Source organism: Lepus europaeus, chromosome 8 (genome assembly GCF_033115175.1).
Source record: "Lepus europaeus isolate LE1 chromosome 8, mLepTim1.pri, whole genome shotgun sequence".
Classification (NCBI taxonomy): Eukaryota; Metazoa; Chordata; class Mammalia; order Lagomorpha; family Leporidae; genus Lepus; species Lepus europaeus.
This window is the reverse complement of record NC_084834.1, coordinates 125,641,673-125,930,030: the sequence shown is the minus strand read 5'-3', so window position 1 is coordinate 125,930,030 and position 288,358 is coordinate 125,641,673. Positions and strand designations below refer to the sequence as shown.

Genomic DNA, 288,358 nt, shown 5'->3' with positions numbered 1-288,358 from the left:
AAATGAAACTCTTATTTGGAGATTGCTGGTTTGATCAAGTTCGTGAAGAAAAGATATTAAAAACTCACAGACAGCAAAGTGAAGCCCAAACTAGCCACATTTGAACTAATAGAAGAAAGATACATATTTTATTGTCATATATAATACTAAAATATCTGATGTTTATATATACACATGAAAATCTACCTTACAATTAAATTTCATGTTTTACAAACTTTTCACCACTGTTACACTAAATTTGAATCTTAGCTTATCATTTTTATGAAAATAATCAATATTTTAGTTGCTCTTTATTTTTGAAACATTTTCAATAATTTTCTAAACACACTCACACACATTCACACTTTATTGTCTTCTTTCCATGTTAATGCATCTTTCTAGTTATCAAATACTTTTTAAAAATTTAAAGTGGTCCTGAAGTAGAGATCTTTAATCTTGGACAATTCAGAAGTTTAGATTTTATACTAGGAAACCATTATTTTTCCTTGGAAAATGTAACTAACATTTCAGAAAGATGCTACCATCAAACCAGGTGTCTTCCTGCATGAAGAAGAGTAGCCCAGCAAACGGCAGCTCACTCTGCGTGAGCGTCTACATGTGCAAAAGGGACCACAGAGAGATGCAACTAAATCTGCTTTCCACTCAGCCAATCTTATGGGAGAAAAATAATAGAATGAAAATAAAGCATTTATAAATCAAATTGTAATCATATAACTTTTAAAAAAGTGTTACCACTTCAAGATTTACATTCTTCTACAACATTATGAATTTATATTACAGCACTTTTCATATCAGTACATGGATACTGCTCATATAAAAATCAATCACTTATGTCTGCCAAAAGAGTATATCTAATAGAAAAAATCAAGAGAAAACCAGTAAAATGTAGAGACTGTCACAGCATAGAATATAAGAAAAAACAATGGAAAGCAAGAAGGTAACAATATGGTCACATGGAATTATTTTTCATACAAGCAATGAAAATTTTACAAATGCAAAATTAGAAGTAAAAAGAAATCATGTCAAAATGTGGGCCAGAAACAATACATAAAATGTAGGCATCCTATGAGGCCTTGCTTTCTTTTCACCGGTTTCGTTCATTTCAACAAAGGAGTTCATAATGATGAAGGGAAATTTAGAGGATAAATAATTTGTAACTTTGCTCAAAATTGCTTGTAGCATTTTCATCATGAATTGAGATCTTTTCTATTATAGAAATTTATTTTTTATGATGCCGCCATTCTCAGCCTCTGAGCTCTGTTCCCAAGATGATTCACCCCTTGCATCTCTGTGAAATTCTTTCACTCAAGGAACTATCAGAGGGTCACCTCAACATATGGGACAACAGAGCATGGTGTAATTCCAGAGACCTCTACATGGTTCCAAAAACAAAGAAGTGAACAAATCTACAGCAAGTTGTTTATGAGTTGCTGTCGTCTGAAGACCTAGATGTGGACTTGAGCCAGGAAGAATGACAAGTCCTGTACAATACTCAGAGGTCCCAGTGCAGGGATGTGATGCCAGAGACCAACAGCAGTCTGCTGTCCTTGGAGCACTGTGTTACAAAACCTGACTCAATCTTCAAGTTGTAGAAAGCAGTAGAGCCACAGCTGCTTTGAAAATCCATAATGCAGAGGCACTCAATTGTCATATTTGGGTCCAACTAGGAAATTTAAGACATTAATTGGATGCAATATACAATCATGATCAACAACTCACATTAATTCACAAGATAACTGAATTAAGATAAAACATTCAATCTAAGCTCAAATCCTATTACAAAACAGATTATAAAAGAATTTTTTTTTCAGCAATGAAACTCAAGGTTTGCAATGTGTTTTGCAACACACATCTCCTTTATATGTCTGATGAGACGCAAGTTGAAGAGAAATGTGTTGGCCCTAATGCACCGAGGAATATGCCTCCCATGCTGGGAGCGTCTCATTCAGCAACACAGAATTCAGACTGTGAAGCGGGATTTTGAAGGGGATGCCTTCAACAGAAAGAGAACATGAGGGTGCAAAAGGGAGAAATCTGTAACAAGTCAACTGTCATTGGAGAAAAGACAGGGAAAAAAACGCCTTCGGTAAAAATTCCAATCTCATTAAACACCAGCAATCACAAAAATATTGTAATTCTCTGATTTGAAAACGTGTATGATCAGATAATAGGATTCTGGGAGTGCTAGGATGGAGTTAATTTCAAACTCTGCTTTTCTCACGTTATACCTCCCTTCGTTTAGGAATAATATGTTATACCTCCCTTGTTAGAGGAGAACCATGTGCTATTCATAGATTTAGCTCAAAAAAAAAGCTATCATAGTTTCGATAATTGATACTCTCTTCTTAAGAATCTGACAATTTCTAGAGAGAAATCATTACTTTCTGGAAAGAGGAGGACACTTGGAGAGCTGGCCCTGTTCTCAAAGAATCAGAAAGAAAGACCTGTTCAACTCATCCTTGGAAATGACAGACTTTGAGGTCTCTGCCAAGAATATAGCAGCAGCAATCCATAGGTCTTTATTCTAGTGCTCCCTCACTAAATGGACTTCACAAATTGGGTGAAATAGATTTGTAAACATTTTTCAGGCAAGCATCAGGACGGCCTAATTAACAGAGTCAGGGTCCCATAACAGGAATAGAGGAGATGGCTTTGCCTGGAGTTGAGATGGAAGTTCTCATAGCAGGAGGAATGAGCTGCCCAGGACCCAAGTATTTGCTTCTAAAATGCAGAAAATCGAGGACCTCTCTGTCTCTTTGTCCTTATGAAATTACATTCTTTTGTAATATGTCAAAATTCCTTCCCTACCTCAACATCTTTCCACAAGGTCTTGAAGTATTGTTATATTGAAGTAGAGATGCTGTGGGTCAGAAATTGAATGTCTATGAACTCTGCCTACATTAATGCAGGGTACTGAAACTAAAACAACGTGGGGTGATTTCCTTATTATGAATTTTAAGTATCTATTTTTCAAATGAGAAATCGAATTGCAAGGACATTCATAAATTAATGGGAGAATGACACTTTATTTATTTACTCATACTTTTATTGAATACTACTATTTGTTTTTAAAATTTATTTTTTTAATTTATTTCCCCCCATAAAAAAAAAACTTTTATTTAAGGAATACAGACATCATGCATTTCCTAATTACAATTTTAGGGATATAGTGATTCTTACTTCCATGTCCGCCCTCCCACCCACTTGAGACCACCCCTCCTCATCCTCCCTCTTTCATTCCCAGTCCCATTCTCCACTAAGATCCATTTTCGATTAACTTTACATGCAGAAAAACAAGTCTATACTAAGTAAGGAGTTCAACAATTTGCACAGTAAAAAAACCAAAAACCAAACCAATCCAAAACAAAACAAAGCAAAACAAAACAAAACAAAAAAACTGTTCCTCAACAATGGAGACAAGGGCTGTTTAAAGTCATTGCATCTTGAAGTTAATTTCAGTTCTTTTTTTTTGTTTGTTTTTAGAAATTTAATTAACTTTAACGAAGCACTCAAGAATGATACATCTTTTGAGGGTACTTAGATATAGCTATAATACAACTCTTTGAGAACAGAGGTCCTGCATGGGAAGTTAGTGCACGGTGACCCTTATTATTTTAACAATTAACACTCTTATGTATGATGCCAGTGATCACACAAGGCTCTTTTTTTTTTAAAGATTTATATATTTGAAAGAGTCACAGAGTGATAGAGGCAGAGAGAGAGAGATAGAGAGAGAGGGTTTCCATCTACTGGTTCACTCCCCAGATGGCCACAATGGCCAGAGCTGTGCTGCTAAGAAGCCTGTAGCCAGGAATCTCTTCCAGGTCTCCCACATGTGTGCAGGGGCCCAAGGACTCGTGCCATCTTCTACTGCTTTCCCAGGCCATAGCAGAGAGCTGGATAGGAGGTGGAGCAACTGGGACTCGAACTGGCACCCATATGGGATGTCGGCAATACAAGCCATGGCTTCACCCAAAACGCCACAGTGCTAGCCCTTGACATGAGCTGCCTACAATATGGAAGCCTTTTGAATCCACAAACTCCATCAGTATTTAGACAAGTCCATAAGCAAAGTGGAAGTTCTCTCCTCCCTTTAGTGAGAAATACCTCCTTTGATGACCACTTCCTTCCACTGGTGTGTCACTCACCTATAACCTTCATGTAGGACATTTTTTAACTCAGTGGAAGACTACTATTTCTTTAATTTTTATTAATATAAAGAGAACATATTTCATGTACTTCACATGTCCAATTCTTAGAAGATAACCTTATTCCCCTCCCTTCTTCTCTCCTGTCATTTTTCAAAGGATGAAATACAAAAGACCAACAGACACATGGAAAGAATGCTCAGGGAAATGCAAATTAAAACCACCATGAGGTTTCACCTCACCCCAGTTAAAATAGCTCTCATACAGAAATCAAAAAAATAATAAATGCTGGCAAGGATGTGGGGGGAAAATGTACCCTAATACACTGTTGGTGCTGTAATAAGCTATGTAATTTTTGAGAATTGTGTATAACATATCTTTTTGTGCTAATTCAAGAAATACTCCTATGTTAATCACATTATGTTAAGGTGGTAAATAATATAATAGCCTTTAAAATTTGTCCACATTAATAACAATGCATGTGACATACTATCATCATGCAATGAGTTCATTTTTGGTCAAATTTAATATGTATATCAAAGTTTATGTCAAATGTTTGATCAAACCTACTTGCTCATATATCGTCAGTTATTTCTAGTATGTGGTAATGAATTCAGTATAACATTTATGAAACTCTTAGAGAAAACAAGCATATTTAAACAGCACTTTTCATTAATTTTTTGAACCAGCATTTTGTTATATGTTTCTATTTAATATGGCATTTAAAAATAGTTTCAGTATGACAACAGCAGGACATATAATTTTATAGGTATAAAGGAATTCAATTCTAGATGTAAAATGTAATTATTTTTGTATTTCATTTCAAAATTGTGAGTAGTTATATAGATTTACTTTAAATACACATGTGGGAGGCAAGTGTTATGGTGCAGTGTGTAAGCTGCCAGTTGGAATGCCCACATCCCATATCAATGTACCAGATTGAGTCCCAGCTGCTCTACTTCCAATTCAACTTCCTGTTAATGTTCCTGGGAAGCAGAGGAAGATGTATCAAATGCTTGAGTTCCGGCCACCCTTGAGGGACATGTGAACAGTTTCTGCCATTTGGAAAGTGAATCAGTGGATGGAAAATCTCCCCCCTAGCCCTATAAAATAACCTACTTAAAACATCTGGTACCAAGTTAGAAAAAAGTCATTTTTTCAAGAGAATAGATATGTCATAGAGCACTCACAGTATGCCATTTTTTTGTATTAACCAGAAGTACTTCAGATTAACTGTAAAGATACTTTTGTTGTGTGAGCTTAACAATGTGGACACTTTTCTGTTAATTTGTGAGTGGCTGTAGTGACCCATGTGACACTTTCACTTGAATCTGCTATATATTGAGGCTTGTGGACTAGTCATTAGTAATTTGGCCTCTAGGCAAATAAAGTCTCTGAGGAAGGAATCTCTCTTCAAAATACCACATTACTATCTAAACAAACCATGCATAGCTAAGCAGAGTATATGAAAATGATTTATTTCCAATATAACATTTTACTTCAATATGAGGTGTCTAGTTAAGTCAAGAGCTACCAACAACATTGAGATAACATTTTTTCTTTAAGAATTTTTGATTTTTTTTCTGAAATATTACTGATTTAAGGAATAGCTCAGACCAAGTGCTACAGCTCCATTAAAAAAGCCTTAAACTATAAAAGTTATGTGGACCTGGTGAATGAGCATCCTTTTTTTTTTTTTTTTAAGATTTATTTATTTGAAAGTCAAGTTACACAGAGAGAGAAAGATAGGCTGAAAAATTGAGAGAGAGAATCTTCTATCCGCTGGCTCACTCCTCAACTGGCTGCAATGGCCAGAGCTGTGCCAATCCAAAGCCAGGAGCCAGGAGCTTCTTCTGGGTCTCCCACACGGGTGCAGTGGCCCAAGGACTTGGGCCATTTCTAGTGCTTTCCCTGGCCATAGCAGAGAGCTGGCTCAGAAGTAGAGCAGCCAGGACATGAGCCGGTGCCCATATGAGATGCTGGCACTGAACGAGCATCTTAATGTCACCCCCACCATTCAATTTTTATAATCTGTACACTTCATTTATTAACATAATTCTCTTTATTTCACCTTGGAAAAAAAAAAAAAACATTTTCACCAAAGAAAGGCAGGACAAAGTGATTTGTTGAAACATCCCCCTCCACAGGACAGAGAGCCTCAGATTGCTGGCTTCTGAAGCCCACACATGTTCATACAATTAACTGTTTAAAGAAAGAAAAATCTTTTGAATCCAGTTTGTTTCTTACCTTCAGATTCACAATTAATCTCCTTGGAGATAATATAAATATAGCACATGAACAAATGTTGGCTAGTAGGACCCTGAGTCTTGAATTAGAGAAGTTTAAGAAAATAAACCCATCTTCATATAATACTCATTGGATTCAGAGATCCTAAGGAGATTCAGAACAAACCACCTTCGCACAGGGAGAAAGGAGGAGTGAGGCTCATGACCGACTCCTCCACAGACTGATTCCACAGTGCAATGAGTTCAGTTTTCTCTTCATTAGGGAATTTCCCAAAATATGTTAGCATTTCTTTCCATGTAATTCATATATGCCTACATAACTGATATCATCCCTTACATGTTTAAAAATTATTCAGATCATAGTGTTTTTTTGATAACACATCTTTTGTTATAAATAATGAGGATCTAATGCTATTAAATGGCCAATGCTATTAAACAAATGTTTTCTTATACGCAGCAAATAACCTTGGTGTATTCTACTCAACAAAAAAATTGCTTCCAGAAATAATGAAGTTATATGTATACACATGGAAAAAGCTTCATATGGTCATTTGTTACAAACCTCTATGACAATTATATCTTCAATTTTAGTGAAATTGTATACTGAGATATATAATGAACAGTTCACAACATCTGAAAGCTTTCCCTGGGCATTGGCCCTTTCAACTTCTCTTGCTCTCTTACTAGGGTACGAGGTTTCCACAGCTGTACTTCTCTACCTGCAAACTCCCAATGGATCCTCAGAACTTACCTAAAATACTCCCTTTTTTGAGGGCTTTTGCTTCACTTCTCCATACCAAGTCCAATCCCCCTTTGTGTTTTTCATGTGCGTTGGTATTCTTCTAGCTCAATAGTCACATAATTCTGAACCTGTTTGTTCACATGTCTCAGTTGTGTCATCCTAGACCAAATGAAAATCACGGAAAAGTGGTCTTCCTTTGTACAGGAGATCTAGCTGCACAGCCCTTCGCTGCTGTAGGGACAGCGGCAGCAGCATCACTCACTTCTACAGCAAACATCCAGAGAAATCCGACTCTTTGTCTGTGGCAGGAAGCATGCTCAATGTTTACCCACAAAAAATCCTCATGACTGTTACTTTCTCTGAGGTCATCAGTATTATTTTAGCTCAAAACAGGGGAAAAACCAACCACTAGCATCACAGAGCTGGAAGGCAGTCCACCCCTATCTGTATTCCCCATCCCTTTCTTTGACATTCTTTATAACTGTTGAATGGATGCAGAGGGAAGCAGCTTGTTCACATTGGTTGATTTGATGTAAACTTTGAAGTTCTACATAAGTATCATATCTCTGACAAGCCTCTCCATCCCACCAGCTACCTGTCCTACTCCAGGCCATTTCAGCTGTACCGTCTTTGGCATTCCCAGGGAGCTCTGTTCCTGTGAGGCACACCCAGAGCATGGGGTGACACAGTTGTCCTGTGCTCTCGGTACCTTGAGCACTGAGGCAGCACTCCCTACTCCCTCTCTGGATTACCAGTAATTTAAGAAATAACGGCTGAAATGATCACAAGAGTCAATATCCTTAAATACTAAGCCATCAAAGTGCCTGAAAATGCAGCTTTAATTGCCAGTGGTGGTCTTGTTGTTCTTCTGAATAAGGGACTATATCTTAGAACTATCTAGAACACTTTCAAAAACACAAATTCCAACCTCTATTTAAGGCATTCTGATCCCATGAGTAGGGCCTTGAAATACCTCCTAAACTTCACTGGGAAATCAGATGTTGTGACAGCTCTGTCTTCCCAGGGCCGGCCTTCTGCTACCTTGCTTGTTCATATATATTCACATTCATTCAAAGGGTAGGAAAAGGGAAGAAGCCTCCTAAGAAAACTCACTGAGCTCATGTAGAAGCTCAGATTTCTTTTTCATAGTTCTTTGTCATAGTTTGGTTTTGAATCTTGGTGCCAGTGCCCTGGATGGCAGCAGCTACATATAGATCTTTAATGAGTAGTTACCGATGAGCTGTGGCTGATTCAGGACTTACCATAGAATGAACAGTATTGTTCATTTCAATATTGGCTACATTTCCCCTAAGCAACTTTGTAATCTGTCAGGATTTGTCACAATTTTTTTTTTTCCCTGTACTTTTAAAGATTTGTTTATTTATTTAAAAGTTAGAGTTACAGAGAGAGAGAGAGAGAGAAAGAGAGAGAGACAGACAGACAGACAGACTTGCTAGCCCCTGGTTCACCCCCCAGATGGCCACAATGGCTGGGACTGGGCCAGGCCAAAGCCAGGAACTGCATCCAGGTCTCCCATGTGGGTGGCAGGCCATTAGCAGGAAGCTATATCAGAAGTGGAACAGCTTTCCTTGCTACACCACAACTCAGGCCTGCTTGGTTTCATTTTCTGATGTGAACCATTTTCTCTCCATAATTTTTGCATTTGTTTATTGTTGCCATGTAGCCAATCACCACACCCTTGTCTACTGAAAACATGCATACTGCCCACATGTGTGTGGGTCAGGAATGTCGACAGGACTCAGCTGCGCCCTCTCCTGGCCCCTCAAGCAGCCATCAGCTTGTCGGACTATACTTCTCAAGAAGGCGTGAGTCCTCCTCAGGTTTCTCTAGGTTTAGGCAAAACTCAGCCCCTTGGGGTGGTAGGATTCAGATCCCTGCTCACCCCAGCTGTCTGATATAGGTCACTTAGGGCTCCATGAGTTCATGCAAGGATGCTCCCCCGGGCCCCCAGAACATGTCCACACCAATACTGTATGTTTAGCCCAGGCTACTGGGACCACAGTGCAGCAAGCGACCCCCCCCACACACACACACACATACCCCCACCCAGCACACAACTACAATGCAGCTTATACCACTGGAGACCTGGAACAGCTGGTTCTAGGGCTGATATTCAGATAACTGACATTCAGAGTTCTGTCTACAACCAAGGGGAGGGAACACACAGGGCTTCCCCACTCAAAGTCAGGATCATGGAGGCCATCAGAGCTCTCTGCTTTTCACACTTTTAAGAGTGAAATTTTAAGAGTTTAATTTCTGTCTTGATTTCAAAGTTGATTTTTTAGAGCTATTCTCCAAGGACTGTAACTAGCATACGTTTGATGCACCCAAACATCCTTCTTCTTATAATTTTATAAGTAACAGTTAAATATTCCGTTTCCTTAATGCCTTGCTTGTTTTTGTTCAAAGTTCTAACAATACAATAGGCCTTGTAGAGAGACATGGAAATTTTGCATTCTAAACTAGAGGCCAAAGACCTTGGGGCAATGTAGAGTAGATTTTTATTTGAAAAACAGGAGTACAAAAAGAAAACAGCTACTTAAAATTTTCCTGTGAAAGTCCATTTGCCAACAGAGAGGGCATTAATTATAAAATCCATAAATGACTTTGATTTCTGTTTCTTGCAAAGAGTATGTATAACCTTAACATTTAAGTGATTATTCCCCATTACTATATTTTACCAACATCTAAGGTTTTTTGCTCTCCTTAGCATTTGGCTTCCGGCTGTCATCCACCAATTGCTCTGCTCTCAGTGCTTTGAGTTCTGTGTTGATGACTGGCCAGGTCATTTCAGCCCACAAACACAAAGCACTGTGTCCTCGGATCCAAAACCCAACTCTCCAGCAAGTTTCTAAGTCTGCTTCTTCCTCTTCTGCGTGAAAACAATGAAACTTCTTTTTTTGGTTATCATAAAAGGTTAATGAGCAAATACCTGGAATGGGGCTGTGATGGTGGTGAACACATTATAAACATGATGTGTTCACAGTTATTTGAGCTTAACTTCACATTCCCCTCACTTTGTCTCACTTTTACTCTGCCTCACTGCTAGCGTGGACAGGTACTAGTATCTCCTCTGACTGTACTCTGGAGTAGGAGAATTATCCTCTGTAATCCCAGCCACATTTTCCCTATATTCCTATTATTTTGAGCACATTGAATTAGCTGTTTGTAAAATTTATTATTTATTTGACAGAGAGAAAGAAGGAGAGAGAGAGAAAGAGAGACAATATCTCATCCACTGGCCGGCGCCGTGGCTCAACAGGCTAATCCTCCGCCTTGCGGCGCCGGCACACCGGGTTCTAGTCCCGGTCGGGGCACCGATCCTGTCCCGGTTGCCCCTCTTCCAGGCCAGCTCTCTGCTGTGGCCAGGGAGTGCAGTGGAGGATGGCCCAAGTGTTTGGGCTCTGCACCCCATGGGAGACCAGGAGAAGCACCTGGCTCCTGCCATCGGAACAGCGCGGTGCGCCGGCCGCAGCGCGCTACCGCGGCGGCCATTAGAGGGTGAACCAACGGCAAAGGAAGACCTTTCTCTCTGTCTCTCTCTCTCTCACTGTCCACTCTGCCTGTCAAAAAAAAAAAAAAAATCTCATCCACTGGTTTGTCTCCCAAATGTCCATAATACCCAGGGTTGGAACAGTCCAAATACAGGAGATAGAAACAACCCTTGTCTGTCATGTGGGTGGAAAGGCCATAAGAAGTTGAGCCATTATATGGTACTCTCTCAGGATGCACGTTTTCAGGAAGCTAGAACTGGATGCAGAACTGGGACTTCAATTCTAACACTCACATACAGGTTTGGTCATCTCTAGTGTTGTCTTAAGCACTAGAGCAAACACTCACCCCTCAATTAACACATTATCATTATTTATTACCAATTCTATATCATTGAATTTTGTTGGCTATTGATTGGAAGTAAGTCTGGTCTTTTTGCCTACCCAGCCTTCGATGACTGAAGTTGAATTTTCTTCATCTCTAAATTATGCACACTAGCACTCTAAATTTTGTAATTTTCAATTAATACTTTTCTAATATTTCACATTTTGTGATTAAAAAGATGAAATAATCTGAACAGCATGCAGCAGACAAAAGGCCTTATCCCTACCATTTTCTTGTTTATTTATTAAGCTTCTTTATTACTCTCAATTTTAGAATTAGTTCTCCTTTAAAATTCTGTGAAAGAAATTTATTCAATAATTTTTACTGAAGGACAATAGCCTAGGGTAGCAGGCTATGATAAAAGAGGAAGAATGAGAGGACCAGGATGCAAGAAGAGTGAACACAAGAACAGCATCAGCCTCCACAGAGTTCACCCTACACAGCTGATTGCTAGAGCTCATGAGGGATTTTCAGAGAGAACGTGTGTATTCCTGAACATCAAGAAGTCCAGCTTTAAGGAGACTGTGATTCCCAGTTGTCTGCCAGAATCCACACCCCATTAGTTCCCTTCTGTTCCCGCACACGTCCAAGTCTCCCCACTTACCTTCTAGAAGCCACCAAAGGAAGTCAGATTCCACAGTCCTGGCAACTGCATCCATCAGATTTGCCAAGGCTGTTGCCAAGAGCTAGTTATCTGTGTCTGTGGAAGCAGGCAGAAAACGTATGCCCCAGAAGCAAAGGAAGACCCACCCCCGAGGTGCCAGATGAGGTGCCGGTGGGTGGTGCCATGAGCATCCCCTGGGACCAGGGTCTGTGCACCAGAAGGTCTGGCTCTCTGAGCAACCCACCACCACGTGGAATGATGCCACTCAATAATCTTCCTCCAACAAAAGCCAACAGCTCCTCCATGGTGCACGGTAATTAACCGTTAACACAGGTTCAATGTCAGCTGAAATTCCTGGAAGAAACCAATAATTTTGAACAGAAAAGCATAGCTTAAGAAAGTTAAGAACATGTGTGAAATGGGTTTTTGTTTTAAATGATCTTATTCAATAGTTCCTCAAATACTGTTGCATCTTTCACTATGAATATCACATATATATGTATGTATATATACATATTTTTTCTGAGTCTCAACTTTACAAATGAGAGGTGCAAGAAACACCTGAGTGCTCTACTTTCTTGTTCTCTCCCATGAAACTTCAGAAATTAGGCTCAGCACATGCAACCAGAAATAAGAATGCACCTGCCATGGGGAAATTCTTTCTTAAAGTAAGAAGTCCATTTCCTGTTTTTCTCTATCCTAATTCTTCACCAGATTTCATTCACAATAACTTTTATTAAATTTCTGATGAGTATGTTTAGTCTAGAAAGTACTGAATGAATAGTGGCAAATTAAAATATAAAAAAAAAATGCTAGTGTCTTTGTATATAGAACTTATTTAGTCAACATAAATCTGTTGTCTACAGAAGTTTTCTCTAGGAATAAACATATATATGTAAAAAGCATACTCATTGAAGTTATCTCAAATTGTTTTAAAGCTTACACATTCTCAGTATCATTAAGTTAGGGAGAAGGTGGCCTCTTTCGTGCCTGGTGCCTCCCGGGAGCATCCCCAGGTGGATCCTTGAGATGTAGAAGCACTTGGAACAGAAGCATACCTCAGAGAGAGTGGAATTGAGGTGGTAGGCCAACAGGAAATAGGAGAAAATTTGAGATGAAGCCAGAGAAAAATTCTCTCTCCCTGAAAACATCCTGTGCAGGTACTATCGGTATGACAATGTGATGTTGAGTTTTCCTCCAAGAAACACAAAGAGATAAAAACACCCAAGCACAGTCATTTAAGTGTCCTAAGATGTTCATGTTCAACTCTTTTTTTAAGTGATCGTTTTTCTTTTAGTTTTATTTATTTATTTGCAATTCAGAATTACAGATAGAGAGGGAGTGACAAAGAAAGAAGTCTTCCACATGCTGGTTCACTCCCTAAATGGCTACAACAGCCAGGGCCGGGCCAGGCCAAAGCTAGGCCAGGAGTTTCTTCTGGGTCTACCATGTGGTGCAGGGGCCCAAGTTCTTGGGCCATATTCTTTTGTTTCCCAGGTACATTAACAGGGAGTTGGATTGAAAGTGGAGCAGCCAGGACTTGGCCTTTTGCCATATGGGATGCTGGTGCTGCAGACCGCAGCTTAACCCACTAAGCCAAAGCACGGGCCCCCATGTTTAACTCTTTAAATGGCAAATGTATGACTTTTGTTGATTGCTCCACAAAATACAACTTATACTTTCTTTTGTATTTCAACTCTATCTGACTAGTGGCTCAAACATAAAGTCTGGCTTCTTAAATTTCAGTACCTTTACCAAGGCTTTGGAATATATTTTAAAGTGAGAATATGTTTCATATTGATGATTTTATATCTCTGAGGTCCCACACATCAAAGTATGCTGAAATAATTAAGTAGTTTTGGCTTAATTCCATCATCATATATGACAAATTCACTGAAATAACACAGCATCAACATCCACCATGATGCTACCTATTCAGTCAAACTTATCAATTCTCTTAAACAGCTGTATTTTCTAGTAGCTAATTGATAACCATTCCTAAGTATGGATGACGATATTTTTAATGAAAGATATATAGATATTTGAATAACCAACTCCTATTCCTATTTATGCATATTAAACATCCTAAAAAATAATTCAGCTAGTTATCCCCTCCCACAAACATAAATTATGCTAACAGGATGTCATATAAATCACATTCTCTCCCCACATTCAAATTCTGGATTACCACTCCGATAAAATGGAAAAAGATATGAGGGACACGGTATACACTCCTTCTACTGGCAGTAGGTCAGCTATGGAGCATTTCATTTCAGCTAATTTAAGCAGAAGCATTTTAAGATACTAAATGACTATCAACCCTTTATCTGTAGTATAGTTTGCAAATATTTTTTCCCATTCTGTCGGTTGTCTCTTCACTTTCCTGACTGTTTCTTTTGAAGTACAGAAACTTCTCAATTTGATGCAATCCCAAATGTTAATTTTGGTTTTGACTGTCTGTGCTTCTGGGGTATTTTCCAAGAAGTCTTTGCCTGTACCTACATCTTGCAGGGTTTCTCCAATTCTCTCTAATAATTTGATGGTTTCGGGTCGTAGATTTAAGTCTTTAATCCATGTTGAGTGGATTTTTGTGTAAGGTGAAAGGGTATGGGTCTTGCTTCATGCTTCTGCACGTGGAAATCCAATTTTCCCAGCACCATTTGTTGAATAGACTATCCTTATTCCAGGGATTAGTTTTGAATCTTTGATCAAATATAAGTTGGCTGTAGATGTTTGGATTGATTTCTGGTGTTTCTATTCTGTTCTATTGGTCTATCCATCTGTTTCTGTACCAGTACCATGCTGTTTTGATAACAACTGCCCTGTAGTATGTCCTGAAATCTGGTATTGTGATGCCTCCGGCTTTGTTTTTGTTGTACCAGATTGCTTTAGCTATTCGAGATCTCATGTGTCTCCATATGAATTTCAGCATCATTTTTTCCAGATCTGAGAAGAATGTCTTTGGTATCTTGATTGGTATTGCATTGAATGTATAAATTGCTTTTGGGAGAATAGACATTTTGATGATATTGATTCTTCCAATCCATGAGCATGGAAGATTTCTCCATTTTTTGGTATTCTCTTCTATTTCTTTCTTTAAGGTTTTGTAATTTTCATCGTAGAGATCTTTAACGTCCTTGGCTAAGTTTATTCCAAGGTATTTGATTGTTTTTGTAGAAACTCCACAACAACAAAACAAACAACCCACTGAAGAGATGGGCCAAGGACCTCAATAGACATTTTTCAAAAGAGGAAATCCAGATGGCCAACAGACACATGAAAAAATGTTCAAGATCACTAGCAATCAGAGAAATGCTAATCAAAACCACAATGAGGTTCCATCTCACCCCGGTTAGAATGGCTCACATTCAGAAATCTACCAACAATAGATGCTGGAGAGGATGTGGGGAAAAAGGGACACTAACCCACTGTTGGTGGGAATGCAAACTGGTTAAGCCACTATGGAAGTCAGTCTGGAGATTCCTCAGAAACCTGAACATAACCCTACCATACAACCCAGCCATCCCACTCCTTGGAATTTACCCAAAGGAAATTAATTTGGCAAATAAAAAAGCCATCTGCACATTAATGTTTATTGCAGATCAATTCACAATAGCTAAGACCTGGAACCAACCCAAATGCCCATCAACAGTAGACTGGATAAACAAATTATGGGACATGTACTCCATAGAATACTATACAGCAGTAAAAAAAAAAAAAATGAAACCCAGTCATTTGCAACAAGATGGAGCAATCTGGAAAACATCATGCTGAGTGAATTAAGCCAGTCCCAAAGAGAAAAATATCATTTGTTTTCCCTGATCGGTGACAACTAACTGAGCACCAAAGGGGAAACCTGTTGAAGTGAAATGGATGCTATAAGAAACAATGACCTGATCAGCTCTTGTCCTGACTCTAGATGTACAATGTAATACTTTATCCTTTTTAGTATTTTTGTTGTTGTTCTAGTACTATTGGTTGAACTCTGTAATTAACACACAATTGTTCTTAGGTGCTTAAATTTTAACTGAAAAGTGATCCCTGTTAAATATAAGAGTGGGAATAAGAGAGGAAGGAGATGTACAATTTGGGACATGCTCAATCGGACTTGCCTCAAATGGTGGAGTTAGAAACGTGCCAGGGGATTCCAATACAATCCCATCAAGGTGGCATGTACCAATGCCATCTCACTAGTCCACGTGATCAATTTCAGTTCACAATTGATGACTCTGATAGGTCTAAGAGTCAAAGGGATCACACAAACAAGATTAGTGTCTGCTAATACTAACTGATAGAATCAAAAAGGGAGAGAAAGATCCAACATGGGAAGTGGGAGACACAGCAGACTCATAGAATGGCAGATGTCCTAAACAGCACTCTGGCCTCAGAATCAGCCCTTAAGGCATTCAGATCTGGCTGAAGAGCCCATGAGAGTATTTTAGGCATGGAAAGCCAAGACACTCTGGCAAAACAAATAAACAAACAAACAAAGAAAAAACAAACCCCTAAATGAAAGATCTCTGCGAGTGAGATCCCAGTTTAAAGAACGGGGCCATCAAAGAAGGAGGTACCTTTCTCTGAAGGGAGGAGAGAACTTCCACTTTGACTTTGACCTTGTTGGAATAAGATCGAAGTCGGTGAACCCTAAAGGCTTCCATAGCCTTGGAAACTCATGACTACAACCTAGGGAGATTACTGACGCCATAAACAAGAGTGTCAAATTGTTAAATCAACAACAGGAATCACTGTGTACTTACGTCTCATGTGGGATCTGTCCTTAATGTGTTGTCCAATGTGAAGTGATGCTATAACTAGTACTGAAACAGTATTTTACACTTTGTGTTTCTGTGTGGGTGCAAACTGATGAGGTCTTTACTTAGTATATACTGAATCAATCTTCTGTATATAAAGATAATTGAAAATGGAAAAAAAAACTGGTGTTAAATTGGAAATTGCATAGAAAATTAATCAATATTTAAAAAATATCAGGTAGGATCTCTGTCTTTAATGTGCTGTATACTGTTATTTAATGCTATAACTGGTACTCCAACAGTATTTTTTCACTTTGAGTTGCTATATGGGGGCAAACTGTTGAAATCTTTACCTAATATATACTAAACTGATTTTCTGTATCTAAAGAGAATTGAAAATGAATCGATGTGAATGGAAGGGGAGAGGGAGCGGGAAAGGGAAGGGTTGCGGGTGGGAGGGAAGTTATGGGGGGGGGGAGCCATTGTAATCCATAAGCTGTACTTTGGACATTTATATTCATTAAATTAAAGTTTAAAAAAAGATACTAAATGACATCCAGCGGTTTGGGGTATGTTGAGTCTACAGTTACTGGGCTGAGTTTCCAGAAACAACTCCTAAAATCAATGTTGCGGGTCTGGGATGCCAGGTGCACTCTGCCTGCCACTCTACAAAGCCAGCATACAGTTCTCAGCTCCAGACGACACTATTTCCCTTTCAGGCTGCAGCATCACCTAATTCAAAATCATGAATAACAAACCCAAGTAAATGAGGAAATCTGTAGAAATGTCTGGGAATATAAGCTTTTATTTTTCTCCCTTTGTTTCAAGGAAGGAACAGAAGTGTGAATAAGGTTAAGGATGATCCACCATAGTCCACTGGCTACTCAACATCCAAACACACTTTCTTTTCTATGTTTATCCTTCATGGGGCACAACAATATGTTGCTCATTCACAAAAATTAAAAATGAATGTCATAAATGAAAATGAGCTCTCTCTCCAAATGGAAAGCACCCAGATTCTACAAATCCCTGAACCAATCTAAGTGGCATTCATTGTCAACTATGTCTGTCCAGGTTTCATAAAATCTATGAGATTAACCAATAACAACATTTACTGAATACATTGCACATAAAACTAAGAAAAAAGAATAATTGTTAATATATACAGGCAGGAAAGAAAATGTGGTTAGCTAAATATATATTTTCTGCCATTATTTGAGGTCACTGTTATTTCTAATTTTTCTTACCTGTTGCTCAGTCTGTGTTCCCTTTCTTTTTTAATTAATTAATCAATTAATTTATGTATTCTTTAAAGAATAACAATTTCATATGTACACCTTTAGTTACTCTTCCCACATACTTGCCCTTCCACCCAGACTCCCACACCTCCTCCTACCCCCTCTCCCCTTAGCAGTCCCATTCCCCACTGATTTAGGACTTTTCTCTCCTTTTTTTGGTAGGTTGGGCCAATGGTATGTCTATTTTTTTTATTTTTTTCAAAAAAACCCCAGCTCTTTGTTTTGCTGATCTTTTGTATTTTTTATGCAATTTTGTTAATTTCTTCTTCTCTAATTTTAATTATTTCTTTACTCCTACCAGTTTTGGTTTTGGTTTGCTGCAGTTTTCCTAGATCGTTGAGATATATTGGTAGCTCATTTATTTGGTGCCTTTCCATTTTCTTGATGTAGGCACCAATTACTATAAACTTTCCTCTTAACACTGTTTTTGCTGTATCCCATAGATTTTGGTATGTTATGTTGTTTCCAGAAATTTTTTTATTTCTCTTTTGATACCTTTTTGTCCCACTGTTCATTCAGGAGCATGTTGTTATATCTCTGTATGTTTGCATGTTTTAGAGATTCCTGAGTTGTTGATTTCCAGCTTAGTTCCACTGTGGCCAAAGAGATGCATGGTATGATTTTGATTTTTTACTTTGAATTTCCTGTGAAATTTTACTGGGAGATTTCCTTTCTTTATCATCTTTTGTAGTGATGAGCATGTTTCTGTGTTTCTGTGTGCAACACATCCTTAAGCATCTTCTGTAGGGCTGGACAGGTAGCGATAAATTCAATTTCTGTTTGTTATGGAAAGTCTTCATTTCACCTACATCCACAAACGAGAGCTTTGCAGGATATAGTATTCTTTTTTGACAGTTTTTTTCTCTTAAGACTTGGACCATATCTCACCATTTTCTCTTAACCTGTAGGGTTTATTATGAGAAGTCTGCTCTGAGTCTAATTGGAGATCTTCTGAAAGTAATCTGGTGTTTCTCTCATGCACAATTTAGTATATTTTTTACTGTGGTGAGTTTGATTACCATGTGTCATGGTAAAAATCTATTAGGAGTACTATGTGTTTCCTGTACTTGGATGTCCCTTTCTTTCTCCAAATTATGGAAGTTTTCTGTAATTATTTCACTAAAAATGCCTTCTAATCATTCTCTCTTTCCACAGCTTCAGGAACTCCTATAACTCGTATGTTGGGTCATTTGATAGTATTCTGTAGATTCCCAACAGTGCTTTTTAGTTTTCTAATTTTCTGTTCTTGTTCTTGGTTTGACTGCATAATTTCCTGTGCTTTATCTTCTAGTTTGGACATTCTTCTGCTTTACCAATTCTTTTGTTGAGGGTTTCCACTGCATTTTTCACTTGTTCTATTGAAATATTCATTTCATATTAATTTCTCTTTTAGATATTAATTTCATGGGAAACATTTTCTTTCATATCATGTACAGAATTCAGTAACTCGTGCATTTGCTTCTGATGACTTCTGTGTAATCTTGTGATCACTGTTTTTAATTCCATTTCTGGCATGTCTTCATTCTCACCACTGCCACAATCTAGTATTGAAGAGTTCTGATCTTTTGGGGGCATCATGTTGTCTTCCTTATTCTTGTTTCTTGAATTGGTGTGTTTTTTATTCAGCATTCGTGTAGATGCTCATTGGTTTCTTTGTTTTGTTTTCTGCTGTGGCCACTTTTATCTTTGTTCCATGCCTCTATCCATATGTGGAGTATTGCTGAGAGGTGTGTAGTAGGTGTGGCCAGGGAGCTCTGTTCTGTTCTCCAGGGTGAAGGGTGTGTCTGAGGTGACACACCCAGGTTTGGCTTGTTGAAATCTCCATTTTTTGTTTTTAGCAGAAGGAAGATTTATTCTTCTCAGCTGAGTTCCTCTCCTCAAAGGAGACCAGTACCTGAGCACTAGCCCCAGAAGGTGTAATATATGTCCACTCTGTCCCAAGGACCACAGAAAGATCTGTGCAGTCTTCAGTTTAAGCTCAAATTCCCCAGCAATGCCCCTTACCACGTATCCAGGAAGCCTTAAGTGTGTGGAGTCTCCAATAGTGACTACCCAAAGTCCCAGCCACACTGTGAGTCCTCCCACCCAGCCTCAGGTTTGTTGTTGTTGTTTTTTTTTTTTTTTTTTTATAGTTCCAGCACACAAGCCTCCCACAGTCATGAGCACTCAGCTGCCTGTTAATTCTCCCCACCACAGTCAGGAGTTTCTACTCAGCAGATTGCTGGGTGCAGGCACAACCTGGCAAAGCTGTTACATATGTCCAAAATGGCACTGGCTCTATTGTCTTGTTACATTACACCATTGTAAGATGAATGCAGAGAGAGAAATGTGTCCCCCTTTTTCTTTTTTCCTCTAGTTAGGTGGGTACACTATCCCCCACGGGGCTCCAAGTCAGGTTCCCTCTAGGCTCTTCCTGCAGCTTTATTGCTAGTGGCTTGGGCTGCCGCAGTCTGGTTTCAACTCCCTCTCCCATGTTGGTGTGGAAGCTCTTGGCTACTGGAGTCCTGAGCCATGGGTGTCCACGCCCTCCTTGTAGGTCCTTTGTGTCCCTCTAGTTTGCCTAGAATTTTCTTGGCCATTTTCTTCCTAACTCTTCCCTGAGAATGCACTCTCTCTACTTTTTCTTATGCTATCCTCTCCTAGACCAGAGCAATAAGCTCCCTCCCTACTCCACCATCTTAGAATCCTCTCCCATGTTCCTTTTTTTGTCACCTAAAAGATACTTCAGTTGAGTGGGGTCTTTGCCTGAACAATGCACCACTTCATTCCTTCAGCTTGAGCCCAAGACAATACTGCTTATATTAGTTTGCTGTCAATCCACTGGTGATCTCTGTTGGAACTGATACCTGGAGGATACCCTGTGTTACAGGTAAAATTGTGTTTTCCAAAAAGAATGCATTGAAGTCCCTAATCCCCAGGAACTATGAATCTGACCTTATGTGGAAATAGGACCTTTGCAAATGCAGTTAGTAAAAATGAAGTCACACTTGATTAAGGTGTGCCCTAATCCAGTGATTGATGTCTTTATAAGAAGAGAAAACAGAGACACAGGAACACATAGGAGAGAAAACCATATGACCATGGAAACAAACACTGATGTGTTATATCAGCAAGTTGCAGAAAGTCACAAGTTTCCAACAACCACTAGGAGCTGTGATAATGGAAGGAAGGCCTCTACCCTAGAACCTTCAGAGACAGAGCATGGCTCTGTCCACAGCTTGATTGCAGACATGTGCTCTGGGACTGTGAGGAATACATTTCTATTAAGTCACTCAATCTGTAGTATTTCATTATAGCAACCCAAGAAAATTATTACAACCTGAGTCCTAGGCATAGTAGGATATCTTTTTAAATTGTGCAACATCTTTTTTTTTTTTTTTTTTTTGGTTTAGTAACCAAAGTCCATAACCCAGTAGAACCCAGCAGAAGTATGACCTCTTTCTCTCCATTTTTCCAGTGGTGCAGGTAACTCAAATTAACTATATTACAGTCTCAGTTACTTGCTCACTGAAGCTACCAACACATTCCCTACTGAAAATTTTTTTCTTAATCCCCTTATGTTTCTAAGACCTCAAAAACGCAATATAGATTTGAAATAAGACGTTTTACTAGGATACATCACTTAGTGAAATAGAGACAGGTATTCTTCTCACTTTTATTCTTAGAACTATGCATTTAGAGCACATGAGAAACAGGCCCATTCACTTGTAACTCACTTAAATTATGTATTCTAGCTGCAGCAGAGTAACTCAGTCTTGTCAGGTGGTACATGCAGCTAAAATAACCAAGTATTTAATAGGACACACCACCACTCTGTAACCCCAGGGCCTTCTGGATTGCTTGGTTTATGAAAAGAAGTCAGCTCATGAGTTTTTAATCACAATGATACCTCTATTTCTCCTTAAATAAGTTATATGCCCAAAAACATTATACACTGTGATGAAGAACTTTAAACCAGCCCCTGAGTGGATTTCCTAGCGCAAAGCATATGCACCGGAAAGTAATTGTTGTCCACAGCTAGTTCCTCACAATAAGCTGATTCCAAGTGTAAGTGGTTTGTTAGAGCTTCAGTTGAACATCATTTTGCCTCGAATGAACAAAACTATGTACAAACATTAGTTCATGTGTTTTACCCAGTAGCTTTGCCAGATTATCTGATTTTTTGGAGATACCAAAATGCATGGTGAGTAGTTAGATCATGAGGAAACCCTGCTCCAGGAGCTACTCCCACCATGATGGCACAGATACCCCTCCCTCTAGGTACTCAAATGCTCCCACTTTTTAATTGTGCCCATTAGAGATCCAGCATGGATTGCTACAGCTGTATGAGCAGACAGCCCACCATGGAGATAGCTTAAGCTACCTTGATGAGGGTGAGTTCAAAGTAGTGATTTCCTGCATAAGCATCATGCCTGCCTCATAGTCATTTTATTGGTTAGCTCATTAAACATGTTCTGATGTGGTTGTAAAAAATAAAATTGGAATCTCTAAAAGGCAATCATGGGTACACCTAATTATTCAGTGTCCACTCTTTTTGTAAGCATTCACATGGAAATACATATATGTTGACACTCAGATCCCATTCAGAATCCATTTACATAGTTCTTCCTCAGATCTAACTACTCACCATGTATTTTGGTATCTCCAAAAAATCAGATAATCTGGCAAAACTACTGGGTAAAACACATGAACTAATGCTTGTTATAGTTTTGTTCATTCAAGGCAAAATGTACAGTTGACTAAAGCTCTAACAAACCACTTACACTTGGAATCAGCTTATTGTGAGGAGCCAGCTATGCACAAGCCTCCTCCTCTTTTTCATTGTCTTTCTCCACTTCTTTCTCTTGTTCTTTTCCTTCCTCTTCTTTTATTCCAGTTAATTCGTCCTAGAGAATTTATCAAAAGTCTATAGGTGAGAATCTAGAAAGGAGCTACTACATCAGGAGAAGGTATATGTTGTCTTATCTGGAGACCTCTCCTTGCTTTCAAGGTGTGATCTGTCTGATTTTATAGATGCCTCTTTCATTTCTATTTAACTGTGCTGATCAAGCCTGAATTTGTGAGAGGCACATCAGTCTGCAAAAGCAGATGACAGTCCAACATGGGCTGTTAGGTTCATCAGTTATTTAGAATCCCAAGATCATATATTCTGCCTCTGCTGGTGCCAAACAGAAAGCTACAAGGAGATTTTCAATTGAAGAGGAGGCGTTGGCAGGGGAGCCATGGCCTTGCTCCAAAGTACTAGGACTCTGTGCTGTGATTCTCACATTAGGCCTTGCCAGATAGCAGCACAGTGTCTGTGTTTGACAGGCACTTCAAGTAACGTTAGGTGTTCTCGGACTCGAGGGCCCAAATAGCACAGGAATCTGTAATACGGTCTTACTGGGACTCAGCCCCATTCATATTTGGCAGTCTCCTGGGTTACGCAAGAAATGTGTCAAAGCAACACACTCAAACATCCTTTATGTTTTCTCCAAAACCACAAAAGGTTCAAACAGAAGTATTCTCTTTCTTGTTGGAAATTCTGTCTCTTAAGTAGCCCGCATTTAGAAGTGATCCAGAAAAGAGTTTAGGAGCAAGTTGATAATTCAGGATATGACTTCCCAGGGCTCTTGTTTTGAAGGGTGAAGTGAAATATGGAAGGGAATCCAATGAGAAGTGAAGTAATTAACGTGTAATTGCTGTGAGCAACTGGACAAGAATTCCTCTTGGGATCTCCAAGTTACCTCATACAAAGAACAAAACCGTGTTATTTGTAGACCAATTCTAATCCATTACAAATGGAACAGGGACACTGTTTCTTTATAACACTCACCTTGTCCAAACATGGCAAGAAAGAGCTCCTGTAGTTTGAAACATCCCTTAGGTAGAGAGTCTCTGATGGTTGCCATAGAAAATGTTTAGCAAATGTGGGAGTAATGGGTGCTGAGGGACTATGAGTGGGGGACAGAGAATTCTGCTGCAATATATAAGTATTGCGCACAAGGCCGTTCAATTCCCTTGTTGGCTTCATTAAGCCCAGCATGATATTTCAAGAAGGTGCCTGGTGCAATTTACCAAAAGCAAAATTGCATAAACAATGACTAGTGGAGCAAATCACTATGAGCAGCTGCTGCTTGGTCCTGAGAGACTAAGTAGTAGTCACCACATTTTCCTCCAGCACTCATCATAGACTTCCCTTAGCCAGAATGATCTTCGGTCTAGGCTCCTTGCTGGTGGATCAACCCTAGACTTTCACTAAACCCTGTGATTCCCATTCCTTTGTTAAACAATGATTGCTGGGATCTGCTGTCCATGGTTATCACCAGGCACAAAACAACAAAGCATGCATTCATGCACTGCTGAGTTCCACATACTCTTCTATCAAAGTCAATACCCCTGGGTGTTGTGTAAGATTTCCTGCTGACCTGTTGCTATAATAGACACGGAATGAAGAGCTTAGTTCTACTTTGCTCCCTAGGGACAGATACTACTGCATTGAACTTGGCAAAGCTCAAGTTTACATGGAATTAAAGTATATGTTCTCCAAGAGACTCTCTCATGTGGTGATGGTAAGAGGAACCACTTCTGTTTCAAAAATTTCAGTGTCAAACTTTAATCTTTATATTATGAATATATTATCATATACTTCCATCAACTCAAATTGTATAATGTCTGCTGAGTGCCATATTCCGAATCTGACAAGATGATAGCTCTAACCTACCCTCTAAGTTATGAATTCAAAAGATCATTTTGATGATCTATCAGACCTGAGATAACAAGTAAGTATTGTTGTAGCATGCTCATTTTTACAACTCATATGAATATATCCGCATCACCAAAGGAGAATGTAGACAATACCAGATTCCAATGATATAAACCAGGGCTCTTTATACACCCAAAAGTCAGTGCTATGAGAAGGACTGTAGGCAGAAAATGCAACATCATACCTGGAAAACATGTTCACTGAAGTAAATAAAAATCTGTGCTTCCTTCAGTTTGTGTTCTCTTTCATGATCCTTAGTGGACAGTTCCAACTGGTTAGCACTGCAGAAACCTTGGAGACAGAACTGTAGAGCTCTTGATCATGCTTTGAAGCTAATGTTGTTAGATGTAAGAATAGCCAACCCTGTGGATGCCAGACTTAAACTGCTTCTGGACCTATTGTTTAGCCACCTGGATCTCTAAAGCAGAGCCTGGCTAACTTTTACATCAGGCTTTGCCTGATTCAACTGGTGTCCACCAACAGGAGGCACAAAGATCCACCCTCCTTGTTTTCTCTCATATTTATTTATTCATATGCCTCTCTCTAGCAATTGTCTTAAAATCTCCCATACTTGCTTTTCTTTTCTTTTTTTTTTTTTTTTTTTTTTTTTTTTTTTTTGACAGGCAGAGTGGACAGTGAGAGAGAGAGAAAGAGAGAAAGGTCTTCCTTTTTGCCGTTGGTTCACCGGCGCGCTGCAACTGGCGCACCGCGCTGATCTGATGGCAGGAGCCAGGTGCTTATCCTGGTCTCCCATGGGATGCAGAGCCCAAGCACTTGGGCCATCCTCCACTGCACTCCCCGGGCCATAGCAGAGAGCTGGCCTGGAAGAGGGGCAACCGGGACAGAATCTGGCGCCCCGACCGGGACTAGAATCCCGTGTACTGGCGCCACAAGGTGGAGGATTAGCTTATTGAGCCGCGGCGCCGGCCCTCATACTTGCTTTTCTAAGCCTTTAATCAGCCACTTCCTACTTTTCAAGAGCCAGTGACTACCTTTACCTGAGTCCTGTTTTTCACACCAAGGTAAGGATCGAGGAGACTGTTCAACATTTTCCCCAAATGAACAGCATAATTCTGTCCTTCAAATCCAGCTTTGAGGGAGGCTTTGCTCTAGGAACTATTTACTTTAATTTTAATTTGACATTGATTTTTTTTTGTCCCAGTATAAAAACCAATGCATTCACAGAAGCAGTTTTTTCCTCCTTAAACTAGCTATAGGGAGCTCTCACATACCATAAGCACTAGCAGCAATGACATGGGTCTTCAATCATCTTACTTCCATCCTCAGAATCTACTTCAGTCTGTTCCTATGTGTAAAACATGTATCTTACAGTGGATATGTGCTGTGCACGTCAATAATTATGATGTGGAAGATCTAGCAATAACCTGTATCACGACAGGGGATTCTGATCTCTTGGTCAGGCACTTGGTCTCTATTAGGTCTACATGGTGTGCCAGGATCCGTTTACAAATGATAACTGTGTCTTAGTTACCTACCACAAAACCTTGCTCTTGACCAGTTAGTCTGCATTCCAATCTTCTTGCTGATTATGTCAGGACCATACATCATGTTTGTATCTTTCTTAGGTAACTTTAGCACCACTGAACCTACTGAATTATGTAGACCAAATGACCACTCGTTTCTCAGAATAAATTGAAAACTTCAGCATTTCTGGAAAGAAGAACTAGAAAAATAAGCACTTTGAAATATTCCAAAAGCATTCTATTCTCTTTAAGAAGGGATTGGCATCAAAGGAAGTTTTTATACCATTACTTTGCCAATTTGGGTCCTAGCAGATCTAGCTTGTATCAGATCTAGGGTGAAAAAGAGGTGATTTAAAGCTGTATCCCAGGTAACTCAGTCACAGTATTTTAGAATCATCAACTCCTATGGTAGCAATCTAAATCTTATATACTAGATGGGGATTTTTCCTAAAAGAAATTCAGGAGGCAGGTTATATTTTTAAAAGACTCTAAGGGAAACCTAAAAACAACAGTGAAGACTGAAACTTCAACATCTGAGTAGGCTGGAGCTGTCTCTCACCACTGCGGCAAACCATAAAAAGCCTAACTCTTATCCAGACAAACAAAAGTTCACATGAAAGCCCTATTTATGTCTCCTCCTTTTACCAATTATATGATATTTAGCTTTAAATAAAAAAAAAAATTACAAGAACGGTTAAAAGACAATAACACAGAAACAGTTCTGCTTTGTTGAAACTTCCAAAACTAGAATGCAAAGAAGAAAATGAATGAACACGATGTAGTGAAGAACCACTATGCAATTACAAAAGATGTAGCAGACATGTTCTGGAAATATATAAAGGAAAAAAGAAAAGAAGGAAAAGCAAAATTAGTGTGGCACAATTAATGGTAGGCATCAAATCTTAGGATTAGAACCAGATTCTGACAGGGCACAGATTTGGGGATTATCAGACTGGGAATTTAAAGCAGTGTGATTAATATACAAATAGATTTAATGGAAAAGAGAATATTCTTCAAGAAATGTAATTAAGGTAAGCAGAGATATGGAAATGAGGAAAGCATAATGAGACAAATATCCTATGTTTTCCCTGATTTGTGGTAACTAATACAGAATACAAAAAAAATGTAATATGTATGAGCAAAATTGATATTTTGACATTTGATTGTTTATAGGTGTTGTCTATACTCTTGAGGAACAATGTTTTTCTACTTATTACTGTTGAATTCTTAATTCAGTAGGGGATTATGCTTGTGATTATAAAGTAATTTGAAAGTATGTCACTTGGGCCCAGCACTGTGGCGTAGTGGGTAAAGCCACTGCCTGCAGTGCCAGCATTCAATATGGGCGCCAGTTTGAATTTTGGCTGCTCCACTTCCCATCCAGCTCTCTGCTATGGCCTGGGAAAGCAGTAGAAGATGGCCCAGGTCCTTGGGGGCCCCTGAACCCATGTGGGAGACCTGGAAGAAGCTCCTAGCTCCTGGCTCCAGATTGGCACAGGTCTGGCTATTGCAGCCAATTGGGGAGTGAACCAGTGGATGGAAGACCTCTCTCTCTCTGTCTCCCCTCTCTTTTTTTCTCTGTGTAACTCTGACTTTAAAATAAATAAATAGATCTTTTAAAAAAGGGAAGCATGTCACTGTAAAAAGTAAAATAAAGACAGGAAAGAGGAGGGAGGGTAGCAGTGAGGAAGGGTAGGGTGGGAATTGTCATTATTTTATTAAAACTGTATGCATTAAATAAATAAAATTTGTTCCCTTTATGCAAAAAAAAAAAAAAAAACAGAGAGAGGGACACTAACAAGAGTGAAGTGTGTATTATCAGTTGTCTACCAACTGCTAAGGAAGCATCAGTGAGACTGAAGATATGCCAGTGGAACCTGCAGGCCACTCACCCCAGGGCCTTGGGATGACCCAGTGCTGCCTGCCCCCTTCCCACCTGTCATTCTCAGGAATAACTGAAGAATGTTTTGGGAATGCAGCATCTAAATGGGAGGTGTCTGCGCTGACGGGTACTGGCCACAATAGCCTGGGTTCTGTCCAGATCCTCCCTAGAAGTAAGAAGTCCCGCCGTGCTTGTGCAAAGCAGTTCAGGTGGCCTTGGGCTCTGAAACCAGGACGGGCTCCTTCTTTTAGGGCCCCTCTACTGTGGTACAAGCGGACACATACAGATGGAACTCCACACGTCCGTGCAGCTGTTCTGAGTCTTGGGACACTGTTGTCCCTTCCTGCCAACCTGTCAGCAATGTGCCTGCTTCATGTAGCACATTCGACATATGGGTATTTTCCCAACCAGGCTCAGAAAAGTTACAGACCAGTGCACAGTGGGCCTTGTGCAGACACTCCCAAAACCCAAAGGCAAAGAAAAAAAAAAAGAATTAAAATGATGAAATATATTAATCAAGAACTACTGAACAATTAGAAAAAGTCGGATGACATTTGTTGTGGGGATATCAGAGAAAAAAGATAAAAAGGAAAGCAGAAATTTTTGTAGTACTGTTTAGGACATATCTTCCAAAATCAGCGGCAGGCAACAAATCGTAGCTCCAAGAAAGCGGGTGAATACCAGGCAGGAAAACTGCCAACGGTTCTACAGAGGCCTAGCGCGTTGGAACTGCTGAAACTCTAAAAGCAGCAGAAAAGCTTCAAAGGAGTTAGAGTGAAAAGGATGATACAGCACGTACAGAACAATGTGGAGAAGCGCTATGGTGAACGTTAGTTCAGAAACCAGGCCAGCAGGAGAGACTGGAAGAAAATACTCAAATATTAAAAATCCCACAAAACTTTTCTAGGATTCCATATCCTGTGGAATTACCCCTTACGAATAAAGGGGCTTGTCTGGGCTGTTGAGCAACAGTTCTTTCTTTCTTTTTTAATTTTTTCTCCTTTTCTTTTTCTTTCTCATGCAAAGTATTGAACTCCTTACCTAGAATAGAGTTAATCCTCTGCATATAAACTTAAGTGAAAATAGATCTTAGTAAAAGTAACGCAGGAAACAGGAGAGGGAAGAGAAAGAGGGATAGGGAGAGTGGATGGGAGGGTGGGTATGGTGGGAAGAATTACTATGTTCCTAATGTTGTATTTATGAAATACATGCAAATAAAAAATGAATAAAGTGATTAGCCAAGGTTGGAGAAATTTCTCAAAGTGACTTTTTTGTGGAACCAAATAAAAACCACAGATATTAAAAAAAAAAAGAATAAAGGAGAAATAAAGACTTTCTCAGGCAATAAAAATGGAAAGGATATATTGCCAGTAGAAAGGCTTAATAAGAAATGATAAAAGAAATTCTTAGACAAGAAGGAAAATAATATAGCTTAGAAGCCACACATACACAAATGAAATATCACATTTAATGAAAGGATAAGTTAAACTATAATAAAGCCTTGATTTCTCTTGTGTTTGTGGGTCTAACATACAGTTAGCTCAACGTATTAGCAGCACAGTATATTCAGTTATTATAGCTTATATGTAAAATAAAACGAATGACACCACCCTATAGAAACAAGGTGGAAAACAGGTGCTATTCCGTCTTCAGCACCTGCACTAGTCATGAAGTAACATAGTGTATTTGAAAGTGATCTTTGATCCATTCGTTGTAAATGTATATTGCTAAACTCTGGATGAGCACTATTTTTAAAGAGTATTTGATATGCTAATAGAGGGAAGGAATGGAGTAATGTAGAATGTCTACTTAAAATTAGAAATGAAGCAAAAGAGTTTCCATAAACTCTTTTATATAAAGTTTATATATGTATAAAGAGGCAACACCAAACCAAACACCTGAGAAAACACAGGAACCATTACCCTTGATTTATTTAAATCCTTGAGTTCAATGTTAATCTCTGCCATTTGACGTGGGGTATTCTATTGTTTCTGAGTTACTAGACTGGCCAAGAGGAGAAGTTGCAAGAGCTGCACTGTGTTTTTTCCTATCAGAAAGATCCGTATACAACATGTCAGGGAATCGATGCAAGGGTTCTTCTGGCTGTTAATTAAATCTATCTCGATTATGAATTCAGATGTCAAGGTAACATCCACAGAATGGGCCAAAATACTAGGGGGGCCTCTTGTGGGATAAACTCAAGTCAGAATTTCACTGGCCTCCAGTTTGTAGAGCTCCACACTAATTGGGGTTATATGGAGTTCTGGGTGCTCTGGTATCAATATCAGCTGATTCTGTATTAAATGCATTCAAGGAGCTGCTTATGTTTTATTCCCCAGTGTTCATTGTTTGATTTGGGAAGGACTCGGGCTTTAGGTACTTTATATACTTGCTGAGGCATTTCATGACCTATAGCTCTGAGCCCCTCCTTCTGCATATAATCTCCCGGTCAAAGAACAAAATCAGTTCTCATAACTGGGGATGAGATTGTAGCCTCCACCACGCAGGCCGGTGTACACCTCCTGCCTTTCAGATCTTCACTACTTCTTTTCCTGTCTGCATACACGGCGTCTTCCCTGACTGTCCACCTCTTTTGCCTCTAGCAGCACTATGGCTGGTCATCATCAGCCATGGCAGGGAGAAAAAGCTCATGTGTGTGCACCATGCCCTGGTGAGACCTTGGCCTCATCTTGAGAAATTCAATGGTACTTTACCTGTGTCCATCACAGGGAGTGACGGTTGTCAGTGCAGAGGTTGTAAGGAAACCTCTCTGGAAACATGTTCCTTACAATCCCTCCATCCCAACACTCAAAACCAACAGCTTCCCCGTCAGGATCAGCATGACTACCATGAAAGTGGCATTAATTCAGCTTTGTCTTAACTCAGTCATTTTTAAAATAAAATATTTGACCTCATTTTCTTGCCGTCTGCCCTCAGGATGCTAACAGTGCTAACGTAAATTGTCTGACTTTCACCTTGTGTCCTGTGTTGAGAGTTGGCTGGTCCACTCAGTTCTGTGCTTGTTTTGCTAGGAACCACAGACATTTCTTGCACAGTCAGTTTTATCAGTCTGTGTGCTAATTTTTATGCTTGCATATCTTAAACACCAGGCCTATTGCATCCTCTTATACCTTGATATGTATTTCTCCAAAGAGGACTGTCTTAAGAAGTTGGTGCTACATCGATCTGTTGGGAGTTGTCACAGATACATTTATCCAGAAGTTCTGTTACCGGAGAAATTGCAGGGTTCTTGTCTTCGCGCAAGAAAGAATTCAGGCGCGAGACAGAGAGTAGTGGGAGGTAAAATAGCAAGGTTTATTAAGAAGGAACATCTGTAAGGACGGATGGGCACCTCTCCAGACAGGACCTGAGAGAGAGTGCCCAGTCGCTCAGACTGGGGGGGGGGGGGGCTGCATGGGTGAGTGGAGAGTACACCTGGCCAGGCCAGGCCAGGCCAGGCGGGCAACTCAGTAAAGATGCAGAGAGCTGAGCGTGCAGTCCAATTGAGGCTGGGGGTTTTAAGGAGATGGGTCTTGCTTCCCCACCTCTGCTCCTCTTGGAACAAAGGGCTTTTTGGATGTAAATAGAAAAACTTCTCTTGAAGGTCTGAAACAAAGGACTTTATGGATGCAAATGTTATCAGACCTGAGGAAGGGAGCAGGGTGTTTGAGATGCAGATACTGGGCTGCACCTGGGAGATTGTGGAAGATTTATCAGGCAGGAAGCAGGAGGGGTGAGGGCCTCCACCTGGCAGGTTATCAGGTAAAAGGGGGCAGGGCAGGCAGGATGCGAAATCTGGGCTTCCCCTGAAACATTGTTAGGATGACTTTGAGATGCAGATGCATATAGATGTCTTCTGTTTAGGCCTGTCACACACACATAAGCTCATAACTGACTTCCTACCTAACAGTTCCACCTTGAAATCAGAGTCTGAAGTGTTGATAGAAAACTGGGAAATTTCACAGGGATAAGGATGAGGCTAATTCAGACTTAGACTTTTGCTATCCTGCCAGTAATCACTGGAGACTATGAACTTGCCTTATTGTCAAGACAGGAACTGCGAGACCATGGGTATAAATTAACTTCTATGCATCATTATTGGGAAGCTAGATTTAACTCCCCCATTCTTTCAACCTGCAGGCTATCAAGAGTTCTTCAGCAATGTGAGAATACCCTCCGGCAGAAGCTTGCAGGTGCTTACAGGGTAACCATGTGATTGAGTTGGTGCGTGGAAGGGATCTGCCTGGGGCACTGACAGTATCTGATACAGGGTACAAGACGCTGTGACTGATGTTACACTCTGGGTAAAACTATTCCTCATGCCAAAGAAAAATGAGCTCTCAGAAATTTCACCAAAGTTGTAGGCAGGGTTATCTTTCAGGCTCTCATGTGAATTTGGTTTATGAAGGCACCCAAGATACATTCTACTTCCTGTTTGCAGGTACTAGGTTCTATCAATAGTGTGAATTTGCATGATGATCCTGTGTAAAAATGAAAATATTGGGGTACCTGTGTATTCAGTACAGGTACATATACCTGCAAAGTTGACACAGATTTGAAATAACAAGAGGACACATACAGTGCCCCAGCCTGGTGAGATGAACCTCCCTCTAGCAATTTGTGTGTAGGCACAGCCTTAGTCCCAAGGCTTCTGCTAGCCTGCACCTGCATGAGGAATAAACATATTTACAACAATTGATATCCTTACTAGATTAACTTTAGGGTAATCCTCTCCCATTATCAGACTATTCTTTTTTAAAAGGACAAACTTGGATTAAATGGAAATGTGGTAAGACTCGCCATGCTCACATCGTTAAAGGCTTAATGAGGAGCTAATCCTTGGGAGGGAGAGGTGGTGATGCTTTGAATGCATCTATTGTGGAAGAGAATAGCCGTCCTGGGGCTTCTTCCTACTCAGACATTCCTGAGTAGCTCCTACTCCTGTTTCTCAAACAAGGTGAGACTCTACCATGACAAATGTGTCTCTTTCAACACAGACAGTAAATGCAAAATAAGTTCTGAATGTTCTTGATCCACTAATAGAGGTAGATAATAATAACAAATATATATCTCCTCATGTGGGATCTGTCCTTAATGGGTTATTCAATGTGAATTAATGCTATAACTAGTACTGAAACAGTATTTTACACTTTATGTTCTGTGTGGGTGCAAACTGTTGAAATCTTTACTTAATATATACTAAATTGGTCTTCTCTATATAAGGATAATTGAAAATGAATCTTGATGTGAATGGAATGGGAGAGGGAGCGGGAGATGGGAGGGTTGCCGGTGGGAGGGAAGTTATGGGGGGAAAAAGCCATTGTAACCCATAAGCTGTACTTTGGAAATTTATATTTACTAAATAAAAGTTAAAAGTACCCAAATATGTATATCATCAATTATAATAATAAATATATTCTATGTAATAATAATATATAATAACATAAAATATATAATATAAACTATATACAATATAATAAAATGACCCTTGAAAATTCACACTTTAAAATGGTCAGAAAATCATTTTAGATTCTCAAATGTTAGTATTAACTCTGAACACATGAAAATCTTAAAAAAAAATGATATTAACTTTTCTTCAGGGCATTGTTTACTCTCACAGTTCCACTTAGGGAAGATTTGGAAGAAAGTTTATCTTGTCAAAGACTGTCAAAAATACATTTTTGGTTGGAACTGGGTGAGGACTGAGGGCCAGGCTATGATTCTCCATCACTATGATTCAAGTCAGGATTTCTGTCGTCCCACATGGAGATTGAGACATCCCTGCTATGCAGCTTGTGTGTCCTCTGGTGATCTGCCATGCACTTCAGGTTTAGAGACTGCATGGTAAATTAGCCACTACAAACGATCCTCTAGTGTCAAGCACTCTTTACTGTACTCAGCTCTCACTACATCCCCTTTGTCAAATGGTCTAATACTACCACTGTATCTCTGCTCCTCCAGAATTTCATCATGCCCAGTAACAGCTCGAGTCTATTATAATAGAAGAATCTTTCTTCAAAATATTGGCTTTGAGAGGATGTCTTACACAGCCTTTTATCTAGCCTTCTTGAAGGAGTAATGTGCTTTGCCTTAAGGTATATAGTTAGGAAACTACTACTCCTTAGGACATACTGATTCAATGAAATAAATATGGAACACTGTCTTTACTTGCTCAAGTTAGAATGATGAATCTAGGTTCTTGGTTAATTGCACAATGTGAATAAACCGAGACACACCTGACACTGATTCCTCTCCTCTTGCAAACAGCATCAGAATCCATGAGGAATCTGTCTGCTGAAAGGCTTTTCATTGTATTGATGCTCGTTCCCTTTCCTTCCTTTCTTTGATTCTCCACGAATACTGGGATCTGACATTGTAAGTCTGGAGGAAATGCAAGTAGCAGAGGATCACTGAAAATGATAGCACTGGAGTGAACATTTAGCCAGTGCAGATGCTGGAAGGCTGTGGTCATGGCTCACATAATTGGGTTCCTACCACCCATGTGGGAGAGCTGGATTGAGCTCTCTGCTCCTGCCTGTTGCTTGACCCTAGCCTGGTCATTTTGGTCATTTGTGTAATCAACCAGTCTCTCTCACTACCTCTTCAATACATAACAATTAAAAAAAATGAAAGTTGTGACATAGATCTTCATTAAAAACAAGAGAAGAATATTTTTATGAGGTCAAAAGTTGAGGGGTAGTAACTGAAAATCTACAGCAAAGTAGAACAAAAGAACATTATCCATGCAGAGATGATGCAGGAGCTGCTTTCTGAGACGAATTTGAAATTAACACTTCTTTAAGTGCAACTCAAATTTTAAACTATGGTGAAATTTATGTGACTCTCTCTCTCTCTCTCCCTCTCTCCCCACTTTGGCCATGGTATCAAAACTAAACTGACTCTTCCTTACTCTGTGTTATACCACAATCAACAGAATAGCAGCATATCTTAGTCTTTCTATTTTTATGCTTCATAGCCTGAGTATAAACATCTTGTCTTCTTTCCATGGGGTATGTCTCTTTCTCCTCAAAAGAGTTTATTGAAGCAGCCACTGGGTCCTACATAAAGCCATTTTTAATAAATAGCTCTTCGTCAGATGACGAAGAGTGGATCATTGAAGTAACAGAATCCTCAACAGTGTCCAAGCCAAGACATGCTGTGCAATCTGCATAAACTTCAGATTCATTTACTGAGTGTTTCTTGAAATGAGTTTTCATATCTATTAGTCCTTTAGTCAATGTACTATTTTCATATTGGTTAGTCTGCTGGCTAATATACAAAGCTTATGGTTTAAGCAAAAAGGGATGTATTTGAGGCATATTAAGATGCTTATAGAATTACCAAGAGAATGAAAGAGAAAATGCCTAGTTATGACAAACCAAGGTACGAAGGGATCAAGAAAGTGCCCTCAGCTGATGATGTATCACGTTCCAAACCAGTTATACAGCCACCAGCCCCAGATGGTCCTGTTCTCCTGAAAATCACTTGTAGGCCCTCATTGTTTCTTGTTCATTCCTTTAATTAAAAAAGAATACATTTGACATGTAGACTATAGAAGACATTTGAATCATTAATTCCAAGTGTTCTCAGAAAAGTGGAACTTTTTTCATTAAACAGCAAAAAACAAAACAAAACAAAACAAAAAAACAAAACAAAAAAAAACCTTCAGCTTTGTAGTGCTTTTATTTTATCAAAATAACTTTTATTTTTAAATGCTTAATTAGCAGTAATTGTATATATTTATGGTCTAAACCGTGACATTTCCATACCTGTATTTCATGTGTACTGGTCAAATCAGAGTAATCAACATGCTCTGTATTTGACATAATTTTATGGCTGAAGCCCTCAAACTCTTCTCCATTTTAATTTTTCAGGCTCTGCAGTAGAGGTTAGAATGCAGTAGATGTTGAGCGGTAACAGAATGGGAGGGTCCTCAGGGGTGAATTGTTTGTATATCTGAGCTGTCCTCTTCTGACATGCTGAGCTGGCCACCTGTGATTCCTGACATCTCATAATAAAGGGAAGCAAGTGAAAAAACACCTAAGAACTAAAAAGGCAATCCTTCATTTTCTGAGTCTAGTCAATGATTCTGTTTCCAGCACGTGCGTGTGACATCTTCCAAATAATCAAGTTATAAATTAGCAAGTTGTAAAAGGAAACATCATTTTCTATCTAACTGGGAGAAAAGGAAGAATCATTTATTATCCCTTTATTTACTGACTTAACTTACCTAAATACATTCTTATAAAATACACAAGGATGGAGACAGAGACAATGAGTCATTGTGAGACCAGAGTGACTAGGAAGAAGACCATGAAGATCGGCTCTGCCCAGCCCACAGTGGAGGATGCTCCACGGAGGGCTAGTGCTGGGGAGCTCAGCTGTAGGGCTCAAAGGCATTCTTCTTATGCTGTGATTCATGTATGTTTGCCATCTGCTCACATGGTGCTACTCCATTCTCCCTTATTCTTGGCTAATCCTTCCCGTTTACCACTCATATGTTTTCTTCACGTCAGTTTCTCCTCTCTCTGATCTGCTACACAAGCACCTCACTGTGCTCTCCTCTGTGTTTCAGTTTCTGAACTTGAAGTCCTGTTGCATGGCTGGTCCTTTCTTAAGCTCCCACATGAGCAAATCAATTTATGCCAATTTATCATTGTTTGTAAGGCTAACTATGAGGTACTGATAGTCTGTGTATGAACTGTCCTTGATCAGATTACATTCTTGCCTAGTCAGTTGTGGTTTGGGGGACCAGACTATATAATTCAAAACATCACCAAGTAGAGTTCCCTGAACTTCTGTGGGTTCCAATTTTTTTTTTTTCTATAGGACCACGAGCTCTGCAGAGTCCTGGTGAACACATATGGTACTGGGACAACCTGACCCCCTGACACACACACACACACACACACACACCTCACTTTGCAATATACTATTTCATAAGATTTCGAATAATTACCTTTCAAGCTTTTAAGGAGATCATCAAACAAATGTTTATTTTTTCCTAATTCTATTATGGTAGGTGACAAAAGAGAATGAAAATGGAGTTTGGGTAGTCAACCAGAATCCCAAGTATTCTACACTTATCTTTTTATTTAGCAATTTCTCTTGAACATCCACCTTTCTTGAATATATCAATTTATTTGTATGTGGTATTTGAATAAACATATAAATGATTGAACAATAACAAAATATTTATACCATTTGTGGGATCTAACTATGGATCAGTGTTCAATCTAGAGTATTAAGGTACAACATTTAACTTATTTTTTAGAAGTATGGGTTCTTATTTTCATTTTTAGGTAAAGTAATTGGAGTTGAATCAAGGTCATTAACTTATCCAAGGTTAAAGAGTGCATTAATGGGGAAACCACTCTCAATATCTATTTAGAACCAGTTCAAAATTACTTATATTCTACGCCATTCATTTCACACCGATAGCCTAGCAGGTTCCCGCAGTATAGCAAGCCTTGATTAAATTAAGGAACCTATGTGAGTGGATAGAAGTCAGTCATGGATTTGCGTGAAGGTCAAAGGGGAGAATACATGCAGAAACATTTATGCTTGCCTGTTTCTGGTCTTTCCTCTTTTTTCAGTATGATTTCATGTCACCACATGCTGGCATTTCTCCTACTCACTCTATACTGATTTGATCCTGTGGCACAGCCAGTTCACAGTGGCTCTCAGATTCTTTACCACTACTGCATCCCTACAGTCAATAAGTACTAGGGTGATGCAAAACGCATTCTTGGTCAGTGGGTTTGCAGCTGGAGATACAAGAATCTCGCTTTAGAGTGTTTTCAGCCTTACGTCAGTTCTAGCTTCCAACCCTACTCCTTTACCATTACACTAGAGTGGTTTCAGTTTCCAGTTTGGATGATACAGTCAGTCATCTGGCTCTGATTTTATAGCACTGTGGAAACCCAAACTAATAATGTGTCATCGTGAGAGAGTGGGATTTCCCTCTTTCACATATTGGAATATTTAGAACCAGTCAATATATGTGAAGGTCATAAAAATCATGAGTCATTTAATATTTAATTTCAATTCTATCACATTAGAGGTTGTGTACAGATGGGCTGACCATGTTTACTACAGAATCAGAAAACCTTTAATATCCATCAACAATCAAAATTATATAAAACTGTTGCTGTTCCATTTACTCTGAAAGAATATTCTATGTTTTCTGAGAATCATGGTTTCCCCACACGTGTGACTGGTGATTCTCATTACCTGTTCATGTGATACAAGCACAGCACTTTGCAGGAAGGATTTTGAGGTACAAGGCAGGACCACTCTCCGTGGGTTGTGGTTTCTTGATATTATGTGGAAGCTCGAACACTGCTAAGCTGAGAAAGCCCAACAGTTATCTTCCTCTTCAGTTCATTATTGAACTAGCAGTGCTGGGTTCTGTTCTCTCCCTGGTTTGTAGGAGATTTGCTTTTCACTGTATTGAGCTCCAGGCACACCAAGTACACATTGCCAGAGTCAACACATTTTGCAGGCAGACAATCCACAGCTCCCCTCACCCTTCCTTAGGCTGCCTCCATCGCCTTTGGTCTTCAGAACTCTGAGTGCACTGGGATGAGTTCATCACCTGATTGCTGGGAGCCCCTCAATGCCTCCTCTTGCCCTCCCTCTCTTCCCCTGCAGGGACCGAGTGCCTCTTAGGAATCTGACAACTCAGTCAGTCCTTGCTCAGGAAGCATCTGCTGCCTAGAAGTGCATACTCCTGAAAGTTCCCCGCATTTCTGATCCTTTACTTCCTCCTTGGTTCTTTTTTTTTTCTTCTTCTTTTTATTGTCTCACTTCCTTCATATTTGTTCAGTTAGCAAAACGAAAACAGCTCTAAACCTTACTAATTGCTAAAAAACAAAGAACAACAATGACCAAAAACCCTAAAAATAAATTGTTGTCATGTAAAAGGAAAGCTAAAACTAACTGAAATAAAATATTACTCAACAAAAAAATTTGGACTTCATAAACTAAATTGTTCGGGATTAACTCTACTGTAAGAAAGACTGATTTTAAGTAGAAAATTTAAGTAGAAAATAACTGATTTCAACAAGAAAAATATTTTTTTAAGTTTAAAGGAGTGTAGTAAAATTTTAATTTTAGGACTGAAATAGCTTTTAAGTAGTCCTTAATATTTTCCCGACTTCTGGCCATTGTAGGCAATTAAGGAGTGTACCAGCTCTCTCTAAAGTTAGACTAGAGCTCTCTCTTTAGCTCTATCTCTTTCCGCCTCTCTGCCTTTCAAATAAATAGAAATGTGACACACACACACACACAAAAAAAATACACCGTTTCATTGCAAAATAAACATTACATTAGTCCATTTGCTTTTCTTTTTATAAAAAAAAATTATTTGAAAGTCAGAATTACAGAGAAAGTGAGAGTGAGAGACAGAAACAGAAACTTTCCACCCACTGGTTCACTCCCCAGGTGGCTGCAATGGACAGGACCCGGCCAAACCAAAGCCAGGAGCAAGAAGCCAGGAGCCAGGAGCTAGGAGCCAGGAGCCTCTTCCATTGTCTCCCCTGTGACCCAAACACTTGGGCCATCTTTCACTGCTTTTCCCAGGCCATTATCAGGAGATTGCATGAAAAGAGGAGCAGCAGGTAAAAGAAGCAGCACCCGTTAGAGAGGACAGCAGTGCAGTAGGTGGCTTTGCCCACCATGCCACAATGCTGGTCCCAATCCATGTTCTTTCATAAATAACACGGTGACCCAGACTGGATGAGTTTTAGAGAAAGGAGGTTCATTTTGACTCGCAGTTGTAAAGATGCAAGGGTGATAACTTCATTTCAGGCAGAAGTCCCGAGACACACAGGGCATTTATGGTAAACGCAGGCAGCAGGGCTGGTGTTGTGGAGTAGCCTGAGACGCTGGCATTCCATACAGCTGCCAGTTCAAGTCTCAGCTGCTTCTCTTCCACTCCAGCTTCCTGCTCACACACCTGGGAAAGCAGCAGAAGTCGGCTCAAGTGCTTGGGCCCCTGCATGCCCATGAGAGATCAGGAAGAAGCTACTGATTCTTGGCTTTGCCCTGACCCAGCCTCAGCCTTGTGGCCATTTTGGGAGTGAACCAGTGGGGGGAAGATTTCTCTCTCTCTCTCTGCCTCTCTCTCTCTCTCCTTCTTCTTCTCTCTTTGTAACTCTGACTTCAAATAAATAAATCTTTAAAACAAACAAACAAACAAAAACCAAAAGGCAGGGAGCACAGGTGAGTGCTCTGGTCACTCTTTCTTTTCATGATGTCACCAAGGTTAAATCTCGGGATCTCACCCTAATTATGACACCTGATTCTAATCACCATAGTCAGATTAAGTTTCTGGCCTCTGAATGCCTCACAAAGGCGAGAAAATTTCAACACACAAATATTTGGTTGGGGGGTATCACAAACCATATCCTAAATATAGCATATGTGTGAAGAAGTTCTCTGAACAACTTTGCAACATTTTCCTGTCTAAATTCAGAGAACTTTTAAGTTTGAGTCCATATAATTCACAAAATTACCAGTGAGTACACATATTTCAATAGAAACTAAACATGAAAAAATGGCAGTTCATTGAAATGATGTTAGGGATTTGGTTCAAACAGGCTGAAACAGGTAGCCAGGACCCCTCTGAGCAAGGTAGTAGTTTCCTCTGCTTGGTCTGTGTGGTTTTTCTGCTCAACAACAGGATCTGGGCACCTCCAAGTTCAGCTCAGCTCAATTTAGCTGCATGGAAATGCCAAATGTCAGACTTAGACATAACAACAGTGTAATAAGGAGAAGTTAATCTAATGAAAAGAAGAGAAAAATTACAAGTAAGCAAATTGAGGGTGATAGTAAGCTGATAACTTATTCAAATAGTCTTGCTTCACATGTTTGCATATTAAACTTCCTCAATCCAGCCACTGAGAGATATTCCTCGTGTTTCCTTTAGACAATCAGTTTTAAATAATGCACATGGGAAATGGTTGTTTATTGTTTTGTTTATTCACCACGGTTGGTATCCATACGTGGCTGATTTTCTGTGCTCTCTGACCCCACCTGGCTCACGGAGTGGAAAGTACAGTACAGGAGAACTGGAGGTCCAGCCAGCTATGTGCACGCGAAAATGCCTGCGTCGTCTAAATTAGAAGGGCAGAGCTTGTCTCATTTCTCCAGTGGTGAGTATGAGTTATCTTTGTAAAATTGTTCTAAGAGATGCTTAAAGTTTATCCTAACTTTGTTTTCCATTTTAAATGTCCTCGCATTTTTCCCTTGAGAAATCCTAATTTTTTTTTAATTGACAGACACAAGTTAGCCATAAATTGGATGACAAGTTACCCAGAATTCAGTCTGTTCAGATAAAAATCATTCATGTAAAAACACTTGTACTTATTGCTTGAAATTTACTTATAAGCAATATTACTAAAATCAAAAACACAAGGACATTTTTACAAATCAGGACAATGAATATATATTACTATCTATGAATATGATATTGCCTGACTCCTTCAATAAATTTGTGTGATTGGACCCAGCAGGAAACTGAAATTCCAGTCATTAATCTTTTGTCACCCTTGTAATTAGTAGGGCAATGGACTTGGATAGCCTTTTTTCAGTGAAAATTCTGCTTACTAATTTTCAGGTGAAAATTAATGGTGAAATGACTCAAGGTTCATCATTTATAGACATCCAGGCTGCAAGACTGAGGAAGAAAACACTGATGCCAATATTGTGTTGCCAATACTTGAGCCCCTTATGATTTCGTAGAGGCACAACTGGGTGCCATTAAATCAATCTTCTATAATCTTATATCATCTTAAAGGAATCTTCTATCATCTTCTTCATCTATGGATAGAGGTAAATTTTATTATTTTAAAAGTTTCATGATTCTATTGATAGATAAGTATCCAACTAGGAGAAATATCATCATGAATATGTCATGTTGGATTTAGAACTGCTTTCATAAACATCTTACAACAGCACCAGGTACTAGAAAACCCTAATTTAGTAGGGCAACCTTGTTATCAAGCCCCTTGTTTGAGGATCAGAATGTATAGAGTCAACCCAAAAACCACTGAAATGGATTTTTTAATCACTTCAAGATTTCCTCAACTATATTATTCTACCTATTAGCTAAGTCTTACTTACTATATATTTGAGTTCACCTTAATTATAAAGATACAAGATATAAACAAGCAAAATAGTCAGAAGGTATAAACAAGCAAAATAGTCAGATAAGACAGGAGTGATCAATACACAATACATCCAAGGAGTTACTCTTAAAAATAAACATAACAAATATCATATTTTGTCTCCTTCTATTTATTTATTTTTGCACCCAACTGTTATGTAATGACTTAATTTTGCATGTGTTTAAGGAAATGACAGGAGGTATACATGAAAACTTTCTCAGAGTCATAAGAAAAGTTTACAATAGTTAGTGGCTCTGAGTTTTAGTGCTATTTAACTGCACTGAAAGAATGGACTCTTTATTAGCTTGTCTTTGCCAGCTTTTGATTTTGCATTTATAAATTATTTAACACAAGGGAATGCATGTCAAATATTTTTATTGATTTCCTCAGGAATATTGGTTTCTCCTTGCTAGTCTCCATTCCTTCATGTTGAGTTTTTGTCTTAAGTCGCAATGCATCCTTCAAGGACTGAGGGGCTGCTCCAGGGAGTAGCAGTTACCAGTATTTCAGAATCATAATTAGTACATAGGGAAGAGAGCACATACAGGGGTTACTTCCCCACATTTCTCTGTTAATGCCAATAGATTGTCATAAGGATTGGATCAGAAAGTCAACATTGTTGTTTGAAATCAGATAATCATGGCTTTCTTTCTTTAAGAGACAAGGAGAGAGAGAAAAAAAAAGAGAGAGAGACAGAGAGACAGATAGAGACAGACAGAGAGAGAGACCCCATCCACCAATACCCTTGTCAAATACTAGGAACAATTTCAAGCCAGGCCAGGGCAAAATCCAGGAGCCAGAAACTCAATCCAGGTCTCTCCTATGGGATGCAGGGACCCAGTTAGTTGAGCCTTCACCACTGCCTCCCAGGTTCTGCCTTAGCCGGAAGCTGGAGTTAGGAGCAAGTCAGTAATCTAATTCAGGCATTCCAGTGAGGAGTGTAGGTGTCTTATCAATTAGGCCAAGCATCCATTCCTAGATATCCTGAATTAAATATCCAAGGGAGAGAAATGAAGCATTCCAGGATGCAGATAGAGTTAACTAGTGCTTCTTCATTCTTTTCCATTGTCCACAGGTGCTGATCTTTCCAATATTTCATTCATTCAAATATTCTGTTTCTTAGAAACAATTGCTTATTTGCTTAAAAAAAGCCAATTATTTTACTTGTGTAAGAAGAGAACTTGGACCACAAGTGATTTTGAAAACATCAATTTTTCATTTCTGCAGGCTGTATATCTGTATTTAACATTTTATCTCATTGTCTGTTAAACATATAATTTTATACATTTTTGATTCTTCAATGTACATATATCTCTTCTAATCTGTATTGATATTCTGTACAATTTTTGAAAACTGCAATTTTATTCACTTTATTTTCTTGCTCTTTTTAAATTAAACTTTTCATTTTGATATTACTGTAGATTCACATGCAAGAATCTACAGTAAGAAATAATAGAAGACCTGTGTAACCTTAATCTATTTTACCCGAGGTTAGAATTTCAAAAGCCTACAATGTCAAAAGTAGAGTATGACTTCGTTGAGTCAAGGCTCTATAGGAACCTTGCTTCTGGGTAATGTGCTAATAAGTACTGTCATTATGACCGTCCTTTATGTCACCCATGTATAGCAGCACTAACCTTCCTGCATTCAGCTCCATGGACAACTCCATAAAGTACTGTTCTCTCCATTTCTATAATTTTCTTATTTCTGTAATGCTCCATAAGTGGAGTCACTCAGTGATGCTAACTTTGGGCTTGGAGTTTAATTGTCTCAGAATAATTCTCTGGTGATTACCCAGGATGTTCTGCTAGGTGGGAGTACGTCAGGATGTCAGTGTGCCTCAGTGCGTTGAAGAGTGTTGAACGGCATTCTACTTATTTTCAGTTTTTCTGACAGACTAAAATTGCTAAAAACTTGCTTACAGGATTTTGTGTAGACACAAGTCTTCATTTCTGTGGGATAAGTATCTAGGAGTGCAACTTCTGGGCTATATGATAATTCCATTCAAGATGATATTACGAAACTGTCATACTGTTGTGTAATAACAGATTAAATTTTATTAGTAGAAACTGCCAGGTTGTTTTACAATTAAAAATCAATTTTGTTAGCATTCAGGCCATCTAATTCTTGGTAGACTTTTGGTAGTTTGCAGTTTCTGAAGATTAGTTCATTTCCTGTGTTAAATTGAAAATGCAAAGTTATTAGTGTTATTCCTTTATTATTTTTAATTGCTACAGCATGTATAGAAATACCTGCTGTTTCATTCTTGCTTGTGTCCTGAATGTTTGTCAATTTCATTGATTTTTTTTCAAATAAATGACTTTTTTGGTTAAGTGATTTTTTACTGTTTTCCTGTTTCCTTCTTTTTGCATTAACTTAAATTTTGTTGATATAAAGAGAACAGATTTAGTGTAATTCACAGAAACAGCTCTAGGAATATAATGAGACTTTCCTTCCGTCTCTTTCTCCATCTCTGCATTCTTCCTCCTTTGTTTCTTTTTAAAATTTTTGCAATAACATATTTTTAATTTAGTTTATAGTCACAGGCTTAATGCTCCCCTAAACAAGGAGTTTAACAACTAAATAGTGGAAATACCACTGTTCAAGAATGTAGACAAGGCCCAGAAAAACAATCAGATCCAAAGATGTCATCTATAGAGAGAATATTGAAAAATTAATCTGTATGAATGAAATTGTCTTCTTTGGATTTGATTACTATTTCCATATTTTTAATTTTTTTACTCATTCCTCTTGACAACTTTATTTTGATCTTCTTTTTATTTTTTTAGTTTCTTGATGCAATAACTTCATTGATTTGATACAGCCCTTCAGTTCCAACGTGAGCACTCCTCAGTTTACGGTTAAAGCTGTGAATAGAATATAAACACATAGTGGCATATTTTGTATTCTTATTTCCATTTAGTCATATATTTTTTAAACTTTTATTTAATAAATATAAATTCAAAAGTACAATTTTTGGATTATAGTGGCTTTTCCTCCCATAACCTCTCTCCCACGCACAACCATCCCATCTCCCGCTCCCTCTCCCTTCCCATTCTTCATCACGATTCATTTTCAATTATCTTTATCTATAGAAGATCAACTTGGTATATACCAAGTAAAGATTTCAACAGACTGCACCACACAGATACACAAGGTATAAAGTACTATTTGAGTAGTAGTTTTACCATTAATTCGCATAGTACAACACATTAAGAACAGTCAGATATATTTTTAAAAATTTCCCTTGAGCGTTCTTATGACCTGAGCACTTGAGTCCTTCCAAATTTCATATGTTGAAGTCCCAAACCTCATGTGATGTTGTTAGGATCTGTGATCTTTGAGACAATAATACCCTGACACTGGATTCCCGTGAATAGAACAAGTGCCCTTTTAGGGGCATATGTAGGAAAATTAATGTCCCTTTCCAGGTAAATGCCCAAGAAGAAGATGAGCACCATAAACCAGGGAGAGAATCCTCCCCAGGATGCTGATCTCGGACTTACGCTCCAGAAATGTGAACAGAAATGTCTCTTGTTGGAGCCAGGCAGTTTGTGGCATTTTGTTTCAGGAGTTTGAGCACACAGAGACATGTCCTACTTACCAACAGTTTAGATGTATTTTGCTTAATTCCCAAGGCTTTGGAGATTATTCCTTTTTTTCTATTATTGGTTTTTAATTTGATTACTTTATGGATAGAAAACATATTCTGAATGACTTCAAGTCTTAACGTTTTGAGGTTTGCTTCTGAGTCAAGATACAGCCTGTCTTGGCAAATGTTTCAGATTGGTGTATTCTATAAGTCAGTTTTATCATGCCCATGTTCTACTGCTCAGCTATTCCACAGCTCTGATGATTTTTTAAAGATTTGTTTATTTATTTGAAAGTCGGAGTTACAGAGAGGCACAGACAGAGATCTTCCATTTGCTGGTTCACTGACCAAGTGGCAGCAATGGCCAAGACTGAGTCAGGCCAAAGCCAGGAGCTTCATCCAGATCTCCCATATAGATGAGAGGGGGCCAAGTCCTTGGACCATCTTCTGCTGCTTTTCCAAGGCCATCAGTTGGAGCTGGATTGGAAGTGGAGCAGCGTGGAATCTAACTGGCACCCATATAGGATGCTGGTATCACAGGCTGTGGCTTTACCCTTTATGCCACAATGCCAGCACCAGCCCTGATGATTTTACATGGATGCAACTGGGGACCATTATGCTTAGTGAAATAAGCCTGTCCCAGAAAGACAAATGCCATATATTTTCTCTGATATGTGGTAATTAATATAGAATACAAAAAAGTATAAGAATGAGACCAAGACTTATGACTTGATTATTATTGATAGCCCTTATCTACATTCTTATAGAAGAATGACCTTTCTACTTTTTACTTGTTAACATTATCATTAGTGGAGCATTAAACTTAAGATTATAAAGTAACTTGAAATTATGTTATTGCAGCAATTAAAGTAAAATAAAAGGAAGGAATGTAGGAGTAGGGATTGAGGAGGGGTGAGGGAGGCAAAGAGGGAGGGATGTATGGTTATCTTCTTACAATTGTATCTATGAAGTACATGAAACCTATTCTCTTTATATTAATACTTTTTAAAAAATTGAGATGTTAAATACTCAAATCCACCATGTTTTCCTGTCTCCTGTTCACTCTATCAATTTTTATAGCATGCCATTTGATTTTTATACATTTTTTAATTTTTTTATTTGGCAGGTAAAATCATAGACAGTGAGAGAGAGAGAGAGAGAGAGAGAGAGAGAGAGAGAGGTCTTTCTTCTGTTGGTTCACTCCCCAAATGGCTGCTACAGCTGTGCAGATCCGAAGCCAGGAGCCAGGTGTTTCCTCCTGGTCTCCTATGCTGGTGCAGGGGTCCAAGCACTTGGGCCACCCTCCACTGCCTTCCTGGGCCACAGCAGAGAGCTGGACTGGAAGAGGTGCAACCAGGACTAGCACCTGGTGCCCATATGAGATGCAGGCGCTGTAGGCGGAGGATTAACTAAGTGAGCCACGGCGCTGGCCCCTGTAACATGCCATTTGAAATCTTGTTATTTGGTGTATAGATACTCAAAATTTTTCTGTCTTCTTTGTAAAATTATTCCTTTCTCATCCTTGTATCTACTAATTTTCTTTTCTCTTAAGTTAACTTTACCTAATATTATCATAGCCATTCGTTTTTGATTAATATTTTCATGATGCATTTATATATTTTTATCCTTTTGTATTCAAACAACCCAGTTGTTATGTTGAAATTAATTTTTGTAAACAATATTTCTGGAACCTTTTTTAAAGATAGATTTTGTTTATTTGAAAGAAAAAGACAGAATTCGAGAGGCAGACAGGGAAAGACAGGGATCTTCCATCTGCTGATTAACGCAACAGCCAGGGCTGGGCCAAGACAAAGCCAGAAGCCAGGAGCTCCATCTGGGTGTTCCAGGTACGTTCAGGGGCCCGAGGACTTGTGCCATCTGCTGCTGCCTTCCCTGGCACATTAGCAGGAAGCTGGATTGGAAGGGAAGGGGGGCATCCATATGGGATGCCAGTGTTGTGTACAGTGTCTTAACCTGTTACGTCACAACACCACACCCTATTGATTCTTTAAAACACAATAGTTCACACTCTCAAGCTCTATCATTTTTAGTATGTTTTTGCTGTTTACACTTGAAATTATTGATGTGTTAGTGCTTTCAGTATGTCATTCAATTATTACTGTTAACAATGATCAAATCATTTGTTTTCTGTTTGTTTCTTTCCTCATTCTTTCCACTCTTTTATTAACTTACTTTGGGCTATTTGGACATTTAAAAATAGATTTAATCTATTTATTTGAAAGGCAGAGGGGGAGGGAGAGACAGAGAAAGTTATCTTCTGTCTGCTGGTTCTCTTCCCCAAATGGCTTCAAGGGCATGGGCTGGGCCAGGGTGTACAGTAGCAGGAAGCTGGACTCAGAAACAGCCGGATTCCAAATCTAGGCACCCAGGCATGGGGTGTTGGAGTCCCCACCGACATCATAACCACTGTGCCAAACGTCTGCCCCTTCAATCTTTAAGTGTATACCCAAAGAGAACGCTAATGGAAGCAGTCATTTTGCCACTTTACAGACCTGCATATTTCAAATATGTGTATTAATGAATACTCATATGCACAGGAATGCACACATAAAATAAGTTTGTGCTTAATATAAAATTGATATTGCTAAAATATTTGTTTATAGTTTTTCATACATCTTGATAAGCGACACTTTATGTCTTTTTCTTTTTGGAGATAGAGGTGTAGAGTTACTTTTTGATATTTTGATATTAATACTGTCTTCATAAAATAAATTGAGGAGCTCTTAATATTTTGTTATGACCTGACAGTTTAATAATAATAGAATGAACACTAAGATTTTTTAAATGGTAATTGTTTCTTCTAATTCTATGATAATTACCTACTTTGACTTTTCAATTATTACTGTCTTAATATATTAAGTATTATTTTGCTAGGCTATTATCTACTTCCTTATTCAACTTTTTAGTTGAATCTCTTCTAATTATTATTCCTGGATAAGCTTTGATTTTCTTCCTTGTTTCTATATTATACTCATGAGTACTTCATTTACTCACCTCTTGTATTAGTGCACTGTTCATTAGTCTAACTCAAACCTCTGAGAGGAGTTTCTTTATGAAGAAAGGGTTTATTTTAGCTTAGAGTTTGGAAGTTATAGTTCAGGATTTGGTGGCTCCATAGGCCAGCACCTGAAGAAGCTGGTCATGGTGGGTGCAGTGGTATGATCACATGGTAATCCAGGAAGCAGAGAGACAACCTAGATCAAAGAAAGGTCAGTTTTGCTCCTATAGATTATATTTATGTACTCTATTACTTACCACAGATCAGAGACACCGTAAGGTATTTGTCATTTTGTGACTGGCTTATATCACTTAGGATAATGGTTTCCAGTTGCATCCATTTTGCAGCAAATGACAGTATTTTTTTTTAACCACTGTGTGGTACTCCATAGTGTACATATACTATAATTTCTTTATCCAGTCTTCTGTTGATGGACATCTAGCTTGATTCCATATCTTAGCTATTGTAAATTGAGCTGAAATAAATACAGCAGTACAGATAATTTGGGAACATATGCCGATTTCATTTCCTTTGGATAAATTTCCAGGAGTGGGATGGCTGGGTCATAAGGTAACTCTAAATTCTGCTTTCTGAGATATCTCTATACTGTCTTCCACAGTGGCTATACTGGTTTACATTCCCGCCAATAGTTGGTTAGAGTACCCTTCTTCCCACATCCTTGCCAGCATTTGGGGTTTGATGATTTCTGTATGGGAACCATTCTAAGGGGTGAGGTGAAACCTCATTATGGCTTCATTTGCATTTCTCTGATGGATAGTGATCCTGAGCATTTTTTTTTCATGGCCATTTGAATTTCCTCTCCTGAAAAATGTCTGTTCAGGTACTTTGCCCATTTCTTGACTAGGTTTTTTTGTTTGGTAGTCATTGAGTTTCTTGAACTCTTTATAGATTCTGGAAGTTAATTCTGTATCAGTTGCATAATTTGCAAGTGATTTTTCCTCTTCTGTCAGTTGCCTATTCGCTTTGCTGAGTGTTTCTTTTGCAGTGCAGAAACGTCTCAGTTTGATGTAATCCCACTTATCAATTTTGGCTTTGATTGCTTGTGCTTCTGGGGTATTTTCCAAGAAGTCTTTCCCTATGCAATGTCTTGTAGGGTTTCCCCAATGTTCTCCAGTAATTTGATGGTATCAGGTCATAGATTGAAGTCTCTGACCCATTTTAAGTGGATTTGTGTGTTAGGTGTAAGGTAGGGGTATTGTTTCATACTTCTGCTTGCAGAAACACAGTTTTCCCAGGCCCCAAGGGTTAATTTTTGCTCCTTTGTCAAAGATAAGTTGATTGTTTCTGCGAAGATTAATATGTGGCATTTCTATTCTGCTCCATTGGTCTACACGTCTGTTTTTGTGCCAGTACCAGCCCGTTTTGATTATCACTGCCCTGTAGTATCTCTTGAGGTGTGGTATTATGATGCCTCCAACTTTGTTTTTATTGTTTAAGATTGCTTTAGCTACTCACGGTCTCTTATGTTTCTATATGAATTTTACCATCATTTTTTCTAGATATGAGAAGGGTGTTCTTGGTATTTTGATTAGAATCACATTGAGGCTGGCGCCGCGGCTCACTAGGCTAATCATCCGCCTTGCGGCACCGGCACACAGGGTTCTAGTCCCTGTTGGGGTGCCGGTTCTGTCCCGCCTGCCCCTCTTCCAGGCCAGCTTTCTGCTGTGGCCAGGGAGTGCAGTGGAGGATGGCCCAAGTGCTTGGGCCCTGCACCCCATGGGAGACCAGGATAGGCACCTGGCTCCTGCCATCGGATCAGCGCAGTGCGCCGGCCGCAGCGCGCCAGCCGCGGCAGCCATTGGAGGGTGAACCAACGGCAAAGGAAGACCTTTCTCTCCGTCTCTCTCTCTCTCTCTCACTGTCCACTCTGCCTGTCAAAAATAAATAAATGAATTTATTAAAAAAAAGAATCACAATGAATCTATAAATTGCTTTCAGTAGTATGGACATTTTGGTAATGTTGATTCTTCCAATCCATGAAAATGGAGGATTTTTCCATAACTTAATGTCTTCTTCTATTTCTTTGTAATTTTCATCATACAAATCTGTGACATCCTTTGTTAAATTTATTCCATGATATTTAAATGTTTGTAGTTATTGTAAGTGGGATTGATCTTGGTTCTTTCTCAGCTATGACATTGTGTATACAAAGGCTATTGATTTTTGTGTGTTAAGTTCATATCTTGCTACATTACTAAACTGTTTTGTAAATTCTAATAGTCTCTTCATGGAGTCTTTTGGGTTTCCTATATATGGAATCATGTAATTAGCAAATAGACATAATTTTACTTCTTCCTTCCCTATTTGTATCCCTTTGGTTTCCTTTTCTTGCCTGATGGCTCTGGCTAAAACTTCCAGGACTATATTAAATAACAATGGTGAGAGTGGGCATCCTTGTTTGGTTCCAGATCTTAATGGGAATGCCTCCAAATTTTCCCCTATCAGAAGGATGTAGGCTGTAGGTTTGTTACAAATTGCTTTGATTATGTTCAGGAATGTTTCTTCTATACCCGAATTGCTTAAGTTTTTCATCATAAAAGGTTGTTGAATTTTTCAACTGCTTTCTCTTAAACTATTGATGTAATCATATGGTTTTTGGTCTTCAGTTTGTTAATGTGGTATATCACATTTATTGATTTTTGGGTGTTGAACACCCCTGCATAGCAGAGATAGATGTCACTTGATCCAGGTGAATGCTCTCTCTGATGTGTTCAGTTGGCTAGAATTTTGTTGAAGATTTTTGCATCTATATTCAACAGGGATATTGTCTATATTCTTTTTCTCTATTATATTCTTTTTAGGTTTGGGAATTAAGATGATGCTGGCTTCAATGAAGGAGTTTGGGAGGATTCCTTCCATTTCAATTGTTTTGAGTAGCTTGAGAAGAATTGGAATTAGTTCTTTAAATGTCAGGTACAATTCAGTAATGAAGCTATTGGGAAAGGTTTTATTATTGATTCAATTTATGTCTTCTTTATTGGTTTGTTTAGATGTTCTGTTTCATGACTCAGTATAAGTAGGTTGCATGAGTGCAGGAATCTATCCATTTCTTCTATGTTTCCTGATTTGTTGGCATTCAGCTCTTTGTAGTAATTCCTGGTGATTCTTTTTATTTCTGTGTTACCTGTTGTTACATTTCCTTTTTCATCTCTGATTTACTGATTTGGGTCTTCTTTTATTTTATTATTTTATTTTTATTTTTTTGGTTATTTGGGCGAATGGTGCATCAGTTATATTTACTGTTTCAAAAAAACAGCTGTTCTTTTCATTGATCTTTTGTATTTTTTGTTTCAATTTTGTTTATTTATTAAGTTTAATTTTTTCTTTCCTCCTAGTAATTTGAGGTTTGCTTTGGTGCTCATTTATTTGATGTATGCACTAATCCCTATAAACTTCCCAGTTAACACTGCTTTTGCTGTAACTCATAAATTTTGGTATGATTTATTATCATCTTATTTCATTTCCAGAAATTTTTTGATTTTTTGGATTACTTCTATGACCCACTGTTCATTTAGAACCATGTTACTCAGTCTCCATGTGTTTGCATGTGTTCTTGAGACTCTTGATTTGTTGTTTTCATGCTTCAACCCCTTGTGATCAGTGAAGGTGCAAGGTATGATTTTGATGTTTTTGAATTTGCTATTTTAACAGTTTTTGTGTTAAAGACTATTTTGTCTGTTATTAGGATGACTACACCTGCCCTTTTTTTCTTTCTATTAGCATGGAATATCTTTTTCCATCCTTTCACTTTCAGTCTATGTGTATCTTTGTTGGTGAGGTGTATTTCATGTAGCCAGCAAATAGACGGGTCTTCTTATTTAATTCCATCAGTGAGTCTATATCTTTTAACTGGAGAGTTGAGGTCATTTATATTCAAGATACCTATTGATAAAGTAACAACCTGAGTCTGCCTTTTTTCTTTGAATATTGTTGTAATTTACTTTGGATTTCTTTTGTATTTTTAGTGGGGTCTGTCTGTCTTCATATTCTTTCTTGATGATGGCTTTCTTTCTGTGTTTCTGTGTGCAGTACATCCTTTAACTTCTTTTGTAAAGGTGGATGAATAGTGACAATGTTTTTCAATTTCTCTTTGTTATGGAAGATCTTTGTTTCAACATTATTCATAAATGAGAGCTTTGCAGGATTCAGTATTCTGGGTTGACAGTTTTTGTCTCTTTAGATTTGGACTATATCTTGCCATTGTGTTCTAGCCTGTGTGGTTTCTGATGAGAAGTCAGCTTTGAGTCTAATTGAGGATCTTCTGAAAGTAATCTGGCATTTCTCTCTTGCATATTTTAGAATCTTTTCTTTATGCTTTACTGTAGGTATTTTGACTACACTGTGTCATGATGAAGATCTTTTCCGGTCATATCTGTTAGGAGATCTATGTGCTTCCTGCACTTGGACATTCCTTTCTCCAAATTAAATTATTTCACTAAATAAGCCTTCTAGCACATTCTTTTTTCCATACCTTCAGGAACTCCAAAGACCCATATGTTGGGTTTTTTGATAGTATCCCATAGATCTCTGACATGTTTTTTTTTTTTTTTATTTAGTAAACATGAATTTGCAAAGAACAGTTTATGGAATACAATGGCTTTCCCCCCCCCATAATTACCCTCCCACTCGCACCCTCCCATCTCCCACTCCCTCTCCTATTCCATTCACATCAAGATGCATTTTCAATTATCTTTATATACAGAAGATCAATTTAGTATATATTAAGTAAAGATTTCATCAGTTTGTACTCACAGAAACACAAAGTGTAAAATACTGTTTCAGTACTAGTTATAGCATTACTTCACATTGGACAACACATTAAGGACAGATCCTACATGGGATGTAAGTACACAGTGACTTCTGTTGCTGACTTAACAATTTGACACTCCTGTTCATGGCGTCAGTAATCTCCCTAGGCTCTAGTCATGAGTTGCCAGGGCTATGGAAGCCTTTTGAATTCGCCGACTTCGATCTTATTCCGACAGGGTCATAGTCAAAGTGGAAGTTCTCTCCTCCCTTCAGAGAAAGGTACCTCCTTCTTTGATGGACCCATTCTTTCCACTGGGATCTCACTCGCAGAGATCTTTCATTTAGGTCTTCTTTTTTTTTTTTCCAGAGTATCTGACATGGTTTTTAAAATTTCTAATTTCTTCTTCTTTTTTTTGGTCTGACTGTAAAATTTCCAGAGGTTTGGCTTGTAGCTCAGATATTCCTTCTTTGCCTCACCAATTCTGTTGTTAAGGCTTTCCTCTGCATTTTTTAATTTGATCGGTTGAATTCTTAATTGCTATTATTTTATTTTTATTTCCTTTTAAAATCTCAATTTCAAAGGAAATATTTTTATTCATATCATGTATGATTTTCTTTAGATTATGAATTTGCTTCTGATTGCTTTTGAGCGATCCTATGATTAACTTTTTGAATTCCATTTCTGGCATCTCTTATCTCTTCATCTTTTCATTCTAATATCGAAATGTTGTTTTCCTTGTTGGGGGGGGGGTCATAATATCCTTCTCATTCTTATTCCTTGAATTACTGTACTTATTTTTCTGCATTTGTAGAATGATAGTTTTGTTTTTTGTTTTTTTCTCTGATGGCTTTTGTCTTTGAGCTATGCCTCTGTGGCTTAGTAAAATGTCTACATGCTCATTGAATACCAAGAAGTGCATGGTGTGTTTGGCCAGGGAGTTCTGGTCAGTGCTCCAGGATAGGGCAAATATCCTGGATATCACACTCAAATTGGGCATTGTAGCTCTACTCTGGTTAACTGGATGGCGCAGAATGGTCACCTCTGTTGGTGCTACCACCCATTCTCCTCCAGGCTGAGGAATGCCCAGGTGTTAGCCTCCAGTGTGTTCAACACTCATCTGCACCACTGTATGAATTGCACATATGATCTGTGTAGTCCTTCCTATGAGCAGGTTTCCCTCTGCTATGAGCTGCTCTAGGAAACCAAGGAGATCTGAGAGTGTGCAGCAGCACTCTGCAATTGCCCGTAACCCAGCTAAACCCTGTCTCCTCTAACACTGTCACAATGTTTTCTCATTCTCAGCACCTAGGTTCCTTGGGATCAAGGAGTACAAATGGGGCCAGTCCAACCTGCTAGCCTGTCCTGTCCATGGGGAGACTGAGGTGTTCCAAGAACCATTGTTCATGTGTGTTCTAGCCCTCTCAATCAAATCCAGTCCTTTCAACCAGATTTAAAGGCAGTGGGGAATGTGAGGTTTTCTTTTTGGTAAGATCTCTGTATCACAGGCACACACAATACCCACCAGCCATAGCCCTGCTCACTTCACAGCTATGCTGGGTGCATAGGAGAGTCCCACTAGCAGTGCTTCTCTTCTGTAGGGATGGCTCCCCCTCCCCACCTGGTGCCTAGTGGGTACAGCTGGTGCTATGGAGACCATCCCCATCAGTTGCCCTTGAACTGCTGTGGTTGCCCCTGCTGACTGGGTGGTGGGTGACCCTGAGAGTTGTTGGGTACACACATAAGAGCTGGAGCAGCAGCCACCTGCTTATTTCAAAAATGGTGCAGAAGAATGAAACTAAACCCCTACCTTATACCTTACACCAATATCCACTCAAAATGGATCAAAAACCTAAATCTATGAACTGATACCCTCAAATTATTAGATAACATTGGGGAAACCCTCTAACACATTGGCATAGGAAAAGAGTTCATGGAAGACTCCAGAGGCACAGGCAATTAAAGAAAAATTGACAAATGGGAATCCTTCAAATTGGAAAGCTTCTGCATTGCAAAAGAAATACTCAGCAAGGTGAAGAGGCAACTGACAGAACGGGAGAAATCATTTGCAAACTATGTAATTGATAAAGGGTTAATAACCAGAATATATAAAGAGCTCAGGAAACTGAACAACAAAACAAATAAACAACCCAGTTAAGAAATGGGCAAAGGACTTTAACAGATATTTTTCAAAAGAGGAAATTCAAATGGCCAACAGACACATGAAAAAATGCTCAGGATCACTAGTCATTAGGGAAATGCAAATCAAAACCACAGTGAGGTTTCACCTCACCCCATTAGAATGGCTTTCATACAGAAATTAACAAACAACAAATGCTGGAAAGGATGTGGGGAGAAAGTTACTCTGGTCTAATGTTGGTGGGAATGCAAACTGGTACAGCCACTGTGGAAGACAGTATAGAGATACCTTAGAAATCTGAATAAAGACCTACCATATGACCCAGCCTTCCCACTCCTGGGAATTTACCCATGGGAAATTAAATCAACATATGAAAGAGTTATCTGCATGCTCCATGGTATTTGCAGCTCAATTCATAATAGCTAAGATATATGGAAACAACACAAATGTCCATCAATAGAAGACTGGATAACGAAATCATGGGATATGTACACCATGAAATGCTATACAGTGGTAAGAAAAAATTGAAATCCTGTATTTGACACAAAATGGATGCAACTGGAATATATTGTCCTTAGTGAAATAAGCCAGTCCCAAAAGGACAAATGCTATATATTCTCACTGATCTGTTGTAACTAATAGATCACCTAAAAAAAGGTAATCTGTGGAAGTGAAGTTGACACTTTGAGATGTGATTACTTTGAATAGCCCATGTCTGGATTGCTGTGGAACAACGTTTTTGCATACTTGTTGTTGAACTCTTTACTTAGTATAGGGTTAATTTTATGTATACAGTATAAAGTTAAGTGAAAATAAATCTTAGTGAAAAATAAGAATGGGAACAGGAGAGGGGGAGGAAGAAGGGTAGGAGTGTGGGTGGGAGGGCAGGTAGGGTGGGAAGAATCACTAAGTTCCTAAAGTTGTACTTATTAGCTGATTGAAGTTTGTATACATTAAATAAATCGTTTCTGTGTAAAAGTAAATAAATAAAAACAAATTAAAAAAAAACTAACCAAAAAACATTAATAGCTCTTTTATACTCAGAAAATGCCATGGCTAAAGAATTTGTAAGACAAGCCCAATTTACAATAGTTACAAAAATATTAGAATATTTTGGAATATATTAATCAAGGAGGTGAAAGATCTCAATGATAAAAATTGCAAAGCATTAAAAGAAGAAATAGAAGAAGACACCAAAAAATGGAAAAATCATCCATATTCATGAATGGAGAATTAATATCATCAAAATATCCATACTACTGAAATCAGTTTACAGATTTGATGCAATTGCAATCAATGCACCATGGACTTTCTTCACAGATTTAGAAAAAAATTATGCTGAAACACAAGAGACCCCAGATAGCTAAAGCAAACTTAAGCAACAAAACCAAATGCATAGGCATCACAACACAAAATTTCAAGACATATTGCAAGATAGTTATAATCAAAACAGCCTGATACTGACACAAAAATAGTCATGAAGACCAATGGAATAAAATAGAAACCCCAGATTCAATCTACACATTGACTACCAACTAATCTTTGGTGAAGGAACTAAAATCATTCCCTATAGAAAGGACAGGCTCTTCAACAAATGATGTTAGGGAAACTGGGTCTCTGCATGCAGAATTATGAAATAAGACCTCTACCTTACACCTTATACAAAAATCAACTCAAAATGGATCAACAATATTAACATACAACCTGATACCATCAAATTACTAGAGAAAACATTGGGGCAACTCTGTAAGACATTGGCATAGGCAAAGACTTCTTGGAAAATACCCCAGAAGCACAAGTAGTCAAAGCAAAAAATAGACAAATGGGATTATATCAAGTTGAGAACCTCCTGCACAGCAAAAGAAACACTCAGTAAAGTGAAGAGGCAACCGACAGAACGGTGTGTCAAGTAAATCCTCTTCCTCCAGTGCCAGCATCCCATATGGGCACCAGTTCATGTCCCTGCTGCACCACTTCTAATTCAGCTTCCTACTAGTGTGCCAAGGAAAGCAGTTAAGGTTGGCCCAAGTGCTTGGGCCCCTGAACCCATGTGGGAGACCCAGAAGAAGCTCTTGACTTTCGGCTTTAGCTTTGCCCAGCACTGGGCATTGCTGCCATTTGGGGTGTGTACCAGCAGTTGGAAAATCTCTCTCTCTCTCCCTCTCTCTCTCTCTCTCTCTCTGTCAAAATCTGACTTGAAAATAAATAAAGTCTTTAAAAAAAAAACCTCAAGAACAACAAAAAAATAACCAATCCAGTTAAGAAACAGGCAAAAGACTTCAACAGACAGTTCTCAAAAGAAGAAATGCAAATGGTCAACAAATATATGGAAAAATGTTCAATATCATTAGTCATCAGGGAAATGTAAATTAAAACAATAATGAGTCAACTGTTGAGGAACTGTATTTTTGTGCAGATTGTTGAACACTTGACTTAGTATAGAGTTGGTCTTTTGTGTATAAATTAATCTAAAATGGATCTTAGTGGAGAATGGGACTGGGAATGGGAATGGGAAAAGGAGGATGAGTGTTGGTGGGGAGCAGGTATGGTTTGAAGAATCACTATATCCTAAAGTTGTACTTATGGAATGCATAAAGTTTGTATTCCTTAAAAAAAGAAACGAAATAAAAGATTTCTAAAAAAATACAAGTACACAATTAAAACAAAACAAACCAACAAAAAAACAATAATGAGATATCACCTCATTCCTGTCAGGATAGCTAAAATCCAGAATACAGAGAGTAACAAATGCTGGTGAATATGTGGAGAAAGGGGAACACTTCTACACTGTTAGTGGGAATGTAAATTAGTGCAGTTGCTGTGGAAAACAATGTGGAGATTTCCTTTAAAAATCTATAAATAAACCTGCCAAAAGATCCATCAATCTCTCTACTGTGTATATACCCACAATACAGGAATATGCTGTATCAAAGTGATACCTGCACCACCATGTTTATAGCAGCACTGTTTATAATAGCCAAAATATGGAATCAACCAAGGTTTTCCATCATTATATGAATGGATAAAGAAAACATGGCATATACACACAATGGAATATTATTCAACTTTGAAGAGAATGAAATGAAATTCTACCATTTGTAGCAAAATGTATGCCACTGGAGGACATCATATTGAGTGAAATAAGCCAGACACAGAAAGACAAATACTACATTCTCTTCCTTATATGTAGGACCTAAAATATAAAAAATAAAGAAAGAAAACAAAGCAAAAAAGAAAGGAATGGGAATGCATGTGTCTAGCAGTGTTACTGTAATATAGTTTTTTCAAACTTTGTTTTATAATTTTGTCAAACTAATGGTTAAAAATCATACAGTTCTATAGTTTCAATGATCTGTTATTGCTATGAAATGTACTGCATATTAGTGAAATAGTCATTTTCCATTTGATTATTGTTTATAGTTCTTGTCTATATTTCCACTAGACTAGGGTCCTTCTGCTTTTTACTTGTTGAACTTTTTACTTACTGTAACATTATACCCCTGACTGCCTTTTAAGTTAAATATATGTTGTTTCAAAACTGAGAAAAGGCCGGCACTGCGGCTCACTTGGCTAATCCTCTGCCTGCAGTGCCGGTGCTCCGGGTTGCTCCTCATCCAATCCAGCTCTCTGCTGTGGCCTGGAAGTGCAGTGGAGGATGGCCCAGGTCCTTGGGCCCTGCACCCGCATGGGAGACTAGGAGGAAACACCTGGCTCCTGGCTTCGGATTGGCACAGCATGCCAGCTGCAACACACTGGCCATAGAGGCCATTTGGGGGGTGAAGCAATCGAAAAAGGAAGACTGTCTCTCTCTCACTGTCTAACTCTGCCTGCCAAAACAAAAAACAAAAACAAAACCAAACAAACAAAAACAAACAAACAAACAAAAAAAAACAGGCAGGGGTATTTTGTCATGTTAGCTCTAATAAACTAAGAATGTGAAGTAAATTTATAATTTACTGTTATTTCTGTAATACTTATAGCAGTTTGTAGGAGGTAATTAAAAATAGCACTAGGTCAAATGGCTCAGTTTGTCACTTTCCCCATCAAATAAGATTGTATGTTGCATTTACTTCAGCTGTCTCTACATGGTAAGACAAGTCCAGCTGACAAAAGTGCTGCCTGCTGATGGCCCACAATTATGCTTTTCTTTAAGTTATACAAGGTTCATATATTTTATATATACAGATTTAGGAACAAAGTGGGGCTTCCCCTCTCTCCCACCTACATTCCAACCCTTCCCTCCCCCATTTTGGGTTCCCATTCTTAATTTTTGCAATGATTTATTATTACTGTAATTAGTGATCTTATAGTTATCCTTACTCTAAGTAGAGGAGTTCTGCTAATCATGTGAAGACAAAGAAAACAGAACAAAACAAAACTAAAGAAATGATTGTTTCTTAATGGAAGAGACGAGGGCTATAAACAATCATCCATTCTCCAAATGACTATTTCACTCAAATACAACACGTTTCAGGTATTCTATTAGTTGCATTGGCTCAGGGAAAATAAAAGGTATTTGTCTTTATAGGACTGGCTTATTTCACTAAGTATAATGGTTTCCAGTTGTGACCATCTTGTTGTAAAAGATAGGAGTTCGTATTTTTTACAGCTGAGTAGTACTCCATAGTGTATATATAACATAATTTATCCAGTCACTAGTTGATGGACATCTGGATTAATTCCATATCTTAGCTATTGTCAATTGTGCTGCAATGAACATGGGGGAACAGTATCTCTTTCATGTACTGATCTCTTTTAGCTTGGGTAAATTATCAGGAGTGGGATGGCTGGATCATGTGGTAGGTCTATATTCAGGTTTCTGAGGTATCTCCATACTGTCTTATACAGTGTTTTCAACACTTTACATTCTCACCAGCAGTAGATCATAGTACCTTTTCCCTTGCATCCTCACCAGCATTTGTTCTTTGTTGCTTTCTGTATGTGAGTCATTCTAACTGAAGTGAGGTGGAACATCGTTGTGGTTTTGATTTACATTTCTCTGATGTTCAGTGATCTTGAGCATTTTCAGAAAGGTCTTTTGGTCATTTGAATTTCCTCACTTGAGAAATGCCTGCTTAAGTCCTTTGCAAACTTCTTTAACAAACTTCTGTTGTTTTGTTGTTCTTGAATTTCTTGAGCTTTCTATCTATTCTGGATGTTATGCATTTTTAAAGATTTATTTTACTTCCTTGAAAGGCAGAGTTACAGAAAGACAGAGGGTTAGATAAAAAAGAGCAGTCTTATATCCATTGGTTCACTACCCACAAATGGCTTCAACACCCAGGGCCAGATCCAAGAGTCAGGTTCTTCATCTGTGTCTCCCACATGTGTGTGAGGATCCGAACAGATGGACTATATCCCACTCCTTTCCCAGGTGCATCAGCAGGAAACTGGTTCTTTTTTTTAACTTCTATTTAATAAATATAAATTTCCAAAGTACAACTTTTGGATTACAGTGGCTCCCCCCCCCACATAACCTCCCTCCCTCCCACCAGGAATTATCCCATCTCCCGCTCCCTCTCCCATCCCATTCTTCATCAAGATTCATTTTCAATTTTTTGGACAGGCAGAGTGGATAGTGAGAGAGAGACACAGAGAGAAAGGTCTTCCTCTTTGCCATTGGTTCACCCTCCAATGGCCGCTGTGGCTGGCGCATCACGCTGATCTGAAGCCAGGAGCCAGGTGCTTCTCCTGGTCTCCCATGGGGGCAGGACCCAAGGACTTGGGCCATCCTCCACTGCCTTCCCGGGCCATAGCAGAGAGCTGGCCTGGAAGAGGGGCAACTGGGACAGAATCCAGCGCCCCATCCGGGACTTGAACAAATACCTATATTGTATGTCAGCATGGCAGATGACAGCTTAACCCACTACCGCCATAATGCTGGCCCTATAGTTATGCTTTTTTCAAGCCATAGAAAGTCAGATTCCACCAGAGGACGTCCCCTCACACCCTGCATCCAATGATTCACCCATGCTGGTGACACAAAGGCCCAGATCCTTTCTTGTCCTCTAGGTTAACTCAGGGCATTCCCAGCTCCAGGGCTCCCTGCAGGAGTAGTGACAGCCTTCCTTCCTGCATTGCAAACACCTCAGTCTCTCTGATCAGTTGTGCCAACTCCTTCTTTTGCAGTTTTTGATCCTGAGAACACTCCCTAGGTTATGTCATTCCCCACTAAGGCTTGTGCCAGAGGTTTCAGAGTCTCTCTGTGTGTGCATTTCACAGACAACCCAGCCAAAGAAGCAGGATCCCTATCTTTACCACAGATGTTGGACTTTATTAACATAGAGGAGGATTTAACAGCTTGAAGCAAAATGTGACAGGATCAGATTTGATCTTTCTTCATTTTTAATTTGAAAGGTAGAGGGACACAGAGAGAAAAAGATTTTCCATTTGCTGTTTCACTTCCCAACTGCCCACAATAGCCAGGGCTGGGTCAGGCAGAAATCAGGAGCCTGCATTTCAATCTGTTTTTCCCAGGGGAATGGCAGGAACCCAAGTACTTAAGCCATCACCTGCTGCTTCCCAGGGTGCATATTAGTAAGAAGCTGGATTGGAGGTGGAGGGACTGGGAATCGAACTCTGACAGTACAATGAGCGATGTAGACATGCTGAACAGCCGTGTAACCTCTGTGACAAATGCCTTTCCAGAATTTGAACTTCAGAATAATCCTTTTGAATTGGGTGTGGGGAACTGATCACGAGAGTTCAAAACTGCAGACAAGAAAGCTGTTGCATAAGTCAAGCAAAAAACAATGATTGTCGTAGCTTGAGGCATGCCAGTGAATTTAATGTGGACTGAAAAGATTTATGAGAAATTAGTATAGAAGCTGTAGAACTTGACCATCGAGAAAAACAAGAGAAATAAAATCAAGAATAACACCTACACTTATGGAGGTGTCATTTGTTGGAGTAAAGAAAAAATAAAGGGGCTTGGATGTTTTTCACTGAGACTATAGGCTATGTTATGTCTTCCTGAAACACTGAATTTTATGACTCACATGAGAGTTACTTGAATGTATTTGGAGATACCTGTCAAAGTATAAGAAAGAGATTGAGACCAGAATGTATGATAAAACTTCAAAAATTCATGGAAAAATAAAATTAAAATATACATCTATTTTAGCTGAATTTTTTTAAAAAATCCATGCATTGCTTTTTAATAATATACATTTTTCATGAACTGAAAAACTGTGATTTCCAAATAAAAAATAAAAACTGTAAAATGTGATTTCCAAATAACTGGCATGGCCACCAGAGAGTGTTTGATGTTTCAAAAACGAATCTTTCTAACTCAATTTCTACATTATCTACTGATTTGTAAATACAATGAAACTCATGCAAAGGAGTCATTTCAACTAAAAGTTTTGGAATTTTTGTGATTGTAAAGTTTGCCATTGCATAGATTTCTATGTTGAGCCATTTGAAATGTTTTTCAATGATGTAAGATCATAAACATAATTCAATTGTTCACTGGATTTCTATGCTGCTGTATTCCATAGGTGAATGAAAAACAGATCGTTGTTTCATTGTTCTGAGCATCAAATTTGTAAAAGGAATGACTTAAATCGTAGGATTGACTCAATTTTATTTATGATTCTTTCATATGAAAATCCATGCAAAAAGTTTTATTTAATACATGTTCCATGTTTTACAAAAATTAATAGCATTCACTGTAACTGCACATTAAAGGAAATTAAATTTGTCACAGAAATCTGTTATCTCTGCATTCCATTGTTTCATAGAGAAGGGAAAGGTGAAGGGATTTAGTGGCATGTGTGAGAGAAGAAATTCACACCTCGCTATTCCTGTTTGTATGAGCAGTATTTTAAAGAAGGAGGCCTTGTAAACCACAGACTCAAGCAGTATCAACCACAAGAGGTACAATTCTGCTTAGAACATATTGCCTTTCCCAGGTTTTTAGGCAGTAAATTCAATTTCTCTAAATCTCAATTTTCTCATATGTGAATGGGGAAAAAATCAAATCCTGCTTTCTGCTTTTGGCCAAATAAATGTTTGTCTGTAAGTTTTAATCTTAAAAGTGTTATATTTGTAATTTCATTATTTATACAGATAATATGCATTAGGATTTTTTCTTGTCTTTTTTATCTTGTTGATTAATAAAAAATAATAAAATATAAAAAAGTATAATTTCTCCTTTTGCCTAAAATAAATTGCAGTAGAAATATTTAATCATTACTAAGAATTTGTTATATTCCAGACATTAAACTAACTTTCTTCAGATGGATTATGTCATTTAATTAAGGACCAATTATTCTTTTCCTGGAAATATTTGATTTTTTAATGGTTTTTAGATACTTACACATTCACCATGCATTTAAACTTAATTTACCTTTATAAAATTAAGGTTTTTTTATCAAAAGTTTTCTATCAAAATACATTACGAAATGTATATATCAGTACAGGAATGTGGTTTAACATGACCTAGTTTCTTCAATGTGGTAGAACTTTATAAACTTGTATATTCTTTTAGATATTATTAAGACTCCAAGAAATTAGGAGTTTCTTTCTGTACAGTAATGGCAAAGGATGTTGGACTGTATGTCAATGGAATTTGCATTATAATGGATTATATACTATTTCAGTATTTTCTGATGCCATTGTTGTGTAATGTCATGACCAAACCTCACCACTGCCCTGAGGAAAGTTCTTTCCTATGTTCAAATCTCACTACATTTCTCCATCCTTTCTGTGTGCTGACATGCTTACTCTCTGTTTAAATTTTAGGCAGATAAATAATATTTGGCTTTAACTTCATATTGTTCTTTTTTTTTTTTTTTTTTTTTGACAGGCAGAGTAGACAGTGAGAGAGAGAGACAGAGAGAAAGGTCTTCCTTTTGCCGTTGGTTCACCCTCCAATGACCGCCGCAGCCAGTGCGCACCGCGCTGATCCGAAGGCAGGAGCCAGGTACTTATCCTGGTCTCCCATGGGGTGCAGGGCCCAAGGACTTGGGCCATCCTCCACTGCACTCCCGGGCCACAGCAGAGAGCTAGACTGGAAGAGGGGCAACCGGGACAGAATCCGGCGCCCCGACCGGGACTAGAACCTGGTGTGCCGGTGCTGCAAGGCGGAGGATTAGCCTGTTGAGCCACAGCGCAGGCCACTTCAGATTCTTCTAATGAGTGAACAGAAAGTACCAATGCAGAGAACAGACTTTGCTGATCATTTCTTAAGTAAACAAGCAAAAAGTGAGTGATTCTTACCAACAACATGTTCTTTCATAAACCAACATCTCAAATTTTCTGGATTGGAAAAAAAATTACTTCACTCAAGATTTTGTCATTTTATGATTGAATATCTTGCATATATTGCTAAGAGCATGAAACTCTTCTGCTTGGTTTTGTAGAATGTATGCAGACTGAATATTTTAAAATATCATGTACTTTAGGAATTTATAGATACATATCAGACTATTTTATAACACGAATTGAAAGTAAATGAATTCTCAGCAGGGGAAATAAAGCTCAAAGTCTTTATTTTCAAAGTTTGCCATTGTTCCACTTTACTCAATAAATTTGCGAATTTTATGAATCGTCAAATGCATTAAGGAAATCTAGAGTCTTTCCTATGATGTATATTAGGATTGAGTAAGTCTGAATCAAAATTTATTTCAAGGGTCCAGTGCCATCGCATACTAGACTAAGCCTCCGCCTGTGGCACCGGCATCCCATATGGGTGCCTGTTCATATACTGACTGCTTTCTTCCAATTCAGCTCTTTGCTTATGGCCTGGGGAAACAAGAAGATGGTGCAAGCGCTTGGGCCCCTGCACCCACTTGGGAGACCCGGAAGAAGCTCCTGGCTTCAGACTGGCCCAGCTCTGGTTGTTGTGGCCTTCTAGGGAGTGAACTAGTGGATGGAGGACCTCTCTCTGTCTCTTCCTCTCTCTCTCCGTAACTTTACTTCTCAAATAAATAAATAAAATCTCTTTAAAAAATATTTCACTTGCTTTGAAACTACATAGAGGTCAAAGTTAAGGAGCGTTATGACTCCAGAAATCATATCAGTGGTCTGATCATAACAGCACACAGAGAATGGTGCAAACTTGGTCATAAAAACACACACAGTCAGGTTTTTCCTGACCACTGCTAGATTGAGGATGCTCACTAACATCTGCAATTCAAGAGAAACACTTTCTCAGGACACAGCACTGTTACGTGTATTATTTATTTAACAAAACCACAGTGCCTCTCTGAAGTCAGAATTTCCCATGTCGCACTCTCATGCAGGGGCAATTTAGCGTGAATTTTCTGAGACAGAGGTATTATCCCTGGGAGCTCTGCTAGCCTGTGTTGGCATTCACAGAAACCTGCTGCCTATGTGTGTGCACCCTGGCATTCCATGGACACGCTACAGAAAACACACATAGTATGTTTACCCTAAGACAGTGCTGCCTCTTGATGGTGATGGAGGGGAAATATTTTGGTATTTCCTTAATCAACTAACTGCCATTATTAGAACAATAAACACATTACAACAGAGTGCTAGGCAGGTTGACACAATCAGCGTATATTTACACACACAGATCTCTGGTGATCACTTGATTTGCAAAATAAATGTGACATGGTATTTTTCAGGGAGGGATTTGTTTTCTAAGCAGAAGGAAAAGCATTTTAAAGCTACCTTTTATAGAATTCCAAACAGCAATGGCTTCTTTGTTCACAGGATCTTCGGCAAGGAAACTACATTTTTACTGCTTCTGCCAATATTACAGCAGGGCCCTAGGTTGTGTTCCAAAGAGCATTCTGATGATCTTCATGTGACAAGATGAAAGATGAGAAAAATCTATTTCTATGCCCTAAAGACATAGCTACTAGTACCAGATTTCACCAGTTGCTTCATAGTGCCTTGAATAAGAATCGAAAACTATTAACAGGGTTGTAGGATTTATCGTGGAGAGATCTGATAGTCTGCTTTTTGAGAATAGTAAAAATAAAATGTCACAAAATGTGTATCAAGGAAGAATTGAGAGGAGCTCAAAGGAAACAAAATATGTTCCTTCTACTTATTGTGGAAGTTTTTCTGATCCCAGTGCTTCCCAGAGTAAAGCACACAGAACAGGCAATGCAATGTCATCGTTTAAAGTAAATGTCTTCAGGTGTTCGACGTCTATAACTGTACTTTTATACGTTTTTCTGGAAAGTTCTCTAAATAGCTTTTTTTTTTTTTTTTTTTGACAGGCAGAGTTAGAGAGAGAGAGAGACAGAGAGATCACCGCGTTGATCCGAAGCAAGGAGCCAGGTGCTTCCTTTTGCTCTCCCATGTGGGTGTAGGGCCCAAGCACTTGGGCCATCCTCCACTGCACTCCCGGGCCACAGCAGAGAGCTGGACTAGAGCAACCAGGACAGAACCGGTGTCCCAACCAGGACTAGAACCCGGGGGGCCAGCGACACAGGCGGGGGATTAGCCTATTGAGCCGCAGTGCCAGCCTCTAACTAGCTTTAAATCCTCAAGTGTTCCTTGGCTTAAAGATCATTGTTGAATGTTAAAAGACAAGGAGGTGAAAACATTTCTTAATAATTTGCAGCATGTCACTAACTTGAAAAACCAAATCTTGTTGAGTTTGCTTAATGTCCCTGGGAGGGAGATATCATCACCACAGTTATTCAGGAAAGAGTATAGTCTCCTGCCAACCTGCCCAGGGACTTCCAGCCAGCACACAATAGCACCAACTGTTGTTCTAGATCTTCTAAGGCCAAGAGAAGGCTCTGTTTGTTGAATGAATTCTCAAAAATGACATAAAAATCACTGTTTCCTGTTTGTATTATTCTTTGTATTCTTTCCTGCTAATATCCACATCTAGTCTGATTGAGTTCAGTGCCAGCCCATGGCATACACTTGTTTGTTTTCAGAGTAGAATTGTGCATGTGTGTCTAGAAGCTCCATGGCTGCACATCTCCACACAGAGAAGCTCCCATATCTTTTTCCACTTCCCAGCTCTCAGACACAGCTGATACTGAAGTAAGTGATTCCAAGAAACAAAATTTATATAAAGGAAGAGTTGGATGTTATGGAGAGTTGGAGCTTTTAACAAGGGAAAAGCACTAATGGATCACGTAAAATATGCAATGTGTCTCGATATTTATAGAACCCAGAATTCTGGCTGAGTAGACATAAGCATATATACACTCCTATGTAGTGCCAACTGCTATCACTTTATTCCACTTAGCACTTGAAACTTTCAAAATCCTTTTTAATCACTGTATTATTTATATCTGATTGGGCCTAAGCACATGAGGAAGTAGTCTAGAGAGGTTTTTCCCTCCAATCCATTAATACCTATGTATATATAAAATAGAATGCTGAGAAAGGTACTTAGGTAGTTTAAAAATTAACTCGTTTCATAGTTCCTGTTGTGATGGTGAAACTCTCCCTTTGAAAACAAGCAATATATCCACGAAGGGGACAATACTCCCTGTGGGCTGCAAGGGGCTGTTTCAGAAGCTGAGATGTGATTCATTATCTTGCTGTGTGCATAAAAGGCATGGAAGAAGCAGCAGTGCTGTAGTGGGAAGGGCTCTTCATGGACCCTGTCTCCTTACAGGAGTGGAGTAGGAATCTAAACTTCTGGAAATGTGAATTACTATAACAAGGAAACACTAATTATTATTATCAGACCATTAAAAGCTAGTGCACCTGCATAGATACAACATAAATACAGCCCAGAGAGAAAGGATACAGGGATTTTTCCAGAGAGCTTTTATTGCTGGGAACTAGTGACTTGTGGGAATTCTCCATTCACTTTCTTTTTTTTTTATTCTAGTGCTTTTTATTTACTAATATAGTGATTATTTAGAATTTCTTTTAAACTTTTATTTAATGAATATAAATTTCCAATGTACAGCTTATGGATTACAATGGCTTCCCCCCACTATAACTTCCCTCCCACCCGCAACCCTCCCCTTTCCCACTCCCTCTCCCCCTCCATTCACATCAGGATTCATTTTCAATTCTCTATAGAATACTATACAGCAGTCAAAAACAATGAAATCCAGTCATTTGCAACAAGATGGAGGAATCTGGAAAAAATCATGCTGAGTGAATTAAGCCAGTCCCAAAGAGACAAATATCATTTGTTTTCCCTGATCAGCGACAACTGAGCACCCAAGGGGAAACCTGTTGAAGTGAAATGGGCACTATGAGAAACAGTGACCTGATCAGCTCTTGTCCTGACTGTTGATGTACAATGTAAATCTTTATCCATTTTAGTATTTTTTTTGTTCTAGTACTAGTGGTTGAACTCTGTAATTAACACACAATTATTCTTAGGTGTTTAAATTTTAACTGAAAAGTGATCCCTGTGAAATATAAGAGTGGGAATAAGAGAGGGAGGAGATGTACAAATTGGGACATGCTCAATCGGACTTGCCCCAAGTGGTGGAGTTAGAAATGTGCCAGGGGATTCCAATACAATCCCATCAAGGTGGCATGTACCAAGGCCATCTCACTAGTCCAAGTGATCAATTTCAGTTTACAATTGATGACTCTGATAGGTCTAACAGTCAAAGGGATCACACAAACAAGACAAGTGTCTGCTAATACTAACTGACAGAACCAAAAAGGGAGAGAGCAATCCAACATGGGAAGTGGGAGACACAGCAGACTCATAGAATGGCAGATGTCCTGAACAGCACTCTGGCCTCAGAATCAGCCCTTAAGGCATTCGGATCTGGCTGAAGAGCCCATGAGAGTATTGTAGGCATGGGAAGCCAAGACACTCTGGAAAAAAAAAAAAAAAGAAGACCTAAATGAAAGATCTCAGTGAGTGAGATCCCAGTGGAAAGAATGGGTCATCAAAGAAGGAGGTACCTTTATCTGAAGGGAGGAGAGAACTTCCACTTTGACTATGACCCTGTTGGAATAAGATCAAAGTTGGCGAGCCCTGAAGGCTTCCATAGCCTTGGCAACTCATGACTAGAGCCTAGGGAGATTACTGACGTCATGAACAGGAGTGTTAAATTGTTAAATCAACAACAGGAGTCACTGTGTACTTTTGTCTCATGTGGGATCTGTCCTTAATGTGTTGTCCAATGTGAAATAATGCTATAACTAGTACTGAAACAGTATTTTTACACCTTGTGTTTCTGTGTGGGTGCAAACTGATGAAATCTTTACTTAATATATACTGAATCGATCTTTTGTATATAAAGATGATTGAAAATAAAAAAAAAAAACTTGGTGTTAAATTGGAAATTCCATAGAAAATTAATCAATTCTTAAAAAAATATCATGTAGGGGCCGGCGCCGTGGCTCACTAGGCTAATCCTCTGCCTTGCGGTGCCGGCACACCAGGTTCTAATCCCAGTCGGGGCACCGATCCTGTCCCGGTTGCCCCTCTTCCAGGCCAGCTCTCTGCTGTGGCCAGGGAGTGCAGTGGAGGATGGCCCAAGTGCTTGGGCCCTGCACCCCATGGGAGACCAGGAGAAGCACCTGGCTCCTGCCATCGGATCTGCGCGGTGCGCCGGCTGCGGCGGCCATTGGAGGGTGAACCAACGGCAAAAGGAAGACCTTTCTCTCTGTCTCTCTCACTGTCCACTCTGCCTGTAAAAAATTAAAATAAATAAATAAATAAAATAATAAAAAATATCATGTAGGATCTCTGTCCTTAATGTGCTGTACGTTGTGATTTAATGCTATAACTAGTACTCCAACAATATTTTTCACTTGGTATTGTTATGTGAGGGCAAACTGTTGAAATCTTTACTCCATTCACTTTCCATTTGACATAGTTAGCAACCATGCCCCAAACTCTCACAATTTCACGGAGCTCCTTTGGAAAATGTTTTCTGCATATATTTGGAGAAAATAAAAAAAACAACTTTATATCTGAATTAACCGGGTTCCCTCGTGGTCTTTTCTGTCTTCCTAGTCCAGTTATCAACAAGTCAGAAAAGGAGTTCTTAATAGAATTAAGGCATGTCCACAACTGGCTAAACCCAGAATGCCTTGGGATATTTGATGTTAGGGAGAAATTTTTCAAGAAAAAAAACTTGTGCACGATTATATCAGCATTTTCGTACCTCCATGCTGCAGTGGTTCAATGTCTGTGTCAACTTGGCTAGACCATGATGCCTGGTGTTTGGTTAAACACCTTGACACCTTGGTTGGTTCCAAATTTTGGCTATTGTAAACAGTGCTGCTACGAACATGGTGATGCAGGTAACTCTTCGATACAAAGAAATGTCTGTGTTTATCAATATTGGTGCAAATATTGCTGCAAAATGTTGTAAAACTTTGTTTTATATCTTTGTTTAAACAATGGTTAAGAATGTTATACTTGGGGCCGGGATTGTGGTGCAGTGGGTAAAACCACTGCCTGCCACGCAAGCACCCCATATGAGCAACTGTTCGGTACCTGGATGGTCCATTTCCAATCCACCTCCTTGCTAATGCACCTGGGGAAGCATCAGATGATGGCCCAACTGCTTGATTACCTGCACCCATGTGGGAGACCCAGCTTCAGGTTTGAACACCTGGCTGGATGGTGCCGCCTTTTGCTAAAATGAATAAAATAGGAGGAGGTTAGGGATGAGCACAAGTTCATTTCTGTAATAGGCGAATCCTTAACATACTCAAAGAGAAGATGTAAATTATGGTATTGGATTTAACTGTCTGGAGCACTGAAAAAAATAATGGCTAGAGATAATAAACACCAGGGTTTTCTACACACTGAAGCCATGGATCTGATTGATATTCCTCAGGATATTTGAACAATGTGAGAAGACTGAGCTGGGGATGATACCTGAGAAAGTCTATTTGTAATAGATAATGAAGGAATGACCTGAAAATGAAAAGAAGCCAAGAAGAATATTAGACAATAGAAACCAAGGTCAAACTCAAGAAAGAAGTGAGGTCAAAGCTGAAAAAGTTTGGAAAAGGCTTAAGTGCAGTAACTTTTTTTTTTGTATATTTTATTTTATTTTATTAACTTTTATTTAATAAATATAAATTTCCGAAGTACAATTTTTGGATTATAGTGGCTTTTCCCCCCATAACCTCCCTCCCACCCACAACCATCCCATCTCCCACTCTTTCTCCCATCCCATTCTTCATAAAGATTCATTTTCAATTATCTTTTAATTATTATATTTTGCAGCATGACTTTCATATTAGAAAAAGCTATTTGGTAGGAAAGGCGGAGATGACTTGTGATTGGATCAGGTTAGGTGTAGATGGAAAGTATATGGACAACACTTGTATGCAGTTTGTGTGTGGCAGTTTGTGTGTTCATGTATTCATATGTGTTCAAACTGAATGGTTTATTTAATGCACCAGGGTATTCTCCAGTTTCATTCCTTTTGTCACACGTAACACATTTGCTTTCTTTTAAGGCTGTGTATAAATATTTCATGTTCCTTTTCTGCATGGAATACAGAGGTAAGTGAAATGTTGGGGAGCAGTTAGCTTCACTCCAGAACATGGTGATAGTGAAAGGACCTGGGAGTGGGAGTGCAAGGGTCTCCAAGTCATACAGATTCATTTTTTTTCTTTTTGTAAAGACTCAGAAGTGAGATTTCTGGATCAGATGCTCTCACTTATATTTGGAATATAAATTCAAATAGTCAGAAAGTGGAAGCATGGTGACAGAGACCAGGGGCTGAGTGGGGCTGGGGAGATGATGATCAGCAATGTGAAGCCTCCCTGAAGCAGGAGGAGAGAGACTCATTTTTCTTGGAACTTTAGGCAGGGCATGGTGAACAGTCAACAACAATGGGCACTTCAAAATCTCTACGAGAGTAAATTTCAATTTTTCTTACATAATAAGTGGTAAGTAAGGTGATGGGTATGTTAACTCACTTGATTTAAATATTTTAACCAAGGACGTTAAAGATCTCTACGATGAAAACTACAAAACCTTAAAGAAAGAAATAGAAGAGGATACCAAAAAATGGAGTAATCTTCCATGCTCATGGATTGGAAGAATCAATATCATCAAAATGTCTATTCTCCCAAAAGCAATTTATGCATTCAATGCAATACCAATCAAGATACCAAAGACATTCTTCTCAGATCTGGAAAAAATGATGCTGAAATTCATATGGAGACACAGGAGACCTCGAATAGCAAAGCAATCTTGTACAACAAAAACAAAGCCGGAGGCATCACAATACCAGATTTCAGGACATACTACAGGGCAGTTGTTATCAAAACAGCATGGTACTGGTACAGAAACAGATGGATAGACCAATGGAACAGAATAGAAACACCAGAAATCAATCCAAACATCTACAGCCAACTTATATTTGATCAAAGATCCAAAACTAATCCCTGGAATAAGGACAGTCTATTCACCTCACCCCAGTGAGAATGGCTCACATTCAGATTCTACCAACAACAGATGCTGGAGAAGATGTGGGGAAAAAGGGACACTAACCCACTGTTGGTGGAAATGCAAACTGGTAAAGCACTATGGACGTCAGTCTGGAGATTCCTCAGAAACCTGAACATAACCCTACCATACAACCCAGCCATCCCACTCCTTGGAATTTACCCAAAGGAACTTAATTTGGCTAATAAAAGAGCCATCTGCAAATTAATGTTTATTGCAGCTCAATTCACAATAGCTAAGACCTGGCACCAACACAAATGCCCATCAACAGTAGACTGGATAAAGAAATTATGGGACATGTACTCCATAGAATACTATACAGCAGTAAGAAACAACGAAACCCAGTCATTTGCAACAAGATGGAGGAATCTGGAAAACATCATGCTGAGTGAATTAAGCCAGTCCCAAAGAGACAAATATCATTTGTTTTCCCTGATCAGCGACAACTGAGCACCCAAGGGGAAACCTGTTGAAGTGAAATGGACACTATGAGAAACAATGACCTGATCAGCTCTTGTCCTGACTCCAGATGTACAATGTAATACTTTATCCTTTTTAGTATTTGTTGTGGTTGTTGTTGTTGTTGTTGTTCTAGTACTAGTGGTTGAACTCTGTAATTAACACACAATTATTCTTAGGTGTTTAAATTTTAACTGAAAAGTGATCCCTGTTAAATTTCAGAGTGGAAAAAGAGAGGGAGGAGATGAACAATTTGGGACATGCTCAATCGGACTTGCCCCAAGTGGTGGAGTTAGAAATGTGCCAGGGGATTCCAATACAATCCCATCAAGGTGGCATGTACCAATGCCGTCTCACTAGTCCAAGTGATCAATTTCATTTTACAATTGATGACTCTGATAGGTCTAAGAGTCAAAGGGATCACACAAACAAGACAAGTGTCTGCTAATACTAACTGATAGAACCAAAAAGGGAGAGAGCAATCCAACATGGAAAGTGGGAGACACAGAAGACTCATAGAATGGCAGATGTCCTAAACAGCACTCTGGCCTCAGAATCAGCCCTTAAGGCATTCGGATCTGGCTGAAGAGCCCATGAGAGTATTGTAGGCATGGGAAGCCAAGACACTCTGGAAAAAAAAAAAAAACCTAAATGAATGATCTCTGTGAGTGGGATTCCAGTGGAAAGAACGGGGCCATCAAAGAAGGAAGCACCTTTCTCTGAAGGGAGGAGAGAACTTCCACTTTGACTATGACCCTGTTGGAATAAGATCAAAGTCGGCGAACTCTAAAGGCTTCCATAGCCCTGGCAACTCATGACTAGAGCCTAGGGAGATTACTGAAGCCATGAACAAGAGTGTCAAATTGTTAAGTCAGCAACAGGAGTCACTGTGTACTTACACCCCATGTGGGATCTGTCCTTAATGTGTTGTCCAATGTGAAGTGATGCTATAACTAGTACTGAAACAGTATTTTTACACTTTGTGTTTCTGTGTGGGTACAAACTGATGAGATCTTTACTGATTATATACTGAATCGATCTTCTGTATATAAAGAGAATTGGAAATGAAAAAAAAAACTGGTGTTAATTGGAAATGGCATAGAAAATTAATTAAAATTAAAAAAAATATTATGTAGGATCTCTGTCTTTAATGTGCTGTACACTGTTATTTAATGCTATAACTAGTACTCCAACAGTATTTTTTTTTTCACTTTGTGTTGCTATATGGGGGCAAACTGTTGAAATCGTTACCTAACATATACTAAACTGATCTTCTGTATATAAAGAGAATTGAAAATGAATCATGATGTGATTGGAAGGGGAGAGGGAGTGGGAAAGGGGAGGGTTGTGGGTGGGAGGGAAGTTTTGGGGGGGAAGCCATTGTAACCCATAAACCGTACTTTGGAAATTTATATTTATTAAATAAAAGTTTAATAAAAAAAGAAAAAAAAGATTTTACATTGTAGTTATGATTCTTGAAATCATTTTGTACTTCATAAATATATCCACACAATTTGGCAGTTTGCAATTAAAATAAAAAAATTAAAGTAAGCAAAAGTGCAAGAGATATACCTTTAGAAAATTTTAGATGGCCAAGCAATAAAATCTGCATTCAGTAGAGTCAAATAGTACTGTCAACAGGATCCCCTGAGTAAAAGGAACACAAGGTAGAATATCTCAGTCTACTCTGATAGATACACTTGAAGTCATTAGGTACAAACTTTTATTTGAGATGTGCACTATTTATGTAAATACTTAATTAAAATATGAAAAATCCTCAAAAACCTCATGGGAAATGCATATTACGAATAAACTCAAGACTGGGCAGAGGTTCTATTTGTATTACAGAAACACCGAAAAGTACTAGCAGACACCTATAGGGCAAAAGCGTACCGATTATTCCACATTCTCTCCAACACTTGTCATCTCTCATATTTTTTGATAATGCCCATCCTACTACATGTGAGATCATAGCTGATTGGGTCTTTTTGCATTTACTGAATGATTAGTTGCATTGAGTATATTTTATCTACAAAACTGCTATTTGTACATTTTCTTTATAAAAATATCTATTCAAGTCCTTTGTCTACTTTTAATTAGGTCTTTTTTTTTAATTGTAGGTGTTCCTTATATGTTTGAGACATTAATGCCAGACACATATTTGCAAATATAAAACTCACTCTTTCAGTTTCCCTTCCAGCTGCCTGAATTATGCATGAGTTCTCAAAGTACAGAGCCACGCTCTTTGCAACAAAGCCGCAGGTACTGGACTATTGAACATTCTTGGACTGTGTAGTTTCAAAATCAAGTTTTCTGACATGCATTGAATTTATTTTGTTTACATTTTGCCTTTCCCCCACAGTAATGGGAAGCAAAGCCACATCATTGATTGGCAGACCTCAGAATGTAGGGGTACTCAAAGTGTAGGGGTAAAACATGAAGCCAGTGCTACATCTCTCTAGTAACTTCAGCTATTGATCCCTATCTAAGTGAATGAGTCTTTCCTTGGCTACATATTTTACATCTATATTAGAATATCTGGGGAAATAGAATACATATAACTATACATGTGTTTATGTATCTGAATATTCCTGTCTGAACACCTACATCTATATCTCTATCTATCAATAAAGAAACAGAGACAGAGATTTTTTAAGAACTTGCATTTGTTTGTGAGGGATTTGAAATCTGTACAGCAGGTTAATGGGCTGGAAATAACTCAGGGAAGAAATGATGTTTCAGTTTTGAATCGCAAATCTGCCGGCTGGAACCTCAGGTAGGATTTCTGCATTACAACCTTAAGGCAGAATTCCTTCAGGAATCTCATCTGCTCCAAGGACTTCAACAGAGTGATGAGGAACACAAGCTCTGTGGAGACTGACATACTTACTCAAAGTTCACTAAACGCTAATCATAACTAAAAAATACCTTCACTTAAACATGAAGGCTGATGTTTGATGAACCAAGAGTGCTCCAAAGTCCAGCCAAGGTCACTCAAAAGTGAACATCATACCTTCTACATTTATTACCCAAACCTATACTTTACACCTTCTAGTCAAGATCAACTTTAAGGGGCCAGCGCGGTGGCACACTGGGTAGAGCCACCACCTGCAGTGCCGGCATCCCATATGGGCACCAGTTCAAGTCCCGGCTGCTCCACTTCCAATCCAGCTCTCTCTGCTATGGCCTTGGAAAGCAGTGGAAGATGGCCCAAGTACTTGGGCCCCTGTACCTGCATGGGAGACCCGGAGGAAGCTCCTGATTCCTGGCTTCATTTTGGCACAGTTCTGGCCATTGTGGCCCACTGGGAAGTGAAGCACAGATGGAAGACCTTTCTCTCTTTCCCTGCCTCTCCTTCTCTCTGTGTGTAACTCTGACTTTCAAATAAAGAAATAAAAAAAAAGATCAACGATCAGCTGTAAGATTCCGTCACAAGAACATAGCAGTGATAAATGATAGCTTCACTCAGTATGTGCGACATCATGCAATCACAAGAAAGGAAGAGAGTAAGACTGACATAAAGAAGCTTCCATCAATGTTTGGAATTCTACAAATTTGTTCTAAAGACCTCTGTATTGGCAAGTGGCAGAAATGTGCTATTCTCTCTGCCTTTTTGTTTGTTTTGTTTGCTTTGGAATTATGAGAACACGTGAAAAATCCAAACTGAGGGATGTTCTACAACACACCAGGCGTGGTTGTGGCAGAGGGGATTAAGCTGTCTCCACAGTGCTGTCACCCATATGGGTGCCATTTCGAGTTCCAGCTGCTCCACTTCAAATCCAGTTCCTGCTAATGCATCTGAGAAAGCAGTAGAGGGTGGCCCAAATGCTGGGATCCCTGCACCCAAGTGGGTGACTGGGAAGAAGTTCCTGGTTCCTGGCTTCAGCCTGGGCCAGTCCTGGCAGTTGCCACCATTTGGGGAATGAACCAGCAGGTACAAGATCTCTTTCTCTCTCTGTGTCTCTCCCTCCCTATCTGTAACATGCATGTCAAATAAATAAAGTAAATCTTAAACAAAATCAGGCTTGAGCGTCACTATAAAGAAAGACTAAGAGAAAGTGATGAATGGCTACAAGTTAAACAGGACTAATGATGTAACTCAGTACAATATGGAATCTTGGCTTGGATTCTGGGCCAGACTAATGATATTAAGCATAGAATTAGTGGAATTTGATTAGTCTTTGGTAGTGATGTGTCTACGTTCGCATTTGACTTTAAATAACTGTTATCTGTTCATGTAAGAGAATGCCCTGTCTCAAGCGAGTACTGAACTATTAAGAAGCAAAAGAGTCTCTTTTCTGCAACGCAGGACCTGGCTGATAGATGAGAGATAATAGATAGGGGGCAGGAAAGACAAAGTAATGAATAAGGAGGGCATGAAAGAAATGTGGAGAACACACTCCCACTAGGAGTTATTTGGAAAATCTGGTTGAAGTTCCGTGGAATTTTTGTAGGATTTTTAAAACTTTTACATATGAATTTGAATCAATTTGAAAATTAAGCCAATGAATGAAGAAGGAAAGAAACTTAAAACTGAAGAGATTTTTCTGGTTGTCAAAAATCCCCAGTTTAAATTTTTTTTAACTGTTAGTGTACATAGTACATTAGAAAAAATGTTTACAGCACAAAAATCATGTCTCTGAGTAGGCATTTATCCCAGCAGCATTCCATACAGTGGTACATGGATTGGATTCCCAAGTATGGCTTCTGCCTCAAACTCCCCCTTGAAGCCTCCTGTCAATGCAGATCCTGGGAGATAGCGGTGCGGCCCAGTAGTTGGGTCTTAGCTGCCCATGTGTGAGATGGAATTCCAAGCTGCTAGTTTTGGTACAGTCCAGTCCTGGCCATTGTAGGCATCCTGGGGATAAATCATTTTGGGGATCATATTCTCCTGCTCTTTCTTTCTCTCTCTCTCTCCTTCTGCCTCTCCAAATAATTCAAAAAATGAATTTAGAATGAGTGAGCCTAGCTCCTCTTTAAAAATTACTCTTAAATCTGTAACCTTGCAATGTAATTCCATATGCTTTATGAAAATCTACCACCAGCTTCCATTTTGTGAATGAAATTTTTCTTGCTGTTCACAGTTCAGGGGGATGAGCTAGAAGAGACAATTTAATTAGTGATTATAAGTGAAACATAGGAAAATATTATGAGTTTCATTTTCCAGTGTTTTATGTGTATATTTTTGGCACTTTCATAAAATATTCCATATTGCAAGCACTTAAAACACCCTCTAAAATTTAAACCATTATAAGTGATAGTGAGAGGGAATTGCAGCCTCTACTATAATTTATTTGAGTATGATTGGATGAAATATGATGTACTTAGGATGAGAATTAGCACAAACAGCATGTACAGAGGGGTTTTAATAAAATCATAGGGATTGCATTTGATATTAACATGTAAATTATGTATAGCATGATGACTCTCGTTAGAACTCATAAAGAGAGGATGATTAAAGGAGATAAAAATATGAGTCTTTGCCAGTTGATAGTGCATTAACCTCCAGGCCTCAAACATACATTTATTTTAGATCTCATCAAATAATAATTGTCAGTTCTCAGTTTCAAACTCTTGTTCCCTGGAGAAAGAATACCCATTAAAAAAGATGAAAATGCCTCAAAGCAAATGCTCATGATTCAAGGGCAACATTGGGGCTTATACGATAATCTCATTTATTTTTTCTAAATCAATAATAATGCACCATTTGCATGCCAGGGTTTTCAAAGATGGCTCTAATACATTATCTCATTGGAAATATTTGTGCAAATGACTTCAATGTTCAGTAAAAGCCTGTAATTTAGGCCAAAGATACCATCATCCTAACTTTATTGATGAGGCAACAATGAAAACTGAAAAGCGGTTTCTTAAATTAATGGGATTAAAGGAATGGCAACTACATATTCTAAAATGTGAGAATCGGTAACACTTTTTATGACATCTAGGTAATCTGTGAAAAAAATTCTAATATAAATTGATCATCCATTGTCAAACATAATTGTGTAGATAGGGATGCATATATTGACATATACTTGTAATCAAACACATGCATGTGGTTGTGGGTACACAGTAGTGCAAAATCCTTTTAAGAAGATTCTCCTCACTTGTAGTCAATTGTGTGACACAAATTGCTTCTGGTAGAATGCAGATTAAAAGTCAGTTCAATGATATAATTACAAATAAAATTGTGAAGGGTCATCAGTCGAAAGAAAAGTGAGATCAACTACCTTATGATAAAGTTAAAAGGCAGCAGAACTCCTTGGGGACAAGAAGCTCTGCCCACAGACTTACCCTTGCATCTGGAAGAAACAAAAAAGGAATGGTGTTTGCCTTGAGAATTTATGATCACAAGCCCTAGTCTGCATGGTTTATAAGCCTAGACTCCAAATATACATATCATGTGATGTGTCAAGAGTTGAGAGAGATTTGAAGCAGGCTCTCCCAACCACAGCATTATTAATGAACAGGCCTAGCTAACATTCAGAGAGAGGGAGTCCTGCACAGCATCAGACATTGTAGGGTACTTAGGATTTTCCCCATCCTCTACCAACTGGAAGCCAGGAGCACACCCCTGCCCCCCAATCTGTGACAACCAGACGTGTCCTCAGGCATACCAAATGTCCCTGGGATGGGGTGAAACTTCCTCCGGTTGAGAACCTCTGGAACAAAGAAGATGGCGGAAGGGCCCAGTGCCATAACGTTTTGCAAATTTTGTTTGTCTGCTTTTATTTGTTGCTGTATTTAGCAATATGTAAATAAGTATGTATTTGGAATGAAGAATATGACATAATTTCACAGAAGTCAAGTAGAATAGTCATCCCTAGGGATTAGGAAGGGTGGGGCAATAGTCAGAGCTATCATGTGAATTTGGGATCTTTTTTTCTATTTTTGCAAATAAGAATCTTAGGATTTTGACAAGAATTGCACTGAATATGTAGGTTGCTTTTAGTGGTGAAAACACTTCAACACTATGTAATCTTTCAATTCATGAACCTCATAGATTGTCTTCCCTTTTATATCAGATTTATAATTAGTAGAGTTATTGATCCATACCAAAAAAACCCAGCAAACAAAAGTCCATGAATAGAACTCAACTGAAGAATTCTACCACACATATAAAGAAGAATTAACATTAATCATATTGGCCAGTGCTGTGGCTTAAAAGGCTAATCCTCCTCCTTGTGGTGCCGGCACACCGGGTTCTAGTCCCGGTTGGGGCGCCAGATTCTATCTCGGTTGCCCCTCTTCCAGGCCAGCTCTCTGCTGTGGCCCGGGAAGGCAGTGGAGGATGGCCCAAGTCCTTGGGCCCTGCACCCCATGGGAGACCAGGAGAAGCACCTGGCTCCTGGCTTCGGATCAGCGAGATGCGCCCGCCGCAGAGGCCATTGGAGGGTGAACCAACAGCAAAAAGGAAGATATTTCTCTCTGTCTCTCTCTCTCTCACTATCCACTCTGCCTGTCAAAAAAATAATAAAAATCATATCAAACTCTCCCCCTACTCATAAAATTTTAATAGAGTTAAAATTTTCAAACTCATTTTATAAGGCCAGCTATTCCCTGTTACTAAAACCAAAGCTACTACAAGAAAATGAAACTTCAGGTGGATATCTGTGATAGATACTGACAAAAAACCTAAACAAAGTGCTATCAAATTGAATTCAGCACTGCATGAAGAGGATCATATACCATAACTAAGCGAGGTTTAACCCTGCAGTGCATACATGATTCGGCATATAAACACGGAGGAGATATACCACACTAACAGAATGAATGACAAAACCACCAGCTCATCTCAATAAAGGTAGAAAGCATTTCACAAAATCCATCACTCAATCAACTATGAATTGGGAGACAAGATTGCAGTACAACATGCATAAAAGGTCATCGGTTACTCTCCTGTCCAGTCGTAAAACCTGAAAGCTGTTTGTCCAGAATCAGGAACAAAGTGAGTGCTCACTGCTGTCATTTCTATTCCATTCAGTACTGGGACTCCTACCCTGAGCAATTACGCAAGGAAAGGAAACAAAGGACATCCATCATTCAAGAGGAGGAAGTCGAGTTATCTGTGTTCATTGATAACATGATCTCACCAGAGTATTCTGTTTTGAGTTTTTATCTTACCTATTCCTTCATGTGTTGTTCTTATGTTCTGAATTAAATATGTTTTTTTCTATTCCTAGTATTTATGAATCTATTTCATAAATTTAAGTTAAATTTTCTTGAATTAGTTATGGTCTAGTATAATTTAATATTTAAAATTTTTTGTTTGTGTAATAAATTATTTTAATTGATTTAAAATTATTATATGCTTACTTAGTGTTCACTACATTGGTGGTGGTGATATTTTATTATTTGAATTATATTCAATTTGTTAAGGCTATTTTTAGATTTTTTTAAAACTTTTATTTAATGAATATAAATTTCCAAAGTACAGCTTATGGATTCCAGTGGCTTCCCCCCACCCCCATGACTTCCCTCCCACGCGCAACCCTCCCCTTTCCCACTCCCTCTGCCCTTCCATTCACATCAAGATTCATTTTCAATTCTCTTTATATATAGAAAATCAGTTTAGTATATATAAAGTAATGATTTCAACAGTTTGCCCTCACATAGCAACACAAAGTGAAAAAATACTATTGGAGTACTAGTTATAGCATTAAATCACAGTGTACAGCACATTAAGGACAGAGATCCTACATGACATTTTTTTAAAATTTGATTAATTTTCTACGCAATTTCCAATTTAACGCCAAGTTGTTTTTTTTTCATTTTCAATTATCTTTATATACAGAAGATCGATTCAGTATATACTAAGTAAAGATTTCATCAGTTTGCACCCACACAGAAACACAAAGTATAAAAATACTGTTTCAGTACTAGTTATAGCAATACTTCACATTGGACAACACATTAAGGACAGATCCCACATGGGATGTAAGTACACAGTGACTCTTGATGTTGATTTAACAATTTGACACTCCTGTTCATGGCGTCAGTAATCTCCCTAGGCTCTAGTCACGAGCTGCCAAGGCTATGGAAGCCTTTAGGGTTCGCCGACTTTGATCTTATTCCAACAGGGTCATAGTCAAAGTGGAAGTTCTCTCCTCCCTTTAGATATTTTAAAGATTTATTTTATTTATTTGGAAGACAGAGTTACAGAGAGAGGCAGAGACAGAGAAGTAGATGTCTTCCATCTGCTGGTTCTCTCCCCAAATGGTCGCAATGGCTGGAGCTGAGCCTATCGAAAGCCAGGAGCCAGAAGTTTCCTTTGGATCTCCCATATGGGTGCAGGGGCCCAACCCAGGCACATTAGCAGAAGGCTAGATAGGAAGTGGAGCAGCTGAGATTGGAACCAGTGCCCACATGGGATGCAGGCACTGAAAGCCAGGGCATTAACCCACTGTACCACAGCATGGTCTAAAAAAAGTCTTTAGACTTTTTTTTAATACTGTAATATTTTAATTCCAATTTTCACAAACTTCTTTTTAAATTTATTTATTTGAAAGGCAGAGGCAGAGAGAGAGAGAGAGAGAGAGAGAGGTCTTCCATCTGCTGGTTCACTCCCCAGACAACCGCAACAGCCAGAGCTACACTGATCCGCAGCCAGGAGCCAGAAGCTTCTTCCAGGTCCCCCACGTAGGTGCCGGGGCCCAATGACTTGGGCCATCTTCCACTGCTTTCTCGGGCCATAGCAGAGCTGGATCAGAAGTGGAGCAACTGGAACTCGAACTGGTGCCCATGTGGGATGTCGGCACTGCAGACGGCGGCTTTACCTGCTACACCACATCGCAGGCCCCTAGACTTGAAATTATGTTTTCACAGATTGATCTTGATTTTCTTGCGTTTTAGTTTTCTGTTGCCGTAAATGTTAGCACAGATGTAGAATCTCAAAGCAGCACCTTTTCTGAGTTTTCATGAGCCGTGTGTGCAGCTGCAGGTTAATCAGATGCCTTGCTCTGCTCTCCCAGGCCACCCTGGACACTTTGTTGCATGGGCCTTCTTTTTTTTTTTTTTTTTTTTTACACGCAGAGTGGATAGTGAGAGAGAGAGAGACAGAGAGAAAGGTCTTCCTTTTTGCTGTTGGTTCACCCTCCAATGGCTGCCATGGTTGGCACGCTGCAGCCGGCGCACCACACTGATCCATGGGCCTTCTTTAGGAAAGCTGGTGGTGTGGAGAATTTGTTTCCTGTGGTTGCAGTGCTAATGCCCTCACTCCTGTCTGGCTCCAAGAGGTGGACACCTCTTGATTTCTGGCGCTGTTCTCCTTCCATTAGGAGTTCAGATCCTAGATGTTTGCTTTCTTCCTGAAGGCCAGCAGAAGCTCATCGCCGATTTTCCATTGCCAGCAGGAGAAAATGATCTCTGTTCCAAGGAGATCATGTGGATAGATCAGGCACTCCAATCATGCATCTTAAAGTCAACCAGGGTGAGACCATGTTTACTCCTGAAAATTCCTTATAGCTGCATCAGGAGAGTGTTGCATCTTTAGAATTTTGCCTTTCTGATCACTCCTCAGGCCTTTAAAGAAACACACCCCTCCTAAATGCAACGTACATGTACTCCATCCCCAGGTCCTCAACATTCTCTTCATGCCAAAGGTCATGCACTAGGACAAGCCTAGAGGCCCTATCTCCACACTGAAACAATGCCCATGAACAGTTCATATGAAAAAGTTGTGGTAGATTTTCATAATGACACATGCATAGCAAAGGTAATTAATGAACTGCGATTCCAGGCAACAATATCTATGAATGTGATCAATAATGCAATAGAGAAGGCATTGATTGATTCTGTTATATCAGCTACAAAACTAACAAAATTATGCTGTTAGAATTCAAGTATTAGTTACCTTTAAAAGACCATTTCCTGGGATGGGTGAAAGGAAGGGCTTTCGGGGATGCTGGAAGATCATGTTTTAGATGTGAGTTATCATTATATAAATAAGGCTGATATATGAAAATCTGTCAGGTATGTTCATTTTAATATGCACATCTAGGCATATGTATCATCCTATGTAAAAAATAATGTATTAAGTCTTGAAACAGAGTTGACACACTAGGTAGGCACTGCATACAAATCCAAGCCAAGGAAGTGGGACTTAACAGCCTTCTGTGTTTACTCATTGTATGGGAGATGTCTAAACACATCAATTAATTTTTTGATTCATCATGGATTTCAGAATTTTAAGAGTAAACAGGAACATAATAGCTATCTTTTTAATATCAGAATTATTATTCTTTTCCATTAAGATTTATTCCCAAAAGTTTTGCATAGTTTCTTTCGCACTCCAACAAAGTAACTGATAATCACCACGTATACATGTGCAGGTCTGATTTTGTCATGGGACAGCTGAATAAAAATCCACAGGCCTTAACAAGACGTGCAAAGGCCCCCACAATGAATCCCGCAGCTGATCTCCGGCCTCAGTTCTTGCCACTTCTGAGTGTTCTTGTTTCCTTTGTCCACAGTTCTGACAAGTGTTCTGTTAACTCTTGGAGGTCCCTTTTTCTCAATATTCTGCTGCTAAATGCCTGGGCAGACAAGCTCAACAGATACTTCACAATTCTACTGAAATAGTTGTTCCTTACGGACGCATTTTCTGACCCTCCAAACTTGGCCAGGCCCCTTTCTTTTGTGTGCTAGAAATAATCTATATTCCTATTGTATTTCATGGCTATGGTAGTTCATGGCTGTATCTCAGCCATACAAAGAAACATAACGCACCTTGTGAATGAGTCTGAAAGTGTGGAAGCTGTGACGATATTCTCTTTTTTGAAAGGAAAACATGCAAATTTTAATTTACATTTGAAATTCTGAAGTTATATGCACCTGAAAATGAATCCAAGTTAAGCTAAAATATGTTTTAATAATGAACAAAAGTGTATTAAAAGATGTATAGAAATATGGTGTTAAATTAATATCAAATGGAAACATGCATCACATGGGAACATTTTTGCAGATTAAAGAAAAGGTATTTGGAAGGATGGGGCTATTCAGATGTTTCCTACTTAACTTGCTTAACATGTCTTAACTCAGATTGGCATTGAATCAATATCTTCTGAAGTTAATTTTGAAAAGGAATTTAACATTGGACCAATGAAAGCATTTTTAGTAACTTCTCCATAAATTTCGTTTGGACAGAACTTATACTTCCCTGCATAGTTAAACAGCCTCAGATAGGGGTCCGTTGCTGTAAAATGCATGTGCATTGATCGATCCCTCAAAAGTTCTGTCTCAGTTGTAAATTGCACCCCAATCTAGCCTTAATGTAACATTTATCTGATTTTCCCCATCAAGCTCTTTTTTTCTGCTTTTGGATTATGTTCCTTAGAAATGTATATTAAACGTACTTTTTTCTAGTCATAACATTTTTATGCAATTACAGAAAATTTAAAACATTTTTTTTATCCCACTGGCCTGCTCTCTTCTAAATACTTTTGTTTAAAAGTGATGGCTCTTCCTCTACGTAACTCTGCTAACTTACATGTATTCTGTGTCATCCCATCCCAAATATTTCATGTGACCTCAACTTAAAGACAAAGCTAATATACAATTATTGCATTCTTCTAAAACTAAGGGCCCAAAACACAAGCATTCATGTGTAGTGCTGTATTATAGATACATAGATAGATATCATTGTCTATGTGTAGTTATATTATATATAATATTATGTATTATATTTCAATAAAACAGTTATTCACAATAATTGTCTATTACTAGAATACATACATAAATAGAATACATAGAAAAATAGAACAAATGATAATTAAATATTTGTCTTGAAGTTTGAAGTGGGAGAGAAAATGCACACATTTTGAGACTTTTAATAGGTGTCAACTATTTTGTTTGATGACATCAGGTATGTGAGTTAGAAATCACTATTTTAAAGATACTTAAAATTTAAACTGCCTTAACTACCACACTGCCAAATATTGTATAAATATTATTGCTATTAACATTTTGAAGTATAGATGCATTTTTGGAATATAATATTTTAAATAAAATTAAGATATGAATTCTTAGTAATTATGCATAACTGACATTTAGTACAAAGACAAGAATTCACTATTAAAATATATATTTTAAATGTTATTCATTTCAGAGGCAGAGGGGCAGAATCAAAGAGAGAGACAGAGTGGGGCACTCAGCAGAGAGAGAGGAAGCTAGAGAGAGAATGTTTCAGTCTGGTAGTTCACCCCCCAAATTCCCACAATGCCCAAGACTGGGCTGTAATTGAGGCTAAGAGCCACATACTCCATCTAGGTCTCCTACATGGGTGGCAGGATCCTCAATATTTAAACCCAGATTGCTGCTTTCCAGGGTAGCATTTCGGGAAGCTGGAGTCAGTATCTAAAAACAGGAATCAAATCCAGGTAATCCAATGAGGAATGCCACTTAACTGCTAGAGTCAATGACCCTGATCAAGTAGAGATTTTTAAAACTGGAAAACTTGAGATTATTTTTGTGTATTCAGTATATGTTATTTTTTGCTATTTTACATCATTTTCTAAAAAGAAAAAAAAATTGTACAATGGTAAAAGAGATAATTAAGGAAAAATGACTCTTCCTAAAAGACCACATATTCATAATTATCAATGCAATAAGTTAGCATTCTTTACTAATTTTCAAGGCATATAATTTATAGTATATTTGTATGTCAACATCAATTACATATTTTTATTTGACAGGTAGAGTTATAGACAGTGAGAGAGAGAGAGACAAAAACAAAGGTCTTCCTTCCATTGGTTCACTCCCTAAATGGCCGCTACAGCCAGTGCTGCGCTGATCCGGAGCCAGGAGCCAGGTGCTTCCTCCTGGTCTCCCATGCAGGTGCAGGGACCCAAGCACTTGGGCCATCCTCCACTGCCTTCCCAAGCCACAACAGAGAGCTGGAATGGAAGAGGAGCAACCAGGACTAGAACCCCGCACCCATAAGGGATTGCAGCACCACAGGTGGAGGATTAACCAAGTGAGCCACGGTGCTGGCCCCAATTACATATTCTTAAATTGACTTTACTGATATAGTCAAATAGAGTCCCATAAGCTAAATAGCAACAAAAAGTACAAGTCAAGTTACCTTTTGGAATTGCCTGGAGCAGTGGGACAATAACGTTTTTGAAAGTACAATCCAGGGCAGGCACTTGGGACAGCAGTTACAATGCCACTTGGAACACCTGCACCCATATTGGCATCTTTGGCTTCATGGCCCAACTGGGCTTCCAATTCCAGCTTCCTGCTAATGCGGTTCTTGAGAGGAGCAGGTGATGGCTCAAGTACTCAGATTCACACCATTCCCATGGGAGAAATGGGTGGAGCGCCCAGCCCCTGGTTTGGCCTGACCCAGTCCCATTGTTGTAGGCATTTGTGAAATGAAGCAGTGCGTGGACCATCACTCCTTGTGTCTCTCTCTGTCATCTCTGTCTCTCTGGCTTCCAAATCAATAATAACTAAAATATTTAATACAATCCGTAGCACACATACTTGTGGAAAAAGTTTGGAGTATTTTATTACATGTCTATTCTGTGCTCAATAGAGGTAGTGAGGGAGGAGGATGGGAGGCATTGGGTCTGGAAGGGGCTCTAGTGCCTCATGTGATGTCAGGCATGAGAAAGAAGATGGACTCCAGGCGTGGTGCAGGGAAATGAAAGGGAACATTGCATAAAGAAAGCGGCATGAAGCAATGTGTTTGTGCAGGGACCTGCCCTTGTGCTTAGTACCAGCTCCAGATGTTAAAAGCTCAAATGTCATCATTGCTATCTTTTCTCCTGAGAACATGCTGGAAAAACAATACATTTCTTTTGGGTGCATCAGCCAAGCAAATTCACATAGCAACTTGCGATCCCAAATCTGCAGAGACAGGTAGGTCTAGAAAGCCTCAAGTAGGATCTAGTTGAAGGTATATTTGATAAATTGCTGGAGAGTTAATGTGGACTGTCCTCAGAGTGAGAAAGTGCCTCGGGTTTAGGGTGGTGTCTCACGTCCATGGGCTTTGCCTCAGGAACTCCATCAGGGTTTCTATACAAATATAGAAATTCCAGCCAAGAATGAGTCCTGTGGATCTTGACAGGTCCTTGGAAAAGCAAGCGTTATTCACAGTCCCAGGGCATTCTCCACACAGGGGCTTGCTGTCCAGGGGAGAGGGTCTCAGAAACTCCTCACTCAGAGAGACAACATTTTCCCCTACTACATTTCTGGTGTTCCCTGTTGGAGTATGAGGCGAGTACACATTTGTGAAGGAGGTTACCTGGCGATAGAAGCTCAGCAAACTACTGGAACATAATCCTAGCATAATAGAAACCTTTCTTCCCCCCTTACCTCACCGCCTCACCAACAAGGCCCACTGGGCAACAACTGGAAGACTACAAGTCTCATCTGTCTCTACCCATCTGTGTTAACAGAAGCCCACAGTCAAGAGAAAGGGAAAGAGTAAGGAGTTCATGTTACCCCATTTGTCTGGCTGAATCTTCAACAAAAATATCACAGGACATAATGAAAGAGAGAACAGCACAGTCTAAACTCAGATACAGATAAAATGTTATAACTATCATACAACATGCATGTTTAATATCTTACAAGTGCTGATGGAAAAGGTGGAAAGCACAATAGCAGATGGTCAATGTGAGCATAGTGTTGAGCGCTGTAAGAAAGAATCAGAAACAGTGAAGTCAAAACTCTGTCACAGAAAGAGATCTGAAAAAATTAAAATGGGATCAACCAGAGGCTGGACATGGCCAAGTGCAAATCAGCCTTAGGATAGGTGAACAGGAACTCCCCAAAGTGAAATACAAGGAGCAAAAAAGCATAGCCCAAGAAGAGCCAACAGAGCAGAGGAAACACCAGAGGAAGAACAACCAAGAACTTTGCCAAATTAACAGCAGACACACAATTTCTGATAAAGGAAGCTCAAATAATATAAAGAATTATACACATAATGCTAAAATATACATAGGCCAAAACTAATGATGTTTATCATCAGAAATCATGCATGAGGAATTCAGTGGAGTGAAATGTTAAATGAGCAAGAGGAAGAATGCAAAGGAGGGAGGGAGTGAGGGGATTGAAGGAAAGGAGGAAAGGAGGGAGGGAAGACTAACCTAGAATTGTTCATCCAGGGAAAATAGCCTTCAATGTGAAAGAGAAATAAAGTTTATCCTAGAAAAACAAGCGTTAGGATAATCAGTGCCAACCTATTTTCCCTGAAGGAAATGCTAAGGGCATGCATTAGGGAGAGGGGAGGATGGTATAGAGGAGAAGCAGGTATAAGTTTAAAGAAAATAAGTGATCCAGGAAAGACATAAAAGTGTGAAAGTGTTGTTTTGGGGATTTCTTCATAGTGTAAAAGTTAAGAGTCTAGCAACTGGATAAGTGAAGTGAACTACAGACATGCTCTAATGGAAGGAAGGGAGGGATTGGCAATACTGCCATTTGGCATGTGCCCTACTTACTGGTAAGGGTAGCATTATTTCCAGATGTATATAAATTTGTTTAAAATGTAGATTCCAACCTCTGAGGAAATCATTAATATTTTACAATAAGAAATATTTCAGGTATGTTAAAAGACACAACTAAATTACCTAAAAAACCTAATTCTGAGAAGGTATAAAATGAGTGGAAAATAAAGAAAAGAGTATAAGTACAAGTAGCTGCAAATATGGCAGAGACTAATGAAATCACATCACTATATTAGTTCTTACATTGCCATCATATCAAATTACCTTGATCGTATCTTTTGCAGTTCATTTATTCGGAGTTTCAACAGTGGTCCCCCTGGGTTACAGTCAGAGTGTTAGCAGGGCTGCATTCCCTTCTGGAACTTCCAGGGTGAAAAATTCCCCAGGTGAAATCCTTTCCCTTCTGGCTTTCAGACCCCACTGCCACCCTTGGCTCCTGCTCCTCTGCTGCATGTTCAAAGATGTCTGTGCTGTCTGTCTGTGCTCACACCTGAGTAACCGGTTCATGGTTATCGAGCCTTCAGATACAGCTGGTTCAGTGGGGAGCACTGTCTGGGGACAGATTCACATGTGTTGCATATGCAAAATATGTTTACCCAGTGCCCAGGTTCCTGTGAGTCTCAGTTTTCCACACCATCCCCTCCACCTTGAAAATGTAAGTCTCACCGATCCCAAATTCTAAACAGATCATCTCCTCCATCAGAATCAGCTAAGATTGAGCCTCTGAAAAAGTACTCTAAAATGCTTGTGGAAGTATGAAACTAAAACTTAGTTTATTTCTGAACAAATTTTTAAAATCCATGCATGTATTTTCTTTATTCACATTTTTATGTACTGTTAGAAGAGGTGGTATGCATGGATTTAGAACCACAGGATAAATGACCTGCTTCAAAATCAAGTGATGGTATTGACTTGGTATAACAGTTATAGAAACTTCTATTCAAACAAAAACAATGAAAGGTAAAAAGAAGTAATTGTCCCTGTTAAGTTTTGAAATCTCCTGAACAAAGTGCAGGGGTTTCATGGAAGACAATAATTCTACGTAGCTCACAACTCCAGTTTCTGCACTCAGAGCTCCCTGCTCGCAGCTCCTGGATTTCCCTCAGGGCCATTCTTCTTTTGCATGGTGGGAAGGACCTGTTTGGTTGAAGATGAGTAGTTTTATTAATGTTTTCTGCCTCTAAAATTTTGTTAGTCTAATAATAGTCTTATTTCATTCTGTTATTTCTGACAGTGCTTATGCTGATATAAAATTCTTTAACCCTGCTGGTCTCATGTGTGTCTCAGGGAGCTTTCCTCTACCAGATAAAAGATCTCCAGGTCTTTCCTGGTCTATCTCACAGCCCTGTTCTGACAGTTGCTGAAAGTACTGAAAGGTGTGTGTCAAATTCTGAACATACTCAAAAGGCCGTTTCTGTGACTTAAAATTCTCTGATGGTTCAGTCTTTTGAGGAAACTGCCGAAATACTCATATTGTCTATTCCCACCTTCATCTTTTTTCTCTAGAGTGTGATTTTCTGACAGAGATCCTTTAATTTCAACAATGATATGGGTACAACAAAAGGACATGGGATCCAGCTGAAAAAAAAAAAAAAAAAAAAAACCTTCCAACATTCAAGTCTTAAACAGTGTGTTCATGAAAAGAAAGTAGCAATTATTTATAGCCCAAGGTAAAAATTCAGAACTCATGGCTTCATATAAAATATACATTATGGAATAAATAGATAGATGTTAGAGGAGACTCATTTCTATTATTTCTATTATTCATTCCATATTGTCCATGTAGACGCTAGTAAGGAGATGGAACATAACTGCTCAGACCTTAAGTGTTGACTGCATGAAGTGAAGAGAAGGAAGGAAGAGAAGAGTTTTTTTTTGTTTTTGTGATTTTTTTTTTTTTTTGGTTGTGCTTATTTATTTGAAAGGCAGAGTTACAGAGAGGGAGACGGAGAGGCAGAGACAAAAGTCTTCTATCAGCTGGTTCACTCCCCAGATGGCTGCAATGGCCAGGGCTTGGCCAGGAAGAAACCAGGAGCCAGGTACTTCATCCAGGTCTCCCAGGTGAGTTCAGAGGCACAAGTACTTGGACCGTCTTCTGCTGCTTTCTCAGGCATGTTTCCCAGGCACATCCAGGGAGCAGGAGTGGGAATGGAGCAGCCAGGTCTCAAACCAGCGCCCATATGGCATGCCGATGGAGGCTTAACCATCTAAGCCACAGCACTGGTCCCAAGAAGAAAGCCCTACTGTGAAGAAACTTGATAAGTATCACCCCCATGAGTTAAGAAGGTCAACATCAATTGTAACAATCACCTTGACAGTATGTACTCTGTTATACAAGAATTATTTATTTGATCATTTTACTTGAGAAGTAGAGATAAATAGAGAAAATTCCCGTCTCCCAGCCGCTAGTTCTCTCTCCAAATGCCTACTAAGGCAAGGAATAGGCCAGACCTCAGTCAGTTGTCAGGAATTCAATCCAGGTCACCCATACGTGCGATAAGGACCCAAGTACTACCTCGTCACCTGCTGCCTCCATTAGCAGAAAGCTGGGTGGAGTGGAGCTGGGACAGGAATACAGTTGTCTCAAGAGACATTTTAACCACTAGACCAAACGTTTGCCCTCATATGCACTCTAGATATTGTGAGATGAACATAGCATTTAACTTCTTTGTTTTTTTTTTTTTCTCAAAAATGATAATGATCAGGGCTGGCATTGTAGCATAGCCAGTAAAGCCACTGCCTGCAATGTATCCATCCCATATGGGCATCGGTTAGAATCCTGACTGCTCCACTTCTGATTCAGCTCCCTGCTAATGTACCTGGGAAAGCAGAGGAGGATGGCCCAAGGACTTGGGACCTTGTACCCACGTGGAAGACCCAGATGAATCTACTGGCTCCTGGATTCTGCCTGGCCCAACCCTGGCCTTCATGACCATTTAGAGAGTGGACCAACAGATGAAAGATCTCTGTGTGTATGTGTGAGTGTGTGTGCATGTGTCTTCCTCTCTTTCAAATAAATAAATAAATAAATAAATCTTTAAAAAGTAAAGTAATGAGCACCTAATCATATGAGAAAAAAATCAGACAAGTTCCAAGTGATGGATGCTCAACCAAAATACCCAACCTGATCACTTTAAATTTTTTTAGTCATGGAAAAAAATAAGGATATTAAAAGACACTGTCACAACCAAGAAGATTCTAAAGAATCATCATAAGAAAATTTAATGTGGCAAAATTAATAGGCTCCTGGGGTAGAAAGCTACCCTATGTAAAAACCTACAGAAAAATAAAATTAGGCATCTTATTTGATAATACTGTACTGATTTTCGTCATTAAATATAACAAATATACCATGCTAATGCCTTATGTTAATGGGAGAGGAAAGTTGGTGTGGTGTATGTAAAATGCCATTCAATCTGACATACTTCATGCAAATTTAAATAAAATAAAATTTATTAAACAAAAGAAGGATCATTGGGAGGAGTGATTGAAATTCCTGGGGATTTTTCAATCCCAATAAAAATGCTAGATTTCATACCAAACTGTTTTAAGCATTGTTGGAATATGACTATACTTCCAAATAGGAAAGAGAGAAAGCGATTTCCAAGAAACATTTGGTCTAAATAGCAGAATGGTCAGAAATCCCAAGAGGTTAAAAAATCTTTATAGTTTCTGAAACCTAAAAGTGGTCTCAACCACACAGCACACACTTCGGTGAATTCCGGACAGATACATTAATAATTGATCTGAGCTGGAGGCTGGAGTGTAATTCCTTTCTTGAGAAAGTCATGCATTTCGGAGAAAATTAGTACAGAAAAATATAGGCAATTCTATCATGAGCACAAACTTCTGGTTGTGAAGGCTGCAGGCGGAGCAGGCACTGGGAGAAATGGTAATCACTGCACTTGTTGTCCTGTTCCACTCCCAAGGTAGTAGCTGTGGGACTGTAAGGGAAAATTATGTAATCCACTCTTCACAAACTAACACAGCTGTCTCTCAGACCAGCTCCTCCTGAAACGTGGCAGGGGTGTTATCTGGAATGCTGGAGCTTGCAGGGAGGAGAGATAACACAGAAGATTCAGGCCACATTGTTTTAATCCACTGTCGGACCCTTGGAATAAGATCAGTAAAGTCAACCAGGCTGAGGAAATTATTCATGTCATAAAAAATAAAGTCAGGGCTGGAAGGGCTTTTGTCATCTTTATCCACTTACCCCAGCTTGTCACCAAGGGCTCTGGTACACTTTGAAGTGGAAGAACATTTTGTACAGTTAAAGAATTGACCCTAATAAAAATGGGACATTCTTCTTCATTTACAAAGGAGTTCACAAAAAATTTGGGAGAAAAATCAAACATGCACAAGAATAGGCACAGGAAAATACAGGCAGCAGAGAAAAACAAAGCTTGATCCTAGCAAGAAAAAAATACTTGCTAAACTAGACTAAAATCCAAAGAGAAAGGGTAAAAGGATGAAAGTTATAAGATGGTAAATGCAGTGGAAAAACACTGGAGACTACAGATGATTTTGTTTTTCTGTGAAAGAATAAATCAAAGAGAATTTTAAAAATGAATCAAATGCATATGAGAAAAGTAAATCTTTTGACTTTAAAAAGATTCAAATCTGAAAACTTCCTAACTTTGCTTTGTTTCCATGCCCACTTGATACAGCAGAAAAATAATCCATACATTTGAAGGAAAATAAATATTTCTTCAATAATAACATAAAAACAATTTATCTAGAAGGGGAAATGCAAGTTGTTTTCCCCTCTGCTTAGAGGAATGCCCTGTTTAGCAAGAATTCTCTTTAAATGATGTTCAAAAAACACAAATAGACTGTTTTAAAAACAAAAACAAACAAAAACAAAAAACAAAAAAAAAAATTGGTCACTGTGGGAGGGCCTGAGAAGTTTAGGGTTCCACCAGGTGTCCTATTTTCTGTTCATGTAGTTGCCCCATAAAGGTTGCATGAACATACCCCATTTCCCAATACAGGAGCACAGCATCAGTATCACTGGCTTAGCAATTGCAGTTGAATGTTGATCAATCAACAATCCCTACAACAAGCTATAGGTTCTTAATTCTATTCATGAAGGTTCTATTGGAATCTCATATCTTTAACTTCTGATCAAATTTTCTGAGTGAGTTAGACAAGGAGAATTCAACGATGACTCAAATCATCATATGTTCTTGTTCATAAAGAGAAAGATTATAATGTAAAATCATTTCCTTCTACTCCAGAATTCATAAAAATTGCTAAAAGTGAAAGGATTTAAGAGACTATTCCCTCCAAAAAAGGAACAGAGTGTGGAAATGAACACATATGTTTTTAAGATATAGTAAATTACGATACTGAATTTAAAGAAATATGATCAATTTGTTTAGTAAAGAGGTGAAAAGATAGAGATTTTAACCAGAGAACTTCAATTTATTTTGTAAAAAAAATTCTAGAGCTGAAAATTCAGTCAAAAAATAATTTTGACTGCTTTAAGGTCAACATTCTAAAATTGCCACCTCTGAGATCCTGATAGACAACCCCAAGAGAAAACCAATCTACAACTCATGTTCACTTCCAACAGCATTTAAATTCCACTTAAAAGCATCTTCCAGGAGGAGGTGCTTGAGGAAGAGTGTACAAGGCTGGTTGGGGTGCTGGCACCTTGGACCTGAGCACCTGTGTGTCAGTCTCGGCTCTACTTCCAGTTCCAGACTTCTGGTCGTGTGTCCTCTGGGAGGCAACAAGTGTGTTGGTTTCTGTTGCTGCAGGCATTTTTGGGGGAGGGGACCGGCCAATAGGATCTCTTTGTCTCAGGATTCTCTGTTTTCTGAATCATTAACTTTTAAAATTTTTTTTAAAAAATTTAAAATATTTCAAAGTTATTAACCATAAATTAGTTTTTTTCATTTATTTGACAGGTAGAGTTATAGACAGTGAGAGAGAGAGACAGAGAGAAAGGTCTTCCTTCTATTGGTTCACTCCCCAAATGGCCGCTACGGCTGGCGTGCTGCACCAGTCTGAAGCCAGGAGTCAGGGGCTTCTTCCTAGTCTCCCATGTGGCTGCAAGGGCCCAAGCACCTGGGTCATCTTCTACTGTTTTCCCAGGCCATAGCAGAGAGCTGGACTGGAAGAGGAGCAACTGGGACTAGAACCCGGTGCCCATATGGGATGCTGGCGCCGCAGACGGAGGATTAACTAAGTGAGCCACGGCACCGGCCCTTATGAATTAACATTTAAAACATTTAATTTTTGGAATGTTATTTGAGAAAATGAATCTCCCTGTTTTATCCAGGTTGGTGATCCAGGAGTATCCAAGGAGGGTGTTCTCTTAGATCCACATAAGTGAGCAGAAATCAACCTTGCAAAATTATTGTTCGAATACAGATACAACTACTATTTTACTTTTCTTCCTCTTCCTCCTCTTTTCTACTCCCTCTCCCTCTAGAATGTCATCTTCATTTTCATCTTTATCTCCTCCACTTCCTCCATTGCCCCCTCCTCTTCTGCACCTCTTCTCTTCATCTTCTATTCTTCCTCTCACCCTCCTCTTCTTCTGTCCCATCTTTCTTATTCTCCCATTATTTTTAATAAATTAACTTGGTTTTTCTAATGACACTGGAATGTTGATGCTTTGTAGGACTCAAAGGGATAGAAATCTCACACAAAGAAAATTATTGGTGACTTAATTCAGCTTCCAAGAGAAAATGTTTGAAAGATACGTGTCCTGAAAATATGAACAAGATTCAAAACAGTTAAGCTGAAGTACTATAAAAGGGGGTGAACTCTAAGTTAAGTGACCTTGCTCTCAAGGCAGAAGAAGTGAGAAACTGCTCCTGAGCATATTCATCTTGGTTAAATGAGTTTATATATAAATAGATCTTCTTACAAGAGTTGACAAAATATTTTCTTGTATTTTTAGTAATTTAAATTAGCTTCATAGTTCTTTAGTCTTGACAAATCAGAAATCACCTAGATCAAAAGACACATAAGCTATTTAGGTTAACATATCTCAAAACAACCTCTGATCATTAAGTAGAACAAATGTATGTGCGAGGATACCGGTCACATGAATTTGCATCCTTTGTGGTTAGTTACAGGAAGAGACAATGTTAAATTACGTCTATCTGTATAGAAGAGTGCAATATTCACAAATGATTAGACAAAGCAAGAAAATAAACTCCATAATCTTTGTGATTAATTACACCGCTTATTATAGAAATATGGTAGTTATTGTAGAAACTAAGACTGTGTTTTATTCACTTGCAAATATGTTCTGTATTAGTAGCTGAGATTGTACACACGTGACTAGAAAGAAATCACTACGCTGACCCGAAAGCTGGAGACACAGACATTCTGTGATTTTAGGAGCAGTTTGCTATTTCTACCTTATTAAACTACTTATATTCCTTGGAGAAATGAAACTTATTTTGGTTTCTAGATCTAATTTTCCTAATTAATGTTTAAGCATCCTTCAAGGGATTTTGATGTAATAAGATATATCTAGTTTAAAGTGAACAAGTTATTTATGTCCCCAACTAATTATTTGTGAAGCTCTTCAATGTATTTTGCAAAATTAAAATACCATTCAACCTGCAGCTACTCATTGCACTGGGAATTTCATTTCATTTTCATATCGATTAATATCCCTATTAAATAATAAAAGAGATTATTAGCTATTTTATCTTTGAAGTAAATAGGATTAAATCATCGTCTTATATGTAGACCATGAGCAAATATTTAAGATTAGTCAAACATTTTTGATAGTATTCCTCAACTATTTTGAATGGAGTAGTATGTGGTTATCCATAAGAAATTATTATCTATAGGAAAAAAATAAAAATCTTAATTGATCATTGTGGGCAGGGCTTCATACTGGATCCACACTAATACAGGAAGGTTATTCTCCATCTGGGCTTAGTTACAGACAATATTTTAAAACTTATGTCAAATGATTTATCATCTAGCTGCCAAACAAAACTTGTTTCACAATGAAAATTAAAAGAATTGGAGGATTTAGTGAGTGAATTTTGAAGAATGTATCTCAAGGAGAAGTTGGATATTAAGCAATTAAACAGAAATAGCAAACTCATTGTTTTCTCAAAAAGAGAATAAAGGATAAAACACTTGGACACAAAGAGAATATTCCTTTTATGTCCTCCATGACTGAGACAGCGCCACTTAAGTCAAACTAGCAAGAAGTGCTCCAGGTTGGCAAATTTAGAATTCAGCAAAAACCACACTGTAGATTCTAGCTACCAAATTCTGAAAACAGTAATGTGGATGTGTTTGTGTGTCATTAACACTTAATGCAAATATAAGGACAGATGCTGCACATTTTGATCTATAAAATGTGATCATTGGATTGCAATGTCTACTGCTGTATTCTGATGAATTCTCTTCCTTGTTTTCTGTGAAAATAAAATTTATGTTTTCTTAAAAAAGATTTATTTGTGTATTTGAAAAAGGCAGAGTGATAGAGATAAGGAGGGAGGGAGGGAGGGAGGGAGGGAGAGAGAGAGAGAGAGAGAGAAAGAGAATTTTCCATTTACTGGGCCCTCCTCAAATGACTGCAACTGCCAAGGCTGGGCCAAGGAGAAGCCAGGATTTTGGAACTCTACCCTGGTCTCCAACATGGGTGGCAGGCTTTCCCAGGTGGATAACAGGGAGCTGGACTGAAAACAGAGCAGCAGAAACTTGAACCAGGGCTCTGATTTGGGATGTTGAAGTTGGCTTAACACAATATGCCGCAACCCAGCCTTGAAATAAACATTCTGAGACAAAGCAGTTGGAATTTGCATGTGACTGTAGCAGGCAGTATCTAAAATAATTGTGAATAAGGAACTACTAGTACAATATTTTCATCAAAATGTGCTTGTAGTTTTTTAATAAATGCAAAACCATAGTTTTTTTTTACATAAAACTTTGGAGAGAAGATGTAAATTTTTTGGAAACTTTTATGTTAAATGACTTGTCTTATGAGGAACTAGTGTAGAATTATATAAATATCTTTATTTGTCCATTATTTTTGAAAACATTGTAACACTAATGTTGCCTCTTACAATAAAAACTTTGGTTATTTTGAAAATGTGGAGTTAAAGGTGAACTTCAGACAGAAATCTGAAAGTTTTGTATTTGTTCTGTGTCTTTCATTTCACTTCTTTCCAGACTGCATAACATTTTATGTGAAAATTAAGTATATTGGATTTCTGTATTATGTACAATATTTTATCTTTTCTTCTTTATCTGGCTATTGATTTTGAGTGATGATGATAAAAAGTCCTTTGGAAGTAAATGCTAGAGCTTTTCATTTCAAAGAAAAGAAGAAAGGAAAATGGCGGCCACCTGGTTTGAACAACAGTGTGATGAACACTTTGCATGAAACTGTAGAAAAGAGTACTTTAAAGTAGTTTGAAAATGGAGCATTTCTACAATTTACTCTTATATTAGAAGAAAATGCAATAAAAATTTCAATTTTGTAGGGGGCATTTGGCACACCAGTTAAGGTGCTGCCGGGGACACCTGTGTCCCATACCAGAATGCTGGATGCCAGGACCAGCTCCACTTCCAATTTCGACTCTCTGCTAATCACACCCTTGCAGCCAGAAGGTGATGGTCAAATACTTGACTTCTTATTACCCACATGAGGTACTCAGACTGAGTGTCTGCCTCCCCATTCAGCAAGGCCCAGCCCTGCTGCTTGTGGTGGACAACTGGGGCAGGAACTGTAGAGGGTAAACCTCCGTGTCTCTGTGTCTGTTTCTCTCTCTCTCCAAACAAATAAAAGAAACAGAGCGGCAAGATGGCAGAATAGGAAGGGAGCACACTATTAGTCTGGGGGAGAGACAGTTTAATATAAGTGGAGATATTACAGGGTCAAAGAAGAGCAGGGGAAGAAACAGCAGAGGAAACTCTTCCGGAACTAGTGATTCACAGTGGACCTGCGTGGAGAGTGTGGGAGCCCAAGTTCAGGACACCAGCGGCAGACTCAACGCACCAGCGCTGGAACGCGAGGTGAGCCAAACCTCAATAGCCTGAACACCGGCGGGCAAGCGGAAAGAGGAGGCTAGAGGGAATGAGGCTTGAAACTCCGTGGGGGAAAGTTCACCAGGCTAACTAGAAGAGAGAGAGGAAAAAAAAAGTGACCGATACGGACACAATTTTCTCTCTCTCTGCTCACCTCTCAAAGGTGAGCAAGACAAAGAGCAGGCGCCATTTTGACATATGTCATAAGCAGGGCGACCTCAGGTCTGCACCGGCCCTGAGCTTAGCAGAAAAAACTGACTCTGGGGGGAGGGGTGAAATAAGAGGAGATTAGCATCTAACTTGGCAACCCAGTGGGAGACTGCAGGAGAATTGGAGCCCACACTGAGGGCAGCACAGATTCCCTGTGTGGTCCTTGGGAAAGAGCTTCCAATCTCTGGCTCCTGTGGGTATATCATTTGCCTGCTAACTACCTCCAATTACGTTCAGCTGTGCTGAATTACTTCCCTTTTGAATCAAAAAAAGAAAGAAAGAGAGAGAGATTTACCACACCTAACCTGGGAGTGTCATCTTTGACACACCCTCAACCCTGAGGAACCAAACACAGCTCTCAGTCCACACTCATCTCAAGCCTCTAAGGCTCCACTGAAAGCAGACAGTCCACTTAATATAGAGCCATAGTGTAACAAGAAAAAACACCACAGTGAAGAAACCAAATATCTCCAACATGCCAAACAACAAACGCAAAAACCGAGGTAACAAGAACAAGGAAGACACTATGATGCCCCCAAATGAAAAAGACACCCCAATTCAAGATTATGAAGATGATGAGATCGAAGTAATGCAAGAAGCAGATCTCAAAAAATTGATAAGAACATTAAGAAGTTCTCAAAAACAAATTCTTGAACTACAGAAATCCTTAATGGACAAGATAGAAAATCTCTCTCGTGAAAATGAAATATTAAGGAGGAATCAAAATGAAATGAAACAACTAGTAGAACAAGAAACTGTGATAGTGACAAAAAAACCACAATGAAATGAAGAACTCAATAGATCAAATGACAAACACATTAGAGAGCCTTGAAAACAGAATGGGCGAAGCAGAAGAGAGAATATCAGACTTAGAAGACAGAGAACAGGAAAGGAAACAGGCAAACCAAAGAAAAGAAGAAGAAATTAGAAATCTAAAAAATATTTTTGGAAATCTACAGGATACTATTAAAAAACCTAACATTCGGGTTCTAGGAGTTCCTGAAGGCATGGAGAGGGAGAAAGGATTAGAAGGCATTTTCAGTGAGATACTAGCAGAAAATTTCCCAGGTTTGGAGAAGGACAGAGGCATCTTAGTACAGGAAGCTTATAGAACCCCTAATAAACATGACCAAAAGAGATCCTCACCATGACATGTTGTAATCAAACTCACCACTGTGAAACATAAAGAAAAGATCCTAAAATGTGCAAGAGAGAAACGTCAGATTACTCTCAGAGGATCCCCAATTAGACTCACAGCTGACTTCTCATCAGAAACCCTACAAGCTAGAAGGGAATGGCGAGATATAGCCCAGGTACTAAGAGAGAAAAACTGCCAGCCCAGAATATTATATCCTGCAAAGCTCTCATTTGTGAATGAAGGTGAAATTAAGACTTTTCATAGCAAACAGAAACTGAAAGAATTTGTTGCCACTCATCCTGCCCTGCAAAAGATGCTTAAAGATGTGTTACACACAGAAACACAGAAACATGGTCACCAATATGAAAGAAGGTAAAGGAAGGAAACCTCACAGCAAAAGATCACAGGAAGCTCACTTTCTCTTTGACATAGAATTAAAATCTGATGCTCTGTTAAAGCAATGTGTTAAAGTAATCTATTATGTTCTCTTGATGTCTGTTAAATTCTAATTGTTCAAAAACAGCTGAATTTTTATTAAGAGCTATGGGTTATTTAAATATGTGCTTATTTTCAAAGATTTGAATAATCACCTTGTAACAATGATCAAATTTGGTCTATTTATGTCATGATTTTAAGGAATCTTATTTCAACCAGATATTTTGGATTTTGAACCTTCTTGGCATTCTTGACAGGCATTCAAAAAATCAAAGTTTCAAACAATCTGGTCTCTAAAATTTCCAGTAAATCCTGGACTTTGGTTTTTCCAGTTTGGGCCCAACTGAAAAAATCGAAGGACCTATGTCTCTCATCTTATAGAGACACCAACTAATCAGGCTATTTGGATTTTATTAGAAGTACTGTCAAGATGTGATGTGGTACCAAACTTCAAGTTTCTATAATGGAAAATGCTATTAATACAAAATTTTGAGAATTAAAAAGTCTAATGATCTTGTGTTACTAGACATGATAGTTATCTTAATGAGAAAGCCCCAGAGGCCTAAAGGGTTAAATACTTGTAAAATCCTACAGGTGCTTTCAAAAATACTGTGAAGTAAGCAAGTGCCTCTTGTTGGTTGAGGAGTTTATAATTTTAAACATGGCGACTTAAAGTCTTTTGTCATCCACAGTTATATATGATTTGCTTCTCATAAAACTAAAGCGTTGTTGGTTCTGTGTTTAGCTGTCCTCCTATAGGTTCCTATGGACTTTTTCCAGCCACTTCTATTGTATTCAGTACTTTGGGATGGCTCTGTAAACAGAAGAAGCCAATAATGTATTAACAGTACCAACTGAGAGAAAGTATGGTTAACTGAGGTTACTAAAAACAAAAAGCAATTCAAATCAATTGGCAATCTACAAAAAGAGTTAAAGATTTTAAAAGCTATTATTAAAATTGCTATATTGGTCTATTATGCTATGTTATATGTGTGTACATATTGTATGTCCACATGGGAAAATTTTATTAAGAGTTTTATTTTAATTGGCTTATAGATAAGATTGTCCATAAATTTAAGCTGCGAAAATCAATCAAAGATACATTTTAATTTGTGTGACCTGAAACTGTGTATCATATGTTTTAAACGTGTTGGTAGAAAGAAACTAAAAACATTTTAGATGGTTGTGCTTAAGTTTACTGGTTAAACAAACTACACCATGTTAGATATTTAAGAGGTGTTTCCAAATACATGATTCTTAAAATTTATAGAAGGCATTGGACCTTCTGGTAAATGTTTTCTTAAGTTGTTATCTAATGGTTGAAACTGTTTGCTAAGTATTCATGTAATATTGCTATTGTCAGCAAGTGATCTAGGACTTGCTCCCTCATTTCTCTATTCTAAGCCAAACTTGTTCTTTCATTTCTCTATTCTCTTCAAGGTAGGAAACTAATTCTATTATGAAGGAATCTGTAGGACGCACAATTTAATCTTTAGACCTTATAAAAGAGATGGCTAACATTTTTCTGTAATAGCATAGCCAAAATAAGAACTTAAATAATAATCTCATAGCTAGATTTACTTCGCCATCAGCGAAGTAAACAGTAAGTAGAAAAAAACCTCCCTTTCAGACCAAAGGGAAAGAAAGTTTTAAAGTGAGAATATAATTTTCCTCATGGGCATTGTCTACCTTAGAAAAACTACTACAGAACATGCCTGTGACTATAGACTTGTAGTTCAGGCCACCGAAGATTAGAGATGGGACACGGGCACTCCCTTGACTTGCATCCTCTGGTCTGCTTTAACACAAACCAGGAGGAAAAGAAAGCTAGGCATCAGAAGCAAGGGGTGGCAGGCCTATTAATGGCTGATCTGTACAGTGATCTGCCCTCAAGGAGACCTAACAGGCCAGTCCACTGTAGTGGCTTTCAATGTGGTAAGCCTGGGCTTCAGCAGAAGTCAGCTTGTGAAGAGCCCTGGCAGCTCTGCCAAGAGTTGGATCACTGGAAATGGACCTGCCCTGGAGTCGAAGGATGCCCAGGTCAGAGCCACAGATCTTATTGGCTCTAAGCTGAAAAGCCCTTCACTCAGCCCAGCTTCCAAAGTGACCACTGCAGCTGAGGGTATGGCCAAGTAGGGTCAGCAACATTGCAGGCAGAACTGTAAATTTCTTGTTAGAGATGCCCCCTGCCTTTACCTGGCCAGCTCTCCTCCCAGGCCAGCCAAGTAATGAAAGTCAACAGAGTGCCTTCCCCTAGGAGGCTCACACCTCCCTTAGGATATACCCCATGTGAAGAGATAAGATAGGTCTGGGCCTCTTAACTTACAAGGCCTAAAGCCCACCAGATTATTATCAAGCCCCTACTATCAGGTTCTATTTGCCTCTCAATCAGAAAACTTAATTGTAGCTTAGACAGTACCTTTCTTAGCTCCTCTAATAATGACTCTGTCCTTTGTTCTAGTCCCTGTCTAGCGCCCTTGGGCCTCATTCCTTTGTAATCATAACCTCTACTCTACCTCCAATGGCTCTACTCCCAACCTGTGTGTACTGATGGTGCTCTTCCCCACTTAATGCTGTATAATTGTTCAAACCTGGTAAATGCCACTCTTAGGATCATTGGTTACTATCCTCACTCTGTCTTTTATGACCTTGTCTAAATATGATCAGAGTCGGCAAACTTGGAAGGCTTCCATAGCCTTGGCAACTCATGACGACAGCCTAGGGTGGTTACTGGCGCCATAAACTAGAGTGTCAATTTGTTGGGTCAACAACAGGAGCCACTGTGCACTTGCTGCTCATGTGGGATCTCTGTCCTTAATGTGCTGTTCATTGTGATTTAATGCTATAACTAGTACTCCAACAGTATGTTTCACTTTGTGTTTCTATGTGGGTGCAAACTGTTGAAATCTTCATACTAAATTGATCTACTGTATATAAAGAGAATTGAAAATGAATCTTGATGCAAATGGAAGGGGAGAGGGAGCGGGAGAGGGGAGGGTTGCGGGTGGGAGGGAAGTTATGGGAGGGGGAAGCCATTGTAATCCATAAGCTGTACACTGGAAATTTATATTCATTAAATAAAAGTTAAAAAAAAAACAAATAAAAGAAACAAATAAATAAATTAATTAAAAGGAATTGAATTGATAATATTGTCATGATAATATATGCTTTTAAAATTTGGTGTTGTTTTCCTTAGTTTGCATTCTTTCTTTTGTTTATGCTTCTCCTATTTCTAGAATTTCCTGGGAGTACATCCTTAGTGAATCACAGAATCACAGGTCCTTGGCTAACTTCTGCTTCTGGGAGTATCTGATTTAGATGATACTATTATCATTATTATTATTAGACTTATTTATGTATTTATTTGAAAGGCAGAGTTATAAAGAGACGGAGACAGAGAGACAAAGAGAGAGGTCTTTCATCTGCCGATTCACTCCTCAAATGGCCACAAAAGCCGGAGCTCTGCTGATCCAAAGCCAGGAGCCAGGAGCTTCTTCCGGGTCTCTCACGTGGGTTCCAGGATCCAAGGATTTGGGCCATCTTCTACTGATTTCCCAGGCCATAGCAGAGACTCGAATCAGTGCCGGCACCACAGACCAGGGCTTTAACCCACTGTGCCACAGTGCCAATGCCAACACTGCACTTTTAAAACCTTATTTTTGTTTGTTTGAAAGGCAAAGACACAGAAAAGAGAGGTGACCACCAGGTTTATTAATTTATTAAGTAATTGAAGTACTCCTCAATTCTTGACAAGGTTGTAAAGTTAATGAATTCATGTAAGGACAAACCTGTTATACATAAAAGTATAAAATTGGGCAAAGTCTAAAAATAGCAAATATATTCTGGCTTATTTTAAACATGCCAGTTATTATCAAGTAAAGATGGTCATAGGAAAATATCTAATAAAAGCAGGCCCTCATGACAGGTAAGACATGGAAGACATAAAATTGTACCATGACTAAAATTAGTAACAATCTATTTATTTCCAAATGTCAGTTTTTATCTAGCTGAGATGTTCATGCAAGGAAATTATGCTTTCCTGAGTAGGCTGAGCTTCAAAAATGACTTAATGTCTGTTGAATCTATTCCAATTGGAATAATGCGAAGTGAAATATTTCATCTTTCGTGAAATTACCCATCATTAATTATGTTATCTAATGAGATCTTTTGACAAATTAAAATCTGATCAACTCATCCCAGTCTACAGCGGTATAGATTAGAAAACAAAATAAAATCTCATGTTTCCTTGCTGCCCTGCAAAATTATGTTGATAATCAATATAACTTTAACAAAGTCATTGAAAAATGACAATGTATTCCTGATTTGCAGGTTCAATCTTGGACTTGGGGTACCATCTATGATTCTGAATGTTGGTTCTAAAATTACACAATAATGAAAGAAAACTCCTTTTTTCTCATTATTGTGGGGAAAACAGAAGACTTTCCTGCAATGCAATCACCATTTCTCAGAGACAGCTTGTGGTTCAGAAAGAAGCTCTACGATGGGAAATCATTTGTAGCAAAAATTGAGTCTCCCTTATCCTTGGGACCAGAAGCATTTCTAATTCCTCCTTTTTTTTTCAAATTTTTTAGCATTTTCATATACATAATGAAAAATCTTGAGGGTGGGCCTCAAGTCTGAACACAAAATTCACTTGTTTCATATACACCTTGTGCACAGCCTGAAGGTAATCTTATACAATAGTTCATGCGTTTTGTGCAGGAAACAAAGCTTGTGTTCATTGAACCATTAAGAAGTAAGCTGTCAGGAACTCAGCCTCTAAGTGGACCATCTGTGACTGGTGACATCACCAATCATCCTGGACTCCAAAGTATCTGTTACTCTTAACAGTAAAAAATATGTCAGATGCCTAACACAGTAAAAACTCTTGTGTCCATGGTTACCGTGCCCCACAGTGCCATCCCAAGAACACCTGTGATTGGCAGCAGTGACATCTGGGTTTTCAGGACCACACCTGGACGCTGAGTCTGAGTAGAGGCCACTCTGCACTTTGTTTTATGTTTTCAGGTGCGAGGAAGCATCAGAAGTAGTTGAGTGGCCAGGAAGGAGGTCCAGCAGGGACTGGGAGGTATTTTGCCATGTGGCCTTTAAAAATACTTCCTCCTGGTGCTGGAGTCTCCTATTGGCCTGGCAGGTGTGCACTGTTGTCAGTGCAAGCACCCACCACATGCTCCACCCTCTCATCTCAGAATGCTTTCTTTGCACTGTAAACAGATCTTCTTCATCCTCTCTGTTATTGTAGCCCACACCTTGATTCAGAACTGGCTATTCCACCATAGGTCAGTGCCAGCACTCAAATGCTTTCAGACTTTGGAGAAATTGAGATTTAAGATTTGGGATGCTGGACAGTAGAGTATTTGGGGTGGAGACAGTTGACTGAGAAGTCAGGAGTATTCTCAGTTACAGTTTGTCCTAAAAGTCAAATATTTGCCAATGAAAAGTAGCTAATACAGTAAAAAATATAGTAGCTGGTAGCTAGTCAATGGATCAATTTTCCAAAATTATTATTCCACCACCTTAAAGAAATCACTAGATCACCTTTTTCTGGACATGTGTGGTTACATTGGTTCAGTGGTTTAACTTTGAAAAAAAAAAAAAAAACATGAGTTCAACAGACAAAAGTACTTTTATGTAAATAACTGCCCAAAATAAATGAAAAAATTCCTCTGGCCTGACATGAAATGGGAGGAGGTGAAGTTGCTGCAGCTCTGAGCAGGAGCATTGAACGTCTCGGCAGGCTCATCATGGGGGACAAGAGATGGACACAGAATGATCACATCTGCCTCGGAGGCAAGGCATGCCATGGAGCTGGAACTTGAAACGCCTAGAAACCCAGCTCTCCAGAGGAAATTGTGCTCTGCCACAAAGGAGACCGTGAAGAAACGGGGTCGCCATCCGTGTGCTTCTGGGTGAATTAGGGAGGAAGCAGAGAGGGAACGAGGCAAGGAGGGATCCAGTAAAGGAAAGAAGGCAGTGGGGAGGGAGGAGGAGAGGGAGGAAGGAAGGAGAAAAGGAGGCATGAAGGGAGGGAGGGAGAAGGAAAAAGGCATCCTAGGGCCTGCGGTTCGGTTCGATGTATACTATGGGGTGGTCTGGAATAAATCCTAATGTCAGAAAGCCACTGAACACAGCACAGGATTAGTAACAATAAGCACTCAGGTTGATGTTCTCTGTAAAGAACCTCACTCTCAGGATTTTCTCAGGTATTGCCTCATCGAAGGTGAGCTCAGATATCAAGCATAAAAAAACCCAAGGGCAAAAATGTCATCTGAGTTGTGTAACCCACGAAGCAATAAAGCCAGAAAAAGCAGGGATAAACATTAGTCAGACAAAAGGAAAGAGATGATTACCAATGTATTTTTGTTAGAACTTAAAAGTAAGAAGACATGGGGAAAACAAAGAAATAAAAGCAGATAATATTGCTGTCAAAGAGGACAAAGAAGACAGGAACAACCACCGAAAAAAGATATTATACACAATGGAAGTCATTGATCAGGAGTGATATATTCTAAATTCTTGTCAGTGTTGGAATTAAAATAGGATGATGAATATTTATAGATTTTATATCAGTCATGCAAAAATATATATTCAAATGACAGCAATTGAACTTAAACTTTAAGATAATTTTGGACTAGATATGCTAAAATATTTCTGCTATTAACAACTAAAATTTATGTTTATCATTTAAAATATTATATAGAAAATTGCATCAAGGTGACAAGACAATGACTGAAAACAAATGAGAGCAGGAAATACAGCAGGAAATATTACTGTAAATGTGTCTGTGTGCACCTGATTTTCTTTATTCCAATGGACCCTTAACCTGACTCCAGCTCTTGAGAGGTTGATATTTCTTGAGTACTGCAATCTGGATCCTTTATATATACTGGATCCTATGGTAGCTCTATTTTCAGTTCTTTGAGAATCCACTGCAATGCTTTCATCATACCTGTATATTACAACCATCAGTTTACCAGGCTTCACTTTTCTACATTTTCTGTCAACACTAGTTTTATTTTGCCAGTTTGATATTACCCACATAACATGTGTCATATAATATCTCATTGTGGTTTTGGTACAAAATTAACTAACGATTATTTTTTGTGTCTGTTGGCCATTTGTATGTCCTATTTGAGACATGCCTATTCAATTCCTTTACCCATTTATTTCATTAGGTTGTTATTTCTCTTGAGTTGCACAAATTCATTATGTATTTTGGATATTAACTGCCTAGCAGATGAATGACTTTAAAATATTTTCTTTTTAAAAAATTATTTATATATTTGTATTAACATAAAGAAAAAACGATTTCATATAGTTCATAGATACAATTCCACAAATATGATGTTTCCCTCTTTTCTTCCCATCCTCCCTTTCTTTTTCATTTTTTGTAATAACATACTTTTAATTTATTTTATAGTCACAGTCTTAGTGCTTCCGAAATGAAGAAGTCAACAAAAGTAGAAAGAGCACTGAGCAGCAGTCATCTAGATAGGAGCTCTAAAAAATAATCAACCCCCATGTGTCAATCTCACTCACACACTTTAACTTTTTTGTACCCTCTATATTAGCTACCACAAATCAGAGAACATGTGATAATTGTCTTTTTGAGTTTAGGTTATTTAACATCCCTTAGTCCCAGGACTACGACTTTTGATACTATGTGCCCCAGCATAATTCACTCTCCCAGTGGGACCAGGTAAAATTAGATCCACCTTACAGTCCTAGAGCAACAAAAATTGGTGCCACAAGCCCCAGCACCACTCAGGCTTGCCAGTAGTGGAAGATGACAGCCCTATTTTTGTTTTTCAGCACCAAGAATGAAGCCTTAGCTATCACAATCTTCAGTGTCATTGACTCCCAACTCTCTGGGGACTGAAGGTACACATCCTGGGAAGCCCACATACACCTCAAAGTCACACTTCCACCCCTTTGAAATGCAGTAGATAGACCACTGTGCTACTTATAGACACAGATGACACTGATTAAAGCAAATTGTCCCAAGGCAATTAGGCAATCACTCAGAGGTAACACTTCAGGGATTTCCTAGAACCAAACCAAATCAACAAGACAAGGGGTACCTTCCACTTCATAAAAAAACGAAACCTATTTTCTAATAAAATCTACTCCATAGAGGACAAGGGAATATTACACTAGATACCAAGAAATTTTGAAGGAAGTCCTACCTTAGAAGTAAATGTTTTGAAAATCCATGACATCAACAAATTTCCTAACAGAGAACGTATAATCTGAACCCAATCAACAAAATGACAGGTATTAGTTTTTGTTTGCCAATACTAACCTTTAATATAAATAGATTAAACTCACCAGCCAAAAGACTTAAATTGGCTGAACAGATTAAAAGAAACCAAGACCCCACTATGTGTTTCTTATAAGAAATTCACTTCAGAAATCAAAATACATGTAGACTGAAAGCCAAAGGCTTGAAAAAGATATACCAAGCAATAGAAATTAAAAACAAAGAGGAATAGTTACACATATGCCAGATGAAACAATTTTTTTTTACATCAACAACTATAAAAAAGACAAAGAAAGACATTAGATATTGATAAAAGGGTCAATTCAGCAAGAAGGTAGAATACTCATAAATATGGATGCACCCAACACAAGACCATCCCGAAATAAACAGTAAATATCATTTGACCTGAAAGGAAATATAGATTCCAATTAAATAATAATGGATGACTCCCATACCCCATTGTCAATCAATGCACAAATCATGCATACAGAAAATCAACAAAGATACATGGGATTTGAACCCATGTAAATGGACCTAACAGACATTTCAGAATATCTTACCCACTAGCTGCAAAATACACATTCTTCCCCTCACATATGGACAATTTTCCAGGGTAGGTAATTTATTAGCTCAACAATCAAGTCTCAATACATGTGAAAGGATAGAATTCACATCATGTATCTTCTCAGACTACCATGGAATAAAACTAGAAATCAACAACACACAGAACAAGAGAGCACTCACAAATGCATGGAAATTAAGCAAGAAACTACTGAGTGACCATGGGTCACTGAAGAAATTTAAAAAGAAATCTAAAGACTTTCTCGAAATAAATGAAAATGAAAAGTACATCACATCAAAACCTATGGCATACAGAAAAAGTAGTATTAAGAGGGAAGTTTACAGCATCAACTGCTCTTAAGAGAAAGGTCTCAAATAAATAATATAATGATGCATTTTGAAGTCTTAGGAAAGCAAGAAGAAACCAAACTCGAAAGTGGCAGAAAGAGAGAAATAATAAATATTGGAGCAGAAATAAAATTGGAAGAAAAAATGAAAAAAATCAGTTTCTGAGAAGATCAACAAAATAAACCTTTCACCAAAAAAAAAAAAAGAACAAAAACTCAAATCAATAAAATTAGAAGTGAAAAAGGAAATATTACAATCCACACCACTGCTATACAAAAGATCATAAGAGCCTACCGAGAAACTATATGCTATATGGAAAACCTTGAAATAGATAAATTTCTAGGTGCAGATACCTAACAAGATTGAAAGAAGATACGGAAGGTCTAATCAGATCCATAGAAAGCACCAACATTGAAATGGTAATTAATGGCCTTACAATAAAAATAAAAATCCTGTTGATGGTGCTTTTATTTCTGTATTCTACAAATCATTTGCAGATAAACTAATTCCAATGTTTTTCAAAACATTTTAAAATATTAAACAGGACTGGACTCTATCAAACTGTTTTCTGAGGCCATCATTCCTTTGAATAGGAAAACTACAGGTCTATGTCATTTATGAATAAAGAGACAAAAATTCTCTCAACAAAATGCTAACAGACTGAATCTGAAACCATTTCAAAACATGATACATCATGATCAACTGGGATCTATCCCAGAAATGCAAGGGTGGTTCAATATATGCAGATCAATAAATGTCATAAGTAACAGCAACAGAAACAAGAACAAAAACATCGCAATAGATGCAGAGAAATAATTTGATAAGATTCAACACCCTTCATGATAAAAACACTCCATAAATTAAATAAAGAAGGAACATATCTCAAAGTTATAAAGGCTATATATCACAAACCAACAGGCAACATCATACTGAACAGGGAAAAGTTGATAGCATTTCCTCTCAGATCTGGAACAAAACAAGGATATCCACTTTCACAGTTGTTATTCAGAAGTAGAAGTTTTCGTGATTGCAATCAGGGAAGATAAAGAAATAACAGGCATCAAAATCGGTAAACAGGAAGTCAAATTATCCATGTTTGCAGATAACATGATGATGTGTGTGGAAAAACTTAAACACTCCACCAGAAAGAAATTACAACTGATAAATCAATACAGTAAAATTGTAATTACAAGATAAACATGTAGAAAACAACAGCTTTTCTATATGCTCATGATGAGCTCATTGAAAGACGTTAAAAAAAACTACCACTGATAATAATCCAAAAAATCTAATATATAGTAATAAATTTAACCAAAGAAGTTAAAGATATATGCAATGATAATTATAAAATATTAATGAAAGAAATTATCAAGAACAGAAAATGGAAAGATATTTCTTGTTCATGGTTTGGAAGAATTAATATAATTAATATGGCTAGACTAACTAAAGTAATCTACAGATTAAAAGCAATCCATATCACAATAACAATGACATTCTTTACAGAATTAGAAAAAAAGTGCTAACTTTCTTATAGAATAGCAAAAGACCCAGAATATCCAAAGCACTCCTGAGGGAAAAAATGAGCTAGATGTTTCACAATACCTGAATTCAAAGGATATTTCAAAGCTGTAGTGAAAAAAATGGCATGATACTGGCATAAAAGTTAACATGGGGATTAATGAAACAGGATAGAGAGCCCAGAAATTAATCCATGTACATACAGCCAACTGATTGTTGACAAAAGTACTCAGACTACACACTGGAGAATGGATAATCTCTTTAATAAATGGTGCTACCAAAACTGGATATATATCTGTAGAAGAATGAAATTGGATCCAAACCCCTCACCATCTATAAAAATCAACTCTAGAAAGATCAAAAACCTACATTTAAGACCTGAGTATATGAAGTTGCTAGAAAAAAAAATGCAGCATAAACACTTAAAGACAGGGGTGTAGGTGATTACTACTTGGATAAGACCCCCAAAGCACAGGCAACAAAAACAAAACTGCACAAACTGGATTATATCAAACTCAGAACCTTTACATACCAAAGAAAACAACTGATAGAGTGAAAAGAAAGCTGGCAGAATGAGAAAAAGTTTTAAAGAAGCTACTTTTTTGACAAAGGATTGATACACATATTACATCAGCAACTCAAAAAACTCTAGAATTACTGCTGAATTCTACAAAACATGTAAAGAGAAAATACCTCCAATGGTTTTCAAAATATTCCAAAATATTAAACAGGACTGAGCTGTACCAAACTGTGTTCTGAGCACATTGTTTCTTTGATACCAAAACTGAAAAAAGACACCACACAACCAATCTAAGACATGGGAAATGAATTCAATAGATAGTATCAAAAGAAGAAATACAAATGACCAATAAAAATATGAAAAATTACTTAACCTCACTAGTTTTCAGGGAATGCACATCAAAAGCACAATGAGACATGACCTCATCCAGGTCAGAATAACAACTGCTGGTGAGTGAGTGGAGGAAGTGGTATTCATACATACTATTGTGGGCACATAAATTAGTGCGGCCACTTTTGGAAAACAGTATGGAGGTTTTGGGAAAAGCTAGGAATAGATTTTCCATATGATCTAACAATCCCACTACAGGGTATATACCCAAAACACATTAACACATTGTATCAAAGAGATACCTGCACCACCATGTTTATAGCAGCACTGCTCACAATAGCCGAAATACAGAATCAACCAAGGTGTCCATCATCAGATGAATGGATATAGAAAATATGCACACACACAATTTAATATTATCTAGCTATAAAAAAGAATGAAATTCTAACACTTGCATCAAAATAGATAAAACTGGAAGACTTCATGTTCAGTTAAATAACCAGACAGAAAGACAAATAGCACACATTTTTCCTTTTATGTGGGAGCTAAAACAACAACAAAAAAATCAATAGCAAAAAAAAAAAAAAAAAAAAAAAAAACAACTCTGTGCAACAGTATTGCTACAAATATTGTTTTGTGAGACTTTGTTTTATATATTTGTCAAGCAAATTGTTAAAACGTTATACTACTGGCCGGCGCCGTGGCTCAACAGGCTAATCCTCCACCTAGCGGCGCCGGCACACCGGGTTCTAGCCCCGGTCGGGGCGCCGGATTCTGTCCCGGTTGCCCCCCTTCCAGGCCAGCTCTCTGCTGCGGCCCAGGAGTGCAGTGGAGGATGGCCCAAGTCCTTGGGCCCTGCACCCCATGGGAGACCAGGAGAAGCACCTGGCTCCTGGCTTCGGATCAGCGCGATGTGCCGGCAGTAGTGCGCCCGCTGCGGCAGCCATTGGAGGGTGAACCATCAGCAAAAGGAAGACCTTTCTCTCTGTCTCTCTCTCTCTCACTGTCCACTCTGCCTGTCAAAAAATAAAAAAATAAAATAAATAAATAAATAAAAAACAAAAAACCATTATACTACTATAGTTTTAATGTTCTGTGATTATTTTAAAATTTTCTGTACATGAGTGAAATGACATCTTTCATTTGATTACTGTTTATAACACTTGACTATATTTCCACTAAACTATTGTGTTTTTGCTTTTTAGTTGAACTCTTTGTTTAGTGGAGTTTTAAGCCTTTTGCTTGCAATATAAATTAAAAATAGGGTATCTCAAAAATAAAGAATAGTATATAAAAATAAAAAGTTATTTTCAAAAAACTATGTGTGTTTATTCCTTTGTACTTGAGAGTCTTAATTGATATTGCAAATGAAATTTTCATAAATCTTTTTTGAATTGATTTCACTGAGGTAAGGAATGTTACTGACTTTTATATTTTCTTTGAGCTCATGTGTAAGTTCCCACGTAACCCTACTCCTCAGCTCACAGCACACTCTAATTGACCTATTCCGGTCCCTCTCAAGTTGTATATTTATTTCCCTTTGTTCACACTATCTACTGTAATTCCTCACTCCGTCTCCCTTTCCCTGTGGACTACAATGTCCATGGAAGTACATCACCATTTGTTCTCCTCCCTTCTGGGGGTAGTAACCTTGCTTCCCAGAATCATCAGTGATTCTGCCACAGGCTCTCTGGTCGTAAGTTCTTCAGGATACAGATGTAAGAACAGAATCATCTGTCAGGTGCAGCAGAGTGGTCCCCAGTACATTCCCAGAAGACACACCTGAGGCTTCCTTGTTCTTAAACCCTTTCCAAAATGGATATATCTACATTTTGGAGTTGTTTTATTTTTCTTTTATCTATTAGGTAATAATCTGGGGTTTCATCATTATCTTTATAAATTTTTAGATTTTAACTTCTATAAATTATTTTAACTTATTTTTCTGTATTTCTAATTTCTTTGTATATTATCCTTGCTCATTTGGAGATCAGTTTTAAATATATTAATTGTATTTGTGTTAATCATTTGTCAGTTTTCATGAAAATATCATTCATTATTCATCTCCCTTCTTGCATAACACACTATGCATATAATAGGTACCAAGTTTTGTAAATAGAATACTAATTGAGTAAATAAGATCATATACAACACACTCAATGTGTTTGCTGAACTCAACAATTCAAAAGATGAACCTGTTTGATGATTTGCCATTTGACTTTAAATTGCAATACTTATTCAACTATCCGCACTTCTATTCATAAGTGGGTTCTATTCATAATTGGATCTCTCTTGCTATTAGGTACATAAAGTTCAGAATTTTCTAACACATTTAAAGAATCTGATTAAAGACTTCTTTTCTGATTTGTAGAAATAATGATCAATTTATCACAGAAAGTCTTACAACATGTTATAATACTTATGTCTAGCGATATGACTTAGGGTAGTTTTCTGATTCTCAGTTCTCTCATCTGTGAAATTAAGATAACACTCACCTCAAAGGGTTTTAGAAATATTTAGGCCATTATATGGCTTAAATAAGCAGAATGGCCTATCACTGTGCTTAACACAAAAGAACTGTTTAAAATTCCGCATCCATTTCCCCCATTCAATGTACGTAGTAGACAAACACTTCATCCCTTAGCTCCGTCTGTGGTGTCTGGATTTAATCATAAGATAAGAGGAATGATTTCTTTTACATTTCAATTCTCTAAACCATAGTTTAAAAGTGTTAATAGGTTTTGCTAGTAATACAAAAGGACCTGTTTTGAAAATCTACTGTGGTTCATGATTCAATTATTTAATCTGTGCTTGGTTTTTGGAGATCTCATGCTTAGGATCTTAGGGAAAGTTCTTCTCTCATCACCCTACTTTATCATTGCATCAGTCTCAGTGACAGTGGGACATGCATTGCAAGTGTGGTGCAGATATTTAGTTAGTATTCTCTCCAAGTCAGACAGAGGCCCAGAAGCATTGAGCAAACTGAGGCCCAATAATACATATGTAATATGTAATATGTATTATTTCCAATGAATAGCAACTGATTGTAAATGAAAAAAGCATGATCATATTTCCATTATGTGGATTCTGAATTTGGTATTTTTTTCCAGTGATTGGCTGTCCTTTCCTGAGGGGCCCAATTCTGAGTAATGCCTGATAATTGTATTTGTGTTTTGATACTGGCTCTATTTTTGGTTACCCTATGACTTGGTGAATTTGTTTCCCTTCTTCAATAACACATAGAGTCTTGTCAGTAATGGGAAACATGCAAACTGCTATGCTCAGAGGAGAAAGAGTTGCTGATGCACATTCTTACTTACTGACTTTTCATGGAATGTCTTTGTAGTTCCTACTAAGTGCTGTAAACTTTAAACACCTCTTGGGAGCCTACAAAGAAAGTAAAGTTTTTATAAAAGTAATTTTAGAGCTCTGAACTCTGAGAATCAGAAATTAAGTATCAGTTCCCAGATATTAAGCAGAGTGAGCAGGTATCACCTGAGCTGATACTCTGCTTCATCCTTACCTGTTGATGTCAGTTACTAAATAACCCTCATGGATAGTAAAGTATCAGGTGGGTCCCTTCAGCAGTCAACATTACCAATGCATTCTGCTAACCTCTCAGCGTGAACTGATACCATTTGGGTCAGGGCTTCGTTGAGAGGCCACAGACGCCCTCCGTTGACATCTCTCTGCTTCCTCCACAGCACCTCTGGAAAGACTTCAAGCTTTGCAGCACTGTCTGGGACCAGCAGCACCAACAAAATTTGCGATGATGTTCTTCCAAGGGCCACTCTACCAAGATCAGATTTAGGCTTACTCAAATCCTTTGACATGTTAAGAGTCAGAAGTGGGCACCAGTTTCTTTGTGTGCAGCACATACTGAAGGGGACTGTGCTGTGCTCTTCCAAGGGCTTTCTCACACTTTTTGGAAAGGAAATAACACCGGGTAGGACTGTGCACATCAGGTGCCCAGCAAGCTTAAATGAAGACTCCAGTCACCCACTTTCTTAAGCATTTTGTGGAAATATATCATGTATACCAAAAAACACGCATAAGTATCCAGATAAGATGATTTTTGTCATCCGAAAACACGCATAACCAAAATCCAAATTTAGAACAACACATTACCGGCACTCCAAGATCCTTCACTACACTGTCATTTACAGGATAGTATAATTCAATGAAGGAATATTTATAACTATATGCTAAATGGTATACAGGAATTTTTATACTCTATATATTAACTACTACAAATAGGAGAAAACATGGCATTTGTCCTTTGGGGTCTGGCTTATTTCACTTAGCATAATGATCTCAAGTTGTATCCATTTTGTTGCAAATGTCAGGGATTCCTTCTTTTTTATGGTTCAGTAATATTCTATTGAGTGTGTGTGTGTGTGTGTATCTCACACCTATCCAGTCATCAGTTGATGGACATACAGGTTGTTCCATATCTTAGACATTGTGAATTGAGCTGCTATAAATATGAAAGTGCAAATAACTCTTTCTATGCTGATTTAATTTCCTTTGAATATATTCCTAGGATTGGGATTTCTGTGTCACAAAGTAAAACTATTTTTAGTTTTATGAGTAATCTCCATACTGATTCTCATAATGATTTTACCAATTTGCATTCCCACCAACAGTTTATTAAGGTAACTGTTTCTTTGCATTCTTTACATTTGTTATGCTTTTGATTTTTGGATGATAGCCATTCTTTTTAAAATTTTATTTAAGTTACACAGGTTTCATGCATTTCATATATACAGATTTAGGAAGAGAGAGATAGCCATTCTAACTGGGGTGAGATGAAATCCCCTTGTGGCTTTCTGATGAATTCCCAATTTCATTAGTGATCATGGGTATTTTTCCATGTGTCTGTTGGCCATTTGCATTTCGTCTTTTGAAAATGCACGTTCTTATCCTTTGCCATTTCCTAATTGGATTGTATGTTTTGTTATTGTGTTCTTCAACTCTTTATATACTCTGGATATCAGTCCTTTACCAGATGCATAGTTTGCAAATATTTTCTTCCATCTGTCAATTGCCTCTTCATTTTGCCAATTGTTTCATTTGTTGTACAGGAGCATATTATCTTAATGTAATCCTATGTGTCTATCTTTGCTTTTAATGCCTGTGCTCTTGTGGTCGTAGCCAAGATGTTTGCATAGGCCAATGTCTTCTAGTAATTTCTCCATGTTTTCTTCTGGTCATTTGATGTTTTTAGGCCTTAGATTTAGATCCTCAATCAATTACGAGTTGACTTTTGCATAAAGTATGAATGAGGGTCTTGTTTCAAACTTATGCCTGTGAAAATTCAATTTTCTAAACACAATTATTTCAGGAGATTTTCTTTTCTCCCAGGAGTGATTTTAGTTCAACTGTCAAAGATTATTTGGTTGTAGATGGTGGATAATTTCTGGCTAATTTTGGGTAGTTGAACTAATGATTTATCAATTTTGCTTATTTTTTTAAAAGCAGTTTTTTTTTATTTTATTGATGTTTTTGTTGTTTTTTTAATTAATATTTTGTTTATTTTTCTCTAATTTTTATTCTTTCCTTCTACTAATTTTAGATTTGGTTCATTCTTGTTTTTGTTGGTTCTTGACATGCAATGTTAAATCACTCATTGGATACATTTTCAATGCTTTTATGTGGAGACATTCCTATAAACTTTCCTCTTAAGACTGATTTTCTGTATCCTATAAGTTTTTATATTTTGTGGCTTCATTTTTATTTCAGATTTCATCTATGGCCAGGTGTTCAGTCAGGAGCATGTTGTTCAGTCTCCACGTGTTTTATATTTTCTAATTTCTTTGTTGATTAATGTCCAGTTTCACTCCATTGTGGTCGAAAAAGATACATGATTTGATTTCAAATTTGTTGAGACTTGTTTTATGATCTAATATATGGTCTATCCTTGAGAATATTAAATTGATGAGAATAATGAATTGATGAAAAGAATATAAATTGTGCAGTCATGGGATGAAATATTCTGTAGGTATCTTTTAAGAGCATTTGATCCATAACTACACTACAGACTAGACTACAGATAAACTCTGTTGTTTCTTTTAATTTATCTGTCCACTGATGAATATAGGTGTTGAAGTGCCCCATTATTATTTTGTTGGAGCTTATATCTCCCTTTAGATCCACTAACATTTGTTTTATAAAATTGTTGCCCTAGCATTAGGTGTGTATACATTTACTATGGTAACATCTTCTTGTTGAATCGATCCCTTAATCATCACATAATGATTTTTGTGTCTTTTAAAAATATTTTACTTTATTTATGCAAAAAGCAGAAATAGACAGAAGGAGAGAGAGAGAGAGAGAGAGAGAGAAAGAGAGAGAGATTTTGCATCCACTGGTTAATTTGTCAAAAGGTTGCAATGACTGGGACTAGGCCAAGCTGAAGCCAGGATCCAGGAACTTCTTCCAAGTCTTCTACATGGATACAGGGGTCCAAGAACTTGGCCCATCCTCTGCTCCTTTCCCAGGCTCACCATCAGGGATCAGTAGTGTTGCAGCTGGTCTCAAATAGGCACCCATATAGCATTTCAGCTCTGCAGGCAGAGGTTTAACCTTCTATACCATAGCACTGATCCCTTCTTTGTGTCTTAACAATCACTGTCATGATGTCTATATCTTCTGATATGAATATCTTGATTCCTACTCTTTTTAGATTACCATTTGCATGGAGTATCTTTTTCTACTCTTTCACATTCAGTCTGTGCCTTTACTGGGGAAGTGATGGTATTGGGTGCAGCAGCTAAACCACGTGGAATGCCCACATCACATGTCAGATTCAAATCCCAGGTCTGCTCTCTATTCAAGCATCCTGCTAATACATACCATGTGAAGCAGTATATGATGGTTCGTGTGGTTGGATCCCAGCCACCCACATAGCAGATTAAGGTGGAGTTCCCAGTTTCTGGATTCAGTACGCCTGGCTGTTACAGACATTTGGTAAGTGAACTTTATTTTAAGGCTTATTTATTTATTGAAAGTAAGGATTACCTAGAGAGGGAGGGAGGGAGGGAGGGAGGGAGGGCACCCACTTAATCTTGATTGTGTGGGCCACATTGAATTCCTCCCCTCCACGTACAAAATGGAAGACAAAGCTTGCTGTGGCAGATCATCAACCAAACTCCAGCAGGCAGGTGGATGGCTGCTGGGACAGAGCAGCTTGCTCCTCGGAAGGGAAGTCTTGAAAGACACTAAATGTGTCCCCTGCATGCCTTGCCTGTGATTGCGTGAGTTATGCATAAACCAGGAAACTGATTAGGAAGTGGAGTGTGGCTGAATCATCCGGTCTGAATCTAGAAGCTCAGAACTGCCTGAGTCTGGGAGGGAATCTGAGAGGGCTCCATGCTCACGTGATGGAGGACATTGATACAATGTGTCTATCATGGACCTGATGGGTGAGGTGCACAGGCACAGTGAGCTCACCCTAGGTGATTGGTTCATGACCGCACAGAAAAAAGCTGAGACTGTGAACTCACCAACGAGCAAAATCACCCCATTTTCCAACTGGCGATAGGAGAGTTCTACCACTCATGACGTGGAAGGAAATTTGGGTAGTTGCTCCATCCACAAATGCCAACCACATCTCCCTTGAAACTGCCCTGCACAAAGCTCTGAGTATCTGCTAAATGTGCAGGCAATCCACTAAGCCACAGAAGCATCTTTCAAAGAGAAAAGCCTTCAGAAGATATATCAATGGGAGTTTCTCCAAAAGTGTAAAAATAAACAGAAATACAAGAAACATAAACAAGGAGGACAATATGACTCCCCAAAGAACATAGTAATTCTCCAGAATTGGACTGTGAAGACAAGGATGGTGACAAATGCTTGAAAAGGAATTCAACAGAAAGTTTGTAAGATTAATTGAAAACTCAGGAAAGGGTCATGAGTGCGGTTGTGTAGTGGTTACAGCTGCTGCTTGCGATGTGGGCATTCCATATATGTGCCAGTTTGAGTCCTAGCTGTACCACTTCCCATCCAGGTCTCTACTATGGCCTTTGAAAGCAGCAGAAGATGGTCGAAGTCCTTTGGTTCTGTACCTACATGGGAGGCCCATCTCTGGCTAGTACATCCATTTGGAGAGTTAACCAGTGGATGGAAGATCTCTCTCTTTCTCTCAGTTTTCCTCTGTAACTCTGCCTTTCAAATAAGTAAATAAGTAAGTAGGTAAATAAATAAACCACAGAAAAGGAATTATTGAATATAGGACGTCTGTACTTGACATAGTTGAGAAATTCTGCAGAGAGATAGAGATATTAATGAAAATCCAAACTGAAATATTAGAAATGAAGAATGAAAATTGTGAAATAAAACACACAGCAGTGAAGCAGAAAAAGGAATATCCAAGCAGGAAGACAAATCTCTCAAAAATTGAAAATAATGTTTAGAATCTATAGAATACCATCAAAGAACCGAATATACAAGGTATAAGTGTTCATGAGGAAAGGAAAAACAGAATGTCTTAGAGAACTTATTCAGTGAAAAAGTATCACAAAATTTCCCTAATTTGAAGAAAGATATGGACATCCAAGTATTTGAAGCTCATAGAACCCCAAAAGAGACATGGCCAGAGAAGATCTTCACCACAAGTCATTGTAGTCCATTTTTCAGAAGTAAAACATAAAGAAAAAATGATAAAATGTGCAAGAAAGAATGCCAGATTACCTTTAAAGAATCTTCACTCAGATCAATAGCAGATTTATTATCAGCAACAACTGCAGGCTAGGAGAAAATGGAGAGATATCGTGTAAGTCATTAAAGAAAAAAAAAAACTGACAACCCAGAACACTGTACCCTGTGAAGTTCTCATTTTTTTTTATTTGACAGGTGGAGTTATAGACAGTAAGAGAGAGAGACAGAGAGAAAGGTCTTTCTTCCGTTGGTTCACTCCCCAAATGGCCACCACAGCCGGCGCTGCACCGATCCAAAGCCAGGAGCCAGGTGCTTCTTCCTGGTTTCCCATGTGGGTGCAGGGCTCAAGCACCTGGGCCATCCTCCACTGTCCTCCTGGGCCACAGTAGAGAGCTGGACTGGAAGACGAGCAGTCAGGACTAGAACCCGGCACCCATATGGGATGCCGGCGTCGCAGGCAGGGGATTAACCAAGTGAGCCATGGTGCCAGCCCCATGAAGCTTTCATTTATAAATGAAGATGAGCTGGAAAACATCATGCTGAGTGAAATAAGCCAGTCAAAAAGGGACAAATATTATATGTTCTCCCTGATCGATGGCAACTAAACAAGCATCTAAAATGATACCCATTGAAGTGAAATGGACACTATGAGAGACAATGACAGGATCAGCCCTTGTCTTGACTGTTGAGGAACAACTTACTATTTTATCCCTTTTAGTATTTTTGTTGTTGTGGTTGTTGTTGTTGTTGCTCTGTTTGTTCTACATAAGACCACTGGTTGAACTCTGTAATCAATGCACAATCATTCTTAGGCATTTAAAATTAACAGAAAAGTGATCTATGTTAAACATAGGAGTGGGAATAAGAGAGGGAGAAGATATATAGGTTGGCACATGCTCACTCAGACTTACCTCCAATGGTGGAACTAGAAATGTGCCAGGGGATTTCAAATCAATCTTACCAAGGAGGCAGGTACCAATGCCAGCGCACTTGCTAAAGTGATAAGTATAAATACACAACCGATCAAAAAGATAGGGTATGTGTCAGAGAGTTCACAAATAAGACCAGTGTAAGCAAATAATGAAGGATAGAATTAAAAGGGAGAGAATGATCCTGCGGGGGAAGCAGGACACACAGCAGACTCATAGAATGGCAAATGCCCAAAACAGCACTCCTGCCTCAGAATCAACCCTTGGGGCATTCAGATCTGGCTAAAAGGTCTATGAGAGTCTCACAGGCATGGAAAGCCATGACACAGTGGCAAAAAAACAATCTAAATGAAAGACCCTGGTGAACAAGACCCCAGCATAAGGAACAGGCCATCAAGGAGAGAGGCACCTTTCTCTGAAGGGAAGAAAGAACCTCCACTGTGACATGGCCTTGACTAAACAAGTTCAGAGTCGGTGAACTCAAGGGACTTCCATAGCCTAGACAGCTCATAGCAAGAGTCTTGGGTGATTGCTGACGTCATAAATAAGAGTGCCAATTGTTAAATCAACAACGGGAGTCACTGGGTACATGCTCCCCACGTAGGATCTCTGTCCTTAATGTGTTTTACTATGAAACTTAAAAACAACACTACTAGTTGAACAATACCCTATACCTTGTGAGGTTGTGTGAATGCAGCCTGTTGAAATCCCTGCTTGGTATATACTAAGTTGATCTTCAGTATATGAAGGTAATTGAAAATGAAACTCGATAAAGGGTGGGATGGGAGAGGGAGAGGGGAGGGCCACGGGAGGAAGGGAGGTTGGGGGGGAAGCCACAACAATACAAAAGTTGCACTTTGTAAATTCACATTTATGAAATAAAAAATGAAAAAGGACATTCTAAAATAAAAATTGAAAGAATTTGTCATCACCTGAGCAACCTTACAAATGATACTTCATACCATACTAGAGAACACAGAGAAAGATAACCAGCATCATGAAAGAATGTGATGGCCAAAAACCTCCTAGTAATAATACAGTGGAGATAAAAAACAGTCATAAGGAATATTATGGAAAAGGGCAGGAGAAATTCAGTACTTATCATTTATCATGTTGAATGTAAGTGGAACAGATTCTCCAATTAAAACCTGCAGAGTGGCTGACTCCATTAAAAACCAAAACACATCTATATGCTACCTACAAGAAACACACCTTATCAACAAAGATAAACAGATCGAAATTGAAAGGATAAAAAGGATATTCCATGCCTTTGCAAAAAAAAAGAGCTGGAGTAACTATTTAAAAAAAATCTATGGACAAATAGAAGAAATATATACATACACAAAAGCAGAAATTTTCCATGTTCATGGATTGTAAGAATTAGCATAATCAAAATATCCATACTACCAAAGCAATTTACAGATTCATTGTGATCCCAATCAAAAATTCAAGACATTCTTCTCAGATCTAGAAAAAAATTATCCCAAAATTCATACAGAAGCACAAGACACTGAATAGCTAAAGCAATCTTAAAAAATAAAAATAAAGCTGGAGTAGTCACAATACACAGTCTTAAGACATATTACAGAGTAGGTATAATCAAAACACCCTAGCACTGGCACAAAGTAGTCATATGGACCAATGAAGCAGAATAGAAAACCCAAAAATTAAAATCCACACATCTAAAAAGAAAAAAAAAACAACCTAACTTTTGACAAACAAGATAAAATCATTCCCTGGAAAAAGGACACTATTGTCAACAAATCATGTTGGGAAAATTGGATGCCCACATGCAAAACTATGAAATAAGACCTTATGCCCATAAGAAAATCAACCACAATGGATCAAGGATCTAAATCCATGACCTGAAGCTACCAAACTACTGGAGTAAAATAGTGAAAACACTGCAAGACATTGGCATAGGTAAAGACTACTTGGAAAAGACCGCAGTATTACAGTCCATATAATACTAATCAAAAAACAAACAAACAAACAGACAGACAAATAGGATTACATCAAGCTAAGAAGCTTCTTTACTGCAAATGAAAAACTTAGCAAAGCGAAGAGGCAACTGACAGAAAGGGAGAAAATATTTGCACTGCAAGCAACTGATAAAGGTTTAATATCCAGAATATATAAGGAGATCAAGAACTTAAAAACAACTAGTGAAACAATGGGCAAAGGGTATGAACACACATATTTCAAAGAATGAAATGCAAGTTGCCAACATGAAACAACGGTCAAGATCACTAGCCATCAGGCAAATGCAAATAAAAATCACAATGAGTTTTTACTGTACCCCATGGCTGTCATCCAAAAATAAAAAAAAATAACAAAAGTTTTCTATAATCCTGTTTGTATGAATGTAAACAGTCAGCCATTATGGAAGGCAGTGTTGAGATTCCTCAGAAATCTAAAAATAGATCTAAAACATGACTCAGTCATCCCACTTTTGGGAATTTATTCAAAGGAAATGAAAGCAGCCTATGAAACACTTATCTATACCTCCAAGTTTATAGCTGCTCAATTCACAATAGATAAAATATGGACTGAACCCATATGTCCATCTACTGATGATTGGATAAAGAAATGTGATGGAATACTATTCAGCCATCAAAACATGAAATATTGTCTTTCTCAAAACAATGGGTGGAATTGGAGATCATCATTCTTTGTGAAATAATCCAAAACCAAGAACAGAAATATCATGTTTTCTATGATTTGTGGTAGCTAATATAGAAAGTACAAAAAAATCTGAGTGAGTGAAATTGATATTGTATAATTTGATTATCATTTATATCACTTGGCTACATTCCATTGGGACAGTGTCTTTCCATTTCTTAACTGTAAAACACTTTATTTAGTGGACTATTAAGACTGTAAACTTGAAATAAATTAAAATTATGTGATTGCAAAAATTATATTTTAAAAAGGAAGGAAGGGAAGGAACATATCCTTATGTTCCTATAATTTAATCTTTGAAATGCATGAAATATGCTCTATTTATATTAATAAAAAGCATTTTAAAAAAGAAATTCCACCTAAAATCATCAGTAGGATTTATTTCTTTTGTAAAGAATATGGTAATTACTATAGCTCAACTGAAAATTGTCCATCTATATTCATGTGATTTAATTTTGAATTTACAAATTTTATGTAATGCTAGAAATTAGTAATAAGGATTTTTATAGTAATGCAAAAATTAGCTACATACAAAACAAACATGTTTCAAAGGAAGACATAAAAATTGCCAACAGATGTATAGGAAATGCTCAACATCACTAACCATCAGGGAAATGCAAATCAAAACCACAGTAAGATATCACTTTGCTCCAGTTATGTTAGCTATTATCAAAAATGTAGAAAAAGAACAGAAGCATTGGCAAGGATGTGAAGCAAATGGATCCTTTGTACCCTGTGGGTGGGAAGGTAAATTAGCACAGTCATTGTGGTAAACAGGATGGATGTTCCTCAAAAAACTAAAATAGAACTACCCTATGATCCAGCAATCCAACTTCTGAATATACATCTAGATGAAACAAAATCAGTCTGTCAAAGAGACATCAGTGCTTCCATGTTTTGGCAGCATTGTTCACAACAGTCAACCTAAGTGTATATTCACTAATGAATGGGTAAAGAATATAGCTTTTATACACAGTGCAATACTACTCGGCCATAAAAAAAATTAAATCTTGTTATTCGCAACAACATGGATGAACGTGGACATCATTGTGCTCAATGAGATAAGTCAAGCACAGAGACATTTGTCACATAACCCCACTTGTACAGATGCTAAGTGTAATGGTGGTTTTCAGAGAATGGATAGGGAAGGCTAGAGGGAGGGATAAGCAAGGACTGATTTACTGGCACTAGGTTAAAGTCACAAGAACTTCCCTGTTTCTATTGCATATTAGGGTGACTATTGATGTTAATACACATTATATATTTCTCTCTAAAACAAAACAAAAGTAAACCACTACAAGATGGGATTTTTGAATGTTGAACCATAAATAAATGTGAAATGTTTGGAGAAATGGGTGTATTTATCCTTATGGGATATTACACAATTTATATACTTATTGAAACATGACACAGTGCTATAAAAGCAAGCAAAATTTCTATATGTCTATTAAGTTAAAAATTTAAAAATCACAAAAATTAAAACTTTTCTTCACTCTTGTTTTTATCACTTATTTACGGATACCCAACAATAGACATGACAGACAGCACCTGCTCCTGCTGCTGTCCACCATGCAGCCCCCCCCCCCCCAGGTTATGGGAGACATCTGGTGTTCTCGACCTGCCTTGGCTAACTTCATTGTCTCACCAAAATTCCACACTCCAGCTGCTGAAGGGTAAATAACTTGCAAATGACTGTGGCACCAAGTTCATCAAAGTGAGTCTTGAACTCTATCATAGGGGAATAGTGGAATACATGCTTTCTCTTTAAAAGAAAAATACTTTATTATCTAAGCAGGTAGTGGCAAGTTGGCTCATTGGAGGAATCTGATAAAATGTTCACCTTTACATTATTATTTCCTGGCCCATAAAAACACCCATGTATACCAAAATGTGTTAGACAGTCATTGCTTTGGCATATAGAGGATAGTTGTAGTTATCAGGAAATATCAAAATATGAGAAAACAATTACTTATAGGCTAATGGCTGAGCTAAGCTACCAATAAAACAACTTGAATCAGCAGCCTTCATAGCTCTCATTTTGAGAGGCATGAAATGCATTTACATTCATTGGTAATAAAGGATAGTCCCAGTTGCTTAATTCATGTTTGTGTGTATGTATGATTCCTGATGTATGTTCTAAATCTTGTTAAGCAGAAGAAGGAAAAAGAAGGAGAGTTCATCAGGCACCAGGATCTGTCAGAAAACACAAGTGAGTGTGGGCACTTGGTTTAGTGGTGAAGATGCCATTTGGAATCTTCCAATTCCAGCTTCCTACTAAGGTACACTCTAGGAGGACACAAGTGATGCCCCAGGTACATGAGCCTCACCATCCATGTGGGAGGATGGATGAGTTTCAGGCTCCTGGTTTTAGCCTGTCCTAACCCCGGCTGTTGCAGACAATCAGGGAGTGAATCAGTGGCTGGAAAATGGATCTCTCTCTCTCTCTCTCTCTCCCTCTCTCCCTCTCTCCCTCTCTCCCAATCTCCCTCTCTCCCATTTCAAATAAGTCACACCAAATGAATAAACAAAAAGAAAACTGAAGTGAGCTGATTAGAAATTTTAGAAGAATCTACTAAGAATCTGCTTTCAGTTGGAGTACAGCGAGGGGCACCATGTGCTGGGTAGCTGAGGTTCTTGGTGTTTAGTAGCAGTGGAAGGCAGTGACCACCCCTTTGCTGGGAAGGTCAATTACACTGAAAAGTTGTCCTGGAGAGCAAGGAAGATGAAATTCTGGAAGAGGAGTCATCAGAGCAAAGGTGGTAACATAGGGAATAGAGAAATAAAAATGATTTAAAGTCTTCCTTGACCAGTTCTATGATCTACTTCATTCCTTCCTGCTGAGTGAAATCAACTGAATATCAGGACACAAAGAAATTCAAGGGACACAGTTGATTTCTTCAGCCCCCAAACAGGCAAGAAATAATGTAGCAATGGGAACAAAGGAGCAATGAAAAAGTGGTGAATACCTACACCTTCTACCATTAGGTTCTTTGCTCGAATGACCAGTATGAGTTTTCTTTTCCACATTGACAAAATTGATTTGTTCTTCAAAGGAGAGCTAGTAGATTTGTACTGAAGTCATAGTTCAAATACATTTTTAAAAGAATTTGATACCAAGATGTATATGAAATTCTATGTCCCTGCTCTTTGAACCTGAATGCTGACAGATCTTAGCCTCTTTTCCCCTATGATTGAACTTCATTGTGTGAGCAGCAAGTGATTGAGAAAAAAAGTCATTAGAATATCTCTACATCAGGAGCCACACCCAAGGAACTTTACCTACCCTGATCTAATTTGCATGCATATTTAGGGACTCTGGCTTGATATAAATAGGATGAGGTTGTGGAGGGCCTTGCGTAGGGCTAATTTTTCATGTGAGGGACATGAACCAATGGGAGACAGAGTATGGCCTGTGTTGGATATTCTCCAAGATGCCTCTCTCTCCATGATTCCTGTCACCTGACAACCATTCCCTGTCATGATCCACCACAGTGTTAGTACTGTAAGATAGGTTTGCATGGTCAATGGAAGTCGTTACACGTGGTTGAATGGCATTTATGAGATGCACTTATAAAAGAGTGGAGCTTCGATCTTCTGTCTCTTCTACTTGGATGACCAACCCTAGGGAATACCAGCTCCCTCATTGTGAGCAGACCAACACAATGCTGCTGAGCTGACATTTGTAGCTGCGCCTGGGAGGGCATCCTCTGCTCCACTTGGTTTCAGATTCCTGTACCCTCAGCTAAGTCCTTCAGTGCAGGGACTCTGAATGGAGACACACAGCTAAACTTCTTTCAGCTCTTGTTGCCCTGAAGAGTGAGGTAAGGATCAGTGTTTCCAGCTGCTAAACCTCAGGGTTATCTGTTATGCAGAAAATGGTAACATCTAAATTTACACACATGAGCATTCAGCTGGGGATCATGCCACTGACATCTCCGTGACATCCAGCACAAAAGATTTCAAATGTGCTGTTTGAGTTCAAATGAATGGCAAGTTAAAGTGCAATCTGAGTGCGTGTCACATATTACATAATTAAAGGTCACGTCACATCTGGTCACCCATAGAACAGGGTTTTAAAAAAAACTGTTATTACTATAGCCAAAGAAGTAAAGGTGAATACACTCACAGTGAATGAAAAAAGAAAGAAACTTTTAGAGTTAAATAAAAATGATAATCAAACAAGAAGTTCCAATTCTAGAATAAAAATTTGTTTTAACTAAAAATCATTGATATATCCTTAATAGCAAAATGGATATGACACAAGCTAATACATTTGGTGACTGCTTGAGGAAAATTATTAGCAATAATATGCTGCTATAATTTTAATGATCTGTGATTATTTTAAATTTACTGTATAGGAGTGACATTGACATCTTTTTATTTGATTACATTTATAACCCTCACCTATATTTCTGCTGAACTATGGTCTTTCTTAGGTTTTATTTGTTGAACTCTTTTATTTAATGGAGGATTAAGCCTTGAACTTCAATGTAAATTAAAAATGCTACTTCAAAATTAAAAAAGAAGCAACATCCAATTTGAAACAAGATAGAAAAATAGTGTTAAAACATAAACAGGGGAGAGCATTGTGGTGCAACAGGTAAAGCAGCTCCTTGGGATGGCTGAACCAAAGCAGAAGGCTGGCGTGAGTCTCTTCTGCTCTGCTTATGATCCAACTCTCTGCTAATACACCTTGGAAGACAACAGATATGGTCCAAATATTTGGACTTTTGTAGCCTATGTGTGAGACCTAGATGGAGTTCCTGGCTTCTGGTTTCAATCTTGCCCCGCTGTGGTTCTTGTAGCCATTTGAAGAGTGACACAGTGAATGAAAGATTCTTTCTCTCTCCCTCTCTCTTGTTGCTGTGGATTCATTCCTGAGAGCAGGAGCGTGGTGGGAGCTAGAGGCGCAGAGTCACCACACAGACCCCGGGAGTTGGGTGAAAGCAGGCTTGAGGTGAGCAGCTCGCAGACTCTTTTATTTCAGTTGGTTCAACAGCTTATATAGCCAAGGCAGCCAATCCAGTCAAGGGGCGGTCTATGCCCTAACCAATCACAGCCTGGTGCCAGGCAGGCTCAGTCTGCCATGTGGTTTCCAAAGCCATCCAATCACAGCTTGTTGCTAGGCAGGCTCTGTTGCTAGGTGGGTTTCAAAGCCATTCCTGAGTAACTGACACTCGCTTGTCAGCAGCCATCTTGGCATGGCCTTCTCATTCCAGCACATTTCCCCCTTTTCGTTTATTTTTGAGCAACAGGAGGCATGATTCTCGGCCATACCATTGTTGACCTCGTTTCCATGTGGTCTCAGTATGCAGCTGTGCCTGTCTTAGGTTGTCCCCCAGGGGATCTTACCCGTCATTGACTAACCAGCACTCAAATCGAGAGACCACAGGGTTGCTTGCTCAGATAGGGGTAGGAATGAGGAATAATGGTTATCAGAAATGACACAGGCTGTGGGCCGTTTGAGTGGCTGAACAGAGCTGGTGGGGTATAAAACAGCAACGAATGTGGCTATGGGCAGTTTCTCAGGGCAGGATGATAGGGCAGGTGTGTCCATTAACAAGGCGGAGTCTCGGTCTTGTTCAGCTGGTTCTGGTTGGCTGTCAGTTGTAGGCTTGATGTTTTTGATTGGTACCCAAATGGGCTGTCCTGCATTCTCTGAAAAGACACAAGCATATCCTCGACCCTCAGTTAGCAGAAGCCTTTTTACAGGCGTTGGAATCCAGGGCCTGAATTATGTGTCTGCTCCTACATTAACAGCAAATGTGCAAGTGGGATGGGGTCTAGCAGCTGCCCTGAGAGCCTGGGGTGCCTGAGTACTGCCACAAATGTGGGGATCCTCACTGGGTGCCCATGGGATGACCTTGAATGAGTTATTGTGTAGAGGTCCTCTAAGTTCATCCCACGGGTATGTGGGGGGTGGCTGACTAGGCATTGCTACCTTGTTTGCTACGTTGTTTTTTTCACTGTCAGAGCTCTCTCTCCCTAAGTTATCAACCATTGTCTGTGAGACAGGGACCTGGAGTGTCAGGCTCTGGTCACTCACAGATTCACTATGTTTGATAATCTGTGCAGGATTCTGAGAGGACGGTATCTTTCCCATATCTGAGCACTTAAGAGCGGTGTGCCACGCCAACTCTAGCCAAAGGAAAGACACCCACAGCACTGCTGCCGTAACAAAGCAAATTCCTAGCACCTCAGCGGCTGATGGCATTTTGCAGGAGTTCCCAACGTTAGACGAACAGACAGTGGTGTGTCAGATCGTAAGTATGTCCTGTGCTTAGTGGGGGACTTCCTTGATTCGTTAGGTCAAGGCCGTATGCCCACACGGTGTCTCCGGAGCGTCACCTCTCTCGAGTGAGGGAAGATGACTTGGTTCTGAGTTCTAGGATGATCAGTTCCTTATGTGAATTCGCCGGGCGAACTGAAAGTAAAAGGAGGAGCCGAGAAGCGACGTATGCTTCTGGGCGGTGTGTGCTAACCTGGGGTCACTTAGACCGAGGACAAGGACAAGGAAAGGGGCGTAGGAGGGGGTTCTATGCTCACCCTCACAGAACCGAACAGCACACAAAACACCGAGGGGCCTTCTTGTCCAAATCCAGGGGGGACCTCGCCGAGTCCGACACGCTGTCTCTCTCTCAGTCACGTTGGCGCGCCAGATGTTGAGGTGGATTTGTTCCTGAGAGCAGAAGCGTGGTGGGGTCTAGAGGCGCAGAGTCACCACACAGACCCCGGGAGTCGGGTGAAAGCAGGCTTGAGGCGAGCAGCCCGCAGACTCCTTTATTTCAGTTGGTTTAACAGCTTATATAGCCAAGGCAGCCTATCCAGTCAAGGGGTGGTCTATGCCCTAACCAATCACAGCCTGTTGCCAGGCAAGCTCTGAAGCCATCCAATCACAGCCTGTTGCTAGGCAGGCTCTGTTGCCAGGTGGGTTTCAAAACCATTCCTGAGTAACTGACGCTCGCTTGCCAGAGGCCATCTTGGCATGGCCTTCTCATTCCACCACACTCTCTCTCTTCCTCTTTATCTCCCTCCTTTTGTTATCCTTTCAATTAAATAAATGTTTTAAAATACAACAAAGTATCAACATATCCCCAAGTGACTTTTGATACTATCTACAGTTTTAACATAATAATTATAATCCCTGAAAAACAAGAAAATGTAATAGAGAATTAACAATATTGAAGAAATAATGTCCAAATATCACCCAAGTTTGGGAATTATAAACAGTGTCAGGCTCAAGAACATAAGTAAACTAGAAGCAGCTCAAACAAAGAAAAGTTCACTGAAATATATAGTTAAACTGGTGAAAACCAAATATAAAAGGAAAGTTAGGAACATTGCAGGCAAACAATACAGTGGTGCCTGGAGGGAGACAATATATTTTCCTCATTGGAAGCAATAGAACCACGTCTTTAAAGTCCTAAAAGAAACACAAAATAAAAGCTACCAATACAGAATTCCAAGTCCTTAGTGGGCAACACCTAAGAGTGAAGGCAAAATAAAATATTTTCAATAAATAAAAATTTAGAGAATTCAGCAGTAGTAGCCCCTTGTTATAAGAAACACTAACGGATTTATTCTAAATGAAGGGAAGAGTGTCTAATGGACAATGACCTCTATCCGGAAGTAAAAAGCTCCAGTAATTGTCAATGTGAAATCACGTTAGGAGGTAACTTTCCCTCTGAACCTTTAAAACACATCTGTTGTTTAAAGCAGCACTTTAACATTGCATTATGGAATTACAACATGTCAAAATGTTATATACAGCTACCAAAGCTTACCCTCAAGGCAGCAGACAGGCAAACACGTACTCTGGAAAATGTTCCCATCTTACTTGTAGTAGGAAATTTTGACACTAATTAATCTATGAAATGTTACAAATTCAAATTGATGACTAGCGTGACTAACAAAAAATAGAGATACAGCTAATAAGATAATGCATAAAACAGAAAAGAGATCTTAAAAAAATACTCAGATAATACAAAAGACATCAGGAAAGCAGAAACAGAGTTGAAAGTGAAGAGAAAAGAAAAAAGCTGATACAAATTTCAGCCTTTAATCTCTCTTTCTGGAACCGCCCAATGTTCGGCCTTTTAGTCTCTCCCTGATTATCATGGCAGTGTCGTCAGACCATGTCTAAGTTTTGTTGGTTCCAGGATTCTGGCTGGAGACCAATAGCGAATTCAGTAAGGTAATTGAAGGTCTTATGAGTCTTTTACAAATATGTGAACAGAGTCAGAATGTAGCACCCAGGGGTTCCAAATAGGAGAGATATTACCTCCCTGGACATGCAAGTCAAGAAGATCTGTTACCCGAACAATAGAGCATTGTGCCCAAGAGGTCTTACAACAGGAAAAATACATCAACAATGGTTACACATCTCTATCTCTCTATCCTCTTGCCTTGTGGTTCTGCACTTCTTTCCCCTGGACAGATCAAGCTGCAGGGACAAGGGGACTGTGCTGATGTCATCTGAGAGACAAGGTCCTCAGGTCACAGAGAACAGAAGCGGCATAGAATCGACAGTATAGATGTGGAGAAGCATCCTTTTATGCTGATGGATTGACTCTCCACTCACTTTGATTCATATTGAAAAGGACCCTGACTTGACACACTTACCTCCAAAACTGTTCAATTGTGGAATCTTGGGAAACCCTAAATTCATGAACACTAAATCATTACTTTACCTTGGAAGCAGAGATGAAATGGAATATAAGGTCTATTAGAGAATTTTCTCTGCTTCAAACCCTATACTTTGCCAATGCTTGCCTAACCTTAATGTTATTTTAGTTATTTACTGACAGGATCAAAGAGCAACCCATAGACACTGGGTTTCTGTGGTTCTCTAATCCTGTCCAAAGGCAAAGGCTCAGACTGCAAGGGGGCTTTCTTGAAATTTGTTGTCTTTAGCAGTTTTAACAAACATTTTGCTGTGGCTCCGTGCTCAGTTTTAACTTTGCCATTCACATTCTGATGTCTTCGCTTTCTGTTTACTTCATTAGTGTCCCTAGCCGACCTTGAACTGGCCCCAGTATTGAAGACAAGGCACCAGAGGCAATTCACATCCAATTTGTTTTTATGGTTGTGAGGATCAATTGAACTAATGCAGTCAAAGCAAGCATATAAGTGAAAATGAATATATAAATTTATTATCTTTTTGCTAAAATGTAGAGAAAATATGAATTCTTTACATGAGGCAATTTCAGTCCTGCTGAACAAACAAGAGTGGGCACATACTAATTAGAAGAGCAATGCAAACAGCATCCATTTCTAGCTCCCAGTCCTACCCCATTGGGGCCTTTATGAAGATCGGTGTCTTATACACGAGGCACAACAAAAACTGGAATGGAAAAAATCCCAGTACTGACTACTATGAGGAGATGAGCTTTAAGTCCATTTTTGAGTCAGTTCCTTTAATTTTAAATCACAAGATTGTGGCACACAGAAATCACCTATGCATCTAAAGGAATCTGAGATGAGCATTGACCACCAAATAGCTGTAGATTCATAGTTTTCTGTGAACTATGGAATAGTAGCATCTTCCTACAGCATCCTTCCCAAGGCTGAACACATTTTTAGCAACTCCATGTTTTGATATATTGTATCCCATTTTTCTTCTACACACACATTTTACAACATGATTACCTTTTCTGTAAAGTTCAGGTACAATAGACAGGTTACCTTTTCTTTAAACTTCAGGTACAATAGACAGTCTTTTCCAGCCAGATTGTAAATGCATTAAGAACAGGAGCTATTGGCCGGCGCCGTGGCTTAACAGGCTAATCCTCCACCTTATGGCGCCGGCACACCGGGTTCTAGTCCCGTTCAGGGAGCTGGATTCTGTCCCGGTTGCCCCTCTTCCAGTCCAGCTCTCTGTAATGGCCCGGGAAGGCAGTGGAGGATGGCCCAGGTGCTTGGGCCCTGCACCTGCATGGGAGACCAGGAGAAGCACTTGGCTCCTGGCTTTGAATCAGCGCAATGTGCCGACCGCAGTGGCCATTGGAGGGTGAACCAACAGCAAAGGAAGACCTTTCTCTCTGTCTCTCTCACTATCCACTCTGCCTGTTTAAAAAAAAAAAAAAAGAACAGGAGCTATGGATTTCAGGATGTATATTTCACCATGCACAAGTAAAATCGGATGGTCATTAAATACTTAAATGTTTATTTCATTTAGCAAAATTATTTGACAGAACACTTCCAGCAGATATGAGTATGCACCAGCCTATTCATGTGCCATGCTTGGTCCTTGGCACTGTGCATTGTAAATGATACAATTATCTCCTCTATGCATTGATGATTGCCTTCCTTAAAGCAGGCGAGGACTCACGAGCTTAAAAGCCTGCTGATGGCAAACTTTTTTTATAGGTGCAATTGTTTTAAATGTAGCCTGGATAAGCATTTAGCCATTTAGAACATGTGTACTTTGCAAAGCTTCACTCAACTTCTGCTAGACAAAAAAGAGACAAACTCTGTCTATAAAGGACCCCAAATTGCTCCTGTTGCTGCCCTTCATTCCTTTCCCTCCCAGAGACTCTGCTGTGATACTGAGTGACATCAAATATACATGATAGCCCTCTCCACCCTGCTACAGTCCAGGAGTTTCCTCTCTCTCCTACGCTTCTGTATGATACCCACCATGCTACAGCCTCTTGCTCAGGGGGACTTTCTTGCATCAAACCTGTCTGAGCATCACTCAATGAAGCCTGTGCATGTGTCTGCCACCTGGTGGTCACAATTTTCCTTGATCAGCCCTCAAATACTCCATCCCCTCCAAGCTGGCAGTATGAAGGAAAAATTTATAGGGTCCTTGTCCTCACAGTTCAATCAGAGTTGGAGCAACTTTTCATAGTAAGTCAGTAACAAAAAGTGTTTCACATAGGCAACAGGTTGAATCAGTTATGCAAGGGTTATTTTCTGATTCTCTGACTTGTACCTGTGACGAGAGCACTAGTGCTAACTGCAACCTCTTATGTAGTACATGACAAATTTCTAACACATTGGATCAAACTCATTAAGTGTGGTAATCGCAATATAATTCCAGAATACAGGTTTAAAGGTTGGAAATGTGGATGTTAATACTTTAAAAATAGTCTCAAAATCATTTAAGTTTTAACAAAAGAAATTCTCATGAAAGCTTGAGAAAATTCAGAGAATCGTAGTTTATGATTTTCCTATATAAAATATTTTATTTAATATTATGTAAAATTCTCTATCAATATAGATGTAATTTAGCTACTAATAATTGTTACCTTTAGGAACTCACCTTCAAGAGTAAATAAAAGAGATATTAATTACTGTTTATATAGTATAAATATTTAATTTTTGCACTTTTCTAATCATTCCTAAAAAATAAAATTATGAGGCATTTTAATTTTGGAAAATGATTGTAATTATAAAGATCTGGATTGACTAATAACATGATAGAGCAGCATACATGCCATCTTTTCAATTCAACATGTATTTCTATACTTGATTAATACTCTACTAATATATGAAAATAAGACATTCTTCACCACTATGTGAAATCTTATTATATTTGCATACTTTTAGGAATTCTATAACTAATGTAAGAGTTCAGAAAGACCAATTGTACTATTTGTTCAGAAGACTGGGTTCAGTTATATGATCAGCCATAGCTGACACAGTAAGAAGAGGCTTGTTATGTCAAGGATGTTCAAAAAAATGATGCTTCTTCATTATTATCTGTGGTTTGGATACAACAGCTCGGGGAATGATAGCAAGTAGTTCTTAAAAACCATTATGTCCCAAGAAGGGTCACAATCTTCATGTATTCTATAGAATGTCACTTTGCAATGTTAATATCTTTCAGTGGAATGTTTGCCCATACCACTGAGTATAAGGAACATTCAGTACATTTAAATGGAACGCCCACATCTCCATTTTAATATATATACACACTCATGTGTTTTATGTATATATGTATATAGTATGTGTGTGTATGTATGTATGGAGTTAATTGATGAGAATATTCTTTTCTTTAAAAAAATTATTTATTTGAAAGCCAGATTTACAGAGAGAGAAAAAAAGATTTTCTACCTACTATTTCACTCCCCAAATGGCCACAAGAGCCTGGGCTGGGCCAATCCAAAGCCAGGAGCCAAGAGCGTCTTCGAAGTCTCCCACAGGGTACAGGGGATATCCCATGAACATAACAGAGAGTTGGATCAGAAGAGGAGTAGCTGGGATATGACTCAGCCCACCACACTGCAGGCCAAGGCTTGACGTTCTACACCACAGCTTTGGCCCTGAGAATATTCTTAAATCAGTGTGTTTTTAGCTGAAAATATTGTTAAATAGCAGGTATCTATTGAACTTAATATGTAAAATTCTTAAACATTGTATTGCACTTAACTATAATAAAAACATAATTCAAAACAGGAGAAAACTGATGCACTCCCATTCAAATGCAGACTATGGCACACACAATGCAGGGAATAATCAACTTCATAGCCCCAAAAGAAAATTCAAACCCTGATATTTTAAATCCATGTCCTGATTTGTTTTTATTCAAGCAAAATTAATATATCTCTCCAATAGACCAATGAAGAAAACACTAAGTATCCTAAACGCTAACAAGCATCTACCAATAACTCTTACACAAACTGTAAATTAACCAAGACTCAGTACCAGCACTGTGGACCACTAGAGGAATAGCTTTCAGCAGGGGAATTAAATGAAGATGAAATGGAATAGAGGGCAATGTTTGACAAATAGGTGAGGTTTGGCTATTTGGAGCTGAAAAGACGGATTAGAAGAGAGCATGGTAATCCAAGGTACACAGCGAGGAAACAGACACTCCCTGAATCAAGCTGTAAAGATGGATGGAACAAGCCTACAGGAGACCCTAAAAGCCAGTGTGGGGAGTGTGCACCTACTTCTGTAGGAAAGAAAACTTTTAGCACCGATGACAGAGCTATGGCACTTTGAATGATTAAAGAGGCTAGAGGTGATAACAGATCTTGTGTGGAAAAGGAACAGAAGCTGACAACCTTTTGTAAGATTAGCAGATCAAAACTTTATGTTGAGTTGGAGGGGGCAGTGGGTGTGGATGAAAGGCAAGGGAGTGTTCAGTGTGCCTGGGAGTGACTGTCTGCTTGTCCCAGAAGCAGAATCCCCAGAGGGCTGGTGAGAAACCTGATTATAATTCATTTATCAAGATGCATCAACTTCCAGGAGCTCGGTCAAAAACCTCCCTGAAACCCCTGTACTGCTGGATCATGAATGCCTATTCATTTTACCTCATTAAAATTGCATAACACTTATTTTTAAAATATTCTTGCACAAAAATGTCTCTCAGGGGAAGGCATTTAACCTAGAAGTTAAAACACTGCTTGAGATGCCTGCATCCTTTATTGGAGTGCCTGAGTTTGGAGTGGTGGCTCTGCTCCCAGTTTCAGCTTCCTGGTAACACAAATCCTGGGAGGCAACAGGCAATTGCTCAAGTACAGGGGCCCCTGCTATCCATGTGGGAGACTCAGATCGAGTTTCTGACTCCTAGCTTCCATGGGGCCAAAGCCCAGCTATTGTAAGCATTTAAGAAGTGAACCAGCAGATGGGAGCTTTCTCTGTGTGTGTCTGTCTCTTAAAAGATAGATTTTAAAAGGCAATAATAAACAATGCAGCTTGATGAAACCGAGAGAAAAAGCAGAGCAAATATCTATGAATGCCACAATTCAGTGCTCACAAAGTCTACTGCTTTGGAAAGATCAGTAATCAGAAAAAAGTGTTCATGAACCTGGGCTTCACCCATCATGGTTGACAGGAACATCTGTACACAATGAGGAAATCAATAAACCAATCAGGCATGGAGAATGATTACTGAGCAGAATTATCAGGAATGCGTATAATACATCAGCGGCCAAAACAGGCAAAATGTCCAACTGCCCTATGGAAATGATAGCAAAGGTATGACAAATAAAGAAAAATGCATTATTGGACATTCTCCAAAAAGATAAAGGCTCAAGAGAAATCGTGATTGATCTTAAAACAAAATTTATAAGGGAAACAAGGAATGATTGATTGCTTAGAAGCCTTATGGATGCCCATAGCATCAAAACAGTCCCACAAAACACCACTTTTGAAAGTCTGACAAGAATGTGGTAGGAATAGTGTAACATTGCATGCCCTTACAGAACAGCAATGTCTTGTGAATGCTCTTTAATGAAGGTTGATTTTTAACTGTTTTCCATCTTGATAAGTGCGCTTAAATGGGCTGAGATTAGGTTAGAAGCTTGCCATGCTTTAATTCTTTTTTCCTATTTTGTGTTTGTATTCCTCTTTAATGGTTTGATTCTACTAACATACGTGAACTATTACTATCAAGTTTTGTGGGAAACATGATTGGGTGAGGAGATAACAGGTGATAAATTAAAGCCAATTTTATGGATCATTATATCCTTTCTACAACTTAGAAAACTCATCTCATGATCAAGAAATAGAAATGTATTAGTTTTAGCTAGATATCATAGGTGAAACATTCCTATTCAATCCTAAGTAGGATTACAGAAAGGACCACAAAAGAGTTCATACTTAACAAACACCTGGAAAACACTTGACAAATAGAAAATGATCCAATAATGCAGGACGAGTAATGCAGGTAGAATTAAAGCAAGACAAAATTCTGATGGTGTGTTTAACCTCAAATATATCAATAATTACATTAGAAGTGCATTTAATTCCATGCATATATTAAATGGTAAACACTACAGTGCTAAAATGATTGATCCACTTCAGGCTACCCTAGAGTGTTAAATTCAGGCATACAGAAAGGTTGAAAGTAAAGGAAGCTGCAATATAGACATTCATTTAAACTCCAAGATGAATGAGTCTGAAGCAGCAACACTATTACATACATTACACTGAAAGGCAGACAGTATGATAGAAGTTAAATAGGAATAGCTTATTTTAGCATATGGGAAATACACCAGACAATACAACTTTTCTACTTTGACTTTCACCTGTAATATAGTGTTATAGCTATGAGATCTCACATAAGGAAAAAAAAAAAAAGCATTAACGTAGAAGAAGACAAAGGCAGAGTAGAGTAGATAGATATATTTAAGATCTATCTATCTCTTTGTGCCCATGGAAAATAGAGGTGTAGAAAATTTGAATGAATTAAACAGCAATCTGACTCCATTTATAAACACCACAGTACCCATAAAAGAACATGATAATTTATTTTGAAATGATCATGAAACATTTTCCAAACTGAACTTATGCTGAATAAATCGTTTCAGAAAATTTTAAATGCTTGCACTAAAATACAGTATACTATTTGACCATAGTGCAAATAAGCTGTAAATCAGCATAAAATGTAAATAATAAATAATCATTTAGAAATTAAGCAAATACCTTCCAGAAATACAGTATTTAATGAAAAAATCAAAGTAATAACAGAGGATTTTAAACTAAATTATAAAGGCTTCAAGGGGGTATGTAGCTAAAGAAATTTTTAAAGGAAATTAAAGTTTTCAAAGTATATTTTAGACCATTGATTACCATTTATACCAGGAGTTGAGAAAAAAAGCAACTTACATCCAAAGACTGTGGAATTAGATAAATAATACATTTGAGAAGGAAGTCATTAAAATAGAAAACAAATGCAAAAGAGAATGACAACATAACCGAATATTATTTATAGAAAAAAATTAACAACCTGGAGATTAAGAAAAAATAAGAAAATGCATCATTATATCGAGAGTGAAAAATAGCTTACCATATTATGTTTTATAGACATTTGAAATAAAATATTATAAGTTATGCTTATACAAAGGTGTTTTCAAATTTAACTTAGCTGTATTCCTTTAACAAATACAAATCAAGAAAACAGATATGAGAACAGACAGAGGAGTCCACTGTCTGATACATACACAAAATGCATTTTACCTCCTTTCCACATACTGCACAACATTATGGGTGAATTCTTTCAAATATTTAAGGACACCAAAAAGCCACTTTAACATTTTCTATGTGTTTCTAAGCATTTCTTAGAACTCACAAAAGAGGATGTACTTTTCAACTTATTTGATGCGAGAAACCTAATTCTGTTATTATGTTATAGAAATAAAAAGTATAGAACGTTTCTTCCTGGTCACAGATTTGAAAGGCATACACAGAATATCTGTAAAATCCTGACGCCACTTGTAGGAATTGAAATCATTAACACCAATGGGTTCTAGTCATAGCATAAGACAGTGTTGAAAGAGTGAAAGGATGGTGAACCCGTAACACTGGTAAAATCAAAGAGTAGCGTGTACATGTACACAATACTCACATAAAATGATAGCTATGCTGAAGGACAGTCCACATAACAGAAGAAAAAAGAAACAGGCTGAAGATTCACACAGGCATCAGCTACACGTGCACACACTAACAAGATGTTCAAAAGTCATTAAAACATGAAAAGTGCCTAATGCCAAGAATCATCTGAGAAAAGCAATCACAACCTATATATCGCTATAAACTCAGCAGAACTGTGAAATTAAAAAAATGAACTTGACAATGATGTGAAACAAGAAGAGTACACTTATAGTAAAGGATGCTGGTGTGTGGATCAGTAAACCATGGAGACAATCTCTCGACAGTGACTCCTCATTCTGAACATGCACCTACATGATGATAGCACCTCTATTTAAGAATGTCTGAGAGAAATATGTAAATATTTGCATGCAGAGTTGTTTATATTAATAGTCATAGCAATTTTATTCAAAATAACTATAAGCCAGAAACAACGCAAATGTGTGTCATCATTATCCTTCTAAAATATTAACAGGTAAATGGTGGTGCAGTCACATAAATGGGACAAGTCACACAGTATAGTGTTGAAAGGTAGAAGCCATCATTTAAAAACAAAATAAAATAAGCACATAGAGTGGGAAGCTCACAACATGGGTACTCTCCCCGAGGTTGATGGAGAAATGACAAAGAGAGGATGTCACTGGGACCCCACAGTAAAGTTGTGGCAGTCACTCACTTCACAGCCTGAGCATCGGCTCTGTGAGTGTGTTCATCTCATGCACACTTTTAATTTATTAACCTGTCTCTATATCCTGTATTTCCACCAAGGAATCTCTCTCACACATATACTTATATATTTAATTGTGTGCTGTAAGCCCAGGGCAGATAGAGACATAGAAATCTTGGTCTTTGATCCTTTCATGTACATAATATAATAAACTCTGTACAATATTGTCTACAGGAAATTTTTCATTTTTTAGATAAGTCACACAGGCAAACTTCTTGTTAATGTACCCTTTATTATATTAAGATAAGATTTTTGGATACAATTTGGGTGATGTGTTGATACAAACATTACATCTTACAGCAATATATTACTATGTTCATAATTAGCAAAATTAATCTGATGTTTTTGAATTAATCTGTTACTGAAAAGGGTTATAATTTTGAATATAATTGGACTACATTTTGAACAAAAATATACATATGAGGGTAATCAAAAAGTTTGTGAACTAAAAGATATTCACTTTGGTGCAAAAAATTTTTAACTCATGTGTTGTTTTCATAATATACATTTTTAAAGAAAGCTACATGCATAGATTCAAAATATTTTTACTTCAAAATAAATTTCTTTTATTGAAAAATTTATTTATCTTTGTTTATTTGAAAGGTAGAGAGTTAGAGGGAGAGAGGGCAGAGACAGAGACAGAGAGATCTTCTATCCACTTGTTCACTCCCCAAATATCCACAACAGCCAAGACTAGGGCAGTAACCAGGAGCCCAGAACTCAGTTTGGGTCTCCCACATGGGTGGCCAGGAGCCAAAAATTTGCACCATCACCAGCTGCCCCTGTGGTGTGCACCTGAAGGAAGCTAGACTGGGAACAGAGCCAGGACTCCAATCCAGACCCTCTGCTACTGGGTGCAGGTGTCCCAAGTGGTGACATCACTGCTTCTACAAGCACCTAATACATTTATGCTCTCTGTTTTCCATCATGAACTTTTTGAAGTACTTCTATATATGGACTTGTACACAAACATGTAAATAAATATGTCACATTTTATTGGGATAAATTGGCTTGGCACATGTTTCATCAGCATGGTGGCAATGTCCCCTAGAAAGTCATGTATTGAAAAGAGTTGGACGTTTGAATGTTTGACTTTCTTCTGTGACTACATTTCTTGATTTAAATACACAAAAAAATCTCATGCTTAAAAGAGATAAAGGACAGACGAACACAAAGAATACCTAAACTGAAAACATGATTTAGAAATGCAAGTTGCATAATGATAAGGAGACCTGCCTACTCACAACGTAAGTGCACATTTTACATTTTAAGTTTTAAAGTATGTGTTATTTGCATTTTGAAGACATTTCTGATACCCAGAAACATTAACTATGTCACCTAAGATTAGTAAACAAGTAAACAGTAAACATAGCTTTCAAATCTGATTGTACTTTTGACCATTTCCCATTGCCTTTGAAATTAATGAAGGAATGAGTCACCAAATCACTAAATGGATGAATTAATATAAATGAAGTAATCAATAATCTAGCATCGAGTAAGAGCATTTTAATTGGAAATTCTTAATACTCCAAGGCATTGTGAGCACTCATGTGGTTTGCTTAAACAACATTTTACCCTTATCATTTTAAATGCCATATGTTAGACATATCTGATACTTTTATGTTATAACCTGCAAGAATTCAAGACAAAGTAAAGTGTCTGTATCTGCGTGACACAGATGAGAACTGTGCTGTCACCTGGGCCAATTACTCAAGAGGCAGAAATAATAGCCTCAAGTACAAACCATAAAGACATGTGGACCAACCAGAATAATTGTTTCCTGGTCCGTCGGTGTTTTAAGGAAAGATAAAAGGAAGAAAGTTCTTGCCTGAATCTATTTCTGTACAGTCACAGTGAGGATTTGCAAAAAATAATTGAGTGTTTCACGGAAACTGCATTCACATATCCTTAACACAAACACAAGCAGAAATGCACTGCTCTTCATTTGTCAGGAATACGCGATTTGACAGTTTTCCTACCATAGAATTATGAGGACTGAAGTTTTCATAAATAAAAACATGAAGCAGTCTATTACTCAATCTGATATGAAGGCGGGGTTTGCTATTTAAAACACTGAAAACTCAAATATGAATCAGTGCTGCACAGCAATCCAACAAAATCCCATTCAAGTATGTTTCTGTTGTTTGCAAATGAAATCTTTGTAAAACTATAACTTACCAAACATCATATTCATTTTCACTCAAACATACAATATAAAAAAGTCCATCAGGAAGACTGGATGTACTGACTTCTGTATAGTGTTTCTGTTGTTTTAAAGAGTAATGTCAAGATCATTGTCTTTCCTGTTAGGGTGTTAATTCTATAGAGAATGTTCAGTTACTGTATGTAAAAATCCATTCTAAACCTTATTATGAATTTCAAGACCAAATGAAACAATTCATGTCTTTTGTATCAGCATTCTATAAAATGCAAATGTTTATCTTCATTTAGATGCACAGGTGCATAGGAATCACTGATGGATATTATGGCATGTTGATTTCCAATTCAGAAAAAAATGCAAAATACATAAAGTAAAATGTATCATAAATTGATTTCAAAACTACCCTCAAGTTAATGCTGCCCCATAATTGCATGGTTCCTGAAACTAAACATTTGAAAGCATTAGTTGCTCATTGGGAAATTTTGCCTTGGTCAAATTGTCTGATTGGGCTTATTCAGAGAGAATAGATGATAAATGCAATTCATTAACCAGTTTACAATGCCTCCATTCCTAAATCATGACATGCATTAGTGTGAATTGTACAAATTAGGATTCTGTTGTAAGAATGCTGCGCTGCTTGTAACTCCAAAATCTCCGGCCATGGCACAGACACAGCTCTTCACACTTGCTTTTGGCCTAGAACGGCTGTGCTGCAATTCAACTTGCTCCCTGGGACTCTCACCCTGAGATGTGGGCTGAAGGCAGTGGTGCAGTCGCACTTGAGAGCAACCGAGCCAACTGATGAAAGAACTGGTGTGTGCTCACTTCCACCCACAGCATGTGGCTGAGGGTTTTCCTTATATCAGGGGACAAGATCAAGGACAGGGGAGACAAACACACTGTACCTCCCTGTGCACCAGTTCAAACCAGGATTCAGAAGAGACAAACTGTAAAGATGCCTGTTAGTGACTGTTTAACAACCTTTTGATATATTAAAAAAAATAGATAGTGGAATTTTTCAGAACTTCAAAACACCTGATGAAAACTGAGCTTGGCCCTCAGGGGAAAAAATAATTCAGAGGTGAAACCCATGCGTGACATGGTCTCTGTCTGTGGGCAAGTTGAAAGCACACCTTTTCTCATCATAAGAGGCTCAGACTCAGAGAGGAAGGAACGATCCCTGGCTAAGCGATAGCTCCACACTTTCCATGCGCTCTAAGCACATCTTCTGTCCTCCAAAACTGGGAAAAACACTGTCAGGGTGCTGCTTCCATGATTTTGGGAAAACACTTCAGGTGCAGTTCAGAGAAATTGTAAGAGAAAATATCCGTAGGAGATGCCATTTTTCTCCAGAGAACACAGCTGGGAGAAGCACTCTTGTTCCTGGGGCACTTGGAGCCTGCATCATTTCCCCTCCCTCTAACAAGTTCCCCAGCTCCTGATGAGACACACACACCATGTCTCTGAACTGACTGGAAAGATTAGAAGTAGAAGCTCGAAAATCATATGCATCCGACAAGCTCCAAATCACTGTGTTTTCCATGGGACATTTGGAAAAACTTGAATCCCAGATTCTAAACACTTGTGCATGTGCTTGGGGTATACCTACTCCAGGAAAAGTGTCTGTGGTCTACCTGGAGCTCTTGTTGGTCATCCTCTCCCACTGGCCAACTCTGCTGGGGTGAGCAGTAGCGGTCCCTCTGGAATTCAACTCCTTGGCAGCTTCAGCATCTTTCTGGGGTTTTGTGATTCCATCCTTGTCTCTTTCACTGGTGTCTCTTGCCCTGTTGCCGTTTGGCAATGGCATCTATTCTGTTGTCTGTCCTCTTGTCAATCTTACTACAGCCGTCTTACATTTCCATGTTAAAGTGGTATCAGTATGCTGAAAATTCTGAATGTAAATGTCCAGCCCTCACTCAGGGTGTAATTCTAACTCCTTGGTGTGTTATTCTAGTTCCTTAGCATGATGCACAAGTATGCTGCAAAAAGACTTTCTTTCTTTTCTTCTTTTAAAAAAATATGTATTTATTTGAAAGGCAGAATTACAGAGAGAGAGAGGGAGAGACAGAGAGAGATCTTTCATTCACTGGTTCACTCCCTAAACGGTTGCAAGGAAGCCAGGAGCTTCTTTGGGGTCTCCCATGTGGATGCATGGGCCCAAGGACAAGGGCCATCCTCTGCTGCTTTCCCAGGCACATTAGCAGGTAGCTGGGACAGAAGTTAGCAGCTGGTACTCAAATCAGTGCCCATATGGGATGTAAGCACCACAGACGGCAGTTTTACGCACCACGCCACAGTGCTGGCCCCTGTATGAGGACTTTGAAGATGTGTGTCTCCAATTCACTCAGAGCCTCATTTCCACAGCATGCACCATGAAAACTATAAATTAACTGTGTTTGTTCCACACCAGGGCTTGTGCAGGACCAGAGAAATGATCCGACCCACAGTTTAAGCCCAAACAATAAACATTAGGGGACAGAGTTGTGCCTGTAGCACTGGCATCCCGTATGGGCACTAGATGTAGTCCTGGCTGCTCCATTTCAGATCCAGCTCCCTGCTGGTGCACCTGGGAAAGGACCAGAAGATGGCTTAAGTACTTGGGCCCTGATACCCAAGTCGGAGGCCTGGAAAAAGCTCTTGGCTTCCGACTTTGGATTGGCGCAGCACCAGCCATTGTGACCATTCATGGAGTGAAGCAGATGATGGAAAATCTCTCTCTCTCTCTCACTCTCTCTCATAACTCCAACTTACAAATAAATAAATAAATGTTTTTTTTAAAAAAATAAACATTTAATTAAACTTACTAAGGAAATAATTATTGAATCATTATCATAGATTTAATTAACTAAAAAGTAATAAAGGAAAAGAAAATATAATTTTGCTTTCTTTAGCATATCACAGCTAACATACACTTATTTCTACATAGACAGACATGTTGTACATGTGTAACTGGATCATTTTTAAAAATATTTATTTATCTTAATGTCAGAGAGAGAGAGACAGAGTGAGAGAGGGAGATCTTTCATTCATTGGTGCACTCTCTAAATGATCACTACAGCAAGGTCTGTGCCAGGCTGAAGCCAGGAGCCAGGAATTCCATCCTTGTCTCCTGCATGGATGGCAGGGACCCAAGCGCTTGGATCATCATGTGCTGCTCTCCCAGGCACATCAGAAAGGACCTGGATTGAAGATGGAACTGACACTTTGATATGGGATATACCTCCCAAGCAGTGGCTAAACGTGTGCTTCAATGTTGGCTGGACCATGCTTTAATCTAAATCTCACATCCACTTGAGTATGCTAGAAACAATTAGCCTTACTGTGTATCAGCACTCTTCATTCGCTTCGTGAGTTTAGCTCTGAATTACATCTCCATTTCAAGAATTCATTAAGAGTCTGGCACTATGGCGTAGCGGGTAAGGACACCGCCTGCAGTGACAGCATCCCATTTGGGTGCCGATTCGAGACCTGGCTGCTCCACCTCTGATCCAACTCTCTGCTATGGCCTGGGAAAGCAGTAGAAGATGGGTCAAGTCCTTGGGCCCATGCACCAGCATGGGAGACCTGGAAGAAGTTCCTGGCTCCTGGCTTCGGATCGGCGCAGCTCCGGCTGTTGTGGTCATTTGGGGAGTAAACCGGCAAATGGAAGACCTCTCTATCTCTCTCTCTCTGCCTCTCCTTTCTCTGTGTAACTCTGACTTTCAAATAAATAAATAAATCTTAAAAAAAAAAGAATTCATGAAGTATTTAATATACATCAGGCCAAGATGCTGGAGATACATAAAGAGAACAAAAAATGTTGAATGCTTTCTCATGTTTTATGTCTTTGTTTTTAGATATTTCTGGATTGTTATGTTATTTAAATAATCAACATCACATTTACAGCTTGTTAAATACATATTTAGTATAATTTAGACAACCAATTTCAGGTTTTTACTGTAACATTGTCTAAAAAGATAGAAAAAAACCTTCTAAGCACACATAAACTGTCAGCAAAATAACATAAAGTTTGCTTATCCTTCAACTTCAATATTAATTATCCAAATGACTTTAAATGCACATCATTTGGGCACTTTGAATCAAACACTGCAAGTTATTAAATATCTATTTGGATTTCATAACCACACATATCTCCTTTAGGAACCTGACATTCATAGCATCAATTTCCAACCAGAATTTAAAACACCTGGTCACTGAATAGTGACCATCTTTATACACACACATCACTGCATATAAAATTATTTCTACCACAATCAAAATATAGAGTGAGTCATAGTTAAGACAAATTCCTGTCAAGTTAAGGGTTAGCTAGAAATTAATTTTGTCTGAGATCTTCTGACTGGAAGAGTTTATGAAATAAACAGGTGTGAGGTGAACTACTGTGTGCTTATTTGATTTTCCTTTTAATACAGCTATCCCTCACTCTCTGTTGAATTCCATCAGATCACCTGCAGAATGAGTGTGGTGACAAAGGGATCTTGTATATGTCATCATTTCTGTTTAACTTATGTTTATTTATGCTTATCCCTTAATTAATATTAATTCCTTTGTTAATATTAATACAAAATATTTTGTATTTATGAATATTTACCTGCACTTTTTCTAAATAAGCCAATGCTGTATAGTTTTCAATCTCATTTAATGGCAGCAGGAACGTATTGGTCATATACGCTGGTGTATGTTTTCAGAATTCTATATCCTGTGTCTTTGTATTTTTGAAAGTTCTAAGCTTAGAGTTAAGCTCAGGTTCACTATCAAATGTTCTGGTGACTCTGAATCAGTGGCCAATCAGGTCACAAAGAACCTGACTGTGGAAAGAGACAGGTGGTCCTCAATTACCAAGGTTGTAAAAAATTTGCATTTTAGAATTTATTTCAAATAAAAACGATTTTTACCCCATCTTATGTTCTATTTTGCAGATAAACTGATATTAAGATAAATATGCTTTCCCACCTGCAGGTCTAACAAGTTTCAAGCTCATATTCTGTGAGAGTTTATGATCAGATCATTTATAAAACAAGCAAGGGGAGAGTGCAGGCTTATATTCCCGGCCTTGAGAGCGGCTCCCGGCATCCTCTGGGAGGAGGCTGTATCCCCAGCACCCAGCACCTGGTCATGGCAGCAACCATTGCTACAGCAGCCGCCCCTGTTGCTGAGACCCACGGGCGATCTCTTTGAAAGAAAAGCCTTTTACACTGCACCAGCTCATCAACGCAGAAGCACTCAGGCAGCTGTTGTGCAGCTCAAGTGTCCTGCTTTGTCACGACTTCCATTGTAATTACACTCACAAAGGATAAGTTTTAAAACATTGAGCAGTTGATTGGAATGGGCGTGAGAGATGTAGCTATGGCTAAACTGTCTAACAGTAAATAGACACAAAAGAAAAATAGACAAGTCTACCTGTGTATGTCCAGCATTTATCAAAGCTTGCAGTAATGATGCTTTCAAATAAATAAATATAAGAAACTAAAGAAGGGGATCACTTAGGGGGAAAGTGATATTTGGTAAGAATTTAGTATGAACCAGTAGTTTTAACATTTATCTATTTTTTTCTTTAACGCATATGAAGATAATTTTGAGAAATTAAAATTATGACACTTTAAGATTCAGGTAAATAAAGCACACAGACACATATACAAGTTTTATTTTAAACATCACAAAACCTGATGTAGGTTTTCAATACATTGTGTGATTTGCATTTCCTATTGGAGTGTCTGATTTCAAATTTCAGCTCCACTTCCAATTCTGGCTTTCTACTAAAGCAGACCCAGGGAGGCAGTTGTACTTCAGTTTCTGACACTGACATGGGAGGCTTGGATTGAGTTCCCTATTCTTCTTTTTTTAAAGCATCACAAATTTGCTTTGCTTACTTTTTTTTTTTTTTTTTTTTTTTTGGACAGACAGAGTGGATAGTCAGAGAGAGAGAGAGAGACAGAAAGGTCTTCCTTTTTGCCATTGGTTCACCCTCCAATGGCCTCTGAGGCCGGCGCATCGTGCTGATCCGAAGCCAGGAACCAGGTGTTTCTCCTGGTCTCCCGTGCGGGTGCAGGGCCCAAAGACTTGGGCCATCCTCCACTGCCTTTCCGGGCCATAGCAGAGAGCTGGCTTGGAAGAGGGGCAACCGGGATAGAATCCGGTGCCCCCAACCGGGACTAGAACCCGGTGTGCCGGCGCCGCAAGGCAGAGGATTAGCCTGTTAAGCCACGGCGCCGGCCAGAATTCCCTATTCTTAACATTGCCCCAGTTCAGGCTACTCTGGGCATCTGGGGAGAGAGACAGCAGATGAAAGATATTCTCTCTCTGATGATCTCTCTCGGTATCTCTATTTCTGCTTCTCTGTTTCTTTCTATCTCTTTCCTTTCAAATAAATAAAAATTTTAAAATAATGAAAGTCACAAACTAGAAAATGAGGGAGTGGATTTTCATTTAGATATTTCTCATATAAGAGGCTACCCTATTTCCATTATGCCATTCTACTTTCATTATTATACAGGCAAAGGAATACTAAAATGTAGTTAATTTTGGAACTTTCAACAGTTCTTTGCCCTTTTTATTAATATCATTCATAATTTGTAAAAAGTGGAGACCTGAAATTATTATGAAAACAAGAAGTCCTGTACTTAACAAATATTTGGAATGTATACTCCTGGGCTCCAGATTCATGCGAGCTCACATATCCCCACTGTACAAACTCTATATTATTATGACTGATAGTCAAATTTCTAGGTTATATTAAATACCTAAATGGAGATATTGATTATTTCTAAGTAGTCGGTGGTAAGAAGAACATGATACCTACTAAGAAAATAAACGAGGCCGAATTATAAAATGTTGACTTCTAAATACAAAAGTGTAAGTATGTTCATTTCTAAACACTAAGACATATGAAATGCCTTGTGGTCTACAGAAGATTATGGAAGTATTATGACAGGGAAAGAGGTATAGAAAGGAAATGAGATGATTCTTCATCAATTAGCTTTATCTGGACTTTTATCTTTACATTTCTAGTAAGACTGACAACAAAATTCATCTATAAAAATGCATCCCATTCTCCATGACACCATCTTTAGCTTAAATTGTGGTAGAAAATGATAAATTGCTTTCAAAGGGTTGTAATAATAAAACTAGTAGGGAACTAGAGCTGCTTTGAAACAAAATGATTGAAGCAATGGATTCAGAAGTTAGTTCACTCTCAAATTTGGAGAGATAATCCAAATGAAACATTTGATAACATTTTTGACAAGCAACATGGATAAAATATCTAATTATGAAATGTATCATTGTCTAGAGAAAAGCATACTCAGGTAAGTCTAGAACCTAGCCATGATTTCTGTTTCCCCTAGTGTTGTTATATTATTCAAGCAATTTTCTACTCTTATTAAAAATGAGAGATATGTTTAGATGATTTTTAAAGATTTTTGTGACATTAGATTTTTTCATGTTTAATCTGAGGACAAAAGTTGACATCTGCATGACTGTATAGATGTCGGAACTTTATAGTTAAGTTGTAATACCAATGTATCTTGTTGGCAACAGGATGAAGAGCGGTTATAATGAGGACACTGCTAGCTTTGCTGCAGATTCGAAGACAACCAGACATATAGGGAATTTAGTCTGACATCATCTAGGAATTCTAAACTTTGTGTTTTATATCAGAAATGCATTTCACAGTGAAAAAATATTACTGGGTGAATCAGTCATATGGTTATTCTACTAATTAAGAATTGAAACCACTAGATTGGAAAAGCCCCCAAAGTCCTGGAAGCCTCCTTCCTGCCTAGCCTAGTGAATTTACTGTTCAATCCACTCAAATAATCGGGCTAGTATGAATAAGTTTCTTTTGAGCTATGTAAATCATATGGTCAATGGGCAAGCAGACCACATTTATTAGCCTTCAAAGATTCAACTCTACTAGAAAAAATGCAGAATTAACATAATTAAATATACAATAGTGATGCTATCATTTAACTTTTACATTTTTTACTTTTGTGCCTTTTTATTTTAAAACATCTCAAGCAGAAAAGAATAAAGAACAGTTCAATCAGCACACATAGATTTAACAATTTTTAGCATTTTATTATATGCACTTCATATGTAAATACTATGTACACACAAAGGATTTTACCTGGAAAGCAGGAATGTTAATATCACATAACATGGGATTCATAGCAAATATCAAAAAGTGAGGAAAGAAGGGTACATTATTATGTAAGGGGTATAATTCAGTGAAGACCACATTTATAAATAAATTTATATAAAAAATACGACATCCATACTTTTTTGTGTTAAACTTCTACATATGAGAGAAAACGATTTGTATTTGGTTTTTCTGGATCTAACTTATTTCGTTTAGCATAAATGTTGCAAATGTCAGGATGTCCTTAGTTTCTTTTGAATAGTCTTTATTGTGTTAAGATGTGCTACTTCTGCATCTGTTTGGTTTAAAGTTTCTTTTATCAGGGAAGGATGTGGCATTTCATCAGAAGCTTTCTATGCATTTCGGTTTTGGGAAGGCCACACCATGTGCTCACTGTGCCTTTGGCCAGTGAGAACGAAGCCGGTGTGCTACACTCACTAAGTCCTCCACTTAGGTCCCCATTTTGGCCCAGGGTGAGTTTCACTCACAGCCGCCAGCACCCAAGTTTGTTGGAACTGAACTCAGGCTGCTGGAGCCCACTGGCTTTATGCAAGAAGGTGGGAACTGCTTGGGGATTTGAGTTTCCCAGTGTTGCCTTCGCCACAGAGTGACAGGGAAGTGGCAAATTATTAATCTTCCTGACCATGGGAATGATGGTGAGGGATGAGCCACACTTTCACTAGTGCTCCTTGACAAGACTTAGTCTACTTTCTGTGGGCTTCATGTGCTATTGCGTCCTTGTTCAGCTGTTATCCCCTCATTGGCTCCCTTCTTCACTTCCCTACTATTTGTGTGTATGGAGGGAGGGAGTTCTTCTGAATCAACCACTTCCACAGAGATCTTGTTTCAGGGTTTTTTCTGGGGACCCAAATCTATGCTACTTTTCCATATTCAAAGCTTTTTTATGATAAGGAAGGATAAGATATGCTGGACAATAAAGCTGTAATGTACATTTTCTTATCAGTCAGGATTGGATGTGTGACATGATCCTGAAAAATAAAGCATCAGAGGAAATTTGTTTGGTATTTCAGAAGAATTTTTGCTTTTCTGATATAGTGACTCTTCATTGTTAGTTAGCAACATTCTTGTTCCTGCATTAAGCATACACAAGGCAGGAGGGGATAGATAGTCAAGAGGTAACCTTGAGCATCAAGGGAACTCGTAAAGGATCAGAGAACTGGAAGAAAGAAGGTTTCGAGTGGTCAAGGGCACTGATGACATTGGAGTGCCCCTGCCTCAAAGCGGGGCAACTGTCTTCAGATACATCATAGGGACCCATGAATAAAACCACTTCTGTAAGCTGTGGGCAGCTCAGAGTCCACACAGCTGAATAGAATCTCTACTTTGCACAATTCTGATATGGAAAGAGGGCTTCAGGAGCAAATTCCTGTTATTTAATGAATGGAAAATCATGTCAATTTTTTCAATGGTGTGTAAACATCCTCATTGTCTCAGTGTGGACTGGTTGGGACAGCAATGAGGTATAAGTCACTGGTTGGGTCAGGCAAGAGTAGGCCCCTGGCACTTTGCCTGCATTTGCAGCCTGGCTTAGTTTGCTCTCTCTCTTTAATTGGTCTCCATAAATTACAAACTGAAACCTTTTCACTTCCTCTGAAATCCCTCCACATAAATCAAGCTCACAATACCTGGAACTGAATGTCTGTTTACCCCCTTGCTAGCTTGTCAATATAGTGCAATTATGCTATGCTTCATCAACTGTAAACTAAGTACAAAACAACAACTACTATAGAAGTTGGTTGTATATCATGACTGATGTGATTAGCTGTTCATTAATATTTTCATGTATTTGAATTTGCTTCAAGATTTGATTAGAAAGAATGGAAGTTCGGATTCTGAAATGCAGTAGAAGATATAGTTTAAGAGAAGTTTTTGAGGGTATCAGAAAACTCAGCATGCACCTATGGTAACATAAAATATTGAAAGACTGGATATTCCAAATTAGTGAAAAGCAGTTTTTTATAATACATAAATTGACAATCTGCTGACAATGGCTTCCATTGTCAGGGCACTGGTGATACTGGAATGCCAACAAAGCAGAGCTCAATCACCCTTATAGTAAATATCTTCTGTCTACACATGGGTATCTGAAGAGTATCATACACTTTCCATAAGCAAGCCCTTGACATTTGTTAGTTGTTGTTGTTGTTGTTGTTTTTTTCAGGCAGAGTGGACAGTGAGAGAGAAACAGAGAAAAAGGTCTTCCTTTGCCCTTTGCCATTGGTTCACCCTCCAATGGCCGCCGCGGCTGGCACGCTGAGGCCGGCGCACCGCGCTGATCTGATGGCAGGAGCCAGGTGCCTATCCTGGTCTCCCCTGGGGTGCAGGGCCCAAGCACTTGGGCCATCCTCCACTGCACTCCCTGGCCACAGCAGAGAGCTGGCCTGGAAGAGGGGCAGCCGGGACAGAACCGGCGCCCCGACCGGGACTAGAACCCGGTGTGCCGGCGCCACAAGGCGGAGGATTAGCCTAGTGAGCCGGCCGACATTTGTTAGTTTTTATATTTTTACTTCCCTTGGCTCAAATTTCAAGTTGTTTTAAGACTACTATTTAATCCATAGGTCTGCTTATTCTACCACCTGAGTAATATGGAATTTCTGTAAAGTTCCTGAGACTATCCCTACTTACAACTATTTCCCTAAATGCATCAGCTTTGATTGGATTTCACTGATACAGATTTCTAAGCAGTAAATGGCTCCTAAAACAAGTAGGCTGCATGATAATTATTCAAGTCTGGATTCCTATCCTGGATGATTCACAGTACATATTTGGCAAATTAGGAAAACAAATTCCTCTTTGTTTACATTTTTCAGTACTATCTCTAAGGTTTGATGTAATTTTTATGAGTGTTTAGAGTTGGGAGCAGGCACATCTCTAAGGAGTGGATTCATGCACTTTGACCTATGGAGTCATAAACAGTGTTTGCAAAGGGTCTTGTAAATTGTATCTAGGAAGAACAATGCACGTGTTGCTTCCAACTATGCAGGATGAGGTTCTTTAAAGACACATCTTCATCCTGAAGAGCGGCAGGTTGCTGAAAATCAAGAGCCAGGTGTGAGGCTGTATTTTTCATAAGGGCTATCATCCACTCATTGTTCAAGCTTACTGATCCTGAGTCATTATATGAACAAGTGACTTTCAGAGAGAGAGAGAGAGAGAGAGAGAGAGAGAAGATATTTAAAGTGATAGTGCAGGGCCAGGAATTTGGCATGTCAAAATGTCTCTTGGAATGCCCACATCCTATATTGGAAGGTCTGGATTCAAGTCCTGGACTAACTCCCAACTCCAGTCTAGCAACTGCAAACCGTGGGAGGCAGCAAATGATGTCTCAAACTGGGTCCCTGTCACCTATGTAGGTAAACCAGTAGATTGGAGGGTTCTCTCTCTTTCTCTCTCTCTCTCTCTCCCTCTCACTCTTTTACAGACAAATAAAGTTAATTGTTGATGCACATAAATGTTCTACTTAGCTCAGTATCTAGTATGCAGTACAAATTTGATAAAAGCAAAATAATAATTTCCAAATACTAATATATTGTTAATATTAAACAGATCAAAGAAAATTACAGTAATACAAAACTTGAATTTAAAAATATTCTCACCTGTGAATGATGGAGACCTAGGGGCTCAGGGCAATTTAGCTTCCTGTACAGAATGGAATGTCCTAAGGCAGATACTTTCTTTTCCTGGTCAAGATGCCAAAGATAAAGTCCCAAACTTACTTTCTATGTGGAAACACTCTCGTGCTGGTATACTCACCAGCATCAAGCTTCTCCAGTCTGAGTGATGTGGAGATCAGTACATAAATCATCAGGACTGAAAGCATCATTCGTCTGTTTTCTGCAGAGCAGGTTGTACTTTGTCAGTTACTGAACCAAGCACTGAAGAAACAAAGACAAATACCACTGGAGATAATAGCACCTCACACTTAATACTCAGACATGTAGAGCCTAGACTTGGCTACATCAAAATCTCACTTGGCATATTGGGCATTACTTCTTTACTCTCAACTTTAGCCTTTCTAATCCTGGAGATTACAACTGGCATATATCTTTTGTAGTGTGACAATGAGTATTCAATGAGGCAACTTAGGTAAGTACCTAACATAATGACTGCACAATAACAAACATTGTGAGGTTAGCCGTGCTTACTAGAAGTCAAAAAAATACTCATTGTTTTTCTGGAGAAACTACTCCATTAATTGCTTAAAATACTGTGCACATTTTCGGTGGGATTGGGAATGTAAATTACCACAAGCATGTGGAAAAATTCATGGAGATCCATAAAAAGTTGAAAATAGTACTTCTGTGTGATCCAGGAATCCCACTACTATCCAAGAGCAAGTATGTCCAAGAGGCATCTGCTATTCCATGTATTACAGAAACACTATTCACAGTAGCCAAGAAGTGGAAACACCCTAAAAAATCCATCCACTGATAAAGAAAATAAGGTACACATACACAATTGAATTCTTTTCAGCTGTCAAAAAGAATGAAATCTTGTCGATTGCAACAATATGAATGGAATTGGAGGTCATTATGTGAAATTGAAATAAGCCAAGCACAGAAAGACAAGTACTCTATGATCTCATGTATTTGTAGGATCTAAAAAGTTGACCTCACAGAATTTAAGAAAACACTTGTGGTTAACAGCTTGGGGGTAATAGAGAGTAAGGAAGGTGGGGGAAATATGGATTGAAAGGTACTAAGATATAGTCTGGAGTAAGAAATACTAGCATTCTATTGAACATCACAATTGCTGCAGTTGATTTCTCAACAATGTTGCAGTGGATTCGTTTCTGAGAGGAGGAGCGAGGTGGGGGCAAGAGGTGCGGAGCCACCACACAGACCCCAGGAGTCGGGTGAAAGCGGGCTTGAGGCGAGCAGCCTGCAGACTCGTTTATTTCAGTTGCTACAGCTTCTTATATAGCCAAGACCAGCCAATCCGGTCAAGGGGCGGTCTATGCCCCAACCAATCACAGCCTTTTTGCCAGGAAGTTTCCAAAGCCATCCAATCACAGCCTGTTGCCAGTCAGGCTCTTGTTGCTAGGCAGTTTCTGTCTGAAGCCATCCAATCATGGCCTGCCATCAGTCAGACTCTGTTGTCATGTGGTTTCCTCTGTTGTCTTGTAGTTTCCGAAGCCATCCAATCACGGCCTGTTGCCAGGCAGTTTCTGTTGTCAGCGGCCATCTTGGCATGACCTTTTCACCTCAGCGGCCATCTTGGCATGAACTTTTCACCTCCTGCCACCACACACAATAACCACTGAAAATGATAATATACTATATATTTCTTTCAAAAATCCTAAAAGAAAAAAAAAATTGAAGGATTTTACAATAGGAAAATGGTAACCTTTGAGAAGATGGGTATATTTACCATGACTGGGCATTGCACAAAGTATACATGTATTGAAACACCACACAGTATGCAACATATATGTGTAATTTTATGTTACAATTAAAGCTGAAATATTAAAATGAAAATCTTATGGATGGCAAAGATGTGCAGGTGACAAGGGGCCAGCATTGGTATAGAGAGAACAAAGCCGATGCTGCTGATGAAGTAAATACATCAATGAGAGAAGTGTTCATGGTCCATTGTGTTTCACTCACATGAAAACTCTACCAAGCCACAGAAATTCATAGGAAATTAGCATGGGTGTGTGTGTGTGAGTGTGTGTCTGGTGTTTAGTAAAGGAAATTAGGACTTGCTAACATGGGGTATTGAACTGCACTGGTAGAGTCTTACGATATTACATGCTTTTCCAGTCACAAGTATAACGAGTGTTGCTAGAATCTGAGGAAACAGGTAGAGTTAAGACTGCAAATATCCACTCATAGTTTTAAAATATTAATTTTCCTTGAGAATAGAGTTGACTCACTTTTTTCTCACATTTCTTTTAGATATGGAATCATGTTTACTTGTAATATATTTTTAAAGACTTAAGTTAAAACAGAATCCAAGGACACTATATATTGCCAACAACCATCTTGCTAAACTGTTTTATAGGACAATAATCCAGTATCTTAGTGGTGAAAATCAGCCATCAACCTCTCAATCAGTTCACAAGGGAGATGCATTATTGCTCATAAAACATCACAATAGTATTATTACGACTCAATTTTAGGTAAAGCTGTTTGATATTTTATTGTGGCTTACCAAAAAATAAAAAAAAGGAAGAAAGAAAAATATATATGAAAATAAAGGATACCTGACTGGATGCCGGAGAGCACATATTCTTTTTTTTTCTTCTAACAGATTTCAAACACCAAATAGAGCTGTACTTTATGGCTCCGGTAAAGGTAATTAAGTTGCAAATGCTGATCTAGCTAATGCTAATGAGTGGTTTACTAGAAATAAATTGTGCTTAACTGCATTCAGAATGCAATCCCCATAATCAGAAATGACTGGTAAATTAACAACAGTAAAAGCTATCAGCATACAGTAAGGATGGCAGGTAGAAAAGAAAAAAAGAAAGTCCATGTTGAATTCATGTACTTATGTACAAAAGGATCAAATCTTAAAATCTCAATGGCTAGGAGTCTAAGAAATCATTTACTTCTTGCCCTTGCTTTCATATTAAGCCAAGCAGTTTTATTAGCTCTCTTGGCAACGCAGCCTGGTGGCTCAGAGTTCTGATAAAAGAATGTTCTTTTTAATGTCTAATCTAAATCCCCTCTGCTGCAATTTAAGCCAATCTCTGCTTTGCAGTCTGTCAGCAGAAATGCCTTCAGCTCTTGCCTCAAGCCCTCACCGTACAGCTCTTCCTTGACCTGAAGCTTCCCTTTCCAGCCTCACTCACCCGCATGCATGAATGACAGAGAAGATGTGATTGCACAGTGCGCACTTCGTGGAATGCATGAAGGGCAGATTAAAGAACTGGCAGAAATCAGCCTTTGTTTTCTTCTGCTCATTGCTTTGATTGCTATGAATTTTAACAAATAATATTTAATCTGTAAATTACTTCTGTTGAAAAATGATTTTTCACAGACATGGTTTTCCTTTACTCTCTGCTTATTAAGATCTAAAAGTTGCCTTAATGTTGCAGATTCTCTTCAAGTGCAAAAGTGTCAATGCATGTATAGAAATCATTTTTTATAGCTAGAAATAGAAGAAGTGGTCTAGAATATGTGAAGAGAAGGAGGGTAAAAAGAAAATAACAGATTTCCATTCTTTAGATATATAGGATAATTATTTTTAGATTTATACTGTGTATTTCTGAAAGTAATTTATTACAGTATCTTAATATATTTGTTTCACAGTACTGATTCTCATCTGGGAATGCCTAACTTCACAAATTAATCATTTTCACATTTATTTTATTTTATTATTAAAACTAAGGTAATGCTGAAGTGAATCCTAACAACAAGGAATCTCTTCTCCACATTTGTTCATTTTCAATAGGAAGCTGTCAAGGTTATCTGTCCACCTCAGTGCAGTAGCATATTACTTATTCTACTTTTACATACTAACAATAAAATTTATTTATTTCATTTTGCCAAATCAAGCTCTAAAACTAATGCTCTTGGACAAAATCAATCCTTAAATTCCCATATCTAAAGGTTAAAAATAATTCCTTGAAATATTTTTAAAATTATTCCTTGAAATATTTTTAACTTCTCAAGGAGATTCCTTGAAGTACAATAACTCCGTGAAAATAATGCCAGCTGAGGGCACATTTTGGGGTTACTTCGTTGTTTTCCTATTCATTTAAATCTTGTTCCATCTCAAAATCTGATCATCGATTGCAGCGCTCCCCCACACAAGGGGCATGACATCTCTTTTGTGCGTGAGGATATGGAAAGTTTGAGAATCTACATCCAGGGCTTTAGCTTCCATAGATTCTCCCTCTTCACATCGTGCTGTCTGAGGCTAGCTTACACTTTGCCAGCTCTTTCTCCCAACTTCCTTCTTTACATTGCCTTCCCCTCACATTTCAAAAGATAGATGTGCTCTTGCCACCTGGAATCCTATTACAGTTCATTGCCTGTGGTGGAAAAACACATGTGGAAGCCAAAAAAGGAAACCTTCCAGAAATCACTGCTCCAGAGGGAGCACCCATCAAGAGGAAAACAGTGAGACCTTCGATAACGAATAAATATATCAAAATGGAACACAGTCATTTTATGTAAGTGACAGAGAATCAAGGTGGAGACATCCAATTGTACAATCATACTTTCACACAGTCAAGAAATATTGTGTCTACTGTGAAACGGTCTCTATTCTTGGCAAAATATTTTTTCTATGTTTAGCCTCAAGGTTTTCAATTTCTCAGTAAATATCTCAGTTTTTTTAAGAAAGTATGAATTGTGTATGCCTCCCAACCAATTCAAACACTTCACAGTTTTATCAGTGTCTTAGGAAGTCAGAGCTTGTACCATGAGGCTGAGCCCACTAAATTTTGTATTTTTATTATCACTGCCAAAACACAAAATTTCATTTTCATTACTATAATTTTATCTTAATTTATGTTAATATTTAGAATATTTTATAAGCCACAGAATAAATAAAATCATCATTATTCGGTGGATTGGATAAAAAAGTATAAGTGGAATTAAACTGAAACAAAGCCAATATTTTTTAACTATTTATGAAATTCTACTAATGAAATCACTGTATTAGCACTGTGAATTTAATGCTTTTTGTATATACATGAAAAGAGATAACTCCCACAATAAGCAACATTAATTTGTATGAACAATATTTTAATCTAAATGAAATGGTATGTTTTCTAGAGTGCTAAGAAATATACCTTATGCAGCTGCATGGTTTATATAATCATGTTTAGGTCCAGTCACTTTTAAGTAATTACCTAACTCTAATGCTGGTTATTGGGGCTGGTGCTGTGGCATAGCTGGTAAAGCTGTCGCCTGCAAGGCAGTACCATATGGTTATCGACTTGAGTCCTGGCTGCTCCACTATGAATGCCACCCCATTTTACCCTGCAAATATCAACAATATGTCTTACCAAAATGTCAGCAACTCTGAGGAAACCAGGCCAGACACTAGAGCAATGACTGGGCCCATATGCTCATAATCAGAGAGCATTTGCAATATTGCTCTATTGTGATAAGCATGTGTCAATATTTGATAATTATTCTTTAAGTCACATTGTATTGGCCAGAAAGTACTGTTAAGACTGAGTGGGTTGGCTGACGCCGCAGCTCACTAGGCTAATCCTCAGCCTGCAGCACTGGCACCCTGGGTTCTAGTCCAGTTGGGGCGCCGGATTCTGTCCTGCTTACTCCTCTTCCAGGCCAGCTCTCTGCTGTGGCCCGGGAAGGCAGTGGAGGATGGCCCAGGTGCTTGGGCCCTGCACATGCCTGGGAGACCAGGAGAAGCACCTGGCTCCTGGCTCCTGGCTTTGGAACAGCGCAGCGCGTCGGCTGCACCACATCAGCCTTAGCGGCCATTTGGGGGGTGAACCAACGGAAAGGAAGACCTTTTTCTCTGTCTCTCTCTCTCTCGCTCTCTCACTAACTCTGCCTGTCCGAAAAACCTGCACCACAAGGCGGAGGATTAGCCTATTGAGCCATGGCGCTGGCCAGGTACCATATTGAATCATGCAAACAATATAGACAGATGATAGATGATAATATATTATAGATAGATAATAGGTACATAAGATATACAGATGGCAAATAAGCTTATGGGAAGATGGTCCACATAATGTGTCATCCGGGAAATGTAAATTGAAATATTAATAAAATACCACTAGACACCTATTAGAATGGCCCAAATTTAAAAAACAAACAAACAAACAAACAAAAAAACGATGCAATACACCAAATGCTGGCAAGGTTTTGGAGAAACAAGAGATCACATTCCTTGCAGTTTTTCAATGTCTCATAAAACTAAACACACCATCAGCACACGATGTAGCAATCGCACACATTGAGTTTTACCCAAAGGAGCTGCAAACAGATGCACACAAAATCCTACACACCGATGTGTGCATTAGCTTTGCTCCTAACTGCCAAAGCTGGAAGCAACCAGGACAGCCTTCAGGATGCAAGGAATGCATGAAGGAACTCTAAACAAATTCACAAGTAGTCTGAAACTGCTATACGTCGTGTCCTTCCAAATGTTTCATATTCTGGGAAAGGCAAAATGGAGCCACTGCAAAGAACAGTGGTTTTCAGGGTTTGGAAGCAGTAAAGGAGGATCCTTGAGAACAGAGGGATCGAGATCGGGAAGGCAGTGAAATGACTCTCTGTGACTCTACAATGGTGCACACACAATCGTGTTTTTGTTCACAGCCATTGAACACGCAATAGCAAAGTGTGCTGTAAGCTCTGGACTCCAGAAGGTAATGGGCTGGTCAGGTCGTGGACTCTAACATAGTTTTCCTCCAGAGTCTTCTGCACTCTGGTGTAAGACATTGGTGAAGGCAGAGGCCGTGCTAAGTGGGAGCAGGGAACACATGCGAGCTCTGTACCCAAAACTGCCCTAAACATTAAAATGTATTTAATCAAATGAACCAAAATCTTCCTTTGCCCCATTCTCCTCATCAAAAATGGAATAACAATGCGTTTCTTAAAGACCAGGGAGTATTCTAAATTCTGAAGTGAGTGCTGAGGAAGTGGTTCTTCCAACTTCACAGAGGCCTTTTGCTATACTCAAGAACAACATTTGAATACACTGAAGATCTGTGTGAAAACGGTTTATTCAGCTGATTCGGAGTAAAATTACCATGAACTGCTGCTACATGAAATTATAGTATTAATCTAGTTTCTGATGCTCTGCATCCAGCTAGATGATCTGAAAGAAGTCTGTCAAAATCAAGGAGCTGTTTTTCTGTGAGGACTGAATATCTTCAGAGAAAATAGTTAGACATGAAATATCACAAAGAAATGAAGAATTCTCAAAAAGTGAGAACACTGGGTGGGAATGGCCAAGGGGAAAGGAAGCAGAGGCTGTGATTAGAGCCTCGGAGACCTCCTCCTGGTCACCTTTTCTCTGTGACCTCCTGCTGCCCTCTTGTTTTTGCCATTTCTTCTAATTCTTTATTCACATTTTCGATCATCGAAGATGCACAAACATTTTGTTTCTGTTCCTTTGCTAACAGTAATGTTAGGTTAGAAAATGCCTTATCCTGTGAGTTTACACAAATGGATATTTATTTTTTAATGTTCGGTTTAATTTATTTGAAAAGAAGAGTTACACACAGAGAGAGGCAGAGATACAGAGAGAACAATATCTTCTATTTGCAGGTTCACTCCCCAAATGCCCAGGAGCCTGGAACTTCTTCTGGGTCTCCTATGTAAGTGCAGGGGCCCGAGTACATGCAACATCTTCCACTGCATTCCCAAGTGCATTGGCAGGGAGCTGGTTGGAAAGTGGAGAATCCTGTTCTTTGTTCTTTTTTTTTTTAAGATTTATTAATTTATTTGTAAGAGTTACACAGAGAGAGGAGAGGCAGAGAGAGATAGAGAGAGGTCTTCCATTAGAAGATTTACTCCCCAATTGGCTGCAATGGTTGCAGCTGTGCTGATCTAAAGGCAGGATCCAGGAGCTTCCTCCAGGTCTCCCACGCCACACTGGTGCAGGGGCCCATGGACTTGGACCATCTTCTCCTGCTTTCCCAGGCCATAGCAGAGAGCTGGATTGGAAGTGGAGCAGCTGGGTCTCGAACTGGTGACCATATGGGATGCCAGCGCTTCAGGCCAGGGCATTAACCTGCTGCGCCACAGCATTGGCTCCAAGGAGAATCCTGTTCTTGAACTGGTGCTCATATGGCCCTTATGGAATGGTGGTGTTTCCGGCTGCCGCTTCACATGTTGAGCCACAATGTTGGCTCCAAAATTGTATATTTAAAACAATGCCGGATGCCGTGGCTTCACACCTCAGCCTGTGTTCTACTCTTCAACTACTTTCTGCACCAGCAAGGAATTTTTTTAAAATATTTATTTATTTATTTATTTGAAAGCAGAGATATGGAGAGAGAGGGCTGAGGTGCCATACCCAGGAAGTGAATCCTTATGCATTCTTTCCAAAGTTCCTTTGGTTCTGGCTTCTAGCTGTTACACTGACTATAAGCACCATGATGAGAACAGAGAGAGGATGAACATATAAGGCAAGTTGTTGGTTCGGCTGGCTTCCTCTGGGTGACCTCGCCTTGTGTCCTTGGATTCAAAGCACCTGCACCTGTCCCTCCACCATCTCTTTCCTTCCAAATTCCAATGTCTGCTCTACTCTTCTCTCTCTGTATGTCTACACGATTCTCAATATTCTTGCATAAATAGGTTGTGATGAACTCTGTCTACTAATAGGAAACTAACTGACACATTGAATCCATCTCTGGTGAAGCCATAGACTATACCTCTGCAAATGCAGCCTCACTTCCTCCTCCATGGTTACCAGAGGAAATCACTATTCTTAATGGATGCTTTGCTTATCTTTTACTATTTAATATTATTCTTTTTTTTTTTTTTTGACAGGCAGAGTGGATAGTGAGAGAGAGACAGAGAGAAACGTCTTTCTTTTTGCCGTTGGTTCACCCTCCAATGGCCGCCGCGGTAGGTGCGCTGCAGCCGGCGCACCGCGCTGATCCGATGGCAGGAGCCAGGTGCTTCTCCTGGTCCCCCATGGGGTGCAGGGCCCAAGGACTTGGGCCATCCTCCACTGCACTCTCTGGCCACAGCAGAGAGCTGGCCTGGAAGAGGGCCAACCGGGACAGGATCGGTGCCCCGACCGGGACTAGAACCCGGTGTGCCGGTGCCGCAAGGTGGAGGATTAGCCTAGTGAGCCGCGGCGCCGGCCTATTTAATATTATTCTAATATTATGATATTACACAGCTCTTGTTTATTTTTAAATGTTTATTTACTATTTATTTGAAAAGCATAGGAGAGAGAGAGAGACAGACAGACAGACTCAGAGACAAAGATCTTCCAGCTGCTGGATCAAACCTCAGATGGCCACAACGGCTAAGGTTGGGCCAGGCCAAAGGCAGGAGCCTAGAACTCCATGCAAGTCTTCCACATGTGTGGCATGAGCCCGTGTACTTGAGCCATGTTCTGCTGCCTTCCTGTACACATTGGCAGGGAGCTGGACGGGGAAGTGGAGCGGATGGGACTCAAATCACCAGATTGACGCAGAACACAAGCATGGCAAGCAGTGGTTTACCTTGCTGTGCCACAATGGCCCTGGCTTCTCATATTGTTAGTATTTCATAAATTAATTCATACTGGACATGTTCTTCTAAAAGCTAAGGTTTTTTCATTCCATTTTATGTTTTAGGGATCCGTCCACTACATTTGCAGTTGTATCATGTAGACTATATCTCATGTGTGTTTGATGGACAACTGTGCTACTTCTGCCATCTGCTCTCATGCATTTTACAGCTGTGGGTCTGCTTGCCTGGGTGGTGAACATATGCACGTGTTTGGCTTTACCATACAATGTTAGGTTTTTTTCCCCACCTTGATTTTTGTCATTTTTAGCCATAAAGCATGAATAACAGTTTTAAAAGGAATACTTCCTTGCCAATACCTAAAACTGTCCCATGTATTTCTTTAAATTTACTCCATGCAAAATTGTTTTTCTACAGATGTGATTCCCAAGAGCTAATTAGGTTTCTAACCTCAGTGTGATTTCATTTGAGTTCTCTGCTCATTTTTTTCTAACAGATTGTTGACTTTTTCCTACCAATTTGTAAGATTTTTCAAAAGTATTCTAGCTATAATGCCTTTTGTAAATGACACATTTGATGAGTAATTCTCCCCAGTATGCAACTTCAATTTTTGCTATCTTTATTGAAGGTTTAGGTGAAGAGAAGACCTGAATGCTAATGTGGTTGAACTTAAAACTTCTTTTTACTCATGACTTGGAATTTTATGTCTGATTAAAATATTTCTATCACAAAATCACACAATACTCCATTTTATTTTCTAAAATTTTATAATTTTTCCTTCCACTTTGAAGTTTGGGTTAATTGGACTCACAAAAAATACTGTATGCTGTGTAGTCTGTGTTGCACTCTGCCTCTTGATCACTTCCACCCCACACTGGATCACTGCTTGTCATTTACCAAATGCTGAACTGGTCTTTGATGCTGAGCTTAATATCATTGGCTCATGTGAGTATCACACATGAGTAATCTGTCTATAAGCTAAGCAGGTCTATTTTTCTGCTCCTGCAACAAAACCACACTGCTATTATGTCTCTGTATGTGGTGAAAAAGTCCCTCAACATAACAGGATCAGGACTCTTGGCTATCTTTGGCCTAATGAGCAGCTATTTCCAGTTTAGAAATCAGTGCAGGTGTTTCAAACATGCAGGGATACACAGACATAATGTGTGGATTTTAATCAGAATTTTATTAAATCTACAAATCAGTGTGAGGAGAGTTGTGATCTGTATTAATTTCCAAGGTCTCCCATAGCAAATTGCCCACAATATGTGGCACAAAAAGACAGAAGTTTATCCTCTCATTGTCCTGGAGAAGCGAGTCAGCAGTTTAGGTCCCATCAGGACCATGTTAAGTCTGTAGGGGACAATGCTTCTTCATCTGCTTCTAGCTATTGGTGGCCATGTGGGATCCATTCACCCATAGATACGTACCTCTCCTCACTGCCTCTGTCTTCAAATGAGCACCTTGCTTCTGGTTCTATGCCGCCTATAAGGACAGTGGTGATTCTATTTAGGATCCACCCTATTGCAATATGGCCCACCTAAACTTTACCGTACCAAAAAAAAAAAAAAAAAGAAAGAAAACATATTTCCAATTAAAGCCACATTCACCATTTTTCGTGGGCAGTAATTTAGGGCGCTGGGTGGTATTCAACCCAGTAGGCCATCCTTTAAATATTCTGTCATTTGCTGGGAGAGCATAATATGCATTTCTTTCATTATGTATGTTTCCCTCAGTAGTTATTATTAAAGCCCTCATTTTTTCTGTTTAAAGTCTCACGCAATTTTTGTTTTTTACATTTTCTGAAACTCCAACTTTATGTTAATCTTATGAATGGTACCTTGAAATAAACATTTTCTTACAGACTGTTAATGTTGAAGAGAAATACAACCTTTTTTGACATATATATTGATGAGAAAATTGTTGTTAAATCACCAAATAAATGCATGTTTCTCCATTACATATGCTATGGGTTTTATCAATTATCACTTTGTGAGAAAATGTGGACACTCAGAAATACTCTGAGAAAATCTGAGACTTTTACTGTAACTTTGAATACAAATTGTTTTAGTGTCTTTAGGAAAGAATTTTTTCTTCCAAATATTGGGGACAGTTTTTACCTGTTGTCCATTGGACACAAATGTCTTGATTAGTTTTTGACAGTATATATCCTATTGATGTTCAGTCTGCTGAACTCATCCATCATGAGGGTGTTTTTTTCAAAGTATCCACTTGAAATTTAGACCTGTCAATTTTGCTTCATAGTTCTGTCAATTTTCTCTTTGCTTCATAAATTTTGGGGCTATATTAAGTGGATCATAAAGTTCTGGAATTACATTATATTCCTGGCAATGGATTATTTCTAATGCACTGACCATCTTTAACTTTCGTAGACATTTTGCTGAATGTTTGTTATTTTTTACTTTAATTTAGCTATATCCACTTACCTGCCAGAGTAATTTCTACTTTTTGATATTACTTTCAGATACAGTTCTTATAAATGGCCAGTGGACCCTCTGTCCAAAATCATGGTAACTGCTATTTAACTGACACATCTGGATCCTAAAAATTTGATGTGATTAATGACAGATTGATGACTCACATAGTAATTGTGCTTTTTCTTTGTCTTGCTTTTTACATAAATTTTAAACTTAATGTATTAACTTCTTTTTAACAACTAGGTTTCTTTCCTCCATAATCTTTCCCTTTATTTTGTATTTGTATATTATATTAATGGGTTTTTACATTCAAAAATTCTATTTTTGTAAAGTGAGAAGTTGGTTTAGATACTAAATTGGTCACATTGCTTCAAACATATTTAAATTTTCATTTCAAATGGCAAATGAAGTCATGTACTCTAACAGATAGACAGAGGAAACACATGAAATAAACAGTGGGGAAGGAAAGAGACAGTGTACCCATTTCTCAACTTTCTAATAGCATTCATTCTGTTCCGTAAGTGAATGGAACAAGTATACATTCAGTAACTATTATTTCCATCAATTCAGGAGAGTTTGTTCATTAGTTGGGTAGCTAGCTTAATCTTGAAGCTAGATGACTAAATAGTCAATGTGAAATCTGAGACTCGTGAAATAAATTACATAGAAAACTAGTATCATATAGGTGATGCCAAAAATTTATTGTAATGTATATTCCATTCCTGAATCACTGACTTTTTAGAAACATTAATTATTTTAATATACTATTTTTAGAGACTCAAAAGAAAATTAAAACATTTATTGTTAAAATTAATAAATCTATAAGATATCCCCACAGATAATAGACATACGGAATTTTGGAAATGAAAGAAAAAGAGGCCAGCACCACACTCAATAGGCTAATCCTCTGCCTGCAGCGCCGGCACACCAAGTTCTAGTCTCAGTCGGGGCGCCGGATTCTCTCCCGGTTGCTCCTCTTCCAGGCCAGCTCTATGCTATGGCCTAGGAGTGCAGTGGAGGATGGCCCAAGTGCTTGGGCCCTGCACCCCATAGGAGACCAGGAGGAAGCACCTGGCTCCTGACTTCAGATCAGCGCGGTGTGCCAGCTGCAGCTCGCCAGCCGCGACGGCCATTGGAGGGTGAACCAACGGAAAAAGGAAGACCTTTCTTTCTGTCTCTCTCTCTCACTGTTCACTCTGCCTGTCAAAATAAAAAATAAAAATAAAAAATAAAAATAAAAAAAAGAAAGAAAAGCAAACTGGGACATTCTACTTCTGTCTGTGTCATAACTAATCGGCATGATATTAGGGAGATAGGGGATCAGGAGGAAATACGGACTCTCCCATGTTCAGGGTGATCATGTGTGATATCAGAGGCGAATAAGCTGGAACAGACATAACCTGGAAGTGGGAACTACAACAAGCTGGAATTGGTTCAGAAAACACCTTTCCCCTTCTTTAGTCAGCACTGGATCTCAGGTCTTATCTGAGAACCTGAGTGCTGGTCACTCAGCCAGACCCTTCGTGATGGTAATGCCAAACACCTGAGAAGTTAAGTTGGAGCATGGCCTTGGTCATCCAAGTTGCTTTGTCCTGATTTGCACATACATGTATCAAAGATTGATGAGGACAGCTGGTGCTGCAGCTCACTAGGCTAATCCTCTGCCTGCGGCGCCAGTACCCCAGGTTCTAATCCCGGTTGGGGCACAGGTTCTGTCCCGGTTGCTCCTCTTCCAGTCCAGCTCTCTGCTGTGTCCTGGGAAGGCAGTGGAGGATGGCCCAAGTGCTTGGGTACCTGCACCCACATGGGAGACCAGGAAGAGGCACCTGGCTCCTGGCTTCAGATCAGCACAGTGCAACGGACGTAGCGGCCAATTGGGGGGTGAACCAACGGGAGAAAGACCTTTCTCTCTGTCTCTCTCTCTCTCTCACTGTCTAACTCTGCCTGTCCAAAAAAAAAAAAAAGTGGATGAGGACAAAGAATGTTTGTAACAAGTGACATTTGAAAACATATCATGATTCTGTATGTAGGGAAACCGAAATCTGGGGTTAGTATTGTGGCAGGATAGAAAATCAACCCATAGAAATCAATAACCTTTGTATACTCAGAAAATGCCATGGCTGAGAAAGAACTTCTAAAATAAATTGCATTCACAATAGCTACAGAAAAAAAGTAAATACTTTGGAATACATTTAACCAAGGAGGTCAAAGATCTCTGTGACGAAAATTACAAAGCATTAAGGAAAGAAATAGAAGAAGACACTAAAAAATGGAAAAAAAAAAACTTCCTTGTTCTTGGATTGAAAGTATTAATATCATCAAAATGTGCATACTATATTGGGGGCCGGTGCTGTGGCACAGCGTGTTAATGCCTTGGCCTGAAGTGCCAGCATCCCATATGGGCACCAGTTCTAGTCCTGGCTGCTCCTCTTCTGATCCAGCTCTCTGCTGTGGCCTGGGAAAGCAGTGGAGGATGGCCCAAGTCCTTGGGCCCCTACACCTCTGTGAGAGACCCAGAGGAAGCCCCTGGCTCCTGGCTTTGGATTGGCACAGCTTTGGCTGATGCAGCCAATTGGGGAGTGAACCATCGGATGGAAGACCTCTCTCTCTCTCTCTCTCTCTGCCTCGCCACTCTCTGTGTAACTCTGACTTTCAAATAAATAAAGAAATCTTAAAAAATGTACATACTATCAAAAGCAATATTCAGACTCAATGTGATCCCAATCAAAATACCAATGACATTGTTTGTGTATCTAGAAAAAAGATGTTAAAATTCACATGAAAACACAAGAAGCACCAAATAGCTAAAGCAATCTTATACAACAACAAAAAAGCAGGGAACATCACAATAGCAGATTTCAAGACATACAATTCAGTAATAATCATAACATCCTGGTGCTGGTGAAGTACAGACATGTAGACCAACGGAACAGAACGGAAACTCCAGAAAGCAATCCACACATCTACAACCAACTAATCTAAAAAGGAACTAAAATCAATCCTTGAAACAAGGACAGTCTCTTCAACAAATAGTGTTGGGAAAATTGCATCCCTTCATGCAGAAGTATGAAAGACAACCTCTACTTTTCACCTTATAAAAAAGTAAACTCAAAATGGATCACAGATCTAAATCTACAACCCGATACCATCAGATTACTAGAGGAGAACCTTTGGGAAACTCTTCAAGACATCGGCACAGCCAAAGAGTGCTTGGAAAAGAAGCACAGACAAACAAAGCCAAAGTAGACAGAAGGGATTACATCAAGCCTGGAAGCTTCCTTCCGCACTGCCAAAGGAGCACTCAGCAAAGTGAAGAGGCAACCGACAGAGTGAGAGGAAATGTTTGGAAACTGAGAAAGGATCAATATCCAAAATCTATAAAAAGATCAAGAAAATCAATAACAACAAAACAAACCAGTTAAGAGATGGGCAAAGCACTTGAACAGACATTTTTTTCAAAACAAGAAATTTAAATGCCCAACAGACATGTGAAAAAAGTGCTTAGGATCTCTAGTCAGCAGGGAAATGCAAATTAAAACCACACAAAGGTTTAACCCCACACCGGTTAGAATGGTACTTGTACATAAATCAACAAAAAATAAATGCTGACAAGGATGAGGGGAAAGAAGTTACCCTAACCCACTGTTGGTGGGACTATAAACTAGTACAGTCATTGTGGAAGACAGTATGGTGATATTTCAGAAATCTGAAAATAGATGTACCATATGAACCAGCAATCTCACTCCTGGGAATTTACCCAAAGGAAATGAAATCAGCATATTAAACAATAATCTATACCCCCATGTTTATTGCAGCTCAATTCATAATAGCTAAGATATGGAATCAACCCTGATGTCCATCAACAGATAACTAGATAAAAAAATTATGGTATATATACACTACAGAGTACTTCTCAGCCACAAAAGAAAATTAAATCTTGTCGTTTGCAACAAAATGGATGCCACTGGAGACCATTAGTAAGCCAGTCTCAAAAAGACAAATACCATATGTTTTCCCTGGTATGTGGTTACTAATAGAGTACCAAAAATGTAATGTACAGAAGTGACATTGACATTTTGAGCTTCAATGATTTTTTACAGCCCTTGTCGCTACTGTTGTGGAATAGTGGTTTTTTTTGTTTGTTTGTTTGTTTTTCTTTCTTACTATTTATTGAACTCTTAGTGTAGCAGTAATCTTATGAGCATAAAGTAAACTAAACTAGATCATTGTAAAAATTAAGATAAGGACTAGGGGAGGTAGGAGGAGTAAGGGTGGGAGTGTGGGCAGGAGGTAGGGTGGGAGTATCACTATGTTCCTAAATCTGTATACATGAAATTTGTACACTTTAAACATAATTTTTAAAATTCTGAAAAAAAAATTGTGGAGGAGATGGCTTGACAGTTTCAAGAAACGAGGGTTGAGATATGAAGGTGTAGATAAAGGGAAGTAATGGATGCTGTAGTAGAAGAAGGCACACCAAGAAGCCTCCAGAGCTGAAAGTGTACAGGAGAAATCAATGGGACTTTTGCTATGTCACCCCTGCTCACATTAAATTATACTCTTAGTCCTTATTCTTTTGTTTTAATTTATGTGCAAGACAGAGAAATAGAGAGAAAGACAGCTTCAACTCGATGGTTCACTCCTCAATTGCCTGGAACAGCTGGATCTGTATCAGTCCAAATCCATCAGCTATGAACTCCTTCTGGATCTCCCAAGCAGGTGGCAGTTACCAGGATGGCAGCTGAGCCACCCCTGTGGCCTCTCAAGGTGCACATTAACAGGCTGCTGGAATTGGAAGCAGAGCCAAGACTTCAATTGAGGCCCACAAATGGAATGTGGGCATACTGAACAGTGTCTTAACCGCCAGGCCAATGCCCACCCCAAGATTTCATTGCTTTTATTCTCTACATTAATTAGCATGTCATCTTAAATACAAATATCCTGAATTGTCTTAAAGTATAACAACAGAATGTATAAAATATAGTTTCTACAAATTAATATATACTTTATTTTTTATAAAGATTTATTTATTTATTTGAAAGGCAGAGTTAGAGAGAGGCAGAGGCAGAGGCAGAGAGAAAGAATCTTCCACCTGCTGGTTCACTCCCCAGGTTGCTGCAATGGCTGGAGCTGGGCCAATCCGAAGTCAGGAGCCAAGAGCTTCCTCTGGGTCTTCCACACAGGTGCAGGGGCCCAAGGGCTGGGCCATCTTCTACTGCTTTCCCAGGCCACAGCAGAGAGCTAAATCAGAGGTGGAGCAACAGGGACTTGAACCGGTGCCCATATGGGATGTGAGCACCTCAGGTGGTGGCCTTACCCATTACGGCACAATGCCGGCCCCATCATGCTACTTTATTAAGAACTAGAAAAGAGGAATTCAAAGGCTGCATGTACAAATAAATGGTAAAGACAAAGGAATATTGTTTTTCTTGATTTGATATTATATTCATGTGCTAAACTACCACATTGTGTCCCATAAATGTGTTCAATTATGCTTTCCTATTAAGTAGAGAAAGAGTAAATGTAAAAAACAAAACAAGTACTGAAAGGTGTTTTACATTCATCTTTGCCATATGCCTTATGGTTTATTTGACATGTACATTATCTATATGCATACAGTATTATTGGAAATTAAATTATACTTAGCTATTTTATTCTTTACTTATAAGTGAAGGGCAGGAAAGACTGGTCACTTTAAGCACTTCAGACACTAAAAATGTGCAGAGCTGGGATTAAGGTCCAGACAAAACTCCAAATTTCATTCCCTTCTTGAAGTAGCATGAACTGCCAATTGCTGACAGAGTATGGTCCTTGTAGCAGGTCATTTGCCTTGACCAAAAGGGCAGATAAGCAAGTGTGGTGTATTCTTAGAGTAGGCACCTTAAGTGAGGAGGGGACACGAAACCTAAGAGGCTCTTCTTTCATGCACAATAATTATTCCTATTGTGTTGTGTTCTTGACATCCTAATTAGATTGGGAGGCTACAAACCTGAAGGAAAACATTGAACCATTAATGATGAATCACTGGATATTAGGCATCTTAAGAAACAATTTATCAATAATTCACAATCTGAAAGTAGAAGCCAGAATAGCTTACAGCAGGACAAATATGCAACCAGAAAATCTGTTTTTCAATATAGGAAATTATGTTTTATTTTAATGTTCATCTTAGGAAATTAAAAGGTCAGTTGAAGTCCACTAAAAATATACAGCTTTGAAGACGACTTAGAGAATGAAAAAAAAAAAAGTTTTAAATGATTAAGAAATCCTCAAGACCTTCACATCTTGCACCAATTCAATTTCTTCATATGTTGATTAATTTTCTACAGCTATCATGTAACTCAAAGGGTGGGTTCCAGTGTGCACAGAGTGTGACAGCCGCCAGGAGCCTAAAGAAAACATTTCTCTTTTGGACAACATGAGCCACATTCAATCCTTCTCATTTAAACAAAGCGCATGTAGAATCCTTAGTATGTGACTTTTCTTTTGACAATGACATCATACTATAAGCTACAAAAATTTCAAATAATTTGTATCTCTATTATCTGACTAAGATCATGATCTTTAGTATTAGTTTGCTTGAAATTTATACTAGAGTGTCATCATCTTTTATTAACCTTCAAATATTATTTTAAAATAAAACCCTATTTGTAATAGATGAAATTAAACATTAATTCTCAGCCAAAATTTAACCAAGGTAACCACCCAAAAAGTAAGATTGACATGAGAGATGTGAAAATATTACTAAGTTTTATAGTGTGGTTATTGCTTTCTGTACTTTGAGACCTTTTCATTAGTTATATTATTTAACTTTTATTATAACTCCATTATGTTATTCTTGTTTTTAAGTAATATAGAAAACTACATTATTTTTATTTTTAAGAGTTATTTATTGGCCGGCACTGCGACTCACTTGGCTAATCCTCTGCCTGCGGCGCCAGCACCCAGATTCTAGTCCCAGTTGGGGCGCCGGGTACTAGTCCCGGTTGCCCCTCTTCCAGGCCAGCTCTCTGCTGTGGCCCGGGAAGGCAGTGGAGGATGGCCCAGGTGCTTGGGCCCTGCACCTGCATGGGAGACCAGGAGGAGGTACCCGGCTCCTGGCTTCAGGTCGGTGCAGCACCGGCCGTAGCGGCCATTTTGGGGGTGAACCAAAGGAAGGAAGACCTTTCTCTCTGTCTCTCTCTCTCACTGTCTATAACTCTCTCTCTGTCTCTCCTTTTCATTGTCTAACTCTGCCTGTCAAAAAAGTTATTTATTTATTTGAAAATCAGAATTACAGAGAGAAAAGAAGAGACAGAGAGAGAGAGAGAAATCTTCCATCTGCTGATTTGCTTTCCAAGGAGAACCAAAAGCCAGGGCTGGGCCAGTCCAAAGCCAGGAGCCAGGTCTCCCACATGGGTGGGTCATCATCTGATGCCTTTCCCAGGCACATTAGCAGGGAGCTGGATTGGAAGTGGAGCAGCTGGGACATGAACCAGAGCCCATATGGGATACCAGCATACAGACAGCGGCTTTACCCACTATGCCACAATGCCAGTCCCTAGAAAGATGATTTTTTTTTTTTTTTTGAGAGGCAGCATGGATAGTGAGACAGAGACAGAGAGAAAGGTCTTCCTTTTTGCCATTGGTTCACCCTCCAATGGCTGCCGCGGCCGGCACATCTCGCCGATCCGAAGCCAGGAGCCAGGTGCTTCTCCTGGTCTCCCATGGGGTGCAGGGCCCAAGCACCTGGGCCATCCTCCACTGCCTTCCCGGGCCATAGCAGAGAGCTGGCCTGGAAGAGGGGCAACGGGGATAGAATCCAGCGCCCCCACCGGGACCAGAACCCGGTGTGCTGGCACCGCAAGGCAGAGGATTACCCTGTTAAGCCATGGCGCCGGCCAGAAAGATGATTAAAAATAATTACAATAGCATCAATGTTTCTTTGACTTCAAGAGTTAACAGTACAAGAGAGTTTTACAAGCTTTCTGAATCTATTACTCATACTTTTTCCAGTATTTGTCTATTATACACATGCAATTATCAAATGTAAACAAGATATTGTGAATGCATGTTTTACAAGTGAAAAAAATCAATCCAACTTTCCAAATGGCTCATACTCCAGAAAGTTGATATATTGTTTGTAATTTACGCATTTTTCATCCTGCAAGTGACTAACACTAACTCCCAAGAGTTAAATACTTTCAATTTTACAATGCCATATTCTACATGAAAATACTACATAGCAAGTTCATTGAATAAGACTGTTTGTATGTCCTTTACCAATATATCTATTTTAAAGGAGCAGAAAAGTCATTGGAACAATGACAAAGTATGTCCAACAGCACTCGGGCGGCTTTTAATTGAAATTTCCACTAAAAGAGGACTGGGAATGTGTGCTCTCATACGTGCAGCCGTTCTGTTCTCCCACCAGTACTGTGGACCTCGGCTCCTGTGAGGTCTTGTTTCTTTTCTCTTCTGCTTCTTGCTGATGGTTGCTGTACAAGCACTTTTCCTTTCTCTGTTCTACTTTCTACCTCTCCCATTGCTCTAGGTCTCCTCATCCACTACTTGCTCCACCCCATCCCTGGAACACACTGTCTGCCTCCTCGTGGGTCAGTTCTTTCCTCTGACATTTAGGAAGGTATTGGCAAATCCATTTTTACATTATTTATAATTGTACAAGTTATATGCTATAATAATTGTCATTTTGTTTTTTCTTTTATGCATGATTTAATATGCATGTACTTTTATTCAGACTAAAACTCAAGTTCAGTGACTAAGCAGAAAATTCCTCAAGCTATGAATATATGAGCAACATTTTTCCTGTTTTATATTATTAACATTGCTGTCTGGTCCATTTATATACCTATAGTTAGTTTGTAAAGACACAGCATAATCAAATATCACACATGGACGTTGGAGCAGTTACTTGCACTTACTTATTAATTTGTAAGATTTGCAAATGTGTTGTCTAAGTTCTAGTATTTTTGTTGGCACATTGAGTGCATCTATGTTATATGGTTAGTTTAAAGATTAAATTGAGGTAAGATATGTAAAATCACTCAGTACTATATAAGAATCAAACACATGTGAACACATTATCGATGTTAGTGTGAGTCTTGAATAAATATATTTTGAATGCCTACATATGACAACATATGTCACAACTGATAAGCACAAGGATGTATTATGAACCATATGTAGAACTGAAAATTGTACCTTAATGAAGCTGCAAGTCTGACCAACTTCATATTTCAAATATTTGCAGTTGAACACATGGAAGCATTCTGGCAATAACATGTACTTTCATCTAGGTTTTAAAATAATATAGAATGCTGTGGGGATTTTTGCGTATCCATGGGGTTCAATGACAGAAAGGCATGGAAACAAATTAATGAGATCTGAAGTGATTGTTCCCTTTATTTTATTATTTTTAAATATTTATTGATTTATGTGAAAGTGAGAATTAGAGAGAAACAGAGAGAGAAAAAAGAGAAAGCTCCATCTGCCCCATTCTTCCGGTTTACTCACCAGATGGCTGCAACGACCAGGGCTGATCTGGGCTGTACCCTGGAACCAGGAGCTTATTCTGGGCCTCCCACAAAGGTATTGGGGCTCAAGTACTTAGGAAGTCTTCTGTTGCTTTTCCCAGGCCATTAGCAAGGAGCTATATGGGAAGTGGAGCAGTCAAGACATGAACTAGCATTCAAATAGGACGCTGCTGTTGCAAGCCATGGCTCTACCATTATGGCTGTACACCACAAGGCCAGCTCCATCCCCTTCATTTTAAAGGTAAACTAATTTAGCTTTTGTGCTATGACATGGCTAGTCTAGGGTTGCTCAGTATTAATATGGATTACAATGGCTTCCCCCTCCCATAACTTCTCTCCCACCCACAACCCTCCCCTCTCCTGCTCCCTCTCCCCTTCCATTCACATCAAGATTCATTTTCAATTATGAATTAATACTTAATTCATACTCTTTTCACTGTAGCATTTAGAATAATCTTAGGCTGTAACAAATACAACTGATTTTGGCCAAAGAAAGTTCTTCAAGGACCAAGAGCTTGGGCAGTGTTGCAGAGTCCTTTACAATGCTACGATTACACAGCAAATACCTTGCAGTACCTACTGCTCTGTGAGTCATCCCAAGTTGCTTTGTGTCCACCATAAATTCAAAAGCTTATTTCTTTCCATAAGCTATGTGTTAGTGTGATTCATTCTACCTTTGTGTATTATTTTCTGCTTGAAGAAAGGAAATGCGCACCACCCAACCTTCACAGGACAATAAGTATTAAATTCGCAAAAATCCTAAATGCCAGAAAGGTTTTCCAAGACACTCAGCTGAGGTTCTCCATCATTGAATACACTGGGCAAAATCCTTTCCTTTTGTAAGTTTTGATTTAATTACTACCATACATAATTTATACACTCAAACCATTTACACGTACTTTTTCATATAGTTTTATAGCCTCTATCAGAACAACTCCCAGTGAGTCTGACAGTCTAACTACTTTGAGGGAGGATTAACTGGGCAGCCTGATAAAATATGCCCAGGCAATACAGAAATGGGAGAATTACGATAGTGCTAATAGCCCGTCTATTGTGAAGGCTACAGTGGTGCTGGCATGAGAAGCTCTGATTAGCAGGGCCACACATTTCAACTTCTCTAAATTGTGCTGGCTGAACTCTGCACAGTGGCAGCAAATCTTTCCATGTAGGAGTTGAAGTGCTGCAAAGGTTGTTCTGAGATTTAGAGCTTGGAAACACAGTTACTGAATTATTGTCTCAGTACTCCAGAAAGGGGGAAAAAAAAAAAAAACTGTATGCACCATCAGGACTGTTGCCAAGTGCCAGGCAGTGCAGTGGTCCCTCCCCTCATAGGATGCTCCCCTTCTTAGCCAGGCCATTTTGAACATCATTCTGAGGCCTCAGTGAGATGGACTGAGATGCCCACAGCTGCACATGTCCACTACAAAGCTGAGTCTTTGTTGCCTAGACTGGAGAAGACATCGAATTTTCAATTTGTGCCTCATCAGCATAAACTTATTTAAATTTTTTAATTATTATTTGAAAGGCAGAGAGAGAGATTGATTTCCATCTGCTGATTCATTTCCCCAAATGACCGCCACAATGGCAGGACTGTGTGCCAAGACGAAATCAGAAGCCCAGAGCAGCTTCTGTGTCTCCCAAAGAGGTGGTTGCCGGGGCCATCTTCTGCTGCTTTTCCAGATGCGTTATCAGGGAGCTGGATCCAAAGTGGACCAGCCAGGACTCGAACCAGTGTCCATATGGGATGCTAGCACTGCAAGTGGAGGCTTAACCTGCTGTTCCACAATGTCAGACCCAGCATAAGCATTTTAGTAACAACATCTCATAAAGATATACATGCTTACTTTTTTTTTTCAAGGAGTTAACAATTTTCGTCTGAAACAAGAAATATTTTCCCTAATAGCAAACCAAGGCAGTAGAATCTAGCAATAATAGTTCCCCATTATTTCATGGGCAACTATCTGGCTAAATAGTGCCCCACAGAGGAGCAACTAAGAGCACTGAGGGTAACTGGGCCTTTGACAGCTGATGTGTTTGTTGCTCAATAAACAGCCACCACCTGGTTAAGTTATTTACATTCACTAGTTAACCCTTGAAGGTAGGGGTGATAGGCAGAGCCCTATCTTCCCCAGCTCTCTAAATCTAACACATGCAAGTAATTATAAAATAGAAAGCATGGATGGCGGAGAGGAAGCAAAGATAACCAATCATCAGTCAGCTAGCAGGCAATGAGAGCAGTAGTCATTGCAAATGTGCAAAATTTACACCACAATAGATTGTAACTCCACTTGGCTGTACTCACTTTTTTCCAGGTATCAAAAACAGGTTTCACTTCTCTAATCTCCAGGATACTATTTCCATTTGCACTCTGAAAGAAATCTTTTATTAGTAGTTGCACCTTTTGTATTCTGCACGGATGGCTTTAACTCTTCGTAAAGCCAAGATCTTGCATCGCTCTTAAATACACACACACAGAGAGAGAGAGAGGAAAGAGAGAGCGCGCGCGAGAGAGGGATAATGTTCCTTTTAACCAATATCTCATCCTAGGTGCCGGGCTGTGTACTGCTTCCTCTCCATAGACAAATAACTGAGAGTTTTCTACACTGTGTTTTTCATTTACAGATTATCTATTCATTCTGCTCCAGTCTTCCTGAACCCATCATACAAATATGATTTCTTGAGAAGTGACAAGACCTCCATGTTGGCAGTTCAAATAGATATTTTAAGTCCCCATTTTACATGATTCCTCCATGCTTCCTAGTCTTAACCAACATCCAAATCTCCCCACACCAACATTTGAAGACTCATCCAGAGTACACTCTTGCCATCATCTATCATTCTATGTCACAATTCCCTTTCCGATCAAAGTCTTGAATGTTCTGTGTGCTTACTGACCAATTCTTTACCTACTACATCCCTACCTAGTATCCTTTAAATTATGTTCCCACTGTCAAATGGAAACTGCTTTCCTAAAATGAACAATACTATCCATGATTCAATACCTAACAAATACATCTTATGGAAAGGAAATTTGTGCCCTTGCATCAACTTCTTGTATTGAAGTTCTAAGCTCACTATGGCTATATATAGAGATGAGAATTTCCAAGTATGTATTTGTGATGAAAGAAGGTCATTAGAGGTGGACCCAAGTCTATACACACACACACACACACACACACACACACATATATATATATATATATATATATATATATATATATATAACCCATGTGCCTGCACAAAGGAAAGATCATGTGAGGGCTCAACAAAAAGATGGTTCTGTACAAGCCTGGAAGTGTGTTCTCAGTAGAACCTCAGTGCATTGGTTTCTGATTTCTAGATTCCCATCCTGAAGAACTGTGAGAAAATGCATTTTTGTTATTTACACACCCAGTCTGTGACGTTTAGTTGTGACAGCCTTATCCAACTAGCATGCATGAGTATAGAAGGGCTGAAACCCTGGAATGATATATTCAACTGCATATTTTCAAAAATATGGCTGATGATGAATATAAAATGAGATCAGAAGATATCGAGGTTTTATTTCAGCTCCATGAAGATCACTGAAGTGGTTGTGGTAACTAGGCAGTCAAGAAATGATGCCCTAAGCTAGGATGATTAGAATTCAAATGAATCTGAGCATGTGGGTGTGAGCAACATGTAGGAGAAAATTAACGGGACGTGGCTAGTTGTTGACAGATAAGGAAGGGATGGAGTCAAGTGTCTCCATCAGATTTCTGGATGTAACAACTAGGCAGGCTGTAGTGGTGTTCACTGAGATATTGCACAGTGGGAGAAAGAAGATTTTATAGGAATGTAGTGCAGAGCACGCAGAATTACACCCCAGGAATAGGAATGTCTTAGAAGTAGCTGTATTTTTAGATAAAAGGACAGAAAAGAAAGCTGGAATGAGCATATCACCTTGATCATCCACCTATTCCTTCAAGCACAGTTTATTAAGTAGATACTTAATACTTGAGGCATAATTGTCAGTTCTAAAAACTATCCCTAATGGGAAGAACTAGAAAAAAATCAGGTTGTGTTTAATAATTGACTTTGGAAAATAAACAAGGAGCAACAATGAATCAAATATATACTGTGTGCTAAACACAACACATGTTCCAGAACAGAGTGTTGGAAATAAGGATACAAGGGATACTTGACAGGCATTATGGCATGTAGACAGACATACAGATAGACTGTAGTCATGAAAATATACACAATAACACACGTTTGCTGAATTGTACATATGAAGAACTAGGGGAGGAAACGCATGATTTTCCTTTCAAAGGATGAAGGAATTATGACAGCCAAAATAAAAATATGACTACCTCTAGATGTCCCTCAACTGTTATCTGTTAATGGCACAACAAATCCATTCAAAAATGAAAGCATTGTAATTTGGAAATACTTTTCTTAACTTTTATTTAATGAATATAAATTTCCAAAGCACAGCTTATGGATTACAATGGCTTCCCCCCCATAACTTCCCTCCCACCCGCAACCCTCCCCTTTCCCGATCCCTCTCCCCTTCCATTCACATCAAGATTCATTTTCAATTCTCTTTATATACAGAAGATCAGTTTAGTATATATTAAGTAAAGATTTCAACAGTTTGCCCTCACATAGTAACACCAACTGAAAAATACTGTTGGAGTACTAGTTATAGCATTAAATCACAATGTACAGCACATTAAGGACAGAGATCTTGCATGACATTTTTTTTAAAAAAATTGATTAATTTTCTATGCAATTTCCAATTTAACGCCAAGTTTTTTTTTTTTTAATTTTCAATTATCTTTATATTCAGGAGATCGATTCAGTATATGCTAAGTAAAGATTTCATCCATTCGCACCCACACAGAAACACAAAATGAAAAAATACTGTTTCAGTACTAGTTATAGCATCACTGCACATTGGACAACCCATTAAGGACAGATCCCACATGGGACATAGGTACACAGTGACTTTTGATGTTGATTTAACAATTTAACACTCTTGTTTATGGCTTCAGTAATCTCCCTAGGCTCTAGTCATGAGTTGCCAAGGCGATGGAAGCCTTTAGGGTTCGCCGACTTTGATCTTATTCCGACAGGGTCATAGTCAAAGTGGAAGTTCTCTCCTCCCTTCAGAGAAAGGTACCTCCTTCTTTGATGGCCCCATTCTTTCCACTGGGATCTCACTCACAGAGATCTTTCATTTAGGTCTTCTTCTTTTTTTTTTTTCCAGAGTGTCTTGACTTTCCATGCCTAAAATACTCTCATAGGCGCCTCAGCCAGATCCAAATGCCTTAAGGGCTGATTCTGAGGCCAGAGTGTTATTTAGGACATCTGCCATTCTATGAGTCTGCTGTGTCTCCCACTTCCCATGTTAGATCGTTCTCTCCCTTTTTGGTTCTATCAGTTAGTATTAGCAGACACTAATCTTGTTTGTGTGATCCCTTTGACTCTTAGACCTATCAGTGTGATCAATTGTGAACTGAAGATGATCACTTGGACTAGTGAGATGGCATTGGTACATGCCACCTTGATGGGATTGTATTGGAATCCCCTGGCACGTTTCTAACTCCACCATTTGGGGCAAGTCCGATTGAGCATGTCCCAAATTGTACATCCCCTCCCTCTCTCTTTACCACTCTTATATTTAACAGGGATCACTTTTCAGTTAAAATTTAAACATCTAAAAATAATTGTGTGTTAATTACAGAGTTCAACCAATAGTACTAGAACAAAAAAAAATACTAAAATGGATAAAGATTTACATTGTACATCAACAGTCAGGACAAGAGCTGATTAAGTCACTGTTTCTCATAGTGTCCATTTCACTTCAACAGGTTTCCCCTTTGGTGATCAGTTAGTTGTCGCCGATTAGGGAAAACAAATCATATTTGTCTCTTTGGGACTGGCTTAATTCACTCAGCATGATGTTTTCCAGATTCCTCCATCTTGTTGCAAATGACCGGATTTCATTGTTTTTGACTGCTGTATAGTATTCTATAGAGTACATGTCCCATAATTTATTTATCCAGTCTACTATTGATGGGCATTTGGGTTGGTTCCAGGTCTTAGCTATTGTGAATTGAGCTGCAATAAACATTAAGGTGCAGACAGATTTTTTGTTTGCCAATTTAATCTCCTTTGAAATACTTTAATAGACCTAACCTAGCAAACATTAGAGCTTAGCTAAACTTCCTCAGATCATGTAGCGTCATCCTACAGTTGGGAAAACTCATGTAACAAAAATTCTATTTTATAATAAAGTGCTGAATAACTCACATAACCTGTTGAATGCCCACATCCAGTATCTGCTGATAGCATAGGACACCAGCTATTTCCCTGCAGAATTGTAGGGGTGAGGGGAGCTGCTGCTGCTGTCTGCTCTCATGAGAGATGATGAAGGCACATGGGGATAGCAGAGGGAGAATTTAAAATTCAAAATTTGAAGTAACATTTTATCATTTTGAGCATGGCTTTCACCCCATCATAAGACTGAAAAACCATAGGTTGAATCATTTCAAGTTGAAGGCCATCTGTATAGATAAGCTAGAGGTTAAGCAGGTAAGATTAAGAAAAATTATAAAGTCCTGAAATTTTCTTGTAATGCAGTCAATTTTCTTTTTTTTTTTCTTTTTTTTCTTTTTTTTTTTTTTTTTTGACAGGCAAAGTAGACAGTGAGAGAGAGAGAAAGAGAGAAAGGTCTTTCTTTGCCGTTGGTTCACCCTCCAATGGCCGCCCCGGCTGGTGTGCTGCGGTTGGCGCACCATGCTGATCCGATGGCAGGAGCCAGGTGCTTATCCTGGTCTCCCATGGGGTGCAGGGCCCAAGCACTTGGGCCATCCTCCACTGTACTCCTGGGCCACAGCAGAGAGCTGGCCTGGAAGAGGGGCAACCAGGATAGAATCCAGAGGCCCTACCGGGACTAGAACCTAGTGTGCCGGCGCCACAAGGCGGAGGATTAGCCTATTGAGCTGCGGCGCCGGTCTCTATGCTATATTTTTAAGAATTTCCATTCTATTTTTCATCTGGCTGTACTAGTTAACATCCCAGAGCAGTGTACAAGTCACACACACACACACACACTTGCAATAGTTTGACTTTTTGAGAGTAGCCATTCTAACAAGGGTGTGGTGACCTCTCAATGTGGTTTTGCAGTAATCCAGAGAAAAAATATTATTAATACCAGTTGATGGTAATTACACCCTCCCTCACGGTTTTGCAAGTTCTGGCAAATTGGCATGCTATTCAGATTTCAGTGACAATTAGCAATAGCATTCTCTTTGTACCTTTCACACACTCAGGGAAAAGGGGTCCATTTCTTATATGGTGTTGGCTTGCTTCTTGCTTCTCACATACTCTCTAAATGCCTACAACCTTTGTGGAGTGCACATGGACTTATCAGACGTCTTCTTGTCCAATGGATAAAAGGGGTTGAGAAACACAATCTAAAATTTTTGTAAGACACCATGATCCTCCCAATGGCAGGTTTTCTCTAATAGGAAGGATGTGAGAAGGCTCCCCAAAAAAGACATTTTATAATTCTTCAATGAACTATTTTAATCCCTTATAGCACTGAGTTCTTGCTCAAGCATCACCTTTGACGTTTCCAAAAAATAAGCACTGTCACAGCCCTCTCTGTCCGTAATTCACATGGAGAAAGGAAGAGCGTGTATTTTAGATACGTTCTTCACATGTTGTTTTTTAAATTGCTTTTGTTTCTATTTAAAGTATGCCTTATGATGCCGTGAGACACATCTGGATAGTCAAAGGCTTACTACATGTATTGTGAAGCAAGTTAACACAGCCATCTTCTCACAGAGTTACTCCCTGCTTTTTAAGTTCTTTTAGCAAGGACAGCTCCAAAGTGTACTCATGTACTCATTAAGCATGCATCCTATAATTGCTACGGTTTATTCATCTATGCTTTTCAAGTCCTTTAACTTTACCGACGCTGCTTGACTTCCAATTGGGTTATGTACCTTTAAGCTCATTGCAAGATGAAAATATTGTAGGAGGAAGATACATCTAACATGCCTACTACTACACATCTGAGCTAAGCACTGGATGTGTCGGCTTTCTCTCATCACAACTGCTGGGCTGACCAGGAGCCAAAGCTCCTGCCACTACTCACTTTCAAGAGAGTTGTACGACATACTGCCCGCCTAGAAAAAGATCAAAATTTTACATTTGGAGTAAGATTGTCATTGAATGTGTATTGCTTTTGCACTATTGTAAAGTAAAAAAATTGTAAGTAGAACCATTGTCAGAACCAAAGACTATCTGTATGTAGAGTTTAAAAGTACATTTGTAAAACGGTTTTGACTCCTAGAAAAATGCAGGGCTGCTATTTTATTTGTGGTTGAAATTTCTGGAGACTGATAATGGTTCCTCCTTAGACCTTAGCCAGAAGTCTGCCCTAGTGTAGCTTTCACGCTCTGCAGAATGTCTGGGCAGCTGTTTGAGTGCACACAGGAACACCCAGCCAGGCCATTCTCTGGTAGGCGCGTAACTTCTCCACCACTCTAGACACAAAGCCACATTTCCCACCCAATTACATTAATATATTTGAATGGGCAGGGCAGGAGACTAGACTTTCCTCTGTACTGAAATTCTGGGTCAAAGACAAGGCATAGAAACATAACAAAGATCTGTTTCTGTCACCAAGATATGAAAAAAGAGCACCGTGGGGAACCATTCACATTAACCCTGTGTTTGATGCTGTTCGGTGTTTGATGCTGTTTGATGTTGTGTTTGATGCTGGTCAGACTGATGATGAATTTCTTGCAGTGGGTGTAAGTCACGGGTAAACACGCAAGCACTCTTAGCTTTCCTCATTCGTTGCAGGATCTGTAAACTTAGCAATACTGTTTAACCGAGAGCATCAGGATGAGAGAGGAAATGGCAGGTACAAGAGGGACACAGAGAAAGACAGTTTGACAATAACCTGAAACGTGAGTACCTCAGAAGACTTATCTCATGTTCGCCTGCTGTGGAATCATCCATTTTCAGGACTTGTAAATATGAGGTTGATGTAGAGTCGTATCTTCCACTCTAAATATTCGTGACATTAAAGGTTCCTGAGAAACCTCAGTGCTCAATTACTGTGCCTCTTCTCTTCATTGAGTCCACAGCCAATGAAACTCCATTAGAGGAAATATTTGGGGCAATTATCCATTGCAAATGAATGCTGATGGTAATAACTAGTATTTGTACATCACTCTTTCATTAATTATTTCAAAGAATCATTACAGAAATTAAGAAGGCAATGACAGTGTATTGACTAGAAGGAAATCTTTCGAACAATTTGAACTCCCCTAGTTAATGTGGATTCTAGTGACAGAGGCTAGTTGCAGATTCATCCAGGTAACCTACCTGCAGCCCGACCCTCTTCAGTAGAGATTTCTCCTGCTTAGAAGGGTTCCAGGACAAATATTGATGAAAAAAAAGGAATGAGAATGAGGGTGGGAAGTTACTATGGGAAGTCAAAGCAGACATTGCAAATTATCTCCATTGCCAGCCTCAGAGTCACTTATAGAAAGAAAGGAAGAATATGCTACTGACAATGACAACACAACAAACAAAAAAAGAGAATGGAATCTATTTCTAATTATTTCCACAAAAATATCTGGGAGTAAGCTGTGGGATGTGATCACTGGGGAAATATCTTTATTTTAAAATTAACCCATTCCTTGCAAAAGATAGCAGGTATGCAAACGTGAATTGCCACAAATAGCCACGTGGCACAGTATTCTCAGAGGGTTGCCTCCTGCTGCATGTCCAAGAAACAACTGTGCACACTCAAGCTGTCAGCAATAGGCTCTGCTGGGCTCCCAAGGAGAGGTATGCTGACACATTTTCTAAAATTTTACTTCCTTTCATTTTGTTTCCTGAGACAGTACATAAGCTATTATCTTTTGTGGCTACGGAATGAGAAATTTGAGTTGCATTGCACATGTGAAAAATAAAATGTTAGAAACAATTATTCTCTCCACCACTGAGTATTCATTCTCACTGCTTATAATGTTCAATGTACTCACACAGAATCAGAAAATTCTGTTGTAAATGTGGCTCATTTAGTGTTATTGGAAGACCATGTTCCAAATAGAACTAAGCAAAACACACGGACGACCTCACCAGTTGTCAGTGGTAAAAGATGACGTGACAAAGGTAGAAAAGACTCACATTTAATTGGTTGAGATGCTCTTCCTGTTGGCCTCTACCTGAGCCATTACATTCAGACCTCACCTATGACCATGGTGTGAGAAGGTACAGAATCCTTGTTGAATTTCCTTAAAGCTCCTTTCATAGCTTCTACATAGATAACCAGTAACTATGCCTCAAGTGAATGCTGAATTTATCTTATGCTTTTCATAATGCCTGAGCAGCTGACATGGTTGATTTAATAAAACACTCAGCTGATCAAGATGAGCAACATGGAGTGAAGTGGTTATTTTCTAAGTCCTAAGATGATGCAATATAAGGGTGTGAAGGAAGGATTTTAGGGATGAACAGTCTTAGGTCTAGAAAGAGAGGAGATTGTTAACTCCTTAAATGAACTATAGAAATCTTTAGGCATCCAATACACTCTCTGATTCATTTTTCTCTCCTTAATTTGAGAAACCAAGAGAGACAAAGAGAAAGAAAAAGAGAGAGAGAGAAGAGAGAGAGAGAGAGAGAGAGAGAGAGAGAGAGAGAATCTCATCCACTTCTTCATTCTCCAAATGCCATAATAGGAGCTGCGCCAGGCTGAAGCGGGGAGCCAAGGATTCAATTCAAGTCTCCCAGGGAGGTGGCAGGGAAACAATTCCCTGAGTCATCAGCTGTTACCTGTTGCCTTGCATTGGCAGAAAACTGAAATAAGGAGCCAGAACCAGAACCAAAACTAAGGTACAACAGTGTGGGATTGAAGCATCTAACACCATACCCATCATTCAGATTTTAAATTGAAGATTAATCATGAGATGTTTCATTGAAAGATATTGAAGTATGAGTTGTTGTTCTTAGTCTCGTGAGTATATTGTCTCATGGCTGACAAAGTATGAAGGCTGGACACAGAAGGGCAAGTGAATACTTAAAGTACGTGGCTATATAAGAATCTTTATTACATTGTATAAGAATCTCTATATAAATCATCCATTTGCAACCAATAGTTAATGTGCTAGTGTATATTCTATATTTTTTAATTTAAAATTTAATTTTAATTAGTTTTTAACGGATTCAATTTTCTTCGTACAAACAATTCTAAGAACATATCTTGCCTTTGGTAATGGCATGTATGCGCAATTAACAGCTCCAAGTTGAGAAAAAGCCTCCTTTTAGCTATCCAGAGCTTACACAGGAAGACGACCTCTGCTTTGACCCTGGTGAGTACTTACTTCTAAAGACTGGGCTTTGTTTCAGGCCCCACTGAGGATGGGCTTACCAGATTTGAATACAGAACTACGGTTGGGCTGCATGTGGCAATATTTGTGAAACGTAACTTCCAACATGAACTGGAACTGAAGTCCTCAATAGAATGAATATAAGAAAGAATCTGTGTTTTCTCAATAAAAAAGTCAACTATGTCCCTCTAATCTACAGAACATCTAGAGTTGCATACAAATGATGTGACTTTCAAATGTTGGCATAATTAAGAGCAGTTTAACAATATTTTAACAACCTACATAAGGCACTGATGATCCTTTGTACTCTATTGCATACAATGATCAAAAATAAAATACCTAGGTCACAACTGGTATTATTCTAAGCTTTGAGAGAAGGATGGTATAACAAATTGAACATAATTTATATAATTATAAGAAAGAATTCAATGATTGCTCTCCTAATAAGTTATAGGAAATCTTAGGCTTTTATTACCAAATGCCTAAGACTCTAGAGACACAGTATTTAATGGGGTTGTCAGAGATTTGCACTGGTCCAGTAGATCACTCACTTAAAATTCCAGCAATTAAATTGGTTAATAATAATCATATTAACACAAACTTGCTTATGCTTTCATGTTGAGAAAGGATTCTTCACATTCCTAGTTAATGAAGGTTAAAAAAAAAAAAAAAGGAAGGGCAAATTAATCCAATTACCATGTTTTTTTCTTTTCTTATTCCAGGGAAAAAGAGTGTTTCTTCACAATCAACATTCAGCGCATTTCCCTAATTAATGCAATTTGATAAAATGAAACAAATTCATGATGTCATTAGCTGAGTTCTGCCTAATGAAGTTGAGTTGTATGAAACATTAACCGCAGAGCAGAATCCATTTCTGTGGCCAGGGAAACACACATTTTTTTCATTTCAGAACATTTACTTTGGAAGTACCAATCATGAAGGCTTATCACTACAATCATCATGTCTTGACAAATCAACATAAATTAACATTTTGATCAATGCCATCATTAAGCCCAGTCTGAGAAAAAAAGGATATCACTCTGGTAAAATGGCACCAGCAAACTTGCCTCTTGACAAAATGATAAGAGGCTGCTAGGTGGACAGTTTTCGCTTTTCCATTTGAAGCTCTATTTATCATACTGAGCTTGACAATAACCATCAATAAGCTTCATATCATGAAAGGGAAGTTTACCTTCACAGACACACTGTGAATAGCAGTTTTAAAAGAAGGCAAAAGAGCAGAACTCTGCTCAAATTTACAGGAAATCTACACACACCCTCCTTCATTAGAAGTCTCTTCCAGTGGTGCTATTTATATTCCAAGAGGATGTATGTGAGCATTTCTTATATAAGATCGTATACTGGGACTATGAACATACACCTTACATATTTTTAGAACCTTACCTTCTAAAGAAGAAATAAATATGCAAACTTAATTCATCCCTAGTCAGAAACTTATGAATCCAATAAATTCAAATACTTGTTTCACCTCCTTTCAATTTAAAAAAAAAATTTGTAGCATGTGTTAAATGAAAAATTGAATCTTGTTACAAAATCAAAGTTGAGAGGCCAACTTTGTGATGCAACTGGTTAAGCTGGGCTTGTGAGCTGGCATCCTACATCAGAGTGCTGGTTCAAGTCCTGGATTCTCTGTTTCTGAACCAGTTTCCTGTGACTGTGTCTGGGAAGGCATCAGAGGGTGGTCCAAGTACTAGTATGACAGCCACCTACAAGGGAGACCAGGATGCAACTCCTGTTTTCTGGCATTTGGTTTGGCCCAGGTCTGGCTGCTGTGGTCATTTGGGGAATAAGCCAAACTCTCTCTCTCTCTCTCTTGCTTCTGCTTTTCAAAAAGAAAGAAAGAAAGAAAAATCAAAGTCTCACTTTATCCAACTGGTCAAAATGGGGATTTAAACATGAAGACCATCTGTCAGTAGCCTGAGCTGGCTACGCTGAGTTTCACTACAGAATGTAATTTTTCCTTCCAGTTCAGTGCAAGCATGCAGAATGATGTGTGGTTATCAGTCCTGTTGATTAAGGAGGTACGTTACACTCCCACATGGGTGTATCTGTGTGCAGGGAGAGGCAGACAGGGGGGTCATTGCTCACTCTTCTTGTGTGAGACAGAAATATAATTACTTCAGTACAGTGGATCTTTCTTTTCCTTGGCTGATGTGTTCTGGGTGATGGGAGGCTTGTTGAGGGGTCTTTTTCCCTAGGAACTCTACACAGCACAGTGTCCTGGGTGCCCTGGGGTATTTGCAGGATTTAGGTACACATATGCACAGTCTTTCTAGATGATAGTTTACTATTACTATTTTTATTAGTAGTTGTAAAGTTAACATCTTATACAGATCCTGTGATTTTTGACCAGTGCCCTTTGTTCCATTGCTGTAGGAACTCATTCAAGATACTACATTATGTATAAAAGTTATGACAGTCTCCTTAGTCTCCTCATGGCTGTTAGTTCCTCAGAGTTTAGCAACTTTATTTTTTATTTATTAATTTTCATTTAATTTAAGAGACAGACATGGGGCCCACGCTGTGGCATAGCAGGTAAAGCCATCGCCTGCAGTCCCAGCATCCCATATGGGTGCCGGTTCAAGTCCCAGCTGCTCCACTTCTGATCCAGCTTTCTGCTGTGTCCTGGGAAAGCAGTAGAAGATAGTCCAAGCCCTTGGGCCCCTGCACCTGTGTGGGAGACCCGGTAGAAGCTCCTGGCTCCTGGCTTCAGATCGGCACAACTCCAGCCATTGCAGCCGATTGGGAGTGAGCCAGAGGATGGAAGACCTCTCTCAGTATCTCCTTCTCTCTGTGTAACTCTGACTTCCAAATAAATAAATAAATCTTTAAAAAAAGATGCAGGCAGAGACACACAGTGAAAGATAGAGAAATCTTCCAAATGCTCCCAACAGCCAAGACATCCCAAAGTTAGGCTGGAACTCAGTCTAGGTCTCCCATATGGGTGGCAGGGATCTGAGTAATTGAGCCATCACCTGCTGCCTCCCAGGGTGCAAAACAGAAGGAACTCGAACCCATACCCTCCAACAAGGAATGATAGGAATTATGGATTTGGGGGGAAAGTTACATAGAGAAACAAAACATAATTTTTATGATATTGCAGCAAAATATAGATCAAATGAACACTCATTTAAATATATGCAGTTAAATTGCCTAGTGAGAAGCACATGAACACAAACTAGATCTATATTTTATCAAAAAAGCCAAGATAACTTGCTCCTATCAGCGACATCACTGTTGATGTTAACCTTGACAGCAACTGATTGAGATAGTGATGTCAGCTTTCTTGAGGATGAAGTTATGCCCTCCCCTTCCTCATCTCACACTCTGTGGAAGGAATTCACTGTGTACATCCTAAACATAAAGAATAACTTCCTTTAGAGCCAGGTCCCTACCTAAATTGGTTTTAATTCTTTTGCCTTTGTCTGTTCACACCATTTACTTATGTATTCACTAGGTTAGAACATTACAACGATTTCAACTTTGACCACCAAACAACTTGCCTAGTTAGCTCCAAAGTCCCTTCGACATACTCCCGTCATCTGGGTAGGTAGAAATCTGTGTGCACTTGAGTGTGTGTATGTGTGTCCATGTGTCTCTCTGTGTATATGTGTTAGTGTATTTCTTTTTATTTATTTATTTTTAAGGAATACAAATTTCATAAGTACAACTTTAGGAACATAGCTATTCTTCCCACCATACCCACCCTCCCACCCACACTCCCACTCTTCTGTGTATGTGTGAGCATATGCATGTGTGTCTGTGAGCCTGTTTGCATGTCTGTAGGTCATGTGTTTGTGTACATGTGTGTGTCTGTGTATAGTAAGGTGTGTGTATGTGTCTGTGTGAGCATGTGTGGATCTGAGTGTCTCTGTGCATAATTGCATGCTCTCTCCCTCTGTGTGTGTTTCACCACTAAGTTACTTTCTGGGACTACATGATGTTCCAGGATGGCCTTGCATGTTTCCCAGCCCAGTACTTAAGTCAGCCATTTCCCCCCAGGGAAACCTTAATGACGGATACATTCGGGACCATTTACAATGTCCAAGAGAAAATATCCTTAATTATGTACTTCTTAGGGTGGCGTTTGAGACAGTGTTCCCTCTGACCAAGTTAAACATTTGCAATGGTGGAAACCATCACATCAAGCCTCACTCAAATGCTCATTTGAGCTTTGCCCATTTCATTTCCCTCGATCCCTGTTCCCTTTACTCATTCCTCTAAGTGCACAAGATCACCTGAACACACTTTGTCAGATTCGCCTACCTATGGGCAGGAACATCTCACAGGGCTTATTATTTTCAAGGAATACATTTGCTTCCACTCCCAGTCCCTACTCTTTTTTTTTTAAGATTTATTTATTTATTTGAAAGTCAGAGTTGCAGAGAGAGGAGAGGCAGAGAAAGATAGAGAGAGGTCTTCCATCCAATGGTTCACTCACCAATTGGCCCCAATGGCCGGAGCTGTGCCAATCCGAAGCCAGGAGCCAGGAGCTTCTTCTGGGTCTTCCATATGGGTGCAGGGGCCCAAGGACTTGGGCCATCCTCCACTGCTATCCGAGGCCATAGCAGAGAGCTGGATCAGAAGAGGAGCAGCCAGGACTAGAACCAGCGCCCATATGGGATACTGGCGCTTCAGACCAGGGCATTAACCCACTGCGCCACAGCACCAGCCCCTCCCAGTCCCTACTCTCGCTGGCTAGAGTATGGGGGACATGGAGACTGTGTTAGACTCCAAGGAATAGCAAAGTGGAAGTGGTTTCAGTACCCGACTCTGCAAAGCTTCTGCATTTGGCCTGGTATCTGTTGGAGCACAGAGAAAAGTAACAGTAAATTAGCTGATCTACTTGCTAATTCAGTAACTGATAACATTTCACCTGGTTCCTTACAATTCAATTCTACATTAAAAGCAAACTTTTTCAGAGCAAGCAACTGGCCTAGCAGTGAGGGTATCAGTTAACGCGCCCATGTTCTCCAGGACAGTGCCTGGGTTCAAGTCCAGATTCCAGCTCCTGATTTCCAGCTTCTTGCTAATAGCGCCCAGGAAGGGGAGTAGAGACCTTGTTGAATTCCCAGTTTCTAGCTCCTATACACAGCCCAGGCCATTGAGGGTATTTGGGAAGTGAACCTGCAGACAGGAGCGCTCTCTCTCTCTGCCTCTCAAATACAGAAATACGTACATACATACATATATACATAAACTGCATGCAGTAATAGCATTCCCTGTGCACCTACCCGACAGCAATCTTTTTCAGTTCCATGCCTAGTAGCTGATGCTTCTGACTCTGCACCAGACATGTGGACATCTGAATCATTGCTACTGTTTTGCCTTCCTGAAGAATCAGCTGCCCCATCCACAGTTGACATATGGTTGAGTTGACGTGAATGTGCTCCCCAAAACTCTCCGTGCATGAGAACTATCAGAGACTTTACACGCCTGGAGTCCCACCCTCTAAAATTCTGCCTTAATTGGTTGTGGTGGATCTCTGACATCAGCACTTTTCGAAGTTCCTCAAGTGATGCTGATGGGCAGGCAGCACTGTGAATTCCAGCTCTGTGTGCTGAGAGCAACACAGGCAAGCACGTCTCGTCACCACTGCTGCCTGCTGCGGCCTGTCTAGAAAATGGTATCCGAGCTGGAGACCTGACACTGATTCTCAAGGACTGATGCTGCTGCGTACATTGAAAGCAGTAAATATAGTTCCACAGGCCAATAACACGGGACATGAAGATCTCTATCCCTATCATGAACGTTTGGTCTCACCCATGCCAGCTTCTGACAAGCTATGATGGTACAATTGAATTGCAACATCTTGCAAATTGAAGTAGGTACGGCTGACCCGCAGGGCACGTGCACACTTGCTCGTCAGTTGCAAGTCTCCTCTCAGCCCTACACAGATGTGAAGGTTGCTGACAACTGCCTTCTACAGAAGCGTCTCTGTGTACTCCTCTTCAGAACCTGCCCACACAGACCAAGGAGTCTGGAAGCAGAAAGAAGCAGGGAAAATGTACGTGGTCAGATATCAAAGCTGCTACACAGCTGCGGTTATTCTGCGTGTGAGCCTTGTTACAGGATGTGTACACGCGCCACTCAAGTACACTAGAGAGATCTTAACAGATCCATGACGAACGGGGTCCTGCAGGAACACAGATGGCATTACCAATCAGTGCAAATGGATTGGATTACATATGATGGGTTTGTAGGCCTGCCGTGTCAGAAGCACAAAATTATATTCTGATTCCACAGAACGCAGGAGACACATTCTTGATGTAAAACATCTGCATGATAAAATTGATTACATCATTTGTGTCAAATTGAATGCAGCTCAAAGTTGTTGAGTGAAAAAAGCTGGGCACACAAAGACAAATGCTGCATCTTCTCCCTTATATTTGGGAACCAAAATAATATTAATATTAATGTTAATAATAAAGAGAAAAAGAAATACCTGTGTGTTTTAGCTTTGCTGCAAATATAGTGTTTTGTCAAACTTTGTTTTAAATCTTTATCAAGTTATTAAGAATTATTTATAACTCTTGTTATGTTACTGAAAAACAGTATTTTCGTGTGCTTATCACTTGTTGAATTGTTTTTTTTTTTTTGTTTGTTTGTTTGTTTGTTTTTTGACAGAGAGAGTTAGACAGAGAGAGAGAGACAGTGAGAAAGGTCTTCCTTCCATTGGTTCACCCCCCCAAATGGCTGCTACGGCCAGCGTGCTGTGCCAATCCAAAGCTAGGAACCAAGTGCTTCCTCCTGGTTTCCCATGCGGGTGCAGGGCCCAAGCACTTGGGTCATCCTCCACTGTCCTCCCGGACTACAGCAGAGAGCTGGACTGGAAGAGGAGAAACCGGGACAGGATCCGGCGCCCCATCCGGGACTAGAACCTGGAGTGCCGTCACTGCAGGCGGAGGATTAGCCAAGTGAGTTGTGGTGCCGGCCAACTTGTTGAATTCTTTGGTGGAGGGTTAAGCTTGTGATTAGAAAGTAAATTGAAAGTGTTTCATTGTAAAACTTAAAATAAAAATAAGAAAGGAAGGAGGAGGGGTAGTTCAGGAATTATCACTATGCTCTTAAAATTGTGCATATGAAATACATGAAATTTGTTCTCTTTATATAAATAGTTTTTTAAAAATAATTATTTGCTACTATGAATTTAATGATCTGTGACTTTTAAAATTTACTGTATATGAATGAAGTTGAACATTTTTTCAGTCAATTATTGTTTATAACTCTTGCCTATATTCCTGCTGAAGTATGGTTTTTAACTTCTTATTTGTTGAAATTTTTTATTTAATGGAGCATTAAGCTTTTGATAATAACGTAAATTAAAATGTTATCTCAAAATAACAGATAAGAAAATGAAATTTAAAAATTACAATATAGCATTAGATAAAGAAATTCAGAAGATGGAAGATTTGTTGAAAATAAAAACATGAAAAACCCATAAAGAATGAAGAGAAACATGGAGAATAGGTGGCTATTTACCTATCAGTTACGATGCCTGGGTCCCATTCATTATCTCGCTCCAGCTCCGGATTCCACTGTCCCACCAATGTAGATCATGGGAGACTGCAACTGATGGCCCAAGTAATCAGTCCCTGTCATCCACAAAGGGGATCTGGATTGAGTTCCTCTGGCCCCAGCCTAGCCCCAGCCACTGTATGCATTTGGAAGTGAACCAGAGGATGGGAGCTATCAATGCATCTCTGCATCTACCTATTTATCAGTCTACCTATCTATACCTGTCAGCTATGTCTCTGCTTATCTACCTCTCCAATAAGTTACGTAAAACTAAAAATGAAAAGCAAGGGTAAATTACATACTTAAAATTTAACACATTTTTGAAAACATAAACAGATATCCTTTAGGAGATATCTGAAATGCTTAAGTCAACAAAGCATTAGATCAATAAATTGTATGCAAAAATTGGTATTCTGTTCTGGGTTTTATGTTGAACAAAAATCAAATTATTGCAAAACATACTTCTAAGATGTTGTTATTATACATTTCAAAATAACACAAAGTAATAATGAATATACTGATTAGAAGCACGAATGTATGACAGATGTGTGTACACACTCGTTTAGGGAGAGAACAAGCTCTGATGAGATTAAGGATGGCAGCATATTTAAAATTGTGCTTGCACACACATTAGTTGAAGCAAATAGAGAAAAGTCAGTTATATTGTGATCTGGATGGAGAAACAAATGGTTGCTTTAGTCTCTAATTTTCTCTAAATATAAGTTAAAATGAATTTTAAAAAGAGATGATAATATTTCAAAAGCTAAGGGAATACCTCAGAGAACTTACATTATGCATGATTTAATTTAACACTTTTTATTTAGTTCCTATTTTTTCCAAACATTTACAATAAAGATGACAATTGCTGTTATAAGAAAAAAACATTTTGAAGGTAAATCCTTTTAAACTTTGCTAATTCCCTAATACAAAGAAAAATAAACCAACTGAAACAGTCCCTTCTCTCTCCCTCAACATCCTTCATCATTCTGTCTTTCTATCATTGATCTGTCTACTTATCTGTTTCAATCTATAATTTCTAAAGACAAATGCTCAGGTAGGTTTATAATTTAAAGCATTATTTACAGCCATTAAATAATTTTATTAAGACTGATAATATATTAATATTATTAATAATAGTATTAATATTAGTAATGATATTACTTACCCTTTTCTTGTCTACCTACCTCTGATTTTTTTAAGACTGGATTTTTAAACAATATAATGTGACAGTTCTGGAAACCCAGTCATTCCACCACAAAGATTTATTGATGTTTTACAGTTTGTGAATTTAGTTTTGGACTAATTCCTTAAGATCTTTTACATGTGAACATTGTAGTCACTGCTCACGTTGGTGAGGGATTCCTTACATGCCTAGAACCAATACTAGCCACATATTTGCATATCAGTGTAAAGAACACTTTGGTGTAGACACACCATAGCACTGAGACAGCTTGTGACTGTACCTCAACCTTACTTTCCTTATCTCATACAACATCAAAATGAAACAAAAGATCAGAGAATGCCTTAATACTTCCTGGGCATACAATTATAAAAACAATCATTTTTCGGGGCTGGTGTTGTGGCACAGTGGGTTAAAGCCCCAGCCTGAGGCACCAGCATCCCATATGGGCACTGGTTCAAGTCCCAACTAGCTTCTCTTCTGATGCAGCTCTCTGCTGTGGCCTGGGAGGGCAGTGAGGATAGCCCAAGTCCTTGCCCCTGCACCTGCGTGGGAGACCTGGAGGAGGCTCCTGGCTCTCAGCTTCAGATCGGTTCAGCTCTGGGCATTGCGATTATTTGGGGAGTGAACCAGCAGAATGGAAGACCTCCTTCTCTCTGGTTCTAGCTCTCTCTGTAACTCTGTCTTTCAAAGAAACAACAAAAAATAATTCTTAAAAAATCATTTTCCTTTTAATTCATATTTTTAGATAATGAAATATGCCTTGTCAAGAATAACATATCTTCTGCATGAAGTAATAGTCATAGATTGTATTATGTCATTGAAGTTCTTCTATACACACACACACACACATGTAAGGTTTACTCAGACATAATCAATGATATTCAGTGACTGAATTTTTTAATAATTAATGATAAAAGCTAAATTTATTCTCTTATTTTGAAAATCCCTTGAAATAAATCAATCAAGTTGTAAACTAAGCATACTTTAAATTTGAAAAAATAGAAATGAATTCTAAAACAAGTGATTATAGAGAAATAAAATTTTAATTAGTATCCTGAAATAAGCAAATGTTCAATATTTTATGTAGGTCCTTTCAGATTTCATGTAAAATAGCACTTGAGGTTGCTGAGAACAAGGAATTTATTCACAATTGGTTAAATATTAATAAAGTCTGCACTGAAGCCTTCTTGTAAATGATGGATGAACCTGTATAAAAGATAGTTTAGAGAATGCTTTTCCATGACACCATAACTAATTTAGAAATGGAGCAAAAATGTAAAGAGTGCAAAAGGCTTTTAAAATTTTTTTCAATTCAACAAATACAAAAAATACAAAATACAAAATATTGGAAGGAATAGAACTCTTCTTAGAACTTATTAGTGAAAAACACACGTCAGCTCTGAACTGTGTGAACTATAAAGAGTTCAAGTGTCAGGAAATGTGGTTGGAATCTGATTTGCAGAGTTGTCTGGAAAGTGTAGTTATTTACATTAGGACTTTGTACCAAGATATAAATCAGCATGCTTTTTTGCTTATTGAGAAATTCTAGCCTTAGGGGGGAAAGCTCAGCTGAACAAAAATCATATTTAATGAATAGGAAAACTTGTTAATTTTGCATATTCTGAAATTCACACTGCCTTCTCAAATGTAGCACTCAATACTCTTCGTATAGTGATTATGGACTAATGACTATTTATATCAGCTTTTACAAAAATGTTACCACCTAATAAGAAAAAATAACCTCAAATATTATTGAGGGAATTGCTTTGTTAAGAATATTCACAGAATGAAATATACTTGCAATATTAAGCCCAATATACTTGCAATATTTTTGCAAAGTAAAAAAAATCATGCAGAAAAATATCTCACCTTTTTAAGTAGATAAACCAGATCATCTGTTTTGCTTGTTTACCTAACATCTTGTAGACACTCTTTAAAATGTCTACATGTGAGGGAAATGTAGCCTGTTTTGCAATAACTTCAGAAGACAAACACAGACAACCTGAGTCCTAGCTTGACTCTCGTTGCCATTCATCTTGTCCAACTCCCTGCTCCACACAAACCTGAAGTCCTTCCCCTGCACTCGCTCAGGTAATGGTATTGCCACTTCCTCCAATTCCCACCATGAGTCCAAACTTCCTCAGCAAGTTCTTAATTCTTTTGGATTTGAACACATCCTTAAAATTATTTTTATTCTTTGCAACTCAGCCATTGTATACTTTATCAAACATTTCTAAATGTTTGCAAAAAAGGATGACTTATTCACAGCAGTTTAGTCCATTGCTGAAACCTGAATCATGTTCAATTGATAACTGTCTTGGAGAAGATACCTAAAACTATTTTAAATAATTCTGTGCTTCACAAAGAATTATTCTCTTATATGATGAATTGAGGCATATATGGCTTTGTGTTTCTATTAAAAACAGGGAATTGAATAGTTAATCTCCAAAGCACTTCAGAATGTTAGAAACGTGTTTGTTTTCCTCTTCACACTTCACTGAGCTGCTGTTAACAGTGAGACTGATATCTCTGACATGTCTTTGGAGACTCTGTGTACTTGTGAAACAGTTCACCCTCACATTGATAATTATATCTAGCAGATTTGCTTCTTTCCATATGTGTAAGCCAGAGAACTCAATTATCTGTAAGTGTCAGTTGAGATGCGATGGATTTCTCTTTCTATGAAACAACAGACTCATTCTTATGGAAGATTCACTCATTACAGCCGAGCCATTTTTAAACTTATTCCTTCTGTTTCTTTAGAAATTAATTTGTTGCTCTTACATATTATCTTGTTTTATCCTTACAACTCTACCAGTTTAGTAACATTCCAATGTACAGTGTAAAACATTAATGCTTTCACAGGCTAGAGAGTTGGTCTTCTACTGAGCATATCATAAGAACACATAGCACTTCCATTGATTTCAACTTGCTGCACACATGAATTCCAACAGTGAGGTTGTTTTACATACTCTTAGTCATCTAACATCATTGACTTTCAAATCTGAATATTTCTACTTTAAATCAATTCTGTCCAATTAAAGAAACTAATCTCATTTCTCTTGCACCCAGAGTGCTTGCCAAGGACATACAAGGTTGAGATTCAAACTCTTAGGGTTCTCTGAGTCATTTTTGTGTATTTATTGGTGAGGGCCTCAGCATTTAAAAACAAATGCAGGAACTCTCCGTGCAATAATTTGTGCATCTCATTGATCAGATTGTTGCCTTGATCAACACTTAGTTTGCATGTGCCTTATGTGCCAGGAAATGTATCAACAGCTGAGAACTTGGAGAAAGCAAAGACTCATTGCTTGATCTTTGCAAGATCAAGAATAATTCTTTGTGAAGCACAGAATTATTTAAAATAGTTTTAGGTATCTTCTCCAAGACAGAGTCAAGGAAAGAGATTTACATTACATACAATGACCTAAGTCTGCATATTTGAAATACATGAAAGTTGTATACCTTAAATAAAAGAAGAGAAAAAGCTATGCAAACAATAAAATGGCATTCTGTGAACACAACAGATACATGTACACAATGGACATATGTCAAAGATACAGCCCAGGGGCAGCACCGCGGCTCAATAGTCTAATCCTTCGCCTGCAGCACCTGCACACCGGGTTCTGGTCCAAGTCCCGGCTCCGGATTCTGTCCCGGTTGCTCCTCTTCCAGTCCAGCTATCTGCTGTGGCCCAGGAGTGCAGTGGAGGATGGCCCAAGTCTTTGGCCCCTGCACCTGCATGGGAGACCAGGAGGAGCACCTGGCTCCTGGCTTTGGATCAGCGCGGTGAGCCGGCCACAGCACGCCAGCTGCAGCGGCCATTGAGGGGTGAACCAATGGAAGAGGAAGACCTTTTTCTCTGTCTCTCTTTAACTGTCCACTCTGCCTGTCAAAAAAAAAAAAAAAAGATACAACCCATAGGAAAGCTGTAACTTGAGGAGGAGCTAACCCATTTCATCTTTAGTAGGAGAGCTTTATATCATTCTGATATGGTAGAAATTTCTGACCTTAAACCAGAGGACTTATGGATCCATATTACTCCTGGAAGAGCTTTAAACTACTTTCCCCCACTTATTCAAACATACTATTGAGTGCCTGTGGTTTTCTAGAACAGTACAGGTCTATATCTGGCAAAGACACAGACTTTGCCTCCAGGGAAACTGGAGTGTATATAATTCAAACAAGTGTAGAATTACAGCTGCCGTGAGTACAGTGAAAATAAACATGGGAAGTCTTCTTTGTTTTCTCCCCCTTTTCATTTGGTTATGATATTGAAGAAATTTCTCTGTTTGGAAGCGCCACAAAATTGCCAGAGTCAATGGGCAGTATCTAGGAGAATGAAGAAGGAAAATGTGCTCCCTGTACCCGTGCACATAATTGAAGTAGCGCTGACGAGGACATGGCATGGGATACAGGCTTCTTTCTATGTTCCTGCAGCATAGGGAAGACCTAGGAGGAATGTGCAGAACACTGCCAAGGTCACTACATGCAGGCCTGATAGTCCCTGATGGGGAGTTCTGTCATCACCTAAGTGGGGTTTTATATAAGACAGGAGCGACCTCGATGTGGAAACTAGGTTAGAATGATGGTCAGAATGAATGCAGTTAGAAACCAGCCAGGTGAGAGAAGATGCAGTTGCCAAGAAAAGTCTGTGCTCACACACCTACAGACACCCACACTACATATCAGAGAGACTTTCTTCTTCAGAAGTCTACCATAACTATTCTTCTATCTTCAGAAAATCTTCCCTCTCCATCCTTTACCTGAGAATATAGAACTTTCTGCTCATAGAACAAATCAATGTTTCAGAAACTAGATTTAAGGCATTTGGATAGACTATTCCACATTCAAAAAGCAGTAATGTACTTACAAAGATACCCCCTGAAATTTAGAATTTCATACTTATTTTGGAAATGACAGTAATTTTCCAAGTGGTATCGATAAGTTTCCCTAGGAATAACCGCTGTGAGCTTGCATTGATTATAGATTACTTATCCATGCATTTGGATTATCAATGATATAAGCCCAATCATGGATAAGACACTCAGAGGAAACTGAATACAGAACGAATATGCACTGTGATGAAAAGAATAGAAAACAAAATAACACAAACAAATCAGAACAAAAATATGAGCTGAGGCCCATGATAGGGTAACATTAATTCAGTTAATTTGCTGCTCATTAACTCAGTTTCTTTGTTGAATAAAACCTCTGGGACTAAATTCTCTCATGTAATGTATGTTATTAGCATCGTGTGTGTGTGTGTGTGTGTTGACTTGAGGCCACAGATATTAAGTAGAGGAAGGCTTATGGCAAATATTATGTGAACATAATGATCTTGCAAATGTCTTGGTGCTAATTAGTATAGGCAGGAGTGACAATGTTCAGGGAAATAGCAACATGGTATGAAGAAAATGTTCTGGCAACTGAAGAGTAAAGCCAGAGGCTGGAGAATGGAACAATGATGGCAGGTGAATTAGATGAAGAGGAAGTCAGAGGTTGGGCAGCAGCGGTTTGGAGAACAAAGGTAGTGAATGAAAGGCTAGCGTGAGTAGTGTTCATAGTAGTAGAAAGCTTCATTCTGCTTGTTTATTTCTCTAAAAGCAGTATTAGGGCCAATTTAATATCTATCTGGTTCATCTCCCATTTCTGTAATTTAACTGGTTTTCAATTGGAAATCAGATACTTTGGTTTACCCTGGTAATTCTAAAGCAGAACTTGACATAAACGAGGAGCTTGGAATATAGACCAAGTTTGCAAAGCAGAAATGGATTTCCAGTCAGATCTGACTTTGAAAAAATGTTGCTAATCTGAAGTTACCATAAATCTTAGGTCACATCTCTTTTTCATGTGGCAGAAAAAAATCTTGTCAATTCAAGGTAAACTGAGTCATTTTTAGATTATTTTATGTAATTTGTGTTTAATATTCCATATGTTCAGGTATCTCCACTTCTTCCTTTCCTTCCTATTTTGTTGCCAGGAAAAGATTATTTCTATATTTTATTACTCATATTTATAACTTTAGTTCAGCCTGTGCAATCTACATCCTATGAGTAAATTTTACCACTACTATGTCAATGTTCAAGCAAGATAAATGAACAGAGCTGCATGTAACCATGGTTACCTGAAGAAAAACAACAAAACATCCTCAACAAATACTATGAAGAAAATAAACTTCTACAGACTTCCCTTTAGGTGTTCTATTAGTTCTCACAGATCAGGAAGAACATATGGTATTTTTCCCTTTGTGACTGACTTATTTCACTAAATATGATGTTTTGTTACAAATGATCAATTTCATTTTTTACCACTGTGTAATATCTTATAGTGTACATATCCCATAATTTCTTTATCCAGTCTTCAGTTGATGGGCATTTAGGTTGATTCCATGTCTTAGCTATTATGAATTGAGCTGCAATAAACATAGAAGTGCAGATAGCACTTTGGTTTACTGATTTCATTTTCCTTGGGTAAATTCCCAAGAGTGGGATGGCTAGGTCATATGGTAGGTCTATATTCAGATTTCTGAGGTATGTCAATATTGTCTTTCATAGTGGTTATACCAGTGTACATTCTCACCAGCAGTGGATAATGGTACATTTTTCCCCACATCCTCACCAGTATTTGTTGTTTGTTGATTTCTATATGAAAGTCATTCTAACGAGGGTGAGAGGAAACCTCATTTTACCTTTGATTTGCATTTCCCTGATAGCTAGTGATCCTGAACATTTATTCATGTGTCTGCTGGCCATTTGGATTTCCTCATTTTAAAAATGTCTGTTTAAATCATTTGCCCACCTCTTAACTGGTTTATTTGTTTTGTTGTTGTGGAGTTCCTTGATCTCTTTGTAGATTCTGGTTATTACTCTTTTATCAGCTACACAGTTTTAAAATAATTTCTCCCATTTTGTCAGTTGCCTCTTCACTTTCCTGAGTCTTTCTTTTGCAGTACAGGAACTTCTCACTTTGATGTACATAGCATTAATAATATGTGTCTAAAGTCAATTGAGGATGGATCTCAGTAAAAAATATCAGTGGAAATAAGAAGGAAAAGGAAGTTTGTAGCTGTAAAGCTGTACAGTTCTGCACACATTCCTACAGACTTAATTTTAAAGGTTTAGTTTAAAAACTTGTCATGGGACTCTAAATCTCATTAAGGTGGGTGGTAAAAATGCCATCAGAAGTGTGTTAAAGTGATCATATTAAGTGTTAAAGTGAACATATAAATAGGATCAAGTGTCTGGTAATAATATTGACAGAATAAAAAAGAAGAGAATGTTCCATCATGGGAAGCAGTCCACAGAGCAGACTCAGAATGACAATCACTTTAAGTAGCACTCTGACCTCAGAGTCAGCCCTTACGTCTTCCTGGCCTGGCTGAAAATCCTGGGAGAGCATTTCAGGCAAGGAATGCCAAGACACTGTGGCATAAAGTGTTCTACGTAAAGGATCTCTGTGAGTGAGGCCCCAGTGGAAAAAAATGGCCATCAAAGAAGGATATACTTTTCTCTGAAGGGAGGAGAGAACTTCCACTTTGCTTGTGGCCTTGTCTAAATACTGACAAAGATTGTGAACTCAAAAGGCTTCCATAGCCTATGCAGCTCATGTCAAGAGCCTCAGGTGGTCACTGATGTCATACATAAGAATGTTAATTGTCAAATTAACAACAGGAGTCACTGTGCACTAACTCTGCATGCAGGATCGCTGTCCTCAATGAGATGTATTATGAGAGTAAACTGTAAAACTAGTTCTCAAACAATTTGTGTGTGTGTCTGCATGGGTGCATATTGTTGAAATCTTTACTTATTATAAAGTTGGTCTTCTGTTTACAAAGTTAATTGAAAATGAATCTTAATGGAGAATGGGACTGGGAAGGGCAAAGGGAGGAGGACAAAGGGTGAGAATGTGGGTGGGAGGGCAGGTATTATGGAAAGAATCACTATACTACTAAAGTTGTACTTATGATATTTGTCTTACCTCAAAGCTCACATCGGTAAGAATTGCTAAGAACTAGTGATGTCCCACAGAGAATATTGTTTAGTGTGTGTGTGTATTCATTCATTTGTGTCTGTGCACATGTGCATGTGTGCAAGCCTACATTATTCAAAGTGAAAAATATTAATAATGCAAATATTTCTTCCATGGCACCTACCATGAAGCTTATCTTATCATATTATTCTACAGAAGATGTTGTAATGAATGGAAATGCAATGAACTTTGAGAAACAAATGAAAATTGAGGTAATGGTGTTACATCAATCATGTCATTACCACGACTCTATACTCAAAGTGTAAGTGCAAAATCTTCGTAAGTTATTATAAGAAATGCAGCATTTTTGACATAAGCAAGGCCCAGAATAGCGAAGTGCTGTACAAGATGGAAAGTCAACATCCTGGTGCAATGAACAGAGCTTCTGCCAGTGTAACTGAGTGTTTGGTTTTGCAACAACATGCCCAAATCTGCAATCACAACTGGACCTGGGCTTTGAATTTGACTGCTTCCCATTAGAAAGGCAGGGTAGCTTAACAACTTGGTTGCCACATCACCAATAGGTCCTTCCTCAGGCTAAATTGTACAAAATGTATACTAATTAATTGTTGGCATCATCTGAATGTGTGCTTCTCTTTGGTTTATAAGGGTATGCTGTAGTCACTGGATACATCAAGGGGCTGGTGCTGTGGCACAGTGGGTTAATCCTCTGCCTGTGGCCCTGGCATCCCATAAGGCCCAAGTGCTTGAGCCCTTGCACCCACATTGGGGACCTAGAAGAAGCTCCTGGCTCTTGACTCTTGGCTTAGGATCAGCCAGTTCTGGCTGTTGCAGCCATTTGAGGTGTGAACTAGTTGATGGAAGGCTTTTCTCTCTCTCTGTAACTCTAACTCTCAATTAAATAAAATCTTTAAAATAAATAAATAAAATACAAAATTAGCTCAAAAAGTTTGTAGAAGAGTGTAATTTTTTTAAAAAGAAATGTGTCAAGAGATTGACAGAACTGAGAAATTGTTATGTTTAGCAATTAATAATAGTTTTAAAAATTTACTGCTTAACATGTTTTTGTATTTCTTTGTAATACTTAATATGGAAAATTATAAACATAGATACAATAAAAAACATAATGCAATGAAGTCCAACTTTACTCTTTCCAGAACTCCTTAAAGAAAATTTTAGACATTATAGCAATCTTTTGTAGACAATTCTGCAGGCTGAATTTCTAATACAGACCCTTTTTTTTTTTTTTGGTAACAGCTTTATTAAGATAGGATTCATGTACCACAAAATTCACCCAATTGAGTGAATAAATCCATGGTTTTTAATAGATTCACAGATTCTAGAAAGAATACCACAAGGGATTTTAAAATGTGTTCATCAAACCCCCACCACCAAAATCCCCCTTGTAGTTCTGTCATCATCCAATAATCCCCACACCTGAAATAACACTAACGTCATTTAAATATGTGTGTGTGTGTGTGTGTAATTTGAATGTCAAAGGATCAGTCTGAGGGATTGCTCTTCCATAGGTTCCCTCCAAAATGTGCAGGGCTGGGTCAGGCTGAAGTAAGGAGCCTAGAGCCCAACATGGGTCTCCACATGGGTGACAGAGATCCAAATACCTGAGCTATCTAAATATACAAATATCTGAGGTATCCAAATATCTGCAGCCTGCAAGGGAGTGCATTTGCAACTTGATTCTGGAATTAGGGGTGGAGCCATATCCAAATCCAACTACTCCAATAGGGAATGCAATCATACCAAGTGATGCTTAAACACTACTCCAAAAAACCACTCCTCACTGATAACACTTTCTGCTATTATGGTACTGCCATTCTGAACATTTCGTGTAAGTAGGATCATACCATATGTGACTTGAGTCTGCCTATTTTCATTTAGCTTATGCTTTTGAAGGAATATCATACTGAGAATAATTTAAAACTTTCTCTATGGACAAATCATATTCAACTGCATTATATTTCATGTCTTGCGTATCTATTCATCACTTAATGATATTTGGGTAGCTTATGTATTTTGGTTTCTAGCAATACTTTTTTATGAGTATTTGACTGTAAGTTTTTGTGCAGATAACATTTATCCAGCTTTTGGCTGAACTGCTGGATGCTAAGGTGATGCTATGTTGAACATTCCCGGGACCTGCAGGGTTGTTATTCAAAATGACTGCAGCACTTTGCATTCTCACCTACAGGGTGTGAAGATTAGGTTTCTCAACATCTTCATCAATGTTTGTCATTACCTTACATTTTATTCTTTCCATTCTGTGAATGTGAGGTGGTATCTTCTTGTGTATGTGTTTGTGTGTTTGCACAGGAACATGACATTATAGACATTATAAGAACAATAGTCAGAATATCACTCAGATTCTTTCCCACTCTGAAAATACTAGTTTCATATTAAGTTCCACAAATAAGGAAACACATGATATTTTTCTGTGTCTGGATTATTTCACTTGACACAATTATTTCCAATTTTGTCCATTTTGTTGCAAATGTTAAGAGTTTATATATTTTTATGGGTTAGAGATATTCCAAAGTGTATGTATACCAAATTTTCTTTACCCAGTTATTGTTTCATGGGTATCCAGGTTGATTCCATACCTTGGCTATTGTGAATTGGCTGGAATAACTTTGGGAGTGCAGGTATCTCTTTCATTGTTGATTTCACTTACTTTGGAAAATATTCCCAGGACTGGGATAGCTGAATCATTTGATAGATCCTTTATTATTGCTTTGAATTTTATCCTGAAGTGAAAGGTGAGTTTGAGCATCTTTTCATGTGCTTGTTGATCATTTTCATTTGCCTTTGACTATTTTATTCTTTTAAGTTATAAGAGTTCTAGACAGATGTCACTATTAGATATCAAACCTTTTGTCTAGTTCTGTGTGTTATTTTTTTTTTTCATTTTTGAAATGGTTTATTTAAAGTCCAAATTATCTATTTTTGCTTTGTTTTCTCTGATTTTAGAGTCATAGCTATAATCCATGTCTAAATCTGATAGGAGACCTAAGGTTCAGCAAATATTCATTTGTTCCAATTGGCCAAGCATTGTCAGATGGTCACAATGTTACTAGAGCAGAGAGGCTGTATTTTGTAAAATCCTTTCTTTGTTCACCTTTAAGTTCTTACCAAAGGTATTGGGCTTGTTTACTTTGCTGTCCCTTTCTCTGTACGTCATGAATATAAGAAAAAGCATTTTCTCTTGGTATCGGTGCTCTGGCTCATGAGCTTGGGTATACAGTTGTTTCATATTTGTATGTTCTAAATATCTAGTAACATTCAATTTCAATTTTCCATTATACTCAAGTGCTGTCTAAGGAAAAAATGTTAAGTTCTCCAGTACCAATATAATTTTGAGATCATGTTGGTGTTTTTTTGAGTACCAAATTGTAGACAGATAAATTGTCCTTGTATTTTATGCCTGGCACTATATATGCTGGTTAATTTACAGCTTCATATGTAGTTAATTCTTACAAAAAGGCCATTAGAGCATTTTGTTTATGAGAGACTGTTCAGGTATGTAAATTCAATTAATAGAAACATAATTTGTAACATTTATTCTATTACATTTTATTTGGCTTTTCTCCATGTATTAATTATCATGAACTAAATATTCTAAATCAGGGATAATAAACAAGTTTCAGGGTCAGACAGTCAATATCTCAGGTTTGGTGAACCATGCAATTTCCCTGGCAAAGGCTGAACTCTGCCCTCATTATTTGAAAAGGGCCCTTGGAAGAAATACATGCTGGATTCCAGCAAGAGTGTCTTACCTGAGTCCGACTGTGGCACAGATGCCAGCAGCTTCCCAGGCCTGGTTGTAAATGAGTCCTGAGCTTCCCAGCGTGCTCCAGTGCTGCTTCCCCTGACTCAGCCTTAGATGGCGCCATGAGTGTGGTTCTCAGGGTTTTGTTTCTATTTCTTAAGTCTGCGTCTCTCTTATTCTCAGTACTCATAAATAAATCAATTTTCAGGGGTAGGTCTTTTACCAAATGGGCAAATACATTTTCTTTAGGATTCAGTTAGGACATGGATAAATTTTACCTTAATCTAGTTTATTTTTCCACAATAGTTACCTATTATTTGTGTTAGTTTCATGATAATTACCTATAATTTCTGTTTTTTCTTTCTTTTAGGGTTTTTTTCACTATATAATCCATGATTTTATTGATTTTGTTTTCATTTAATTTTTTTCCTGCTGGGTTGTACATCTGAACATTTATTGTTATTATAATTAATTATATAATTCGTGTCATTACCCAAATCCATTGTTCTCATTTATTACCTATCGATTCACATTGGTGTGAAATGAGGACATTCACATACGGCCATGTCTTTTTCTCCCTGTACTCTAGCATGTCAACTGTACAATTTTTTATCCTGGTACTTTTCTTTAATCAGCCTAATTTTATATATATTTCAACACATGCATATAGCACTAACCAATCAAACCAGGTGACTAGCTGTCCCATTGCTCTATGTATTTTTTGTATTTGAAACCTAAATCTCCTCTCTCTCTGTTCTTTGTACGGCATATAGTAAATTGCCTTCCTTTTAACATAAATGACCCTGGCTGACTCCACCCTCCTTTAGCTTTCCACCCTCATCTTTTCCTGCTCACACCTTGTTTATATTTCCAGATTTGCTGCATTTGTGTTCCGCATTAACCATGAATGTCTATTTCTTTTAGCTTTCACCCTGCTTGTACATGTTCTAGCCCCCTTTCCCCTCAGCTCATTGTTCTAGTTCCCCATGTGTTCGCAAGGTTTTCCACCTGGTGCTTTCTGCAAGAAGCGCGTCCGATAACCCATAATAAGACCCATAACCCAATGGATGGCTATGACTCTATTAAGAAGCAGTTGTCTGGTGGTAAGCGTTGGTGCTTCTCAGACTTTGAAGGTCATAATAAAGAAACACAAAATCAACCTGGCATTTTTTTCCCTTTTTTAAGTTTGTTATTTTTTTTGCCTCAGTGTGCAAAGAATTGTTCTTCCCCTAAGTCACCTGCAGCAACATTACAAGAACATTTTTTATTTGTTTTTAAAAGGGATAAAGTGGGGGGCTTCAATGTGTGCTCTGAGATAGTCTTAGGTTACTTAAAAATGATCTTTAGATTGTAACTGGATGTATTTTGTTGTGACTTTTTAATTCTATTCAGTGAAGAATAAATATGTAAAAATGGATTTTGGCCCGTATTCTGTATGTATAATTTATTTACAATATTTATAAGCAAAATGTTTATTTTAGTTTGTTATTCTCATGTCTGAGTCCTTTCTTCTCACTATGTTCTCTGCAATATTGCTTTATGTATTTGCTTAGCTTTCAATGTGACTTTCATTTCAATCATAGTTTTTTTTTTTTTTCCCCTACCTTCCTGAGCTCTGTCAGTCATATTTCACTTTCTTGTCTCCGCCATGGCTTTCCTAAGTTTTGTGCTGTTTGTATTTCTCTGACTTTTTAAAGTGACTGTTTTAGTAAGCAATAAATTCCTTTACTTATGGCAAGATGTTTGGAAATGGTTTTTATCTGCTTTCTAGCAAAACATGGCAACTGTATGCTCTTGGCCAGCATGTGGCTTTCCCACTTCTTTCCACTTCAGTGTGGCTCTTTTTTTAATATTGATGCATGGAAAGCTTGTTTTTCATTTATCTTCTCAGTGCTTCTCGAATGACTCCTTTATTTAAAAATATGATATTGATGAGTGGACAAGGCAAGGGGTGCCTCTGGCTACGAAACCTTGTGTCATTTTGGGTTCCCGTGTATGTAAGATGTCCTAGACTCCAGTTTCCCTGTCTGCTGAAACATGGCACAGCTGGTCTGCTGTGTGTGGAACCCCTCTCCTACCTTTCTCACTGACGTGTCGTCTTGAAAATGCAGGGGTGTTCCGGATTTTCTAGAATGAAAAGCAGACTAATTCTAAGGCAAATGCCCCTGGTAGACCATAGGCCCATTTCTCTGGTTAAAAAAAGAATTGTCTGCAAGGGGTGGCTTGGTTTGAAGATAAATCCTTTGCTGCGTTCACTGTGCCTGGAACCAGGGAGCTCAGTCTAATCCTCCCAGCATAATGATTTGACCTTGCTTGCGTTGGTATCTCTTCCTGCAATGTGTCTGAGAAACTCAAATTCAGCCTCAAGAGCTGAACAGTTTCTGTTTTCTACATTGATTTTGAGGAGAAAACAAGAAAAAATACTTATATCTTTAATCTTTTATGTTGAAACATGAAGTCCACTTTTGTACTTTTTCACATTTTAGAAAGTTTTATTGAGACTTTCCAATATCTTCTAATAAGAAAAGTTAAACAAATAGCCTGAGGTTGCAAGGTGGGTATGAAAGGTAGTAATTTCATGATCAGAATATTTGTCATATTATTCTTATTGTGTTGGTATTTCTGACATTGCAATTTGGAATTTTAAGATATATTTAGGACATTATTCCTAAGCCGGCGCCGTGGCTCAACAGGCTAATCCTCCGCCTTGCGGCGCCGGCACACCGGGTTCTAGTCCCGGTCGGGGCACCGATCCTGTCCCGGTTGCCCCTCTTCCAGGCCAGCTCTCTGCTGTGGCTAGGGAGTGCAGTGGAGGATGGCCCAAGTCCTTGGGTCCTGCACCCCATGGGAGACCAGGAGAAGCATTAAGTCACACTAATATGTTTATCATTGTTAATAATTTTTCATAAATGGGACCACTAATAATGCTACATATAAAACACTTTGGAAGAATACCAATACTACATAAGAAAATAACAATAAAATAATTTTAGTTTTATAAAATACAGATAAAGATGCCTTATCTGAAATGTGTAAGACCAGAAATGTTTCAGATTTACTAAGTTTCCAGATTTTGGAACATTTTCATATACATGAGCTGGCTTGGTGATGGGATCTAAATTGAAATAAGAAATTCATTTCAGTTTCATATACAAACTTACACATAAAGCTTGAAGATAATTTTATACAATACTTTAAATAATGTTATGTATAAAACAAAGTTTCATCACATGGAGTATTCCACTTGTATCTTGTCAGCATTCAAAAGGTTTGGGGATTTTAGAGACTTTTGCATTTTTAATTTTTGGTTTGGAGATGTTCAACTTTTTTAATATTTAGAATTTTGTAATATGCAGTAATACATTTAAATTTTAAAAATGAAAATTGATAATATTAAATAATAATCATTATGTGAAAGGATATATTATAAATGTAATGCAAATGGTCAAGCATTCCGGTGCAGTATTAAGGAGTCTCTCTGGATGCACAGATCCCATATCAAAACCAATGGATTTCAGTCTCACTGCCACTTCCAACCCAGCGTCCTGCTAAAGTGCACCCTGGAGGCTGCAGTAAGTGCTTAAGTGCTTGGGTCCCTGTGACCCACATGGGAAACTGCACTGTCCCAGCCCCACTGTTGCAGGTATTTGAGGAAGAAATCAGCAGGTGGAGGATCTCTCCCACCCCTCTTCAGGTGAACTAAAATGAAGAAATAAACACTTAATATATCACATAAACTGTCAAGAAATATATTAACAAAAATGGTTCAAAAACTAACTCAGGAATGCGTTGGATTTTTGCTCAGAAAAAAAAAACATATTGTTCTTAGTAGTCTTTTGCTCATTCTACTAATGCATTTTAGTTTTCATTAAAGCTGACCAAATTTCAACAAGAATTATAAAGAAGGAGTGATGCCAGAAAAGTGGTGGAACAGGCAGCTCCAAGATCCTGCTCCCCAGTGAAACAATGAACACTCAGCAGGAACTCTACAACTTACTTTGTCAGAGCTCTGAAGAGCAAAGTGTACAGCAGTCAGGTAAACTCTGAATCAGGAAAGAACAGTGCAAGGAAGTTCTGAGCCTTTCCCTTACCCTCATCCTGCCACTGAAGGGCTCTGCTGTTTCCTTGCATAGTGATCAGTTTCAGTTCATAATTGATCGTAATGATAGGATTAAGTGCCAAAGGGATCACATAAACAAGACTAGTGTCTGCTAATACTAACTGATAGAATTAAAAAGGAGAGAACATTCCAACATGGGAAGCAGGATACACAGCAGACTCATAGAATGGCAGATGTCCTAAATAGCATTCTGGCCTCAGAATCAGCCCTTAAGGCATTTGGATCTGGCTAAAAAGAGAGTATTTCAGGCATGGAAAGCCATGACACTGTGGCAAAAAAAAAAAAAAAAAAACCTGAAGTGAAAGACTTAAGCTCCAAAAGGAACAGGGCAGAGCTGTTAGTGCATGGTATGTTCTAATCTTTCCAGCAAATACTAGATCTAATGCAAGGTGTAGTTTTCTGTTTAATGTAATTCAAAGCTCCCAGATCAGAAAAACAGAGAAGTGGCCTATTGACACCTGGGTAGAAAAATGGCAGTTTAGAATCACATGAGACCAGGTATAAGTTCTGATATAAATGAGACTTGGAGAGAGTTTCTTAGGGAAATGAGGCCACTCAAAGGCAGAGTACCTCAAGGGAGGATCTACAAAGCCATAATTATGCCAAGCAAGATGTATGCTTAAGAAAGAGCCTCAATTTTCACCTTGGGCTGATGCTCAGGCCTAGTACAAGTCTAGCTGTGTACTAAAGATGACTCAGCAGAGACAATCTGTAAGAACTTGTGTTTGTTTTAACCTGGCAATCATCAAAATAGTGGTCAAAAAGTTAGCTGAACACATGCTAAAGAACAGAGCCTAGGGACTAGGCACAGTTGGAAAATCCACAGGATAAACAGAACACTAAGTCACTAGAAAATGACCCTGTGGCGTAATGGGTAAAGCTGCTGCCTTCAGTGCTGGCATCCCATATGGGCACCAGTTCAAGTCCTGGCTGCCCCACTTCCGATTTAGCTCTCTGCTATGGCTTGGGAAAGCAGTAAAAGATGGCCAAGTCTTTGGGCCCCTGCACCCATGTGGGAAGATCACAGAGGAAGCTCCTGGCTCTTGCCTTTGAATAGGCAATTGTGAAGTGAACCAGCAGATGGAAAACATCTCTCTCTTTTTCTGCCACTCTTTCTCTGTGTAACTCTGACTTTCAAATAAATAAATAAATCTTTAAAAGGAAAGAAAAAGAAGAAGGAGGAGGAGGAAGTAAAAGCATCAGAGAAGAGGGAGAATCTGAATTCCAGAGGTTCTACATTACAATATCCAAATGTGCAGTGTTCAACAACAACAACAAAAAATCACAAGGTAGTCAAAAGAATCAGAAAGTAAGACTGATAAAAAAGAATGACACACAATGACAAAATATATGAGGAAAATTAGACAAGACTTGAGAAAGACATTAAACAATTGTCTTAATATGATTAAAGAACTCAAGGTAAACACAAAAACAGAAGTACAGAAAATTAGGAAAACATATACGAAAATGAGAATATCAACAGTAAGACAGATTATAAGATGGAATCAAGCAGAAATTCTGAAGCTCTAAAGTATAATAACTGAAATGCAAAATTCACTAAATAGAATCACATCAGATTTGATAGGCATAAGATAGGAAGAAACAATTGAAGTTGAAGATATACAAAGGGAATTATCCAGTGTAGGAAGAACCCGTGTGGTACAGTCAAATGGACTAAACATAGATAATAAAGAGGTCTACATGGAGAAGAGAGAAAGATTTGAATAATATCCAAAAGCTTCCAAATTGTGATGAAATACATAAATCTACACGTGTAAGAAACAAACATAAAACCCCACAAAGGTAGATAAATCAAAGTGATTGAGTCTGAGACAAATGATCATCAACCTACTGGCAACCAAATACAGTCCCAAAATGGACAGGATAAAATGAACCATCAAGGAGAGGGGACTTCTAGTACAATTAATGATCGATTTCTCATCAGAATTCTTGGAGGTCATAAGGCAGTAGGATGTCCAAACACAAAAAACGCTGCCAAACAAACATTCTCTACCCAAAAAACTTTCTTTCAAAAATGAGTAAGAAATTAAGTTATGGGAGGGGGAAGCCATTGTAATCCATAAGCTGTACACTGGAAATTTATATTCATTAAATAAAAGTTAAAAAAAATGATACTCCCAGATAAACACAAGGCCAAATAATTTGTTAACTATTTTACAAGGAATGTCAAAGCGAGCCCTTCAGATTGAAATGGAAAGAGAACACATCAGCTCAAAGCCATATTGAGAAATAAAGACCTCTGTCAAAGTTAACTACATGAGAAAATACAAAATGACTGTAATGCTTTTTAGTTTGTAACTGATGTTTGCCTCAAAAATAAAATATAAGGACATAAAATAACTGAGTTATAATATGGGGCACAAAATGCATAAATATTTACTTTGACTACATTAATGAATAGATAGACCTATGTAGCAGCAATTTTCTATAATGATAGACTTAAGCTGATAACAAATTGAAATGATTCTTTAATTTAGGAAATGAAGTGCAACACCTGTGAAAACTACACAACATTACTGAAAGAAAATAATGAAGATCTAAAACTGTGGAAACATCCTGTTATTCAAGGATCTGAAAACTTATGCTGTTAAGGTATCAATACAACCCTAAGCAATCTATAGAGTCAATACAATTCCTACCAAAATTACACAAGTTTTTTTTTTTTATTTTTTCAGGAAGAGAATAATAGATCCCCAAGTTTATATGAAATTGCAAAGAAACAAATAGACAAAATAATCCTGAAAACAAAATGAATAAATTTGGAGTCCTTACACTTCCTTATGTAAAACATAAGACAAATTTATATTGATTGAAGTAGAGTAGTAATGACAAAGGATACACATAAAAAAAGTAGGACACAATTGAAAGTGCAGAAATAAGCTCACAGATATCAATGGCTGTGGGCTCATCCTGCGAGGCCCACACTGTCAGAGTGGTGGGGTGACGACGTTCTTTGACAAGAAGCACTGCAGACAGTTTTGGTGAACATTTCTGTTTGTTAGCAGTTAGGCACACGTTTTGTTTTGTTTTGTTTTGTTTTGTTTTGTTTTGTTTATTCTGTTTTTTACTGCAGAACAATCTTTAAGGACCACAAATTTCCCATAAAATACATAGAAGCAACAAGAAGGTAGGACATCTTTAAGAAAGGCCGGGACTATGATGCAGGGGGCTAATGCTCTGGCCCGAAGGCCAGCATCCCATATGGGCACCAGTTCTAGTCCTGACTGCTCCTCTTCCCATCCAGCTCTCTGCTATGGCCTGGGAAAGCAGTAGAAGATGGCCCAAGTCCTTGTGCCCCTGCACCTACGTGAGAGACCCGGAAGAAGCTTCTGGTGTCTGGCTTCAGATCAGCTCAGCTCCAGCCATTGTGGCCATCTGGGGAATGAACTATTGGACGAAAGACCTCTCTCTCTCTCTGCCTCTCCTCTCTCTGTGTAACTCTGACTTTCAAATAAATAAATAAATCTTTAAAAAAAAAAACAGAAAAGAGGAAAAAGAAATGTCAGTCCAGATGTCTGAATCTATTTAACTTTTTTTGAACTTTTATTTAATAAATATACATTTCCAAAGTACAACTTTTGGATTATACTGGCTTTTTCCCCACATAACCACCCTCCGACTCACAACCACCTCATCTCCCACTCCCTCTCCCATCCCATTCTTCATCAAGATTCATTTTCAATTATCTTTATATACAGAACATCAACTTAGAATATACTAAGTAAAGATTTTAACAGTTTGCTATTAATACAAATGTTTGGGAATTAAAAAGTCTAATGATCTTGTGTTACTAGACATGATAGTTATCTTAATGAGAAAGCCCCAGAGGCCTAAAGGGTTAAATACTTGTAAAATCCTGCAGGTGCTTTCAAAAATACTGTGAAGCAAGCGAGTGCCTCTTGTTGGTTGTTGAGTTTATAATTTTAAACATGGCAACTTAAAGTCTTTTGTCATCCACAGTTGTATATGATTTGCTGCTCATAAAACTAAAGCGTTGTTGGTTCTGTGTTTAGCTGTCCTCCTATAGGTTCCTATGGACTTTTTCCAGCCACTTCTATTGTATTCAGTACTTTGGGACGGTTCTGTAAACAGATGAAGCCAATAATGTATTAACAGTACCAACTGAGAGAAAGTATGGTTAACTGAGGTTACTAAAAACAAAAAGCAATTCAAATCAATTGGCAATCTACAAAAAGAGTTAAAGATTTTAAAAGCTATTATTAAAATTGCTATATTGGTCTATTATGTTATGTTATATATGTGTACATATTGTATGTCCACATGGGAAAATTTTATTAAGAGTTTTATTTTAATTGGCTTATAGATAAGATTGTCCATAAATTTAAGCTGCTAAAATCAATCAAAGATACATTTTAATTCGTGTGACCTGAATCTGTGTATCATATGTTTTAAACGTGTTGGTAGAAAGAAACTAAAAACATTTTATATGGTTGTGCTTAAGTTTACTGGTTAAACAAACTACACCATGTTAGATATTTAAGAGGTGTTTCCAAATACATGATTCTTAAAATTTATAGAAGGCATTGGACCTTCTGGTAAATGTTTTCTTAAGTTGTTATCTAATGGTTGAAACTGTTTGCTAAGTATTCATGTAATATTGCTATTGTCAGCAAGCGATCTAGGACTTGCTCCCTCATTTCTCTATTCTAAGCCCAACTTGTTCTTTCATTTCTCTATTCTCTTCAAGGTAGGAAACTAATTCTATTATGAAGGAATCTGTAGGACGCACAATTTAATCTTTAGACCTTATAAAAGAGATGGCTAAGATTTTTCTGTAATAGCATAGCCAAAATAAGAGCTTAAATTATAATCTCATAGCTAGATTTACTTCGCCATCAGCGAAGTAAACAGTAAGTAGTAAAAACCTCCCTTTCAGACCAAAAAGAAAGAAACTTTTTAAGTGAGAATATAATTTTCCTCATGGGCATTGTCTACCTTAGAAAAACTACTACAGAACATGCCTGTGACTATAGACTTTTAGTTCAGGCCACTGAAGATTAGAGATGGGACTTGGGCACTCCCTTGACTTGCATTCTCTGGTCTGCTTTAACACAAACCAGGAGGAAAAGAAAGCTAGGCTTCAGAAGCAATGGGTGGCAGGCCTATTAATGGCTGATCTGTACAGTGATCTGCCCTCAAGGAGACCCAATAGGCCAGTCTACTGCAGTGGCTTTCAATGTGGTAAGCCTGGGCTTCAGCAGAAGTCAGCTTGTGAAGAGCCCTGGCAGCTCTGCCAGCCAAGAGTTGGATCACTGGAAATGGACCTGCCCTGGAGTCGAAGGATGCCCAGGTCAGAGCCACAGATCTTATTGGCTCTAAGCTGAAAAGCCTTTCACTCAGCCCAACTTCCAAAGTGACCACTGCAGCTGAGGGGATGGTCAAGTAGGGTCAGCAACATTGCAGGCAGAACTGTAAATTTCTTGTTAGAGATGCCACCTGCCTTTACCTGGCCAGCTCTCCTCCCAGGCCAGCTAAGTAATGAAAGTCAACAGAGTGCCTTCCCCTAGGAGGTTCACACCTCCCTTAGGATGTACCCCATGTGAAGAGATAGATAGGTCTGGGCCTCTTAACTTACAAGGCCTAAAGCCCAACAGATTATTATCAAGCCCCTTCTGTCAGGTTCTATTTGCCTCTCAATCAGAAAACTTAATTGTAGCTTAGACAGCACCTTTCTTAGCTCCTCTAATAATGACTTTGTCCTTTGTTCTAGACCCTGTCTAGCGCACTTGGGCCTCATTCCTTTGTAATCATAACCTCTACTCTACCTCCAATGGCTCTACTCCCAACCTGTGTGTACTGATGGTCCTCTTCTCCACTTAATGCTGTATAATTGTTCAGACCTGGTTAATGCCACTCTTAGGATCATTGGTTACTATCCTCACTCTGTCTTTTATGACCTTGTCTAAATATGATCAGAGTTGGCGAACTTGGAAGGCTTCCATAGCCTTGGCAACTCATGATGAGAGCCTAGGGTGGTTACTGGCACCATAAACTAGAGTGTCAATTTGTTGGGTCAACAACAGCAGTCACTGTGCACTTGCTGCTCATGTGGGATCTCTGTCCTTAATGTGCTGTACATTTTGATTTAATGCTATAACTAGTACTCAAACAGTATGTTTCACTTTGTGTTTCTATGTGGGTGCAAACTATTGAAATCTTTACTTAATATATACTAAGTTGATCTTCTGTATATAAATAGAATTGAAAATGAATCTTGATGTGAATGGAAGGGGAGAGGGAGTGGGAGAGGGGAGGGTTGCGAGTGGGAGGGAAGTTATGGGAGGGGGAAGCCATTGTAATCCATAAGCTGTACATTGGAAATTTATATTCATTAAATAAAAGTTAAAAAATAAATTAAAAAAAAGATTTTAACAGTTTGCACCCACACAGAAACACAAAGTATAAAGTAGTATTTGAGTACTAGATATACCATTAATTCAAATAGTGCAACACATTAAGGGCAGAGATCCTACATGGGGAGTAAGTGCACAGTGACCCTGTTGTTAATTTAACAATTGACACTCTTATTTATGACCTCAGTAATCACCCGAGGCTCTTGTCATGAGCTGCGAAGGCTATGGAAACCTTTTGAGTTAGCCAACTCCGATCTTATTTACACAAGGCCATAGTCAAAGTGGAAGTTCTCTCCTCCCTTTAGAGAAAGGTACCTCCTTCTTTGATGGCCCTTTCTTTCCACTGGGTTCTCCCTCACAGAGATCTTTCATTTAGCTTGTTTGTTTGTTTGTTTTGCCAGAGTGTCCTGGCTTTCCATGCCTGAAATACTCTCTTTTTAGCCAGATCCGAGTGCCTTAAAGGCTGATTCTGAGGCCAGAGTTCTGTTTAGGACATCTCCCATTCTATGAGTCTGCTGTGTATCCCACTTCCCATGTTGGATTTTTCTCTCCTTTTTAATTCTATCAGTTAGTATTAGCAGACACTAGTCTTGTTTATGTGATCCCTTTGGCACTTAATCCTATCATTACGATCAATTACGAAATGAAACTGATCACTTTGACTAGTGAGATGACATTGGTACATGCCACCTTGATGGGATTGTATTGGAATTCCCTGTCACATTTCTAACTCTACCATTAGGGGTAAGTGAGATTGAGCATAGGCACAAGCTTTTATAGGACTGGCAAGGGGGAGTAGCTAGCTCAGGGTAGCAACACTAAACTTATATAATAAAGCTGGTACTGGTGCTGTTATGCTTCTCCAATCAGCTTGAAAGTCATGTATGTAGCCCACATAGCCTTCGAGGTGGTCTTATGGGTCTGAATCACATCTAGGAGCTGTTTATATAGCCGATAATTATAAGGCCCCTGGGTTTGGGGGAAATATGCCTGGGGCCCAGGCCGCCTGCCAGCAGTCAGGTGATGTGTGGGTCTCAGTGTGCGGAGTCCTCCACCAGGTTTTCCCCCATGGGAGATGGTATGCCATTCCCTCTTGACCTCCTGCACAGGCTTGGCAGTCTTCCAGCCAGGCACAGGATCACCCACAAATGGCCATGTTATTTTCAAAAAGAATGTCCAATGGGGACAACCGAATTTATATATGCAGGGGAATGCAGTTAGAGTTTTACATCACACAATATATGTAAATTAAGTCAAAATAGGTCAACAATATAAATATTAGAGTTAAACTCACAAGACTTCTAAGAAAGTTTAAAGTTAAGTTTTCATGATCTCACATTTGACAATTAATTCTTAGACATTATGCAAAAAATATGAGGAGCAGAATGTCTAAAAATGAATTGGATTTCAACAAATTAAAAACGTGTTCATCAAATGAATCTATCATCAGAGTGAAAAGATAAACCACAGAAAGAGAAAAATATTTATAAAACATACATATGAAATGAATTTAATATCCAGAATATGTAAATGATTAAAACACCTTAAAAAATCACACACTTGTTTAAAAAGGAGCAAAGAATTTGAACAGACTCTTTTCCAAAGAAGACTTCATAAGCATATGCAAGGATGTTTAAGCCACTAGTCCTTAAGAACTGCAAATCCAAACTGTAATAAGACACCACGACTACTAAAACGGCCACAATTTATTTTAAGAGTGGAGGTTGGAGTGAAAATAGCAAGTGTTGGCAAGACAGTGAAGAATTGGAACTCTGGTGTGATTCTAGTGGAAAAGTAAAATGATGTATCCCTTGCCATTTGACAGAGAGATTCTGTGCCGAGGTATGTACCCCAAAAAATTAAAAGCAGGACATCAAATAGATATGTATACACCAACATTCATTGCAGTATTGTTCACAATAGCAAAATGTTATAATCAACCCAAATGCCCATCAACAGAGGGATAGATAACAAAATGTGACACTTAAAAGTATTAACATTGGAATATTATCCAGCCATAAAAAAGGAATAAGGTTCTGATATATGTTACATGGTGGGTGTTTCTTAAAACATTAAGCGAAGTGAAAAAAAATGACAGACACAAAAAGATAAATATTGTATGATCATATTAAGATGAAATACCTACAATAAACAAATGCAATGTGTCAGAAAGTAAATTAAAGATAAGTAAGAGATGAGGGCAAGATGGAATAATGGTGTGAGAGTTTTTATTTGGGCTATTGAAAAATTTTTAAAATTGCATTGCTGGTTATGCAACATTTCAACTGTAATCTGTGCCACAAAACTGTACTTGTAAAATGGTTACAATAACAATTTATCATGCTTTATACTTCTCATCATAATGAAAAAAATGGCATTGAATTATATTAATTCAAACAGCAATGAAATAAAAGTAATAAGAGTAACTAAGAGTGATTTTTATCTTATAAATCCCACAAATGTTTTCAAATAGGAATCTCCAGGCCAACACTGTCTCTCATTATCACTCACCAGCACTTCTCTCAGTTTCTTTAAATTTGAGTTTACTCATCTGAAAAATCAAAGTGTATTATTTCCTGACTAAATCCACTATGTATTCTGTAAGACATAGTAAGGTTCTTCAATGGATAATACATTTAAATGTATAAATGCTTTTCTTTTTAAGATGAAAATATCATTTAGTTTTATGGTTTGCATAATAGCTATAATATTTTGCATAGACGGTGGCTGAGTCTACAAAAATTTCCAAAATACAGCAAGTTGGGGAAATTAACAGTGTAAATGCTTTTCTATTGATTTGAGCTAATCATACACATAACATTTTTGCAAAAATTGCATTACTACATGTCTGCTGTAATGGTCTTTTGGGAATTACAATCTAACAGGAACACTGATTTGCCTAAACATTCAGGAACCATTTGAAATCACTGAAAACCCTCAGATTTCTTTGTTCTTAGACTTGATTCTACACAAAATGATTCTTATGTATCCAAGTTTAACAAAATGAGAGCCTAGAACTTAAAGTAAAACTGAAAGGAAGACAGGGAGGAAGCCAAGGAGAGGGAGGAGAGACTTCATCACTTAATTCTCATATTATTCCAGCATTCTATAGTTACCTTCTACCAATATCACTTCATACACATCTGCCTTCTTTTTCAGCCTCACTACTTCAGTGTTTTATTTTTTGCAGGATAAAGCTCTACTTATACAGTGAATGTAAAACAATGCCATAACACCTTCTGATATGGGAAAATCACTTTATATTTTCACAAAAATAGGTTACTCAATTTTGGCAAGGATATGCTGGAGCAGCTAGAAATTCCATTTTTAACTATTAACATTTTCATATAGATCAATTCTCCTCTACTTATTCGACTTAAAACTAAATTAGAAAATGCAGCTCTTATCTAGGGAAAAAAGTCCATAAAATTGCCTCCCACTCATTTGAAAAGGAAAATAACTGAGGCTAGCACATGGTTGTAGTGGGAGTGTATTTGAAGAATAAAAGAACTATCAGAGCCAATGGGTTTAAACAGCATTTGAGTTAAGTTTCCAATACTACAACAAAATACCTGAATCAACTACGTTTTTATAAAAGAAAATATTTATTTTGGCTTATGTATGTGCAGATTCACAGTCAGGAATAAGTAACCCATTGGTCTGGCCTCTGGTGGGAGCAGCAGATGGTGACGACAGTGCACATGTAGAAAAGGGCTCAACCTGGGAGCCACAAAGGAGAAGGTGACAGGGCCCAATTCAGGCTTTTATTTTATTTTAAATATTATTTATTTAAAAGGCAGAGTTACGGAGTAGGGGGGAATAGGTCTTCCATCCACTGGTTTACACTCCAGATAGCCTCCATGGCCAGGGCTGAGCCAGGCTGAAGCAAAGAGCTTCATCAGGGGTCTCTCATGGGGTTGGCAGGGGCCCAAACACTGGGGATATCTTCTGTGGGTTTCTCCAGGTCATTAGCAGGGAGTTGAATTGGAGGTGGAGCAGCTGGGACATGTACCAGCTCCCATAGGGGATGTAGGTGCTGTAGGCACCAGCTTACCTCACTATTGCCATAGTGCTCAATCCTACCCCCCCGCCCCCCGCCCCAATTCAGGCTTTTATAACAACCCTCCTGCAAGAACCACCTTCCTTCAGGGGAAATTCCCCCAATGAACTTGGGACCTCTCCTTGGAATGATTCCACCACCGCTCAATAGTGCCACCCTGAGCACCGAGCCTTTAATGCATCAGGACACACACAGTAACATTGTCACCCAGCACCAAGCTGAGAACCAAGAGCAGCCAACAGGACCCACGTGCTGGGCAGGATGAGGATGCTGTGGAATGAGGAAAGCTGCTCCAAATTCTCTGACAATGTGAACTTTCATCTCTGAAGTAGGTGTCTGGAATGTTTTCACCTTGAGGCCACAAACTAAGATATAAACCTGATGGTTCTCGATACTGAATTCTTTCTCTGCTTTGGTCCAAATCTTCACAGAGCAGTGTCTCTACTTCAAGACGGGGAGAAAACACTTCAGTTGATGAGTGTCATCTGTTTTCCTAAGCAGGTAGGCTGGCTGAAGAGGCAAAGCATTTTCCTCCCACAAAGTGAACCCTGACCAAGGAGAAATGGATGTTAGGAGACTCTTAGGACAATAAATTTCCCCAATTTTCTTTCTATGAGCCTTTCAAAGTTAAGATTCCTCCCTGTGGTTCCTGAGCACAAGTCCTAAGTCAAGACTTCCTACATTTTTTAAGGTTTGTTTTGAAAGGCTATCCAGGCTGGAAGTTTTTCTAAGTCATCTACATCTTCCGTGGCCTTGCTATGCTTTCTCTCCTATTCTCAATTCCTTGAGTTTCACCTCTTAAATAAAGTGTTCACATTCTAATCTCTGTCTTGACCTCTGCTTTCCAGAGGAGCCAAGCCAATCCAGAAAATTTGGAATAAATCTACATTACAATGATATTTGCGTAACAAGAAGTTATTTTTACTTTTTCAATTTTATTTTTTCACTTGAGAGAAACAAGTCAAGGAGGGAGAGTGGGGAGAGAGGAAGAGAGCGACAGAGAGAGAGATATCTCCAATATGGCCAACAATGACCAAGGCTGGGCTGGGCTGAAGTTAGAACCCAGGAATGCAATCCATATTTTTGACATGAGTGGCAGGGACACAAGGTATTTGTGTATTTGACCCTCCTAGGGTCTACATTAACAGGTAGCTGGAGTTAGCAACCAATGCACCCATTGAACTTAACATTTATATGTGGTATGTGATCATTTTACCAGGAATTTTAGCTGCTGGGGCAAATGCAAGCATCTAGGTTGTTATTTGAAGACGTTACTTAAGTCCCTGTACTAGCTAGGTCATTATATTTATTATATATTATTCCGTACCATATCGTCTTTTCTAGGAAAGCATGTGAAAAAACACTTGAAACTAGGTTGATTAATTAAAGATTATAATTTTTAAAAGTGAATGATTGATGGAACCAGTGAAACAAATCAAAGGCCTAAATAAATAGAAAAATTCCATTCAAATACCTCACGCTATATGACATTGGAATGATATATACATTGAAAAGTGGATTGGAAGATATACTACTGTTCAGATGTTAACTTTTTCCATCAGTATATAGATTCAATATAATTTCAGTGGAAGTTCTGGCAGGCCATTGAGGCCCTTGAGAATGTGAGAAACAGGAAGGATCCCAGATGCAGGGCTCACCCTGAAAGAGACAAGAAGTGAGCTTGCATGTGAGTCCTTATCTGTGTTTGGTAAAAATTCTTAGCCTATCTTGAGTGAAGTAAGAGATCCTACCTCCTATTCTCTGGTTTCAAATACATTGAGTTATTTGAAAATTAGTATAGTGTATATTTCCTTCTCTACCTAGCTTCACCCTCTTAACAATGGATAATAAATTATTCCTTCAAGAACACTCCACAAGAAACCTGATCAAACTTCCACTAAAGCACTCACCGTGCTCTTTTCTACCCTTCTGTCTACCCAAGGATTACATTCACTAAGACTGGAAATACATATTCATGTATTTTTATATCTAATGTCTTACATATATATATATATATATATATATATATATATATATATATATTACTTTTTGACAGGCAGAGTGGACAGTGAGAGAAAGAGACAGAGAGAAAGGTCTTCCTTTGCTGTTGGTTCACCCTCCAATGGCTGCCCCGGCTGGCGTGCTGCGGCCAGCGCAGCGCACTGTTCTGAAGGCAGGAGCCAGTTGCTTATCCTGGTCTCCCATGCGGGTGCAGGACCCAAGCACTTGGGCCATCCTCCACTGCACTCCCTGGCCACAGCAGAGAGCTGGCCTGGAAAAGGGGCAACCGGGACAGAATCTGGTGCCCCGACCGGGACTAGAACCAGGTGTGCCGGTGCCGCTAGGCGGAGGATTAGCCTGTTGAGCTACGGCGCCGGCCTAATGTCTTATATTTTCTTATCAAATAAATATTTGGCCAAAGATTTCATAGACATTTGCTAAATTGATGAGTAAATGAATGGATTGTACCACTGTAATATATTTTGAGCAATTTATTCTCAGATATTCTTCCCAAATTGTCAACCAGTGTAACACATATTCATACCCCACTATCTAAGCTTAATCTCTAATATTACCTGATCTTTGAACATCAAAGAGTTTTGCTTTTACCTCCTCTGCTTACTCTAAACTCTCTACATCTTGACATTATAGCAATTAGCATCTCATATTATTTGCTTGCATCTACATGTCCCCCAGCAGATTGTGAAGTATGAATCAAGTAGATTGTTATCCAACAGATGGATGAATAGCAGTGCATACTTCAAATTCCAGGAAACCTTGAGAGCACAGTGTGGGGTGAAGGTGATATCAGTGCATTTATGACTAAGAGAGTCAGTACTGTGACAAAGAGTCAATTCGCCTGTTGCCTCAAAGGATCTGCTTGGCGGTCTTAATGTGAATGGGTGTGGTGTTGGTGGAAAGAATGAGGATGTCAGAGGGTCTAGATGAATAGGAAACAAAAAGTGGTTGGGGCCAGCATTGTGGCACAGTGGGTTCAGCACCGGCATCCCATATGGGCACCAGTTGAGTCCCATCTGCTACACTTCTGATCCAGTTCCTAGTGAATGCACCTGGGAAATAGCAGAAGATTGTCCAAGTCCTTGGTCCTCTGCACCCATGTGGGTGACCCAGATGAAGCTCCTGGATCCTGGATCCTGGCTTCAGCCTGGCCCAAGGTCATTGCAGCCATTTGGGGAGTGAAACAGAAGATGGAATATTTCTCTCTCTCTCTCTCTCTCTCTCTCTCTCTCTCTCTCTCTCTCTCAGAGAGATGAAAATAGAAAAAGGTCTTACATCCATTGCTTCACTCCCCAAATTGCCAGGGGCTTCTTCCAGATCCCCCACACAGGCACAAGGGCCCAAGGACTTGGTCCATCTTCTACCACTTTCCCATGTCATAGCAGAGAGCTGTATCAGAAGAGGAGCAGCTGGGACTCAAACCAGTGCCCATATAGGATACTGGCACCACAGACAGAGACTTAGTCCACTATGCCACAGAACCAGCCCCATATTATTGAGGCTTTTTACATCTATAGGTTTTCAGAAAGAATGTATTTGAAATGCAGTGTTACACACACACACACACACACATACAGATTGCGAGAAAGAGAGAGATTCAATCCACTGGTTCATTGCCCAAATGGCCACAGCAGCCAAGCCTGAGCCAAGCTGAAGCCAAGAGCCAGGAGCTTCTTCTGGGTCTCCCACATGGCTACAGGGGCCCAAGCACTTGGGTCATCTTCTGATGCTTTCCCAGGCCATTAGCATGAAATGTGATTGGAAGTGGACCAGCAGGAAATCAGACCAGCACCCATAGAGTATCCTCACGTCACAGGCAGCTGCTTAACCTACTGTGCCACAATACTGGCTCCTATCTTCCCATATCTTTGTCTGACATTGGCATTAGGCCAATGCTGGACTTCCTTCAATGAGTAATGAGTTTTTGTTTTCTGTTTCTACTTTCTGGAAGAGATTGTAGAGGATTGCATCATTTCGTGCTTAAATTCTTTGGAGAATTCACCAGCCATCTGGGCATAGTGTTTTCTGTTTTTAAAGGTTATTAAATATTGGTCCCATTTAATTGAGAGCAATAGGACTTTTTTTTAAAGATTTTTATTTATTTATTTGACAGGTAGAGTTATAGACAGTGAGAGAGAGACAGACAGAAAGGTCTTCCCTCTGTTGATTCACTCTCCAAATGGCCACAATGGATGGAGCTATGCTGATCCAAAGCCAGGAGCCAGGTGCCTCCTCCTGGTCTCCCATGTGGGTGTAGGGGTCCAACCACTTGGGCCATCCTCCACTGCCCCCCCGGGCCACAGCAGAGACCTGGACTGGAAGAGGAGCAGCCAGGAACAGAACCCGGTGCCCATATGGGATGCTGGTACCGCAGGCAGAGGATTAACAAAGTGAGCCATGGCGCCGGCCCTGAGAGCTATAGGACGACTTTTCAGATTTTCTATTTTCCATTGTATTGTTGATAGGTTGTATTTGTCAGGGTACAGACTGGTTTATTCTACGTTGTCAAATTTGTCAGGAAACAGTTGTACATAAAATTTCTTTAAATCTATTTAATGTCCATTGAATCAGTGGCAAAGCACCTTCTTCATTTCTAATATTAACAAGTTGTATGTTCTTTCTTTTTTTTCTTAATTACTCTGGCAAGAGTTTGATTAATTTTATTGATTTTTCAAAGAAGTAGAATTTATTTGATCAATTTTCTATTTTAAATTTCATTGATTTAGATCTAATTTTTCTTTTTTTTCTTGTTTTAATTATAGACTGATTAGACTGATTTAGCTCTTGTTATTGTAGTTTTGCAATGTAGAAGCTAAGATTATGAATTTTATAACATTTTTTTCCCTAAAAGTCTTATGTATTTATTTTGAATGGCAGAATCACAGAAAGAAATGGAGTCACAAGAAAAGACATGTTCTTTCCACTGGTTCACTACCCAGGTGGTTGCATTGGCCAGGGCTGGGCCACATTGAAACCAGGATCCAGGACCTTCATCCAGGTCTCCCACGTGGTTTTTCCCAGCCCATGAGGGAGGAGCTGGATCAGAAGTCCAACAGTCAGGACATGAACCAGCACCAATATGAGATGCTCTATGACATAATGCTACCACTGTTTTTCATTCTAACATATGTTTTAACTCTATAAATTTCCCTGTTTTATCTACATCTTACACATTTTAATGATATGTTTTTATTTTCCATAACTGAAATTTTTAATTTTTAAGACTTCATCATTGATTTATATGTAATTTAAAAGGATGTTGTTTCCTCTCTAAATATTATTGAATGTCCTACTTTCCGCTACTGATTTCTGGTGTAATTTCATTGTGTCCTGACAGCATATTTTGTATGTATCCTACCTTTGTTTCATTTTAAGATGTTTTATGGCTACATTGTGATTTATGTTTATGAATTTTCCACACTTTTAAGATTATGTATTGTGCAATTGTTGGATGAAATAGTCCATGAAAATCAATTAGACCCAGTTGATTGATAATGATGTTGAATTCAATTGTCTTTACTTTCCTGCTTGCTAGCTATGTCAATTACAACTAGAGATGTTGAACTCTCCAAATATAATACGGGCTTTTTCTATTTCTCTTTGTGTTTTATCAGTTTTACTGATAAAATTCGATGCTGTACTTTTAGAAGCATGCACATTAAGAATCATATTTTCTGAAACAACTGACCCTTTATCATGGTGTAACACTGTTCTTGATACCTGATAATTTGCTCTAAAGACTACTTAGTATAAAATTAACATATCTGTATTCATATTCTTCTGATTGAGGTTAGCATAATGTGTACTTTAATTTTATGTATGGCTTCACATTTTAAGAGGACTTAGTAACCATAATAAGTAGCTAAATCTTGTTACTGTTATTCTTTTCATCTACTCTGATATTTTGAGTTATTTATAAAGTATTTAGACCATTCACATATCAAATGGTATTAATGCAGTTGAATTTATATCTACCACATGAGTAACTGTTCTCTGAACATTTTATAGGATTCCCTTTTATCATCTCTTAGCATATCAATTAAAAATTAGTGATTTCTATATATTTTGCAAATTTACAACTAATCTAAGTTCATCATCAACAAACACTATACTGCTTTATGGTTGTTATAGATGCCTCATAACAGAGAATTCCAACCTACTCCTTCCCTGTCCCTACAGCATTGCTGGCATACATTTCATCATATGCATAACAGCTATTATTTTCAAAAAAACATATTCACTCAATTAAGAAAATTAATTAAGGGGCCAGCACTGTGGTATAATAAGCAAAGCCTCTGCCTGTGGTGCCTGCATCCCATGTGAGCCCCTGTTCGTGTCCCAACCGCTCCTCTTCCAATCTAGCTCTCTTCTTATGAGCTGAGAAAGCAGTAGAAAAGGGCTCAAGTGCTTGGGAACCTGCACCCATGTGGGAAATCCCGAAGAAGCTTTCGGCTCCTGGATTTGCATCCACCTAGCTCCAGCCTCTGCAGCCATTTGGGAAGTAGACCAGCAGATGGAATACCTTTTTCTTTGTCTCTCCTCTTGCCCCCACCCCGCTGTCTCTCAAATAAATAAATAAAAATCTTAAAAATTAATTACATACTTGGTTTTACTTGAATTTTTGATTTCTCTAATTTAATTTTTTTTTGTAGATTCAAGCTTTAACATACATTATTCTCCAAACTGAAGAAATGCTTTTAACATTTCTTCCAGGAATGTCAAGTGCAGTCCCTCAATTTTTATTTGTAATAAAAAAGTTATTAGTTCTCTTCACTTTTGCAGACAAAGAAATTTTAGATATTTTTGTATTTAAAATTGTCAATACATTCATAAATTTCTTAAGAGTAGATATAAATTATGAGAAATGTGTCCAATGGTTTTGCCATTGTGAGAACATCAGTGAATGTTCCTATACTAAATAAGATGGCTACAATGTCACTGAACAATATAATCTTATGGGAATACTGCCATATATGCAAAATTATGGTTGACCAAATCATTGTTATGCAGCACAGGGCTATATTTTATCTCATCTTTTTTTTTTTATTTGCATGATTTCCTAAAGAAGTTTTCTGAAATTTCTACACTCACTTTTCTGTTGATTATATTTTCTACCTTCCTGGAAGTTTGAAGATTTTCGATTTTTGAAATCTCAATGTAATATGTTTTGGTGGGGCTGTTGTTGTTGTTCTTTAATGTGTTTTTCCTGCTTTCAATTCCCAGAGCCTCTTTTGTCTGTGGTTTGGTGCTTTTCTCTTTTTTTAAAATTTTTTAAGTTACACAAGTTTCATATATTCATACACATAAATTTAGAAACATGGTGACACTTCCCACACCACTCTCCCTCCTGCCCATGACCAGCTGTTCTTCCTCCTCCTTCCCCCATTCCCATTCTTAATTTTACAGACATCTACTTTCAGAAAAACCACTGTTCCTCAGTTGAAGAGATAAGAGCTGTAAACAATCATTGAATCTGAAAATGTCCATTTCATTCCAATACAATACATTTCAGGTATTCTATTAATTATCTTGGGTCAGGGAAAACATATGGTATCTGTCTTTTGGGGACTAGCTTATTTCCCTAAGGATAATGGATTACAATTGTGTACATTTTGTTGCAAAAGATAGTATTTCATTTTATTTACAGCAGAGTAGTACTGCATAATATATGTGTGTATATATATATATATGTATAAATATATATATATGTATATATATATATATTCCATAATCTTTTATCCAGTTCACAATTGATGGATATCTGAGTTGATTCCATAACTTAGCTACTGTGAACTGAGATGCAATGAACATGGGCAGAGATCATTCTTTCATATTCTGCTTTCTCTTTATTTGTATAAGTTCCAGGGGTGGAATGACTGAATCATATGGTAGGACTATATTTAGATTTCTGAGTTATCTCTATACTGCCTTTCATAGTGTCTGTACCAGTTTACATTCCCACCAACAGTGGAATAGAATACCTTTTTCCCCATATCCTCACCAGCATTTGTTGTTTGTTGATTTCTATATGAGAGCCATACTAACTGGAATGAAGTAAAACGTCATTGTGATTTTGATTTCAATCTCCATGATGGCTAATGATCTTATACAACAAAAGCAAAGCCAGGGGCATCAAAATATCAGATTTCAAGATATACTACAAGGGCAGTAGTATAAACATCAAAACAGCCTGTTACTGGCACAAAAACAGACACACAGAACTATAGAACAGACTAGAAACTCCAGAAATCAACCCACATAGGTATAACCAGTGAATATTTGACAAAGGAGCTAAAGTCAATTCTGGAGCAAAGACAGGCTCTTCAGAATGGTGTTGTGAAAACTACATCTCTGCATGCAGAAGTATGAAACTAGACTTCCACTTATACTTTATACCTTACACAAAAATCCATTCAAAATGGGTCAAGGACACTTCTACATCCCGATGCCATCAAATTACTAGAGAACATTGGGGAAACTCTGCAAGACATTGGCATAGGCAAATACTTCCTGGAAAAGACCCCAGAAACACAGGGAATCAAAACCAAAGTTGATGAAAGGGATTGCATCCAGCTGAGAAGCTCCTGCACCACAAAAGAAACGCTCAGGAAAGTGAAGAGGCAACTGAAAAAAAATGGTAGAAAATATTTGCAAATTATGCAACTGATAAAGGGTTAATATCTAGAACCTGTAAAAGCTCAAGAAATTCAACAACAGAAAAGCAAACAATACAGTTAAGAAATGGGCAAAGGACTTGAACAGGCATTTTCAAGAGAGGAAATTCAAATAGCCAACAGACAACTGAAAAAATGCCCAGGATCACTAGCCATCAGGAAAATACAAATGCTACTTGTCTTTTATTTAAGAAAGTCCTTGGCTATCATGATCTTGAATTTTTCTTCAAAACTATCCTTTCTTTCCTCTCTCAATTTTCTGGTTAATCCTATGTTATGTTACATCCTTTTAAGCTGTCCATTTTCCTTGTATGTTCTGTACTTTGTGAAAATTTATGTTTTAAGTGTGGAGAGTTTCCATCAATATATCTTATAATTATTTCAATGAATAAATATACTCACTGATTTTTCTTCATAAGTATAGAAGAAATTGTGGGTGCCTCCATCTAAGAATGAATCCAGAAGTTGCAATCACTTGTTAATGGACAAATAATTCTCCAGCAGTTAGCAACACTGAAGTGTTCCTACCAGTTGCTTGCTTTAGCAGTGGCTTCTGACTCCTGTAAATATTGATTCCCTGTGATTACCTGATTCCCCAGTGTTAAAGAGCTGTTTCCCCCATGACTCCAATTCTCTAATAGGTCCAAGAAAGGTTGTTCATTTTCAGTTTGTTCAACGTCTTTTTCCCTTTTGTGAGGATGGAGATGATGATGTTCTGCTGAAATGGGAGAAATAAGTCTATTAATATTTATAATTTATTATTCTGAAAATTATGTGTCATCCATATATAGTGATCAGTAAAATAGCTGTTGAAATGATTATCTCATTTTTGTTGAACTCTTTGTTTTCTCATAGCTGAATTTTGGTAATTCTCCACACATTCTGAGGAATTCTATTATTAAATATAACACTGGAAAAGAATTTTCCCAGCCTGAGGCTTGTTTCATTCTCTTAACAGTGTCATTGGGAAAGCAGAAGTTCTTGTATTTGGTTCCACATATAAGAAATATTTGCTTGCGTTTCAGGCCATGGGATTCTAAGATGGCTGAATAGGGAACATAACACAAGAAAAGTGGAGGAAGTTCATCCACAAGGGAGAGTTGGAGAGAAGTTTACAGTGGAAATTCTACAGAAGAAAGAGGGGTGCCATGGAGCACCATGGGAGCTGCAGATGTGCATCAGTGAATGGGGGTATCACACACTCGCACAGAGAAGAGCAGGAGAAGATGCCAGCTTTGGATATTGAGGTGACAGCAGACAGAAGCAGTCCAGGCCATTGGAGATATTGCCCGAGGGATATTTGTGGACCACACTGTCTTTGAGTCTAGCCTGGGACCCTAGCAGGGGGCAGGGTATTCAACTAATCCAGCAAAAGTAAACCACATTCTTTGCTGCCTAGACTGCAGCAAAGGCATCCAGCAACTGATGGAGAGAAGGCATCATTTTGATACCAGTAGAAGTTGTAGAGGATTTTGTGCATGACTGTGAACAAGGGGATTTTATCAGAGGGAAAAAGCTGTGTTCTCCCACTTACTTAGAATCTGGCTGGGAGGATTGATGGGGGCTGGGCACTGGGATAAGACTATGAGGTGCCCCATCATCTCAACATATCACAGGCCCTGGGGATCAAAATGCCAAGGTGGAGCACCTACAGGAAGTTGGGTCTCCAAATATCTCTGCTCACTCTGTGAACAAGACAGACTAGAGGGCTGGAGAGGATATTTTGCACCCCATGACTGAGGGAGGCTTGTGTGTCTAAACTGTGGAAACTCTGAAAGTGCATGATAGAGTGTTGTGTGTAGCTGGGTCTGTGGAATCACTGTGTCTGGTGTCAGAGGCTCAGAACTCCCTGATGAACTGGGATGTGACATTTCAGAGGGATTTTCTTATTCACATTGAGGGCCACACAGATCCTTTGTGTGATAAATATAAAGGCCTCGATAGGGATTGTACCCACTGTAGGCCCACCTTCATCATTGATCACCTTGGAAGAGAGGAGGTGAGGTTGTGATGGTGTCAACAGGCATTATCATATCCAATCACCTGCTGATAATAGAGATAAACCATGCCAAACTTGGGTGTCACCATGGATTCTCACACCACCCAGCAGCACTGACCAAAGCTCATTGGCAACATCCAGCATATGCCTCTGGGTATCCACTGAAAGAACAGACACTCCACTAAGCCACAGAAGAATAGTTCAAAAATAAAAGAAATTAGAGGAGAAAACCAGCAGGTATTTACACAAATGCCTAAAAATAAATGCAGAAAATTAAGAAACAAAAATAAGGAAGATAACATGATGCCCACAAAGGAACACAACAACACTTCAATATTAGAATGTGAAGATGAATAGATTGATGAAATACCATAAAAGGAACTCAAAAGAAAGGTCATAGGATTACTCAGAAGCAATGAGAAGCAAATTCCTGATTTAAAGAAATACATCCATGACATAGATGAAAATTTCCTTTGATATTAATATTTTGAAGAGAAATCAAATTGAAATATTAGAAGTGAAGAATATAATATGTTAAGTAAAAATACAGTGGAAAATTTTAACAGCATACTTGGTGATACAGAAGAAAGAATATCTGAGTTAGAAAGCAAATCATTGGGAATATTTTAGTCAGACCAAAAGAAGGGTGGGGGAGAAAATAACAAAATTAAAAGCAATGTTCAAATGTCTTGGATAATATTATAGAGGTCTTAGGAGATCATGAAGGTGTAGAAATAGAGAATGAATTAGAAGACCAATTTTTGAAATAACAACAGAAAAAATCAATAATGTGGAGAAAGAAAGGGAAATCAAAGTATAGAAAGTACATAGAACTCCTAGTAAACATAACAAGAAAATATTTTCACAACACATTTTATTCTACCTTTCAACAGTAAAGCATAAAGAAAATATTCAAATATATGCATGAGAGAAACAACAGATTACCAAGATGGAAACTCCCATTAGACTCATAGTTGATTTATCATCAGAAACCCTACAAGATAGCAGCAAATGGAGAGCCATAGTCCAAGTCTTAAAAGAAAAAACCTGTCAATGCAAACACTGTATTCTGCAAAGCTCTCATTTCTGAATGGTGAAATCAAGACTTTGCATAACAAATAGAAATTGAAAGCATTTGACACCATTTGTCCAACCTTACAAATGATTCTTAATTAGATATTACAAATAGAAATAGAGAATGATAGTCATCCTTATGAAAAAATATGAAGGCAGAAAAATCTCCTATTGAAATTATAAAGGAAATCCAATGTAAATGGTAGGAATATATATGGTGTTGGGGCTGACACTATGGTGCAGCAGGTTAAAGCCCTGGCCTGAAGCGCTGTCATCACATATGAGTACTGGTTCTAGTCTCAGCTGCTCCTCTTCTGATCCAGCTTTATGCTATGGCCTGGGATAGCAGTAGAAAGTGGCCCAAGTGCTTGGGCCCCTGCACCTACATGGGAGACCCAGAAGAAGCTCCTGGCTGCTGGCTTCAGATCAGCACAGCTCCGGCCGTTGTGGCCATCTGCAGAATGAACCAGCAGATGGAGGACCTCTCTCTCTTTCTCTACTTTTCTCTGTAACTCTGTCTTTCAAATAAATAAAATAATAAATCTTTTAAAAAAATGAATATATATGGGAAAATGGTAAGATCATATCATTACTTATCAATAATAACACTGACTGTAAATGTCCATTATGGCCTAAATGTTCCAATTAAAAGAAAAAGAAGGCTAAATATTAAAAAACAAGACCTGGCCAGTGTAGCAGCTCACTTGGCTAATCCTCTGCCTGCGGCGCCAGCATCACAAGTTCTAGTCCCAGTTGGGGCACTGGATTCTGTCCCATTTGCTCCTCTTACAGTCCAGCTCTCTGCTGTGGCCTGGGAAGGCAGTGGATGATGGCCCAAGTGCTTGGGCCCCTGCATCTGCATGGGAGACCAGGAGGAAGCACCTGGCTCCTGGCTTCAGATCGGCGCAGTACACCAGCTGTAACGTACTGGCCATAGCAGCCATTTGGGTGGTGCATCAATGGAAAAGGAAGACATTTCCCTCTGTCTCTCTCTCTCTCACTGTCTAACTCTGCCTGTCAAACAATAACAGCAAAGCAAGACCCATCCTTTTTTTGCCTTCAAAAACACATTTCACCAACAAAGATACACACAGACTGAAAGTGAAAGGATGGAAGATATTCCACACCAACAAAAAGCAAAAATGAGCAGGTGTAGCCATCCTAATATCAGACAAAGACAACTTTAACACAAAAACTGTTAAAAGAGACAAAGAAGAGCATTATGTAATGACTAAGGGATGCATTTTGACACGAATATGTGACTATAATAAATGTATTTGCACCCAATTACAGGGCACTTGGCCATTTAAAACCAATTTAATGGATCGAATGGGAGACAAGACTCCAATGCAATACTAGTGGGCAACTTCTATACCACACTTGCATCAAGCAGATAAAAAAATTAGTAAAGAAATAAAATGCTAAAACAATATGAGCCAAATGGACCTCAATGATATCTATATAATATTTCATCCTACAGTTGAATAATACACATTTTTACATCAGTACATGGAAATTTATGTAGGATATACCATGTGCTAGGTCATAAAGTAAGTCACAGCAAACTAAGAAAAAAATTGAAATTATACCATGTGTCTTTCTTGATATATTGGAATGAAATTGGAAATTAACAACTGTGAATCTCTAGCAAACATGTAAATATGTGGAGACTGAACAACACATGCCTGAATGAACAGTGAAATTTAAAAAAAATCCTGGAAACAAATGAAGATTACAACACAGCATATTAGAATTTATGGGATACAGGACTGGTGCTGTGACATACCAGGTAAAGCCACCACCTGCAATGCCAGCAGCCCATATGGGTGCCAGTTCAAGTCTAGACTGCTCCACTTTTGACCCATTTCTCTGCTGTGGCATAGGAAGCAGTGGAAGATGGCTCAACTTCTTGGGCCCCTGCACCTGTGTGGGAGACCTGGAAGAAGCTCCAGGCTCCTGGTTTTGGATTGGCCTAGTTTCAGTCATTGTGGCCACCTGGGGAGTGCACCAGCAGATAGAAGACCTCTCTCTCTCTCTCTTTTTCTCTGTCTCTCTCTGCCTCTGCCTCTCTGTAGCTCTGCCTTACAAATAAATAATCAATCTTTTAAAAAAAATTATGGGATATAGCAAAAGCAGTTTTAAGATGCATATTTATAGCAATTAGTACCTACATCAAGAAATTGGAAAGACATCAATTAAATGAGCTATCAATGCATCTTAAGGACTTAGAAAAACAACAACAAACCAGACCCAAAATTAGTAGGAGGAATAAATAATTAAAATTGCAGAGGAAATAAACAAAAGTGAAATAAAAAATAAAAAAGATGAGTGAAATTGAGATTTTTTTGAAAAAATAAGCAAAATTGATTCACCATTGGCCCAAATAACTCCAAAAAAGATAGAGAAGATCCAAATTAATAATATCATAGATAAAAAAGTAGATGTTAGAAGGGATACCACAGAAATAAAAATCATCAGGAATCATTACAAATAGCTATATGCCAACAAATTAGAAAATCTAGAAGAAATGAATATATTCATGGACACATACAACCTACTTAACTTGAGTCATGAAGACATAGAAAGCCTCAATAAACAAAAAGACCAATAACCAACAAAAGAGCAATAAGCAGCACAGGAGTTGGATCTGTAACAAAGACCCTTTCAACAAAGAAAATTCCAGGACTGGATGTCTTCACTGCTGAATTCCACTGGACTTTTAAAGAACTATTTCCTACATTCAAAACTTAACTGCACAAATCCCATGTCTATTCAGAGGAGGTCTGGAGGAGGCTCCTGCTTCAGATCAGCTCAACTCTGGCCATCACAACCATTTGGGGAGTGGACCAACTGATGGAGGAATCTCTCTCTCTTTCTCTCTCTCTCTCCCCCCCCCACCTTCTCTCTCTGTATCTTTTGTCTTTCAAATAAATAAATAAATCTTTTTTTTTTTTTACAAAAGCTTTGCTTGTATTCTAAGCATGGAAATATATTTATCATCATCTTCATAACCATATTATTTAAAATAAAAACAATCAAGAATGTTAGCACAAAGACAATAAGGAAATTCCTATGATTGTATCTCTACTGATAGTTAATAGCAACATTTACATGACTGTTATATGGAAATCTGTCTTTCAAATAAAGAAAAATAAAACCACAAACAAAATGAAGAACTATTTCCAATTCTTCTCAAGAAATTCAAAACAACTGAAAAGGAGGGAATCCTCACAAACTCCTTGTAAGGAGCCAGAATCACTTTAAATCCAAAACCAGAAAAAGATACAACAAAGAAAGAGAACTGTCAACCCATATAACTAATGGGAATAGATGCAATAACCCTGAACAATAACAGCTAATCAAATCCAAGAACATGACAGAAAGATCATTCACCAGGACAAAGTGGGCTTTGTTCTTGGTATGCAGGGATGATTAAACATACGAAAATCGATAAATGTGATACATCATTTTAACAAATTAAAGAATGAAAACCATATGATTATGATAATAGATGAAGAGAAAGTGATTGATAAATTATAACATCCTCTCAGGATGAAAACTTTATGAAAATTGGGTATAGAAGGAACATCCCTCAGCACAATCAAGGCAATTTATTCTAAACACACAGCCAGCATCAAATTGAATAGGGAAAAGTTGGAAGCATTCCCACTAAGACATAGAACCAGGTAAGAATGTCCACTTTCACCACTGCTATTCAATACTGTCCTGGAAGTTTTAGCCAGAGCCATTAGGCAAGAAAAAGAAAACAAAGGGATACAAGTTGAAAAAGAAGAAGTCAATTTATCCCTCTTTGTAGATGACATCATTCTATATATAGAGAAAACAAAAGAATCCACTAAGAGAATATTGAAACTCATAAGAGAATTTGAAAAACTGGTAGGATATAAAATTAACACAGAAAAATAAATAGCCTTTGTATACACAGATGATGCCATGAATAAGAAAGGTCAATCCTATTTATAATAGTTACAAAAATGTTAAATACCTTGGAATATATTTAACAAAGGTTTTGAAAGATCTCTATGATGATAATTACAAAACACTAAAGAAATAAATAGAAGACACACAAAATGGAAAAAATCTTCCTTGTTCATTGATTGGAAGAATTAATATCATCAAGGTTTCCATTCTGAGAAAACTTTCTACAGATTAAATGCAATCTCAACCTAAATATCAATGACAGTTTCTCATATCTATAAAAAAACATACCAAAATCCATATGAAAACCGAAGAGACTTTGGATAGCATACCAAAATTCTAAGCAACAAAAACAAAATCAGAGGCCTCACAATACCAGAAACCAAGGCATATTGCAGGGCAGTTACAATCAAACAGGCAGGTATTGGCACAAAAATAGACATGTAGATCAACGGAACACAATAGAAACTCTAGAAATCAACCCATGATTCTATAACCAACTAATTTTTGACTAAGTATCTAGCATTAATCCCTGTAGCAAGGACAGTCTCTTCAACAAATGGTGCTGAGATAAATGGATGTCCACATGCAGAAGTATGAAACAAGACCTTTACCTTACAACATACAGAAATATCAAATATCTAAATCTATGACCTGATACCATCAAATTACTACATAAGAAAATTGGAGGAACTCTCCAAGACATTGGCAGAGGCAAAGACTTCTTGAAAAAGACACCAGAAGCATAGGTACTCAAAGCAAAAATAGACAAATGGGACTGCATCAAAGCTAAACAGCTTTGGCACTGCAGATAAAACCCAGCAAACAGGCAACTGACAGAATGGGAGATAACATTCATAAACTATGCACCTGATAAAGGATGAATATCCAGGACCTATAATGTGTAAAGAAACTCAACAGCAAAATGATTAAGAAATGATTAAAACCTTAACAGATGATTTTCAAAAGAGAAAATTCTAATGGCCGTCAGACACATAAAAAAATTCTCAAGATCACTAGTCATCAGGAAATGCAAATCAAAACCTCAATGAAATTTCACCTCACTCCAGTTAGAAAGGCCCTCATACAGAAATCAACAAACAATAACTGCTGGTGAGGATCTGGTCCACTGTCTAGTCCAGCCATGTGGAAAACAGTATGAAGATACCTCAGAAAGCTAAAAATAGATATACCATATGACCCAGCAATCTCACTCCTGGGAATTTCCACTAATGAAATGAAATCAGCATATGAAAGAGTTATCTGTACCCCCATGTTCATTGCAGCTGAATTCACAATAGCTAAGATATGCAATCAACCCAGATGTCTATCAACAGATCACTGGATAAAGAAATTATGATATATATACACTATGGAATAATATAATAATGAATACTCATGCATAAAAATTATTAAATCCTGTCTTTTGCAACAAAGTGCTTACAATTGGAAACCATTAGTGAAATAAGGAAATCCCAGAAAGACAAATACCACATGTTTTCCCAGATCTGTGGTAACTAATAGAGCACAAAAATACAATGTATACAAGTGAAATTGACAATTTGAAAACCGATGATTTTTTACAACCATTGTTTCTTCTGGTGAGGAAAAGTGTTTTTTTCTTATTATTATTTGCTGAATTCTTTACATAGTGTAGGGTTAATCTTCCTTATTTTATGAGTATAAAATAGAGTAGTTCATTATAAAAATTAATGGAATAAATGAGGAAGGGGGCAGGTGGCAGTGTGGAAGTGTGGGCAGGAGGGAGGGTAGGATGGAAAGTATCACTATTAGCCTTTCTCTCTCTCTCTCTCTCTCTCTCTCTCTCTCTCTATATATATATATATATATATATGAAATACATGAAAGCTGTTCACCTTCAAAAATGTGAAAATAAAAAAAAAAAAATGCCATGGCAGGTAACCCTTATGTTCTGTTTTGTTCTGAATGTCTTCTGGCTTTGAGCTTGGCATTTACACTTCTGAGCCCTGAGTTAGCACTCTATCTACAGCACAAAAGATCTTTTCCAAAGCTTCCTGTATGCATAATTAGCATATGTGTAGGAAAGTTCCCTTGAACCCACTAAATTGTGTTTGTGTCTTCATTATAAATCAACTTCCTACCCATCTTTTTAGATCGATTTCTTGACTTCTCATTTGCTGTACTCATCTGTGTTGTTAATGTTTTCATGAACAGCAGACAGGCCTTCATATGGTTTTATTATAAATAACCCTTAAAATCAGAATGTATCAGTCTTCCTACTTTGATTTTGTTTCAAAGATGTTCTGATTATTCTATGTCCTTTGCATTTCCATATGAGTTTTAGAATGTCTGTCAATTTTCAGATGAACCTGACAGTTTTTCTTGGGATTATATTTACCTTAAATCTCACATAGGAGAAACTGATTTCTCAACTAGATTAAGTCTTTTGATCATGAACATGATTCATCAGTCCATTTTTTTAGGTTTTTGTTGATTTCTATAAGCATTGCTATGCACTCTTAGCCTTTCCTGAAACATTTTGATTTATAGTATTTTTCTAAATTTTCCTTTTGGTTAAATATATATGTAATAAAAATTACCATCTAAAATATTTCTGAGAGTGCATTTCATTACAAGCATCACCACCATCCATCCCCAGAACTCTCTCTTCCAGGAAACTAAAACTCTATGCCCATTAAGCAGTAGCTCCCTGTTCCACCCGGCCCTCTCCATGACCATTTCATCCCGAAATCTTTTACATTTGTAATCCTGATAGAAATGCTACTGTTTTCTTCCTTGCTTAGTATATACTAAGTTGATCTTCTGTATATGAAGGTAACTGAAAATGAAACTCAATGAAGGGCAGGATGGGAGAGGGAGTGAGGGGGGCGTGGGAGGGAGGGAGGTGGGGGGGGGAGCCACGAGGGAGGGAGGTGGGGGGGGAGCCACAACAATACAAAAGTTGCACTTTGTAAATTCACATTTATTAAATAAAAAAAAAGATAAGAAAAAAGAAATGCTGCTGTTTTCTAATTCCCATTTCCAAGTGTGATTGCTAGTCCTTAAAGCTAATCGTTATGCTACATGGAAATTCAATTGCCATGTTCTGCATTTAGACATCAATTGCCCTGAGATCAGGAACCTTATTTATTCTCTGACCCCTCTGTTCAAAGCACCAGTCCCTTATGCGGATGAATCGGCAAAAGATTAATTTGATCTGTCACTGCCTAAAGACTTTCACATACCCTGGAATCTGGGAGAACTAGTAAATTTATTTTGTTTACTCCTCATTAGGTGTCAGAGAGGAGGATTATTGTCTGTACTACCTGCCCTGGATACAGTTGTAGCCTTGGACTAATTTTAATAGTAGTCTTAAAGTTACTTTTGAGACAAGGTACATTTCCAATACTGTGATTATTGCAAACTTTAGAGACAAAAAGCTTTTAAAAACAAATTAATTTGGGGCTGGCGCTGTGGCATAGCAGGTAAAGCTGCCGCCTGCAGTGCCAGCATGCCATATGGGTGCCGGTTTGAGTCCCAGCTGCTCCACTTCCGATCAAGCTCTCTACTATGGCCTGGGAAAGCAGTGGAGGATGGCCCAAATCTTTGGGTCCCTGTACCACTATGGGAGACCCAGAAGAAGCTCTATGCTCCTGGCTTTGGATCAGTTCAGCCCCAGCCATGGCGGCCAACTGGGAAGTGAACCAGTAGATAGAAGACCTCTCTCTCTCTCTCTCTCTCTCTCTCTCTCTCTCTCTCTCTCTCTTTTCTCTTTTTCTGGCTCTCCTTCTCTCTGTGTGTAACTCTGCCTATCAAATAAATAAAAATAAATCTTTAAAAAAAATCATTGCAAGTGAGAGCTACTGGTGGGTACTAAAGTTGTTAAATGAGTGATTGTCAGGTGAAAGTTTGAAGAGAAATAGTATATTGGAATAATTTAGATGTCTCTCCCAAGACATTTATTCATTGTACAAAGAAAAAAATTCTAACTTTATGATAGACAAACCCAGAAACATTCCCTTATTCAAGGTAGCAATTTTATCATCATTATAAAAAAAGGTTCCTATCATGTACATTTGAATGACACACTAAGACATGCACATCACTGCCCATGGTTGTGTCAGAAACAAAGGACTTCAATGGAATCATTCGTGAACATCACACAAACCCAAAGCAAGGGGCATTCCACACAGTAATTGGCCAGCAGTTTTCAGAATGTCGACACAATAAAATGTTTGCTTTCTTCAATACCCACCCCCTACACAGAAACAAAGAAGAAAAAGAAATGGTTGTGTATGGGGGAGCCTGAAGAAATACAACCAAAATACAATGTAGGATCTCAATTTGGATCCTGGCACAGAAAAGAGAATTGAGGAAAAAATGAGAGAAATCTGACAGTTACTACCAATGATAATTCTTGGTTTTCTCATCATTGTTCTACAGTGGTTTAAAAAATTTAACATTAGTGAAAGCTGGGTGAAGGGAACATGTGAACTGTGTATTTGCTTTTGGTGATTTTCTTAAAGTCTAAAATCATTCAAAATAAATGTTAAAAATAGGGTCGATATTAGAAATGTGTGTTCTAGATTTAGCAGCTCAGTTCTCATTTGGGAGACACTATGACAATAAAAAATTCTTTTATCTTGGCTTCTGAGAAATATTTTATTCTATTAATTCTTACTTGTCTTCAATTTTCTAAAGAGCATCACAATCAATACTTCTTTTGCAGAATTATATTGTGTCCCAAAATGAAAAAAAAAGTAAGTTTGTTTTTGTAACCTCACTTTCTCAGCTAAATAGAGCTCCAACTTACAACTAACGCTGTCATTTTTTTTTCTGAAAAACCCCTCTTCCATCTCACTGTGTGTATAACCAATAGTGCATCTGCTAGTCCACTTAACACCAAGCTTAATGATGTGGGATCAGTGAATTGAGACTATATCCTGTTTTTTTTTAGTTAGTTAAATGCAAAACAGACATAAATTTGGCACTCCACAAATTATCTGGAAAATCATTTTTTCTCCTCTCTCATGTCAGTCAAGCTATTTTTCTCTACCAGGATTGAAGAGAATATTTTGAACATGATGTGTACCTTGACAATGCCCCAAGTAAGCAACAATTTCTTTGTTTTTTATAGGTCTCTTGATAGCCAAAAGTAATTACAGAAGAACTTAGAGGAACAAGCCTTCAGGGAGAATCAGAACTGAATAAGCCTATAGCTGTTTGTACAATGTTGCAATAGTGAGCAAACTTAAGCAGATGTTTCAGAGTTGAAACCAGAGGAATCTTAATGTCTTGATGCTGATGGTGTTTGGAAAGACAGCATATACTTCTCCAGGCATCTGAAGCAGCAATGAAGATACAGAGGAAAACAGCAGAGAAAAAACAGCAAGTGTTAGAATTCCTTGTATGGAATTTTACAATGGTTTGAACATAGCAAGGTGAATGCTTATGATTTGCATACCCTGTTTCTGCCACACACACCAGCACATTTAATGAATTTTAAAAAGTAAAAAAGCAAATGCAGATTGGTAAACATATTCAGCTTGCCGAATTCTCACAACTCACATGAAATAACCTATTTAGAAGTACCGATGAAAGGCTTCAATCCTCCTTCCTCTGAAATATTCCATTCCCAGTTATCCATGTGTTTCTCAAATGTGTAACTTCATCTTGGTAGCTTTGGGATCCACAAGGAAAGAAAGCCTATACTTCCGGGAATGGAGAGTCCCTACCTGTACTTCTGGGGATGAAAAGTCCTTGTCAAGGTCCCCATGGGTGCCTAAAGGTCAACCAATGAGGATCAGACCTGCCTCAACCTTTAACCCCCATGTCCTGTATCTATCTCTATAAAAGGAGCCCTCCCAGCCTCTGATGTGCGACTTCCCCAGCCCCTGCTCTGTTGGGACCTGGGAGTCTCGCCCGGGAGTGGAATCCCAATAAAAGCTTGTGAATTAACTGATTCATCTGCCTGGGAAGATTTGTTAGGCACCGGACAACTTGCACATCTCAGTTCCAATATTTCCTTGAATTCTATCTGCTCAAAGGACTCTAGTCATTTCAGAACTCAACTGTCTTTGAGCCTCTCTCCTCTTTGATATCTTGGCTCTCATAATTCCACTTTCTCTCACATTTTCCTGGAATAGGTTCTCTCTACTTCCACACCGTCCAGTAAACCCTCAATCCACCCTATCTCATTCTATGTTTATTATCTTTCAATATTACACAATTCCTTCATTTAGGAAGATTCTGCAGACAATGCTGAAGTTTTCGTCTGTATAACATTCTAGCAGTAACCATAACCATTAACTGCCTGCCACTCTGGGTGCTTTTTTCTCATTCTCATTTGAACTGACCCTCCTTTGTCATGCAATAACAATAATTCATTAGGAACCGTGGGTAGAATTATCACCTAGAAGCAAAATGCTCACAAAATGTTCATTTGCTAATTTATACATTGCACATTGCAAACTCAGCAGGTGCCAGATATTGGTCTAGATGTCACAAAAGAAAGCCATTTGGCACATAAAAGTTCTCCTCTTACCTATAGTCTTCTGTCTTCTTTATATCATCAGTTACGGAGGTTACCCTGGCTCCTGTTTTACCTAGTGAAGTCTCTCAGTGTCTCCATGTACCGGGCCACACTGTTTGCCCATCTCTGCTTTACATCAACGACTGTCTCTCCTATTACATCTTCCAAAGCCATGCTGGCCATCTTTGAGTTCTGAAAACAGATCAACATTCATTTGTTTTAGGGCATTTGAATGAATAGATTCCTCTTCCTACTATGAATCTTAGCTAAATTATAAGAGATTGAAAGAAGTCTTATTTAACTCCTCAATTAGATCAATTATATCTGCTACACAGTTACCATTTAATTCGTCATTTTTTCATGCTAATTAGCAGAGTTACAGTTTTATTTTTGTGGGGTGGGTGTTGTGTTTACCTGATTGATAGTGACTTCTTCTGATACCTCGATTTCATGATGGAAGGAATCATGTTGTTCACCAATATACCTATATTTTTAATGTCATGCCTTTTTTTTAGAGAGAACTGAGTAAATTGTAACTTGAAAAAAATACGTATAAAAATGGATGTCATTTTGAAGTTGAAATTCCACAGGTCTTCAGAGTTCATCACTCTTAGAATTTGTTAACCTTTGTCTTATGTAGTACTAAAATAAAATGTTACATAATGATAATAACCCTAAGACCTAAAAGAAAATAAAAAAATGATTCAATTTGATTTACCACTAACTGTCTACATGCGTTAACACCTAAAGTTTCATAAAGGAACCAGATAAGGGAATGCTTTTCAGGCTTTAAAAAGCAGAAAAATTTGCAATTTATTAAAGCATGGGTGAAGCTAGGGGACCTGGTATCAAGTGAAAGAAGCCAGGCACAGAAAGACAACGACTGATACCCTCTCTTATCTGTGGAAGCTGAGAATCAACCTCACAGAAGCAGAGGGTAGTGGTTACTAGAGTTGCGGTGGCCGTGGCCAGGGAAAGGGCAGAAAACTGGTCAAAGGAGGCAGCATTCCAGCGAGACAGGAGAAATGTGCTCTGGTGACCCATGGCATGTATGGTGACTCTAGTCGATAATGTGTCAGGGACCATGCAGTAGGTGGCCTTACCTCTTGGTAATAGAAAAACCTGGCGTGTCAGATAAAATGTACTATAAGCCATGCGCCTGTAACCGCCCTGCCCCCCTCCCTAATCTTGTAGAAGCCATGCGCCTGTAACCGCCCTACCCCCCTTCCCTAATCTTGTAGCTTCCCGTAACAGGGCCCCTTCCCGTAATAGGGCCCCGCGGGTTTTTCTTGATTGCGTCAGCACTGCAGTAGCGAAGACAAGCCCTTCCTCTTTCCCATGCCTCAATGATATATAGTGAGCAGTTCAAAAAATAAAGTTGCAGCTTGATCAGCACTTGTCTTGCTGCCATCCTTGTGTCTCCTGCCCCTCTCATTTCTCCTTCTAGGTACTCGACCCCAGTTGCTGTCCCGCGGGTCGGGACATCTGGCGCCCAACGTGGGGCTCGAGTGTGGCCCTTGGGGCTCGAAGTGCCTGTAAGATTGGAGAAACGCCGCCTTCCAGGAGGAAAACTTGGATCCAAGTGATTGTGCGACCAGCTCGGAACTGCCCACCCGAGATCATCAGCATCGGTCGACGCTGAGGAGCGAAGACGGCGCAAGGTAAGTGACAGCCATGGGGCAGGCATTATCGTCACGGGAAATGTTCATTAAAAGTCTCAAAGATACTCTCAAGACACGAGGAGTTCGGGTTAAAAAGAAAGATTTAAAAGTGTTTTTTGATCATATAGAAAGACTGTGTCCCTGGTTTCCCAAGGAAGGCACAATCGACGAGGTTAAGTGGAATAGAGTTGGAAGTTGTCTAAAAGATTTCCATGAGACTTTTGGCCCTGCCAAGGTGCCTATTACCATCTTTTCATATTGGAATCTAATTAATGATATTATAAAAACCCGGCATACAGATAAAGCTGTCGACGCCCTGGTGAGGGAAGGCGAGGAGACGCTACGGCGATGCTCCCAACCCCCCTCTAGATGCCCTTCTGTCATTCTAGATATGCCCCCTGTTTCTGATAATGGCACCCCAGATGACCCCCCAGATGTGATCGAGGAGCCCACCCCTTCCCTCTCCAACAAGACGGGCCAATTATATCCTGTTATTCGAGACCGGTCAGCCTTTGAAGAGAGAGAGGAGACTGCCCATAGTGCCCCAGATCCCCCTAAACCCCCGCCATATAATCCTCACCTACCCCTTACCGTTTGCGCCCCCTCCTTCCACGATCTTAACCCACCTATACCTGACTTGTCGGCTCTGCGGCAGTCACTTCAAGCCAGGCGGGAGCACATCCAGCTCCTTAAAGAACTAAGAACCCTCGATGATGAGCTCCGCCATCTCGCCTTGGAACGACCCCTTCCACGATCTAAGCAAAATAACACCAAGCCCAAAACCCAACCCCTTCTGGCTTTCCCTGTAACCAGGAGACAAGCCCAAGGCCAGTCCGACCCTACCACTGATGGGGAAGATGAGGATGAGGATAATTCACCCCACCAACATGAGGAAGACAGTGAGGATCCGGGGTCAGAGGGAGAGGATCAGGCCCCCCATCAGGGACCGGGAGATGGACAACCGTCATCTTACAAAAGGCTTAGTCTCAAATTTATTGAAAAACTTAAAACAGCTTGCACCCAATACGGCCCCACCGCCCCGTACACTCAGGCCTTATTAGAAAACCAAAAAACCCGCTGGTTCACGCCTAATGATTGGGATTTTCTTGCCCGAGCCACTCTCAGCGGGGGTGATTACGTCCTGTGGAGGGCTGATTATGTTCAAATTTGTAAAGAGTTAGCTCAACAAAACCTTACTAAAGTCTCATCAAAACATTGGACCCTCAAAAAACTTTTGGGAGATCCCCCGTATAACTCCAATAATTTACAAGCCCAATTCCCTACTGGGTTACTAACACAAATTAGCACTGCCGGCATGGGGGCATGGAGAAAACTCCCTCAGAGAGGAGCGGTCACCGCCTCTTTAGCTAAAGTTCAACAAGGGCCCGACGAGCCTTATAGTGATTTCGTTTCGCGCCTTAATATGGCAGCTGAGAGACTCGTCGGCCCGGGAGAGAGTGGAAGCGCGTTCGTTACACACCTTGCCTTTGAAAACGCCAATCCAGTTTGTAAGGACGTTCTTCGGCCTCATAAACATAAAAATGACCTTTCAGAATTCGTGAGGCTCTGCGCTGGCGTGGGATCAGCCCACGCTATGGGTCTGGCTATCGGAGCTGCATTTAAATCGGCTCACAACCCCTCCGCAAAAACCTCCACTTGCTATGCTTGTAAACAGCCTGGACATTTTGCCCGTGATTGTCCCACTGCCTCATCAACCAGGCCTATGGCACAAAATATAACCCCATCCCCTCCAGGTAGGCCACTTCCTTCCACCCTGTGCCCTCGATGCCATAGGGGTTATCACTGGGCAAATGAATGTAGGTCAAAGACTAATTCTTCAGGCCAGCCCCTCCCTCCTAGGCTGCCGGGAAACTCCCAGAGGGGCCAGCCCCTGGCCCCAAATTATCCAAGGACAAACCCTGGGGCGATACGGTTTGTCCCTCCTCAGGCCCAAGCCCAACAACAAGTTCCTCAAATGCCTCAACAATTACTTCCCTCCAACGAGCAACCCCAGGTAGCGCAGGACTGGACCTCTGTGCCGCCTCCGATACAATATTAGATTCCACCCAGGGCCCACAAATTATCCCTACAGGGGTGTGGGGCCCTCTGCCTTCGGGTACCTGTGCTCTTATTCTTGGTAGAGCATCAGCCACCCTTAAGGGCATTCAAGTTTTTCCTGGCATTATTGACGGTGATTTTACCGGACAAATAAAGATTCTAGCAGCCGCTATTAACGGAGTGGCTGCCGTTCCACAGGGCACCCGCCTAGCACAACTAATTCTTATGCCTTTAATTACTAAAAATACATCCTCAATTTCCTCCAGGCCCCGAGGCATTACCCCTTTGGGCTCCTCGGATGCCTATTGGGTCCAGCCAATCACAAAAAATAGACCTACACTAACCCTTACTATTGTAGGAAAGGATTTTAAGGGCATTCTAGATACGGGGGCGGATGCCACGGTCATATCTCAAGATCATTGGCCCACCCACTGGCCGCTGACCGCATCTTTTACTGACTTACAAGGTATAGGCCAATCTAATAACCCCCAAGTCAGCTCAAAGGTATTACACTGGAAGGATAGTGAAGGCAATCAGGGCACTGTAACTCCTTTTGTATTACCAGGCCTTCCTGTTAATCTGTGGGGACGTGACATTCTCTCCCAAATGGAAGTTATCCTGTGCAGCCCTAGTAACGTGGTCACACAACAAATGCTGCGCATGGATTATGTGCCTGGCACGGGACTTGGAAAAACAAGACAGGGCATAACTCAACCCATTACAACTCCCTCTAAAACAGATAAACACGGGCTCGGATATTCGGATTTTTAGCAACGGCCACTGGCCTTCCTGTACCCCATGCAGATAAAATCACATGGAATACTCAAACTCCTGTTTGGGTGGACCAGTGGCCGCTTACTCAAGAAAAACTAAATGCCGCTACAGCGCTTGTACAGGAGCAGCTCGAGGCTGGACACTTAGAGCCTTCTAATTCTCCCTGGAATACACCCATTTTTGTCATAAAGAAAAAATCTGGCAAATGGCGCCTTTTACAGGACTTGCGTGCCGTTAATAAGGTCATGGCACCCATGGGTGCCCTCCAACCTGGCATCCCCACCCCTGTAGCCATTCCAAATGGTTATTTTAAAATAATTATAGATCTTAAGGATTGCTTTTTTACTATTCCTTTACACCCTGATGACCGTCCTTTCTTCGCCTTTAGCCTTCCCCGTGTTAACTTCCAGGGACCAATGCAAAGATTTCAATGGAAGGTCTTACCCCAAGGAATGGCCAATAGCCCCACCCTTTGTCAAAAATTTGTGGCACAAGCAGTAGACCCAATTCGTTTACGCTGGCCACATCTTTATATTTTACATTATATGGATGATATTCTATTGGCAGCCCAAAATAAATCAAACCTACTTCGTTGCTTCACGGACCTTACTAAAACCCTTCTCGCCCTTGGTTTACAAATTGCCCCTGATAAGGTTCAGTTACAAGACCCCTTTACCTATTTAGGCTTAAAATTACAACAAAACGAGGTTTTCGTGCCTCGCATCCAGTTTCGCTTAGACTGCCTCCATACCCTTAACGACTTTCAAAAACTTTTAGGAGATATTCAGTGGCTCAGGCCCTATATAAAGGTCCCTAACAACACTCTCTTGCCCCTTTACGACATCCTTCGAGGAAACTCAGATCCCTCTTCCCCCCGTGAACTCACCCCGGCTGCGAGAGAGGCGTTAAACCAAGTAACACAAGCCATCAGCCAACAATTTGTCTCTCAAATTTCGTATACCCTCCCTTTAACTTTTATTGTCTTAGCCACGCCACACACGCCCACTGGAGTGTTTTGGCAAAAGGCCCTCACACCTGGTAAAAAGGGTCAACCTCTTTTCTGGGTCCATCTCCCCACCTCCTCGTCTAAGGTAATTTCTGTATACTCTTCCCAAACCACTTCATTAATCATTAAGGCTCGCTCCCTTTCCCGCCAGTATTTTGGAAAGGATCCCGATATAATAATAGTGCCATATACTCAAGAACAGACCCAGTTCCTTCTTCAAACATCTGACGACTGGGGAATAGCCATGTCAGGCTTTATGGGGATTCTTGACAATCACCTCCCTGATGACCCGGTACTACAGTTTGCCCAGTCCTATTCCTTCATTTTCCCAAAAATTACAAAAGGTAACCCCATTCCAAAGGCTGTCACGGTGTTTACAGATGGATCTTCCAATGGGATGGCCGCCTTCGTGGCAAATAACCGTTCTCATGTATTTAAAACATCTTATCAGTCAACTCAGTTGGTTGAACTGTATGCCGTACTTCAAGTCTTTACACAATTTTTCGATCAGCCTATAAATATCTTTACTGATAGTGCATATGTGGCTCAATCTATCCCGTTACTCGAAACTTCCCCTTTTCTTAAGACAACTTCTAACGCTACGCCCTTATTTGCACAAATTCAAAAGTTAATTCACAAGAGACAACAGCCTTTCTACTTGGGACATATCAGGGCACACACAAACCTACCAGGGCCACTATCAGAAGGTAACGCCCAGGCAGATGCAGCTACGAGGCTTGCCTTCCCCATAATTATGGGATCAGTACAAGAAGCTCAAAAATTACATAAGTTACATCACCTAAATGCTCAATCCCTCCGTTTACTTTGTAAGATTTCACGAGATCAGGCTCGTGAAATAGTAAAACAATGTCCCACATGCATCACAAGCCTCCCTGTACCGCATTTAGGAGTCAATCCGCGTGGTCTTCTCCCTAATCAGTTGTGGCAAATGGATGTCACGCATTTCCCAGAATTTGGCAAATTAAAGTATCTCCATGTGTCTATAGACACGTATAGTGGTTTTATCTTTGCTTCCCCCCATTCAGGAGAAGCTGCTAGGGATGTCATCTCACACTTTGTCACTGCCCTTTCTGTCCTGGGAAAACCTGCTAAAATTAAAACAGACAATGGTCCTGCTTATGTCAGCACTAAGTTTAAACAATTCTGTGAAGCGCTCCATGTTAGCCATGCTACAGGCATTCCCTATAACCCACAGGGACAAGGAATAGTTGAGAGAGCCCACCAAACATTAAAAACTTGGCTCACTCGGCTTAAAGCCACTTCCTTCTCTTTTACCTCTCCCCGCGATCGCTTAAATCATGCGCTTTTTGTGACAAATTTTTTAACTTTGGATAATAATGGTCATTCCGCTGCTGACCGTCACTGGCACCCTTCTCCTAATACGGCTCCACCTATGGTGATGTGGCGAGACCCCCTCACCAACAGCTGGCATGGCCCAGATCCAGTACTTATCTGGGGCCGCGGCTCAGCCTGCATCCTGGATCAAAAGCAATCGGCACCCAGATGGCTGCCTGAAAGATTAGTTAAACAAGTTAATTCGTCAAACTCTTCTAATATTAACCCTACACCAGAGCCTACATCTGGCCCTGAGGATATTTTCCCCTTGTGTTTACAGGAATAAAAAGACCCGGCTGGACTCTACTGGGACTCATTACAGGACTCCTTGTTATTGTCGGTATTGTTGCCATTGTTGCTATTTGTGTATCTTATCTTCTCTCTATTCGCTCTTCCCCTACCACATTTCCTGAGGGCTCACTGATTAACCCCTCTGAAGGGCCCTAACAAAATGTCCCTCTTCCTTGCTCTCCTGATAATGGCAATCTACACCATCCATTGGGCTCCACCAGTCTTTGCAGGGTTTGACAACCCTCAGGCCATTCAAAAACTCCTTCAACAGCATAACCCTTGTACCTGCTCGGGGGGCATAACAGTATTACTCCCACAAACATCAACCTCCTATGGATCCCGAGTCCTCAATCGTAAGCCTCATTTTACACATGACTGTGGAGATAAAACTGCATATCGGGCTGCCACAGATTCCAAATGGCAGTGTACTCTCAAACCTAAACTAGACTCTTCCCGCCCTGAGGATCAATGCCCATCAGAATGCAATAGTACTATCCACTACTCTGTGCACTCCTCCTGTTATACTCAGTATCAAACCTGTAATGAGGGGAGTAAACATTTATTGTTTGCCACTATAACAGGAGATCATGGGGGAATATTTGGAGGAGACTTATCGTCTTCACGCCTCAGCTCTCCTCCCTGCCCCCCTAAGGGACAAGTGGCCTGCTGGTACCCTACAGCCCCTGTGGGAGTGTCTGATGGTGGTGGCCCTCAGGACACACTTACCAGGTTAAAAACACAAAAGATGCTCAAAACCGCATTCGAAAGCCTTTATCCTTCTCTCCAATACCACCCTCTGGCTAACATCCGATCTCGAGGAATGGAAGGCTTAGATGCCAACACCGCCGATATCCTCACCGAGTCCCATAAATTACTTAATATCTCTAACCCCTCCCTTGCAAACAGCTGTTGGCTCTGTCTGCGCCAGGGACCCCCCCTTCCTCTTGCCGTATTTTTACCGCTTAATAGTACCTCTATGTTTAATGATTCCTCTAATGCTCAGCCTACACATCCCTTTCCTGTTCTTCCTTACCCAGCTGAAAACATCACTTGCCTTTATAAACCTCCCCTTAATAATTCCTTTAATATTGATGTAGGCCTCGCTCCCTTTTGTACAGATAATGAAACAATAGATTTCCCTCTTTACGCCCCCAATTCCACCGTATTTGTATGCAAGGATAATTTAGCCTATACTGTCCTACCAGCAAATTGGAGCGGTAATTGCGCACATGCTACGCTTTTCCCCAATATTGAAATCATTTCGGGAGATACCCCTGTTCCCATCCCCTCCTTTGATTATATTGCGGGGCGACCGAAACGAGCTGTTCAATTTATTCCTTTAATAGCTACATTGGGAATCTCCTCAGCGATGGTTACAGGTTCAACAGGACTAGGAATTGCGGTCCACAAATATAGACAATTGTCCCAACAGCTTATTAATGATGTACAAACCCTATCCACCACCATTCAGGACCTTCAGGATCAAATTGACTCCCTAGCGGAAGTCGTTCTCCAAAACCGTAGAGGCTTAGACTTGCTTACTGCCGAACAGGGAGGTATTTGTTTGGCTTTACAGGAAACATGCTGCTTCTACGCCAACAAGTCCGGCATTGTTCGTGATAAAATCAAAACACTTCAAGAAGACCTGGAACGTCGTCGACGTGCCCTGGCTGAAAACCCCTTCTGGACTGGATGGAATGGACTGCTTCCCTATTTGTTGCCACTTCTAGGCCCCTTTGCTGGAATACTTATTATACTATCTGTAGGTCCTTGTCTCTTCAATAGACTCGTGGCCTTCATCAAACAACAAGTAGACAATTTGGCAGCCAGGCCAATTCAAATACATTACCAGAGTCTAGCCATGCAAGATCCCATGGAAACTTATCATCCCCTCTCCGGCCAATAAAGTATAGCCAATAAGGTCACGGTCCTTTCAACAGCTAACCTTCCCCCGTTCATTGCTGTCCAGTCGGGAGCCCAGGAAGGGCCCCAGGCCTATCAATAAAATGAGCAGTAAGCCAATGACGGGCACCTTCCCGTACCCACACCCGCCTAAGACAGGAGTCCTTGGGGACTGGCAAGGATATCCAGCGACGGGTAAGAGGTGTTAGGGTTTCGGGTCGATTCCTAAGACAGGCACTGCTCGTTCGTCAAACTTGGCCTAAACCACAGCTATCCTTCTTAAATTGATAAAGAAGGGGGATATGTCAGGGACCATGCAGTAGGTGGCCTTACCTCTTGGTAATAGAAAAACCTGGCGTGTCAGATAAAATGTACTATAAGCCATGCGCCTGTAACCGCCCTGCCCCCCTCCCTAATCTTGTAGAAGCCATGCGCCTGTAACCGCCCTACCCCCCTTCCCTAATCTTGTAGCTTCCCGTAACAGGGCCCCTTCCCGTAATAGGGCCCCGCGGGTTTTTCTTGATTGCGTCAGCACTGCAGTAGCGAAGACAAGCCCTTCCTCTTTCCCATGCCTCAATGATATATAGTGAGCAGTTCAAAAAATAAAGTTGCAGCTTGATCAGCACTTGTCTTGCTGCCATCCTTGTGTTGTGAGATTGAGGCAGGATAGGGTTAAAATGAAGTTGCTTGAGCTAACTGCATATTTTGCTTCTGTGCAAAATGCTTTGGCTTGCAAAATGCATTTTGTTTAAGATAACTAGACTTTAGCTGACCTTGTAACATGTGATGAATGTGCTAATGCTTTTATGAGATAATGGAGCATGTGATAATTATTTTAGGAGCTATGTTAAGTTTTTGGTCATGATGACCCCGTGTTTATGCCTACTCAAGGTTTTCTGTCCCCTCACCCTGGAAGTTTGTCATGCATCTTATGAGAATTTGTCATGCTGCGGTTTATCTTGTGATTTTTGGCAATGATGTGGAGATATGCTAATGTTGTGGTTTTCAATCTTAAATACGCTGTGCGGTTGATGATTGTCGCCTCTCTTCTCACACTGCACCAGAGAGTGTTGTTGTGCTTAGAGTTGGCCCATCTGCGCAGATGTAATAAACTTCCTCTTGCTTTTATTGCATCGGTTGGACTGGAATTCGTGCTTCTGGGGGTCTCTCTCTATAGGACACCAATTTTTGGGGTCCTACATTGGGGGCTCGTCCGGGATTTGGAGACCCCAGACCCACGCTCCATTTTCCAATCGGAGGTAAGTTTTTGCTGTTTTAAGTGTTTTTTTGTGTTCTGTTGATTTTTTATTTTTTCCCGGGGCGCTTGACGTACCGGAGGTTCATGTTTTACTGAGATTGTGCCTGCAGGACCTGTATCTGAAAAGAGCCAGTAGTAGGAAGGACAGACGTGTCAAGACCCCTGGCTCAGGCCCTTGGAGGACGCTCCATTGGCGGTATTCTGGGGGGGCCTGGCGGGTGGCAGCCGCTTCGCTCCCATCACTAAGCTTACCTGGGGAGCGTGGCGGGTGGCAGCCGCTTCGCTCTCATCGGAAGCTCTGGTTAGGATTCAGTAGGGTTTCTTTCCCGGGAGAAGAGCTGGTGGCAGCAGCCACTCCCGTTTTGGTTTCAGTTTTGTTGCGCGCAGGTCTCGTCTCATTAGGGCGCGCAGGTCTCGTTCCAGTGTTGTGCGCAGTGTCTTTGTGAAGTCTTGTGATTTGTGAGTCTTGTGGTTGTTTTCTGTGTTTTAATATACTAACCTCACTTGCCTTTCCCCTCCAACATGGGACAGGAATTAACTACACCTTTGAGTCTTACTTTAGATCATTGGAAAGAGGTCCGGGAGCGGGCCCAAAACTTGTCTATAAGAGTGCAGAAGAAGAACTGGACAAGTTTTTGTACGTCTGAGTGGCCAGCCTTAAACATCGGGTGGCCACGGGATGGGACTTTTGACTCTCAAATTATCTTACAGGTGAAGAGCCAGGTCTGCAAGGGAGGTAAAGAAGGGCGCCCGAAACAAGTGCCCTACATCTTTGTGTGGGAGGACCTGGCGAAAAACCCCCCAGACTGGGTAAAACCTTTCCTCCTTTCTAACAGGGCGGTGGCAGAGCTCGATCCTGCTATACCCACCGCCGCCCTGAGAATGAAGCCCAGTTCTGAATTGTCAGCAGTTGCTCTGGGGGTGGCGTCGAGCCCCAAACCCCCTCCGATTTTACCCGCAACACCCCTAGTATCGGAACTTGCAGACCAGGGCAAAAACCCTACTTCAACCCTCTACCCATTGCAGGAATTGGACACCCTCAAACCTGAAAAACCCTTAGCTCTCTCAGGCGAGCAGGAAGATCTTTTGCCTTTTGAAGACTGCGTAAGAAAAGATAGAGGAGGAAGGACCCCCGGCCCGTTCTAACTGGCCGTCCTCCTCCTCCATATAACTAGGATCACAAGCCCTGACAGGACTTGCAGGGCCTGTTTTACTAACATTAATTTTACTATACTTAAATGAAACTTTGTAGGAGACTCAGACTCTACTGCCAGACTCTCCTGAAGAGATTAGCTGAAGGGGTTAAAGTTATTTAGTTAAAAACAAAAGGGGAAGTTTAAGATGGGCTAAGAAACAGAAACTAATTAGGATTCTGGCCACCACAGTTCAAGGGAAGCAGAGTAAGGGAAAATCAGAATAGGCAGGGACCCCGGGAGACCGACAAAAGCACAGAGAAGTGCCCAGAAGGACAGGTCTGCTTAAGATCCGACTAACAACGGAAATCCAGTGGTGCACGTCTGCCACACGGGACTGAACTGACCAAAAACGGCCTCTGCAAGCCAGCGAGAGGAAAGACGGCAGCAGCGGAGTGGTGAGGCTGGGCGACAGCGGCTCCTCCCTCGCTGGGATATGTGTGGTCCGTCACACGGCTGGGGATATTGTTGGGAATGCAGGCCCTGCCCAGGTTCCTGTGGATAATACTCTATCACCTCCTGCGGTGTCCGGGACGGGCCCACGTGAGCCGACATCCCCCTAGCTTCCGGAGTACAACGGGGACAACAGTGAGAGGCGGTCGAACGAGGTCAGTGGTATGGGTTTCTATCTCCAACCCCCCTTCCGAGAACTTTGCTCGGCAGGCAGAGCTGATCGCTATGAACCAAGCACTCCGTGCAGCCAAGAAATAGGAGTGGGTGAAAATGCACAAGAACAGCAGGTACGCTTTCGCCACTACCCATGGGGAACTCAGAACAGACAAAGGCTTTTCCGACGAAGCGCCAATGTTTCCCCGATTTGGACAACCAAAGGTACTGGGGTCAGATAATGGACCCAGCTTTGTCTCCCGGGAAAGCCAGAGGTGGCCAGGGTGCAGGGGGTCTAGCTAAAGAAAGCTTTATTCAGTTAGGGGAGGTTTTGACCATAACGGAGATCTGGCACTGGGGACTGGGTCGAGGTGTCGCCGACGGTTTTTATTTGGGGGATTATAATACCATGGGTGTTAGACTATATTTGTTTTCCCAATTGATCTAGTCTGGGCTGGATGCGGGGGCGTGGATGCAGCGACAGGCACAGCACTATAACAAACTGGGCAGTGCTGACTTGCGCTGCGTTCAGGCTTCTGTATATAAACTGCGTATGGAAACCCACACTCGCGGTAGATCGGTTGTAATTCTTTTGCAACTTCCCTACCCCGCCAGGCTTTGCTTAAATGTTCGCCTCCCGGGGCTTCGAAGGCTTCCAAGAGGAGCAGTCCCCAGCTTTGCTCTCCGACCTCTCTGGCATGGAGTCGGCACCTAACAACGACCCTGGGACTGGGGCTGTGAAGGAGAAGCTCCGGGAGAAACTCCGGGGGCCAGAGGGCAGCCGAGGTGGCAGCCGGGGCAGCTATAATCCCCTGCAGTACCAGGTGGCACACTGCGGGCAGATGGCTGTGCACCTGCCTCCGACCTTGACGGCACCAGGCCAGCCCCTGTGTGTCCCCGAGGCCCCCTTGGCCACCACTGTGCCCCCTGTGCACCTGCCCCCAACCCTGACGGCACCAGGCCAGCCCCTGGGCGTCCCCGAGGCCCCCGTGGCCACCATCGTGCCCCCCAACAGCCCCCTCAAGGCGCCCTCCCCGGCTGACCCCTCGCAGGAGGACAAGGAGGAAGTGAAGGACAGCCTGGAATACCGGCTGCGGCGGGAGCGCAACAATATCGCCGTGCGCAAGAGCAGGGACAAGACCAAGCGGCGCATCCTGGAGATGCAACAGTACATGGCAGAAAATGAGCAGCTGCGCAGCCGCGTGAGGCAGCTCACGCAGGAGCTGGATATCCTGCGCAGGTGTTTGAAAGCTATTATAAATTTGTTGTCATTGGTCAGTACAGAAATTAAAAGTTAAGGACATAAAAGAAAAGAGTATCGTTGGTAAAAAGGGCTAAAGAGAAAAGAGCTTTTTATATAAGGAAAGGACATGGTTTCTAAATCCGGATGGCTAGTTTACTCTAGACTAGAATGAAAATGGTAAAATGTTTACAGTAAGTCGAAGAGGGTGTGTGAAAGTCGAAGAGGGTGTGTAAAAGTATTTGGGTCGATTCAGCTGAACAGGCACCAGGTATTGATCCAAATTTGTATGATGTGCTTTCTGTTTTTGTCTCTGTTGTATTTTCTGTTTTTAAATTCTGATGCCTTTGTGTAATTTTTCTATCCCGCGGAACATACTTCCCCTACCCTGTAGACTTGCTTTTGTGCTCATAGAATCTGCTGCAAGGCACAGAGATGTGCCTGTAAACCTGTGTCTGGCAGCGGATTTGGTGGGCGCATGGGGAGGCGGCCGGCTGCCGCCTATCAGCTTAAACTTGGACAACACCAAAGCTACAACTGGACGGTCTTTTAAGAGTCTTATCTTGAGGGGAGTGGCTCTTGGAATCCGCTCGGGATGGGACTCTTTAAGACTGTTTAGTATTCCTACCCGGCTCCCCTCCTTTGTTGCAGGATAAAGAAAAAGTTTCGTGCTCCCACACTCGTTTCAGATCCTGTGCCTGGCCGGCCTGCTATGATTTCAGACCCTTTTGTGACCACGAGCTCTCTGCCAGGGCAAGACCCCCTGACCGGACGGCCTGGCTCGGCTCTGATCGTAAAGGAGCTGAAATGCATTGGGACCATAATCGTGCCCTTGCTGGAGATAAAGCTGGGCATGCCTGACGCAGCCGTGGACATCAGCACCGAGGTCACCACCAAGGACTTAAGAAAGAAAGAAGTGGTAAAGAAGGCGGAGCATGAGAAAGACGAGGTAAACCTGGACAAGAGGCCCCAACCTGTAAAAAGTAAGCTCGACGAACAGGAGGAGCGGAGGAAAAGGCGCTTGGAACAGAACAAGGCGGTGTGGGCCCGGAGGAAGGAGCGCACGGAGACCCTGCAGCGGGAGTTTGAGCGGCTGGAGTTCAGAAACGCGGTACTAAAGATACAGGTCAGGGAGCTGGAGCAGGAGCGGCAGCAGCTGATTCTCGTACTGAACCGGCGCCGCCCCACCTGCATTGTCCGCACCGACAGCGTCCCTACCCCTTGGATCTAATATTAATGGCTGCGGTGCAAATGGTATAACTTATCCCCATAATTTCATTTAAATTTTAAGATTAAAATTTGACCAAAAAAAAAAAAAAGGGGGGAATGTGAGATTGAGGCAGGATAGGGTTAAAATGAAGTTGCTTGAGCTAACTGCATATTTTGCTTCTGTGCAAAATGCTTTGGCTTGCAAAATGCATTTTGTTTAAGATAACTAGACTTTAGCTGACCTTGTAACATGTGATGAATGTGCTAATGCTTTTATGAGATAATGGAGCATGTGATAATTATTTTAGGAGCTATGTTAAGTTTTTGGTCATGATGACCCCGTGTTTATGCCTACTCAAGGTTTTCTGTCCCCTCACCCTGGAAGTTTGTCATGCATCTTATGAGAATTTGTCATGCTGCGGTTTATCTTGTGATTTTTGGCAATGATGTGGAGATATGCTAATGTTGTGGTTTTCAATCTTAAATACGCTGTGCGGTTGATGATTGTCGCCTCTCTTCTCACACTGCACCAGAGAGTGTTGTTGTGCTTAGAGTTGGCCCATCTGCGCAGATGTAATAAACTTCCTCTTGCTTTTATTGCATCGGTTGGACTGGAATTCGTGCTTCTGGGGGTCTCTCTCTATAGGACACCAATTTTTGGGGTCCTACAGTGTCTCCTGCCCCTCTCATTTCTCCTTCTAGGTACTCGACCCCAGTTGCTGTCCCGCGGGTCGGGACAATAATGTGTTATGTATTTCACAAAAGGTTAGTTGTTACCATTTGTCTATTTTAAATAAAATGAAAAAGAACAGCTAAGCTCATCAGTCAACAGCATGTAGACCAGTGGAACTCAACATAAGTGTTGAGATCTTCCTACACAAGATGTGTCAGAGATTCCTTCCTTCCCCACTCAAACTTACTGAAGCCCTTGGGATTGGCTTCAGGGAACAGGGTCTGTGCAAGCACACACCTGGAGAGAACATGTGCAGAGGACTGCAAGTGACTGTCTCATGTTTGATCAGGTAGAACGGAATCAAAGAAAACAGTACTGCAGGTGAAAATATTTGTAAATATTATAGTTTTCAGGAAAAACTCTTTAGAAAGACACCATGAGTTATCACAAATTTATCTAAATTTAATTTTTTAGATTTTTTTTTATTTATTTGAAAGGCAGAGTTACAGAGAGAGGATGAGATACACACACACACATTCACACGCACACAAGCACACACACAGAGGTATCTTCCATCTGTTGTTTTACTCCTCAAATGGCACTGAGAGCTGGATATGAGCCAGGTCTTCTTCATGGTCTCCCACATGTGTGTAGGGGACCAAGCACATGGGCCATCTTCGACTGCTTTCCCAGGCACATTAGCAAGGTGCCCATATAGGAGTGATGCTAGGGTCACAGGCAGATGCTTAAAGTGCTATGCCACAATACTGGCCCCTTAATTTAATGTTTGTGTAAGGGAGATATGGGACCTGTATTATCTTATCTCTCATTTTAATATCCTTTGTCATGTGAAACCCTTGTTTTACACATAATCAGTTCATTCTGTGATCATTCAAATAAATATAACCTTAATTGTAATATATGTGAGAAATTTTTTAAGTAAATTAATGAATATTATAAATGAATAAATGAAGTTCAAAAAGTTTGTATGCATTTATTAAAGTGAATATCTCAATTTAAGAAAAAATGGAAGCCAAAATAACTTAGAACTTTAGACAAAGTATGATAATCACTGAGATATCTTTGCTAAGAAAGTCTATTGAGTATGTTCAATTTAATTATTCAGTAGTAAAGTGTCTGCAAGCTTGGTCGAAAGGATCAATATGTTTCTTATTTCTAGAGTTCACTTTTGTCTAATAATATTGTGATTTCTTTTGCAAACAAAAACATTTGTATGGAAATTAGAGGGGAAAGTAGTAGGGGCAACAAAATAGAAATTGGGAAATAATCCTAGGACAGAGAAATAACTTGCCTTTGAAAAGAATATGTTATGGTTAACTCAAAGCCAATAAAAATTCTAAGCATGATAGATTTTGTCTTATTTTAATTTTTTTCAAATAATATGGATTTGACAGTTTAAGTCCCTACCATAAAGTATCACATCACACAGTCACCTGGTTATGGATTGAGGGCATGGGGACTGATGGGCATATTTTGGGCTGGTACTTCCTTCATTCTAGTAAGGCTCCTAGGGCACAGATGTCCCATTTACATCTGTGAAGTCCCAAGTCATTCAGATTTCAAAGAACAAATGGAAAAATACTTGGAAGCAGATCAAGACTAACAAAATAAGCACTGGCGTTGAAAAGTATTTTACTGTTGCCAGAAGAATCCAGGTGGGCATTTTGCTTCTTCCTCCTACTTTCACAAAAGTTACTTCATAGTTTTCCATGAGTATTGCTCATTCACATTATATAGTTACAAATAACAAAACAAACACAAAGATATAAAACTTGCCTTGTTTTACACGTGAGAGTAGCTTCTAGAGGTAGCACAAATTTTCCTAACTATTTCAGAAATGTTTTATTACATTTATTAAAACAATACCAATCAAAAATCAATGCATTTTTCAAGTCTGTGACTCACTTACCACATACCATATAATCAGTAGGGAACATGCTCTTGGTTAATTTAACATATGACATCTCTAAGTAATGAATGTGACCATTATTAAGCAAAATGAAGGTATCTCAACCTTCAGACTTCTTCCTATAATAAAATGGAAACTGCATTATATTTTCAATGGAACCATGTCTCACAAATCTTATATTTCAGGCTAGTCTTCCACAAGCAACCCAAGATAGAGTAAGTTGACCTTGCTAAAAGCATTCTATAGATAAGAAATCTCCTGCTAATAAATAGTACTGGAGTATTAGCTACTAGGCATGTCATCAGAATACTAACAGGGTGATTTGATGAGGTATTTTTTTTTTCTTTGTAGGAGTTCAACAAAGTAAAAGGAGAGCAGAGATTTCAGGGTTGCAGCTAACTCTTTCTTTTCCAATATAGTAAGATGTACTGCAATGGTTTCACAAACATGTTCAAGTTTCACAGGTAAACATCTTTTAAGCAATTTAGTTAAAAAATAGTGGTATTTTCCATAATGGCAACAGATTCTTGGGAACATACTCCAGAAATCATCACAAATAAAGTAATCAGATGATGGATTCTCATAGCCTGAAGGTAGAGATTATGTCTTGTGTGTGTAGTTTACCAGATTATATAATACTCTGTGTGATTTCTTTTAGCCTCAGAAAGATTTGTCCTTTCTGGAAGAGATAATGTGTTTCATACATTCTTTACCTAAAAAGGTAATTTTGTTCCTTTGTTTACACAGATTAAACTGTTTAAATTTGGCGAATTTGCATGCTTTAAAATCATTGTGGGACAATCCTTTTTTTTAGAAAAATACAGCAAATGGCTATAGTTATTAAGTCTACTTTGTACAAATAAATTATGGTAGATTAATATGATAGACTGATTTAACTTATGTGCTGTGCCTGTGGAATATTGACTTATTGCCATCACAAAAATTTTAAAACTTACTTCACCTGAAGAATTTGAAGTTCACTCCGAGAATCTATCGCTACCACAATGGATATTAAGAAAGGTTCAACATTGGGATGGGTGTTGTGGCAGGCAGGAGTCGAGACACCACTGATGTGAGTCCTAGCTACTCTGCTTGTGATCCATCTTGCTACCAGTGTGTCTGGAGGCATAAAATGATGGCCCAAATACTTGGGTTCCTGTCATCCCCTTGGGAAACTTGGATGGAATGCTTGGCACCTGGCTTTGGCCCAGCCTAGATCTGGCTGTTGTGGGCATTTCAGTAATGAACCAGCAGTTAGAGTCTCTGTCCTTTTCTTTGCTCCCCTTCTTTCTCCATCACTCTGACTCAGATAAAACAAATCTTACGAAAATGAACATTTGGCTATCTCAGCTCCCACTGTACCCTTTAGTGTCCTGCCTGTGATTTGGGGTCAGGAGTGGAATTAAGATTTCTCCTTTACCAGCAGTGCCCCTCCAAGGACACTGTAGCTGGGAGTTTCTCAAAAGTGGCCAAGTACCTTTGTGCCACTTTTGCTGCCTAAGACCCTAATCTTTCAGCTTACTAGTCCTAGTCACGGGTTAGACTTCCTCTGACAATGTAAGTTTTCCTGCCTTTGGCTCTGTGCTTGCCAATTTCATTGCATCTGTGTCTTCATAATCACTCTTTGTCCTTCACAGCCCATTGCTTCAGTTCAACCAATCTCACCCTAACTTTTAGCAGTAGAGAGGTATCAGATTTCCAGCTTACTACCTCATGCCTGCCAGATCAGAGTAGCCTGGGGTAACCCAGAGGGGGTAACCCAGTATGGAGCAGCCTAGAAGTGAGCTTCCTGCCATCCGTGAGATGGTAACTGCACCTCTCCCACTGAGCTGTGAACCGCGACTCTAAGTGAGAGGCACCCCTGCAAGTTTTTCTCATCTTGGGTTTCCTTCAGGGTCCTAGACTGTACTTTACTGTTTGGTACCATCTATCCATGTCTTCTTTACATTTAATCTCCTTTCAAGGATAGGGCATATTTTGTCCATGGACTATGTAAAGCCCAAGAAATCATTTGGTCAGGCCCTGCCAAGAGAACCACAGATGGGACTCGTAAGTCAATAGATTTACAGCAGGCTAGTTTTTAAGTAGATAATTTTGTTTGGCCAATGAATGATGTTATAAATATCAATAGCCCTTGGCAGAGAAAAGATTCCCAAACCCTGTTACTCTCCTTGTTCAGATTAATGAGTTAATTCTATTCCTGACTACTCTGATCAAAGTAATCCCTACAATATGAAAATCTCCTATGTCTATGAGGATAAACTAATGTCTAATATTATATTATTACAAAAGTAACATAAAGAGAAAAAAGAAATAGCCGTCAGTAAACTCTTGCATAGCACACGGCATATTATGTTCATATAAAGGGTCCTGAATTTATCAGCAACAATATATGACACAATAGGGAACATGAGAATTTTAGAAGAGTTTGACTATAAAATCTATAAGTAACCACTGTGAATAACTGACTGGACTTCACTTATAGGGAAAATCCACTTATGCAAAGCATCTCAATTCCCCAGTGTCAGATTTATTACATCTAATGTCAATGCTTCCATTGTGGACTGGATAAAAGTCTTTCTTGCCTACTCAAATTATTCACTACAGTGGTTTTTCTCTTCTTATCTCTTCCATCATCATTTTCTCTTTTTGATAAGTCATTTCCATCAACATGTAATAGTATATCTTCTCTTAACAAAGGTTTTACTTTAAAGCATGCCCTTTGTGTCCACTCCTTTGACCATAGGTAACTCCATTTCCCTGCTCTCCATTACAATGAAAGTGTGGAAAATACTGCCTGCACTGACTGTCTCAATTTATGTTTATTCTCAATATTTCTCTTCTCTGCACTGACCCAGAAACTGAAACTACAACTGAATATTCAGCTTGATCAAATTTCTAATTGTTTGATTCATCACTTATTTGGATAATTTCCTCAAAACCATATTGTTGGTAATTTAGTAATTGTACTTTCTCTGAATTCCAATATTGATTGATCAGTGACCCATGAAGACATGTTGGAAATTAGGAAACAGCTTGTAGCATTGGTGAGTTTGGTTACTGGGTAACTTAGAGAAAACAGGAAATAAACCTGCTTACCCAGAGCTGATTAAATTTACCTCTCACCCTTAGAATTCCTAAAATAGAAGATCAGGAAAAAATGATAAAATATAGAGAAAAGAAAGAGAAAGGTATTGAAAGAGGTGACTCCAGAGGCCCGACCTGCAGCACCAGAATCCCATATGGGCACCGGTTCGAGTCTGGAATGCTCCACTTTCGACCCAGCTCCTTGCTAATGCACCTGGGAAAGCAGAAATTTATGGCCAAAGTCTTTAGGCATCTACATGGGAGACCCGGGAGAAGCTCCTGGCTCCTGGCTTTGGATGGGCCCAGGTCCAGCTGTTGTGGCCATTTGAGGAGTGAACCAACAGCTGGAAGACCTTTCTCTTTCTGTCTACTTTTCCCTGTAGCTCTTGCAAATAAATAAAAATAAAATAATTTTTAAAAAAGAAAGAGATTAGTTCAACATTAGCTCACCATTGTGATCTTCCTTATTCCCATCCAACGTCTTTATCCACCTCAATTGCTCAAGTGCTATCTATTTGGTAAAGGGATAAGATTGGAAGAGCACCATTGGTGTACAGAAGAAGATAAGAAACAGTATCATTTCATAAGAACTGAAACACCAAGTCTGTCATTTCATAAAAGCACAACAATATTAATGCTGCAAAATAACTGAGTAACTGCCATGAGCAGTTTTAGAGACAACTTGATAAAAAATGTCCTGTAGCAGTCCCATGTATGTGTTGAAAAATAACAAGGCGCTATCTAGTTTTTATTCACTCATATGAACATTCATTCATACGTTCATCCATAGGAAGTTTGCTGGTCATCTATGATGTGTAAGACAATTTGACTGAAGTAGTATTAAAGTTTTAAAAAATTTAGAAAGCATACATACACAGTAAGATTCATATTCTCACAAATATAATTGTTTCACCTTATAAATGATATGGTTAACTAAATTAGAATTAGAAACACTAGTTAGATGTTTTTCTTTCTTTCTTTCTTTCTTTTTTTTGGACAGGCAGAGTAGATAGTGAGAGAGAGAGACAGAGAGAAAGGTCTTCCTTTTTGCCATTGGTTCACCCTCCAATGGCCACTGCGGCCGGCACATCTCGCTGATCTGAAGCCAGGAGCCAGGTGCTTCTCCTGGTCTCCCATGCAGGTGCAGGGCCCAAGGACTTGGGCCATCCTCCACTGCCTTCCCGGGCCATAGCAGAGAGCTGGCCTGGAAGGGGGCAACCAGGATAGAATCCGGCACCCCAACCGGGACTAGAACCCAGTGTGCCAGCGCCGCAAGGCGGAGGATTAACCTGTTAAGCCACAGTGCCGGCCATAGATGTTTTTAACATATTCAAAATGAAAAAAATAGAGTGAAATGTTTTGATATATTATATATGTATACGGATTCAATGTACTATTGCTAAGCTATGGGAAATGTTTCTTTCTTAAGAATAATAAGAGGGGGCCAGCATCGTGGCTCACCTGGTTAATCCTTTGCCTGCGGCACCGGCATCCCATATGGGTGCTGGTTCTAGTCCCAGTTGCTCCTCTTCCAGTCCAGCTCTCTGCTGTGGCCCAGGTAGGCAGTGGAGGATGGCCCAAGTGTTTGGGCCCCTGCATCCCCATGGGAGACCAGGAAGAAGCACCTGGCTCCTGGCTTCGGATCGGCACAGTGCCGGTCGTGGTGGCCATTTGAGGAGTGAACCAACAGAAGGAAGACCTTTCTCTCTGTCTCTATCTTTCACTGTCTATAACTCTACCTATCCAAAGAAAAGAATAATAAGAAATGAACTTTTTACACTTGATTGTTTATCTTGTAAACATTCCAAAACAAGGAGATTAGGGTTGCTAATACTAACATACAGGGTTGGCATGACACCCATCTCCTGTTACGGTTCAGGTTTACATTCCAGGCAAAATATCAGTATGAATTCTGGAGCAAATATTTAAAGTGTAAGGCATAATGTAGGCCAAGACTGAGAAGAATGGAAACAAAATCTGCCCCTCCCCTCACACACACAGCAACTGACACCACCAGAGCCAAAAGCAAAACAATGTAGCTGATTCATTTCTGGCAAAAGAACCAAACAAGCGCAAATGCATACACACACACACACACACAAACATGCACACACACCCTTCTCCATCTCAAATTTCCAAGCCCTATTTATATGTTCTCTGGGTTGCATGTTAACCTAATCTTGCTCTTTCTGACAATCAGGCTACTTCAACTTTCCACTGACATTTTGTTTTAAACTGACTGTCTTGGCCTAATGAAGAATATATACAATTGTGAATATTTCTACTATTTAAACTGTCCAAAATTTTCTGAAAACCTTGCTCTTAATTCCCAGAATTATTTATTTCCATCATTTTGTATCCCACCTTTGTGTATATGCTAACAAAAACTTTCTGGAGACAACTTGGGAGCCCAACAAAACCTGTTCCCCAAAAGATCTTTCAGATTTGAACTTCCGCTCTTCATTTCTCAGATCTGGTGAACTCAGCCGAGATCCGAGACAATTGGGAACCATTTTTATTAATGAGAAAGAAAAAATTGTAAGACCTGGAGAAATTAGGTCATGAGTTTTGTTTCTAAGTAATTGGAGTAGAAACAAAGAGCTGTCCGATTGTTGTATGAAAAGACAAAGGGCTGAATTAAAAACAAAGTCAGCTAAAATTAGTTAGCTAATCCTTGGTGAATTTAAGTGTTAAAAGCATACTTATCTATGATGACTGACTCAAATTGTTCTTTCTCATACATAAAAGAATGTTAATGCCTTGATTCCATTTTTTTCTTCATTTTACAGACTTTTTCCTCACTTAACTGCATGACAGATATTTTAAGCCAGTTATTGAAGTTTAATGGATTGATTGATACTGTTCCATCTCACTTTCTAGAGGCTAACAAAGAGGATCAATCAAACTTTAATCCTGAGTTCCATATTTGCATGAAGAACTCTGGGGGCATCATCTACCTTTAATAGCAGGAGATATAAATCCATTTTCACAACAGTCATCTTGCAAGTTACATTGTCTATATTTCTGGAACTCCTAGGATGATTTTTAAATGCCTGTCTATATCAACATCAATGATTAGGTAGTACAATTAAGTTTCATGAATACCCGTTGAGTCATCACTTTTGTGACTTAATTATTTACAGGGCGGAACCTATGAACTTGCTAAAGAGAAAAATCATGAAAAGCCTCTGATTCACTGTTATTGGCAAAAATAAAGTCAATAATTGGGTACTACCTCTCATTGTTTCTGAATCTTTGTTCATCTATATTGCCATTGAAAATTTGGATTAGTGGCTGGAAAACAGGCGTGGAGCTGTTTGACTTTAGGTAATTAACCTTATTTCTGACACATTCAATTTAAAAACAGCACAGAATTATTAAACACTTCATGAAAATTTTTAAAGTGTCAGTGAGTTGTGTTTGAAGTCACACAGAAATTGGTAATGCAAACCGTGTGTGTGTGTGTGTGTGTCTGAGAGAGAGAGAGAGAGAGAGAGAGAGAGAGAGAGAGAATGAGAATTTCTACTCAGTGTGTTGTGGAGAGGCTTCCAACTTTGCTTGCTGTGGCCCTGGCTCTGCATGACAAAACATAACATCACATATGATTACTGAGCCTTGTTGCTTGCAGCTCCTGATCTTTTTTCTATTATGTCTTTTCTTGATTGTGCTTAAAAAAAAAAAGAGTAAGAAAATGGTTAAGGGTGTGTCAAAAAGAGTGGCCCCATTTTGGGGCTCAGAGCAGTTAATCATAGTTCCATGGTTTTGTCAGACTTAAATTAACTAATAGAAGTAAAATACAGATGAAGGTATCTAGGGTAAAAGCACTAAGTAACTATTACCTCTTATTATCTTTATTGTCGAAATCTTAGTTAGACACTGAGCTGTCTCTTCTTATTGTGGACTCTTGCATTAAATTCCTGTTTGCAGCCATTACCAAGTTGTTTTTCCAAGCAGGTTAGCCTTTTCTAATGCATTATAACTATTTGAGTGGTAGTTACAATAATTCATTCCCTTGTTTCAGGTTACATTCTAGTTAAATAAATGCACATTTTTGGCACAAAGTTTTTCCTAAAAATTGAGAGCCACTGTTTTCTTCAATGCTTCCCTACTTGAGCTCTTTAGAATTCAGAGGACACTAAGCTGAACTTAAACAGCTTTAAGTCCATTTCTTAATTCTTGTGTCAAGTAGTATTACTGTAGAAGTAGTGCATGTCAAGCTAGTATGTGCAATACAGCAAACTCTAGACACATGCTTTATTTTCTTCTGATGTTGTCACGGAGGCCACTGCTTTCTGCTTCATTCATTCACCTGTACTTAAATATTAAGACAAAACTAATTTTCTACTACCCATAGGTATATAAGTAGCATCCTCAAGACGACAGTAGGTACCTAATCATTCTCTACAGCTGAATAACTTTGGAATCTGTGAATATTAAATGGAAGCTCAGAAATGCAGTATAAGAAGAGGTTGCAGAATGCACCTAAGTCAATAACTTTTAAAGGGGAGAAAATCTGTGCAAGATGATGACCTCACAGAGTAGGTATTTCTAGAACATAGGGCACTGCCTGTCCACAGGGCCATCTCTAGTGTCTACCTTCTCTTTCATTCTCTCTTTCTATCGTGGCAAGACTTTTTGTCAGAAATGTGAGCTCAGCCATCATTCACAAGACTGACTATGCACATTGCATATTATGCACTATCAGGGCTTTCCCTGGAGACACCAGTAGCTCTTTTCATACATTTGTTGCTTTGTGCATACTTTTTGAGCATAATACCTATTAATTCATAATGTAGTTGTTAAGTCAAACAACTGTACTAAAATGTACATGCACACGTAACTACATATTTTCTTTTAACTTTGAAAAATACGCAACACTAGATTATCTCGGAAAGTTCACTGATTAAAAGGTCAATGTAATTTGTTACAGACTACAGAAAAGAATGGGTAGGGACACAGAAATACCAGGTAGAAACAACAGCAAAATAGAGTGAAGTGACAAACCCACTTGTGCTGCAAGAGATGGTGACTTCCCTGTAGAACTGTGCCAAAGGCTTCTTCACACGTGCTCATAGGGTGATCTTAATTATGATGTCTTTTGGTAGCTATGAGATAGGTTTCATCTGTTCATCCTAACACCAATATTGCCAATATCCTTTTCTTAAAAACAAAGCCCTAAATAATGAAATAATATTCAGGCTTTTTTCTGGAAATGTATGAAATGCAAAGAAATAAAGGGGAAAATAAACTATTCCTCTCCATTCTCTTCTCACTATGCCTTGCGGTACCTCTGAGAAACCACAGCAATATGGGTTCATTTATTATTACTGCATTTTTATGTTGAGTAACCAGCCCTCGGTGTATTGGAGCTACAATGAAAAACAATGTTGGAGCCTTCTTTTAAAAAGCTATATATCTGTCTCAGCAGAGATTCTTATTTGAACAAAGCTTTTGTGAAGTCTTGTCCATATTAAAATGGGAGGGGAGGTTCTAAATGATTCTTATTTAAAGTCTGAGTAAGCACAGGCATGTGCCTTTCCAGATGGTAAAATGCCAACACCACCGTGGATTCTTCCTGTCTTCCCTGCTTTATTTTTCCCAAAGTGTGTTGGATAATTCATGGTGACTCCTGAGGCGGCGTTCATCCAGCCCCACGTGTTTCCACCCAAGTTCCCTGATGCTGTTTCACTTGGTTCCTAGTGGTTTCAACTTGGGGGTTTAAAGCATTTGCTACAATTACCTCTGAATTCAAATGTGCTCCTCTTCCCAGGGTAGTGCCACTCCTGCTTGAACGCTGAAATAAAGAACCTTGCCTTCCCTAGTGAACTTCATGCTACTATGTTAAATTATAGCTAGGATGTTTCCATGGAGTTAGAGTATCTTCCCAGGGAGAGAGAATACTGGCAGCAAGACAATGAAAATGGGTCGTTTTCTTTCTTCTAGTTAAGGAAAATCAATAATAGAGGCTGCCAATTGGATCAGAACTGAAAACTTCATGTAAAGAAAAACGGACGCTTCTCCTGGGATCTCCTGCATTCCCTTGTTTCCTATGGGGAGTCTTCTAACACCATGCCTTTGATGTTTTCTTTATCTCCTACCTTACTTCAAAGCACAGCATTATTTTGAGGACATAAAGCTGAGGACCTTAGAGGAAACACATATGGGAAGGGTCAGGAAGGATGCAAAGTTCAAAGTGGACTGTCTGGGTCCCACAGCCTTCAAGGAGCCATGGAGAAGCCGGGAAAGCGAGAGCGAAGGCATCCATTATTGACAAGACATCTTAAGAGGGTTGCCTCTCCAGGATCTATCGATTCCTCATTAGGAACAGGCATATTCTATTTCCCGTGCCTCAGCAGCTACTTGACCGTTAAGGTTACTTGCTAATCTGCTTTGTCATTGATGAGTTTCTACCACTAAAAATATTTTAGGTCGTGGCTGTAAGGAATTCAGTAACTTTCTGTTCTAAACACATTTATTGAAAAACACATTCTCTCAAGGCAGATGTGGAATTCCAAATGCTTCTCTTTCCCTCACATCATGTATAAAATTTTGTGATTTAATTTCATAGTTTCAGATATCATGGTTGAAAATGTCATTGCCTTCCCCACTATCCACAACTTTGCACCTGTAATTCATAATAGAGTAGACATGGGCTGAATACAATATTGACAAACTATTGCAAGACTATGCAAGGGGTATTTTCTCTTAAAGCTGTAGAAAATAAAATAAATAAATAAAATAAAATCAGTGGCTTTCGTTCAGGAAGGAGAAGCCCTGCTTAGCACAAACAACATGAGAAGGCTCCACCTCCTTTTATGGCATTTGCCCTCTATGGAAAGGTCCCTCCTTCATGGCAGGCCCCTCCTTGGCACACCTGCTGTGTGAAGAGCAGGTGAAAAACACTGCCACAGCTGTTTCTCCTCTATATGTAAATGCCTTGCAAAATTAAAGCCTCAAAAATGAAACAGCAGATAATGGAGGCAAGAGGAAGGACAGGAACAAAGCAGAAATAATTTAGGCAAACCAGAAATCCTCCAGTTGGAGACATGTATCCCATTGCTCAGGGGACAGTGAGACAGCCCTCAAGCTCCCATTCCTGTAGATCTAAGGAATTTCAATAAGTAGCATGGAGTGTACTGAGACCAGTAACAACCTAAAACTGCCCTGTGAATGACTCGAAATCATTGAAGGGGCAACAAACAGAAAAAAATGAATAAATCAGAAACTGGGAAAATTTCACTTAAAACAAAAGAATAATGACCTTAAAATACAGTAACAAAAGCCAAAATTCTACCTAAAAAACCAAAGTGTTCAGTTCCTCTTTCTTTAACAATAAATAACAAAACAATGCACAATTATTCCAGAAGATATTCTTGAATGTGATGGGGGAGAAATGGGAAAATATTGCTATTCCTAGGGTGTGTATATTTAAGAATTAGTCTTGCTTTAAAGTAATGTAAATGCATTTCTATATAATCAAGTTCCCAGAAAACTTATCCACAAAAAAATTGTCTTTAAAAATCTTTTACTGCATAAGAACAAAAGTAGGAGATCAAAATGTTAAAACTACTTCTACAAAGACTGGCAGTAATAATAAAATCCAGAAGCGTAAGAAATGTGAAAACGTGTGAAAATGTCACCTGAGTATTGAGCAAAAAGGTTTTTGTTTCCCAGAAAGATGAAGAACCGTCTGGGCAGTCCCTGCCTTCCTCATCTAAACCACCGCTCAGTGTGAGGGCAATGACTCATCAGACTGATACACACAGCGGGACAGGGCTCTGAGCAGGAGAGTGTGGCTACCCAGAAATAAAATGGTGGACTAATGTCAGCCATCATTAAATATTTAACAAATATTCTCTAAGAAATTGATAAATTGATCATAAAAATAAGTATATAAAGATTTTCAAACTTAAAATTGTTATTTTGCACACATTATATATATATATATATATATATATTTATGGATATATGTTATATGAACATGTATGCATGCATTGCCTGTCTATACATACACATGTATGTCTATACAGGGACCATTTTCAATCCAATAGAGAATACAATCACCTTTGACCTCACACAGAAGAGTGATAAACAAAATGATTTACTGAGAAGTCAGGAAGGTCTTAACGTTTAAAGAATCAGTACCATGCCGGCGCCGTGGCTCAACAGGCTAATCCTCCACCTTGCGGCGCCGGCACACCGGGTTCTAGTCCCAGTTGGGGGTGCCAGATTCTGTCCCGGTTGCCCCTCTTCCAGGCCAGCTCTCTGCTATGGCCCGGGAAGGCAGTGGAGGATGGCCCAAGTCCTTGGGCCCTGCACCCGCATGGGAGACCAGGAGAAGCACCTGGTTCCTGGCTTCAGATCAGCGCGGTGCGCCAGCTGCAGCGGCCATTGGAGGGTGAACCAACGGCAAAAAGGAAGACCTTTCTCTCTGTCTCTCTCTCTCACTATCCACTCTGCCTGTCCAAAAAAAAAAAAAAAAGAATTAGTATCATGAAGAATATCTGCTATCACAATTGAAATCATTAATAAAGGAGAGCTGTAACAAGCCTTATGTATAGGAAGTGAGTTATATCCCACTGTGTAAACTTTGGGTTAAAGAATTAATTATAACAAAACTCATAAGCCTCTAAACCGGGAGTTAAGTAGAAATGCACACAAATATGGGGCTACAGCAGAATGCAAAAGGAAATTTCTAACATTAAACACATTTATCTGAAAAACTGCATCAAATAGAATGAACAGGAAAATCACTCAACATAAAACAGAGAAAAGGAACTACAGAATCAGCCCAGAGAGCAAAGCAAAGACCTCATGAGATGAGGGAGCAAAGCAATGACAAAAGAGGCATGGCTGTGCTCAAACATGGTCACACCACAGGCAAGTTAAGAGATTTCAAAAACTAGAGAGAAAGGTAAAGGAGAAGGACATCTGAGGAGATGATTTGAAAACCAGAAATAGGAAATATAGAATTAAAATATAAAAGTTTAACAACTGCAAAAAATAAATATACCCAAAATACTAAAGATTTTTACAATATACACATTTACATGCTCACACTCCATTGCCTTGTTAAGGATAATTGTTTTCACAGTCAATAAGAACATTAAACCCTTATAAAATGTAATTTATTACCAATGTGCTATCATTAACTGTGAGGTCTATTCTATTTTTTAATATCCCAGGTAGTGTCATATTGATTTTTAATAGAAGAAAAGAGAAAATCATAGGCCCACTTCACTTTAGAACTTTAAATTGCTAATATTGTATGTGCAAGATTTTCCTCTGGTGATGGGTGATGAAATAGATGATTAAGTATATTCAAAAAATAAGGAGTAGTTTAAAATCAGGAAATCTGTCAATGAAATCCAAATTGCTAATGAATTTTAAAATTTCATGATTATCTAAGTTGATATATCAAAATATCTAACACAATTTAATATTTTCTTCCTAAATTCCATATAATACCAATAGAAGGATACTGATATCTATGTAAACATGAATGTATATATGTGTGTGTGCATATATGTACATATTTAGAATTTAAATATCTCAACTGTATTGGGATAAAAGCTCCCATTATGCTGAACATACAAGTGTTTACTTACCTTACATGACATGCAAAGGTAAAGTAATTTAATAAATAAAATATACTTTTTCTAAAGATTTATTTATTTATTTGAGTTATGGAGAGGCAGAGACAGAGAGAGAGGTCTTCCATCCACTGGTTCACTCCCCGAATGACTGCAATAGTCGGAGTTGGGCCGATCTGAAGCCAGGATCCAGGAGCTTCCTCCCTGTCTTCTAAGTGGGTTCAGTGGCCCAAACTTGAGCCACCTTCTACTGCTTTCTCAAGCCATAGTAGAGAGCTGGAATGGAAGTAGAGCAGCCAGGATTTTAACTGGAGCTCTTATGGGATGCTGACACTGTAGGTGATAGCTTTACCCACTGTGCTATAGCTCCCACTCCTATAAAAAATATTCTTGAAAAAGCTAAAATACAATATAGTAGTAAAAATGTCAGAGGGTATCTTTTTGTCTTTTAGTTGATGAACCTCTTAAACAAGATCCCAAACACACAATTCATAAAGCAAAATATTAACTACATAAAACAAAAAATCAGTGCAACAATTAATGCAGAATTATTTGAAAACCTGCAATAAAATCTGGTTAGAAAAGACCAGTATATAGTTAATATTTTATGCATCCAGAAAGTACAAGATATTCATTAAATCATAAAATGATCACCACTCTTATTACTACTGAGATCACTGAAAATAAAAACAAAATTTCAGTTTCTCAAACAGTAAAATGCTCCCTCTCCCATTTCATTCACATCAAGATTCATTTTCAAATATCTTTATATAAGAAGATCAATTTAGTATATATTAAGTAAAGATTTCAACAGTTTGAACCCACACAGAACATAAAGTGTAAAATACTGTTTGAGTAATAGTTATAGCATTAATTCACATTGAACAGCACATTAAGGGCAGAGATCCCACATGAGGAGTAAATACACAGTGACTCCTGTTGTTGACTTAACAAATTGACACTCTTGTTTATGGCATCAGTAATCTCCCTAGGCTCTTCTCATGAGCTGCCAAGTATATGGAAGCCTTTTGAATTTGCCGACTTCGATCTTATTTAGACAAGGTCATAGTCAAAGTGGAAGTTCACTCCTCCCTTCAGAGAAAGGTACCTCCTTCTTTGATGGCCCATTCTTTCTACTGGGATCTCACTCACAGAAATATTTCATTTACTTTTTTTTTTTTCCAAAGTGTCTTGCCTTCCCATGCTTACAATACTCTCATGGGCTCTTCAGCCAGATCCGAGTGCCTTAAAGGCTGATTCTGAGGTCAGAGTTCTGTTTAGGACATCTGCCATTCTATGAGTCTACTGTGTGTCCCACTTCCCATGTTGGATCTTTCTCTCCCTTTTTGATTCTATCAGTTAGTATTAGCAGACGCTAGTCTTGTTTGTGTGATCCTTTTAACTCTTAATCTTATCATTATGATCAATTGTGAACTGAGTTTGATCACTTGGACTAGTGAGATGGCATTGATACATGCCACCTTGATGGGATTGAATTGGAATCCCCTGGCATATTTCTAACTCTACCATTTGGGGCAAGCCACCTTGAGCATGTCCCAAATTGTACATCTCCTCCCCCTCTTATTCCAACTCTTATATTTAGCAGAGATCACTTTTCAGTTATATTTAAACACCTAAGAATAATTGTGTGTTAATTAGAGAGTGCAACCAATACTACTAAGTAGAACAAAAAAAAAATACTAAAAGGGATAAAGTATTAAATTGTACTTCAACAGTCAGGACACGGGCCGATCAAGTCACTCTTTCTCATACTGACCATTTCATTTGAACAGGGTGTTGTATTTTATCAAATGCTTTCTCTGCATTTATTGAGATAATCATATGGTTTTTCTTCTGCAGTCTGTTAATGTGGTTTATCATTTTGATTGATTTGCACACATTGAACCATCCCTGCATACCAGGGATAAATCCCACCTGGTCTGGGTGGATGATCTTTCTGAAGTGTTGTTGCATTCTATTGGCCAGAATTTTATTGAGGATTTTTGCATCTATGTTCATCAGGGATATTGGTCTGTAATTCTCTTTCAAAGCTGCATCTTTTTCCGGCTTAGAAATTAAGGTGATGCTGGCTTCATAGAAAGAATTTGGGAGGATTCCCTCTTTTTCAATTGTTCTGAATAGTTTGAGAAGAATTGGAGTTAGTTCTCCTTTAAATGTCTGGTAGAATTCAGCAGTGAATCCATCTGGTCCTGGGCTTTTCTTTGTTGGGAGGGCCTTTATTACTGTTTCAATTTCTGTGTCAGTTATGGGTCTGTTTAGGTTTTCTATGTCTTCCTGGCTCAATTTAGGTAGGTTGTATGTGTCCAAGAATCTGTCCATTTCTGATAGATTTCCCTGTTCCCTGGCATACAAGTCCTTTTAGTAATTTCTGATGATTCTTTTTATTTCTGTGGTATCAGTTGTTATATTTCCTTTTTCATCTCTGATTTTATTGATTCGGATCTTTTCTCTACTTTTTTTTTAGTTAGTTGGGCCAATGGAGTGTCAATTTTGTTTATTGTTTTCAAAAGACTAGCTCCTCATTTGGCTGATTTTTTTGTAATGTGTTTTTGGATTCAATCTTGTTGATTTCTTCTCTGATTTTAATTATTTCTATTCTCCTACTAGATTTGGGTCTGGTTTGCTGCAGTTTTTCTACATCCTTGAGATGCATTGAAAGCTCATTTATTTGGTGCCTTTCCAATTTCTTGATGTAGGCACCTATTGCTATAAACTTTCCTCTTAACACTGTTTTTGCTGTATCCCATATGTTTTGATATGTTGTGTTGTTATCCTCATTTACTTCCAGAAAGATTTTGATTTCTCTTTTGATTTCTTCTATGATCCAGTGTTCATTCAGGATCATGTTGTTCAATCTCCATGTGTTTGCATATGCTGCAGGGATTCCTGAGTTAGTAATTTCCAACTTCATTCCACTGTGGTCTGTGAAGCTGCATCATATGATTCTAATTCTCTTGAATTTGTTGAGACTTGCTTTATGGCCTAGTATGTGGTCAGTACTAGAGTAGGTTCCATGTACTGCTGAGAATGTAAATTCTTTAAGTGTAGGGTGAAAAGTTCTGTAATTATCTGTTGGATCCATTTGGGCTATAGTGTTGTTTAAATCTACTGTATGCTTGTTGATCTTCTGTCCAGTTGATCTGTCTATTTCTGAGAGTAGAGTATTGAAGTCCCCCAGTACTATTGTATTGGAGTCTAAGTCTCCCTTTAAGTCCCTTAACAAATCATTTAAATAAACTGGTTCCCTGTAATTAGGTGCATATACATTAATAATCGTTATATCTTCCTGTTGAATTGATCCCTTAATCATTATATTGTGCCCCCCTTTGTCTCTCTTAACAGTTTTTGTATTAAAGTATATTTTCTGATATTAAGATGGATACACCTGCTCTTTTTTTTTTCATTTCTGTTGGCATGGTATATCTTTTTCCAGCCTTTCACTTTCAGTCTGTATACATCTTTGTTGAAAAGATGTGTTTCTTGTAAGCAGCAAATAGATGGGTTTTATTCCTTAACCCAATCAGCCAATCTGTGTCTTTTAACTGGAGAGTTGAGGCCATTAACGTTCAATGTGACTATTGAGAAGGAGTAACTTTGCCCTGCCATTTTCCAAAAATATTTCTAATATTTGCTTTGAACTTCCTGTGATCTTTTACTGGGAGGTTTTCTTCCTCTACCTTCTTTCATATTGATGACCATGTTTCTGTGTTTCTGTGTGTAACACATTGTTAAGCATCTTTTGCAGGGCTGGACGATTGGCGACAAATTCTTTCAATTTCTGTTCGCTATGAAAGGTCTTTATTTCACCTTAATTCACAAATGAGAGCTTTGCAGGATATAATATTCTGGGCTGGCAGTTTTTCTCTCTTAGTACCTGGGCTATGTCTTGCCATTCTCTCCTAGCTTGTAGGGTTTCAGATGAGAAGTCTGCTGTGAGTCTAATTGGAGATCCTCTGAGAGTAATCTGACGTTTCTCTCTTGCACATTTTAGGATCTTTTCTTTATGTTTCACTGTGGTGAGTCTCATTGCAACGTGTCGTGGTGAGGATCTCTTTTGGTCGTGGCTACTAGGGGTTCTATGAGCTTCCTGTACTAGGTTGTCTCTGTCCTTCTCCAAACCCGGAAATTTCTCTGCTAGTATCTTACTAAAAAGGCCTTCTAATCCTTTCTCTCTATATACACTTCAGGAACTCCTAGAACCTGAATGTTGGGTTTTTTAATAGTATCTTTTAGATTCCCAACAATATTTTTTAGATTTCTAATTTCCTCTTCTTTTCTTTGATTTGACTGTATACTTTCCTGTGCTCTGTCTTGTAAGTCCGATATTCTCTCTTCTGTTTCAGTGACTCTGTTTTTCAGGCTCTCTAATGTGTTTGTCATTTGATCTATTGAATTCTTCATTTCATTTTGATTTCTCTTCACTATCAAACTTTCCTGTTCTACTAGTTTCTGCATTTCATTTTGATTCCTCCTTAAGATTTCATTTTCTTGAAGGAGATTTTCTATCCTGTCCAGTAAGGATTTCTGTAGTTCAAGAATTTGTTTTTGAAAACTTCTAAATGTTCTTATCATAAATTTTTTGAAATCCATATATTGCATTTCTTCCATCTCATCATCTTCATTATCTTGGCTTGGTGTGTCTTGTTCATTTGGGGGTGTCATAATGTCTTCCTTGTCATTGTTTCCTCGGTTTCTGCATTTGTTGCTTGGCATTTTGGAGATATTCTTGGATTCTTCTTCCCTTGCTGTGGTGTTTTTTCTTGTTATACTATGACTGTATTAAGTGGAGTGTCTGTTTTTGATGGATCCTTAGAGGCTTGTGAAGGATGTGGCCAGAGAGCTCTGTTTGGTTCTTCAGGGGTAACGGTGTGCCAAAGGTGACACACCTAGGTTAGGTGTGGTAAATCTCTCTCTCTGTCTCTCTCTCTCTCTCTTTTTTTTTTTTTTTTTTTTTGATTCAGAAGGGAAGTAATTCCGCACAGCTGAGTGGAATTGAAGGCAGTCAGTTTTCTGATCTCTGGCTTCTCCCTTTCCAGTGCTGGTGTGTAGATTCCACCGCTGGGGTCCCGAGCCATGGGCAGCCGTGCCCTCCACGTAGGTCCACCATGAACCAGTATTTCCAGAGGAGTTTCCTCTGCTGTTTCTTCCCCTACTCTTCCTTGAACCTGCAGTATCTCCACTTTTATTAAACTGTCTCTTCCCGGACTATCAGTGTGCTCCCTTCCTATTCCGCCATCTTGCCCTCTCACTGCTCCACTTCTAATCTGGCTCCCTGCTACTCCTGTGGGAAAGCAGCAGCAGATGACCCAAGTTCTTGGACCCCTGCAACCCACATGGGGCACCCGGATGAAGCTCATCTCTCCTGGCATCAGCCTGGGCTGTCCCTGGCGATTGTGGCCATTTGGGGAGATATATCAGTGGATGGAAGATCTGTCTGTCTCTCTGTAACTCTGACTTACAAATAAATAAATCTTTAGAAAGAGAATTCTTGAAGAACAGGTGATATTCTACTCAAGGAAAATTTACTTTATCTCTAGGTACTTTCTTAAATAAAAACCCATGTAAATTAACCAACTGAAGAGTTAAACAAATAAATATATTTTTTAAAAGTGAAGGACAGCTGAAAGAAAAAATAGAATAAATAGAATATTCGAAACATTTAGAAAATAGAAAAATGTAACTAAAAAATCATCATAATTTATTCACTTTAAACTGGAAAATCACTAAAATAGTCAAACTTTAATGTAATAACTTTAATTTCAAATTCTATTTTCTCAATAAGAATCCTTTTCAGAAAACTGGGTTTTAGTGTACTTTATATTAATTCAAGGTGGTTTTCTTTCTTTCTCATATTTTATGCAAATGATAGTCTTCCTTAAAATTGATGTTAATATAATTAACACAAAAATTAAAAATGCACAACTATACATAATCGTTGCAGAATTAGTAAACTGATTTCAATAAACAATTAAGTCACCCTACATATGGATTAGGATTTTCTTTAAGATATATCCATTTTAGGGGCCGGTGCTCTGGCACAGTGGGTTAAAGCCCTGGCCTGAAATGCTGGCATCCCATATGAGCGCTGGTTATAGTCCCAGCTGCTCCTCTTCTGGTCCAGCTCTCTGCTATGGCCTGGGAGACTTAGGATGGCCTAAGTCCTTGGAATCCTGTACCCACATGGGAGACCCTGAAAAAGCTCCTGGCTCCTGGCTTCAGATTGGCGCAACTCCAGCCATTGTGGCCATCTGGGGAGTGAACCAGCAGATGGAAAACCTCCCTCTCTGTCTCTGTCTCTCTCTCTGTCTCTCTCTCTCTCTCTGTAACTCTATCTTTCAAATAAATAAAATAAAATTCTAAATAAAGATTTATGCATTTTATTTGAAAGGCAGATTTACAGAGAGGGAGAGAATTCTTCCAAGTCTCCCACATGGGTGTTGGAGACTTGAACCACTGGGCCATCTTCTGCTGCTTTTCCAGGTGCATTAGCAGGAAGCTGGATTGGACCTGAACCAGTGCACATTTGAGATGCCAGCATCACAGGTGGCAGATTGACCATCTATGTCACAATGTCATTATATCAGCCCCTAGATTATGATTTTTACCAAAAGTGTTGGCACTGTCCCTGGAGCTGAATTAAAATAAAGAAAACAGAATCTAATGGTAGATTGGATTCAGAGTCCCCAGAACCCCTGTCCAGCTAAGTGGAGGTACTTTGTGGTTTTATTTTATTTATTTATTTTAAGGATTTATTTATTTATTTGAAAGTCAAAGTTACAAAGAGAGAGGGAGTGATGCTTTGTGGTTTATAAGGAGGCTACAAAGAAGGAGTAGTCATGAATAAGGGGGGCACAGGAAAGGAGAAGCTGAAAATTGTTCTGGTCAGCAACAAGGGGCTGTTGGTATGCACATTGGTAATCTGGTGCAGTTACACATTCAGCTCATGTCACAGTTCTTGGTCGGTCAGCAACACCATGGTCTTCAGAAAATTTTCATCATGCCCAAGTAGCCTTCAGGACTTCTTTCCCCAGAAGTCCCCTAAACAGAACCTCTCAAGGCAATACTAGTCATCCAATGCTAACTGTTAAAGAAACACATGACCTCCTGTGTTCAGTGGTTAGAACCTTGCAGGACTGACTGTGCTCCCTCAGTTCAGTAAATTGAGCTAGGGGAGGGAGGGAGAATGGAAGACTCTGTAGTATTTAGCATCTTGCATTCACAGTACTATTTGGGGGCTCAATTTCAATTTGATGGAAGGAAACATTTTTACATAGAAAGCAGAATAAAAAAGAGGCAAAGACATCCAGGGTAGGGCCATCATTGGTGACTCAGCCACCGCAAGCATTGACATTTTTCTTGGAGTGTCCATTCATTGAGCCACCCAGCTGTTTTTTCATACCATAATCTACATCTATGACTATACATCTTACTAGCGAGAGTTTGAATTTAGGCATTTATAAACTGGATTTGGTATAATAGCACAATATTAAAATAATGTCAGGTATCAGCAAGAATAAGATATTTCAGAATTCCTTATGATAGGAATATCTCATTTAGAGAATTGTTATGAGTGCCCCTCCTGTTGGTGTTGGTGCATCACCTACATGTAATTCAGCCTACATACAAATTACTGAAAAGGGAAAATATGGGGTAAGAGAGTGTATGACTTACAGAGGTAGGAAAATAGAACTCATACGACCTTTCACAAAGCTATCAGAGAAATGATTGAGTAATTTCACCAGGCTGTCTAACACTGAAATTATTTACAAAACAACCCTAAAAACTTATATTTACTCAGAACCATCAAAATTAAAAAAAAAATTGATTGATAAACACTAGTTTAGAGCAGGTCAGCCCAGGTTATGGTGTCTTAGATGTTAATTGCCTCAGTTCAATGAAAATATTTTCCACTCTTAGAGATATGGCAATAACTGACTGCCTGACGACCATCATTGGTTCTCCCAAGGACCTGTGGATAAGTTCTGAAATATGCAGTCAGGCCAGTGGAAATGAAATTTGTGCTATACCTCAGTAGCATCATCCTGTTTATTTATTTATTTATACACACATACACACACACACACACACCATACACAAGCACACGATGCATGACTCAAAAACATACAACAGGCTTACTTAGCTAAGGATAATCACAGAAAATGGTTTCTAATCTTTGGTTTCAAATATCAGATATATGAGAATGAAGTCAAGTCCAGATGAGTTGTACACACACATTCAAACACATATAGTAAATTCCAGTAAATATGTTTAAAAATCCTGGATGAAATAATGTTAATAATGAAAGTGAGAGCAGAGAGGGACGTTTTTAAAAGCGCCCCTGCTATGAAATGCTAAGTGGATTAAAGACTGTGGTCTTGGCTTGGGAGAAGATAGTCAAAGTTTCACGTGAGAGCTCACATCGCTCCAGCCAGCATTCAGCACTGGGCTGTGGCATGGAGTGCAGAGCTGAGCTCATTATGAATTATTCATGTCTCATCTATCTTTTGAAGAGGTGTTAAATTGCCCTTTTGGCATGTCTGTGGTGTCTGAGGAATGTGTTCACACCTCATTATCACTTGGTGATGGACTGCAGAACGAGTATGTAATTGTCCTGGTCCAAGGTCCTTGTCAGTCCAGGAATGCACAATTTCAGGACAATATGGTATCTCTTGAGAACACAAAGTTTAAAAAAAAAAACCTCTAGAATAAAAGAGGACAATGATCACTTTCTCCCTTTAACTTTTAGGACAATCAAGCTTTTGTCTGATAGTTGCTCAATTAGAATGAACTCACTCCATCTTCTAGTGCCTTCAAAACCCAACTGTAGAGACACATGGAGAAGATGACGGTTTGTTTCCGTAGTGGAATATAAAGTGCTGCAAGAGCTATTGTCCCTAAATCACACATCTGCCCATTGACATCCACTTATTAAACAATTGTTTAAGCTTTAGGTACTTTATACATTTGCTACATATTACTTATTATATTAAAATAAATTCTAGAAACTTAAGTAGAAATTACTTCTCTCTGTGGGCTCCTCCTGTGAGACCCATACTGTCAGGATGGTGGAGTGATGGCGTTCTTCCACAAGAAGCACTGGAGACAAGTTTCGGTGAACATGTCCGCTTATTAACAATCAGGCATAGGCTTTTATGGGGCAGGCAAAAGGGGGTTAGCTAGTTCAGGGCAACACTAATTTTATAGGATAAAGCAGATACTGGTGCCTCTATGCTTTTCCAATCAGCTTGAAGGTCATGTAGCCGATGTAGCCTTCCAGGTTTTCTTTATGGGTCTGGAACATATGGGGAGCTGTTACCTAGTTGACGATTAGAAGGCCCTTTCCTCAGGAAGTGGGGGTGGGGAATTGTGCCTAGGCTCCCTGGTGCCTGCCAGCAGCCAGGTCAGGTGTGGATGTCGCAGTGTGCTGAGCCCTTGACCAGGGTTTTTCCCAGGGGGTATGGCCATGCCCTCTTAACTCCTACATGGGCTAGGCAGGCAGTCTCCCAGCCAGGCACAGGATCATCCACATCTCTCTTTATAAATATATATATTTATATATATATATTAAAATTTTATTTTATTTGAGGTAAACAAATTTCATATATTTCCTATATACAGATTTGGAATACAGTGATAATGCCCATTCTACCTTCCCTCCCACCTATGTTACCACACTTCCTCCTCCTTACTCTCTGATTCCCTGTATTAATTTTTACAATGATCTACTTTCAATTTACTTTATATTCATAATATTAATCCTACACTAAGTAAAGAGTGCAACAAATAGTAAGAAGAAAGAAAAATATTTTCCCCAATAGAAGAGAAAAGGGCTGAAAAAAATTCATCAAATCTCAAAGTCAATTTCACTCCTATACATTACATTTTTGATACTCTATAATTTACCACAGATCAGGGAAAATATTTGTCTTTTTGGGACTGGCTTATTTCACTAAGTATAATGGTTTCCGGTTGGTCCATTTTGTTGCAAAAGACAGGGTTTCATTTCAGATAAGATAGTTTATAAATGGTGGGGTGTGGTCTGTCCTCAAACTGTGCACCTAACCCTGAGAGAAACTTCTATGGTATTAAAGCCTGCAAGTACTTCCTTTTTATCCAAGTACCACATTCTTTGGAGAAGTCTCCACAGCAGGACTTTTGTCCTTTGAAGGTTTGCCTGTAAGCCAAGTTTAGGAAAAATATAAGGAGACCAGCAAGGATATGAGCTTCTAAAGACACATCTGTGTAGTGTAAAAATGGCCAGAGTTGTGTGTGTGTGTGTGTGTGTGTGTGATGGAAGCATAGAGTAGGACTATGAGCAGTGCATAGTTCCAGCGATGATTCTGCAGTACTCCAAATGAGGCACAATAGTAGCCTGGTGAAGTGTTATTGTGGTTGAGAGGGAGAAAAGTTACTGGCAGTAAGGATCTTTCCAAATTCGCAGTCAATAGGTTCTTATGCTATATCAAACATGAGGGATTTGGGAAAAGACTGTCTGTCTAGATATTGCAAATCAACGAATGATGTTACTAGTGACTAAGGAAAAAAGTACTGGGCCATAAATAGCCAGGTTGAGTTGGGAAGATTCCAGGTTTTTTGGTTTGTTTTGTTTTTTATGTAATGAGTTTGAATTAGATACATAGCTCTAGGTCCCAAAACGGTCAGAGCAGTTGATGGAACCGTGGAGAAATTAATCTATTGATAACATCACAAAGAGCTGCTTCACTGTAGTCTGGGGAATCTGGGGACATCACTAGAGCTCTGGAAACCTCAGGAAGAGCCAACAGTATGGGGAAAAGCGTAAACCTGTATCCACCTACCATTGATTTGTTTACCAAGAAACAACCACCCAAAGGATTGCATTTGTCTAGGTATACAACAGTTGACTAGTGCCAAGTAAATGAAAATGTATAACCTCATCCCTCACCTAAAGGAGCTTCATGATTTTATAGAGAAGTCACTCATCTAGTTCAGCAATACTTTCACTAACAATGCAAAACATCGGTGATTGGTTATTGCAGACAGTGTAGGAAGTAAAAGATGAGTTTAATTATATGAAAGAAATTGGCAAAATTCTGACTCTCCAGGAGCTATCAGTTCAACGATGCTATAAATATAATAATACAGGCAACACACAAGCCAAACGCCACGTCAGGAATGCTGAGAAATGCTAATTTATGTGATTGGAGCAGTGGGGTATATTTCTATCTGCAGGCAAATAGGCCGATAAAAAGAATTTCATGCAGAGGGAAAGGATGTGGGGATACATGTAGACATGAAGGAGCAGCATTGTAATTAGAACAAGTATTTCCAGGTAACTCAAGTCAACAGTGACTTTGAGGAGGAGAGGGTGGAGTATGTTTGAGGGATGGGCGATGGTATGGTTTGTGTGAGAGATAATGACAGATGTAGAAGAAAATTGGGTTAGATTTAAGCATCTTTAAAAGTCACCATACAAGGGCAGGTATTGTGGCACAGCAGCCACCACTTGGAACCACTCTTGATTGGATTTCTAGTGTGTGCATTTGTGTGTTGACGTGTTTGAGAAAGAAAAAAAAAAGTGTTCATCAATTATGGTTAATTTTAACTTCATAGTCAAGAAAACAACTTTTCTCTTAACATTGATTCTTCACCAGTATTGATGCAATGCCCATTTAACTTATCACATTTCAATTAACTAGGAAAGTGAAAACAACTTTGGGAAGACTTGATTCCTAGTTACATGAGAATCATTTGATGGACAGAAGGGAACATTCTGACAGCAAGTATGGGAGTGCTGTCTGCATTAGCCTAAAGGTTCATGGAAGAGATAGTGGATACACCACTAGTTACTTGATTCAATAATAAACCTTCCGGCTGGTGCCGTGGCTCAACAGGCTAATCCTCTGTCTTGCGGCGCCGGCACCCCGGGTTCTAGTCCCGGTCGGGGCATTGGATTCTGTCCTGCTTACTCCTCTTCCAGTCCAGCTCCCTGCTGTGGCCCAGGAGTGCAGTGGAG

At 39.0% G+C, this 288,358-nt stretch overlaps 1 protein-coding gene across 1 annotated transcript; it reads left to right on the top strand.

Annotated features, from left to right (window-relative positions):
• Positions 1-260,128: 260,128 nt before the first annotated feature.
• LOC133765750 (jun dimerization protein 2-like) lies at positions 260,129-261,091 on the top strand. The gene has a single exon (XM_062199313.1). The coding sequence runs from the start codon at positions 260,563-260,565 to the stop codon at positions 261,079-261,081; it is 519 nt and encodes a 172-aa protein (XP_062055297.1). The 5' UTR covers positions 260,129-260,562; the 3' UTR covers positions 261,082-261,091.
• The last annotated feature ends 27,267 nt before the right edge of the window (positions 261,092-288,358 follow it).

Excerpts from the sequence above, each read along its gene's own strand:
- LOC133765750 (XM_062199313.1), top strand. The coding sequence starts at position 260,563 with ATGATTTCAGACCCTTTTGTGACCACGAGCTCTCTGCCAGGGCAAGAC.